The following is a 288,358-nucleotide window of genomic DNA, read 5'->3' as shown; positions in this document are numbered from 1 at the left end:
ACACTAATTTTGACTGCATATTTGTAAATTACTAGGCCTGTCGTTATAATTTCTATGGCATGTTATTTTACTTCTCTGTGAGGAGGAGGCAGGTTTATTTTATTTCATCCTTGCCCTGAGAGTATAGCTTTTTAGAGCTTCTGTTTCATAGATAAAGTGCTGCCTAATAGACTTTTTCTGGCCATAAGGTTTGATCCCTCTCATTTTTGTCCTGAAAGGCAAACAAATGCTAACCTCAGTTTCATCAGATTCACCAAATCTCCATTGGTCCACTTACCTATCTTAGTTATAGCTTTCTTTTAGATTATTGTCTTGTAATTTCTGACATTCTCTAAGTACCTCAATGCTTTCAAAAGTGTCTTAATTTTTTTTTACCTAACATTTTCACTTGTTTTGATAGGAGGGTTAGTCTAAATCACCTACCCTGTTAAGTACAGGTATGAGCCCTTCTTTTCTTTCTGTTCTACTGCTCTTTAGGGTCAAAATATTTCAATTAAGTAAGTTCCCCTTTGCAAATAAATTAAAATCACACTAAGTCAAGTTTCATGAAAGATTCAGAAGTAGAACAGTAAAGTAGAAGTAGAATAGTAAAAATTACAATGTAAGGAGTAGGGATAATTTTCATTGAGAAAGATGAGAAAAGAATATATACTTTTTTGTTTTAATTTTGACATATGAAGGATACTGACCTAAACTGTGTAGAAATAATTTATACTAGACAACACAAAGGATTTTAGCTTGAGGAAATAAAGAATGGTGTTAGGGAATCTATTTTACTAAGGCATTTACACAAGAGATGTTACCCCAACAAAAATATAGCCATTACTTACTGAATGGACTTTGGAAGCCAATTTAAATGGATTATTTTACATAATCTTCACAACTCCTCTACAAGATGGATCTAGAAACATTAAATAATCATTCAGGCCCCCAACTGAGTAACAGAACTGAGATTCAAATCTAGCATATTTCATTCTAGAGTCCACTGAACTCTTAACCAAGACACTGTGTGATAGGTTAGATGTGGTCATGTTCTCCACAACAATATATCAAATAACCTTTCCAAATCTTTCTGAGCCCTATGAAAACACATATAGATGCAGAAGTATACTTTGAAATGTTTTAATCAGTTGTGTTTGAAAAAACATAAACACATACACTCTACCTTGCCTTTTTTATCTTCACAATATCAGATTCACATATTCTTAATAATGAGATATCAATATAGAGGTTTCACTTATTGTAACTCATGTATTATAACTCATTATAACTCATCTCTTCTTAATTTAGTTGCCATTAGACCAGAGTCTTACTCATTTACTTGTTGGATATTAGTATGACCAAACAAAACAAAACAAAACAAAACAAAACAAAACAAAAAAAAAACAGAAAAAGAAAAAAGAATCAAAGTCGAGACCTATACATAAGATTATTTAATCTGTCTACACAAATACTAAATGAATTATCTCTGATTAATGTTATAACAAAGGAGATGAGATGAAGTATTAATCATTACCCTATTTTGTTAAAAGACTATTCCAGGGACACCTGGGTGGCTCAGCCAGTTAAGCATCCGCCTTTGGCTCAGGTCAGGGTCCTGGGATTGAGTCCCACATAGGGCTCCTTGCTCAGCTGGGAACCTGCTTCTCCCTCTCCCTGCCACTCCAAATATATTTGCCATTCCAAATATATCTATAATCTTCTTAGTAGAACAAAATTGCATCCACTTATTTTCTACTATAAGTTGTTTTTGTCTTTTTTTTTTTTTTTTTTGGAGCTCAACTCAATCCAATGAGATTATGGGCTAAGCAATATCTCAGCATTCCTGGTGACAGCAGTTAACCCAGAAACTAATAACAATCTCATGCAGCTAGACTTTTACCTCCAGCTTGAATTTAAAGACTGGCCTGAATATTTTCAAATAAAATTAGTTTGATTACTTGAATGTAAAATATAGTAATAATACTAATTATAGCCTATGAAATGATTGATGTATGACATTATTATTATTATTATTTCTTGATTGATATACTTAGGATTTCTCAGGCAGGTAACCTGTATCATGAATAAGATTATTTCAAAAATGTGTAAAGAAATATGAAGAAAATGAAAGTAGGCTGAAGTAGGGAGGGAGGACATAGCCTGTTTATTATGCAACAACCTAAAATCACTGAAAGATGGGTTAAGTAAATATAATTCTCAACTTCCAATCTGGGAGCAGTTAAGCAGAAATAACCCCTCAAAATAATCAAATATGAGAAACAAACAAAAACACCCCAAAAAGTTGAAAAGAAATTTCTAATGGACCACGGTTCATAGAGTGATAATTAAATCATACATTCTAAACACTAAGCTGTTCAACCATTTGTGACCCAAACAAAATTTGCCAGTCTTTGGCCTAGAGCTCAGTGGGGGTTATGATCCGTTTTATTTAGAAATGGCTTGTTTTGTCTATTGTAAACATGGAAAACATAAGCTTTTTTTTCCCCATAAAATTATATACTGGTTTGCTACATGCCATAGAAAAGAGAAAACAGTCGTGTATATTAATCTTCCATATCAACTATAAATGAAACAATACGCCTGAGAATTTTATCCCTATTGTACCCACAAGCTTAAATGAACCAAATAAGCAGCTTTAAGACACTGTGGCTGGCTGATTTAAGATTCAAATTACTGGAAGAGTTCACCAAACTTATATTCCTTGTTTTCAGACTACTTGACACATAGTTCTTCAAACCTATCCAAGCCATTATTAAATGACATAAAAGGTGTTTATTGCTTCAAAAGGCAGCCTACTGGAATATTGCTTTTTTTCCCCTCTGAGCTACAGTCCTTTAAATGGCACTTTCTATAAATGCTAGATCTTTTCTAATAAGAAGCAATACTGTGATCTCAGAGAAGCCTCGCATATTGTGACAAATCTTTGAGCCTCTGGGCTGTTTACCTAATGCTCAACTTAGACTATGCTTTGCTGTACCTGTATTTTCCTCTGTATAGCTCATCTTTGTTCACAAAGTAAGTGAAAAATATATATTTTCCTCATTTATATAAAAAAAGGCTAAATAAGAGATACAGTCAATCCTATCAACCCTAGTAGAAAGCTACAGTGAAGGTCACTTTGACTAAATTCAGCCCATGAGGTCTTACTGAACACACACAAATGGAGATAAATTTGTCCTGTGCCACCATATTCCATAGCTCTTCTTTTTTTATATATAATAATTTTTTATTGTTATGTTAGTCAGCATACAGTACATCCCTAGTTTTTGATGTAATATTCCATGATTCATTACTTGCGTATAACACCCAGTGCACCATGCAATACGTGCCCTCCTTAATACCCATCACCAGCCTATCCCATTCCCCCACCCCCTCCCCTCTGAAGCCCTCAGTTTGTTTCCCAGAGTCCATAGTCTCCCATGGTTCATTCCCCTTTCTGTTTACTCCCCCTTCATTCTTCCCTTTCTTCTCCTACCGATCTTCCTATTTCTTCTAGAGAAGAACTTCTTTCCTGTTTTTTTTTCCCCCAAAGAGCTCGCAAAGTTTAAATGAAAATATAAGAAAAACAAGATAATTTAGCATGAATGACAGTGTATTAATGCAATAAGCATTTATGACAACTCACTTAATAGAAAGCATTGCGTTATGTACTAAGAAGGAAAGCAAAGAAGTATAATAATCCTGCCACATCCGTTCCAAGGAAATTTCTTGTTTCTTCACCACTGCTTATTTCCTTGGTCCATTAGTCAGCTCCTGGTCTCCTTCCTAATCTAGGCATGAATACTTTGGCCTTTCACTTTAACTACATACTCACACTAGCCCCCTCCATCCCTCTTCGTTCCTTTTCTTCTCTTTCCAATTCTCCACAGTTGCTGTTCTAAATCTTTATCTTAATTTCCAAGTCCATAATCTTACAGCAACTTTCTCTTAGAAACTTAGTACATCTCCAGGCAGAGACTAGCCAAAGCAGTCTCTTCTTCCTTATGATTCATTCATAATCTTTTACAGTGACCCATTTTCAACTTTCTCAGTTCCATGTGCTGCCACTGTGGTTGATGTGTTAGATCCATGTCCTTCAGTCTGCCCATATCAATTACCTCCATTTAATCTATTTCTCATCTCTTATTCAGATAGTTCCTTTTTTATGGAAAAAAAACAACAAAAGTATATAAATGTTAAGCCTGTGTTCCTCTGCCCCACACTTATATTCATTTATAGTTCTTTTTTTTTTTTTCAAATGAAGAGCACCATTTATTTCTTCTAACACTCTTCATCACAAAATCAACACCTGTCTCCAGCTGGATGTCCAGATCTTTCTCCAAGATGCAGAGCTGTTTTTCACCTTTATCATACAGTTTCCTCTACATTGCCTCCTAAATAAATGCATATTAATCCTTTGAGGTCAACCCAAATGTCATCTTCTCAGAGAAATCATTTGGGACTTCCTTCCCGTTCCATCCTCAGAAGAATTAATCAATTTTTCACTTGGAATTCTACAATGTGTTTTTCATTATGTTCTGCTCATGTTTTAGTATTACTTGTAAAAATACCTTCCTTTCACTAAATTATGAAATCTTTGTGGGCAGAGACACAGTCTCAATCATCCTCTTACATCAATCATCTCTATCCTAATGCCTGACATGTAATAGGTGCTCCCTGTGTATTTGTTGCAATAAACTGATTCCATCCCTCAAGAAGCTTATGATCTAATACGTTTTTGGAAAATTCCATAGAATGATATTATAAGAATTTACAGAAAGATCACTCCTCTGTGATGTAAGAAGGCTGAAATGTGCTTGAGGAGAGAATTCCAAACAGACTAGGGAATAATTCGTATCATGCAGAAAGAGTAGATTGAACAAAAGGTCAAACTTGAAAAGGCATAATGCTTACTAAAGGAATGCTGACCATCTAATCTGGCTGGACTTTAGTAATAGAAAATAATATTTGAAAAATGGATGAAGGGTGAAAAACTGCATCAGGCAGAAATATAGGTTTGAATGCAATTGACAAAAAAAAAAAAAAACCTGGGGGAAAAAAGAGAGAGAGAGAGAGAAACTTATTTCTCTTACATATAAGTGAAATCCAAACATAAGCATTCAAGAGTTAACCAGTCATCCCCACTGTGTACTCCATGACCAGCAATACATCCCTTCTATCTCCTGGTCCAGGTGGCATTTTGGAATTCCAACCATTATGCATTTCAGTAAGCACAAGAAGCAAGGAATGAAGACATGTCCTGGAAATTTCAAATAACTGGTCAGTATTTACTACCAGGGATATATACCTAGCTGCAAATGAGACCAAAAAAAAATCTTACTTCTTATTGGTAAACATGCTTTTTCCCCCTCTTCCCAAATAGGACTTTTTCTCCTTGCCCGAGATTTTATTTTATATATAATTTTTAAAGATTCCATTTATTTATTAGAGAGAGAGAGAGAGCATGCGTGACTACAAGCAGGGGGAGAGGTAGAGGGAGACAGAAAGGGAGAAGCAGATCCTCCACTCAGCAGGGAGCAAGATGTGGGGTTCAATCCCAGGCTCCTGGGATCATGACCTGAATTGGAGGCAAATGCCCAACCGACTGAGCCACCCAGGTACCCCTATTATATATTTTTTAAAAGATTTATTTATGTATTTGAGAGAGAGAGACAAGAGAAAGAGAGAGCCCGGTGAGATAGGGGCAGAGGATAGAGAATCATAAGCAGACTGCACGCTCAGCACGGAGCCCAACACGGGGTTGATCTTACAACCCTGAGATCATAACCTGAGCTGAAACTGAGAGTTGGACACCCAATGGACTGTGCCATCCAAGTGCTCCTCCTTACTCAAGATTTGAAATGATAAGCTGAAGCATCTGCATTTTTAATGGTGAAAACAATACAGGTAAACTCAGAAAATCTAGATACCTTCATAAACTGACATTTTTAGGAACTGAATAAACCTGTTGGTTTTGTGTCCTTAAGTTTTCAGAGAGAACTTAAGCACAGTTTCTATTTGCTTAGCAACTGGTCATCACAGTTATTTTTCCCTTTAAATATAAAAGTGTTCATTATAATATTCAGCTAAAAGAAACAAAGGAAATTTGACAAATATAGTTCTTATTTCTGCGATTACATATTTTTTCCCCAGTTCCATGTGAATGGTCATTTCAGCAAATGACACTGGAATACAGACACTTAAACACAAAGAAAGGCTGACTCCCTAATTCTGTTTGCAGACTGATTTGGCTTTGTTGAATGTAAATAAGCAAAATCATTTCTTTCAAAATAGCTGCCAGGGATCATCCCTCATTAATCTCTGCAAGGCTTTTCTTGCCTACATCATAAACCCAGCAGCAGGGGGTACTAACACAAAGCTCACATACTTCCCAAGTTTGCCTGAGAGTAAGTACCATCCCCCCTCATGCATAGATCCTAAGTTAGGAAATATTCTAGTCATGATACTGTTTCTTTAATTTTTAAATGCAACCTTTCAATACTAAGTGTGAGAATAATAAATGGTGCTTTAAATATTATGCATTTATACATTTTATAAATAATTGAAGATAATCAAATAATTATAGAAAAATGATAATAGGAATTAATTACTACAGAACATAGAATTGTATTTTTGATAGGCATATTGTCTTTATATACAATTCTGATCAGGGGTAAATGCAGTTATATCATGACCAAAAATGAAATAAGAAACCATATTGACAACATAAAAACATTTTTTATTACAAAGGGGGGGGTTAATTAGTTTCAGACACATTTCTGTAAATATTGTGGATGTGGACACATTAATTCTCATATACATTATACATAGATGTGAAGTACTTTACAAGGAATAAGAAGATTCCTAGAAGTGCATTTTGGAGCTTATGCTTTTTCATGAACTCCACTCCAAAGCATTATTGAACAAATCAGTGTATGAGATTTCGCAGAATAGGAGAAAAGTTGTCAGCTAGAGCCTCCTGGGTACTTGAAACTGGGCAAGAAAGAGTGCCCATCACTATGCCCTACAACTCTAGAATAGAGGAGGGAATTCTAGAATCTCTCAAGTGTTAGTGAACAGAGCCAACGAAATGGCCACATACCCTGCCTGTGGACAGATACTGAATTAAAAACTCTCTTCTCATTCAAGGATGAGTAAGGAGAAAAAATAACAACTAGAAATGTACAGAAAAAAATACTACAGAACAGAAGAAAGAAAAGACTGGAAGAATCTGAGGAAGAACATAGTACACTACTTCTTCAACTTCAGGAAACAAAAGAAAAAGATGTGCTATATATATATATATATATATATATATATATATATATATACACACACACACACACACACACACACAATTCAGTAGCCTACACAAACAAAGCCAGTTATTTCAATATCTGCAGGGACCAATATAGTCTTGTCAAAAATTTCAAAGGGCAATAGAGAGTAGGAAGGACTAGGAACATGGCCAATATAGACTATAGCCAATACAGACTATGTCTAAAGAGACAAACACTAATCAGCACCATCTAAATGTCAATGGGCTTATTATTACTAATTTCTGATTCTGGAAATCTGGGGATTTTTAAAGATTTATTTATTTGAGAGAGAGGGAAAGATAGAGAATGCGAGTGGGAGAAGGGACAGAGGGAGAGAGAGAATCCTCAAGCAGACTCCCTGCCAAGCATAGAGGCTGACTGATGCAGGGCTCCATTCTAGGACCCTGAGATCACGTACTGGGCAGAAATCAAGAGTCGAACATTTAACCAACTGAGCCATCCAGGCACCCCTGGCAATCTGGGGATTTTTAAAAAATGTTTCTTTCTTTCTTCCCTTCCTCCCTCCCTTCATTCCTTCTTTTCTTCTCTACCATGTTGATTACCAACAAAACAAATGAATGACAACAACAACAACAACAACAACAACAACAAGTTATGTAGCCAAACAAAACACAACTATAGTAGGCATACAGAAGACAGACTGTCATTTTCTGAGCTCTTCTTAATGGAATATAATTAAAAAGTTGCAGAAACAAGACCAGACAGTCAAGAAGAGAACAAGAAATGAAAGAAACAGCACACTATGATAAGTGAGCTGAGGAAACAATTTTCAATAATAAAATTAGAATTTGCAATGGAAGCATTAAAAGCCATAACAACATTTTAGGAAGGTAAATCACAGATGTCAATGATGATTTGAGAAACTCTTAGATACCAAAAGAAAGAGTGGAAATAAACATAAATGGTAAGAGAGAAGAAAACGGAGGGGAAGAATCCAGGGAACAGCACAGACACAGCTGGCCCAAGAATACCAGTGTACTGTAACAGTGTACAACAAAATGGAGAAAAACAAAATTCCCTGATCTAAAAATACCCTGAGAGGGGCATCTGAGTGGTGCATCACAAAAGCATTAAAAACAGAAAATGTACATCGGAAATGAGAAAAATGATAGCAGAAATGAAAAACTTAGAAGGACTGGATTATGAGGTTGAAGGAATCTTGTAAAAAGGAGAGAAAAAAACCTGAAGATGAGAAATAGGAGAGAGAATACAGAAAAAAAAAATAGCAGATCAGTCCAGGAAGTCTAAGATAAAAAGCAATGAATTTCTAAGATAAAATAATTTAAAAAGAAGGAGAAAAAATAATCAAAGAAGTTATCTTTTAAATGTCTCAAAATAGAAGAACATAAATTTGTAGGCAGAAAAGATTCACTGAATGAAAACCTGAAATCATGGATGAAAATAGACTCATGATAAGGGTATTTCCATGATATTTCAGAACTTAAGAGCAAAGAACTAATCCAAAAAGCTTTAAAGAGAAACAGAAAATAAAAAAAAGGCTTCCTGAAAAAGATTAAGAGAATGATGCTATCAGACTTTCAACAGTAGCTCTGCCTTCTAGCTTTGTAGAGCAATTGGTTTCCAACCTAGAATTCTTGACCTCAACAAATTATTAGTGACTACTGAAATACAGTATGAGAAATGCAAGATCTTAAATATGTTACCTCCAAAGCCTGGTTACTTAGGAAACCACTGGAGAATGTTCTCCACAAAAATAAAGGAATAAATTTTAAAAAGAGAGAGAGAGAGAGAAACACAATGATGGAAATAGTGTTTATCAAAACAGACCTTCAGGATCACACCCGTGCAGTGCATCTTAAAGTAGATCAATCGGATTGGAGCACATCAAAATTTACAGGAACATTTCCATATAGCTAAAATTGATAGAATTCCTGATATTTTTTAATGCATTAAGCAAATATTTACACAACGTGAGGAGAGAATAGGGACAAATCCATGACAAATACATTGAAGAAACTAAACAATCAAGCGTATAAGCAAAAAAAAGACAATTTGTACCCAGGAAGACCAAAAAGTCCTGCAAGAAAAGAGAAAAAATTATAGTGCTTTACATATATCAGCCCTAAATGGAGTTTATAAAGTCATAATAAATAATAATTGAAATAACTAGAATTTAAATATTACAATATGGGGAAGGTAAGAAGATGGGAACTGTACGTGTTTTGGTTACAGTGAGGGATGCGAAAGAAGTACATCAACATCTTCCATAGTAAATAGATAATCTCTAAACCTAAAATATCCAGAATCAAATCTTTGGAGATGTAAGTGGTTTCTATCAAAGAAAGTGTTGAAAAAAAACAAAATTAAACTGGCCTACTGGGGCACCTGGCTGGCTTAGTCATGGAACACACAACTCTTGATCTTGGGGTTGTGAGTTTGAGCACCACGTGTGGCACAGAGTTTACTTAAAATAAAATAAAATTTAAAATTGGCCTATTAAAATGGGGCACATACAGGTAAAGTACGGTTTCACAATAAAAATACAGAGAATACATCTAAAAAATGAAGGAAATTAGGTGCAAGATTTTCTCTGAAACACTCTGACAGAGGGCAATATAATACTCCTCCAAGAAATGTTTAGTGCAAAAGGATAGGATCCAAGCAGTTTTACACCCAGTCAAGCAATTCTTTTTTTTTATGAGTTAAAAAACTTTGAGAGACATGTTCATGTAGGCAAGGATTTATAAAATAAATCACATATTTTTCCCTTGCAAAAACTAAGAGTATTCTTGTCAGCCAACTAAGAAATAAATCAAAAGAAAAAAACAATTCCTCTTCTGGCTAAGATGGACTAACGCAGACTAGATTTACCCTCTTGCATTAAAACCACCAAAGACCTGGACAAAATAGATGAAACAATTGTTTTCAAGACACTGTATATCAGGCAACAAAAGACAGTAATTGCTGAAAGACAGAAAACAAATGTAATGTGCCCTTTGACCAACAAAGTTTACTGCCTTGGAAGACTTTTCAGGGATTACTCAGGAAGGGGGAAACCAGGTACAGCCTAGCACACTTCCTGAGTCGAAGAAACATAAATAAAGAGTCCAGGGAGACTAAGACAGATATAATTCACAGGGAAGAATACTAGAGAGGATTCTACTGCATACAGAATGATGGAGATCTGCACTGTCTGGGTACCCTTCAAGTATTTAGCAGACCACTCACTGATCAGTGGATGCATGGGAGGAAACAATATGAGGCTAGATATTCATCTAAAAGAATTAGAAATAACAGTACCCAACATCCACTCAGGCACAGCAATGATGCCTGTTTCCACCACCCACTTTTAAAAACTTATAAATCAGGGGGCTCCTGGGTGGCACAACAGTTAAGCGTCTGCCTTCGGCTCAGGGCGTGATCCCGGCGTTATGGGATCGAGCCCCACATCAGGCTCCTCTGCTATGAGCCTGCTTCTTCCTCTCCCACTCCCCCTGCTTGTGTTCCCTCTCTCGCTGGCTGTCTCTATCTCTGTCGAATGAATAAATAAAATCTTAAAAAAAAAACTTATAAATCAAAGGTCATTGGATAGACTATCTTCTGGATAGTCTTGACACCATAGAGGGGAATAATTAGCCTTAGGCTAAACATTGGTCTGGTCTTGCCTAACAAATCTTAAAAGTAAAACTTAAAAGGATAAAATTATTTATAGGCACCTTAAGTGCACTCAAGAATATTAATTATAAACTCAAGAATATTAATTAAAATCAAGAATATTAATTATAAAACAAAAATATCCAGCATCCTAAACTTAAACATCAGAATATCTGGCAACCAGCCAAGAATAACCAGGCATGCTAAATGAAAGGAAACACATCACAAAAAAGATAGAACAACCAATAAAAACAGACCCAAAACTGATACAAAAGTTAGAACTAGCAGATGAGGACATTAAAATAGCCTATTACAACTTAACTAAAAGTTAAGTTGAAGTATGGGAGATAGAATAAAATATAAAAATAAAACATCTAGAGATGAACAATACAACATCTGCGATTAAAAATTAAGTGCAGTGGATATACATTACATAAAAAGAGATTGGTAAATTTGAAGACATAGTAATAGACATGATTATACATAATTACGTATGAAAATAAATATACTATCTATTATTTCAATTATTTATAAATGTATTATTTATTAAAATATATTTAACAAATATAACAATATATAGCAAACTTAATATATGTCATAAACATATATTTGAACAAAAAATAACCAAAATCTTTTCAAATTAAAATGAAACAAAAATGAAAACACAACATATCAAAACTGCTACTATTCAACCTTTAAGAGGAGGGAAATATTGACACGTGGATGAACCTTGAAAACATTATGCTAAATGAAATAAGCTAACCACTAAAAGACATAGTGTGTGAGGTTCCAAGGATAGCCAAGTACATAGAGACAAAAAATAGAATGGTGGTTACAGAATTTCAGTTGGGAAAGATGAACATATTCTAGAAATAAATTGTGATGACAGTTGCACAACATTATAAATGTACTTCATGTTAAAAAAAACTATACACTTAAAAATGGTTAAAAAGGTTAATTTTATATTATGTATATTTTACCACAATAAAAAAAAGGAAACCTTAAAACCAGCCAGAGGAACATACAGAAGAACAAAGATAAGGATGGCAATGGATTTCTTGCTAAAACAATGTAATCAAGAAGATAGAGTGACACCTCAAAATACTGAAACACAAAATACTCAACAACAAAAAATTCAAAAATTAAATTGAAAAAATACTTTTTTTCAGCCACATGAAAGGTGAAAGTATTTGCCTCAAACAGACCCACACTATTAAGGAAGACCTCCAAGTGAAGGAAAATAACAGCTTAAAAAAAAATGGATCTGCGCAAAGGAAAGAAGAGTGCTGAAAATGGCAACCATACAGGTAAATGTATAAGAATATTCTTATCACTTAAATATCTTTAAAACATCACTGTTCTTTTTTAATTGACATGTGGTGTAGATCTCCTAAAATATGTAAAGCAAAATGTATGACATTATCATAGCGACCAGAAGGGGGATGGAAGTTTATTCTTGTAGGATTCTTATACTATCTGAGTAGTGATAGCACTTGAAGCTAGACTGTGATAATAAGTTAAAGACACATTCTACAAACCCTAAAGCAATTGCTAAAATAACAAAAGCCAAATTTAATAAGCCAACAAAGAAGACAAAATAAAATCATAAAAAGTTCTCAATCCAAAAGAAGATAATCAGAGGAAAGAAGGAACAAAGTAAATAAGTGAGACAAGTATAAAATTAGCAAGATTATAGACTTAAGCCTAACTGTATGAATTATCAAACAAATATCAATGAGCTAAATACCCAATAGAAGGCAAAGAGCGTCAGATTGGCTAAAAAAGCATAAACCCAGCTCTATATTGTCTACCAAAAATAAACATAAACAGACAAATAAGTTAAAAAGTTAAAGGTTATAAAATGACATACCTTGTATATTAGCTTTCTAGGGCTGTCATAATAAAGTACCACAGACTGGCTTAAATGAGAGAAATATATTTTCTCACAGTTCTGTAGGCTAGCAGTCCAAGATTAAGGTGCTGGTAGAGCTGGTTTCTTTTGAGATTTCTCTACTTGGCTTGTAGATGGCCGTCTTCTCTCTTTTGTCTTCACATGGTCTTACTTCTGTACCCATCTGTGTCCAAATTTCCTCTTCTTATATTAACACCAGTCATATTGGATAAGAGTCCACCTTAATGAACTTATTTTATTTTTTCTGATTTTTCATTATTTCCTTTTTTAAATTTAAATTCAATTAGCCAACATATACTACATCATTAGTTTCAGATGCAGAGTTCCATAATTCATCAGCTGCATATAACATCCAGTGCTCATCACAACACACGCCTTCCTTAATGCCCATCACCCAGTTACCTCATCTCCCCACGCAACTACCCACAGCAACCCTCAGTTTGTTCCCTATAGTTAAGAGTCTCTCATGGTTCTTCTCCCTCTCTGATGACTACCCATTCAGTTTTCCCTCCCATCCCCTATGAACCTCTGTCCTGTTTCATATATTCTACATCTGAGTGAAACCATATGATAATTGTCTTTCTCTGATTGACTTATTTCACTCAGCATAATACCCTCCAGTTCCATCCACGTCAATGTAAATGGTAAATATTCATCCTTTCTGATGGCTGAGTAACATTCCACTGTATATATTATACCATACCTTTATCCATTCATCTGTTGATGGACATCTTGGCTCTTTCCATAGTTTGGCTATTGTAAACATTGCTGTTATAAACACTGGGGTGCATGTGCCCCTTCGGATCATTACATTTGTATCTCTGGGGTAAATACTAGTAGTGCAACTGCTGGGTCGTGGGGTAGCTCTATTTTTAACTTCTTGAGGAATCTCCATACTGTCTTCCAGAGTGGCTATACCAGCTTACATCCCCACCAAGAATGTAAGAAGGTTCCCCTTTCTCCACATCCTCGCCAACATCTGTTGTATCCTGACTTGTTAATTTTAGCCATTCTGACTGGTGTAAGGTGATAGCTCATTGTGGTTTTGATTTGTGTTTCCCTGATGCCAACTGATGTTGAGCATTTTTTCATGTGTCTGTTGACCATTTGTATGTCTTCTTTGGAGAAACGTCTGTTCGTGTCTTCTGACCATTTCTTGACTGGATTATTTGTTGTTTTGGATGTTGAGTCTGATAAGTTCTTTATAGATCTTGGGTACCAGCCCTTTATCTGATATGTCATTTGTAAATATCTTCTCCCGTTCCATAGGTTGCCTTCTAGTTTTGTTGACTGTTTCCTTTGCTGTGAAGAAGTTTTTTGTCTTGATGAAGTCCCAATAATTCATTTTTGCTTTTCTTTCCCTTGCCTTTAGAGACATATCTAGCAAGAAATTGCTGCAGGTGAGGTCAAAGAGGTTGCTGCCTGTGTTCTCTAGGATTTTGATGGGTTCCTACCTCACATTTAACTCTTTCATCTATTTTGAGTTTATCTTTGCATATAGTGTAAGAAAATGGTCTAGCGTCATTGTTCTATTTTCCCACCATTTGTTGAAGAGACTGTCTTTTTTCCATTGGATATTCTTTCTTGCTTTGTCGAAGATTAGTTGCCCAAAGAGTTGAGGGTCCATTTCTGGGTTCTCTATTCTGTTCCACTGATCTATGTGTCTGTTTTTGTGCCAGTACCATACTGTCTTGATGATTACAGCTTTGTAATATAGCTTGAAGTCCAGAATTGTGATGCCATCAGCTTTGGTTTTCTTTTTCAACACTCCTCTGGCTTTTTGGGGACTTTTCTGGTTCCATACAAATTTTAGGATTACTTTTTCCAGCTCTGTGAAAAATGTCTATGGTATGGGATTGCACTGAATGTGTAGACTGCTCTGGGTAGCACAGACATTTTAACAATAGTTATTCTTCCAACCCTTGAGCATGGAATGTTTTTCCACTTCTTTGTGTCTTCCTCAGTTTCTTTCAAAGTGTTCAGTAGTTTTTAGAGTACATATTCTTTACCTCTTTGGTTAGGTTTTTTCCAAGGTATCTTATGGTTTTTGGTGCAATTGTAAATGGATTGATTTCTTAATTTCTCTTTCTTCTGTCTCGTTGTTAGTGTACAGAAATGCAACTGATTTCTGTGCATTGATTTTAAATCCTGCCATGTTGCTGAATTCCTGTATGAGTCCTAGTAATTTCGGGGTGGAGTCTTTTGGGTTTTCCACATAAAGTATCACATCATCTGCAAAGAGTGAGAGTTTGACTTTCTCGTTGCCAGTCTGAATGCCTTTTATCTTTGTTGTCTGATTGCTGAGGGTAGGAGTTCTAGTACTATGTTGAACAACAGTGGTGAGAGTGGGCATCCCTGTCATGTTCCTGATTTTAAAGGAAAAGATTTCAGTTTTTCCCCACTGAGAGCAATATTAGCTGTGGGCTTTTTGTAGATGGCTTTTATGATATTGAGGTATGTTCCCTCTATCCCTACAGTGTGAAGAGTTTTAATCAAGAAAGAATGTTGCTTTGCCAAATGCTTTTTCTGCATCTGTTGAGAGGATCATATGGTTCTTGTCCTTTCCTTTTTTAATGTGATGTATCACATTGATTGATTTGCAAATGTTGAAACACCCTTGCAGCCCAGGAATAGATACCACTTGGACATGGGGAATAATCCTTTTAATGTACTGTTGGATCCTACTGGCTAGTATCTTGGTGAGAATTTTGTCATCCATGTTCATCAGGGATATGGGTCTGTAATTCTCCTTTTTGGAGGGGTTCCTTGGTTTTGGGATCAAGGTAATGCTGGCCTCATAGAACGAGACTGGAAGTTTTCCTTCCATTTCTATTTTTTGAAACAGCTTCAGAAGAATAGATATTAGTTCTTCCTTAAATGTTTGGTAGAATTCCCCTGGAAAGCCATCCAGCCCCAGACTCTTATTTGTTGGGAGACCTCATTTTAATATAATTGCTTCTTTTAAGACCCTATCTCCAAATTAAGTCATGTTCTGAGTTATTGGGATCTGGAATTTTAGCATATGAATTTGAGGGAAGGTGTTCAATGTAATATATTAATCTACAATTCAGCCCATAACACCTAGCTATCACTAATCAAAAAAAGCCAGGGTAGCTCTATTAATAGCAGACTAAGTAAATTTCAGAGCTAAGAATGTTATCAGATATAAAAAAAGAGCATTTCATAATGAAAAGGAGAAAATTGTTAAGATGACAAAAGAGTAATAAACCTTTATGCATCTAATAACTAAGTCTCAAAAGCAGGAAGCAAAAACTGAGAAGGAGGAACAGACACATCCACAATTATAACTGGACATTTCTATACCTCTCTCGTAAGAGTTGAGAGCACAGGGGCGCCTGGGTGGCTCAGTCATTAAGCGTCTGCCTTCGGCTCAGGGCGTGATCCCAGGGTCCTGGGATCGAGCCCCACATCAGGCTCCTCTGCTGGAGGAGGTATGGTATTCCAATTAATTGGAATTCCCACTCCCCCTGCTTGTGTTCCCTCTCTCGCTGGCTGTCCCTCTCTGTCAAATAAATAAATAAAATCTTAAAAAAAAAAGAGTTGAGAGCACAAGGAGACACAAAATCACTAAGAATACAGAAGACTTCAATAACACTATGAACCAAAGTGAACTAATTGACAATTATAAAACACAACCTAACAGAGCAATACACAGTATCTTTTCAAGTGCATACCAAATATAAAACTAGATCATATCTAGGGCAAAAATAAGTCGCAGCTTAAATGGATTCAAGTAACAAAAATCTCTGGCAAATCCATAGCTAAACAACCCACTTTTATATAACCTATGTGTCAAAGAGAAACTCTAAAGTCAATAAGTACTTTCAAATGAGTAAAAATAAAAACAGCATATAAAATCTGTGCAATGGCACTAAATCAGTACTTGGGGAGAAATTTATAGCATTAAATGCCTGTATTAAAAAAGAAGAAATATCTCAAATAAATGACCTCAACTAGAAAAATAAAGGAAAATAAAACAAAAGAATTTAAAAATATTTGGCACATTTTCAAATATGTGATTTATAACATACAAACTGAATCATTGTTAAAAACTAATGTACCACTCAGTATCAGAAATTATTTCTTCCTAGGATTTTTTTTTCCATCAGGACCTCAAGGTGTTGTGTTAATTATACTTTAAATTGTACAGACTATTATTTTCCAAGTAAAATATATAGAAAAATGACTAAAATATACCAACATATGCATGCTATCATTGTTAATTGGAATTCTACATGATCAGTGTTTTACTTTGCATCTTTATTTTACAAATATTCTCAAGTGAACATGCATTGCTTTATAATAGGAAATCTATTTTAATAGGGTCATATAATTTTCTAAATTCCATATAATCACCATTATGTAACATTTCTAGGAAAACTACCAAGCATTAACTAATACCAGCTATCTCCAGGAGTTGAAAAATATGGAAGATGATTTTCTTCTTTAAACTTTTCTATATTTTTCACACTTTTATAATATTATATAAATGTTTAAGCAGATAATTTTCTTTTGAAATCTTTAAAAAATATATATTAAAATCTAACAACAATAAAATTTTGCTACAGAAATTAATCTGTAGAATCAATTTTAGAATGATAATACATTTTAAGTTTTCTCTTATGAAGACTAAATATTCTTTAGCAAGAACTTATGCCTTAGTTTAAGCACCCAATTATTGATAATACCTAACTCCTTGATTCCAAAACCAAAAAAAATTAAAAATTAAAAAAATTAAAAATAAATAAAAATAAAAATTCTCTAATTGTATCGAATGGCTGAACGAAAATCCAAAAGCTTAGTTTAATCTTTTTTAAGGTTTTATTTATTTATTTTATTATTTTAGAGAGGGAGAGAGCAAGTGAGCTTGCATGCTCAAATGGGGGAGGGGCAGAGAGAAGGCAGAGAATCTCAAGCATAATCTGCCTTGAGTGAGGAGCTAGCTGCAGGACTCAATCTCAGGACCCCAAGACCATGACCTGAGCCGAAACCAAGAGTCAGAGGCTTAACCAACTGAGCCACAAAGGTGCCCCCAAAAAGCTTAGTTTAATCTAACACGTTATAGCTTCAGAATAAGAATGTAAATGCAGGGATTCTTTTCTATAAAAACAAAACCTCTTCTATCGCTATGCAGTTTGAATTTTAAAAAATAATTGCCTTTCTTTCCACTTTTAACTTTGACTTAAATATTCTGTTAATGTAAATACAGAACATTTTTGCAGTATCAATTTATAAATTAATATTATTAATAAAATCAATACTTTATACAGAAGATTAAAAAACCAAACTTAAAATTATTAAAGGTATAAAAAAACACATTTATTTGGAAAGATGTTAGAAGCCAATATTATTCAACATGGCAACAGATTTGGATAATATTGACTAAAAATTCCCAAAAACATATACATATTACTGTACATATGCATATACTACAACACACACACATATAAAATATGTAACTATAATGACTAGTTCTTTCTTACATCTATAGAAAATTAAACCATAAACATTTGGCATAAGCACAAGTGGTTTTAGTTCTTGACCCTGAAAAGTATTGTCAACACTGGCCTCATTTATCAGAAGTGTGTTCTAGTTGTCACTCTGTAACAAATCACTCTAGAACCCAGTAGCTTAAAACGATACAGCATTGTCTTCCAAGGCTCTGTTGTGGTTGACTGAGTTCATCCAGGCAGGTCTCACCAGAGTTTCTGATGCCTTCGTAATAAGATGATGGTTGAGACTAGAGTCATCTGAAGATTTCACTGGGTATTGCCAAGATGGCTTCTTCACTTAAATGTCTGCTGCGGGGACGGCAGGGATAGTTCCATATTGGTTGTCCATTTCTCTCTCACCACATAGCTTCTCAAATTGCTCAGCTTGCTACCTCACAAGTATCTATAGATAGAAACTTACTTGTTGGCTACCTTCCTCCAGAATGAGCATTTCAAGAAAGGGAAAAACAGAAAGCTAATGCCAATTAAGTGCTGGGTCCACAATAGCAAAAGGGTCACTTCGGGCATACTCTGTTGATAAAACCAGTCTCAGGAGTCAGAGGGCAGGAAAATTAGCCTCATCTCTTCACTGGGGGCATAGCATGTGCATGAAAGAGGGAAGAATTTGCAGGAAACACCTAAGAAAACTCAATACTGCAGATCTTCTTCTTGAATTGACTATAAAAATAAGGTAACTTGGAATCATAATATTAAAAATGACAAGAGAAGCATTCTGGCTTGATTTCCAAGTCTCCAATGTGAATTTCTAAAACAACCAAGAAGGACCCATATACAAAAATACATTTCCCCTGGTGTGGTCTTCCATAATGCTGAAAAATGCTCGATGTTTTCATTTATTTTTAATACAGACATTTCATACTCCTCTTCTTTGGATGATCACTTTTAATCATATCAACCTATCTTTGTCTTACAGTATTATTTCATAGTTTGTTATTTTGCCTATATACCTTTTTTTAAATTTAACTTTTATGTTGAAGTAATTGTAGATTCATGTGCAGTCATAAGAAATAATAAAGATTACTGTTGTATCATTTACCCAATTACCTCCAATAGTAACTGCTTATATAACTAGTACAATATCACAACCAGGATATTGACACTGATAATACAGTCAAAATACATAATATTTTCATCACCACAGGAATCCTTCATGTTGTTCTTTTATTGTCACATCCACTTCCTTCCTAACCCTACCTCCTCCTTAATCCCTCACCATTTTAAAAATTGTGTCAGTTCAAAATGTTATAGAAATTGAATCATAATTTTCAGGATCAGATTTTTTTCACTCAGCACAGTTCCCAGGACATTTAGTCAAGCTGTGTGTATCAATACTTCGTTTTTATTGCTGACTAGATCCCATTGGTAGATGGTGGTAGAGAGTTTCTTTAATTCTTATCTGATTTTGTCTAGTCCCATCAATGTTGAGACAGTAGTATTTAAGTCCCCAACTGTAACTGTGAATTTGTCTATTTCTCCTTTCAATTCCACCACTTCTGCTTCACATATTGTTTAGTTCTGTTACTTGGTGCATACACACTTAGGATTGCTATGCACTCTTAGTGGGCTGACTTTTATCATTATATAATATCTCTCTGCTAATTTTCTTTGCTCTTAAGTCTACTTTATCTGATATTAATAGTCATTGTTACTTTCCTCAATTAGTGTTTGGGTATATACCTTTCTCCATCCTTTTACTTTCAACTTCCCTGTATCCTCATATTTGAAGTGGGTTTCTTTCAGACAGCATAAAGTTATGTTATGTTTTGTTTTTTTTTTTAATCCACTCTCCCTCCTGATTTGTCTTTAAATCAATATATTTAAACACTTTACATTTAATGTAATTACCAATATGTTAGGGCTTAAATTAGCCATTTTATTCCTGTTCTATTTTACTGTTTGTTTCTCTGCTTTTTTTTCCCTGATTACTTCTGGATAATTTAAACATTTTTAAGGATTCCATTTTGTTTAGTAAATAGTGTTTTTGAGCGTGTCACCTTGTATAGCTTTCCTAATGGGTGCTCTAGGTATTACGTTATATACACACATGTATCACAGTTCGTAGGTGTCATTATCATTTCACCAGTTCATATGAACAATAGAAAACCTGCTTCCTTTACGTTCCCTTTACTTTCCTCTTCTGTCATTCTAACTGACCTTCACCTATAGGTAAGCCCCTGTTTTTCTCTTGCTGCTTTCAAGCTTTTTCTTTGTGTTAAGTTTTCAGAAATTTATGATGTGTCTTGGTATAGATTTATTTGAGTTATTGTTTGGGGTTTCCTTAGTTCTTTGAAACTGTAGGTTTATGTCTCTTGCCCAATTCAGAAACTTTTCAGCAATTATTTCTTCAAGTACTTTTTAAAGCTTGGTCTCTTCTCCTTTTCTGGGACTCCAAATTATGATTTTTTTTTCTTATGGTTGCTAATGTCCTCAAAGGTCTGTTCTATTGTTCAGTCTATTTTCCCTCTGTCTTTCAAGACTGGGTCACTTTTATTTTTCTGTCACTCAGTTAATTCATTCTTTCCTCTTCCCCTCCATTATTGCATTGAGCCCAACCACTGAGCTTTCCCTTTTCAAAAAATTTTATTGATTTTTTTATTTTAATTACAATATATTTAACACACAATGTGGTATTAGTTTTAGGTGTATGATATAGTGATTCAACAATTTGATACATTACTCAGTGCTCATCATGATGAGTGTACTCTAATCCCCATCACTTATTTCAATCATTCCCCTACCCATTCCCCATCTGGTGGTTTGTTCTCTATAGATAAAAGCTGTATCTTGGTTTGTCTCCCTCTCTTTTTATTTTTTCTTTTGTTCATTTGTTTTGTTTCATAAATTCCACATTTCCATGTTGTTACAAAGAGCAATATTTCATTATTTGATATGGCTGAATATTCTATCATATATATATAATGTATATATGTATAATGGATATAATATATATAATATATTCTATTATTAACGTATATATGTATAATGGAATATTTATATATATATATATATATTTGTGTATACACACACACACATACCACTTCTTTATACATTCATCTATTGATAGACACTTGGGCTGCTTCCATAGTTTGGCTACTATAAATAATATTGCAATAAACATAGGCGTGCATATATCCTTTTTAGTTACTATTTTTGCATTTTGGGGGTAAATACCCAGTAGTGCAATTCCTGGAAGGTAGGATACTTCTATTTTTAACTATTTAAGGAAACTCCATACTGTTTTCCATGATGGCCGTACCCATTTGCATTCCCACCAACAGTGCACAAGGGCTGCTTTTTCTCCACATCCTCACCAACACTCTTTTCTTGCGGTTTTGATTGTAGCCATTCTGACAGGTGTGAGGTGATGTTTCACTGCAGTTTTGATTCGCTTTCCCTGATGATGAGTGATGTGGAGCATCTTTTCATGTGTCTGTTGACCATCTATATGTCTTCCTTGGAGAAATGTCTGTTTATGCCTTCTGCCCATTTTTAAATTGGATTATTTATTTTTTGGGTTTGAGTTTTAGAAGTTCTTTTTTGGATACTAACCCTTCATTGGATATGTCAGATACAAGAAACTTCTCTCATTCTACAGGCTTTTAGTTTTGTTGATTTCCATCATTGTGCAGAAGCTTTCTGTTTTGAAGCAGTCCAATCATTTATTTCTGCTTTAGTTTCCCTTGCCTCAGGAGACATATCTAGAAAAATGCTGCTATGGCTAATGTCAGAGAAATTACTGTCTGTGCTCTCTTCCAGAATTTTTATGATTGAGGTTTCACATTTAGGTCTTTAATCCATTTTGATTTTATTTTTATGTCTGATGTAAGGAATTGTCCCGTTCCATTCTTTTCCATGTTGCTGTCTAGTTTTCCCAACATTTGTTGAAGAGACTGTCTTTTACCCATTATATACTCTCTCCTGCTTTGTCAAAAATTAATTGAGCATATAACTGATGGTTTATTTCTGGGCTTTCTATCCTATTCCATTCATCTATGTGCTAATTTTTGTACCAGTACCATACTGTTTTGACTACTACAGCTTTGAAGTATAACTTGAAATCGGGAAGTATAATTCCTGCAGGTTTGTTTTTCTTTTTCAAGATTGTTTTGGCTATTTAGGTCTTCTGTGGTTCCATACAAATTTTAGGAATATTTGTTCTAGTCCTGTGAAAAATGCTGTTGGCATTTTGATAAAGATCACATTACATCTGTAGATTAATTTGGTTACTATGGATATTTTAACAATATTTGTTCTTCCAATCAATGAGCATGGAGTATCTTTCTATGTGTTTGTGTCATCTTCAATTTCTTTCACCAATATTTTATAGTTTTCAGAGGACAGGTCCTACACCTCCTTGATAAAGTTCATTCCTATGTATTTTATTATTTTTGGTGCAGTTATAAATGAGGTTGCTTTCTTAATTTCTCTTTCTGCTTCTTCATTATCAGTATATAGAAACATAATGGATTTCTGTATATTGATTTTGTATCTTGGGACCTTACTGAATTCATTTTACATTCCTAGTAGTTTTTTGGTGGCATCATTAGGATTTTCTGTATATAGTATCATGTCATCTGCAAATAGGGGAAGTTTTACTTCTTCCTTACCAATTTGGATGTTTTTCATTTCTTTTTCTTGTCTGATTGCTGTAGCTAAGACTTCTGATATTATGCTGAATAAAAATGGTGAGAGTGGATACCCTTGTCTTGTTCCTAAACTTAGAGGGACAGCTCTGAGTTTTTCACCATTGAGAATGTTAGCTGTGGATTTTTCATATATGGTCTTCATTGTGTTGAGGTGTGTGCCCTCTAAACCTACTTTGTTGAAAGTTTTTATCATGAATGGATGTCGTACTTTGTTAAATGCTTTTCCTGCATCTATTGAAATGATGATATGGTTCTTAACCTTTCTCTTGTTGATATGATGTATCAAGTTGATTGATTTGTGAATTCTGAACCACCGTTGTATCCTGGGAATAAATCCCACTTGATCATGATGAATGACTTTTTCAAGTATTATTGGATTTGGTTTCCTAATATTTTCTTGAGGATGTTTACATCTATGTTCATCAGATATATTGGTCTGTAGTTCCTTTCTTTGTGGTATTTTTATTTGGTTTTGGTATTAGGGTCATGCTGGCTTAACAGAATGAATTTGGAAGATTTCCTTTTATTTTTTGGAATAGTTTGAGAAGAATAGGTATTAATTCTTTGAATGTTTGGTAGAATTCAACTGTGAAGCTCTCTGGTCCTGGACTTTTGTTTGTTGGCAGGTTTTTTTTTTTTTTAAGATTTTATTTATTTATTTGACAGAGAGAGGCAGCCAGCGAGACAGGGGAGTGGGAGAGGAAGAAGCAGGCTCCCAGCGGAGGAGCCTGATGCGGGGCTTGATCCCAGAATGCCGGGACCACGCCATGAGCCAAAGGCAGACGCTTAACGACTGAGCCACCCAGGCGCCCCTGTTGGCAGTTTTTTGATTACTGATTCAATTTCATTGGTGGTAATCAGTCTGTTCAAATTTTCTCTTTCTTCCTGATTCAATTTTGGGAGGTTATATGTCTGGGAATTTATCCATTTCTTCTAGGTTGTCCAATTTGTTGGCATATAATTCTTCATAAAATTCTCTTTTAATCCTCTGTAAGGTGTGTGGTCATGGTTGTTATTCCTCCTCTGCCATTTCTGATTTTATTTGAGTCTTCTCTCTCTCTCTCTTTTTTTTTTTTTTTTTTTTGATGAGTCTGGCTAGACATTTATCAATTTTGTTGATGTTTCAAAGAACCAGTTACTGGTTTCACAGATCTGATCTGTTTTATTGTTTTTTGTTTTGTTTTTTTAGTTTCTCTCTCATTTATTTCTTCTCTAGTCTTTATTATTTTCTTCCTACTACTGGTTTTAGGGTTTTGTTTGTTCTTCTTTTTCTAGCTCTTATAAGGTTAAGTTGTTTATTTGAGATTTTGCTTGCTTTTTTGAGGTAGGACCGTATTGCCATAAACTCCCCTCTCAGAACAGCTCCAAGCCATCTCCATTGACACCATGGTGGGGATGGCCCTGTTAGCGTTGGGTAATGGTATAAGTTTAACTCACTTTGAAACCTCTTCTGATGCCACCTGAGTGGGGTCACCTTTATATTGCTGGGTTTTGTGGATATCCAGTTTTACTATCTGAACTCTCCACTGATACTACTGGAGAGCCTCACTACTGGCCATCAGGAATGAATATTCCATATCCCTTCTTGGTGGGCTATTGGATGCTTCCTTAAAGGCTCATGAGACTACAGGTCTAGGCTCTCACCTGGCCTTTACTAGCATGGGGTTGAGGGGGATGAGGCTGAACTTTTTCTATGGCTTTCACTGGAGTAGAGCATATCTTATCTAAAACTTTGTCTTTCTAGGCTATCCTTTTCACGGGCCTTTGGCTAGAAGAACAGGCTTTTGTTGGATCACTTTTTAATTTTTTCATCTGCACCCACTGGCATTTTCAATTTGTCAACTCCTTCTGTTCCAGGTCTGGGAATATATGACGCAAAAGAAAACAGAGAACTCATCCTGGATCTCAAGTTCCCCAGCCAGTCTTCCTTCCTCTCACCTTTCAGTGTCTTACAGTTTTGTTTGTTTGTTTGTTTTTTAATATATGATGTTCAGAATTTTCAGTTGTACGTAGAGGGGTAACAGTAAGCACTATGTCTAGTCCATATTCCCAAAGCAGAATTTTTTAAAAAATATTTCTTTATTTACTTTTTCATCCTCTAATTTCTATTAAAAACTCTTCAGTTGCTGTGTCTTTTACTTATTCTCTTTTGGTGACTAATAAGGAGATGGCTAATGATAATACATTTTAACAATTAATAATAAATAGAAATTCCCAATACATTTCAGAACAACCTATGTCTTATGCCTTGAGAATATCCTACAACAAAAATATGTACTAAAACTTATATTAGTCTGGTGTCACTCATTGATTTTATTCAGGTAACCTGTAAAATCTGGATCCACATTGAGCTTCTGGAGTAAAGGGATAATATGATACTGAAATTCCTTAATGTTTTAACAAATCAATATTCGATTACATTGTATATATGAAGGTTCATTATACTATTCTCTCTGTATCTGTGTGATAGAAAATTTCCATAGTAAGAAAAAATTCTGTCAAAAGAAAATGAACAGAGATGTTCCTTTGACTAATACCTGTAAATCCAATACCAAAGAAGCTTATTGTCTACAGAAAATTTCAGTGAACTCTGTCACAACATCAGGCAACAATCCAACTTTTCGTTGTTATAATTTCTCTTCATTGCCTCTCAAATTTTTTGCATTTAAAATGTTTTCTACTCATGTTTTACTCAATGTGTTTGCTATTGGAGAATAGAATAAAAAACAGGAAATTTCCTACTTAAAATACATGATATAAAGCTCTCTACAACATAAAATTAACTGAGGGTGCATTAGATAGTTTTTCCTTCCTATTTTTCTATCAAATTCATTTCCATTCATTTCAATATAGTGTTAAAACTTTTTTCCGGAACAGAGAACACTGACTTAAAAGTATATAAAGCTGCCATTAACCCAAGGTTTTCTTCTATTTTACTTTTACTGATGATTTATTTATTTTTTCTGTAACATTGTTAGGTTTTAGGGTCTTTAGTTATGCAAGAGCTAGCAGTTCCAGCATTTGTTGAATGGTCACTATCTTCTAGGTTCAAAGCTTTATAAATATATCATCTAATTTAGTCTTCAGAATATTACCTTTATTTCAAAAATGTGGAAATAGAGTTAAAGAAGTTACATAACTTGTTTGACACAAGAAAGCTAATCAGTGAATAAGCTGGGAAATTGCTAGGCAGTTTCCACAAAGGCACTCAATAAAAATAATCTGCATAAACAAATAAATGAATCAAGCCTGCTAACCCAAAAGTTACATGCTGTCCTTCAATCCTTTTTGAGAGCTGAATTACAAGGTATTTTGATAGCATCAACAGAGCCATAACAAAATGAATAGAAATGGTAAATAGACAATGAAATACACAAAGTCCTGGACTGGATATTTTCCCTACTACTATCCATCCACTCCAATTCTATGCCGAGATACATCTGCACCAAGGTATAGCCCTTCCCCTTTTCCAACTTGTTCAAGGAAAATGAGATTTTTCTTAATGCATTGCCAGAAGTGAACAAAGGGCAGGAAGACATTTTAGAATCACATTTTCCATCTCCCACAGATCAGTTCAATGTCACTAAACATATGTTCTCCAACAGAATTTTTAAAGTGACCTTAAAAATTATCTTTAACACAAACTTTTTTTTTTCTTTTAAAGTTACAAAGATGCAGCCTAAAGAGAGTTGGTTACGAGCTTAAGGTTAGCATGTAGCCAAAGCCATACCAATAGACTTCTCAATCTCAAGGAGGTTATCTTTGCACAATACCGCATCACCTTCACAAATTAAAAAAATCTGGGAAAGTGAACTTTAGAGGTCAAAAATTCTATACATGCAAGGCTTCCTTGTCTTTGGTGTCTGAATAAGAAAAGCAAGTTTGCACTTACATAATCATCTTCTTTCTCTTTAATATAGGTACCACTCAGCTTAGAGCTAAATTTGAATAATTATAGCTAACAAACTGAGACCAGGGAGTGAGTTATGTGACAATTCAGAAAACAATTGTTTTAAAAATAAATTTAATATTCTTATTATTACTACTTAGAATCCAAAGGCTTAAGTAGTTGAAGAATTAAATGTGTACTACCTTTCATTTCGCACAAGCACACATATAAATACTACGTGACTGCAAGGAAATCGCTAATGTTAGAAGAAACTTTCAGAGTTTAAGTGAAATAAAGAAAGGCCCTAATTTAGGATCTTTCCAGTGATACTTAATATGGCAGAGATGACATTAAAACTTCCCAGAAACTATGTCACTGCTCCAACTGAATGTTTAAACTATGTGGTTTTGCATAAAGAGGGAACAGAAGAAATAACAATTTTATGTATTTTATCAATTATAATAGGATTTCAACATTCTCCATCAAACTCTTGAATCCAGGTCAAAAAGACGCTCAAGACTTATTATAATATCTACATACTTAACATACAGTTGATATATGATAAATTTTATTTATATGAAATGACTCATCAGGAAACAACTACTTCTTAAAATAACAAGTGATTCAGATATAGGAGTACTGAAATAAAATATAAAATTTCAATATATAATTTAACAGTAAGTAAATATGTATTTTAAATTATGACTATCCAAAAAAGTAAGAAATTTTAATAAATAATTTCCCTATGGCCCAATTATTCCTATCTTATAAACATGAAGGAATGATATTCCAAATAATCTTCATAACATAAATAACAAAAGCCTCTATATATTTGGAAATATGATGTACTCTTCTGAACTTTAAAAAGGAGTACACTCCAGGGTGCCTGGGTGGCTCAGTTGTTAACTGCCTTCGGCTCAGGTCATGATCCCAGGGTCCTGGGATAGAGCCCTGCATCGGGCTCCTTGCTTGGGGGGGAAGCCTGCTTCTCCCTCTCCCACTCCCTCTGCTTGTGTTCCCTCTCTCACTGTCTCTCTGTCAAATAAATAAATAAATAATCTTTAAGAAAAATAAAAAAATAAGAATTAAAAACTAGTACACTCCAATCAATATGTGTGTTTAAATTCCACTGCACTTGCTTCTCTGATCAAAGAAGCATAGTAAGAAATTCTGTCCTTCAGAGTCGTACTGTCTACTTGAAGAGTTACACTAACAATACAAAATAACTAAAATCTGTGCCTCAGAGTCCTAGTGAAAAAGGGATTCAAAGGAGGAGGAGACACTAAGAGAATCAGAATGGGAAGGGGTGCCTTCTCAGAGGAGGAAGCCTTGAAAAGTGCTTTTGGGGGATGAGATGACAGGGCCAGATGAGACAATGGGCTTCTTCCCTGGGTCTAGATACAGCTGCAGTTTTGAGAAGTACTGAGAAAGGCAACCTGACTACAGGACACTTACTCTCCTACAGTAGGCATATATGAACATAGATAGTTCTGGCTATTAGGGTATTTAGATTTAATTTTGTAAAAATAAAACAAAACCAAAAGCCATCTATTAAATGTGTAAAATAGTACATGAAAAAGCACAAATGCAGATAATACAAGAGGTGAAATAGAGAGAATGAAGCATAATCACATGAGTATGTTTGTGTTTGCTAACAGAAATAAAAGTGATAAATATTTATGGAGGCTGCCTCTTATTTTATAAAATCTGTCCATAAAAGAAGAAAACCATGAATTTAATTATGGAAAACAATTATTGAAAATAGTATGAGAAAACTGCTTTGTCTGGAGGGCTTGGAAAAAGTTATACCAAACTATTTCTACGCCAAAGAAAAATTAATACAGAATATCCCTTCATGAGAATTCAAATGTCTGTCCAGTGGCAAATTACCAGGAGAAAGCTTTTCATTTTACTCTCAGTTCCAGGAGAACAAGAAAAAAGAAGTCTAGTTAGACACCCTCCACATGAGTACCTTTGGGCAATGAATTAAACAGGTGAACTATATAAAATGAACATATTATTGTAAAAAAAAAAACTAACCTTTTAAAAATGGAATCTTTAAGTTTATATTAAATTCTCTGAAATATTAAAAACAGAGAGTGGACAAACTTAATTTTCAACTCCCCAGTTATTTTTAGACAAGGAAAATGAGAAGTATATATATTCTCAGAAAACAAAATTTAGAACCTCAGTTTCCACAGGTGTTTTGAGAACTTAAATGAAAATGGAGTAGTCTTGGGATGCCTGGGTGGTTCAGGCGGTTGAGTGTGACTTTGGCTCAGATCATGATCCCAGGGTCCTGGGACTGAGCCCCACATCAGGCTCCCTGCTCAGTTGGGAGCCTGCTTCTCCCTCTCCCTCTGCTCCTCCCCCTCTTGTGCTCTCTCTATCTCTCTCAAATAAATAAAATATTTTTTAAAAATGGAAAAGAAAATGGAGCAGTCTTGAACATGAAGTCAATTTTTTAAATTTAAATTTAATTTTTAAATTACAAATATGTGTTTATTTTTATTTAATTGGGGAGGGGTAGTTAATAAGTACAAAAATGTCCTTTTAATTATAATCTTGAGATCCTGATGCTTTAAAATTGAAGCAAATATTGACCTATAAAGTCTCCCTCAAAATAAAATAATTTTGTTAGTTAAGTATTTGACCTTACAAGGAACTCAAAATTAAGAGGTAGGGAAGGATGAATAGCTAACACAGAGAGTGAGAGAGGAGATAGGGGAGTGGGGGACGAGTGAGAGAAGAGGTGAGAAAAAGAGGGAAGGGAGGAGGGAGAGAGAGGGAAGGAGAAGGAAAAATCTCTTTTTATAAGTCAATATGCAGAAATCTTTCAGTTCTTACAGGATAAAATAAATGCTAGAGAACCACAATTTTATTTCTAAAGGCATGCCACATATACCACCCCTCAAACATGGATGACAGTAAATTAACAAGAACAAAATTGCTCAGTATTATACCTGGTATTCTACATCAGGAATGAGAACAGTTACATGAAGTATCAAACAGTCTTGTCATAGCCAGCCACACCTTAATAAGATACAGTAGCCAACTAATTAATAGTAAAAATGAATGTTTTCCAGGATAAGTGTCTTCCTGAGGATGTTGTGATGTTCTTGACTGGTTAAGAAGAAACATTTAACTATGCACAAAATGTTCCAATAAAATCTACCCAGACTGTGAGTTCCCTCAATCTTTGCAGAGCTGTGTTGCAAATTACAGTATGGGATGAGAACGTGTGTAGATAAATATAGAGAGAATGTGTGTATGTTGGTGTGTCTGTATTTGACCCTGAGAGAAAGTGGATAGTCATGTCATGTAAGTTTATTATCTCGATTTCCAGGCAGACCTCTATGTGTGATTGTCTGTTGAGCTTCAGGAATGGGTATCATACATAGATTCAACAGTACAATACCAGCGCTGGAAAAGATGTCAGAAAAACTTGTAATTTATCCTCCTATTTGCAGGCAGTTTTGCTCTTAATTTAACAACAACAAAAAAAAAGATAGCTCTGCTGCTCTTTTCTAAAAGTTCTCAGAAAAAAATATTATTTAGCTATTCTTTACCATTTTAAATTAAATTAAAACATATTTAAGTGAAAAGTTAACAAGGTAGTTGAAAAGAGGTCACAGATCTGAAGATGTGCATATTTTATCTATAAGTATCTGGAAGTCAAGTAAGTGCTAAACATTTCCAGTATAATTTGCTAGAAAGTATAGGAAGAGATAAGGAAAAGTAGTTTAGGATCACCTATTTCCTGTGAAAAGGTAATCTCTTAACCTACATGTATAATATTGCTTATCCTACATAGTAAAAACTTGAGAAATATTTTTATTTTATTTTTTATAATAATATTTTTTATTATGTTAGTCACCATACAGTACATCCCTGGTTTTTGATGTAAAGAAATATTTTTAAATAAAGAGAGAAATGAATGATAAAATAAATAGCATTAAATATGAGAAAAAAATGAATCCACCATCTTTGTATGACTTACCCTATTTCTCATAAAATCACTATTTCATTTGTTAGAGTAGGTATATACATGGCTGGATCCTAGGTTGTCTTCTTTCTTTCTTTTTTAAATAAAATGCAAAGACTTGTGAAAGTAATTCTAGGTATTAAAAAGCTGACAAGAATTCAAGGATTCTAAAAACAGATAGCTGTCAATATTGTTAGTCCTGTGACAAGATGATATATTATATCACTTTGGAATTCCTGAAACCTGGGTCCAAACTCCAGAGCCGCAATTATCAGCCATGAGTCAATAGACAATACTCGTTGATAATCAACGTGCTCAGCTATAATATGAGTCATAAGGCTAATTTATAAATTTATTGTGAGTATAAAATACAGTGTTCTTTATTATTATTATTACTTTTCTATTTCGTATTTGAGGTACTGTGATGCATACTGTACGTGCTGTATACTCATCAACTCCTCCACACATCAACAAGATGCCTAATTGAATACCTACCAGGTCATGGACATTACAGTAATGATCGCAGTTACTGTACAGTGTAAGAGAAGTGGGCATTGGCTTACAATAAGAGTTCAAGCACACAATGGACAGCTTAGACATACTGTGGGTAAAGATAACCATGATATATAAGTAAAAAGCAGATATGAAGTAATTGAGAGGAAGGTCTTTTTATTAAGACTGCTCTCATTGTTTAGTTGATCTCTAATATGCTTTAAAAACAGGATTAAATATATATATTGGACCTACTCTTAGGGCCATTGTAATCATCTCTAGCATACAGGGTGATCATGAAAAGAACCAGAAAGATGATAAAAAGGATTAGGAAACAGCTCTTCCAAAATATTCAAAAGAATTTTTGTTTTGTTTTTGGCAACAGAACAACTGAGATGTGTGGGACCTGACTGACATAAAAAATGTTATGTCTAATTGATAACTCTTGACACAGACTAAGGCAGTTCTACCCAGCAGGGCAGAGGGGAAACTATTCCTGAAGATGACAATGCACATGGTAAGAGAGACCACAATTTCTCTGAAGGCAGAATAAGGTCTTACTGGTCTTTATATAATGGTACCTGGTATACAGTAAGTGATTTAAAATATTTATGGATAAGAAAAGAGAAAGAAAGAGCAAGTGAGAGCTAGAGAGTGGAATGGTATTGTCCAGCCCCGACTAGACTAGTGGTTGAAAATGTGGCTACTCACAAAAATTGCCTGAAATGCAGAAATAAGAATCTGAGTAATTTTTTAAAAGAAAGATTCACAAGTGTTTCTGGTGATCAGTCAGGACTGGCAGCCATTACTGTGGGCAATGAAATCATGTATCAGAACTCCAAATTCCATTTAGAAGAGACTGGCCCTTGGCTTAGATCTTTGGTCATGGCTTAGAAGCATGCGGGTAGGGTTTTGACAGAGGCAGGAGCAAGAACCCTCCCACAAGACATTTCTGTTAAAGTAGAGTTCAAGCAACTTCAAAATGCTTATGAAGGAACCATGTTCAGTAAGATGTATAGGTTGACTGGCCTCATACTATTTTTATTAGTGAAAGAAGAAAATCATAAGCAGCAGCAATGAGGCTTCCCTTCTCTGTTTCCCAGAGACTCACCCCATTACAGTAATTAGACTGTGGTAGCTCTAAAGCCTTGGTAGCTTATGTAAGCAAACGGAAGGTTGACTCAGAGACAGTGCATTTGTATGTGAGAAAATAAAACTCAAAAACAGCCAATCACAAACAACCACCTAGATTATATAAATTATAGCCAATTATATAAAATAAAACTCAAGAACAACCAATCACAAACAGCCACCTAGGTTTCCCAAATAAAGCAATCACTTAAGCTATAGCCAATTATATAAATTCCTTGCTTTGCTTCCATCACCTCTATAAAAACTTCTTCCTAGCTCCTGTCCAGGAGTGATCCTAACCACTTCTGAGTTGGTACTACCTGATTTGAATCGTTGGTTGCTCAAACAAACCCTTAAAATTTTAATGTACCTTAGTTTATCTTTTAACAACACCGAGGCTTTTATTTTGGAACTTGACTAAAGTTACAATTTCAAATGCACCTTCACTTTGCAAGAACAACTAAACTCATTTAAAATTTTTCAGCATCGGGGCACCTGGGCGGCTCAGTCAATTAAGCATCCAACTCTTGATTTGGCTCAGGTCGTGATCTCAGTGTTTTGAGATCAAGCACCACCTCTGGCTCCGTGTTCAGTGCTTAAGATTCTCTCTCCCTCTCCCCTCTGTCCCCCCCCACCCAAATAAATAAAAAATAAATCTTTAAAAAAAATTTTTTCATCACCTTCCAGATCCAGATTCCAGAAAGCAACTTTTTGTTACTCTATAGCCACATGAGGTTATTCCTGTATCATCAAATGTAAATATGCATATGCATTAGGGTCATGCTAATTTCCGAAAGCAGGATATACATTAGCAATTTCAATGTGGTACCTGATGTCAGAAATCTGTCTGATACACACACACACACACACACACACACACACACACACACACACTGTAAGACCAGACAGTTGGATTATAACCCAAGATGCTCTTAGAAATAGAGAATGTTGCATCGCATACTGAGAAAAGGGGAAAAAAGCAGGGTTGCCAGCTTTACCCAACATGTGACTAGTAAGATTTCTGCAGAAACTTGTCAGGAGTATAAAGGACACTTGAACTAGCAGATAGCACAGTCTTTTAACATTTTTCCTTCTCCAATAAACAGAAAGCTTAGATTAGTGAAGGTGCAGTCTTCTTTGACAAAATCCCTTTGGTACTTAGTCCTACTGCATTCATAATCCTGATTTGACCTGTTCTCTAAAGTTTTTCAAAGAAGATGGACTTTAGGGTAAACTAATGTCCTTGACTTTATAAATCAGCACAACACTAACCAATCTTATTTTTTACCACGTTTAGTCTGGGTGGTTTCAATAAATTGAAAGTAAATTTAAACACTCTGGTACAGTTTGTTTTCTTCTAAAATATTTAACACCAGCACCACCACCATCACCACTATTTTAATTTCTCAAGCCAGTTTTATCTCAGAAAACCCAGGAAAAGAACCACTTTCCTAAACTGAAGGTATACATATGGGGTGTGTGTGTGTGTGTGTGTGTGTGTGTGTGTGTGTGTGTATTTTCAATATGCTTCTCCCTAGAGCATTTAATAAAAATGAAATTGAAATTGACTACAGATACTAATTTATGAAATATCAAATTTCCACATGTATGTAGTATTTGATTCATTTATAAGATGCATACACTTTTCTCAAGTCTATAAGCGCCAAATGAAATCTGTGAGTCCTTAGTTTAAATTTAGAGTCTGCTACCCACCTGCTCACACAAGTGTTTGGACAAATTCCTTTTATCTCTCTGAACTTCAGTTTGTTTCTGTATGAAAAGTCAGTAATGTCACTCTACATCATGAGGTTTTTGGGAAAAGCAAATAAAATAAGGTTTATGAAATGAGCTCAAATACTTGGCCTATAGTGCTCAATAAATTTTCCTTACTTTGTTTTATAATTCCAATAACTAATGAACATACTTCCCAGCATACTTCAATGTGTGTGTCCTTTTCCATTTCTGAACATTTATTTCACTGAATCACTCTCTGAATCTCAGGTTCTAAAGAGACACAAAGTCTAGGTCTTAAGATAAAATTGTTATAGCTGTCCTTTCATCATTTAACAATGCCAAGTTAGATGAACAACTCTCAACTATCAGAATCCTAAAACAACGTTCATGGAAGAGAAGCTTAAAGAATGCCTATCAGAGTTAAGGACAGCACTTACAAAATGATTATGGGCATGACAGGTGACCACAGAAGAATACTGAAGATTATACAAAAATGGATATGGATAATATAGTTATCATTTTAAGAAATGGAAAATAGGAAGAGTCTACTTGAAAAATTTCCTAGAAAATACTACAGGAAACTTAATAAGAGAAATACTTAGAGGAAAAAGAAAAAGAAAAGAAAAGAAAGAGAGAAGTGAGTCCTAATAATCTAGTTCCATGGAGAACAAATACTAACAGTCTACCTTTATTTGTAAGTCTTTATTGCACATTGAAAAACTCAAGATAACCATATGAGAAAGATGGATAAAAATTATCTGGATGCCTGTACAACTAGCTATGCTCTTAACTATTAAAAAAAATATGTCCGTATTATCTTACTAAATTGATCCACATCAATCTGAGAAATATCTAGACATAGATTAAAAGAGACTGGCCTTGCTTCACTCCTTATAAACGTTTTGGCCCTCAAGGCACCTGAGTGGCTCAATTGGTTGAGTCTGACTCTTGGTCTCTGCTCAGGTCTTGATCTCAAGGTTGTGATCTCAGGATCCTGAGATGGAGGGCCCTGTGAGGCTCACACTGATCACTGAGTCTGCTTGAGCTTCTCTCCCTTTCCCTCTCCCTCCCCCTCTGCCCCTCTCCCCTTCCTCTCGGTCCCTCACCCCTCTCCCTGCTCATGCATGTGCTGTCTCTCTCAAATAAATAAATAAAATCTTAAAACAAATAGTTTGGCCCTCAATATGAATATAGGATAGGAAGCAATAATAGCAATAACAATGGCTTTTATTAAGTCCCATGTATGTGCAAGACACTTTGCAAAGCATCCTTTCTGTATCATCCCCTGTACTCCTGAAAACCACTCTATGAAGTAGTACTAGCACCATCTCCCTTTCTTTTTTTTTTTAAAAGATTTTATTTATTTATTGAACAGAGATAGAGACAGCCAGCAAGAGAGGGAACACAAGCAGGGGGAGTGGGAGAGGAAGAAGCAGGCTCATCGCGGAGGAACCCAATGTGGGGCTCGATCCCATAACACCGGGATCACACCCTGAGCCGAAGGCAGACGCTTAACCGCTGTGCCACCCAGGCGCCCCCCCCTTTCTTATCTATAAAAAACTTAGGCTTTTAAAACAAAAACGAAAACAAAATCCCAGTAACAATAATAATAAAGGGAATGGTAGGAAACTTTGGAATGTGATGGATAGGTCTATGACCTTGAAATGACTACTTGATTCTGATGGTATAACAATTATGTTTGGAAAAGAATTCAAAACTTATCCTGTGTTTCTTTTTGTTAAACAATTTAAAGGTTATATTAAATTTGGAGGAAATAAGCAGAACCTTTACCATAAAAAAGGAAACTTAGACTCACAGAGGTCCAGTAACTAACAATAAGTCTGGACAATGGATTATGCAGTGGTGCCAGGCTTAGAACCCAGGCTCATCTCACCCACAGTGCCACTTAGGTACTAGTCTATACTGCTTCTCAGTAACACGTACCAATCACACTTGCAGATGTCAAATCAGGAGGAGAGAATAAATACCTTGCATATCAGATCAGGATCAGAAAATATCAATAGGCTCTTAAGGGAAGCTGGAGCTGGACTTTAGCAAAACCTAGTAACTGTTCCATCTGACACCTAGTAAGTGTTCCATCTGACACCTATCCTCTAAACTCCAACAATTCAAGGAAAGAAGTGATTTAGTGGCAAGCACTCAGAATGTTTTTCTGTGTGTGGGGGCGGGGGAGGAGGGCACCCTATTTAACAGAATTACCCATAGACAAAAGTGTCTGCTTTTGAAGAATAGGAGTCTCGTGGTTCTGAAAGCATTCAAACCTAGGCTAGATGACATTTATAAAGGTACTACGGCTAGGACTGGAGCACCAGATGGATGTATAGACTGAACATCTAACTATCTTTTCAACCCTGATATTCTGCTCTTATGGTATGCTCAGACGTTCAAATAAAAAGAATCTAATGTGATTAGGAGAGACAGAAAGGCATGTATATTTCTAGTCTCTTTAGCTTGCAGTAAATATTTGGAAAATCCATCAAAAGAGCAAAATTATATCTCGACTGACAAGCCTTACCCAGTTCACACCCCAGGCAATGCTCTTATGTCACTGAGAAACAAACTGGTCCACCCAGAAGAGAGCCTCACTAATCTTGATGCCTAAAAGCTGAAAGCCTCACTAGAGAAGTGAGCAGTCAAACGGGGCTTGTCACTGCTGATTAGCTGAATATTGAGAGACACTGCTCTTTATACAAAGAAAAAGAAAAAGAAAGAAAGAAAGAAAGAAAGAAAGAAAGAAAGAAAGAAAGAAAGAAAAGAAGAAAAGAAAAGAAAAGAAAAGAAAAGAAAAGAAAAGAAAAGAAAAAAGAGGAGGATATTTCTCTGCCAAGATGAATAAGATCCACAGCTGAGCTCTATAGGTGGAGGGTTAAGAGAAGGTGCCATCACTGGCCCTGGTCACTTTTAGCTGGAGTTTGAATATAGTCTATAGCATAAAAGCAGGCATAGGAAGCACCTTTCTTTTCCCTGAAGGGATTGCTGGCTAAAGGAATACTGTCAACTGCCTTCCGGGGTCCCTCCCCTCAACATATGTGGACTCTGATCACAAGCAGCCAACCTGGGCTTCTCTCCAGTCAGGGGCATATGGTGAGGTCACAGTGGCTGAAAGGGCTGAGACAGAAGATGTGATTTCAGAGCCAGGGAGAGAAAGCCCATCAAATGCAGGTGCACAGAAATTAGGAGATCAGAACACCTCCTGGCATTTATGCTGCTTTTACAGTGTTTTCCAACTCCCTTGCTCAGTGACTTGTCAGCACACCTAAAATTGGGGATTTGATAAGGGAAGAGCAGCAAAGACTGAAATATGTTCAAATCAGAACTATGAATTTTGCCGAATGTAAGAATCATTTTACACAGAATAGCTTATGATTAGTGAGACACCAAGGAAAAGCACTGCCAAGAACTGACCGTGCAGTAGGGCTTCTCCGTCAGTAACTGTGAGGCGGAGCTCTCTCTCCTGGCAGCCTGACGTCATTCTGCTTTGGTTAGGGTGGGCCTGGGTAGAGTGTGGCTGGGGCTGACAGGAATGACATGATGCTGGTAAGTGAAAGCAGGAGTACATAATTTACACACAGTTTCCCATCCAGTCAGGAATTATAGCTCAGATGAACGCTGTAGCTTTCTTGTGGTACAGAATTCAGGATATAAAATACATTTTATGCCAGAAAGTAATATGCTGCAACTTTGACCCAATTCATCACCCACAGAAGTCCATTAAGAAACAAATGAAATTGTCTAAATAAAGAGAATAGACTAATTGAGGTTAGGATTTCCAGAACAGACAGAGAGACGAGATTCCAATTAAAGGAGCCTCCCAACCTCACACATAGTGCAAAGGACCTGAAATAGAGAGGACATGAATCCCTTCTGCTTTGCACCACAGAAGCACCATCTGACAAGTCAAACAGCTGTCCAAATGAACAAACATATGCACAGCTCAAAACATAAACATTTAACTTAGAGGTATTTGAAATATTATGTAAGCTTAAGAGAGAGACCCAGAGAAATTGGGATAGAGGGAAACTGGGGTCCTGGCTTTGGGACTGACCTTAAATGCCAAACCAAAAAGCCCTGGCCTTTTGGATTCCTGAAATTAAATACATATATATTTAATATATTAATATATATATTAATTTTTAAAAACCTACAAACATGAAAAGGTTCTCTAAAACACTTAGCAGGAGACGTGGCCTCAATAATGTTGTTCCCCACAATCCAATGTTCAAAAAGCAGTACTGGTTGCTTTTTTATTTGTTTACTTTGCAACCCAATATATTCAATCAAACCCTAAGAGAATCCACCTTTTCCCTTTTCTTTCAGTGTTTAAATAGCTAAATAAAACAACTGTTCTCTGCTATTAAAAATTATAGTAAGGAACAAGAGCCAAGATAACACAGTTAACAAAAACAAAACAAAACAAAAAAAATCCACCAAGTCATTAGATGGCATAGAAGAACCTCTGGTTTATTAGGAAATGTCACCTGCCAGCAGCTAACATTTGGACCAAGTCTTATATCACTGTCCTGGCCAAACTATGACAAAGCGGAGAAATTGCTTAAGCAAAAACAAGGGCAATAAAAACAAAGGTTTTCTAAATTACTGTTGCCCGTGTCATTAAATTTCATATTGTGCATGGAATATAAATACATCACTTTGTTCTGCATGACAAGCAGAAGTGAGCATTCATACATTACTCAGCCACTTAATTAAGTGCCTGGGATATTTGCAGTTAGCAGAAACTAATAAGGGAATCACATTTAAATTCAAATCACTCCTCAGGGTAGCTGTCTGCAACATAAGCAAAGCTTACTGGGTAGATGTTCCACTAAATGCTCAGCTAAAAGCTTAGATTCACTGTATTTGTGAATAAAGAATAATTCTACTTGTGATTAAAGGTGAGAGTAAAATAAACAATTCTGTTAGGGAGATTCTGAGTGATGTTTTATTTCCCCTGTTTTAAATACCCATTTTGTCTATTACTTTGTCTACTAGAACAAGGGTATGATTTAGGGCTTTGCCAGTGTAGAGAGGAGGTTCCATAAAAAACAAATGACTACGCTGACCCTTTCCATGGCAGCCTTTCAACAGACCTGACAGTAACAGTCCCTGCACCACAGACAGTAAACAACAAAATTATAAAGTCCCCATTCAGAAAAAGCAAGCAGGAAACAAAGTGATGGAGGGTCACGGAAGGCCAAGAAAGGGGAGGAGAGAGGAGGAAAAAATTCACATTTTTATGTCAAGGAGCCAAGAACCCAGGATTCCAAACTCTGAGCGATTGCTCCTCCCCTAGCCGCTGCCCAAGAGTGGTTTTATTTTTAGTCATTCCTCTTTACAAATTTTAACTTTTCTAGACTAAAACAGTCCCATATGGTTTTAAATCTGCCCTTGATTCCAAACAGCCTCCACACCGAGCTTCTTCAAAATTTCAAAGCCATCTGGACGCCAGTGGTACAAATGACCTCTCACAATTCCTCCTCACACAAAGTGTGGTTTGCAGCTATGGAAACTGGACTTTGAGTCCCCTAACTAAGCACTTACTAAGGGCAGAGGTAAAGGTATACAGAAGACCCTGTCATTTGAAGAGAAATAATCTCTACCCTAAGGTACTTACGGAAAAGTGAGTGGAATAGCTTAGATGCAGATTGTACACCTTTGTTCTTCTACTCACAGAAATTACATAATTTCACCTGCAATCATGCATCATTTTGCTAGAGAAAACATACATTCCCTAAATTCCAGACTGCATTCCCAAGTAGAAATAAATCAAAGTAAATTTGAATATTTTAACATTGCATTGGGAATGAACATAATATTTTTGGTTAGATGGAAATTTGGCATCTTCTGCAAGTCATAAAATCTTTGAAGCATAAATTTTGATCATCACAATAGGTACTGTCACACAGCATCACCTCAGATGTTGTCAAAGTACCATCTGGCATTAGTTACACAGCACTGAATAAAAAAGGTATAGGTCTAACACTCAATTCTTAAAAGTAGAGAGATCAGTATTCATACCAGCATAAAGAATCACCATAAGACATATGTAGGGTATACATACGAAAAAAAAATTTTTTTGAGGATTTACATTGGAAGAAAATCTTTAACTTGGTTGTATCTGGGAAGAAGACATGGAGACTTAGCTTTTAATTGTGTATCCTTTTACACAATTTGAATTTTTTTGCCATATATATGTAATAATTTTGGTGGGGGGAGAGTAATTAAAGAACAAAATTTACGCCCACAGCTTTTCAACTTTTTCTCCAACCACACCTGTCAAATAACACAGTTTGAAAGCACCTATAAATACATATATGCATCTACTGAAATCCATCCTACCATTGTGAATAATAGCCTTCTAAGTCTATAACCACTCTCTCCCCTCAATCTGCCAAATGAAGTGCCTCTGGAGTCATGTCCTATTAGATCCCCCACATTTTTGATGGAATTTTAAGAATGATCTCTTATCTCTTATTTGAGTCATGAGTAAAATTACTTTAGACTCTTGAATATTTAGAATAGATTTTAAGAAGATGCAGAGTCAAATATGGTAGGCTGACTATTATCACAAATAATGCCAAAAATATGAAAAGATTCACACAATAAGTTTATTTATCCCTAATGTCATAGACCAATGTGAGGCTTATTTAGGGACTCCATTATATTTATAAATATGCCTGTTGAACTCAGGCATATTCTAGGGCCCTGGTATCTTCCACATTCAGCCAGCAGATAAGTAAAGAGAGAGCATGGAGAATAGCATGAGATATTTTATATGAGCCAAGCATGGAACTGGCATTCATCACTTCTAATCAACCACACTGCACTTGGAAGGGAAATATATCTGCAAGGGAAATATAATTTAAATGTTTACTTAGCAGAAAAAAATTGGTGAACACCGTAGTAGATTGGATCATTCTCACATTTTCACTCTTTCCATGTATCTAATGCTTTGTCATATGACTTTGCAGCACTTCTCAGGGGAGGTTGCACTATACATTTCCTCATCTCATCAATATTGGTCTTGGCTAGGGGCATCTGAGTGACTCAGTTGGTTAAGTACCTGCCTTAGGCTCAGGTCATACTTGGGGGGTACTGGGATCAAGCCCTGCATCTGGCTCCCTGCTCAGTGGGAAGTCTGCTTCTCCCTCTCCCTCTGCCGCACCACTCCCCTCCCCCATGCTCTCTATGTCACACACTCTCTCTCTCTCAAATAAGTAAAGTCTTTAAAAAAAATAAATTGGTTTTAGTCATATGAGTCACTTTGGTCAAAGGAAAAGTTGGCAGAAGTGATGAAAGCAAAAATTTTAGTATGGTTAGGGATTTTGGGCTTGCCCTTGTATTCCTTCCTTACCCTGGAGAAGAGCATGCCCTGAGGAGGATGAGAGACATGTGAAATAGACCAAAACCTGAGCAGATACGAGTCTGGAAGCAAGCCCAGCCAGCCAACCCACAGCCTGAACCAGAGCAATGCATTTTAGCCCAACCTAGATCAGCCCGCAAACCCGTGAGTATGAGAAAAAGTTTGTGTTATAAGCTACTGAGTTGGGGGAGGTGGGGCTGTAGAGCTGTTTGTTATATATCATTGTTATAGTAGGAGCTAACTGATACAGATACATAGCAGTCTCTGCATCAGTTGGTGTCTGTGAGTAACCATAATTTTAAAATACCTCACTGAAGATAATTCTCAGGAGTATTTGCCTGTATTGCTACGTAGACATTGCTTTGCTTTGATAAGTATTAAGAGTATTGTGAAATCTAGTACAATTGGGTACAAGAAAATGAGTTAACACTAAAAATGATAATCTGGATAACACATTATTATTTCATCATATTTTTTCAAGGAATCTCTTGAATATTTACTGGGTTTTTATTTTTTATTTTATTGAGGTATAATTTATACACAAAATCTGCACGTACTTAATGTACACAGTCTCATGAGTTTAGATACATACATAAATCCTAAATGCCACAAATGCTCATATGAAAACTGAATACATTTATAAGAGGTTAATAATTATCTCAAAGTCATTTACAAAAGAGTTAGAAAGACAGTATCTATCTCAACTGCTCTACCTGTAGATGCTCATCTAGAGACTGATTTTTTTCATTTGTGAATTATCTAGGTTTCTTCTCTTTGTGCCTGCTTTAGGACATTTATTTCACAGCTGGTTAGAACTTTCAACAAAAGATGATCAGGAGCAGAAAAGATTTCTTATACCAACCATGAACTAAATCATATCAAGCATTTAAACTATACTGCCTCATTAAACCCTCAAAATGCTCCTATGCAGTATATCTTTTTCCCCATTTATAGATGAAGCATATGAACCTTTTAGTTTTTTTTTTTTTTAATTTTTCCAATGTTATATCCTACTAATATATAAAAGAGGTGGAGGACCAGGCTTAAAACTAAGGGAGTCTTTCTCCAGTGTCCATGTTTCCTCTACTACACCAGGCTGTCTTCACAATTAATGTAAATTCAGTAACTTAAGTGAGCTCAAGTTAAGGTTAGGGATGTGTAGGAAAAATGAATTACCTACACATACAGATATTTGTGATTTAGCTTTATTTTCTTAATTATGCAATAGCATTTCATAACAAGGCTTAGCCTACATAAGAGAAAACCATTTGTTAGCAATGAGTCTAAATAAACAAAAAGGAGATTAATTTACAGAATAACATTCAATGGATTTCAAACCCCGAATTCACAACTTGTAATAAGGGAATATAGGAAGACATTGAAAGACTTTCCTCAATCCTTCTCCTAAAACTTTACATATGAGAAACTAACTTTATATGGTATAATTATGAAGAAAACGGCTTCAAGTTTTAGAAGCTTTTAAGCTTCCTAAGTGGAAGTGGTATGTTTAGTCCATGTAACAAAGAAGTAAATTTCAAGAGAGTTTCTGTACCTGAAATATTTGGTCAAAAAGTATCATCATTTCTCTTAACCTCTGATTCATTTACTTTAATAATCAGACCAGGAGACAAAACAAAACAACTCAAAATGCATGTTGTCTAAATTCTTGTACAAGTCAACTAAATTGTTAAGTCAACATAGAATGGTGAGTTCCCACAAGGACTGAAGAATAAGAGCACAGTAGTGACTGCAATGGGGACAACATTCAACACTTCATGAGCTCACTGGAATTCATGACACCTGCTCCACCTATTGAGTCAGCCTGTGGTGGGTGGGTATTGGAAAGGGAAAAGTGGGTGACAAATGCAATTTCCAAGGACCAAAATAGGTTCTAGCACATTTAGCTCATAAGATTTCTTCTATTTAACTCTTCTGAGGAAAATTTGGAATAAAAAATGTTTACCATACGAAGTTTTTATAAAAGAGTACTTCTATGATTTAGGATGTAATCCTTGTTTCTATTGCAACATAACTTCAAAATATAAAGATATTTTGATTTCTCATTCCAATTTCAATTATAAAGAGTACACAAGATTCACTTTTCTCCTAAAATGAGCCTCCAACTTTTTAGTAAAGAACCATCAACCAGGTGACAAATCAATCTTAAATATCCTTTAAATCAACCCATAATTGGAAGTAAGCTCTTTTTTGCCCAAAGTGCAGACATGTGTTATCTCTTACCTAATTTTCCTTGTTGAAATCTTAACAGTAGGGCACATTCTTAGCAACCTTTCTCATTCAATTATAAATCTGTGGATAAGTATTATTACAAACATAAAATCTTGCCATTTGTAGCAACACCGATGGACCTAGAGGGTATGATGCTAAGCGAAATAAGTTAGAGAAAGACAAATACCTTACAATTTCACTGATATGTGGAATTAAAGAGACAAAGCAGATACATAAAAAAGGAAAAGAAGAGACGGACAATAGGCCGGACTCTTAAATCTGGAGAACAAATTGGTGGTTGCCAGAGGGAAGGGGAGTTGGGTGAGGATCAAGAGTACACTTACCTAGATAAGCACTGAGAAATGTATAGAATTGTGGAATCATTATATTGTACACCTGAAACTAATATTATACCAAATGTTAATTACACTTGAGTTTTAAAAATTATTAAAATTAAATAATATCAGATATGCTCATTCTCAAAATGTTCATTCCTGTATTTGTGCACTTTTCTGAAGGAAGACTCAAAACAAAATGAAACCCGGTTTTGGCCTTGCTTTGAACATTTTTTTCAATATGACTTCAGATATTGAGGTCTTTGCCTCTTTAGGATAATGCTGAATGCATGCATTTACATTACAGTACAACTTTAAGGCTCACCTTGACTACTTCTCTCAATTCCTATGTTATCTGAACTACTTTCCATTTCTATTGTGTATTAAGTTGAATACATCATAAATACACAACTAAACCTCTCTTTCTTGAATAAATGTTACTCTCATTCTGTATTATAAAGGTAACTGACTTGGGGCATCTGGGTGGCCCAGTCGGTTAAGCATTTGCCTTCTGCTCAGGTCATGATCCCAGGGTCCAGGGATGGAGCCCCCACATCTGGTGCCCTGCTCAGGGGGGAGTCCGCTTCTCCTTCACTCTGCCTCTTCCCGGGCTTGTGTGCTCTCTCTCTCTCTCTTTCTCTCTCTCCCCCTCTGCACTCACTCTCTTGAATAAATAAAATCTTTAAAAAATATAAAAATAAAGGTAATTGACTTAAATTCAAAAAAATCAAGTTTAATTTATCTCATCTGTCACTGAAAATACTCCAGTATCTAAAATTCTCTAGAAGTATTAATTTGTATCATTGTATGTGTATAATTTGTATCATTGTATGTGTATAAAATTCATTTGATGACTAATTTTATGACTAATAAAAAATTATTATTGTTTTGTATGATGATATAATTGATAATTATTGTCAAAATGTGTAAAATAAAAGCAAATAAAAATCTATAATAATCTGCCAACCAACACCTAAAGATAATTATCTTTCAATGGAATAAGTTAATAAATGTGTATGAATAATTTATATTTACATATGTATAAAATTTTGTCTGTAATCCATTACATTCTATTTTATAAGCTTCTCAATGTGTGTTCTAATTACTTTTTTCATAGTGATTTGAAAGACATATTTTTATTTTAATCTATTATGCGTGTATTTAGTTCACATTATATTATTTTGTCTGGTTATCAGTGATAAAAAAAAATTATTAACCTGCCAAGCATAGCACCTAATATTTAGTAAGCCAATCCTCATAAACGTTTCCCATTGACTACCGTTCTTTTCCCATGTTTAAAAAAGAAAAGTGAAATGTCAGTATCTTGTAATTACTTTTATGGAATCGTCTTTTTTCAGGCTGGGAAATTTTCTTTGAAAACTGCATTAATTTATAAGACAGATCTTTATTTAATTGGCTTCAATCCCTCGGTAGGAGCAGCTTATTCCTTCATCAAGTCATGATTTTTATGCCTTTATGCGAATGCATTCCTTAGCAAGAAGATGTAAGAAATCTGAGAATACTCTTCTGTTGTCTTCAAACAGAGAGAATTCTTAGATTTGAGGAAAATCTCTGGATGCTAATCCAAATCTTTTATATGAGAAATACGAAATCAGTGTGATTATCTTTTTCCTTTTGCCTGAACCTATTTTATATTCCTCACTGGATGCCTGTAGTCTTTTAAATTTATTTTTAAACGTAAAACAAAGATCCAGCATATGTGTAAATATATTCTTAAGTGAATTTTGACTTACATATAGTAAGTCTTTTCAATTCAAAGATCCACGTCTTTCCAAGTTAGGAGAGTATACTGTAATTATTTATTTAATTTTGACATCTCCATCAGTTATTATTTTTCAATCTGGAACTTTAAAACCATATATAATTTTAAATATATACATATATATCATAACATTTATGTTTTGGGTCTATCCTCCATGTCACATCTTTTCTTTTTGGCTTAGGAGAATTTTTCTGCAGTTTTTCATCTTCTTCACTGGTTTAATTTTTCAGCATTATCATGACTATTGGTCATTGCTCTCATTGTTTTAATTAATAATTTTGTTTCAGTTTCATGCACTGTGCAGTTTTTCTTATCCCATACTCTCACCCACCCTTTTTTACTGAAGTATAATCAACATAGAATTTTCTGTTCCTTTCAGGTATACATCATGGTGATCCAATATTTTTATATATTACAAAATGATCCCTACCATAAGTCTAGTTACCATCTGTCACCATACAAAGTTATTACAATATTATTAACTATATATCCAATGTTGTATATTACGTTTCCATGACTTGTTTGGTAACTGGAAGTTTGTGCCTCTGAATTCCACTCACCTATTTGCCCACCCTCCAAACCACTACCCTCTCTGGTAACCAACAGTTTGTTTCCTGTATTTATGAGTCTGTTTCTGTTTTGTTTTGTTTATTCATTTGTTATGGTTTGTAGATTTCACATAGAAGCGAGATCATACAGTATTTCTCTTTCTCTGTATGACTAATTTCACTTAGCATAATTAAGAACATAAATTTTTAAAAAAATTTTCTAAATGCTTATTCTGTTTCTTGAGTAAGGCTATTTTGTAGGGAAAAAAATTGCTATGATTTTTCCGAAAGGTTCCCATTCTAGTGGGAAACTGAGAATGCAGAAAGATAAAATGGGTGTTCACACACTCACAGACCTCAAAGGCTCAGAGGGAAACTGTATTATTAAGGCTGACAATGGTCTCAATAAATGTGCTATTAACCAATCTTTCCTTGGGATGATATTTTCCATCACTTTTCTCTGTCATTTGATATTATACATCCTCTGGTTTCAGATAGATGTAGATATAGAGATAGAGATAGAAGACAGATAGATACATATAGACAATAGATGCACTTAATAAATATGAATGATTATAATGATGATGACGTACAGCAGAAATCATGATTTTAGAACACTATTAAATAACATTCAAAAAACTTACAAATAGTACATGATACTGACATTGCTATTGTTACATATGTTTACTTTACTTGAAGGGACAACAGGTTGTTTTTTTTTTTTCAAATATCCAGTAAAAGAAAATAATTGAGCTCATTTGATAGCTGCTATAAAACACAAAATAATGAAACAATACAATCTATAATAGTGAATCTGAACTTTCAGGAGATAGGAATTATTTGAGCCATTCACAATATAATATACAGTGTGCATTTATAAAATTAATTTATAAAAGTGATTTCAAAATGTGTTCCTAGATCATAAGTGTCCCTTCAATTAATCAGAATACTCATAATAAAAAGTCTTTGGCAGCCAAACTTGTACTAATTCTTTCTGAATGGAGATTTAATTGTTTGTAAAAGCAGCAGTTAGCTAACCATTGCCTAACTGAATAAATGCCATCAACACAAGCCTTCCATGTAATTTGCATTGCATTAACAGTCCTTATTTTTTTTTATCATAAACAACTCTTTACTAAAACTCATTGTGAACATAGCAATAGCATTAGTCTGGTTGTTACAGGTATAAACTATATTTTCTCAGGAGTAGGTGGAAGTTTGTAGGTGGACCAAGGGCAAGAGTGAACAAGAAGTGAGTCTTCCAGCATTTCTGGGTTTCATTTAAAGCAGCTGGTGATATTAGAATTCCATCTGCAATGTTATTTGTTTGATACTACTGGTTTGTCCAACCTTCTAGTTGGAGAAAATCACACACATTTTCCCAGAATTACGACGATCTACGAGAGTTCTAGTATAGAAACAGACATGTCCTTGTCAAGTTATGTCTTCTGTCTCTTATAAATACTGCCGAAATCTTAGTAAATAAAAGTCTAAATTTAGAAATCCTAACTTTATTTATGTATTTATTTTACTTACAGCGTTATGCTCTAAATCTATCTTAATGGCTTATGGCTCATGCTTTATAAGTATCCGACGTCACTTCATTTGTGAAACCTGGCATTGGGTTTAAAATGTAGAAATCTTGTGAAGCTCAAACAAGTGCCCCTATAATGAGACTACAATCACACTCTGGTCTGTTCCTGCTATTCACTTTATGATATATCTCACTATAGTGGTTAATTAATGTTTTCTTAACTTCAGTGCTATACTGTACAGTTGATGTTAATCCCCCTCAACTTACTTTTGGCCATCAAATAGCATATAGGTAAGTAGTTAAAAATATTTTTGAAATTGGGCTTAAATAAGATAGTTCAATATAAAAGCTGAGTAAGACACTATTACTGAAATTGAAATAGTTCTTAGCCCTAGTCTTAGTTGATTGGATGACAGCTTAAACTGAGAGACAAGAAATAACCACAGCATAATGTTTATGTGAGTAAAGGGGGAGAACCTTTAGAGCTACCGAAAACCTAGAAAATCTCTTAGAACTCTCCTGCTTCAGAGGGCAGCTCCAGCACTGAGTTATTTCTTTTAGGAGGTTCTTTTAGCAAGCATTAGTCTATCTGCAGATAAAGAGAGACAATCCTCCAGACTTCAAGATTTTCTTGCATTAGGTACGTTTGTGGAATGGTAAATAGCATTAGGTAAACCTAGAACTGTATTAGTAGCACTGATGAAATCTGTGTTGGTGAGGCGGTAAACTCATTAAAGCTGTAACTTACAGGTGTAAAGCCTCCTCTGAGGAACAACTGAGCATTTACATTGAGAAGAGACAACTCATACTGGAGGTTAACAGGAGAGGAAACTGGATCCCAAAACACTATTGTCCCATTTACACCTTTCTAGGGATGTCAGCAATATCCCAGTAATGAGAGCTTGGTAGTTAACTCTAGAATAACTGATACAGACTATTTCATATGAGGCGCTCGATATTTCCACCCCATTCTTTTTGTCTTATTTTCAAATTTCATGCTTAATGCAACCTTTTTTAAGTACTCTTAGTTTAAATTGGATTCTGCTACCTAGATGCTCAAACTCACCTCTTGGGGGGGAAATTCTTGTTCTAAATGAAATTAGTGATGACTAGAGATCCTGTCTCACCAATCCAACACAGATTTTGGCATAAACCTTTGTCTGGGGGCTTAGTGGCACAAAGGCTGTTCTTACTGAATGATGAAGAGTTTAAGAGTGTCTGTAGAATATCCGCTGGGAATTGTTCCAAGACCTAGATCCAGAATACTATATACCAAAATAAATTGAGTATTATTAGATTACTAAATGACCTCATTTTTTTCTATCTTCATTTCTCAATGGAATTTAATGAAATCATTGTAAGCAACCAAAACAAAGCAGGGAAGAGGCCAGGAACCACACGTATCTATCCATTTCTTAATCTTGTTTTCTTTTCTTTTTTTTTCTGAATCCCTTTGCTTTAATTATCCAAGTTCTATGATTCATCATTGCCAAATTTCTGTCAATATCAAATACAAAATTTACTTTCGCTTGCATACACTGACAACTCTGACAGTAAAATAGCGTCCTTTTGTCCCTTCTGCCACCACAAAATCATTACACAAATCGTTCTTGATTTTTTCCCTCCTCATCACTTTGACTTTTCAGACCCCCATTACTGAGTTTACTACTCTTACACATCTGAAAGCTATAGAGACCCTGAAGACATAGGGATGCAGTTTTGCCAAAATAATTCAGAATGGTCAATGATCTTCATTTTGCTCAATAGGTAAAAACTATAAATAATCTGAAAAGCATGAGGTAGAATAAATTAATACTCTCCTATAAAAGATATACTTGCATATTCTAGTACCTGTCTCTCAAAAATTTACTGTGCAACATTTAGCTAACCTAAAAGCCTCTGTATATTTTCTTTAAGATTTTATTTATTTGAGAGAGAGAGAGACAGAGCACGAGCAGGGTGAGGGGCAGGAGAGAAACCGGCTCTCCACTGAGCAGGAAGCCCAATGCAGGGTCTGATCCCGAGACTCTGGGATCATGACCTGAGCTGAAGGCAGATGCTTAACTGACTGAGCCACCCAGGTGCCCAAGCCTCTGTATATTTTTAATGCACCATTAACAAAACGGGAGCAGTAATAAGTAATAAGAGTTCCTAGAGAGCAACTAATGAAAATTTCTCCAAAGGAATACTTGCATTTTGTAAACAAAAAGACCAACCTAAAAAAACAGATGGGCTATTTAGATAATAGTGCAATTATCTGAGTTATCTTTGGTCAGAGTATAACTCTTTTAAAGTAAAAAGTATTTTGCTTGAAAATATACACCTGCTTTTATGTAAGACTTATATTTTTATGCCATATATTTTAATCATGTTAGTAAAAATAATTGCATTCAACCAAAATGGATGTTCTCAATTCATTTGTGAAAAATGTAAGGAACACATTCTTATACCCATTATCAATAATGGAATCTACATTACAGAATCTTTTAGAAATCGGTCATCAACAAATTAGTGGGTATATCATGGTTATATAACATTCTCCATAGTGACACAATTGCTATTTTCTATGCAAGTCTAGATAGAAAACATTAATTCTACAACAAAGTTCACTTAACAAGAAAACTTTTAATAAGAATCTAACGTTATGAGAAAAAAATAAAAGCAAATAAAACGAAAACACCTGAAACTACACAGAAGCCCTCCACTATGTTACCATGACACCAATTACAGAAATTCAGAATAGTTTAAATCCCGCCTCTGGCAATGTTATATATAACATGTGTAAAATGTATTCTCATGCCTTTAAGTGAAAATTTGCTTCTCTTCAGCTCTTCTCATGGACTGACAATACAAGAGCAAGAAAAAAAATACGATTCGGACAATAAACAATATAGATTCTTTGGTATTTCCATCCCTACATTTCACACTCCTAGGCTCCTTTCTAACCTTGGGTTTCCAAAGAGAACAGAATTTTCCCAAAGCAATACTGGTAGTTGAAGACAATATTAAACAAATAAAGAAGTTCATTTGAATTAGGAAGAAGCTATTTCCAGTTGGCAGGCAGTTCACTCGCTCTATAGCTGTATTTGCACCCAGTATAGCCATCAACTATCACACTTCTGTTCTCTAAAGATACAGCACAGAGAGCTCTCTGTTTCTGAGCAGAGACTTTCCAGAAAGCTGACAGAGGTGTCTCAGAGCTTTTTCAACAGGGGTTGAGTAAGAAAATACAGGTAACAGACCAGGGCAAGGAGCAGCAACAGAGACTATGTGCTCCTAGCACAGAGCTGGGCTTATAGTAGATATTCCGAAAAATGCCAAATTAGGTAATAAAAACCATTCCCGTATCTTAGATATTCTATAATCAGAGTCACTGGTTTAAGAGTTTTTCATCTCTCTTTGTCCTTAACAATCCTCAAGACTTTCAGAATGAATTGACAGAGACACACCTACATCTATATCATACAAATCTACACTCGAGTTCCTTAACGTTTGGGGAATGGTAATAATATTACTTATAACTACCAGTTTCAATTTATAGTGTAACTAATATTGCAAAGTGCTTTCATACCAGTAAGATGCACAATCATAAATACTCTTTTTTTGAATTTTGAACTTGTGTTTTGAAAATCATGTTGGCAGTTTCCTTTCCCGCATATTCCACAACCTACTCCAAATTTTTCAGGGAAGTCCCTGGAACACAACAAAGGCACAAAATATTACTCTCCTAGAACAGAGTCCCACTACAAGGGTTCAAACTTTTAGTGAAAGAAGTGAAAATGAAACTCCTTGCAATTTCTCTAATCTAACCTATCAGCTGTGGCAAACGAAGGGAAAAGAAAGTCTGCAAGTACATAACCCTCTGCTTGAAATCTGTCTTGGGTTTGAAGAGCCTAAAGAAATAAAAAGGATGTAACGTGTACTGAGTATCTGCTATGGACAGAGCGCACTTCATAGCTTATATATTATAAAGTTAGCCACTGCACTAATCCTGTCAGGTAGGTGGTATTAACCCCATTGTACCCGCGATGAGACTGTCGCTCAAATAGGTTAGATTAACCTGACCAGGATCACAGCATCAGTAAAAAGGAGGGCTGACTCAGTGGCAGCTCTTGCCAGTGAAGTACCCTGGCTCAGAAGCAAGCAGCAGCTGCTTGAGCTTATTCTGGCTTCTAGAAGTTATGGAAAGAGAAGCCTAGGTTCCTCTTCAGAACTCTAAGTAAAACTTTGACGATTTTTCTTTTCTTATCTAATGCAAGACTATCAACTAAGAAGAGAGAACAAAGTGAGAATTTTTCTTGAAAGAGAGAAGCCAGAGGGGTGCCTGGGTGGCTCAGTCAGTTGGGCAGCTTTTGATTTTGGCTCAAGTCATGATCTCGGGATTAGGGGATACAGCCCACATCTGGCTCTATGCTCAATGGGGAGTCTGCTTCTCTCCCTCTCCTTCTGCCCCTCCCCCTCACTCCTATAAATATGCTGTCTCTCCCTCTTAAATTAAGAAATCTTAAAAAAAAAAAAAAAGAAAGAGAAAGAGAGAGAGAGAGAGAGAGAAGTCAGAGAAAGAGGGAAAAAAGGGCATTCCTAATCCTCAGGACATCTGCCCTAGGAAATATTGAGGGGAAAAAAAAAAAAGGATAGCATTGATGTAGGAAAGACGCTGGGGTTTGGAGCTGATGGCCAAGAAAGAATTCTTGAGACGTCTGTGGGCAGGAAGAGCTGCACTGGGGTCAGGAGGAGTAGCCCATTATATACTTTCAGTTGGGAGGGGGTTAGGGATAGCTTGTCTCTAAGGAATTTTGGAAGCAAGATTTCCAGGACCTTGAGGGGGGCTAGCAATTCTTAGGAAAATGTCATTTATTACTGTCTAATAAAACCTTAGTCATGAGACCCTTCAGGTGTATATCAGTGGGTCATATGCCTGGGGGATGATTGCCAACATATACCTTGGGAGGTAGAGATAAAGCAAGGTTCCAAAGGAATTTTTATATGTTAAAGTAAACTTACAGGATCCTGGGGGTCAGGCTAAGATTGCCTTTTGCCCTTAGCAAAGTATTAACATCAAGGCAGCTGAGTTCCTGGAGGAATATCACTCTGCCTGTTTCAAGGACTTGTCAGAGAGCTGTACATAGTAAGCGAATTCAGATTTTCTTTTGCCTTTGTTTCCCACATCAGCATGAAGATTCCTTTCGTTTCTGAAGGACTATATCGATCAAAGCAAAAATGTTCCCCAAGGCTCTAAGGCCTCAAAAAGAGAATTTAAGATGAGCCAGTTTCCTCACTGTTCATATTTACCAACCGATTGATAATTTAGTGATTAAAATATCTGGAATACTAATATAGGAATTATTTAAGTGGCTTTAGAAATCAAATCTTTTAGGTTGAGCTATGCTGAAAATGCCATTTTTGTAGATCAAAAATGGTTGAATAATGTCAATTTAATATGGTTAAATTTAATATACTATTAAGTTGTTAATGCCAGTTCAAACATAGAAGACCCAAACAATGAGTATTCAAACTTACTAATAACCCTGGATCATTTTAAAATACAGTTTTGGACCTCCCAAATATCTCTGATAAGCCAATTTACAGGTGGATCACTCCGAAAGGGCAGTAGCCCAGAGCTCTAAAATATTATTCAGGAAACAGTCCTTTGCCATGAGAGCAATTTGACACACTGCAAAGCAAAACACATGTGACCAAAGTTCTACTTCACCCATGCCATGGGCAGTTTTTCAGGCTAAGCTAGCTGATTTGTGCTTAACTATCCTCACAGCTGTGGCAAAGATTTAGTTAGGACCTCAGTATAATTTATATTCAGCCAATAATTGTGTGAAAGAACAGATTTAATTTTTAAAGGGCAGGCCTTCGAGGTTTTAGCATAACTAAGCCTGAATTAACATGTGTGCAATAAGGGCTGAAGCAAGCTGCTCACTACACTGGCCAATTCCAGTATACAAGCAACCCCCTTAGGTTTTCTACCACATGCTTGATAGGCCTGTTCTCCATGGCAAAGACAGAATATATCCTGTAGGCTCCCTATGCAGCAAGAGGCTGAAAGAGCATTTAAACTTGATCCTTGCAGCCAAGGGGGAAATTCAAAGCTTTCCAATTTCAGGAGAAGAGTTGGGATGAAATTCAGCTGATATCGCTGTCATGCTTAGAAGAACGAAGAGGCAGACAAGCCCAAGAGGAGATAGTCATAACAAACAAGAACTCTGGATCTCTAAAGTGGAAATCTACTGCCAAGTCCTCATCGTCTAACAGTGTAGTGTTGTGTACTCCTGGGAAAACCCAGGTTCTCCACAGATGGGCACTTATAGAATGTTTTCCCTTCAGAATACACTGGCAATTTTTTTGCTTTCCTTCTTTCTCTAAAATTTAAAGAGCACACATAGTGTGCTAGACACTATCCTGGACATTATGTCCAAATTCCAGATATTAGAAAAGTAAACAGAGAAGAAACCTAAGAAAATTAAGAAGAACTATGTCAACATGGGAATGCAAGAAAGATGTTGGGTGAACAATATGCCCAATATAGAAAAATTCCAACAAGGGTAACAGACCTCAAGTGTACAGAGTCCAGGCAATTAAGACATCATCCAAGTAAATTTTAAAAGGGTGCTTTTAAGAGTTTCGTTTCTTCTTAAAGAGATAGGCACTTTGATGTTTTCCTACATCTTACTTCCTCTACCTAAACTTTTAAATTCTTCCCCTTGATCTTATTTAAGGACAGAACCCTTGAAAATACTTCTCTTAAGGGATAGATATTCATCTTTCCCCCTGTAATTTCTTTATAATGGCTCTATATCTTTTACATATACCATTATAAATTAGGAACCTAAGCATAAGGGAGAATTGGTGAATAAAGTTAGTATGAAGAGACTTTAGGATTGTACCTTAGAGCTCCCCAAAATACATAACATTTCTCTTCTCCATTATGATTGAAATCATGTATATATTAATCTGATTTCTTAGAGATAAATGTTTTCAAAGAAAGGGAGGGTATGTGGGTAAAACACAAGGGAAAGTATCCTGATGCCCTCTAGATTCAACCCTATCTATGACCTTTGAAAATTCTTTTACTAGATTTTCCACAAGAGACTAAACTGGAAACCAACTATGTTACAAAATTAAATTATGCATGATTTAAAAGAAATAAGCTTTTTCTTTTCTAAAATACAGTTAATAAAAATTGGTTTCCCTGTTTCCCTATATTCACTTCTTTATGCAGTGCACTTTTTGAGTGATATCTTAGACACTGTGGCGTACATATGAAATTTTTCCCAGTGTAGTTGCCAATCTTTTGCTAAAGCACCCAAATCATCCTTTAGGAAGCAGGAAGAGATTGTATTTTTTTATTCTCAATAACCCCTCCTACTTGTACTCTTAACCTTGGCAATTCTTCCAGTAGTGAGCAGAGTACACTTGCCCACCTCACTGATGCAGCGTTGGCTATGCTATCTGCTTTGGTCAGCAGAATGATAGTAGACATGACACAGAGACTTCAAAGACACTTGTATCAGTGTCCTCTGTGTCTTTCAGCCATTGGCACGAAAACAGATGTCCCTATGCCATGCTTTAAGTCCCAGACAAATAAGAAACAGGTGGAGCAGAGCTAAAACAACATCTGTCTTGGAGCCAAGTCCAGATAAGCCCAGCCAAGATCAGCCAAACCCCAGCCAACCCGCTGACACATGAACAGAAATAATTGTTTATCATTATATGACAAGGAGATTCTGTGGTTGTTTGTTATGTAGTATCACTGCTACCATATCTAACAGATACAAAATTCAAGCTTTCCCTTTGTGAATCCTGTAAAGATTCTCTACTAGGTAAGAGATGGACACATGACCAAAGCTAAGTCAATCTGATTTTCTCTCCAAAGAATTTCAATCAGCCTCAGTGATGGAGATTGAAAAGAGTTGGAGCTGTTTCATCCTGTGAGTTCTGAAGAAACTATACCATAATTCTTAAAACCTAAATGCCTAAAACTGCTGTGGTTCTTGATTTTTCAAAACCTACTTCTTCAGGTTTTTCCTTTACTCTAGTTGTTCGTACCCATTCATTAAATTCATACATTTATACTTAAGTTAGCAGTTAATTCTCTGTTGCTGATAACTGAAAAACCTTAACTCTTACAAAGACTCAGTTTTCTAATATTCAAATAAATTCATTAAATAGTAATAAATCTAGCACTGTTTGTATTTTCCAGGACTGACAGGAATTCATGAGGAGGGAGCTGCCTAGTACAATGGAAATGTTTCCAAAAGTGTTAAAAAGAAAAGAAATGCCTCCATATCAGATAACTTACATATATTCTTGATTTGACATAGAGAATGAATAAGTCCTGGCATTGACTTTTTTGTCCTAGAACATGAGCAAAATTGTTTCTATCCAAGAAACATTTCATAGATGTTCTTCTCTTTATTTCATTATTATAGCTTTACCCTATGAAATAAAGGAATTCTCTGGAAATGGCAAATGGCATGCCAAATATAAATTCAGTCAAAATTATGAGAAATTTATTTCAAATAACTTACAAAAATGCTATTTATTTTAAATAGTGGAACGACTTCTGTTTCCAGCAATATGACGATCTAAGTAATTTAAAAATCCACCTGATCCCAAATAGCTAGATGTGGGAAAGCAAGACCTCAGCAGGTACAAGAAACAGTAAGAACAGGAACACACAGATATGGCAAAAGCTGAATGCATGTGGCAAAAGCCAACCATTGCCTCATCATTCTGTACTGAAAACAGTACACGCTGAGAACAGCAATGATGGTGGATAAGATAGTCAGGCCTACTGAGGACAGCTCTCCCAACTCCCGCAGCCCCCTAGTTAATGCCACACTAGGACCCATACTGATAGTCACGTACGTAGTTCCTTGCTGCCCCTCAAGTGATTGCTTTCTTGAGTTGTTTTTTCCTTGTTTCACATACTTGACATTCTAGGATAATAAACCCGAGAGTTCACCTAGACTTGGGGCTTTAGCTCCACGCCTGCACTTCTTGGCAGTGCCTGGTGGTGCAGCCCCTTCGGGCCTCTTTGTTGCAACTCACTGGACTCAGAGTAATCATTTTGTCTCTCAACGAATGTTCTACGTGACAGCTAGAAATGTAGGATAGAATTTTAAAGCATTTTAAAACATACTTTTAAGTACGTGGCCAATATTCAAATTATATTTATGAGAAATTTAGAGGAATATAAGTTGGAAAAGGAACTAAAAGTAAAAAAGGAGATACATGAGCTGATACTTTGACTGGGGTGTGGTGGGGAACAGTTCATTCCTTTCCTTAACAAACAATGGATCTTGGATTTTAATGCTCAGGTGAGGATAACACAGTCTGTGTCTGAGAGGGATAAGGAATTATCACCAATACTCCCTCCTAAAGCTGAGTGGGCCCTCAATTAAAGACTGGAGATACACACACACACACACACACACACACACACACACACACACACACACATTTAGGTAATGAGAGACAACAAGTAAACTCTGGGTGGACTATCCAATCTATGGACTTTGGATGAATAAAGAACCCTCTCTAAGAATTCAAAACAGGCCTAAGCCTACCATGGATCTGAAGTTGTAAATCAAACTATCAAACTGTGTGGTCCCACAAATCTCAAGTTACAAAATTAATATAAAAGCACCAGTTTGAATAACATACCTTTGGCACAAGGTAAAATCTAATGCAAACCCCTGCAAACTGATAATATTAACAGTAAATAGCAGAGATTAAATTATAGAAGAGATTAAAAAAGTAAAGGAAACTAAGAACAGTTAGCCAATGCATATGCACATTTAATAAAAAGGGTGACACTTCTAGAAAAACACGTTTCTTACAGACATGGCTCAGTAGAAGATTTATAACCACTAAAATAATCCAGTTAGTCTACACCAGTGTTCCTAATTCCTAGTACTACTGATATAATTGTTACCAGAAGCTGCCCTGTACGTTGCAGGATATTTAGCAGCATAGCTGGTCTCTAAACACTAGATGCCTGTAGCACCCTCAGAGTTATGACAATTATGTCTCCAGACATCACCTTAATGTCCCCTTGGGGAAAAATGGCTCCCCAATTAAGAATCACTGAAACCCCAATTAAGAATTACTAGTCTACACTGATCTAAACACATACACACACACACACACACACACACACACACACACACTCTCTCTCAAAATGTTACTGCCTAAGACAATTTATACATGCTTTCTAAAACCACAAATTAACAATAATCTCTCTCTTAAAAAGTTTGTCCCTGAGACTCAATAAGAGAGAATTCACTTTATACAACGGGCATTACGTTAGTATGAAAATCACATAAGGGAAAGATGAGAAAGAATATAGATAGATATTATTTCTTAAGAAAAATGAAGTGATTCTAAGATTAGAAAACTTATTATTTCTTTTTCTTCCTGTGTGAAGAGTTTTACTTTATTACTGAAGTGTTTCTTTTTTTATTACGTTCAGTTAGCCACTGTATAGTACATCATTAGTTTTTGGTGTAGTGTTCAATGATTCATTAGTTACGTATAACACCCAGTGCACATCACAACACGTGCCCCCCTTAATACCCATCACTCTGTTACCCCCCCCACCCCTCCCCTCTGAAACCCTCACTTTGTCTTCTGGGGTCCATAGTCTCTCATGGTTCGTCTCCCTCTCTGATTTCTCCCCCTTCAGATTTCCCTCCCTTCCTCTGTGCTATTGCTTATGTTCCACATATGAGTGAAACCATATGATAATTGTCTTTCTTTGCTTGATTTACTTCACTTAGCATAATCCCCTCCAGTTCCATCCATGTCGATGCAATACCCACCATTTGTATCGACCTGGAAAACTTATTATTTCAATGTACAAAAAAGTACATCACAACTGAATTAAGAGTATCTAGGAATTCAAAGATATTATAAAAAGTATGATTTTAACTTACCATACAGATACAAATACTGATACAGAAAACAATAGAGATGCATCTCATACACATAATATTGAGTAAAAGAAGTCAGAAATCAATATATTTATGATTTATGGTATCATAAATTTATGATATGATATGGTTTCATATCATTTATATGCATTCCAAAAACAACCAAAACTACCATACAATGCTAGAAGTGAGAATATCAGTTATTCTAGGCAGATATGGATAGTGGGTAGTGAAAGAGAAAGGGTATGAGGGGAACTATTGGAGCCCAGATAGTGTTATGCTTCTTGATTTGGGGGCTGATTACATAGGTGTTTTAGCTCTGTGAAAGTTATAGGCTGTATACCTATGGTAAACATGCTTTTTTTGTATGTAACTTACAGTACAATAAAATTGATCAAAAAAATTAACATTTAACCCAAGTTTCTAAAATTGGGAATGAATTGGAATTACTCAATCTAATAAGAGGTACCTAATAACTAACCTGCAAGTCACATCAAAATTAATCTGAAACACTTTTAGGGTGACCAAATTGATCAAAATATTGCTGTTTATAGTTGTAGTCCTTTCGTTATCATTGTTATATAGTGTTCTATTGTGTAATTACAACACCACATACTTACCAGTTTTGTTAAATGAATACTTACATACTTTACAGATTTTTTATCATTATTAATGATGACACAAACACTACAGGGCATATTTTAAGGGAGTCATGTGTATGCATTTCTTCAGAGTGTATACATAGGAAGAATAGCTGAACCATAATGTGTGGAAACACTGAATTTTATTAGATACAGCCAGTTTTTTAAATTAATACACTAATTTACATTTTCACTAGCCCACTATGAGAGTTCTGGGTGCCCCAGTTCTTCTCCAGTACTTGATAGTTTTTTAACAATTTTCCCCATTGTGATAAGTGGGAGTTTTATTTTGCATTCCCTGGGTAAATACTGAAGTTGCAAATCTAATCTATATCTGGACATTCTCTTTTATATAATATCTCTTCAAGCTTTTCCCCCCATTTGTCAAGTGGGGCTTTTGTCTTTTTCCTATTGTAGTTTTAAAAAAATACATTCTGAACAGATATGTCAAATATCCTATTCCTAATAATTTCTCCCATTTTGTGGGTCTTTTTAAATCTCCTCATGAGTTTTTAGTCAATAGCAGTTCTTAATTGTAACATTTTACAATTTATCAATTTTTTAATAGTTAATGTTTTTGTATTTTTCTGAAGAAACTTTTGCTTACAGTAAGACCACAAAAGAGTTCTATATTTTTCTCCAAAAGCTTTATTGTTTTGCTGATTGCATATATATCAGCAGTATATCGGTAATTAATATTTATGTTGGTGTGAAGTAAAGATATACCGAGATGTATTTTTTCCTATATAGGTACCAATTGACACAGCATCACTTATTAAAAAGACTATCATATATAATCAATAAACCTGAAAATTAATTTTGTCACAAATCAGGTGATTGTACAAGTACAGGTCTGATTCTAGGCACTCTTATTTTTCCTATCATTTTGCCTACAATATACTTTTAAAATGAGAGCTTTAAAATGTCTTCATATAAAAAAAAATGTCTTTATACTTCCTTGCGTAAGTCCTATGGTTTTATTACTCCTTTTCAAGTCTCAATGGTTACTTTTTCTACTTGCATTTGTATGTAAATTTTAGTATCAGTTTATCAATTTCTTCAAATAAGGGATTGTATTAATATACATGAATTTATGGTGTAATTAAAAATCTTTAAAATAATGACTCTTCCAATTACATGACCATGGTATATCCTTTATTTACTTAGGTCTTAAATTTTTCTAAATTAATGCTTCATAGTTTTCAAAGTACAATTCTTGCATATTTTTGTTATATTAATTTTTAGGTATCTGATGTTTTTGTCACAGTAATTGCTACAATTTTGAATTTTTATTTCCTATTTGTTGCTGTAATAGAGAAATAAATACAGTTCATTTTTTTACATTGACTTGTATTGAGCAAACCTGATAAATTCACATATCATTTATAATAGTTTGATTATAGAATATTTAGGAATTTCTCTATACACAGTCATGTCATCTTCAAATTAGTCTACGTATCTATGAGAGGTGACTATCCTAAAAATTCCATCACATAATCTCTTTGTCACACTTTTGAATCAAGTTATTATGGTCTCAATTTTGTTCTAATTTCTGAGTTTGTACAGAATGGATGTTATATCTTTTCCTTAAATAAAAGTCATTTAGTACTAAAAAGTGAGATTTTTTTAATAACAGATACTATTCTTTTATAGACATCAGACTGTACAGATGTGTTTTTATTTCTTCTAGAAATTTATAAGTAATGGTCAAATTTACTAGTGTACAGTTATTCATAATATTTTCTTATTGTTTTTCTGAAGTTAGTAAGAATTGGGGTTATTCCCTCTTTAATTCTTGATATTGCTAATTTATGTTTTACTCTTTTTAATTAGTCTTTATAAGCTTAGATCAATTTTTTTAACCTTTTCAAAGACTAGCTTTCTTCTATGTTTCTTTATTGCATATTTGTTTTTTCTCTTATATTGTCCTCTGCTCTTATATTTATTTCCTTCCTTTTACTTTAATTTTGAAGTGCTAATGTTTTCCTAGCTGTTATGTAGTAAATTTACCCCGATCTCTGTTTTATCTACATTTCACAAGATTTAATATGCTGTATGATCATTCATATTCAGTTTAAAATAATTTATAATTTTGGCTTTGAGTACTTCTTTGACTCATGGATTACTTACAAATGTACTGTATTATTTCCAGAGAGTTTTTCTACGTATATTTTTGTTATTTGTTCTAGTTTAATAACATCATGGTCATAGAACACAATCTGTATTATCTCAATCTTTTCAGTTTTGTTGAAGTTTTGTTTGTGCTGGCAAATGGACAGTTTAGGTAAATGTATCATATAAGGTTGAAAAACTATTGTGAATTCTGCCATCATTAGTTGCAGTTACATATATAAATGTATACACACTCACACACACACACCAATTAGGACAAGTTGTTAACTATGTAGCTCAAATCTTGTATAAGCTTAAATTTTTTGGTCTGCATATCAGTCTTTGACAGAGGACTGTTAACATCTTCCACTACAATAGTGGATTTGTTTCTTATTCTTTTTAGTTTTGTCGATTTCTGCTTTGTATATTTCGAAGCTGTGGTTTGGGTTGTATACAGATTAAAAATTGTGATATCTTATGTTGGATTAGCCTCTTCATTATTATGAAGTGTCTCTTTTTTAGGATTGATTTCTTTATTTTAGAGAGAGAGAGAGGGAGAAAGTATGCTCTTGAGTGGGGGAGGGGCGGGGGAGAACAAGAGAGAGAGAGAGAGAATACCAAGCAGACTCCCTGCTGAGTACAGAGCCCTGATGTGGGGCTTGATCCCAAGATCATGAGATCACGACCTGAGCTGAAACCAGGAGTCTGATGCTCAACTGACAGAGCCACCCAGGAGTCCCATGAAGTGTCTCTTCTTATTTTGAATTCCTCCTGCTTTAAAGTTTACTCTAACATCAGTATAGCTAAATCGTCTAACTTTTGCTTAGGATTTCTATAATATATTTCTTTTCCACTAATTGATTTTTAACCTGTCTGTGTCCTTATATTTGAAATGTTTATCTTATAAGGAGAATATGTTTTTTGTAATCCAAACTGAAGAATCTTTAACTACAATATTCATTCATGTACATAAAATATAATTACAGTTTGGTTTAGCTCTACCCTATTACTGTTTTTTTTCTATTTAGTCCATCTGCTTTCTGTTCTTTTTCTTTCTAAGTCTCTGGATAACATTAAAAATTTTATTAGTTCCTTTTTTTTCAAATAACATGTAGACTACATATTCTTTTACTATTTTTATTGTGGTTACACTAGATATTACAATACATCACTGAGTTATTACAATCTAACAAACTCTTTATTCTTACTCCTTTCCTGATACCAACTGGAAGCACAGAAACTTCAAAATACAGTTCTCTCTCTTGCCTTTTATTTTATTTCAAATATTTATTTACTTACTTACCTGAGAGAGAGAGAGAGCATGAGCAGGGCGAGGGGCAGAAGAAGAGAGAGAAGCAGACTCCCCGCTGAACAGGGGGCCCCATGCATGGCTCCATCCCAGGACCCCAGGATCATGACCTGAGCCAAAGGCAGATGCTTAACTGACTGAAACACCCAGGCATCCCTCTCTTGCCATTTATATTACTATAGTCATACATTCTAGTTCTATGTATAATTTCACTCTGTAAGATGTTATAATTATTGTTTTAGGTAATCTATAGTATTCTACACATGCCTGTATATTTATCTTACTGGTATTCTTTATTACCTACAGCACTTCCACATTTCCACCTGGGATCATTTTCCCTTTCCTTTTAGTTTGTTTTTTAGTGGAAGTCCACTAGTGACAAATTGCTTCAGCTTTGTCTCAAAATTTATTTTTCCCTATTTTTTGAAGAACATATTTTGGATATAGAAAGCTTAGTTGACAGTTATTTTCTAGAAATATCATCAAATTTTTTTTGGTTGGTTTTGTTTTGTTTTGTTTTGGCTTTCATCTTTTCTTCTGAGAGATCAACTATCATTCTGGTATTCCTTTGAAAGCAATGCATCCTTTTTATTTTTGAATGCTTCTCTTTTTTACCTTTGATTCTTAACAGTTTCAATATGATGAGCTTTGGTGTAATTTTTCTGTACTTGTCCTACATGAGATTTGGTAAGTTTCTGAATGGCTAGATTTGTATTTTTGTTCAAATATTGAAAATTCTGATCTCTGAATTTTGCCTCTGACACATGTTCTCTCATCTCTGTTTCTGGGATTCCAATCATAATTATATTAAAGCTTTTTAGTATGCCCACGTGTCTCTTATGCTATTTTATTTTTTAATTTTACTTTTTTTCTCTCTGCATTTAGTATTTTCTATTCGCCTACTTTTGAATTAACTCATCCTGTATTCTGCTTTGTACAATCTGTTACTAACCTCATCTTTTGAGTTCTTTTGATTTCTGTGTAATAGTTTCCAGCTCTTGAATTTCCATTTGATTATTTTTAATAGATTTCTATTTTTGTTGAAATTATATCTTTTCATTGATTTTTCTTCATATATTTCTTAATTTTTGATATTTCAGTCACAATTAAAGTTCTTGTCCACCAACTCCAAAATCTAGATTATATACAGGTATGCTTCTAGTGTGTGTTCCCTTTTTATTATCAATATGTTTTCTTTCCTCTTTGAATGCCTAGTAAATATTTTATTATTTTCCAGAAATGATCCATAAAAGAACTGTAAGGGCAACAGATGTTATTATCTTCCATCAGAAAAAGTTCCTTCTGGGGCGCCTGGGTGGCTCAGTCTTTTAAGCATCTGCCTTTGGCTCAGTCATGATCCCAAGGTCCTGGGATCAAGCCCCATGTCGGGCTCCCTGCTCCACGGGGAACCTGCTTCTCCCTCTCCCTCTCTCTCTGCCTGCTGCTCCCCCTGCTTGTGTTCCCTCTCTCGCTGTGTCTCTCTCTGTCCAATAAATAAATAAAATCTTAAAAAAAAGAAAAGAAAAGAAAAAAGTTCCTTCTGTTTATGTAAGGTGGGGTCAAAAATGGATTATAGCAATATAATAAAAAAATTGAGCTGGCACAGGGCATGGTTGAAGATTTAATGATACTGAGTCTACCTCTGATTCACTTCATTCTTCTGGTGTTACCTTCCCATGTTTTGACCAAGAGATTGTTGGGCATTTGTTTCTTTCATCCTAGAAAAAAATGCAGATGCTTGAGTTCTGTCTCTCACAGTTTCCAAAATGCATGTTTCCCACAAAGTTTCAAAATCCAGAAGATGTTATGAGCACAAGCCCAGCAATGTACTCAAGGCCACCCACTTTCTTAGCAGGTCATGTTCTTCCATAGCTAATGCAAAAGATTTCACTCCACCTTTTGGCTTGATTCCTCTTCCCTGTGCATTCTCCAAATCCAGAAAACATACATTTGTTAAACTTTGTTGTGTATCTAAGGTCCCTTAAATTTCCCAATCGTTGTTTCAGCCCCATTTGAGGCCTAAAAGCTTTCCTGATTTTTCTTCCCTCCAGCAGAGGCTCTTTGACCAGTCTAAGTACAACCCTCATCATACTTCCAAAATTCCCAAATTAACCCAGAAAACAATGGCTAGTGATCATCATTTCATTCTGGAAAGGTGTTCCACTCTCTATAATTTCATTTTATCTTCATTGCTTTCAAAGCCCTGTAATGCCTTAAAAATAGGATTCTTTCAATTTCTCCAGGTTTTTTTCTAGTTGCACAGAAGAGATCACTGGCCTGCCATCATTATCTTCTACATTCTTGCCAGAAGTGGAAGTCCTGGGAGACTTCTCAAGTACTAAAAGAAGCATTACTAGTAAGTATGCTGTAATAATAACTACTCTTGAAAACAAAGATATATAATCATTCTAAATGTTATAAGCATTCCCTTTAAAATCAAAAATAAGAAGGAAAAGAAACCCATTATAGTATCATCTATTCAACATTAAAGAAGTCCTGGCAAACTTGTAAGAAAGAAAAATAAATTTCAAGTAAAAGGACTGTAAATGAACCAAAGCACTGCCATTATTTACAGAAAAGAAAGAAGAAAGAAAGGAAGAAAGAAAGAAAGAAAGAAAGAAAGAAAGAAAGACCTACATAAAAAAAAATGCAAGATGATATAAAGGTAAAATATTAGAACTAATGAGAAGGCTCTTCATTTTTCCTATAAATCATCAGCTCATAAAAATTTCGTATATTAAATTCTTATAAACTAGTAACAAGCAACAGGAAAATATAATTTTAAAAGAGATGCTATTTGACATTGAATTTTGGTCATTATAGACTAGATATTACTGGAATAGATCTCTTACCAAAATTATAAAAGCTATATAATATGTAAGATATAACTTTTCAAAAGCATTTAAGAGTCCCTATAAGCAGGAATCAGAGGATCTATAATCATTGACAGAAGATAGGCATGTCAGGAGGTCAACATTTATCCTGGATTTTTTCCTGAGGATATATTCCAATTCACTCCGATGGTAGAAAACATCACCTTAACAAAAAGCAGTGATCTCTCTGGGATAAGGAACATGGGTTGAAGTTTGAGACAACAAAACTGACTACAACTTGAGGAGCAAATTCCCAGAGAAGGAACCACAGAAAAGTGAGCTCTAAGATACGACATCAAATTCTTCCAGGTTCACTGGTTGCCTTTCAAACTATACACACATATGCTGAGGGACATCACAAGAAACCCAACAAAAAAAGAGCAGGTCATAAAAAGAAAAAAAATCTACTATCTCCACATTTAGCATTTATTTATTTTAAAAAAAAACTTATTTATTTCAGATGCCAGTCAATGAAAATGTTGTTAATGTTAAAATCTGACAAAGCTTCATGTTGAGTATACAGTATGTAATTACATTATTCTTTATACTTTTGTAATTGTTGGAAAATATTTATAACTTTTGGCTTCAGGAGTTCTGTTAAAGTTGTAAAGTCAACAATGCTCTTACCACCACAAGGACTCAAATGCCAAGCCTCCTGATGTTGGTCAATAGCATCTGTTCCTATATAAGTGAAAGGAAATTCCTGTCAATAAAGATTCTCAGTTTAAGTACTGTTAGGTCTTCCCGTGTATTGTAAAACCTACCCACAATTCATCATGTTGAAGGGTTTAACTTTCATGTAGTTCGAGGAAGGCACATCTGACGAAGATGAACAAAAACCCATTCAATAAAATCTGAAGACAATGACTGTGACTCAGAGAACTGCCAGTGCACAGATAGATTTTTTTTTTGCATTTTCATTAGTATTTCCTAAAGTATTCACTTGATTATTAAAAAAAAAAATGTAGTAAGCTCACATTTACCCAAAACAAGTGTATGGATTACAGGTTGACACCAATTAACTCTGAAGCAAGTCTGACATCTACATAATCTGTCCATGCAGAATAATGTCTAAACATCTGGTCCTAGGTAGAATGTAGCTAAAGATCATAAACTTTGTGTGAAAGACTATAAGAGGATCTTGGTGTATAGTAATTAAATATCACATGGTACTTTGAAATGGATGGAGAAATTAAAATATGTGGTCGTAAATGGCAACTGGAAAAGGAAGTAGTATCTGCACACTAATCAAATGCCTATGTGTATTCAAACTTGAATAAAGCAAATACTGATCACATTATTTTCAATAATATCTCTTAAAATTGAGGACTGATACATAACATGTGCCTATCTGTATGCACAGAAATAGAGTTGATGTTCAGTTCTGTACTAATGGAGCAATAATAAAGAAACACTTAAGCCATAGATAATTTAATTTCATTAATACACTAATGTATTTTGGATGTGCTTTTTTTTCAGTCAATACACATTTTAATGATATTTTAGCAATCATATTCCATGACAACAAACACATCAATTAATCATGTTATTTTCCTACTGAAAAGCCTTCAATAATTCCATTTCAGCTTCCTAGGAAATGAGTTTCAAAGTTTGTAGAACATCATTCAAGGCTGCTAGTGGTCCAGCCTTATCTAACCTTTAAATACAATCTCCCATTCTCCTCTGGATGTTGTTTTTGCTACAGCAATCAAACTGCTCAAATTGAAATTATCCCCAGGCTCCCTACACTCTCCTAACACTTCCCCTAACACCTGCCAATGCACTTAAAATGCTCTTTCCTCTCATCACTGCCTTTTAACTGTCTTCCGTGTCTCAGAATCTTCCATTCCACACTATTGTACGACACTACTGTCAGATTAGACTGACATTCAATCATGTGACTCTTAGTCAAAAATCTGAAAATGGGGGTGCCTCGGTGGTTCAGTCGTTAAGCATCTGCCTTCGGCCCAGGGTGTGATCCCGGGGTCCTGGGATCGAGCCCTGCATCGGGCTCCCACTCCCCCTGCTTGCGTTCCCTCTCTCTTTGGCTGTCTCTCTCTCTGTCAAATAAATAAATAAAATCTTAAAAAAAAAAAATCCAAAAATGGCCATCTCAAACTTAGAAAAAAAATTTTTTTTTTTTTAGATTCCACATAAAGTGAGATCATATGGTATTTATCTTCATCTTTTACGACAAATCCAATGATACCTGGTCCACAAAGTCTTTCTGTTCTGTAAATAGATTTGTTTTTCTACCTCAGGAATTCACACAATCCAAGTACAGTACCTAAAAAATGATAAATATTTAGTACATATTTATTAAATGGATTAATTTTAGGTAAAGCCCTACAGAAATGAATTTGTAGCCTTTTATCAGCTTTATCTTAAAATTAGAATTTATAATTTCATTGCTGTCTTTCCACTCAATGGATGACAGAAAAACAAAATTTCTATTTATATTTATGTTACCTTAAAAAATTAAAAGTTAATTTTAATCCAATTACTGATTTCCTAACTTCTTCCATCACTATGAAAATTAATTTTTAATACATCATTAATTAATAATATATTAGTAAAAGAGCATGTATATTGTAATCTTTGGGACATAATTATAGAATATTAATTTTGTCTCTTGGAGAAAATCTTGTTGAATTTTGGGAATGTCTTGTGTTTTTGGTTGACCTTGACTTTTTAAAAATGCTTTGAAAAAGCCTATCTATCTGAATTGTTCCTATGGAAAAAGACAGAAAGTAATAAACCAAAATATTTCAGTTTGATTTTAGAAAATCGATAAATCTTACAGGTCTCGTCATGTACATCTGGCAGCATTGTTGTTACATACACTGTACCCTTTTTGTTTAAATTTGCTTTTTGTTTAAGGAAAGGAAAAGAGAGAAACTCCATGCACCTTGTTGCTCTGTGAATTCTCCAGCTTACAAGTGTCTGAGAACCTGCCAGAACCTTTGATTTGTTTTATAATCTTTAAGCTCTTTAAAAGGACCTTGACATTCTGCTTACCTTCTTCATTTTAGTTACCTATTAAACATCAGACTTTAATGATTTTCTAACTATAACTGCAAAATTACTTTGCTCATTTTTCTGATGTCACAGCCTTTATCACACAATTCTTCCCTTTCCTTATTTGCTCTAGGGTGACACTGAGGGCACGGACATCAAAATGCTTTTTTGTTTTCTATCTGATTCCTTGGACACACAGGGCTCCTTTCAGCATCCTTATGTGCCCTCAAATTCACAAAGCTGCCCCCTGACTGTAAGTCAGCACCCCCCCCCAAAAAAAAAAGAAAAAAAAAAGGCATTTTGTGAGCTGATTTTCTCTCTTACACACAGTGCATACAAAGCACCTTATTATATCTTGCTGTGGCCTAGTAAACTGCAGAGACGTGTTGGCCACTGAGGAGCCTCTGCACTTTGCAGTCCTGAATTCTTCACCCTTTCACTTGCACTCCCTCTAAGGAAAATAATCTCTAGGATGAAGGAATCAGACAGGGCACCAGGCTGACTGTGGATCCCAGTGAGTATGACAGGTGAAGCCACGCGGGGCCCTCTCCTTTCCAGGCCAGGCCTGCGGGCGCTCCTGGCTGGCGGAGCTCACATCTACTCTCTTTGCCTCACGCATCGCGGGGAAGCAGGCCAGGCATGACCAGAAAACCCTCAGACTTCTTCTTTCGAACATGTCCCCATAAAAACTCCCTGACTCTCTTTCCCTTTTGCGATCAGTTTCTAGTAAACCAGAATCTAATGAGTTGATTTCAATAAACAGCAGAGAAACAGCCCCAAAGTGCAATAAAGTAGAAACTATGTGAGTGCCAGCCAGGGGGGAGGCCATGAAGGGAGAAGGAAAGGAAATGGATTACCCAAATTAAGGCAGCAGCCTCGCCAGAAAAAGAAAAGCAATAAAAAATTTAAAAATAAGCAATGCATATATTTATCAGGGCTCACTGCCCCGTGGAGGTCCAGCTCTGCCTGCAGAGCCCACTTCTGGGCTTATTGTCGAAGAACCTGTAGTTTTAGCACAGGGTCGAGGGATCAAGGCCATATTGAGCCCCAGGGCCCTTCTGCTAAGAGCTGCTCCTGTTCCTGTTTTTGTAAAGCCTTCCCTGACGGTGAGGAGGTAATGCCTACAAACTCGCTTTTGGAAAAGGAACTCTCTTAACTGTGACTCCAAGTAAGTTTGAAGGGACTGGTAGAGCGAGGGGCTGCGGTGGGGGGTTCAAAACTCTTCTTTCTTTGGATTTAAATTACCTGTCCACCCCCCCCCAAAAAAAAAAAACCATCCCAGAGTAGCTTCTGCATCTCATGTTGTGTTGGGAGGATATGGTTCCCATCAGAGAGAGGAGCGCTCCATTGTACAAAGACTAAATTACCTTCAGCCAAAAGCATTCCTATCATCCATCTTCAAGGAGATTATTGGTACAGGGAGAAAAATTGAATACAGGATCCTGAGGGATTCAGCTAAAGCCAGGAAATGTTTGCCGAAAAAAGAGAGAGGAAATTGGCATATTGAGACGATGCAAATTCAGTAGACCAAATATAAATCTTCCTGACGTAGATACTAAAACCCTTAAATTTATCTGCAGCAATAACAGGACCCAGGGATTTCATTAACAAATGCAGGAAATTCTGCAGACAGATTTCTTTTCTTCTTTTACCCCTACTTTACCTCCCTTACAGAAGCTGTTCTCAATCCCCAGTCCAGTCAGTGAGGTCTCAGTGGGTGGAACTGTCTGGTTACCTCAGGGCATTTAACCCCACTTTTCCCTCCATTACCAGACTGACTGATGGAGCTGCCACTGCAGGAGAGGGGGGCGCATTCATTTGTCCTCTGAGTCATGAGAATAGAGCAGTGCATTCTTTCCTTCAAATAGACGCCCACCCTCTTCCGTAATGGTAGTAACGTGTGTGTGAGTCGTCGGAAAAGTTCCAAATGCTATACATAAAAGGCACTGTGGTGGCTACTGGCCCTTCCTGCAAATCTGTGTTTCTGGTGGGCTGCCGACAGTGGTGCTGGGCACTAATGCTGGGAAGGCTGACTTGTAATAAAATCGGGGCAGGAGGGAAATGGGGAAAACCTGTAGAAGGGCCCCAGTCTGCTTTGGACATAAGCCGAATGTCCTGGTTGCTGAGTGTCATTTATTCGGACCTGCTTTCTGGGATCAGGAGAGGTGCAGCGCTGGCAAAGATGTGTTGCCAGACCCAGCCTGCTGAAAGCTCTCGAAAAGACTGGTCCAGGGAGGTGTAAGTAATTAAGTGATACAGGGCGCACAGCACTGAAGGAGTTAATGCAGCCCTAGTCGCAGACAGCATGGAATGTTCTGGGGCAGGCCCTGCCTAAAGAGCACGCAGTGTGGTTAGCCATGAAGTTGTCAGGCGCAGAAGTGCCTTGCTCAGCAGGGACAAAACCAGCACATGCCTGCAACAACAGAAACAATGAATAATACATGATATTGTTCAATCCCATGCCTTCAGGAGTCTCGGGGGGCCTATCTCATTACGGCTTCGAGGGGATTCGTATGAACATCCCGGGAGACTCAAGGATGTCCCTTTTCAGAGGGTGGGTAGTGGAGCCTGGAGACCAGACAGGAGGTCTTATCTTCTGTGTCTCGCTCTTTATATGTCGGGGCTACAGGGCAACAAAGCTGGAATCCAAAGACGCATGATTAAATTCTGTTTTCCTTCCATCAGCCGAGCAGAGATTACTGCCACAGCAACGCTTTGGCGCCGTCTGAGGACTCAGCTGAGGGCAGGCATCTGTGCTGCTTATGTCCTGCTGTTATGGCGGCTGGAGTAGGGCGTGGGGAGCTCTGTGAGGCTGTGAAGTGGGCGAGAGACAGGAAGGGTCATTGGAACTCCTGCCTGCTGTCCTTAAAGCAGATGGACCCTTCTTAGCTAAACAGTAGCTTTTTCTCTCCCCCTTCCATGTCGGTAAGCAAGCTAAAGCTTCGCTCCCTTGCTAATAAGTCGTTGCTCAAGAGATGACTAGACAGACACACAAATTCAGTCAAAATGGTCCAAGAGCTTAAAAGTCGAAAGCGGTTACAGAGCGAAAATACTTGTTTTCCGTCTTCTTTGGGGATAGGGTTTGGTCACCATCGTACCAAATAATGACTCTGCCCAACTTGGTTCCTTACATCTTTTGTGACATCCTCCAGACCCCACCACGGGGACCCCTGGTCTTCCTGTGCTTGTGACTTGTCAGCAGTGTGTTTGGTCAAAGGATGAAATTTATAGCAACCCCCAGTGAATACACAAGACCCTATCTCTGACGGAGGCCCCAGTGCAGCCACTGGGCTCTGTGTGAGGTCAGGACACCTCAGGTAAGGCAGGAGGGTGACCAGCTGTCCCAGTTTGACAGGGATGGAGGGTCTTCCAGGGACAAAGGTCTTCTTTGCTAACCCCAGAACAGCCCCCAGGAGAGTCAGTCACCATAACAAAGCTCAGTGTAAACTTTCTGTGAGATACCACTAACATCTCAGCCGATTCAAGACTGACAGAGAAGCCGCACACTTGAAGAAAGGCTCAGGTGTGCCGTCATTTTCATTTCTTATGCTGGGGCATGAAGGGGAGCTCGGGAGGTAGTGTTCCATGGAGCCGGAAGCCTGAATCTCATATAATTCTAGTCAGCCTCCGAAACGCTGAACACTCTCCTCCTGTCTCCTTATAATCAATTCATTGTCATCAGAAATGTGTGACACCTCGAAGGGTGGGGAGGACATGTCTTGAAAACTGATCAGAGAAATTGTCCCGAAAATGATGCTGTAAAATGGAAATGAGACCTTTAGAAAGAGAGATGCTGAACATGAGAAATCAGTAAGCCTCAGGATGGAAACCAGAGGAAATGGAGAGAGAGAGAGGGAGTCAGGCCCTCGGGGGATACCGCAGGTCAGTGTCCCAGGACCAGACATGGAAATGTTCCTCTGGGAAGGAACAGCCCCACCGACGCAGGCCCCTGTAGGCGAGTCTCTTCTCCCCAGAGTTAAAGGGGAAGACATCTGTGAGCCTCAGATCTCCCCCTGGGGTTTTTGTAAAGGCCTCCACTGCAGTGCTAATGTGGGTTCCGGTGGCTCCGGAAAGCTGACATTTGGGAAAGAGACCATCTTGACTGTCCATCCAAGTAAGTGTAACAGCACACAGCAGCATGCTGGACATTCTGGATTTTCACCCCTGGTATCAGGTTTGAGAGACCTGTATGTTGCCTGGTAACCAGATCTTGCTTGAGGTCAACTAGCGGCCTCCAAGGTCCTGTCCCTTCTTTAATCTCAGTATTAGCAAATTCCCTTTTGGACCCTGAGCTATCACGTCTGTCTGATCCCTGCTGTTGAGTGAAGTTGACCTTGACCCAGAAAAGGTAGAAAAGAATCTTCACTGCTTTCAGAGGCTTCTCTGGAGATGATGCCCAAATTTGGGGGCATGGGGGGTGGTCACGATTTCCAGTCAACTCCCCCAGGTAACCCAGTCTACCATTTAGTACCATTTCCTGTCAGGAAGTTCTTCCTTGTATCAATCTTAAATTCTTCTTAGTGCAGCTGAAGCCATTCCCACTGGCATCTTCCACAGTGGAGAGGGATAATTGAGAGCAGAGTTTGAATAGGTATGTGGCATTCTGTTTAGAATGGATTTTAAATGAAAGCAGAGAGAGAAAAAATGAAAACTGAATGGGAATCTGAGGTGTTATTTCAAATCCCTCTATGTTCTTGGAATGTCTCCCACTGCTTCTGCAGATGCAAAACTACAAAAAGAGAGAGGGGGGGAACCACAGAATGCAAAGAATTGCACAGCCACTGTGTCCATTCCTATCGCTGAAACCACCAGGCAAAGGATTACAATTAATCCCAAAGAGTTTCAGATACAAGGCTTAATACCTTTTTCCTTGTGGTGACTTGTATCCTTGCTGATAATTAGAGCAGATAGGAAGATTTGGCTTTGGTGTGTTGGCTGCCGCACCCCGCTGGGACGAGAGGAAAAACCCTGACTGGTTGGGGGGTTTTTTGTTGTTGGTGGTGGTGGTTTGTTTTGGGGGATTTTTTTGTTTGTTTGTTTGTTTAGATTCATAAAGTTCCTTCTGTCAGTTGTTGTGAAACTCCCTGCTGCAGGGAGAAGCATGACAGCTCTGAGAAGCCGGTACGTAGGAGGGAGATGAGACGAACCGTAAAGTCAAGCGAGCTGGAAAGACCCACACTCGGTGTTCCCCGTGCATTTTTGCACTTTAGGCCTTTTGGGTCTTTCTTGCAGGGATTCTAATGGAGTCAAATAGAAACGGAGCTAGCAGAGTCTGGAGCCCTGTGGGTGCTCAGAAATGAGAAATGAAAGGCATGAGAGACAGGAAGGGGGGAAGGTAACCAGGTAAGAATGTATCTTTCATGGTGGCCTGATAAGACCAGGGTGGGGAGGGGGGTCCAATGGCAGGATGTCAGCACTCTCATTGCTGTTTTGGGAGGCTCTGTTTTCTCAGGCTCTCCATCCAGGGCAGGGTCCCCCACGCCAAAGGGATGAGAGTGGAGGCCGAGTTTTTCTGTGCAGGCGTCGTCTATGGGGCAGAGAGACTCTGCTTTGTGTGTGCAGAGAAGGTCATCTGACATCCCCGAGGTTATCTGCTCCGCTGAATGGCAGCATCCGTTCGTGCCAGGTGGGTGTGGGGCTAGAACGTGCCGGTGCCGCTCTCAGGCAGACGGTCGGGCTGTTATGATCGTCTTCAGTGTGCAAGGTGCCTCCAAGAGAAGCCTGGCTCTAATGAGTAGGGAGTATGTTGGACCAGTTGCCCAGGGTTTGTTGAGTTTCTCCAAGTCCAAGCATATGCGAGCCAAAGCTGAGAGGTTGACATTTGAGTCTGGGATCCTTTTGGCTGAACTATGCCAACAGGGCCTGAAAAGCCCAAATTGCCTTCAGAGCTCTGCTTTGATTGTGAGCCTCCGGGCCCCTGTCATTTCAGCAAAACGCATGCACTTAGAAAGGTCAGCTCTTCATTAGCCAGACAAATGAGGACAACATATTGACCAGAGATAAGGAGCAAGGAGCCCACCTCTCAGCCTCTGAGAGCCTGGCATTTCCAGTCTTTTAATCACTGTGCACCGGGGAGCGTATGCCGTCTCCGAGAAGGCAGATCAATGGTGCCTGCGGACCTGATGTCCCCATGCTAGAGCTTGGAGATGGAAATGAGATGCAGATTGGGATGTTTTGTGGATGGGGGAATGACAGAGAAGTTAGGAGGAGAGCAGAGCTCACTGGTGCCTTTTCAGACCTGCAGCGTGTCAGAAATTGGAATCCGAGGTAGAGAAGCGCACATTTGTAGCAAGTTTCCTATCGTTCCCTACAGAATATGGCCTAACTGCCGCCCCACACTCACAGATCCCATAGGTACCTGAGAGGCCTTTTGAAGTGGCGTAGCGAGATTGGGGTCTGAGATCTGTGAGTCACCTGCCAGTTATTGCAAAGGGTTGGGTGACTGTGTGACAGGCTCTTCCAACAGGTTGACGTTTGGGCAGGGGACAAGCTTATCAGTCATTCCAAGTAAGTCTCCCCGCGACTTTGCCTGTGGAGTTTGGTAGGGCTAATCATCTCGTGCCTCAAAGGGCTGTGTGGGTGGCATGACGGTTGAGGACCATATGGGCAGAATCGAGGTATATTAACTCTAGTCAGACCAAAAAAGGTCAAAGAGTGGCAGATGTAGCTTTAGTCCTTAAAAGTTAGCATACAGGGCTCAGGACTTGCAAAAGGCAATTTGCGTGGGGAGGACACCAAGCCGTGCCCTCCCCACACAGCCTCAGTGCACGTGAGGGACAAGGTGGGGTGGAGGGATGGACAATGGACAGTGCATAACCGGGGAAACAAGCAGGGTTGGAAAGGAGCAAGGTGATCAGAGCCTCAGGCTGAGCTAATCTGGAGACAATGGATTGTTCCCGAAATCTCACAAAGAAATAAAATCCTTCCCAGACCCAAAAGATGTAATAAAGAGACCTAATTAAAATGCACTTCAAAATCATATGATCATCGGGGGAGAAATTAAATCTTAAAAGAAAAAGAATTTTTCAAATGCCCAGGCATAAAACAAAGGGGCCTACACCTTTAATTAGGCAGCCAGCAGCTCAAGATGCACATTAGCCCTTCCTCTAATCCCCTCTCCGGAGGGCTCAGTCCCTCCAGCGGTACGTGGTCACAGCTGCTCTAAGCCCTGAAGCTCCTTTTCCAGGAACGGTTTGCTCCAGCGCCTGCCCAGGGAGAGAGATGGTCTGCCCGCCACCCGCCCGCCTGCCGCCTGCCTGCCTGCCTGCTCGCGGGGCCGGCCAGCGGGGCGGGGGCCCAGGTGTGCGCCCTGGCTCTCTCATCTGCCTGGTTTTTGTTGAGCTTCCTATCCCAGTGGAACAGCGGTAACCAGAACTTCTATTTTGGGAGAGGGACAAGTTTGACTGTCATTCCAAGTAAGTCAAAGAAAATTTTCCATCACCATTGTGTTGAGCAAGGCCTTGAAACTCCAGCAAGGATCGTCAAAAGTCTGCTCCTCTCTTTCTCTGCTTCTGGGGATAACTTTCTCTGGAACATGGCAAAGAGCCCCTCCCCGCCACCCCAAGAATGATTTATGGCTTGACAGGTCTTTATTTCCCCAGCCCGAAATCGCTGGGGGGCAGGGAACAGGCTGCCCCCTTGCTCACGCCTCACTTCTGCACTGACCAGAGGCATTTGGCCCTTTGTGGCACAGGCCACAGGAGCCGCAAATGGGGGGACAGCTGTCAACTGAGAGGAAATGGGTCAGAAGGCTAGAGAAGGAAAATGAGACAGTTTGGGAGAAAACTGAAATATGGGGTGTTGTAAAAGGATGAGCAAAACGGCAGGGGTGTCCAGACTCGTCGCTGGGTCTGGACCCAAGGGATCATTGACAGTACCCAGAGAGAGACAGAGGATTTCTGTTCTCTCCAAAGGAAAATTTGGCAGAAAAATCAAGCCAGACCTCACATGTCAGGCCTCTCCTAATTACAGCCTTTTATGTCAGTTTCTCTCAGTTGCTCCAGCAGGAAATGGTACGAAAGAGTCCCTGGTGGCTTTGAGCTATAGAAGCATTGCAAGAAGGGGGTGCACAAGAAATGGGTGGGGGGGTTACAGCACAGTACAAAGAGTTTGGAGCAATGGTTTTTGCAATGACTTAGAACACTGTGTGTCTAACTATGGAAGCAACAACTTAATCTTCGGGACAGGAACTAGAGTCACTATTACACCCAGTAAGTACATCGTCCTTGGTCAAGAAATCAGTTATTCTTTAATTTCCAGATCGCCTGTGTAAAATGGGGGGGGGGGGGCGGGTCATACTAGGCCATGCAGGCTGAGGCACAAGAATTTCTATCTGTTCTTTCTCATAACTTGTAGAGATAGGTGCCAACCAAATATCTGAGCTTTCTGGGGGAACCTCAGTCTTGAATCTTTAATTCAAAACTAGAAAATATGATTCACAATTCTGTTTTTGCTACTGCCATCATGTGCTAATGTGACATGTGAAGGGAATTCAGACAGAATGACTTTATCTTCACTTTTATCCTGCGTGATAATTTTCACTTTGAGTACTGCATTACGTTCGGAAGAAATGGTAGAAACATAGGCTGTCAAAGAGACAAGCAACCAGGAGACCCAGAGAGGCAGGCAGACAGAATGCCAAGTGGTGTAAGTTTACAAAATTAGTCCAGCGTGTGGCTCGCTTCACAGATGGCAAAGGTGTTTGGAAAGGTGCTAAGAGCTGATGTTCGGCGGGGGCGGGGGGGGGGGGGGAGGCAGGCTTACTCAATGGCAAGACTAAGCACTGATTCCAAGGGGAAAGTTTAAACTTGGAAAACTCAAGGGTTTGGGTTTTTTGTTTTGTTTTGTTTTCCCAGCAGTTTATCAATATGGCAGCACATTTGCATTTAGTAAATTATAGTTTGGGCAAGGCACAGAATTAACTGTTAAAAACACCCATGTCTAGATAGATGGGGGGGGGATACTGGATATACACACACAGAGTAATGGGAAAAACACAGGACGCATACATTCCTTGCACCTGAAATTAAAAGCTGTGGAAAATTCGAATATGTTCACTTTGTAACCAAAGACAACTTCACAAAATGGAAAGAAAAGCATATTGCAGAAAGCAAAAACTGAAGGTATAGAACCTTTCCAAGTCTGCGTTTTCCAACTGTCTTAACTACTCAGTTACCTAGAGGAATTTTTTTTTTTCTTTTTTGCTTTTTGCTGCATCAGATCTTATGGGCACGAGTATTGAGGATTTGGCTATTTCAGACCCTTCCAGTGCAAGTGATGTGATAAAGCGCCCCCAGCTAGGTCAGATAGACCACCTTTAGACATCCAAGGTTTTTCTTCTCCCTTGTCCAGATAAGATAGGAAAGTGGTGCTCTCCTTTTTCTGTATCCAGGGACGGGGAGCTCAGAGAGTGTCCCAGAGTTACAAAGCGAGACCTGAGCAGTGGGATCTGGAGACCCAGTGATGGTCAGTCAACGCCCAGCCACAGACACCATACTAGCCAGAGGCGTTCAGGGAATCGTCCAGGGTCAAAACATAACACACCGGGGGAAATGTTACCCTCCCCTGCACCATTGAGAGCAACACAGTGTAACAATGCTTTACCCAGCAGGGGACAGTCAGAGTGGCTCTAAACCAACTCAGAGCCCCAGATAGTTGAAAACTGGGTGTGGAAGCCAGCTCTAATGAGTTTGCTTCCAAGCGGTGCTTCCAGAAATTGTTAGCGGTTGGTAGTTGCTATGGGTTTTGAAATTAGAGGACATCACAGCAGAGTAGAATGATTTGTAACAGGGGAGTATGATTAGGATTAATGAGATGAAAGAAAATTCTGGCTAGAGGGCGAGAAAGGCCCTGGAAGAAAAGATACACTAACTCTTTGGAGTGTTCCTTCAAGCGAAAAGTTGCAACATTTATCTAGGCCAAGAAGCAGAGAGCAAACACAAACCAAATTCCATACACAATCGACCTTTCCACATTTAAAAGTTTCTGCAATTATTCCAACGTCCTTGGCTTCTTGGCCAGATTCCAGCCGTTCCTAAAAGCAAAGTGGAACAGTCCTCTGTTTCCAGGGCCAAGCCCCAGGCCCCCACCCCACCCCACGTGCACCCACGCCCACGTGGTTTTTGTAGGGGAGCCTCAGGCTGTGGAAAACAGGCTCATCTTTGGCTCGGGAACCATTTTGAGAGTCCAGCCCTGTGAGTATAAAACGCATTCTGGCCCACCCTAATCCCAACCCGAGTTTCATCCCGCATTGAGTCAACTTTCTGGTTTAGAAATATTCAATTTTAAAGAAAGACAAAGTGAGATTTCAGGTGCACTGTAAGCACCTCCCGAGTGTGATTCGTTTAAGAATTGCTGAGCCTTGTCTCTGACAGAGTCAATCACACCAGTTAGCTGGTGTGACCCCCAACTTTAAAATAGAATCTTTTTAAAAAGTTTTTTTTTTTTTTTTTTAATGTCAGCATCTCTATGGACCACACTGTCGGCTGTTGTGTGTCTAGACTCCAAAATGGAAACCTTAGTGTGTAGTCTCTAGCTTAGTGACTTCTCCCAAGCCTGTGACTGAGGGTGGTGTGAGAGCTCGGAGGGCATTTCTGGGTCATGTCGGGGGAAGGCCGGGCAGATGGGCTGGCGAGGCGACACTCCTGACAGGTGTCTGCCCTGTTTCTGTAAAGCTGCTGACAACAGTGACAAGACTGGCAGCAGGGACAAGCTAACTTTTGGGACCGGGACTCAATTAACAGTCAGGCCCAGTAAGTCTGAGGGGATGTGAGGTATTTATGTCTTTTCCTATTATGTGTTCTAGCCTGATCTTTGAGTTGTCCTGTTTTTGATTCCAGATAGACAAACCATGTCGTCTTTTCAGGCCCCTTTAAATATCTGTGAGGAAGGCTCTCCATCGCGGCCATCCTCTCCTACGTGACAGGGGAGAGTTTTGTGGCCACGACCATTCCCATGATACGGTTGGTAGCTGCGTGATGGCTCTCCCGGTCCTCCTGCCCGGGCCCCTTCCCTTGGTCATGTGTCTTTTGAGCTTCTATGACAGCAGCGAGGGAGGGGAAGTAATGACCAACAGCACCAGCCGGGCCTCCAAGCTCTCCGCGGTGTCCGTGGGCTTCAGAGCAGCTGTGGAGGTTCTGAGGGCATCAGGGCATGGTCTCCGGCAGAGAGATTTATGTAAAGGGTTGACTCGGTGCTAACGCAGGAGGAGGTCTTAACAGACTCACCTTTGGGAAAGGGACCCAACTCATCCTCCAGCCCTGTAAGTGCCTCTGCCCGGGACATGGAGATCTAAATAGAGTCCCCATGGGGACATTTCCAAAGCCTGCTGATGAGCCTCTGGTATCACTGCCGTCAGGGCCACCATCCAGCATGCACGGGGAGGGGGTTGAGCCGTGTAGATGAGGAGGGTGATACAGTCTGTGCTTTGGAGGACCCCTGGGTGCTTTTGTGACCGTATTTGATGACGAGGCCATTGGAAATTCTGGGCTCCAGCAGACAGAGGGTAGCACTCAGGACTGGGGCAGAACATCTGGGGGCCGCTTTCTTAGTGGCACCTTTGCAATGAGAATGACCTTCACAGGAATTGTGGAAACGGTGTGCATGTCGAGGTTCGATTGTTTCTCTTTTTCTGCCTTCGTGCCCTCTTCTCTGCCTGACTCCGCAACCTCATATTAGAACAGTGATTCATTATTCATCTTTCTGAGCCCCATCACTCCTCAAGTCTGACAAGAGGGATCCATTAACATAAAACCCAGAGAGGAAAAGGACAGAGTTTAATTCCCAGGGTTTGCAGAGTTTAACTTGACAACTCTTTGGCCTTCATCAACCAGCCAGCACCCCATGATCAGTTGAGGCAGATAGGGGTAGCCAAGCAGGTGTCTGACCAGAGCCCTGTGGCCCTCATAGAGGCTACAACCGCAGTGTCTGGAAAATGGGAACGGGTCCCTGAGGGCCCACCCGGCTTCGCATCTGGGAGGAGGTCATGGAGAGCGCTCTGACTAAGCCAGTGGAGGGCGGAGACCAGATGGAAACTCTAGCAGCAGGTCTTTGCTATAGAGCATCTCGCAGTGTGACCACCGGCAGTGCCAGGAAATTCATCTTTGGAACTGGAACGCGGCTTTGGGTCACCCTGGGTAGGTGATGGGAGCCATGAGGTAACCTAACTGGGTGTTGCTTTAAACCAAGGGGGGCTACAGAGGGGCTGTCCTGGCTGGACGTAGTCCTTCCTCCCTTCCACTGGAACTGATCTCTCTGCGGATACCTGTATTCAACCAGAATGTGTGTTCGTTTTATTTCCATTACTGAATCTTTCCTTGCACCTGTGAAAACAGACTTCTCCCTGCTCCAAGCTTCGTCAGTCTCACACTCTGTGTGTTTCCTTTGAAACAGTGGGCTTGGGAATTAATTCATCATCAGGACTTTAGGCAGCAGAATGAGAAGGGCTGTCACACGGAGAATAGAGAGTCCTGCTTGCTCTGATGATGTCTCAGGGGTGATATGTTGTAAATGAGAGGAAGTGGGTTAGATAACCTTCTAATGACTGTTTTCGAGAGACTCGAAGGAAACTTGCTGAACGTCCTGCACACTCCACTTTTGAGAGGAGTCATTTGGGCGGGCCCTCAGTGCAGTAAAAGAAAAACCTTGACCCTCCGAACACGTAGTCAAATGCCAACCCTCTCCCCCCAAGCTCTGCTATGTTTCATTATTTGCCAATTACGAGATGACTACATGATAATTAACATGAAATTACATAGATGACTAGTTTGAGTATTTTGAACCCATAATTAAGATGCAAATTATAGACGTTCTGGAGCGTGCCACCAGGTAGAGCCTCGTACATAGCGGTCCCTGAAGACAAACAGTGTGTTTGGGCATGATTTGTTTGTGGCATGGGTTTATACACAGCTCAGGAACTTGTTTGAAAGCTGATTAGATGTCTCGGAGTGCCAATTTGGGGTCGAGATTAGCTGTCCTCAGTGAGCTGAGACGTGCCCACTTTTACAGCCTAGAAGCATGACGAAGTGGCCAGGGTCCCCTCAGAAAAGAAAAATGGGACTGTCGTGTTGTATGGTGTTGGTCAGTGCCTCTCCCCATTGACACTGGGAGCCTGGCTGCAAGGCTGCCCCAGGAGGTTTTTGTTAAAGGGTGTATCGCTGTGGCAATAATAACAATGACCTTCGCTTTGGAGCGGGGACCAGGCTGACAGTAAAGCCAAGTGAGTGAGGGGAGCGGGTCAATCTCAAAAGCTAGGATGAGGGGTGGTGTTCTTCCGTGCAGTTTTAGTGGGATTAAGACACGGCCACCCCCCACCCCCCAGATCGAGGCACCTTGTTTCTTTGGGCCTGAGCTGATGGGAAGTCTGCCAGTTAATGAATTCAGGCAATCCTAAGGACAGGTCATGAAGAAATAGATGTTTTCATGGGTTTGTTCATTGGCTCTGGATATAAAGAAATGCTAAGGATAATAGGCAACACCCATATTCTGTGATAAGACAAAGAAAAAGAACTAACAACTCAGCGGGTTTTCCTTGTTAAGAACCCCTTCAATCCAAAAGGAGTGCAAGCAGCTCTCTTAATGTATCTTTTGGGTTTTGTTGGTTTCGTTGTTGTTTTCATTAATATTCTTTATAAGAACTGTGGCTCTGAGAGTGGCATGGTGCTCCTGGTCTCTAAAATAATCACTCTCTGCCCCCAGTGTTGGCCACCTATGCTAGGTGGCATGTCTCTGCCTGACCTTGCAATTGTCCCATGTGTCTCATGCATGAGCAGGATACCAAAACCCAGTGTTCTAAGATCCAGCTCAGATCTCTCTGCACAGGCCAGCTATTACTTTTAGAGAACTGTCCTAACCCTGCCAAGGAGCTGGGAGCTGAGGCTGCGGGGTGGTGAGGCTCCCACAAGAGGGAAAGTGGCCCCCCTTACCCAGAGTCCCCTCAGTCCTTCCCTCCCACTGGTTATTGTAAGGCCCCGTATGACTGTGAATTATGGAGGCAGCCAAGAAAGGCTCATCTTTGGAAAAGGCACTCAACTCTCTGTTAAACCAAGTAAGTGTTGGGGGATCTCAGAAACGAAATCAGTGAGTGCAACTCGAGAACAACCCAGAGTGAAGGAGGCAAAATTCACCAACCCCTTTCTCTGTGGTGTCTTTCCACCCTTCACCCATGAGCCCTCAGAGCAGCTGCTGGTCCATGCCCCCCACTCTCCTCAGTCGAGATGGGCACTTCCCTCTGCTGGAAAACTCTGGGCTTCGTGATATGAAACAAGGTTGTTGGCCCCAGGAAGGCAGTTCTCAGGAGTGATTGCCCTCCTCACTGTGTTCAGTGGGTGACCTTCTCATGGACGAGCCACGGTCTGTGTGACTGCTGTGTGTTGGTTTTCAGACGTTAGAGTCAATGGAGAGCCACGTGAGGGGGACATCAGAGTGGTTACTACAAGGGTCTTTTTGTTTAGGGAAAACGCACTGTGGATCTCGGCAGTGGGTATAACCTCTACTTTGGCAAAGGCACCTCACTGCTGGTCACACCCGGTGAGTTCTTGTGGTTAACTAATTATCCTTTCTGGAAAGAAATCCAGTGGGACCTGTTGAAACACAGCTGAATTTAATTGCTTTGTTTAGCGTGCAGTTGTTAACTATGTCGGATGTGTGAGCCAGATATGAAGACACGTTTCCCCAGAGGCTGGATTTGGTTATCAGGTCTATGGGCAGTTTGATAAATTGTATTAATACCGCAGGCGGTGTTTCTCGAAGGTCCACATAGCACGTTGAGGCTTTGGGAAAGAGGCAGAGATAAGAGGAAGAAAAGCTTTACGATAGAGGCAGAAACAAACCAATGGAAAGGGAGGCGACCCAAGCGGGAGTGTGGAGCCAAGGAAGCGTGTCCTTAACAGATAAGTGCTGGGGACCCAGTTGAGCTGAAGCCCGTGTCCCCCGGTAGAACTGAAAAATCCGGCAAGTGGACTGAGGACTCGGGTGAGGGCTGGGCAGCAGGATTACAAGCTTCTCGTGGCTTTCCTCTTCTGGGAGAATAGCAGAAGAAAACCTTCTCTGGAGACAGGACGGCCCCTGTTTGCCCCGAGGACAAACCTCACCCTTTACCAAGGCTGGCTGAGTTGACCGCGTAGGAGGAGCAGAGAATCTGGGGATCTTAGAGAGCTCCCCACCTCCGAGGGGTTCTCTGTGATAAAGCAAGTCGTGAAGCTGTCAGGGAGGGCATAATAAAGATGGATTCCAGAAAGCAGTATCGAAGAGGTACGGGCTGTCCCCACACGGGCTGAGCTCAGGGTTGCGTGGTTTTTGTTGTTATTTTTCTCTTTCCTGTGAGAATTATTTGCAGCAGCGCCTGCCACTTTACATTTCATAGTATTTCTCGTCAACAGCCCTCTGTGCCTGAACCAGGGCTGACACTGAGGCGAGGGGGCTGACTCGTTGACAAAGGCAGGGGATACAATTAAAAGAGTGGCCCAGGCAAGGCCCTCAGCTGAAGGAGGCTCCCTTCCGTTGTTTGAATCTGCCCTTAAAGGTCAAGGCACATCCTTTTTCCTTTTTTTTTTTGAGGCACATTCTTTTTGTAGCATCCATGATGGCTTTATCTTTTGAAGGTGGGTTTCATTTCTGTGAATAATCAAAAGCCTCTCAGAGCTATGATTTATACAGAAAGGAGGGACTCAAACTCATTACTGGTACTATTTTGGTTCGAAAATGAGGTAAGAATATAAAATCATGCCATTGCTGGCTATTTGTGGCTCTTAAACTGATTCTTTTTTTTTTTTTTTTAAGATTTTATTTATTTATTCGACAGAGATAGAGACAGCCAGCGAGAGAGGGAACACAAGCAGGGGGAGTGGGAGAGGAAGAAGCAGGCTCATAGTGGAAGAGCCTGATGTGGGGCTCGATCCCCGATCGCCAGGATCACGCCCTGAGCCGAAGGCAGACGCTTAACCGCTGTGCCACCCAGGCGCCCCTGATTCTTTTTTTTTAATCATTTTTTATTATATTATGTTAATCACCATATAGTGCATCCCTGGTTTCCGATGTAAAGTTCGATGACTCATTAGTTGCGTACAACACCCAGTGCGCCATGCAATACGTGCCCTCCTTCCTACCCATCACTGGTCCATCATGATTCTTATTGAGAGGCCTAAAGGGACTACTTCAAAAGGGTCAACAATCATGTAGATGTTTAAACCCTGACATGTTTATTAAAACAGCCTCTTAATAAATACACTTAAGATAAACATAACGTGAAATTGAAGACGTTTCACCAACTCAGACCTCATCAAAGCAGTGAAGATTTTCTGTATAAACGGAGATATTGCCCCACGTAAATCCTTTTAGACAAACATGAGAACAGTACCTTCCAACGGAGAAGTGCATACGATGTCCTACTAATTGACAGCAAAGCTGGTCCAAGAAATGGTAACCTTCTGTTGGTTTGCGTAGAGCCACATAACACTGTGACTACCTTAGGAGGCTACCAATACATCTTTGGAGAAGGCACGAGGTGAAGGTTTTACCAAGTGAGTATTACAGACAAGACTTTATTTTTAAAGGTGTTTGTGTTAAAGGGTCCAGAAAAGGTAAAATAAGGGAAATAGTCATTTTAAACTATAGAAGCAAGCATTACTGCGACCCGAAGTGGAAATTCTGGGTCTCTCTACCCCGGACAGGAGAGGTAAAGGAGAGTTCTGAGACTCGCCATGATGGACTTACCACCATTTTCATTAGAATTGTATTAATCATTAGAAAAATATTTATTAACTAAAGAGCCTGAGAGACTCCTCTAAACATAGTAGGACTTCTTTGTTCCTTTATTCTCTTCTTTTAAAACTATATTCTCATTCCCCCCTTTCAACTTACTTTTCCTACCCTTCTTTTGGCCTTTCCCCTTGTAAGCATTCATATTTTGAGAAACCATTATATCCACTTCTTAGCCTGTCACTTAAGACTCTAAAACCTGGGCCATTTCCATTCTCTAAATTTATTCCTAGCCTTTCCCTTCCACAAATGCCCTGCTCTTGGTAAATGGGACACCTACTTCCTCTGAATGTTTACAGAAGCCCACACCTATACTTCGTGTCCATAAATCAGTCATCATGGACCCACCACTATAAACAGACTTGCACACATGAAACAAATTGAGTTTCACAATGTCTTAGCCGGGACACCACATAGGTGACACCACACTTAATTTCATAGGGAGAGTTTGATAAATTATATCCCTTTTTAAAAATGAAAGAGGCTTGGGAAAGTGATCCAGCAGGCAAATAGCAAAGTAGGAGGAAAAGAGATCCTTTTGTAATGGACGTGGGAGGGACGGATCGGTCCACGGGAAGATACTCTCTGGAGGAGGAACAAGACTGACTAAATCCAAGTAGGAAATTTATGGACTGCCATATGACCTGCGTGTTTCTTGCTTTCCCTTTGGAATGGCCCATTCCTGATCGTTGCTTGTTAAGCCCCTGGTCCTCCCAGCAGCCCGAGGGCAGCAAAGGGAAGGACACCGTGCTATACCCTCAGCTGTGGTGCGCATGAAGCTTCCTTCTCAGATTTTCCTTCAAGTTACCCTCAAAATTAAGAGAGATACCAAAGGATCATCTAGACAGATTAGGAGAAGCTGCCGGTAAGAGAAAGATTTCCTGTTAACCCTTGAGATGTGTTACCTGGGGAAAGGGACAGAAAGAATAGAAAAATCTACCCCAAGACAAAGAGGGAAAATGTCCTTTTGCTCATGACCATCTAAGCAGGGAGTGAAAAGGTCTGGAGTTGGAGTCAGTGAATTCAGGGCTGGCCAGTGCCTGCGAATGTCTCTGGTTCTTTGGAACGAGAAGAGGTGGGGATCTCCTTTGACGTTCCACAAGCTGGACCTCGGTCAGAGGTGTCAGGCTCCAACACCCTGAGGGGTGGACCAATATGCTGACCCCTCATGCCAGGTGGGCTCTGGCAGCTGCCCTCAGTCTCTCCCCCCAGTGATGACAATATCTCTGACTGCTTGGGCTTGGAGACACAGGCATGAACCGTTCCTACTTTGTCCAAATAAGGAATATGATCTTCAGAACCCCTGGAGAATTATTATCTAAAACACCAGAGGATCGGCTAGTTTTCTGGCAGTCAGCATTCTGGGCTTGGGCAGGAAAACTCCCTCTTCAGACTATTTAGAAAGAATATCCTTCATTTATCCAATGTGGAAACAGTCCTGAAATCCAAGCTGGTGCTAGGATTCTGTGCCAGGTTATTACTGTGACAATTACTTAATATTCTCAGTGCTCACAGTATCGTTCCTTCCAGAAGATCTTTAGGGAAAACTTAGTACAGTTTCTAGGAGGTTTGTGATGAGCTGAAGATCATTGTGTGAAAAATAATGCAGGCAACAAGCTCACATTTGGAGGGGGAACAAGGTTAATGGTCAACCCCTGTGAGTATCTCTGCTGAATCCATAATGAACGCTCTAATTTCTAAAGGAAGCTGTGGCACTGAGCTTCATGTGGGGGGCTGTTCTCTCCACCCAATTTTATTTTTTAGGTTAATTCCGAGTACGAATCCTGCTGATGATCCAGTGTGTACACACGCTGTATGCACGTGTGAACGCGGCCACGTGTGTGGTCGCCTGGCAGAGGGACAAATAGGCTGGAGAAGAGCAGATTCCTTGCCTTTCTGTCTTAAGCGTTGGGTCAGAAAGTTCTGACTGTGTTGAATGCAGGGTGAGCAGGATGGGGAGTGGGAGAATCCTTCTCCAGCGGCCTTGCCAGGATTGCACCAGTCCTTGCTGGTCAGGGGGCAGCTCGGTCTGAAGGTGGAGGGATGAACTATTTAATCTGAGAAGAGCCTTTCCATGCCGACCATGCTGTGAATTGACCACAATAATAAACAGTCTCCACGGCCGCCTCTTTGGCCAGGGTCCCAGCTGGAGGAGCACGCTGGCTGGATTTGGGGATTGAAAGGGATTTCCTGATACGCATTGGCCTGGTCGGTTTCTGTAAAGCCGACTGTGTAATATTGGCAACAACCATAAACTGATTTGGGATTGGGAACAAGTCTGGCAGTAAATCCAAGTGAGTCTTCAAATTAACTCTCTCAAACCTGTCTATGCAGTTTGAAATATCTCAGACACCGTCTCCCTGTTTAGCCCTAATGTTTAAAATGTGCACTCGTGGGTAGTGTTTTTCTCCTGTCCACCCAAGCCGAGCCCTTGCTTACCCTTCAATCAAAATAACTAGATAGAGGGATCCAGAAATGCATGGTAGGAAGGCAGTTGGAGTATTTGATTGTTTTCTTATAGAGCAAACAGGAGGGCCCATTCCAAAAAAAGGCCATTAGGGAGCATTGGAAGTTGAAGAAGATGGGACTACGCATTGTATGTTCCAGCCTCCTCTGTCCACACGGTGCCAACCTCACATGCGCCATTGTAAATACTGTTTCTCCCCAGCCAAAGAATAAGTCAAGCGCTGCTGGGAACTCCCAGGACTCAGGGCCATCCTTGTGGCCACCCTGGAAAGTGCTTCCCCACCATGGGCAATCCAGAATGACTCAGACTTGCCATAGAATTACTGCATCTCTCAGTCCTCTTTGGCTTATAGGCTTATAGTGGATTTGCTCGAAGTAACAGAAGAGTTGGTTTCATCCTCATTCTGGCCTCCCCCGAGAAGTTCTTCTCTCCGAGAATCTTCAGGAGGATCTTAAAGACCACCTAACCTGGTTGGAATTGTGCTTCACGCCACTAGGCTATGTTCCCAGCAGTGTTTGCTGTGGCTTTGGCTGGGGCCAGCTCCCAGGGCGGTTCTAGGCTTGGCAAAGCTCAGGCAGAAGAAGAGGAGTTCACAGTGGAGCCTTCGGGGAAAGGCATCTTGGACATAGGTGTTAATGAACTTCTAAATGAGCTTCTGTGTGTTAACCTGATAAGACTCTCCAGGGAGAAGGTCACCTTACCTTTGCAGCTCTAAATGTAAGACCTGCGTTGCAAGAAAAAAAATGGGAAATGTCAATTGCGGTGCCAAAATGAAGAGACCGGGTGTAAATACTGAGTCAGTTTTAATGTTCAGTTTATGAAATGTAAGCCTTTCAGGGGGACCGGCTGGGGGTACATCTATTAGGGTCAGTGAGCCAACTGTTTCGTCAATGTTACTGGCATACACGCTTCAAAGGAGAACCCCAAATAGAAAAAATGGCTAACAGCATAGAGCTTAAGAACATGAATTTTAGGGGCGCCTGGGTGGCACAGCGGTTAAGCGTCTGCCTTCGGCTCAGGGCATGATCCCAGCGTTATGGGATTGAGCCCCATATCGGGCTCCTCCACTATGAGCCTGCTTCTTCCTCTCCCACTCCCCCTGCTTGTGTTCCCTCTCTAGCTGGCTGTCTCTATCTCTGTCGAATAAATAAATTCTTAAAAAAAAAAAAAAAAAAAGAACATGAATTTTAGAATCGAACTGCCCGGGCAAACTGAACTCTGCCGTTTACTGGATGTGTGACCTGGGGCAGGTTACCTAATCTCTTTATGCCTTGTTTTTCTCATCTGTAAAATGGGGATAATGATACTACTTAACTCTGAATTGTTATGAGATTAAAAGAGTTAACACTTATAAAGGGCTTTGCCTAGTGGCTGGCACAGCGTAAATCTTCAACAAACATCAGTTATCATTACTAGATCAGGTTGCTGGGGAGAAGGAAGAGGGAAAAATCACATCCTTTGAAAGTTGGCCACTGCATTCATGTTTTGGCAAATCTTCTCCGCCTTCTCAGCTTCTAACCGAGGGCTTTAACTGTTTGGTTCTATTTTCCCTTTGTACTACTTAGTAGGACGTGTGTAAAACCTGGCCAATAGGGTCTTCCCTAACCCATTCGGTTTCAGCTAGAGGCAGAAAGGGGGGCAAGACTGGAGGTGAGCTGGGTCTGGAAATTCTAGGCTAAGACTGAGAGAATAGAAGTCTGGCTGACCTTGAAGAAATAAAAACTTTCAATGTGAGAGGTTCACAAAAACTAAAAGTGATTTTCCTAATATTTTACTCGGGAAGAAACTACCCCTGTGGCCACTAGAATTCTCTAAGAACTGTCGTTCAGGGAGAAAACTGTCTTTCAAGCATGGAAACAGCAAGCTCTTATTTAGAAAAAGAAAAAAGAAAAGAAAAAAATGGGGGAGGACAGAAGAGAAACTGTTGGTGACTTGGATTTTTTTCTTTCTTTTTCTTTTTGTTTTTTGGTCAAGAAACACGGAAGACTGCATCTTCCATTAGGATGGATTATTGAGTTACCTGTTGACAGATATTTAGGCTGTTTCCGTATCTTGGTGATTGTGAACAATGCTGCATTGAACCCATTGGGAGTGCAGGTATCTCTGACATCTTTCTTTTCTTTCTTTCTTTCTTTCTTTCTTTCTTTCTTTCTTTCTTTCTTTCTTTCTTCTTTTTATATATACGAAGAAGTGGGATTGCTTGATCCTATGGTAGTTCCATTTTTAATTTTTTTTTGTAGTCTTTTCCTTAGTGGCTGCACCAGTTCGTATTCCCATCAACTGCGCGCAAGGACTCAAGGATTCCCTTTTCTCCACGTCCTCATCAATACTTACCTCTTGTCTCTTTGATGACCTTCATCATTCTAACCTGTGTGAGGCGATAGCTCATTGTGATTTTAATTTACACTTCCCTGATGATTAGTGATGTGAGGTACCGTTTCATGTACCTGCTGGCCAGTTGAATGTCGTCTCTGGAAAAATTCTATTCAGTTTCTCTGCCTATTTCTAAGTTAGATTGTTTATTGATTGATTGATTGCTATTGAGTTGTATGAGTTCCGTATATGGTTTGGATATTAACTTTTTTTTAAAGACTTTATTTGAGAGGCAGAGAGAGAGAGTGAGCGAGCTTGCACATGAGCAGGGGGAAGGGCAGAGGGAGAGGGAGAAGCAAACTCCCCACTGCGCAGGGAGCCCGATGTAGGGCTCCAACCCAGGACCCAGAGATCATGACCTGAGCACATGGCAGATGCTTAACCAACCGAGCCACCCAGGTGCCCCTTGGATATTAACTTCTTAACAGATATATGATTTGCACATATTTTGTCCTATCCTATCGGTTGCCTTTTCATTTTGTTGTTTCTTTTGTTGTGTAGAAGCTGTTTGACGATGTCCCACATTTTGATTTTTACTGTTGTAGCTTATGCTTTCGGTATCATATCCAAAACTTGTTGCTAAGATCACTGTCAAGGGATTTTTCCCTGTGCTTTCTTCTAGGAATTTTATGAATTCAGGTATTACGTTTGAGTCTTTAGCCCATTTCAAGTTAATTTTTTGTGAGTGTTATAAAACAGGCGTCTAATTTCATTCTTCTGTGTGTGGTTATCCAGTTTTCCACCACCATTTATTGAAGGGACTGTTCTCTCCCCATTGAGTATTGTGTTCACTCTCTTGTCAAATACTAGTTACCTGTATATGTGAGGGTTTATTTCTTAGCTTTCTTTTTTTTTAATAAAAAATTTTTATTAGGTTGTGTTAGTCACCATACAGTACATCCCTAGTTTTTGATGTAAAGTTCCATGATTCATTACTTGCATATAACACCCAGTGCATCATGCAATACGTGCCCTCCTTAATACCTATCACCAGCCTATCCCGATCCCTCACCCCCTCCCCTCTAAAGCCCTCAGTTTGTTTCCCAGAACCATGAGAGACTATTTCTTAGCTTTCAGTTCTATCCCATTGGTCTATATATCTGTTTTTATGACAATAACCATCCCATTTTGATTACTATAGCTTTGAGTCAGAAAGTACAATTCCTCCAGTGTTGTTTTTCTTTTTCAGAATTTCTTCGGGTATTCAGTTTTCTGTGGTTTCATACAAATTTTGTGATTGTTTTTTCAATTCCTTGAAAAATTACTCTTGTGATATTGATAGGAATTACATCAAGTATGTAGAAGTCTGTGGATAGTATGGGCATTTTAATAATATTAATTCTTCCATTCTGTGAACACAAGATGTCATCCCATTTGTGTCTTTTTCAGTTTCCGTCATCAGAGTCTCGTGGCTTTCAGTGAACAGGTCTTTTACCTCCTTTGATCAAATTTATTCTTAAGTGATCTGTTGGTTTTTACGCTATTGTGAATGGGGTTGTTTCCTTTATTTCTTTTTTAGATGTTTGGCTGTAGTGTATAGAAATGCCACTGATTTAGGTGTGTTGATTTTGTATCCTGTAATATTTCTGAATTTGTTGATTTTTTTCCTAGCACTTTTTTGGTTGAGTCTTTTGGATTTTCTTTGTATAAGATGATACCATTTGCAAACAAAGACAGTTTTACTTTCTCTTTTCTGTTTTGGATGCCTTTGTTTTCTTTTTCTTGCCTGATTGCTCCGGCTTGGTGTTCCAGTTCTATGTTGAATATAGAACATAGAACATATGTTGATGTTGTTCCTTATCTGAGATGGTAAGCTTTCAACCTTTTACTTTGATTGTGATGTTAACAGTGGGACTGTCCTAGGTAGTCTTAATTATGTTGAGATTGGTTTCTTCTATACTAATTTGTTGTTTTTGTTGTTTTAGTCATGAAAAGGTATTTTATTTTTTCAAATGCTTTTCTGCATCTATGGAGATGTTATATGATTTTTATCTATCATTTTGTATAGAAGGTGTATCATATTTGTTGATTTGCATATTTTGAAACATTCCATCCCAGGGAAAATTCCTGTTTGCTCACGGTATATGATCCTTTTAATGTGGAGTTGAGTTGGGTTTGCTTATACTTTGTTCATAATTTTTACATATCCTAGGGACGTTGGCCTGTACTCTATTTTTCTTACAGTGTACTTATTTAGCTGTGGTACCAAAATAATTCTGGCCTGGTAAAATAGGGTGGAAGTGTTCCCTCCTGTTGATTTTTCCCCCCTTTGGAACATGTTAAGAAGAATTGGTATCACTTATCTTTCAGTGTTTAGTAGAATATGCCAGTGACAGCAGTTGGTGCTGGATAGTATTTAGGTTTTTTTCCCCCCTTCCAATTCTTACTCCATTTTATTAATTTTTCTTGCCTCATTACACCATCTGATCCTCGAAAACAGTGTTGCATTAAAGTGGTAATACCCGGCATTCTTCTGCATTTCCCTTTGTCAAGGTGACTATAATATTTATTATTTATTTTATATATTTTAAGTATTTGTGTAAATACTCTTTATCAGATCATTTCCTAGTACAAGATTCTATGTTGTTGGTAGTTTACAAGTTTTTTAATGAATTGGTGTTGAATTCTGTCAGATGTTTTCCTACATCTATCAGTATATAAACATGGTTAATTATATAAATTAATTTTTGAGTATCAAACCAGCCTTTCATACCTGGAATAATACAAGTTAGATTCATTCTGCTAACATTTTACTAAGGATTATTACTTTCATGTTCATAGGTGAAATTAATTTTATTATAATCTCATTGTCATGTTTTGGAATTAAAGATAAGCTGGTGGCATAAAAAGACAACATTCGTTTTCCATTTTTCACAGAGTTTCCTCCTTATGCATTTGCAGAATTCACTATGTGAATTTTTTTGCAGGAATGATTTTAAGAATAGATTCAACAGTTTTAATAGATCTCACCTTACCACCTTGAATAGTTGTGGTGTTCAGGAAATTTTATTCAAATAATTGTACTTATTGGTATAATTGAATTGGCCAATGCAGTAAGTGGAGATTCAAGAGGTAGTGTGAGATTCAGCACCTGTCTTTTCCCTACCCTAGAGATAATAGAATCCCGAGTAGAGGTGGGGCAGAGACCGACTGCTGATCTGCACCCATATCTGTAGTTTGGTGTGAATGAAGAATAAATACTTGTTGGGTTAAGAGAATGAAATTTTAGGGATCATTTGTGATTTCATTATGAACTGAAGAATACTGTCAACATGGGTTAGAATTATTTTTATGATGGAAGTATACTTAACATACAGTGTTGTGTTGGTTTTAGGTTTACAATAGAATAATTCTATAATTGTATGCATTACTCAGTGCTCATCAGGATAAATGTACTCTTAATCCCCTTTATCTATTTCACCATTCCCCACCCACCTTCCCTCCGGTAACCACCTATTTTCTGTATTTAAGAGCCTGGTTTTTTGTCTGTGTTTATTTTCTTGGTTTTGTTTTTTAAATTCCACATATGAGTGAAATGTGGTATTGGTCTTTGTCTGACTCACTTCACATAGCATTATACCCTCTAGATCCATTCATGTTGTTGCAAATGACAAGATCTCATTCTCTTTTATGGTTGAGTAATATGTACATGCAGACACACACACAAACACATCTTCATTATCCATTCATCTATGGATGGACATGCTTAGGTTGCTTCTGTATCTTGGCTATTGTAAATAATGCTACAGTAGGTATATGGGTGCATATATATTTTCAAATTTGTGTTTTTGTTTTCTTTGCATAACCTGAAAAGGCCCTCAATCACCAAAGCAATTTTGAGAGAGAAGAGTGAAGCTGGACATATCACAATCCCAGATTTCAGGATATACCACAAAGGTGTAGTAATCAAAACAGTAGGCCTTGCACAAAAAGAGATATATAAATCAATGGAATAGGACAAAGAATCCAGAAATAAACCCACACATTTATGGTCAATTAATCTAGGAAAAGGGCAAGACTATACAATGGGGAAAAGACCATCTTTTCAACAAATGGTACTGGGAAAACTAAACAGCTCCATAATAGCTCCATGCAAAAACATGAAATTGGACTGCTTTCTCACACCATACACAAAAATAAACTCGGAGTGGATTAAAGTCCTAAATGTGAGACCTGAAACCATAAAAATCCCAGAAGAGAACATAGGCAGTAATTTCTTTGACACTGGCTATAGCAACATTTTTCTAGATATGTCTCCAAAGGCAAGGGAAACAAAAGCAAAATTAAACTATTAGGACTACATCAGAACAAAAAGTTTTTTGTACAGTGAAGGAAACCACGAACAAAACAAAAGGCCAGCTATTCAGTGGGAGAAAACATTTCTGAATGATGTATCTGATAAGGAGTTAATATCCAAAATATGTAAAGAACTTACACAATTCAACACCAGAAAACAAACAAACAAATTCTCCCATTAAAAATGGGGAGAGGACCATTTTTGGGGAAATGCAGGTCAAAACCAGGATGAGATACCACCTCATACCTTCAGAATGGTTAAAATCAAAAGACAAGAAATAACAGGTGTTGATGAAGGTGTGGACAAAAAGGAGCCCTCAGGCACTGTTGGTGGGAATGCAGATTGTGCAGTGACTGGAGAGAACAGTGTGGAGGTTCCTCAAAAAATTAAAAATAGAATTACCATGTTATCCACTACTGGGTAAGAATTTTTGTTTCAAATCTGGGCTGTCATATTTTATTTGAATAAGAGCGTTAGATACCAGATTTTAGATTGAAATTATCAGTCATTGGTAGGTTTCTCATAGAATTTAATGTTATGTTGAAATGAAAGCAGCCTTTGAAAAGGATAAGAAATGAAGCAATTTAAAATTGCTAGTATTGTGAACAATTTGAGTATTTGTTTAAATACACAGAAGCAATCCTTTTTTTGTTTAATATGCCTGTTTTCTTGAATTTCTAGAAAGTTTTATATTTATACTTAGATGCATATTTTCATTTATCCTATAGAATTTAGTTTGTCTGTTTCTTTATATTTTCTCAGAACACTGATTTTATCTTAATTTTTATCTTCTCCCTCTACTACAAAATATTGAATAGTTTAAATTCCCAAGCATCACTTTTTCCATGCATCATTGATTTGTAGGAAATTTCTAGCAGCACCTGAGAGCCTCTCTATATTAATCTCTAGTGGAAACTAAACTGGGTCATGTCATTAATACTGCCTTAATTTTGCTGAATTTTGACCCTCAAATACCCCCTCTCTTCGTAATGCTGTTATTAAAGTACTAAGAATTCAAATATAGACTTTTCTGATTCTATAGTATCAACAGAAGAAATCACGTGCTTTATAGTTGTTTGTGTTGTGAATTTGATTACTCAATTAACTGCTTAATTTTGACATTTCTGACTTCTCTGACAATAACAGTGGTATAGGCATAGGTGTTGTGATGTGTCTATTTTTTTTCTTTTTGTTAAACATTGCCTTTGTGACACGTCTCAAAGTATTTCCTAGTTCTCAATGAAAAATTTACAAGTTATCTTTCCAAGTAAGGGAAAAGAAAACAGCTCTGAAATATCGCTTCCTTAATCCTTACCACATTGATGAAAGAACATATAAAAACCTCCTTCATTTATCAAACATGTTTCTACTGAGTCTCTGTTTTATTTTAGGCATTTGAAAAAGCTTTGGGAATGTAAGAATAATAAAGACAAAACTTCAGTGTTCAATGAATTTACCTAACATTTTTGGCTTTTGTGTCTGTCACACAATTAGTTGCTGAAATTGCTTCTGTAATTCACTTACTTGAAAAATCAGTAAAAATAGGGGAACCTGGGTGGTGCCGTCGGTTAAACCTCTGACTGTTGGTTTCTGCTCAGACGATGATCTCAGCGTCCTGAGATGGAGCCCCGCCGTGGGTTCCGTGCCCAGTGTGGAGTCCTCTTGAGATTATCTATCCTACTCCCTCTGCCCCCCCACTTGTGCTCACTCCTGTACTCTCTCTCTCTCTCTCAAAATAAATAAATGTTTTAAAAACTTAAAAATTAAAGGCTGTAAAAATAAAAATGCTTTTTTTCCCCATTTATATTTTGTGTCTAGTTAGTTCTTAACTTAAATGTCAATTCAATTTTCCTATCTTCGATTATAAAATTTTAATAAGGAGGACATAAGCCTATGAATTAGTCTTAATATAATTCTGAGGATAACAAATGCCAAAGAGGGTTTTTTTTTATGATAATGGTGATAGTAGTATAAAGTGTGCCCCAGATGGATAAAGATGAAAATATGGCTCATTTCTTTACATTTTCTAGCATCTTCCCTAAACTTTTTATGGTAGATCATACTGTTGTCATTAAGGGAAATCAATGAGCTTAAATTTTCACAATATGTATCTTTCTGTCATTAAAAAATCTAATGAATAAATAATAGTGAAGTCCTGTTATTAGTCAAGTACCAAACTAAACATATTCCCATCTCTTGCCATTTTTAGCCATCACCAGGGCACTGAGAGGTAGGCATCATTCTATGCATACTACAGCTAAGGAAACTAGGGCTGCAATAATTTAAATGACTTGTAGAAGATTCGCTTGATTTGTAATTCAAAAAAAGTTAGTTGAACCCACATTATTAGGTAATTGCTCTCTGAATTGCACCACTATATGGTAGTGGTATGATAATGTGATGAAGCAAACTGATATATCCCATTAGTTGTTGTTAGGCAGTTACATAAATTGGATTCACTCTAATTCATCTAACTGATAACCCTCTAAATAGTTTTTGAGAGTAAGAAACATACACATTCCTTTTTAAAAATTTTTTTACTATTTTTTTTCTAACACTTTAGATTATATGTTCAACATTATGGAGTTGAGTTAGGAAGTTTTGTTATCTTCCCCTAATAGGGTATTGAGTTTTGTTCTGGGATATGGTTTATTTTTTTTGTGGATCAGCTTAATCTTTTAAGGCTTCTTTTTAACTCTTAGACGATATGGTTTAGAATAGCTTTTACTTTGGGGTTAGATTAGTCCTACTTTAAGATAGGGTCTTTCTGGGATCTCGTATGAGAGCTCCGAGTGCTCATTGACTTCTCTCCACTCCGATGGGGTAGAATTCTAACATTCCAAACCCTCTCCAAGCTCAGGCAGTTTTCCCCAATAGTCTTCCTGTTCTCGGCCCTGCAGAATACCTGCACACGTGCGTGCGTGCGTGCATGTGGGGGGGTGCTGAAGACCCCGGGTTCACCTCTGCAGATTTTTATAGCTCCTTCTCTGCTGCAGTTCCCTCTGGAATGCTGCCTTACAGATTGGATTCAGTGTGGTAGCTCCAAACTCCATTCTTTATCTGCTGTGCTCACTGAGACTCGCAAGTGCTGTTGGAGGCTCCTTTTCATGCTCCATGGTCTGGAAGGTGCTACTGGCTGAATTAGCTTCTCCCAGTGATCACAGTCTTGCACTGCCTGTAGTATAATGTCTGAAAATAGTTATTTTGGCCTATTTTTCTTTTTTCTTTTTTTTTAATTTTTATTTATTTTTTTGATGTAAAGTTCGATGATTCATTAGTTGCGTATAATACCCAGTGCACCATGCGATACGTGCCCTCCTTTTTTTTTTATTTTTGTTCCAAATTTTATTACAAATATTTTCACACATACAATAAAGTAGAAATACTTTAAAGTGAATACCCATATACTGCCGCCTAGATTCTACCATTAGCATTTGCTAGATTTGCTTACCACATACCTATCAATCCACCCCTATTTATCCTTCTTTCAATCCATTTTATTTTTTTATTTTTATTTTTTTAATGATTTTTTATTATATTATGTTAGTCACCATACAGTACATCCCTGGTTTCTGATGTAAAGTTCGATGATTCATTAGTTGTATATAACACCCAGTACACCATGCAATACGTGCCCTCCTTACTACTCATCACCAGTCTATCCATTCCCCCACCCCCCTCCCCTCTGAAGCCCTCAGTTTGTTTCTCAGAGTCCACAGTCTCTCATGCTTCATTCCCCCTTCTGATTACCCCCCCCTTTCTTTATCCCTTTCTTCCCCTACCGATCTTCCTAGTTCTTATGTTCCATAGATGAGAGAAATCATGATAATTATCTTTCTCTGCTTGACTTATTTCACTTAGCATTATCTCCTCCAGTGCCGTCCATGTTGCAGCAAATGTTGAGAAATCGTTCTTTCCGATAGCTGAGTAATATTCCGTTGTATATATGGACCACAGCTTCTTAATCCAGTCATCTGTTGAAGGGCATCTCAGTTCCTTCCGTGATTTAGCTATTGTGGACAATGCCGCTATGAACATTGGGGTGCATATGGCCCTTCTCTTCACTGCCTCTGTATCTTTGGGGTAAATATCCAGTAGTGCAATGGCTGGGTCATAGGGTAGCTCCATTTTTAACTTTTTAAGGGACCTCCACACTGTTTTCCAGAGTGGCTGCACCAACCTGCATTCCCACCAACAATGTAGGAGGGATCCCCTTTCTCCACATCCTCTCCAGCAATTGCTGTTTCCTGCCTTGTTGATTTTTGCCATTCTAACTGGCGTAAGGTGGTATCTTAGTGTGGTTTCTATTTGAATTTCCCTGATGGCTAAGGATTTTGAACATTTTTTCATGTGTCTGTTAGCCATTTGTATGTCATCATTGGAAAACTGTTCATATCTTCTGCCCATTTTATGATTTGTTTGTTTCTCTTGTATTGAGTTTGAGAAGTTCTTTGTAGCGCGCTGCTGGAGCGGGGCTGGAGGGGGCAGCGTGGGCACCTGCGGCCTGCCAGGCCTGCACCCGAGGAGCCCCGCGCGCTGGACCAGAGCGGAGGCGGCGGCGGGCGAGCGGGCCGGGCGGGGTGGAGGGTAGCTGGGGCCGGGCCCCCGCAGGCCTGCGCGGAGGAGGCTGCGGGTCGGGCAGCACGGGGACGCAAGCGGCGACCGCGGTTGATGGCAGCCGGGACGGTGAGCGCGGGGTGCGGGGAGGCCAGGGCCTGGCGGGCGTGAGGCGGCGGGCGCCGCGCTCCTGCTGGGTGCCTTCGGCTCCTTGAAGGGTTTCCAGACCTTTCACGTAAAAGCCGTTTTTGTTGCTGTGTTTTAAGGAGCTCCATAACCGTGGTCGCAGGGCCGCCCCGACTTGAAGGGCTGCGGCGGTGCACGTCCTGTTGTATGCTTTCATTTATTTCCCCACCTAGCGCGCCGGCCTGGGGCCTCCCCCGGTGCCGGTTCGGACAGGCCCTTCGCCGCCCCTGCCCTGGCGTTGGCGTCGCCGTCGTGCTGAGCGCGGGGGGACCCGGCACAGCCCTGCCGGCCACCAGGCGCCCGCCTGCGGGAGGACAGCTGCGGGAACGGCGTCTGGAGCATGGGCTTCATCTGTATCTTGCAGTGAAGACTGATATTTTGAAGGCACATTCTTTCTGTGATTCATGTCTTAGCCCATAGCGCTAACCTTGAAGAGATTTGTGGTTGGGTTTTTGGTTTCTAAGAAGGTCATAGTTTTTCCTCTTTTTCTTTCGTTTTTTTTCTCCGACGGGGGAGGGGCCAGGGGCTGAGAATGGACACCATGCTCGCTGGTACAAGTAGAGCGGAGCCTCAGTTCCCAGGGTCCTGAGAGCCAGCAGAGAGCATTTGAGCATCGGAGCATCCGACCTTGAGGTTGGGAGCCCCTCCTCCCACCTTTCTTAAAAATTGCAGCTGACTCAGCCCTGATCAAGACATCAAAACTGCAGGATCCTTGTTCTGCGGAGACACTGAGAAACCATGACTGTGAGGTTACCCCAGAGCATAGACAGGTTAAGTGGCCTGTCTTTGGGAGTTCCGGCGCCTGAACACAGGTCCCCTTCCCACCTCCGCCAGCCCTCCGACACCTCCGAGACAGCAGGTTCTTGTTCAGCGCTGTGTCATCATCCAGAAGGACCAGCATGGCTTCGGCTTCACGGTCAGCGGGGACCGTATTGTTCTCGTGCAGTCTGTGTGGCCCGGAGGGGCAGCCATGAGAGCTGGTGTCAAAGAGGGCGACCGGATCATCAAAGTCAACGGCACCATGGTGACCAACAGCTGGAGGTGGTAAACCTTATCAGATCTGGCGCCTATGTCGCACTGACCCTCCTGGGCTCTTCCCCCTCATCCATCAGTGTCTCTGGGCTGCAGCAGGACCCTGCCCCCGCCGGAGCCCCCCCAGTCGCCCCTGTGGTCCCACCGCTGCCTCGGCCCCCACCTCTGCCCCCACCCCCGCAGCGCCTGGGGGGGGGGCAAACCACTGCAGGATCCTGAATTCCAAAAACATGCCACCCAGATCCTTTGCAATATGCTGAGGCAGGAGGAAAAGGAGTTACAGTGTATTTGTGAGGTATACAGCCGGAATCCTGCCAGCCTGCTGGAGGAGCAGATCGAAGGTGCCCAGAGGTGTGTCACTCAGCTCCAGCTGAAGATCCAGCAGGAGACGGGTGGCTTCGTGGACATACCCCCCCTATATGGTGACAACAGCCAGAGAGCATCAGAAGGCCAGCTCTCTCTGGACTGCCAGGAGGGAGACAGCGGCTTGGATGCTGGAACGGAGCACTTCCCCTCCCTCAGTGAGGCGCTGATGAATTGGAACTTGGCACTGTCAGACCCTGGGCTGGGCAGTCCCCGAACCTCACCTGTGATCATGGCCAGGCTGGCCCAGCACCACCGGCAGCAGGGCTCGGACGCACCAGGGCCTGGCACCAGCGAGCAGGGCGCAGACCAGAGCCCGAAGCCTTTAATTATTGGCCCAGAGGAAGATTATGACCCGGGTTATTTCAACAACGTGGGCGACATCATCTTCCAGGACCTTGAGAAGCTGAAGGCACGGCCCGCTCACCTGGGCGTTTTCCTGCAGTACATCTTCTCTCAGGCTGACCCCAGTCCGCTGCTTTTTTACCTGTGTGCAGAAGTTTACCAGCAGACAAACCCCAAGGACTCCTGAAGCTTAGGAAAAGACATCTGGAATATTTTCTTAGAGAAAAATGCGCCGCTGAGAGTGAAAGTCCTGGAGGTGTTACAGGCTGAAATTGACTTGCGTCTGCGCGGCAGTGAGGACGTCCGCACCACGCTCTGGGAAGTGCAGGAGGCAGCCATGCCCGAGATCCAGGGGCAGGTCCAGGACTACAGAACAAAGCACACCCTGGGGCTGGGTAGTCTGTACAGTGAGAATGACCTGCTGGACCTGGATGGGGACCCTGTCCAAGAACGCCAAGTGGCCGAGAAGCAGCCAGCCGCCCTGGCAGGCATTCTGTCCAAGTACGAGGAGGACAGGAGTGCCCCCATGGATTTCGCTCTCAATACCTATATGGGCTACGCTGGACTCCATCTCCGAGAGGCATGGCCTTCCGGCATAGCTGAAAAGGCCCAGGCAGCTCCTGACAAGGACAAGTGGCTGCCCTTCTTCCCAAAGACCAAGAAGAGCAGCAATTCCAAAAAAGACAAGGATGCCTTGGAGGACAAGAGGCGAAACCCTATCCTCAAGTACATCGGGAAGCCCAAAAGCTCTTCGCAGAGCACATTTCATATTCCCTTGTCCCCTGCGGAGGTCAAACCAGGCAATGTGAGGGACATCATTCAGCACTTTGAGAACAACCAGCCGTATGACGCCCCGGAGCCTGGGACGCAGCGGCTCTCCACAGGAAGCTTCCCCAAGGACCTGCTGGAGAGCGACAGCTCACACTCAGAGATCCGCCTGGGCCGCTCTGAGAGCCTGAAGGGCTGGGAGGAGCTGAAGTGGTCCCGGAAGGTGGAGAACGTGCCCCGCTCTCGCAGTGATGTGGACATGGATGCGGCCGTGGAGGCTGCCCGCCTCCACCAGTCAGCCTTGTCCTCTGCCTCCAGCCTCTCCACAAGGTCTCTGGAGAACCCAACCCCTCCCTTTACCCCCAAAATGGGCTGCAGGAGCATCGAGTCTCCCAGCCTGGGGTTCTGCACAGACGCCTTCCTCCCCCACCTCCTAGAGGACGATTTGGGCCAGCTCTTGGACTTGGAGCCAGAGCCGGGCGCCCAGAACTGGCAGCACACGGTGGGCAAGGATGTGGTGGCGGGTCTAAGCCAGAGGGAGATTGACCGGCAGGAGGTCATCAATGAGCTGTTTGTGATGGAAGCCTCCCATCTGCGCACGCTCCGGGTCCTGGACCTGATCTTCTACCAGCGGATGAAGAAGGAGAACCTGATGCCCCGGGAGGAGCTGGCCCGGCTCTTCCCCAACCTGCCTGAGCTCATCGAGATCCGTAATTCCTGGTGCAAGGCCATGAGGAAGCTCCGAGAGGAGGGCCCCATTATCAGAGACATCGGTGACCTCATGCTGGCTCGGTTTGACGGCCCTAGCCGGGAGGAGCTCCAGCAGGTGGCTGCCCAGTTCTGCTCCTATCAGTCCATCGCCCTGAGGCTTATCAAGACCAAGCAGCGCAAGGAGAGCTGCTTCCAGCTCTTCATGCAGGAGGCTGAGAGTCACCCCCGGTGCCGGCGGCTGCAGTTCAGGGATCTCATCGTGTCAGATGCAACGGCTCACCAAGTACCCGCTGCTGCTGGAGAGCGTCCTCAAGCACACGGAGGGTGGCACCGCCAAGCACTAGAAGCTCTGCCGGGCATGGGACCAGTGCCGGGAAATCCTTAAGTATACGAACGAGGCGGTGAAGCAGACGGAGAACCGGCACCAACTGGAGGGCTGCCAGAAACGCCTGGACACCACGTCCCTGGAGAGGGCCAGCAACCCCCTGGCAGCAGAGTTCAAGAGCCTGGATCTCACAGCCAGAAGGATGGTCCACGAGGGGCCCCTGACCTGGAGGATCAGCAAGGATAAGAGCTTGGACCAGCACGTGCTGCTGCTGGAGGATCTCCTGGTGCTGCTGCAGAAGCAGGACGAGAAGCTGCTGCTCAAGTGTCACAGCAAGACCGCCGCAGGCTCCGCGGACAGCAAGCAGACCTTCAGCCCTGTCCTCAAGCTCAATGCCGTGCTCATCCGCTCCGTGGCCACAGACAAACGAGCCTTCTTCATCATCTGCACCTCGGAGCTGGGCCCCCCCCAGATCTACGAGCTGGTGACACTGACGTCGTCAGACAAGAACACGTGGATGGAGCTCTTGGACGAGGCCATTTGGAACGCCACCCGGCGCCCGGGAGCTGCCCCAGTGCTCGCCCATCCCCCACCCCTGGGTGCCCGGGAGCCAGCACAGCAGAGCCCCACCCCCAGCAGGGTCCGGCTGGATGGCTCAGAAGTGTTCCACAGTGAACCAGAGCCCGGGGAGCTGCCTGGAGCAGGCACTGGGCCCCAGCAGAGGGTTGAGGGGAAGCACGCGGGCCTCCTAGATGATCCCGAGCAGGAAGACAGCATCGAAGGGGAGCTGGGTGCCCTGCCTCACCCCTCCACATCCCTGGATGGAGAGAACAGGAGAGGCCGGATGAGAGACGCTATCCTCCTGCCCATCCCCTGTCCTCTGTTCATGGAAGGGCTCGCCGACTCAGCCCAGGAAGATGTGGAGAGCCTGCGGCACCTGATTCTGTGTGGCCTGCTGCCCGGTCGCCACCCCGAAGCGCAGCCCGCCAGGGAGCCCGACGACGGCCTGACGCCTGCGCCTTCTCTCAGGAGCAGCAGCTGGTGCCCCAGGGCACGGCCCCCCGGGGGTGAAGGGCCAGAGCAGGAGGACATGGCTCTCTGTTCTCTGGAACAGCTGCCCCCACAGGTCAGGAATTCCGGGATCTGGGAGTCTCCCGAGCTGGACAGGAACCCAGAAGAAGAGGCTTTAAGCACCGAGGCGGCAGGAAGTTACAAAGTCGTGAGAAAAGGGAACTGCTTCTATGTCAGCATGCCGGCCGGACCCCGGACTCCAGCACCGAGCCCTCCCAGCCCGAGAGCATCCCTGCCTGGCGGCTTCGGGGACCCAGTGGAGGTCACAGGCGCCCTCGCCACTCCCCGCCCAGCCTGGCCCTCAGGGACGTGGGCAGCATCTTCCGCACCATCGAGCAGCTCACGGTCAAGCTCAACAGGCTCAGGGACATGGAGCTGGCCCACAGAGAGCTGCTCAGGTCCCTTGCGGGAGAGGTGTCGGGCGGCACCACACCCGTGGGCAGTTTCCACACGGAGGTGGCTAGATGGACAGACGGCTCCCTGTCACCTCCGGCCAGGGAAGCCCTGGCCTGCGACTCCAGGGATGGCCACCAGCCACGGCCGTGCTCGGAGGACGGCTCCGATGCCCCCCCCGGAAGACAGCGTGGCGCCTGCGGCCTCTTCCCCAGGACTGTAACTGCCCACTCGTGCTCTGGGGACCGGCCCGAGGCAGGGGCACAGGGCAGTGGGAGCCCAGACCTCCTTCCCGCGGTGGAGGCCATGGAGAACGGGTCTAGCTGAGACCCCCGGGGGCGCCCCACATGTCGCTTGGTCTGCTCAGGTCCCGGTCAAGTGTCAGTAGTCTCCCCTTCCCTCCAGCCGCCCCCCAAGGCCTCTCCTGAGCTTGCTGACTGCATCTGAAAGGCCCCCCCAGACATGCAGGTGAAAGGAGGAGTGTCTGTGTAAATGCACTTTCTTCCTCCCTCCCCTCTTCGCAGGACCCCGGGGCTGAGGTGGGCACCCTGCTTCTCCCCTCATAGTCACTTCGGTTTCCTATAAATACATACGTGCTGTATGTGCGTCTTGCTTTGTAAATAACTTTGACCTGTTTTGTTTCTGTTCCTCGGGGGCGGAGGCAGGCCCAGAGGGACAGCTCGCATCTCCTAGTTAACAGGCCAGCTCCGGGGTCAGGGCTGAGGGGGGAGCCAGACCTGAGCACCCGGGTCCCCGTGAGTGGGAGGGTGTCCCAGCCCATGTGGCTTGAGAGCCCAGTCTCTGTGGCCCGAGCAGAGAGCTTCTCCCTGCTCCTAGGACTTGTCCTCTTCCAGGAGTTCCTGACCCCACCTCTGTCCACCCTTCCCCACCCTCTCCCTAGAGAAAAACCAGTGTATCCGGTAGGGCCCTAAAAACCAGGCCCAGGAGGTGGGGCAGGGGGTGTGAATGCTGGAGTTCCCGCATTAACCTAGGACCATCGCCAGGGGCCACGGCAGCATCGGTTGCTCACCCCATGCCAGCCCCCTCCCTGCGGACGGATAGAATAGACACACTGTGCTAGGTGTATATATACATATATATATATAAATATATATATAATATATAAAATATAGAGATGGAAATGACTGTTTTCCTGTTAAAATAATGTATACTCTTATTTTCTTTCTCTCATGGTTAAGATTTTTTTTTTAAAGAAAAGTTAAATATTCTTCCAAAAAAAAAAAAAAGTTCTTTGTAGATCTTGGATACCAGTCTTTTATCTGTAGTATCATTTGCAAATATATTCTCCCATTCCGTGGGCTGCCTCTTAGTTCTTTTGACTGTTTCCTTGACTGTGCAGAAGCTTTTTATCTTGATGAAGTCCCACAAGTTCATTTTATCTTTTGTTTCTCTTGCCTTTGGAGATGTGTCATGAAAAAGGTTGCTTTGGCCGATGTCGTAGAGGTTGCTGCCTATGTTTTCCTCCAGGATTTTGATGGATTCCTGTCTCACATCGAGGTCTTTCATCCATTTGGAGTTTATCTTTGTGTATGGTGTGAGAGAGTGGTCAAGTTTCATTCTTTTGCATATAGCTGTCCAATTTTCCCAGCACCATTTATTGACATTTATTGAATATGTCATCTGCAAAAGCAATTTATCTTTTTTTTTTTCTGATTTGATCCCTTTTATTTATTGTTTTGACTGATTGCTCTGGCTAGGACTTCCAGTACTATGTTGAATAGAAATGGTAAGCATGGACACCCTGACCTTGCTTCTGACTTTAGCAGAAAAGCTTTTGACCTTTTACCATTGAGTATGATGATTGCTGTGGGCTTGTCATATATGGCTTTTATTATGTTGAGGTATGTTTCTTCTCCACTCACATTTTATGAGTTTTTTTTTTAAATCATGAAAGGGTGTTGTATTTTGCCAAATGCTGTTTCTACATCTATTGAGATTATCATATGGTTTTTATCCCTCATTTTTTAAATATAGTGTCTCACATATATTGATTTACATATGTTGAACTTTTCTTGTATTCTAGGGGTGATTCCCACTTGATCATGACATATGATCCTTTTAATTTGTTGTTGAATTTGGTTCCTAATATTTTGTTGAAAATGTTTGCATGTATATTCATCAGGGATATTGGCAGTAGTTTTCTTTTCATGTAGTGTCTTTTTTTTTTTTTTAAGATTTTACTTATTTTAGAGGGTGAGGAAGAGAGGAGAGGGAGGGACACAGGGGAAAGGAGAAGGACAAACAGACTCCACACTGAACGCAGAGCTCAACACATAGCTCTATCCCAAGACCCTGAGATCATGCCTGAGCCAAAACCAAGAGTTGGACACTCATCAGACTGAGCCACCCAGGTGCTTCTTGTGGTGTGTTTTTTGGCTTTGGTAATGCTGGCCTCATATCCCCCCTCAGTAACAATAATTTGGCAGCCAACCATGGACTAAAGTGCCTTTGTGGGAGCTTTGGGATCTAGTTAAGAGATTGTGAAAATCCCAGTGTAACCCATGATCCATGAGGGCCATTTTGAGTAGGCAGACCCATGCCCAGGTGGCAGACTCACTGATCTAGTGTCTGGGTACAGATTCAGAAACAGCTGCAGTCTCCCTGTGGACTTGGCTAAACCATATTTGGTCTTGGTCTCCCCACCAACACCATCTATCCACCAGGACCACTAAGAGTCACACTCGCCTGTGCCACAGGTAGCAGTCCTGCGAACCTCAGACCTTGAAGTGGCCTGTGACCCAATTCTGGTCCCTTTTAGCCACTAGTTGTGTATGCCAAGGGACCGGGTGGTAGACACATCTGTCCGTGTCCCTGAGGCAGGCCCTCTGAGCTTGGTCCAACTGTAGATCCTGATATGGCCCTTTAATTCAGTCACAGGCTGGGAACACTCCTGCTGCCAAGCATCAAAAAGTAAAAGTACTTAGGAATAAATTGAATCAAGGAGGTGAAAGATGTGTACACTGAAAACTGTAGGACATTGATGAAAGAACTTGAAGACACAAACAAATGGAAAGATACCTTGTTCCTGGATTAGGAGAATTAATATTATTACAATGTCCATACTACCAAAAGTCATCTATAGATCTAATGCAATCCCTGTCAAAATTCCAATGGCATTTTTCACAGAAGTAGATAAAACAACCTTGAACTTTGTATGAAACCACAAAAGACCCAAATAGCCAAAACTATGGAATACCGTTCAGCCATAAGAAAGAAGGAAATTCTATTTGTGACAACATGAATGAAACTGGAGGACATTATGCTAAGTGAAATAAGCCAAACACAGAAAGAGAAATATTGTGTGATTTCACTTACATGTGGAATCTAAAAAAGTTGAATTCATCAAACCAGACAGTAACATGGTAACTGCCAGGGGCTGGTGGCCAAGGATGGGGGTGGTGGTGGAATGGGGAGATGTTGGTAAGATGATAAGTTCTGGGGCTTTAATATGTAGCATGGTGACTATAATTAATAGTATTGTATTGCATACTTAAAATATGCCAAGAGAATAGATCCTAAGTGTTCTCACCACACAAAAAGTGTAATTGTGAAAGGTGATAAATGTGTTAATCAACTTGAGGTGGTACTCATTTCCTCACAATGTATACATATATTAAGGCATCGTTAACTTGTATAACTTCAAAAAACTCACTGTACAACTTAAATACATATAATTATTGTCGATCATACCTCAATAAAGCAGGAAGAAGAATGAAGGAGAAATCTATACTTTCTCATAAAAACAAAACCGAGGGAATTCACTGCCAAGTAGACTTGCACTATGAATAACGTTTAATGTTTTCAGGCAGAAGTAGTGTGATACCAGACCAACACATGGATCCACCAAAGAAATGAAAAGCAGTGGGAGTGGAATAAAAGAAATATGCATGGTAGCAATATGTTTTGTTGATGGCATAAGTAAAAGTAGAATTTATGACAAAAAAAAAATCACCCAAAGGATGAGAGTGAGGAATTGGGGATATACTGGTGTAAATCTCTTTTACGACACATCAGGTAGTGATATTATTTGAAGTTAGACTTCGATTAAATGTTTTTAATCCTAGAACAACAATTTAAAATATTTTAAAAAGATATAAATAATAGGGAAATGATGAAGTTAAAATGGATTCATAAAAACTAACACAAAAGGGGGCAGAAAAAGAACTGATTAGATAGAATAAATAGAATGCAATTAGCAAAATGGTAATTTTAATCTAACCATATCAGAAATTGGATTCAATATAAATGATCTAAAGAAACCAAGAGACTGGGATTATAAATTAGAAATAAAAGGAAGACCCAACAATATGCTGTCTGCTTAAAAAAAAAAAAGACTAAAAGTAAAATAAAATCTAAAAAATAATTAAAAAAGTAAAATACATACTATTCAAACATTAAACAAAAGAAAGTTGGAGTAGCTACATTATATTAGACAAAATAGACTTCAGAATGAGGAACATTACCAGAGAGAAGGACATCTCATGATTCAAAAGGGGTCGTTTCTTTTCTTTCTTTCTTTTTTTTTTTTCCAAAAGGGGTCATTTCTTGCGGAAGATATAACAGTTCCAAAGGTGGGAGGTACCCAACAACAGAGCTTCAAAATAGATAAGCAAAATCTGATCAAGGTGAAATTAATTCAAAGAGTGAATTTTACTGTATATAAAGTAAAAAGAAATACATTTAAAATAGAATATATTAAAGATGATTCCACTTACATAAGTTTTAAAACAGGTAAATCTGTTTTTTAGTGGATGAATAAAAAGTATAAAGCAAAGAAGTTTACACGAGAAGTTAGGGGGAGAATTAGGGGTGATGAAAACAAAGGGACTTCCAGAGTTCTTGCGATGCCCTACTTGTCTTTGGTAGTGGCTATTGGATGTTTGCTGTATATTTATTATACTTTACATATATGTTTTGTGCATTTTATGCTGCATCTTGTATTTTATAGGAAAGTTGTAAAATAATTTTTAAAATAAAACCATGGGGAACCCAATTGAATCAATTCTTTTCCAAGTATCATGCTATGTAAAATTTTGCTTCTCTGATTTATATTGTCTCATTATACAATTAGAACACTATAATTTATTTAGCTTCCTTTCTTGCTTTCGATTCTGGGATGCTCAAAGATGTTTATTCTGAAATTGAAGTTTTATTTACTGATCTGTTGTTTCTCACAATATTATGTTTCTTATGTATGATGAGTGTGCTGGTGTGTCATATATTTTATTAAGCTTTTTTGTACTTTATTTGGGTGTGTATTTATACCTACTATATCTTCTGACAGACATCTGACAGCATTCTTTTTTTAAGACATCCATTTTTTTAGAGCAGTTTCAGGTTTACAACAAAATTGAGAGGAAGGCACAGAGATTTTTCCCATATATCCCCTGTGTGAGTGCACACACACACACACACACACACACACACTCCTCCATTGCCTCCCCCATTACTGACCACTCACCAGAATGGTACATTGTTACCAAGGATGAGTGGACATTGACATCATCATAAGCACCCAAAGTCCACAGTTTACCTTAAAGTTCACTCTTGGAGTACATTCCATGGTTTTGGACAAATATATAATGATCCAGCCATCCTTATAATACCATACAGGGTATTCTCACTGCCCTAAAAATCCTGTGTCCTCTGTTAATCTTTCCTCCACCTCCACCCCTGGCAAGCGTTATTTTTTTTTCCCTGGGTCTCCTTAATACAGTTGGAAAAAGTAGACTCTCCAGGGCTGCCAATCACAGTGCCTTAGTAACAAACAAGGAAGCAGCACAGCGCCTGCAGGCCTCCCTAGCACCAAGAGCACATGCACAACGGTTGCAAGCTAACTGGCTGCAGGTGCACTCTCCCCAACGGCTTCCGGGCAGGAGCCAATAAGGCGCATGCTCAGGCACAGACTTCCCCGCCCCCCGCCTGGCGCCTGGCTCTGGAGTCCACTTTGGCGTGGGGAATGGCCTCCGGTCCTGCAGCGCCGAGCGGGGCTCCTGAGCCCCAAGTAAATCTCCAGGGAGAGACTCGGTCAGCCCAAGGTAGGGAGGCATGGCCAGCCACATCAACTCACTGTTTGAATTTTTAATCTTGCTGTTTGAACACTTTTAAGGTTTCCTTCTTGTCCCTGATATTCTCCTGCCGAATGTATCAAACCTAAGCGGTAAAGTTTGAATCTTGGGAAACATGGTGGAAATGCTTCTATGTGGGTCGTTTTTTACCTCTTACCCTGTATCAATCTTTTTATTGTCTCCATAGTTTTGCTCTTTCCAGAATGTCATAGTTGGAATCATACGGTTTGTAGCCTTTCCAGACTGGTTTATTCCACTTAGTAATAGCATTTAAGGTTCCTCCATGTTTTTTCATTGTTTGATAGCTCATTTCTTTCTCTTTTTTAAAGTTTTTATTTAAATTTCAGTTAACGTATAGTGTAATATTAGCTTCAGGTGTAGAATTTAGTGATTCAACACTTATTCAACACCTGGTGCTCATCACATGTCCTCCTTAATCCCCATCACCTATTTTATTTTTAAGGGAAATTCAATTCTTTGTTAGAACTCTTTAGATCAGTGTTTGCAAACATTTACCTGGGGACAGGGACTGAGAACTACCCACACCATTCTTTCCCCAGCTTCTGCCTGAAGAAGCGGGACTTAGATGAATAGAGTAGCAGCAAGGTCTTCCACTTTATCATTGCCTGGCTCCTGCTCCCGGGCCTGAAGTGCTTTTATGACCTGGTAACCGGGTCCTGGGTAGCATTGGTGGACCTCTGGGTCGCTGCCTCCAGGGCTGCTGCAGGGTAGCTCCAGGTGGCCGCCTCGCAGGCTGTGCCGCGGGGGAGCTCTGGGTAGCCTCCTGGAGGGCTGCACAGGGGGGAGTTCCGGGTAGCCGCCTCCCGGGCAGCGCTGAAGGGAGCCTCGCAGGCAGCACTGGGGGGAACTCCCGGTCGCCGCCTTGCGGGCTTCGCTGGGGGGAGCTTAGGGTTGCCGACTTGCGGCAGCGCCGGGGCAGGGGGAGCTCCGGGTAGCCTCCTGGCAGGCAGCTGGGTGGGGGGTAGCTCCGGGTGGCCGCCTCTTGGGCTGCGCTGGGGGTAGCTCCGGGTAGCCTCCTGGCGGGCTGCGAGGGGGGGAGGGGGGAGGGGTGAGAGCTCCGGGTGGCCGCCTTGTGGGCTGCCCTGGGGAGGAGCTCCGGGTTGCCGCCTTGTGGGCTGCGCCAGCGGTAAGCTCGGGGTAGCCTGCAGCACGGGGTGGGAGGGGGTAGCTCCGGGAGGCCGCCTCGCGGGCAGCGTGGGTGGGGGGGGGGTAGCTCCGGGTTGCCGCCTCCCGGGCAGCGCTGAAGGGAGCCTCGCAGGCAGCACCGGGGGGAACTCCGGGTCGCCGCCTTGCGGGCTTCGCTGGGGGGAGCTTAGGGTTGGCGACTTGCGGGCAGCGCCGGGGCAGGGGGAGCTCCTGGTAGCCTCCTGGCGGGTTGCGCCTGGGGAAGCTCCCGGTAGCCTCCTGGCAGGCTGTGGGGGGGGGGGGGTAGCTCCGGGTGGCCGCCTCTTGGGCTGCGCTGGGGATAGCTCCGGGTAGCCTCCTGGCGGGCTGCGCGGGGGGGGGGGGGGGGGGGGGGCGGGGCAGGGGGGAAGGGGTAGAGCCCCGGGTGGCCGCCTCGTGGGCTGCCCCGGGGAGGAGCTCCGGGTCGCCGCCTTGCGGGCTTCGCTGGGGGGAGCTTAGGGTTGCCGACTTGCGGGCAGCGCCGGGGCAGGGGGAGCTCCGGGTAGCCTCCTGGCGGGTTGCGCCTGGGGGAGCTCCCAGTAGCCTCCTGGCAGGCAGCTGGGGGGGGGGGTAGCTCCAGGAGGCCGCCTCGCGGGCAGCGCGGGTGGGGGGGGTAGCTCCGGGTTGCCGCCTCCCGGGCAGCGCTGAAGGGAGCCTCGCAGGCAGCACCGGGGGGAACTCCGGGTCGCCGCCTTGCGGGCTTCGCTGGGGGGAGCTTAAGGTTGGCGACTTGCGGGCAGCGCCGGGGCAGGGGGAGCTCCTGGTAGCCTCCTGGCGGGTTGCGCCTGGAGGAGCTCCCGGTAGCCTCCTGGCAGGCTGCGGGGGGGGGGGGGGTAGCTCCGGGTGGCCGCCTCTTGGGCTGCGCTGGGGGTAGCTCCGGGTAGCCTCCTGGCGGGCTGCGCGGGGGGGGGGGGGGGGGGCGGGGGGGGATGGGGGGAGAGCCCCGGGTGGCCGCCTCGTGGGCTGCCACGGGGAGGAGCTCCGGGTTGCCGCCTTGTGGGCTGCGCCAGCGGTAAGCTCGGGGTAGCCTGCAGCACGGGGTGGGAGGGGGTAGCTCCGGGAGGCCGCCTCGCGGGCAGCGCGGGTGGGGGGGGGTAGCTCCGGGTTGCCGCCTCCCTGGCAGCGCTGAAGGGAGCCTCGCAGGCAGCACCGGGGGAACTCCGGGTCGCCGCCTTGCGCTTCGCTGGGGGGAGCTTAGGGTTGCCGACTTGCGGGCAGCGCCGGGGCAGGGGGAGCTCCTGGTAGCCTCCTGGTGGGTTGCGCCTGGAGGAGCTCCCGGTAGCCTCCTGGCAGGCTGCGGGGGGGGGGGGGGGGGGAGGGGAGGGTAGCTCCGGGTGGCCGCCTCTTGGGCTGCGCTGGGGGTAGCTCCGGGTAGCCTCCTGGCGGGCTGCGCGGGGGGGCGGGGCAGGGGGGAAGGGGTAGAGCCCCGGGTGGCCGCCTCGTGGGCTGCCCCGGGGAGGAGCTCCGGGTTGACGCCTTGTGGGCTGCGCCAGCGGTAAGCTTGGGGTAGCCTGCAGCACGGGGTGGGAGGGGGTAGCTCCGGGAGGCCGCCTCGCGGGCAGCGCGGGTGGGGGGGGGTAGCTCCGGGTTGCCGCCTCCCTGGCAGCGCTGAAGGGAGCCTCGCAGGCAGCACCGGGGGAACTCCGGGTCGCCGCCTTGCGCTTCGCTGGGGGGAGCTTAGGGTTGGCGACTTGCGGGCAGCGCCGGGGCAGGGGGAGCTCCTGGTAGCCTCCTGGTGGGTTGCGCCTGGAGGAGCTCCCGGTAGCCTCCTGGCAGGCTGCGGGGGGGGGGGGGGGGTAGCTCCGGGTGGCCGCCTCTTGGGCTGCGCTGGGGATAGCTCCGGGTAGCCTCCTGGCGGGCTGCGGGGGGGGGGGGTAGCTCCGGGTGGCCGCCTCTTGGGCTGCGCTGGGGGTAGCTCCGGGTAGCCTCCTGGCGGGCTGCGAGGGGGGGAGGGGGGAGGGGTGAGAGCTCCGGGTGGCCGCCTCGTGGGCTGCGCCAGCGGTAAGCTCCGGGTAGCCTCCTGGCGGGCAGCACGGGGTCGGAGGGGGTAGCTCTGGGTAGCCTCCTGGCGGGCAGCACGGGGTGGGAGGGGGTAGCTCCGCGTAGCCTCCTGGCGGGCAGCACGGGGTGGGAGGGGGTAGCTCCGGGTAGCCTCCTGGTGGGCAGCGCGGGTGGGTGGGGGGTAGCCCTGGGTGGCCGCCTCTCGGGCAGTGCTGGGGGGAGCTCCAGGTAGCCTCCTGGCGGGTTGCGCGGGGGGGAGGGGGGAGAGCTCCGGGTGGCCGCCTCGTGGGCTGCGACAGCGGTAAGCTTCGGGTAGCCTCCTGGCGGGCAGCACGGGGTGGGAGGGGGGAGCTCCGGGTAGCCTCCTGGCGGGCAGCGCGGGTGGGGGGGGTAGCCCCGGGTCGCCGCCTCCCGGGCAGCGCTGAGGGGAGCCTCGCAGGCAGCACCGGGGGGAACTCCGGGTCGCCTCTTTGCGGGCTTCGCTGGGGTGGAGCTTCGGGTCGCCGCCTGGCGGGCTTCGCTGGGGGGAGCTTCGGGTCTCCGCCTCGCGGGAAGCGCCGGGGGCGAGCTCTGGGTCGCAGCCTCGCTGGCGGGGGGGGGGGGGGGGTTGGGGAGCCTCGAGGGCAGCGCCAGGGGAGCTCTGGGTCGCAGGCTCGGGGGCAGCGCTGGGGCGGGGGAGCTCCAGGTAGCCTCCTGGCGGGCAGTGCAGGGTGGGAGGGTGTAGCTCCCGGTAGCTTCCTGGCAGGCAGGGGGTGGGGGGTAGCTCCCAGTGGCCGCCTTGCTGGCAGTGAGGGGGGGGGGCTTACAGGTGGCTGCCTCACAGGCAGCCTTCAGGGGACCGCGGGGTCGCAGCCTCACGGGCAGCCTCAGGGGACCGCTGGGTGGATGCGTCCTGGGCAGGGACCTCCTCTGAGCTTTGTGCCCGGAGTTGGTGGTGATAGTCAGCTAAATTCATGATCATCTTGGCTACATCTTTCTGGTAATAAGGCCGACCAAATTCAAGATATCAGCTTCGCCCTCAGGGTCCCACTGGTTAACATGAAGTAGGGTCTGTGATACACACTCCACATGCCGGATGTGCTCTCTTCCAGCATAAGATCGCTTCCACCAGCCAGCCTCGAGGTGAACTGCCTTCGGACTCTTCAGCTACTCCGAGTGGAACCAGTAGGGCCGCTTGCTGAGGTTACCGAGCACGTGAATAGCGTCCCTTCTCGCTGCTCCAGCTGCACAAGCATCGGAAACCGCCTTTAAGAGAAGCAAACTGGTATGTGCGGAGACACACGTGCTTTCCCGTGGTTTTAATGGGACCAGTGTTCCTGAGGGGTTGGAATGACTTTTTCATGGAAAGCCTATATATATAGGACCTGGGAGCCTCCCAGTTCAGTAATATGATTTTGTTAGATCCGTGTTCACATTTATATTATTATGACCTTGTAAATAGTATCTGTAGCTGCAGAGTTTGCTACAATTTCTTGCATAAAGTTTTGTTTTTCTTGATGTCATTAATTGCTCTTTTGCTCAAATGCTTCTTTTTCTTTTAAAATGCTAATTTTTCTACCTCCTCCTTTATCACCATACTCCCCAGCTGTGTAAATTTCTTCTCTGGACCTTCACGCACAGCAGGAACTTTATCATTTCATCTTGAGAGTACTGCTCCTTCAGTCTTGACTGCTCCAGTCTGGGTTAGCTGCTTTCAGGCCCACAGTCCTGTGGGTTACTATAGCCTTTCCTGGTCTTAGATCCTGGGCTCTCTGGATCCCGTGACTTCCTTTCTTTTGTGTGCGTGCACATTTGGTATTGTTGTTGTTGTTTGTGAAGTAGATTTTACAGTAGTAGCAAGAGCACCCAGGCAACGATTCCTGAGTTGCTCTGTGATCCTCTCCAAGAGGACCCTCGTTTTTTATAATTCTCTTTCCCACTTTATTTCTGATTAGCTTCCAGGAAGCTGAGGATGAGGTAGCTGAATTCCAGGAGGGAAGCAGAAAATGAGAGACAGAGTTGTGGGCACAATTAGTTTAGGCTGAATGAAGAAATAGAGACTTGCAGGCTGGTAAGGAGACTGCAGCTTGAAGTGGAAGCTTTGAAGGCAGTGGTGGCAGTGGGTGCCGATGCCTAATGTGCTAGGTTTATCAAAATGAGAAATATACTTTTTCAGGTGGAACTGAAGAGCGGTCATCAACAGCAACAACAACAACAGAATAAGCGTCAAGTAAATTTTTGAAATAAAATGTTTTCTTTCACGGAACCAAGGGAAAGTGGTTTAGAGTTTAGAAGTTCACTTAGAAACTTCATAGCTGTCAGTTTTCTAGCTATAATGTTCTATAATTTTCAAAGGCTGATTGTTTTGACAGAGTGCTTCCTTCTACAGGACTTTATTTTTTTATTTTTATTTTTTTTAATGTTTTTTATGACATTATGTTAGTCACCATACAGTACATCCCTGGTTTCTGATGCGAGGTTCGATGATTCATTAGTTGAGTATAACACCCAGTACACCATGCAATATGTGCCCTCCTTACTACCCATCACCAGTCTATCCCATTCCCCCACCCCCCTCCCCTCTGAAGCCCTCAGTTTGTTTCTCTGAGTCCATAGTCTCCCATGCTTCACTCCCCCTTCTGATTACCCCCCTTTCTTTATCCCTTTCTTCCCCTACCCATCTTCCTAGTTCTTAATGTTCCATAGATAAGAGAAATCATATGATAATTGTCTTTCTCTGCTTGACTTATTTCACTTAGCATTATCTCCTCCAGTGCCGTCCATGTTGCAGCAAATGTTGAGAACTCGTTCTTTCTGATAGCTGAGTAATATTCCATTGTATATATGGACCACAGCTTCTTAATCAAGTCATCTGTTGAAGGGCATCTTTGTTCCTTCCACGATTTAGCTATTGTGGATAATGCTGCTATGAACATTGGGGTGCATATGGCCCTTCTCTTCACTACGTCTGTATCTTTGGGGTAAATATCCAGTAGTGCAATGGCTGGGTCATAGGGTAGCTCCATTTTTAATTTTTTAAGGGACCCCACACTGTTTTCCAGAGTGGCTGTACCAACTTGCATTCCCACCAACAATGTAGGAGGGATCCCCTTTCTCCACATCTTCTCCAGCAATTGCTGTTTCCTGCCTTGTTGATTTTTGCCATTCTAACTGGTGTAAGGTGGTATCTTAGTGTGGTTTCTATTTGAATTTCCCTGATGGCTAAGGATTTTGAACATTTTTTCATGTGTCTGTTAGCCATTTGTATGTCCTCATTAGAAAAGTGTCTGTTCATATCTTGTGCCCATTTTATGATTTGTTTATTTGTTTCTCTTGTATTGAGTTTGAGAAGTTCTTTGTAGATCTTGGATACCAGTCTTTTTTTTTTTTTTTAATGATTTTTTATTATATTATGTTAGTCACCATACAGTACATCCCCGGTTTCCGATATAAAGTTCGATGATTCATTAGTTGTGTATAACACCCACTGCACCATGCAATACGTGCCCTCCTTACTACCCATCACCGGTCTATCCCATTCCCCCACCCCCCTCCCCTCTGAGGTCCTCAAGTTTGTTTTTATAGTCCATAGTCTCTCATGTTTCATTCCCCCTTCTGCTTACACCCCCTTTCTTTATCCCTTTCTTCCCTTACCGATCATCCTATTTCTTATGTTCCATAGATGAGAGAAATCATATGATAATTGTCTTTCTCTGCTTGACTTATTTCATTTAGCATTATCCTCCAGTGCCGTCCATGTTGCAGCAAATGTTGAGAACTCGTTCTTTCTGATAGCTGAGTAATATTCTATTGTATATATGGACCACAGCTTCTTAATCCAGTCATCTGTTGAAGGGCATCTCGGCTCCTTCCACGATTTAGCTATTGTGGACAATGCTGCTATGAACATTAGGGTGCATATGGCCCTTCTCTTCACTATGTCTGTATCTTTGGGGTAAAGACCCGGTAGTGCAATGGCTGGGTCATAGGGTAGCTCAATTTTTTAATCATGACATTTGCTTACCATCATATTGTTTCACTCATTACTTAGTAACACTAAATATAATTTTAAATTTAATGTGTTACAGGTTGAATTGTGTCCTCTCCAAAAGATATGTTCTCGTCCTAACCCCTGATGTCTCAGAATATAGCCTTATTTGCAGATGGGGTCTTTACAGAGGCAATCAAGTTAAAATGAGATCGTTAGGGCTGTCCCTAATCCAGTACGATGATGTCCTTTTAAAAAGGGAAAATTCAGACCTAGAGACAAACATGCGTAGGAAAAAGAAAAAATTAAGACCTAGGGAGAAAACAACTGTCTATAAGCCAAAAAGAAAGGCCTGGATCAATTCTTTCCCTCATGACATTCAGAAGGAACCAAACTTGCCAACATCTTTATCTTGTCTTCTAGCCTCCAGAAATATGAGACAATTTCTGTTGGCTAACCCACTCAGTTTGCAGTAATCTGTTACAACAGCCTTAGGAAAGTAATACAAGTATATTCGTTCCAATTTTATATGAAAACTTTTCATTCTAAAATCCAATATTTTATATTATCTTAATTTTTAATTCTTTAAAATATCAGTTCATAATGATTAGTGGTTTAGTACTGTATAAACATTGTTTAAACATATTTATAGACATGAAATTTTTCCTTGCCTTTCTTCCATGATATTTGCCTTTACCTGTTATAATTCTTCCTCTCTGCCCATTTATTTCCTAAATCTTTTACTGACTTCTTTACTAAACAATTCATGTGAGAATTCCTGTCTTGTCCATCTCCTCTTTCCCTTAGGCCATCTTGTATATATATCAACTACGTCCGTATAGCTGTGTAGGTATATAGTCAAGTTATTAGTAGGTCACCTAGGCAACCCCAAATACTGACTCATCTAATGGCGTGACAGAGCAGCAGGGCCAAAGATTTCATCGAAATGTGAATGTACCCCGAGTGACTCAGTACCAGAAGCATATGAAGAATGGAGGAGAAATAAATTTTGAAATGTACATAACTGAAAATTCTTCTAATGTTCAATGACTAACATGCAATTAGAGAATTTGGTTCTCAAGTAATAGAAGTTCTTTCTTTTTGGGTATATGCACAGATAAGCACACTATTTTTTAGTGGCAATTACACAAAATAGAATTTATCAGAATTCCTGTGTTTGTAGGGTACAAACCTGTGAAGTCAGTGAGTATGAAAGTAACAACTTGTGTGAAGGAAACTTGAGATTTTTCCCAAATTTGAAAACAATCCTTAAAGTTATATGATATTGCATTAACAAGTTATAATGCTAAAAATATTTTTTTAAACAACCAATGTTTTAAAAAATCAACCATGCTAGTGGAAAAGTAGAATTTTCTTTTTATTATGTGTATAGAAAATTATACTGAGGCACCAAGGTGGCTTAGTTGGTTAAGTGTCTGATTTTTGATCTCAGCTCAGATCTTGATCTCAGGGTCATGAGTTCAAGGCTCGTGTTGTGCTCTAGCTGGGCTGGAGTCTAGAAGGAAGGGAGGGAGGGAGGGAAGGAGGAAGGAAAGAAGGAAGGAAAGGGAAGGGGAAGGGGCAAGGGAAAGGGAAAGGAAGGAAAAAGGGAAGGGAAGGAGGGAGGGAGGAGGGAAGGAAGGAAGGAAGAAGAAAGAAAGAAGAAAGAGAAAGAAAGAAAGAAAGAAAGAAAGAAAGAAAGAAAGAAAGAAAGAAAGAAAGAAAGAAAATTATATCACCAAAGCACTGGAATTTGAAGAGGAGGTCAAAGAGTACCCAGCCAAAAATATCAGAAAAGAAGTGTTACAGAAGTACGTCAGAAATAAATAGCATAAAAATACGTTATTTCTCTGGACTTTGTGATGTTTAAGGTATTAGTTTTTTAAAATTTGTAATTTATTATTTCTTTTCTCATTCTAAGTAAATATCCCTGTCTGTATGTAATTCTGCATTTGTTTTTTTATTTTGCGAACTATATAATATCATCCTTTAAAAACCAAACTAAATGTATCCCAACTTAACTTTTCAAGCCAGATTTCAAATATGCCTTTTTCAACATCACCTGACATGAGGAGGGTAGTGTAGAAAAGGTCAGAGTTAAAAAAAGATAGTAGTTTTACCATGGTTAAAATATCTTATTTTGTGAATTTCACACACACACAAAATCTGATTGTGTGAACCCATTGCTAGCAGCTCTCCCAGAGCTGTAGAAGGGGCTTGGACAATTGAAACTCCCCAGTAAATCTTCTTGTGCCCCCCACTGAGTATCAGCCCATCCTTTCTCCATAATTCCATGGCCATAGGTTCAGTCATTCATTGAATAAATTTCGGCAGTGCATTTAGTACATATGAGGCTCTGTTCTAGATGTGGGTGTAGAAACAGCGAATAACAATCCATGTTCCCACAGAGCTTTTTTTGTCAGGGGGGGAGAGGGGAACAACCAATTAGCAAGTAAATACATAAATAACCAAGACTATTTTAGATAGTCATATAAGCAATGCAGGAAATAAAATAGGAATTGATAAAGATGACTGGGGTAATGAGCAGCCTGAGATAGAACTAGAAGGTGATTCTAAGAAGAAAATATTCTGAGACATAATAATAAACATAAACCATTTCTATAAATATTTTAGGAGAAATAATTTTAGAGAGAGAGGGTGAGCACACATGTGAGTGGGGAGGAGGGGCCGAGGCAGAGGGCGAGAAAGAATCTCATGCTGACTCTCTGCTCAGCTGGGAGCCCTATGTGGGACTGGATCCCAGGATCCTGAGATCATGACCGGAGCTGAAATCTAGAGTCAGACACTCAACAGACTGAGCCACCCAGGCACCTTAGAAATTATTATTTTTTTAATAATTTGTTATTTATTTGAGAGAGAGAGAGCAAGCACCAGCAGCAGGGTGGAGAAACAGAGGGAAAAGAAGAAGCATGCTCCCCGCTGAGCAGGAAGCCTGACATGGGGCTTGATCCCAGGACCTCAAATTCATGACCTGAGCTGAAGGCAGATACTTAACCGACTGAGCCACCCAGGTGCCCCTCAGAAATTATTTTAAGTAGAGTAAATAATAAATGCAAAAGCTCTGGGCAGAAAACTGTTGCATGTTCAAGGAATCTAAAGATGGTAGTGTTGGCTAGAGCAGGAAAGCAGAGAAAGGTAGGAAATGAGGAAGGGGTGAGAGCATGATGTTAGACTTTCAAGGCAGGACTGTTGGACTAATTGCAAAAGGCTATTCCTTCCTGAATGTTCCAAAGGCACTTCAGATTTAACATATTTAAAACCAAATTCGCCATCTTTCTTCCACCAGCATGTTCCTGCTTCTACGTTGCCCATCTCATTTAATGACATCAACTCCCCTCAGTTGCCCGACCTAAAAGAATCTCCTACTCTGCCCTGTAATTCTTCCCTGATTCCAAATCTAGTTTATTAACAAATCTTATTTGCTGATTCTTCCTCACAAATCTCTCTCGTCCTGCGCCCCTTTCCAGGTCACTGCTCCTGTTCCAGTTTACCCCTTCACCATCTCCCCTGCAGTTTCACCTCACTTCCCTCTTAGAGACCCACTGCTTTTCCTTTTATTTCCTTGAGTTAGTCTTTACACAGCAGCCCTCATGAGCTTTGCAAACAATGATCGGTCATGTCGCTCTGTTGTTAAAACGCCTCCAAATGGTCCATCACCGCACAAATAAGAATGTCTACACCATTAGACATGGAATCCAAGATCCTTTAGGTCTGACTATTGCCTATGACTCCAGTCTCCATCACACAGATTAATTCTCCAACAAAACCAAACTACTTTCAATTTCCTTTATGTTCCCACCACTTCAAACCTTTATTCTTTGCACATGTTGTTTTTGACATTTGGAACGACTATTCCCATTATGTCCCCTGCTGTGTCCCTGCAAAATTCACCCTGAAAAGCCTAGGTTTAGTGTCCATATTTTTTGGTAACACTTCTCTTGAAGCTTTCTCTCCCCACCACACACCACCACCAGGACTTGACCTCTCATTGCCTCTGTTTGTGCTGCTTTTTGCACATAGAATCATTTTAGAAGTCTGGTTTCCCCCTGTTGATACCCATTAGAATGATTTGATGCCTGTACTTCAAGCAATGTGATGAGGAGCCTACAGAGCTTGTCCCTGAACAGTACAGCTATTGATCACAAAAATAAAACGTTAGACCTATAGGGAATTTTTATCATTAAGGTGATCCCTTCATCTTACAAATGAAGGAACCAATAACCAGAAAGGTTAAGCAGCCAACAGCACCCTAACTAGTTTTTTATGGAGCCCATAGTAACTTCGTATCTCCTGCCCCCAGAGCTTTAGCCTCGGGCTTTGTGTGCCATTGGGGATTTCTCCCCTCCTCTCCCTTATTTACGTTCACGGATGTTATCTTCAATGGAAAGCTGATCGGTAGCTATGGATGCATTTACTTTATATTAAGCACTCTACCAACATTCCTGAAGGGATGAAATAAAAGGCTTGAGTTTGTAATGATCTAATTGATACTGTCAATGGAGTGAGACTATGCTTAGGAAGCCTATTGCTTCATTCCTTAATTCTTCTGTCAAACATTCCCTAATCACCTTTAATATGCAAAATGCCACACTTTGTGTTGAGAATGAAAAGGCAAACAGAAAATGTGCTCTTTGCACACCAGAAAGTCACAGAGAAATAAAACACATGATCATAATACTAAAGCAAAGTTAGAAAAGCCATACTGAAAGTGTGACTAAATCAAGAAGTGCATGATTCTGGAAATCTCTTAGGAAAGAGTCACCAAGTTTTTTAGAGAAGATTATATTTGAGCTATACATTCCTTCATTTATTCATTCATTATTATTCATTTATTTATTATTAACGAGCACTTAGCTTGTTAATAACTAATTTTTTTAGAAGACAAAACTAAAGGATGAATCATGAAATAACTGCTCAATCAGTGTTATTTTTAGGGGCAGCTTGACTTAATCTCATTGACAGTGCTGCTTTATTCATCACACCATGAAACTAGATTCAAGGAATCTTCAAGGAAAGCATCTGAATGCAGGCCCTGGCACTTCTGCAGAGCAAGTTTCTTCATTCCGAATCTGTGGAATAGACCAAAAACCCGAAGCATCTGGCAGGATATGTGGCAGCTGGAAAATCCCCTAACCACATATTTTAAAGCCCATAAGATGCTTGTGGTTTAACACGTATATGTCGTTATTCTAACATTCACTAAAATAAAATGCAATTACACATTAGTGAATACTATTGATTTTCTCTTAGGATAATTTCAGCTGTTAATTCCCTCAAATAATATCTTAGAACTCACTTGTGTGCTAAATGGAAACCCAGAGAATAATTTACATTTTTCTTTTTAGTGAAGATATAAATGAATTAAAACTTTAGAAAAAATAACCCAAGGCCCTCAAGAACTGATTATCCCCCTTTCTTTAACCTGAATTCTCCTTTTATTAAGAAAGATTCACTATTCAGGGAACATTTTACCTTCATTCATAAAATGGAGTCTTTCATTTCTGGGGACTCATGACAAATGAAGGGACAGATGAAGACTCATTAAGGGACTTGTTTGAATTTAAATGGGGGAAAAGATTTCAAATAGGTAAATTAAATATGCAGATATATGTGCATATATGTATCTGCATATACATATACTTGCCTGTGGTTTTCTTCAGTAAGTTAATTTATAGCTTTTTTTTTTTTTTTTTTACTTTAAGGAATAGGAAATGGGTGTGTATATGAATGGGTTTTAATCTTTGCAGCGTTCCACGATGTCTCCATTGCTTTTCACTTAAGAAAACATATCCAGCCTTTGCCCACCTAAATCAGGATATTTCCATTAGAAGAAGAAGGAGGAGGGGAAGAAGGAGGAGGAAGAGGGGGAGGAGAACCACCTCACCAGGTCCAGTGTGATGCCTTGTTTTACATTAGGTGTTAAAGAAATCTGTACAAATGTGTGCAGCTGTTTCCCTTCAGTCAGTGATAGTATTTATTCGGAGACCTCCTGCAATTTCATGGCCGATGACTCCTGTTGCCATAAACCATTCAGAGGGAAAGGAAAACCCAATGAGTAATCACTGTGCACTGAAAATGTCATTGTAAAAGTAAGGTGGCAGAGACAAGGCCTCTAGAGTTGAACTCTGAAGACCCAAACCAACTCTAATCAATCTGTTAGGTTTTGTTACTCAAACTTGGTAGCATTTTTATGCTGCTTGAGCCATTTAATATTATTTTAAACAATGCCTTTACTTTAACATGAAATACTAATTAACCATTGTTAAGTCCATATTTTTTTTATCCCCTTTCCCTTCCATTGGCTATATAACAGTGATTATAGTTCTGTAAAATGCCTTGTTTTCTTCATTTTTATTAGAAAAACTAAATTAATAAATGTGAAACCTTTCATTAAAAGAAGTTCTTCAAAATTTAGTATCTTAATGTTCAAAATAAGTAACTAAAGGGTAGCATAAGAAAATTTTTAAAAAAGGGATAATCCTTGATATATAATGTGTGTGCATATATACACAAAAATGATAGATAGATAGATGATAGATAGTCATAACATTATTAAAGCAACATTTTCTAGCCTGGGATATATTTTCAAAAGAAAATAGAAGCATACGCACCTAATTTTATTTACATGGTAATTTTTCACTTTTTTATATTAGGCGAAAAGGTAATAGGTTTTTTTGTAGAGTTTTTTCAAAAGAAATAGTTAAGGGGCACCTGGGTGGCTCAGTTGGTTAAGCATCTGCTTTAAGCTCAGGTCATGATCCTGGAGTCCCAGGATCGAGCCCTGCATCAGTCTCTCTGCTCATCAGGGAGTCTGCTTCACCCTCTCCCACTCCCGCTGCTCATATTCTCTCTTTCTCTCTCTCTCACTCTCTCTCAAATAAATAAAATCTTTTAAAAAAATAAAAATAAAGTAAAAAAAAAGTTAAAACCCATGTTAAGAAATCCCCTTTCTTTTACTATGAAAGTGACTTTTTATTTTATTCTATTTTAATTCAATATAGTTAACATACAGTGTTATATTAGTTTCAGGTGTACAATATAGTGATTCAGCAATTCCATACATAGTGCTCATTGTGATAAATGTACTCTTAATCCTTGTCACCTCTTTCACCCATCCCCCCACCCAACTCCCTTCTGATAACCATCAGTTTGTTCCCTGTAGTTAAGAGTCTGTTTTTGGTTAGTTACTTTTTTCCTTTGTTTTGTTTCTTAAATTCCACATATGAGTGAAATCATATGGTATTTGTCTTTCTCTGACTTATTGCACTGATCATTATACTCTCTAGATCCATTCATGTTGCAAATGGTAAGATTTCATTCTTTTCTATGGCTGAGTAATATTCCATTGTATATATATATCCCACTTCTTTATCTATTCATCTAGTGTTGGACACTTGACGATATTTGGCTATTGTAAATAATGCTGCAATAAACATAGGGGTACATATATCTAGCCGAATTGGTGTTTTTGTATTACTACATCATATGGTAGTTCTATTTTTAATTTTTTGAGTAACCTCCCATGTCTTCTGCCCATTTTTAATTGGATTATTTGTTTTTTTGGTGTTGAGTTGTATCAGTTCTTTATATATCTTGGATACTAGCCCTTTGTTGATTATGTCATTTGTAAATATCTTCTCCCAGTCATTAGGTTGTCTTTTAGTTTTGTTGGTCATTTCCTTTTCATTTTGATGTAGTTCCAATAGTTTATTTTTGCTTTTATTTCCCTTGCGTTAGGAGAAATATCTAGAAAATGTTTGTATGGCCAGTGTTAGAGAAATCACTGCTTGTGCTTTCTTCTAGAATTTTTATGTTTCAGGTTTCACATTTAGGTCTTTAACCCATTTTGAGTTTATTTTTGTGTACCAAGTAAAAAAGTGGTCCAGTTTCATTCTTTTGCATAGAGATTTCCCAACATCATTTGTTGAAGAGACTCTCTTTTACCCTTTGCTTATTCTTGCCTCCTTTGTCAAAGATTAATTGACCATATAATTACAGGTTTATTTCTGGGCTCTCTATTCTGTTCCATTGATCTATGTGTTTATTTTTATGCTGATACCATACTGTTTTGACTACTACAATTTTGTAGTATAACTTGAAATCTGGGATTGTGATACTTCCTCTTTGTTTTTCTTTTTCATGATTGCTTTGGCTATTCAGGGTCTTTTGTGGTTCCATACAAATTTTAGGTTGGTTTGTTCTACTTCTGTAAAAAATGCTGTTGGTATTTTGATAGGGTTTGCACTTAATGTGTAGATTTCTTTGGGTAGTATGGACATTTAAACAATATTTGTCCTTCCAATTCATGAGCATGGAATATCTTTCCGTTTGTGTTGTCTTTGATATCTTTTATCAATGTTTTCTAGTTTTCAGAGTATAGACTTTCATCACTTTGGTTAAGTTTATTCCTAGATATATTTTTTAAAGATTTACTTATTTATTTGCCAGAGAGAGCGCACAAACAAGGGGGAGGAGCAGAGGTAGAGGGAGAAGCAGGCTCCTCACTGAGCAAGAAGCCCGATATGGGCCTCCATCTCAGGACCCTGGGATCATGACCTGAGCCAAAGACAGACGCTTAACTGACTGAGTCACCCAGGGGTCCCTAGTCCTAGATATTTTATTATTTTTGGTGCAGTTGTAAATGGGATTATTTTCTCAATCTCTCTTTCTGCTGCTTTATTGTGTATAGAAATGTAATGGATTTTTGTATATTGATTTTTATATCCTGTGATCTTACTGAATTCCTTTATTAGTCCAATAGATTTTTGGTAGTCTTTTGGGTTTTCTGTATGTGGTATCATAAGACATTCCTTTCTTCTGAGAGGAACTGAATTAATCATCATACTTGCATTTTCTATAGCTAAATCATTCCTTAGTTCTATATTCTCTCACACAAAGCATTGGGTTATTTTCCTTAGAGAAGATAGGTTTTTTGTTTTGTCTTAGTTTCATTATTAAGCAATTGAGAGAATCACTTGTATTCTCTGTATCTCAGTCATCAGATGGATCTTCTCAGAAGAGGATTATTCCCCAAAGGTGGTGCATGGTTACAGAGATGTTAAGGAGTGAAGGGACCATACCTTCTATTTTTTGTAACTCCCAGACTTTCCAGTTCAGATTCCTGTATCTAAAGAGAGTGCAATTTCAAAGCACCCCAATGATATTGTGCTAACTAACTTTTTGTGCTGTTTTAACTTCAACTAGTGCTTATTAGGTCTGTAGGAAGCTCTATTTTTAAAAACGATCTTTTGCCATTCCAGTATGAACTTCCCCAGATGGAGTTCTTCATCCCCTCTGAAAAATAATCATACCTACTTCTCTATTGTTGTTGATAGTTCCGTTTGTCTCTCCTTCTCTGCAACATCGTTTCGTTTATTTATCGATAACCTAATATTTCAGGTCCAGTTTGCAGTTTTGAAAACACAAAGATGAATGGGCCATATTCTCTGACTTTAAAGAATTCATGGAATAGTCAGAACCAAAACACATGGTCAAAATCCAATACTGTAAGGATGATGGCATGTGTAGATCAAGGGGTATGACGGGAACAAGGATGCAGAATACAAACTAAGATTTGAATAATCAGGAATTGCTAAGTAAAATCACCACTTGTGTTTTAAAGAATGAAGAGTAATTATTCAAGTAAGGCAGAAGGAGGAGATAGGGCATTCTAAACTGAGGATAAAGCTTTTCTTTCTCTTTTTTTTAATGAACATGAAGTACAGAGCTTGTATCGAGTATAAAAAATTGCACATATAACTAGTGTATCAAATCCATCCTCCTTGGAATGAAAGTGTACATGACCCTGATCCTCCTCTTATTATTCTTTATATTCATTTGATGAGGCTAATCATTTCTCTTTTCTCCAGCTGAAACTCAGATGGAATTTCCCTCATGATTTTTCCAGTCAGTTCCTTCAGTCAATTATTAAAATGCCCAGTCCCATAAAATAGTCAAGATTCCTAGTTGATTTAAAGTTAAAATTTCCCTTTCCCATCTTTTTCTTCCAGTTGAAGAAGGGGATGTGGAAGTATCTTCTCTTTTGCACATAATATAGGAAGATTGGAGTTAATTCAAAGGATATGTAGAGTCATTGAAAATACCTGATCATAACCGTAGTATAGTTATATTTCAGTTTGTAACTATGCTTTGTTTAGAGAATGGATTTAAAGAAATAAGACCAGAGGCAGAAGAGAACAAAGGAGATTTCCCCCCAATTACCCATGATAGATCTAGTAGTGATGCAGAAGAAAGAAAAGGGAAACTAAGAAAGTAAAATCTGTGTGCACTGGGTGATTGTTTAGATGTGAGTGGAGAAGAAAAATGTGAGATCAAAGGTAAATCTCCGTTTCCATATTGGATGGGATGGGTGGAATCTGCTGTTTCTGTGGACGTATACAGAAGGTGGAGTTTTAGACAAGATGTTAAGCTCAGTTTTAAATGTGTTGATTTCAAGGTGCATATGAGACAAAGTGAAGATGGCCATTGGACCCTTGTGTCTATTACGGAAGTCTCAAGTAGAGAATGATTATGGTTGAAAACTTTACTAGAGATAGTTATAAATGTAGATATAAGTACATGGAGTATACATATACATAAGATCTATGTATCTATACTTTTTTCTAGAATTTCCATTTGGTTCTTCAATGAACATTTCAGTTTATCTGCTAAGATTTATGTGTTTAATCATTATGTGTGTATTTTAATTTACATACTGAGCCTAGTTATTATAAATGCTTTTAAAATCTTGTCTGCTAATTACATATGCATCATCTCAGAAACCCCAGTGATTGCTTGTTATTGCTGAAATAGTTTGAGAAATTACTCATATGATAGAATTTATCATTTAAAGTCTATAGTGGTTTTTAGTATATTTATAGAGTTGTTCATTGATTGCCTTTTATTCTGAGTATTAGTTACATTTTAAGGTTTCTTTGTATAGCTAATAATATGGGATTATATCCAACATTGTGAATGATACCTTACAGAGACACTGGATTCTGATATATTCTATATCTGTAAGTATAGACATACACACACACACACACACACACACACACACACACACACACACACACACATATGGCTAAAGTGTTAAATCCACAGAATGGGAAAAACAAGTAGTCAAGGGAAGAAGACACACCTGGCTAATGCCAATGTGTATAATGAGTGGTCTACACAAAGAAGACAGAAAAGAAAATGAGAATAAGTAGAGGTTATGTTATCACAGAAACAAGACGTATTATTTCTAACTTAGAAGTTTTGATTAAAAATCTTAACTTCTCAATTCTGTCAAGATTACTTATTTCCATTTCATTACAAATATCATATACGTTTGCTAAAACTTATTGTAAGTGCATTCATCCTTCCAGAAATTAAAAGAAAATGCAATATAAATAAATTAAAAACAAAAAACAAAAAACTTCCTTTAAAAAAAATGTCCATGACTGCCTGATAAATCTGGATTACTCCTTTTTTTTGTTGGGGGGGGGGCAGTGAAGGGAGTGTTGGTAACTATGTTGTGATCAACATCTTTTCATTCTCTGCTCCCTGCTTAGCCATTTGGGATGCAGGGTTTCTGCCAGAGTTATAATGCAGGTGTTCTCTAGCACATTATCATTCCATGATTATGTATACAGACCTTGGATTTACCTCTGTTTCTGGAACTCTCTGTCATTAGGAACATAAGTTTATCACTTTGACCTTTATCTGTGATGGAGTTTTGTTGAAATCCCCACCATAAATCATACTGGTGTTAACTATTTGTTTTAAAGTCTTTAGGGCCATTATTTTATAAACGGAAATTGAAAGCATCTTTATCTCAGTTAAATGAGGTACACATTTTTGTATATGAGAAGAGATATTTAAAGTCACCTAACAGAAATCTTTGAGTAAGATTGGGATAAGTCAACTACTTTTCTGGTTGAGTAAGTATTGTCAGCTTTATTGTTACTACTAAGAATTTTATCAGCTTAGAACTTGAGTTTTGATTTTAACCATGTTTTCAGAAGAAATTTATATCTTTTCTCCTATAATTTTTTGAATGAATTATTGTAAAATGAAGTATTTACTGAGTGAGCTATAATAATGGCATCTACTATTTATATAGCACTTACTATAATTTTGTTCAAGTATGTAAGGAATAAAATACCAAATTTAACAATAAATACAGAAATATTGAAGTCACTTGTATCCATATCAGGTATAGAAGATCTGGGATGGATGGATGGATAGATAGATGATAGATAGGCAGATAGGCATAAATGAAACAATGAGAGAACCAGTCTATTTCTCAAACTGGTAAGTAGTATTTCCAGACCACAGTGTTATAACTGACTGAAAACTGGTACTAAGGAGAAGACTAAGACCTTATTATTGTCCTCAAGGATATTTTTTCCAACTGTATTGAGATATAATTGACATATAACATTGTATAATGTTAAGATGTACAAGGTGATTGTTTGAACACATATTTTGTGAAATGACTACTATACTAAAGTTAGTTAACACCTCCATTATCTCACATAATTACCATTTTGTTTTTTTGGTGAGAACACTTAAGATCTACTCTCTTAGCAACTTTGAAGTGTATAACACAGTGTTGCTAACTGTAATCATCATTAGATGCCCAGAATTTATTAATCTTATAACTAGAAGTCTGTACTCCTTGACCAACTCTTCCCATTTCCCATCCTGTGGCAACCACCATTCTATTCTCTGATTCTGAATTTGGCTTTTTCAGATTACACATGTGAGTATTTGTTTTTCCCTGTCTGATTTATTTTACTTAGCATAATGTCCTCAAAGTCCATATAGGTTGTCATACATGGCAAGATTTCTTTCCTTTTTATGTTTGCATAATATTCCACATTGGTCAATTTATATGGAATATATATATATTCCATATATATGTATATATATATTCCATATATATGGAATATTTGCTATTTTTCTATCCATTCATCTATTTATATGGAATATATGTATGGAATCTATAAATATATATATGTATATTTGCTATTTTTCTATCCATTCATCTCTCATTGCTTAGGCTGTTTCTATATCTTGGTTATTGTAAATAAGGATGCTATGAACACAGGGTGCAAATATCTCTTTAAGATAGAGATTTCATTTCCTTTGGCTGCATGCCAGAAGTGGAATTGCTGGATCATATGGTAGTTCTATTTCTAGTTTTTTGAGGAAACTCTAAACTGTTTCCCATAGTGTTTGAACCAATTTACATTCCTGCCAACAGTGTATGGGGGGCTTCCCTTTCCTCCACATCCTCACCAACACTTGTTACCTCTTTTCTTTTTGATGACAGCCATTCTAACAGATGTGAAGTAGTATCTCATTGTGGTTTTGATTTGCATTTCCCTGATGGTTAGTGATTTTTTCCACGTAACTCTTGGCCATTTCCTCAATTATATGTTAACCCAATAGAAAGACAAAGCTAATGTATGAAACGAAAGACAATTTCTGTTAAACTCTGTGGAAACAACTATAAGAACAACAGAAGACTAGACTTCATTTTTACTGAAAATCTAATTGCTGAGAGCTTTCACATGCATTCTCTTATTTAATCTTCACAAGAATGCTCTGTGGCGACATTATTAAGGCCATTTTGTAGGTGAGAAACTAAGAAACCTGTGCTAATTCACAAACATGACTCAAATGCAGATTTATCTCATTCAAAATCCTGTGATCTTTCCATTATTCCACGGAAGTAGTGGTGAAGGACTCAGACTATAGTTTCTTTGCTCTGTTTTTCACATGAAAGTAGATTCTGCATGCTAAACTCTGTTTTGTATCAGTGAAGCTCCTTTAGGTGGCATTATTTTACATTTGTAAAGGTTAAAGTAATCCGGTTTTTCTGGGGGGGGGGGAGGAAACTTTTCTCTTTCCAAGGATGGGTGATAACACTCTCAATTTAACCCAAAAGTAGTAGACCAGGAAGGTTTTACATAACACAACTTCCCAGCTTTGCCAACCATGGATATCTTTAGGAAAGTTAAGTCAAGATTTAGATCTCAAATATATAATCCCACTATGAAGTTTCAGACTTCTAATATGAGGTTTCAGAATTTCTAATACATGTTCAAGCAAATGCAGATATCTCTATTTTTTCCTTGCAGAAAACAAAATTGTGATCGTCATAAAAACAGACTGCATTATGCACTTTTTATACCACTCATAGAATCTAATATGATGCTAAGAGAGTAAAAGTTATGGTAGTTGCTAAATAAGTCTGGAGGCAAGAGCCTCACTACTGTCTAACCAAATAAGTATTTTACATTAAGGAACTTCAAGCCAGGCAGGAACTGTAGACAATCATGAAATGCTATTGGTGAGAAATGTAGGCCTGTCTCATATGTCTAAACTTGGAGTTATCTTTCTCACCCAAATACATGTAGTTATTTTCCATATTTTTCTTTTCAAACTGTTGTTACCATCAAAATATACTGAATATATACAGAGCTTGGTAGCCTCACCAGAAGTGCTGCAAACGATGAAGAGTTCAAAGTTTCAAGAGGTGGTTTATACCATTGAAAGGTGTTAATAATTTTTAGAGCAAACTAGGCCTGAAGACATCTCAGATCACACTACGTGGTAACTTCAGTATCCCCTAAAAATAGTGACAGAGCCAATCTCAGTGGACATTCAAGATTTGCCTCATTTGTAAATACTATCTGGACTATGTGTTTAGAGTGAATAAGAGATTGATGTTTACAGACTTCTGTTAGATGCCTCTCCAACTAGATTATACTGCTTATCATCACCCTTAAGATGTTTTTAAGTCAACTTTTAGAGAAAAACTGATCCATTTGTTCAACACATATATATTTTTTAAATTTTTATTGAAATTCCAGTTAACATACGGTGTAATATTAGTTTCAGGTGTACAATTTAGTGAGACAACACTTACATACAACACCTGGTGCTTATCCCCAGTGCATGTCTTAATCCCCATCACCTGGGTAACCCATTCCTGCACCCTCAACACATACTTTTGAGCACTATGAAATAAACCTTAATCTCAGTGCAAGAGATACCACAGAGAACAAGATACACAAAGTTCACACTCTCATAGGGTTTATGTTCTCATGTAATACCCACGTCTGCATCGTGTCTTCCCTGAAAGTTGGTATTTATTTTTATTGACTGATATTATAAATATCTTTAACAAAATATATCAAGTGAATTATAATGAAAGAAAATTAACTTTTGTCACCTCATTGGTATATGATATTGATCAATGAATAAGTGAATTAATTATTTTCATCAAATATGACTGTTACTAACATAGTTCTGCTTTCATTTTAGGTTTGGAGTACGAGTCAAAATTTACATCCATGCTGGATTTTACTAAAACTATAACCTCATTTGTGGCAATTAGTTTCATGTAACATCCAGTTTCTACTAAAGGACATTCTGGAAGGTATTCTGACAAGGAGTGGAGCATTACTTGTTTTCATCTGACCGCTAATAATCAAATTCCAGCCAGTCTGCAAACTTTGGTCAAAAGTAAGTGTCACTTAATTGTCTAATAAATTATTTTCTGTGGTGTTTCTTCCCCTCATAGTTGTTTTTTTTTTCCCCCACTATGAACTTTTCCCGCTTTTCAGTTTTTCCTTATCTTAGTAGTCAAGTTAGTGTTATAGGAAGGGTGTATTTCTTAACTGCAACCCAAAAGACTAAAAATAAGACTGACAGTGGAATTCTTAATAGAAATTTTTTTAAAAAATGGCAATTATCATTTTAAACAAAATAATTTAAAATATATAATTCTATGCCCACTGAAAATATCCTTCAAAGTAAAGGTGAAATAAAGACATGTCCACAAAATTATAGTGAAGAGAATTCACTAGTAGTAGATAGATACTAAAAGGAAGTCTTCAAGAAGAAGGAAAATACTCCTAGAAATAAATACAGAAAAGAGTAAAAGTGCTAAAAAAACTAAAGAATGGAAAAACATGTTATTTCAGCAGTATCCAAAAGAAGTCTTATGTAGTTATGCCAATGTCAAATAGGGAATATTTTAAGGCAAGAAGTATCACTAGAAATAAAGAAAGAGCAAAAAAATAAATAAATAGAAGAAAAACATTTCATAATGAAAAAGGTCAATCTACCAAGAAGATTTAATAATTCTAAAATTGTGTGCATCCAACAATATAAGTTCCAAATATATACAGAACAAAGTGGCAAAAGTAAAAGGTGGAGTGCAAAAATCCACAATGAAGAAGATTTTAACACACATTTCTCATAACTAAGTCCAAGCAGGAAAAAAATTCAATAAGCACATAGAAGATCTGTAGAAGTTATTAAGATATTTACCTAATTGATATATATGAAGTGCTGCAGAACAAAATAGATGAATGCAGATTCTCTTGACATTCACATGAACATTTATCAAAGTGTATTGTAAAAAATTTTATATAGGCTAGAGTAAAAAGAAAATCTCAACAAATGTTAAAGTACTAGATAATTCAGAAAGTCCTTTGACCCCAATGTAGTGAAACTGGAATTCAGTCATAAAAGATGACTAGAATATGTCCTTATATTTGAAAATAAAGCTATATATTACTAAATAATCCACAGATCAAGTGTTATACAGTAAAGCTATATATTACTAAATAATCCACAGACAATATTTTGAACTGAATTACAATTTTTTAAAAATCTAGTATTGCCTGCAGAGGCAGGCAAAATTGTTTAGACAGAAGGTATTACATTAAATGTATATATACAAAAAAAGAAAGGCTAAAAATGATTATTCTAAAGGAGTTAAATAATATCAAATTAATTCTAAGAAAATGGAAGAAAAACATAAAGAGCAGAAATAAAAATTTAAAAATCTATGGAACACTAAATAGTCAATAAAAGTATTAAACAGCCAAAAGTTGATTTCTCTATAAATTATAGACTAATAGATTTGATACACTCCTAATAAGATCTACTAAGAGGGGCATCTGTGTGGCTCGGTCAGTTAAGCGTCCTACTCTTAATCTGGGCTCAGGTCATGACTTGAAGCTTGTGAGATCAAGCTCCGTGACAGGTCTGTGCTCAGCGTGGAGTCCCCTTGAGATTCTCTGTCTCCCTCTTCCTATGCCCCTCCCCCACCCTTACAGCTATAATCTGTGTGACTATATAGATAAAGGAAGAAATGTTTTCTCTAAACAAAACTTCGTTCAAGCTAAAAGACATCACAGACCAGCTACAAAAAAAAACAAAAAACAAAACAAAAAAAACCCAAAAACCAAAAAAACCGAAAATAGTTTAAATTATGTTCTGTTTCAAGAAAACAAAGTAAGAGATTCATCTAGGATTCAGCAGTTAGAGATTAGGAATATAATAATAAAACTATTTATGGAAATCTGTATCAAAAACTGATTTTCAACCTTTCCAGTTTCATGGCGGTCTCATAAATAGCTACCGTATTTTCATCCTTGCAGATGCGAGAATGCTCAATGCCTATCAAAAAGGAATGATGAGGCAGAACAGATGAATGAAGTAGGGAAGTCTTTTGAAAAAACAAATCAATACGAAAGACTTTCTTTAATAATAGAGTGTAAATCCAACCAGGAAGGCAGTTGTGCCAGAGCCGCCTTGGAATTCCCCCAGGAAAGACAAGGCAAGAAGGAGTCAACACTTTAGGCTCAGCCGGTTCGAATTACTCTGGTGCGTCTGGGGCCTCAGAGGTTGTCTCTAGTTGCCTGAAACCCATTCAGGGCAGAGAAAGCACCGGGCTCCGCATCTTCAGCTCCGCACTCGCACCTGCATCGGGGAGCAGCTGTGGCTCCGCCTCCTTCCCCGTCGGAGCGTGAATAGTCGGTTGCCCACCCTGCATCACATGGTGCGCCCTCCTCGTTCGTCCCACTTCCTGTCCTGCTGTGGATGTTTCGTAGCACGTCACAGAGACAAGGGTGAGTGCAGTGTAATAAGGGATTTGGGGAGAGGGGGACCACGTTCGTGTGCTTTTGTGAGCGTATATTGCTATAATGACGCTATTTTATTACTGGGTACTGCTGTGTCTCTTCCGGTGCCTCCTGTAGGCATTAAGCTTTGTCAGAGGGGCTTAGGTATAGGAAAGGGCGTCGTGTCCACGGGGTTCGGTACTCTCCACGGTTTCCGGCACCGCTGCGGTCCTGGCACGTGTGCTCCCCAGGAAGGGGACACGTGTCGACCGTACGGACGTGGGAGGGAGAGCTGGGTAAGACGTAGTTGGGGCACGGACAGTGCGCTGCTTGGTGTGTACGTGAAAACGTGCTTGTGGGAAGGTTGTCGTTATCTTCAGGAATCCTCTAGCTCCGAGAAGGGCAGTCTCTTCCCGGGTCTGAAGGCTCCCAAGAGAGGTCAGAACGTCATAATATACAGAAAATAACCAAGCACAATTAATACACATACCGACTGTTGACAAGGGTGTGGAGGAACTGGAATTCTCATACACTTGGGAAGACAGTTTGGTAGTTCCTTTACAGTGTAAACATTTACCTGCTTTGTGACCCAGTGATTCCACAGTTAGGGGTCTCTCTGCCCAAGGGAAGTGAAAGTGTAACTCCATACAGATATTTGTACACTCGTATGAGGTATATAGCTGGTGTATTTCGGATAGCCAGGATTTTGTAAACCATCTAAATGTATGTCAGCAGGTGAGTGAATGAACTGATGGTGGTAAAGTCATGTAATGGAATACTGTTTAACACAAAGGAGCAACAAGTGAATGTGCACGTGAATGAACAACACCATGAATGAGTCTCAGAATAATTACACTGAAAGAATCCAGTGCATGCCAAATGTCTATAATATATTTCATATCATTCTAGAATTCTTATAAATTTATGTAAAATATATGTAAAATTGTAGAAAATGCAATCTAGGATGACAGAAAAATGTTCAGTGGTTTCACGGGGATGGGGTGAGTGTTAGGGAGATGTCAATGGCAAGGGGATCATGTAACTGTTTGAGGTGATGCATTTGTTTGCTATTTTTGGTGTCAGTTTCCTGACTGCAAATTTTATTAGTTTCCTAGGGCTACTATAATAAATTACCACAAGCTGGTTGGCTTAAAGTAACAGAATTTTATGACGTCAGTTCTGGAGACTAGGAGTCCAAACTCAATGTGTTCCAGGGTCATGCTTCCTCTGAGGTGTCTACGGGAGGATCCTTCCTTGCTTCTTCCAGTCTGTAATAGTCCTGGGTGTTTCTGGCTTTGGAGCAACATCCCTGCAGTCTCTGCCTCCATCTTCATATGGCCATCTTCCCTGCATCTGTGTCTTTTTCCGAAGTTCCCACTTCTTAAAGGAAGGGAAAAATGAAGGGGGGGGGACATCAGAGGGGAGACGAGCCATGAGAGACTATGAATTCCGGGAAACAATCTGAGGTTTTCAGAGGGGAGGGGGGTGGGGGGATAGGTTAGCCCGGTGATGGGTATTAAGGAGGGCAGGTATTGCATGGAGCACCGGGCGTGATACACAATGAATCATGGAATAGTACATCAAAAACTAATGGTGTACTGTATGGTGACTAACATAAAAAGAAAACCAAAAAACACTAGTCATATTGGAATTCCAATACGACCTCATATTAACTAATTACATCTGCAGTTACCCTATTTCCAAATAAGGTCACATCCTGAAGAAACAAATATTTCAACGTATCTTTTTAGAATTTGACCAATATATGTTTATTTACATACTCAGAACTTAGCAAATTGTATTCTTCAACATGTGTGGTTAATTGTATGTCAGTTAAACCTCAATAATCTGTTCAAAGTTGCTGAAAAGAGAGTCCTATAAGCAATACACTACAGTAGGCCAAATTCTAGATCTGAATTTTTACAAAAGAAAAAAAAAACAGCATAATAAGAATAGGCTGTGTATCATATGAAGGAAATTGAAAAAAACATTCAAGACACCAGAGTCATCCCATTAGAAGTTCCCTCAGGAGAGAAGAGAATGCAGTCAGAAAGATGAAGCATCATGATTTTATCCACAGGGTGTCCATTACATGGGTGAAGTGTGGCAGGCTTACTGCTTAGAAGACATTCAGTTGAAAAGGGTCATAGGCAACACCAAGTTTTGAAAGTACAAAATAATAGCTATGTTTTCAAAGTTTAAAGGGTCCTTTAAATTTACAGAAATGTGTTTCAAATACCCACCCACAGGAAGGAAATAGGACCATTGGCATATTTAAGTATCTTTACAAATTAACATATTTGAATGTTAATTAAAATTCAAATAAATAGATTTAATAAGAAAATGTATATTTTATTTTTTTTAATTTTTTAATTTTTTTTTGTCTCTGTATTCTTTTTTTTTTTTTTTAATGATTTTTTATTATATTATGTTAGTCACCATACAGTACATCCCCGGTTTTCGATGCAAGGCTCGATGATTCATTAGTTGTGTATAACACCCAGTGCACCATGCAATATGTGCCCTCCTTACTACCCATCACCGACCTATCCCATAGAAAATGTATATTTTAAAATAAAAGAGATTTAAGCACGGTGGCCATTGAAATAATTTTCATATAAATTTCTGAATACATTTTAGAAATTGGCAGAGTGAAATTTAAAATAGCTTTTATTTGATTCAAAAATTGTATTTTAACTTTTAGTAGGGTACATTCGAAGACTAAAATGTATTATTGAATATGACTTAATTAGACAGTACCTGCAGTGATTTAGTACAATTTTTTTCTTATACTGGACATAGAAAAATAAGAGAAATCAAATATAACTTTTCTGGTATACAAACCTATTCAAAACTGCATCTAGATTCATTTTCTAGAAATACTTGAAATAGGGGAAAAATTTCTTCTGAAAATTGCTGAATTTTTTAAATCATTATTAGCATTTCTGCCCATTAATAATTACCAAACCCTTTTTTCTCCCTTCAAGACCTCCTCTGTTCTAATTTTATGATGTTACTCCTAAAATCTTTGTGTATCTACTAACCTAGTTCTTGGGCTGGTAGTGAATTTATTTTCTAATTACAGGTGGCCTGGTTTAGGTCAGACAGTGATGGGTCTCCACCTGTATGTTGAGTCAGGAATGAAGTCTTATCATCCTGGTGTGCTAGCATGGAGTCCAGTGAGCTATCCAAAGATATGCTTTTTTTCCTAAATGAATTGAAGCCAAGGGGATGAGTGTCTAGCTCTCATTTGGTTGGAGGTCTAGTGTGGAACCATGCTGAGCTGATCACTGAATGAGTCTTTGTGGAACATCCTTCCATGTGCCACTTTCACTGGACAAAAATCCCCTGGGGGTTACATGAGAATAAAGTATTTTACCTTTATTAGTTTTATGAGACTAAATTTTAGATTCAGCATTATTTTCTTTTCCTAGTTCTTCTAAACTTTAGTGATCATGAAAGTCAATTTGTTCCACTTCTCATTCATTTACCAATGGAAAACAATCCTTGGGGGCCCTTTTAAGATTACATTAAATGTAATTATCTGGTTTCAAGTGAGTAAGACCCTAATTACTTTTGAAAGAAGGTGCCTGAATGATATACCTTCAACCTACATCCAATTTGTTCTACTCAGACAACCATCAAGGAAAACATTCAGTGACAGAAATACAATGTGTAGTCTAATTTGGTATGGAATGAATATTTTCTGCAAGGCTAATTACAACCTCCTGGAAAAAAAGACTAATCTCTTGTCACTGACACAGTAGGTCAATAACTATATTTACATTCCCCATTGGCACCTGCTATGTTCTCCGGTAATCAACTCACCAGTAGATAGGACACACTTACCATGCATAATGTGGTTTTAAATGTACTATTACATTTTATTTTTTTATTAAAACATTTTTAATTTAAATTCAATTAATTAACATGTAATGTATTATTTGTTTCAGGGATACAGTCTGTGATTCATCAGTCTTACATAATACCCAGTGCTCATTACAACACATACCCTCCCCAGTGTCCATCACCCATGTACTATTACCTTTTATTTATATCTATTTTTCAAAGCAAGCACATAAGTTAAACTATTTATTTTCATTCATTAATTAAATTTAGGTACAGAGAACTCATGAATTCATCTAAACAAAATATAAATTACAACTAGCGCTAAGACTAAGCAAATTTTATTGCAGCAAATACTGCTATAAAATCTGCAGTTTAGTGTGAAGCTGTGATTAATGCCCATGTTTGCCAGGTGATACCTAGGGAAGTTGTTTGGTGGGGTTGTTTGTTTTTATTGACATTGGATTTCTAGTCCTTGTCTATAAGAAATTGAAAGATTTTTATATTTCTTTTATTTTTGCTTGTTTATATTCTTTTTACTTTTTCTGGTTTAGTCTCACAGACTGATTTGGTCTTACAGCCAGCAATCATGTGTGAGTGTACGTCTGCATGATAGCAAAGGAGTGACTTTTCCTTCCTTTGAGTATTAACCTTAATGTGTCTTATTTTAGTTTTCGTTTTCCCTTGGGCAATGTTCTGAGTGCATACTTTGACGTCAACAAATTCTCTTGCAAAACTACATGTGGCTCCTTTCAACTTGAGTCTTCCCCTCCCCAGCCTCCCAAAGATAATTTCAAAAATTTGATCAGAAGTCATAACCTGGCAGCCTGTAAGCCAAATTCATTCAGTAGATGTGTTTCTATTGCAATGACTGTTGTGAGTTATATTGTTTTGTTTTTACCTCTGTAGTATTTTTTAATTGAATAACTTTTAAAAATCGGGAAATTTCATGTAACCTGGCTTTTGAAAATTGTGGGATTTGCCAACATGGAGTTCACTTTCTACAGGGAAGAAATCTTCTGGAGTCGAGTCCTTTTAGCCTTGGCAAGTACACATCAGTTTACCATAGATTTCAACAATCATGATTTTTCTTATCTTGGCTCATTTCATTCATGTATTACTTGCTTGGTCCAAGTAGCCATTTAAGAGTGTAATATGTGATTAATATGCATTCAAAGAGCATATATATTGGAGGACCATGCTTGTGCTTATGGCTACAGTTTGGCTTAGTTTCCACTAAATGACGTAGCTGCTTGAAGGACAAAAGCAGTGCTCTGAGAAAGCGTCCTTTATATGGTCATAGTTTACTAAAATTCAAAGTGTTTTACCTATATAAAAATAGCTGTTTATTAAATATAAAGGCAGATATGGATAAAACATATATACATTTCCATTACAAGACAAAATGACGTTAAAGCAAGATGTGAGGGGCGCCTCACCCCGTAGTTGGTTAAGCATCTGGCTCCGGGCACATTCTCTGAGTCCTGGGATCGAGCCCCCACATCAGGCTGCATGCTCGGTGGGGAGTCTGCTTCTCCCCCTCTCCCATTGCCCCTCCTGCTCGCTCGCTCTCTGTCTCAAATAGTCTTTTAAAAAATAAAAGAAAGCAAGATTTGAAAATAAAAAGATATAAGTCTAGTTTTAACTTGCCCACTATGAGTGAAGTTTGTTTTTTCTTACTGGTTTATGAAGACAGATTTACTTTCAAGTACACCTTGGCTATATACAGCCCCGGGGCAAGTCTTGTCTCTCTCCCCTATGCAGTAGTTCTTCTGCTGTTAGCCAAGTGCCAGAACCCACCCACGGAGAGCACAGCAGTACTGGTTTTACCTCTGAATCTCAGAACTGAGACCAAGTCCTCACTGAATCTGTAGGGACTGAGCTGTGTCTCATTCTTCTCCTGTCGTCTGACTCAGAAGCTGCCCTTCAGGGTGGTAGCTGAGCCCACTAAGGTTGGCATGGCATACCAAGTCCGCCATCTTCTTCTTGTCTCTCTCTCCAGCTTCTCTTTGTGCCTTATCCCAGTGCTCCGCTCTCTTTACCCTGAATGCTCACATGAAATCTAAACCCTTCGAACCCTACATCTTCCATTGTTACTTTTCTAAGTAGCAAAGCATCAAAACACAGCTGTTTCTGGAGAAGTTTTTAATGATACTCTCTTGTATGCTTTAAACAGGATTAAACAGTGTTAAACAATTTTTTAAAATTCGGTATAATTTTTTTTTAAAGCATTTCCTACTTCATCTTTCCCATAGCGCTAAGGGATGTAGGGACACAGCTGCAATCTTCACTTGCTCCAGCTCTACCTTTGTTGTTACTGTTGGGTTTCCCCAGATGCCGCCTCCTGTCTACAGTGGCTCTCCCTACTACTTTTCATAATGAGTTGGGTTTTAGTATTCTCTGTAGGTGTCACCGATGGCCTAAGTGGCCTTGAGAAGAACTCCATGAAAGGAGAGGATGTCTGAAGTGGAGGAGAAAGGGACGCCATTGAAGTTAATCACACGTGATGGCGATTCAACCTTCCTGTAATTAGTATTAGTTGCTAGAATGAAGCTGAGAGTAGAGAGGAAGACAAATAGTGATCCTTTCGTAAAATCACAATATAGGTAAAAATACAACTTTATTACTATCAGTACAAGGTGTATGTAGAAACATCACATAATCCCTGATACTTCGTGTAGCTGATGAAGTGAAATATGCCTGATTTCAAATCACCACTTCAGCACATGTTTTCAATATGTGTTTTCATCTAGAACTTTTATTTCTTGAAATGAGATGTAAGGGAGTGGCCAAGCAGGATGATTAGCTCAGATCATTTAAGGAGTAGACCTTGGGCAACCTTGTTAACATTTTGAAGATAATTTTTTAAAAATATAGCTTTATAATAATGTGGATTGAAATAATAGAAACACTTCATTTTAAAAATCGAACATATCTGTACTTTAATGATTTTTCTTCAGTATTGCAAATTAAATTTTTATTTGTAGAATTTAGTAAAAGCAGAGTGGGGCATAGTACTTAAGCCTACAGTCTTATTCAAATTAAAATACCCGGATCTTTTAATTGATAATATCACTTAGAAAGGGTGTGATCTAATTAGTAACGTTGCTGTGCCTGGTTTTCTGATTTGAGAGATGGAAATGATAATAGTCATATATTAATACTAACTTAATGGAAAAAGAGGCTTTGCAGAGGGGAAATACTCCTATCCATTTGACTGATGCCCTGATTTAGTTAATTCTAGGTCCTTCTTGCAATTAACAAATATTTACCAGCACGTAGGTGTTCTGGTGCTTGCTGTGGAACGTGTACTGGGTAGACCTCCCATCTCTCCTCATGTGACTGCCTGGTAGGTGGCAGGGTAGAGGAGCCCCTTATGACTGGGCTGCAAAGAGGAGTTCGTGGGGAATTTGGCGTTGACAAAGCAGTTACTAAGAATTTCTTATCTTCCAATCCCACGTCAGTTCCCACAGTTTATTGTCTCCGGTCAATATTATTTGCTGTGGATTAGTTACACGTGGCTTTTATTATTTTGCTAGTAATGTGGACATTTTCCTTCTTTACACATTGGCAAATGTACATCATGTTCTGTTTCCTGATGGCCTCAAATGTCTCCACTAATTCCTTAATGTAAAAGTCAGCAGTGGGAACAAGGCTGACCACACTACTATGTCAGGAGGAATCCTAAAATTCCTAAGAAAGAAGACATAAAGGCATTGTAGCTTATTCAAGAAGAGCGTGGGGATTGGAATTGTATTCCAGTTTGAACACAGAAGCTTCCATTGGGTGACTAGCTGGGCTTCTTTAAACAAATCAGTCAAACTTATCTATGACTGATTTTTCTTGTTCTTAGAATAAAGCAAATCTGGACAGATTGAGAGTGATGTTGGATAGGCGAGGAAAGTTAATATATGAAAAGCACCTAGCAAAACACCTGGCATACAGCACTCATCCAAGGAATGATAACAAACTTTATCATCATCAAAATCATCTTGGGGATAAAGATCAACATTACAATGACTTGCAATTTTATGCCTTTTAAGGCCTGGCTTTTCAGAGATCCTGTTACCCTGTTTCAGGTCTTTTATTTACAATATTAAAACAAGCGGTGTTTTGGGTTTTCTCTGTACGAACCAGCTTTAAAAAGTGGTAAAGAGATTGGTAGATCATAGGATGTGAAAGGGTGAGCCATCATTCTAAATGGTGTATCCACATTTCATCAAAAGAAATTGAGATGTAATGTTTTTCCTGCTTTAATCAATATAAATACCAAAGTCAATATTTGCATTCTTGAAATAGAAGCAGACAAAGGACCCTAACACTTCCCTGGTAAGGTGGCCATTAAGTTCCAGTTAGCCTGAAATAGGCCCAGATTATGTTTGTTTTCCCGGTATCCTTATTATTGGTGTCCCTTTTACTCTTAAAAGTTCAGTTTGGAAAATAGTATATAACTTACATGGTTGCAACATAAAATGGTAGACTTGTTAGGCTGTGGCAAATTTACGTAGCAAACTGAGAAAAGCACCTGACTGTCCAAATGTGATTTTTGAAATTCTGCTACCTACCTGTCTGACATGAGGACCTCCATAGTTCTCCTGGATCTAGTTGAAAACCTTTGTTATTCTGAGAACCTCCAACATAGGAAGAACTGTAAACCTAAAAGGTGATGTTGTGATTGAGATCTAGTGGTTTTAGTGATTGACTAGGATTTAATGCTTTGATGGCGATCAGATTCCCATATGAAATAGTTTTTTTGTAAACCACAGTAAAGTGCTCCATGGATATCCCACTTAAAGAAAACATATGAACTTGACTCAAAAAGAAATCGAGGTTATTTTATGAACTAATAATTGCTAAAATACTTCCCATTCTGATAGCCCTACTGCTGCATTTAATTGCCAAAGTACATGTTCTTGGGAATGCATGGACAGATTTTGATTTTTTTTAATAAAAGATAATTATCCCAAAGTTACACAGAAAAGCATCTCTTTTATTTTAGACAGAGTCACAGTTTAAAAAAAAATGAGTAGTTACATTCACATTCAATGTGTATTAACTTTTTAGAGACTCTTAATATGTTTGTATTTTCTTTCTATTCCTTCTAGGCAAACTCTTACCTTCACTACCTATCCACCTGTTTTCTAGCTAGTATTTTTATTTACTACTTACAGCTCACTTACTTGATCCCAAAGAAAGATCAGATTTAATTGGGAAATTGAGCAGAAGAAATGCACTGGCTTAGAAGCAAGCAGTGGATACTAGCCAACTTTAGGGAGTTAGGTGGCCTTTCGCTTACAAAAGTTGTGGCCAAGAGGCAGGTAAACTACTCCGTAGTCATCGTCTAAGGAAGTGCTGCCTAATAGGGTTCTTCTGTACTTGCAATTAACCATCTTGCTGTGGATCGAAAGTAGAGTCCCTTTATGTCAAAGCTACACTCTGCTATGGAATGTTAAAGTGAAGTTCCATCACACTTACAGTATTAAATCCTGCACAGGATATGTCTGGGAGTGGTAGGTGCCAATCACCCACCCAGTCTACCCCACACTCCCACCCACAGGGCTGCTCTCCTGCTTTTCCCACCTGGGTTGAAAGACCTACCAGATCATACTCATGGATAAACAATGCCATATACAATTAGTCCTCAAAACTTCCTATTTTTCTGAAATTTTTGATTTTATTCTTTCTGTTGTTTAAAATCTTATCTCTGTATGTAATAATAAAAATAGAAGTAAAGGACAAGATTTTCCTGCATCTCCATTTATATGTCACTAACACTGGAAATTTGTTTCATTCAAAGCAATTCATTGTATAAAAAGGTATTTATTTGAAGTCTCTTATTTAGGGTCTTCCATATTGCTCCATGTGGGATAAATGTTCGAATTTTCCATTTTACTTTCCACATTATTATAGGGACATCAATGAAATTGAAATCTTGGTTAAAAGTACATCATTTAAGTAAATTATAGGGACAAATGAACTTTTGGGTAGAATTACACATTTTAAGTAAGTAAATACAATTTACAATTGGTACGGGCGGACTGTTTAGATAACTATATTGGAATTTTAAAATCTGATTATCTTGTTCGTGTATAAACCCAACTCCTCTCTTTTATGTTGAGAATTTTTGGTATGCTTTGACTTGCTGTGGAGATTCACATGAAGTCCTTGGACTTGAAATAATTACTTCACTTACACTAACTCACGTATACTAACTGCAAGACTACGTTGTAGTCTCTCCTGAAAGAGTTCTCTAAACCTGACAAAATGTTATTTCTCTGATTTAACTACACAGAGTTGCCTTACCAAGAAATGTGAGTATAGTTTTCTTTTTTAAAAAGGGAAAATCTTTTCTCACAAAACAGCAAAGCCATGAATCTATAGAATATCCCTTCAAAATATTACTGTTGGATATTTCTTGTATACTTTTTGGACTAAATGTATATATCAATATAAAAAGAGCATATAGGTTTAGTGTAGATACTCCCCATTTAAGTCACTCAAAAAAATAGTTTCATGTCATGAAGAACATACGTAAGGTGTTTTCAACATACATGATTAATTACGAGGCCCTGAGTCCACAGATAGTATTATCACCAGAAAACTGTAAAATCTCAGTAAAGATACAAAACCACAAATGCTTTTACGCCATCTACTTCATGAGAAGTAGCTTCTAGTTTCAGCTAGAATAAACATAGGAAAAATATTTTGACAAATACAATTCTAATTCTGGTCAAAGGGATGTAAACTACATCTCCTACATCTTAATTATAGTTGGATCCTTTAGGGTAACTACTAGATGACTTGGAGGCTGTCAGTTTCTACTGGAAATGAGAACAAAGTATCCTTGTTTGTGTCAAAGATGTGGTTTATCATTTAGAACCAGAACTAGCTTTAGAAGCAATTAGGCCTGTTCTCCAATGCCTGTGCATTTGAATATTAACCATGCAAAAAGCAAAATGTTGACTATCTCAAACTCCAAAATTTAAATAGGAGATATTTTTTTCCAATAGGATAATTCATTCATCTGCATGATACATTTTATATAAAACATACCACTAGTTAACTTATCAAGGCAAAGCTCAACTCAAATGCTATGGTGTTGGATTGGAGAAAGCTTTTTGAAAATGACAAAAAGCTCACAAATATATAAATAGCTGTGTTTAATTACATTAAGGTAAAACTGCATATAAAATTCTACAAACAAAAGATAAAACTGGAAAAAATTATAATTCCTTTAACAGTTAAGGAATTCATATTCCTAACATGTCCAGCATCCATGTGAATCAGTTGGGAAAAGACCAATGTCCAATGAAGGATTGGGAAGATGACATGCATGTGGGGAAAAATCTCATCCTCACTTATACAAATTGAAACTCAGCTATGTAACATACCTATCCTATTCCTATAGTTAAAAAAAAAAATTACTGACACAATGTGTCAATGGGGTGTCAGGAAAGAATGCATTCTCATGTGTTGCTGGTGGAAATATACACAATACAATACAACAGGCAGTTTGGCAATATTTCTCAAAATTGAAATGTATAATTCATTTTGCTTAATAATTCCCCTTCTAGGAATTTATCCAGTGACATACATGCTATGTAAATGACGTCTGTGCAAGATTTATTTGGAAATAAATGTCCCTGTAATAACTCTGCCCCAGTCCGAGGAGCCCACTGAGGCTCCGCGAAGTTGGGTGGCATTCCCCAGACTCCCAGGCAGGAGGTGGGCAAATCCCACTGGGCTGTGGAGGGGCAGGGTGCTCACCTTGTCACCAGCTGGTCCAGCACCTCCTGGGTGGTAGCATAAGCTCTGTATGTGGCCAGGAACATGGAGACGTAGCTGAGGTCTCCGTCTAGGAAGGCGGGCAGCAGGTGTTCTACTCGCTTCTTCAGCAGCTCTGCCCGTTGGGGCCGCACCACGCAGGTCCCATTGCTCTTCACGGTTGAGGCCTTTCTAGCCTGAGGTGGGACAGGGGAGACATGCGGTCTTCACTGCGGTCACCAGGAGGGTTGGGGGTTGGAGCCCAGAGCAAACCCCCAGGCTCTCGGTGACGTAGGCAAAGAGGTGGGACAGGAGGGCCCACAGTAGACAAAAGGAGCAAGGTGCCTGGCTGGTTCCGTGGGTTCAGGGTCCGCCTCTTGGTTTCGGCTGAGCTCCTGATGCGCGCGTCCTGAGATCGAGTCCGTCGTCAGGCTTCGCACTTAAGGCAGGGTCTGCTTGAGGATCCTGTCTCTCCCTCTGTGTCTCCAACCCCCGTCTCTGTCTCTGTCTCTGTCTCTGTCTCTATCTCTGTCTGTCTCTCAAAAACATAACTCGTGCAATCTCTAGGGAAAAAGGAGAATGGCAACAATACGGGGATGTGAGGTGGGGGGTGTGTGAATGGACGTCGGTATCTCAGGTCAGATCGTTAGCGGAGTATTGACAGCCGCTCCCTGCACTAACGGCATCGTCCCTGTGATTTCTGACGATGTATGTCAGGCTTGAGAACACAGAGACTGTTTCATGGGTGGGGGTGCTCGGGATTTTAGGGCACGTGGGATGTTCCGTGCAGCGCTGTGAGTTGGCAACAGAAGGGAATCACATGAACGTCCTGCCTCTGTGAAGGGCTCAATGGCTGCAGTAATGGATGGGCCTTCTGGAATGTTGTGCAGCACAAGGAGGCGCCTGCTCCGGACCCTGGAGGGGCCCCAGGGATGGGTTCCTTCACAACCAAAGGGCAGAGCAATAGGCATAGTACCATGAGCCCCAGGCCCCTTTGGGGAAAAGTCTCCCAGCTCAGCAGGATCTCGAGCAAGGGATGAGAGGTGGTTTAAGGTGGCTTTTCTGATATTCGTACAGATATGTGGATAGGGACTGTGCATGGGGTCAAGGCCGTTGGCAGGGCCCTGAGGGCAGGTTTGGGGAGGAGATGGGGATCCAGGTTCACATGGGAGCAGGAGTCCAGGAGGGAGCCCCGAGGAGCCCAGAGGCTGGTTTCTGGGATCTGGGTCCCTTTGTGCCGCATCGGTGCCCTGGGTGCTGGGTCCCTCCGGCACATCCACTCACCCTGAGCCAGCGCTGGACTTTGTTGGCAGTAGGGGACTCCTTCCTGTCCTTCAAGGAGGTGGGGCAGGGGATCCCATCGTTCAGCTCCTGCCCTGTCTCCTGTGTGGAGCTCTGTAAAGACAGTGCCCGGCAGCCAGACGGGAGGCCTCAGAGGTCTGTCTGGCTGCCTTTGCTGGTCCTCAGACCCAGGGGACTCCCTTGCAGACCCACCACACCCCAGGATGCACGCAGCTCCACCATGGAGAGAAAAGTGACACAGCTCGAGGGCCTTGGATTCACTCTGGCCCTGGTGAGAGGCACCTCAGGAATCCTCTTTCCACCCTGCCCACCGTGGCATCGGTGTGACCATGAAGGCATCCCCAGGGTATCCACTGCCCTGCAACCTCCTCCAGCCCAGGGCGGGACCTCCCCCACATACCCCTCTTTCCCTGAAACTGGGGGTATGGGGCTGCCCGGGGGTGGCTCGGAGAGGTGGCCTGGCCTGGCCTAGGCCGCTCAGTATTACCTTCCGGCACCTCCTGGCAAAGGCCCTGCGGCGTCGGGGCGCGGGTTGAGCCAGTGTCTGCAGCAGGTGAAAAGTCCCTCAGCCTGGGGTTTCTGGAAGCCAGAGCCCCGGAAAATGGGCACGCAGCAAGAGAACATCTTTCACTATCGAATGTCTCCGGCCAAGTGAGCCTGATATGGGACCGCACTAGAATGTGGGTGCCTGGTGACCGGGGTTCCAAGTTCTGTGGGGGTCGGTTATCAGGGAAGTGACTTCACTTCCTGGGATCCCCTCCCCGAGTGCACACCTGGACTAGCACCTACACAAACAGTGCTCTGGGCTGCCGACTGCTCATCCCCTTTCTGCGTGCCATGCCACATGCGTACCCGGTGACACCAACACAACCCTCTCCACAGGCCCTAGGGAAGGTCTGGGTGCAGCCAGGGCCCCAGCTTAGAAACACCCCGGGCTCTGACGCAAGTCTCCATCTTCCCTGTTGGGGACCCCGGAGAAGCCGTTGTGCCCGCCAGGGATGGTCTGTGTCTTGCTTGTGCGATAGGGATTTTTCCAGCGGACTTCTTGCGGAAGTCCACAGGCATAGGTGGGATACCATCTAAGAAACTGGGGGAGTGGTGTCCCACGTAGGGAATACCTGCCACCACATTTTCTTCCTTTCTCACCTTCTCTGAGTCTGTAGCTCCTCCGATGCCACCCACAGTCCCTATTGTGTTGTGTGTGTATCTGTGCACATGTGTGGACCCCAATACTCCTATTGTGCAGGCCCAGAAGATGAGAGTCCCACCTAGGGGTGGATGGGAAATAGCTTTCCCAGGTCTTAGGCTTTCTAATTTCCAAGGCAAACCCTGCAGAAGGCATTGGAGCCTTGGCTTAGAGGGGCTGAGCCCACCCTTACCCCTAGACGCTGCCAGTCGTGTGTCACGAGCCATCCCTCCTTTCCTCTGGGTGTCCTGCGGGCAGGGGTGCCGTCAGTGGGTTGCCCTGGCCTGGGCTCCTCCTCAGACGGGTACGTGCTGGGATGCCTCCTACCTGGGATGTCGATGCTTCTTCTCACCCCCATACCATCTCCAGGTCTACAGCCAGTTCCAAAACACAGCCTCCTCCCGAGCTCCCAGTGAGTAGCTAGGTTCAGCCACGGCCCCACCGTTGAAGACACTCGGAGAGCTGGGTTCAGGCCTGGTTCTGCCTTCTTACCAGTCTGTGATTCTGGGCAAGGCACGGACCCTGCTGGGGTCTTCCCCTTGTTGCAGAGGCTGTCTCTTACGTAACTGATTTTCTTTTATTTGAAAGATTTTCTGTGTTGGTTTGAGAGACAGAGTGGGGGGGGGTGGGGAGGAGAGAGGGAGAGGGGAGACAGAATCTCAAGCCGACTCTGTGCTGAGTGTGATGCGCAATGCTGGTCTTGATCCCAAGACCCTGAGTTCGTGACCTGAGTCCAGATCACGAGTCGGAGGCGTAAGCAACTGAGCCACCCAGGCGCCCTGGCAAAAGAACACTTTCGATATATTTCCAGGCAATGCAGGGAAGTGACTAGTGCAAGGGGGAAGACAAACATGAGGGACTCTGCATTTCCCTAACTTACTGCCTAAAGAGATTTCATTTCTAGTCTACGGGTCAGGAATGTAGAACACAGGCGAAGCTCAGCCATTTCCATGAGTTGGAGAGAGCAAGGTGGAAGTTTGGAGAAGTCAATGTGGCTGTGGTTTACAGTACAGAATACTGAGGAGAGCTGCACAGAGAAAGAGGACCTCAGAAAGCCATCTAGGACCACTTTTGAGTTGTCATAGAATTCCACAGTAGGGCACATGTGTGAGGAACGTAGGTGGTGTGGGGAAAATAATAGCCCAGGGGAAGCAGAGAGGAAAATGTCACTAGCCTTCACACACAATCAGGAAAAGTCTGTGCTACCGGCAGCAGGCAGAGTGGAAAACCTCGTAATTCGTGGGACATTGCAAAGAGAGCTCAGAATACCAACAGAACAGTAGCAAAATACATTGAAGACCACTGTGATACCACCTAACAAACCTTTGGAAAGCTAGTCTGGAAGGATAAAATAGTTTTCCAGGAACCTCCCAATCAGAACAATCCTCAAGAGTATGTGTAGAAATATAAGCCATAGTTAATATCTAACAATTAAAATTCACGATACCTGCCTTCCAACAAAGGATTACCAGGATGCAAAGAGGGAGAAAAGTTCACCTCGTACTGAGGAGAAAGATTAAACAATAGAAACCTACCCAGAAATGAAAAAGACGATGGAAGTATTGCCCATGGACATTCCAACCACCGTTAGAAAGAGGTTTTATATACGTAAGAATGTACACAAAGGATGAAGTGAAACAGAGATATAGAAAATATGAAAACAAGGAAAACCCAACTTCTGGAGCTGAACAGTAGCACGTCTAAGATGAAAAATGTAGTAGATGGCCTTTCTTTCACGTTAGACACTAAATAGCAGAGAGAGAGAGAGAGAGAGAACGTGAATGTATGATCACTGCATTTGTCCAGAATAAAGCAGAGAAAAGGAAGGGTGCAAACCACGCCCTGCACACAAACACTAGAGTATGTGTGAGCTTTGTAGCAATTTCACGTGGCCTGGTAGATAAGAAATTGGCTGAGGTACAGAAAAAAAACTGTTTGAAGAAGTAATGTCTGATTATTATCTGAATTGTATGAACCCTCTACACCCAGAGATTCAAGAATTCAGGAATCCAGCCAACAAAACCCCCAAACATAAAGATCATGAAAAAAACCCTCCTTATCAACCTACATCCCAATAAAATTGCTTCAGACCAATGATAAAGAAAAAATCTAAAAAGCAGATGGAGATGAGTCCATTGCGTTACCTGTCACGTCCCTAATTCTGTAGATGGTCTCTGTTTCTTTCTGGTCTGTGGTACTCTTGGAGTGTCTCTTCACTTACAGGATCCCCCTTCCTATTTCTTGCAGGGTGGTTTCGCGGCCAAATCCTTTGAGTTCCTTTCTGTCCTGGAAGCTCTTTATCTCTGCTCCTATTCGGAATGCCTCCTTGCTGGGTAAAGTATTCTTGGCTGCGTGTTTTTCTCATTTAGTACCCTGACTCGATCACGCCAGCCCTTTCTGGTGTGCCAGGTCTCTGTGGATAGGTATGTGGCTAGAAGACCCTCTTGTCTCAAGCTGCTTTCAGGATTTTCTCTTTGTGTCTGAAATTGCAAACGTCACTGTATATGTTAGGGTGTTCCTCTATTCCTGTGGATTTGGGGAAGAGTCCTCTCTACCTCTTGGACTTGAATGCCCGTTTCCCTCCCAGATTGGGGAAGTTCTCAGCTACGATCTACACGGATAGATCTTCTGTCCCTCTGTGTCTTCTCCCTCGGGGCCAGAAGTAATTCCAATATTGTTTCCTTTTGTGGCATCACTGATTTTTCGATTCCTCCACCCATGGTCCATTCGTTGGCTTTCTCTCTTTTCCTCGGCTTCCTTCCTTTCCGTCAGCTTGTCTTTGGTGTCACTGACTCTGCTTTCTGCCTCATTGACCCTGGCCGTTAGAGCATCCACATCCAATGTAGACTGCATCTCAGTTAGAGCCTTTGGAATTTGGGCCTGATTCGATTTCATTTCTGCACTCTGAGAGTCTCTCGTGTCATTTAGACTTTTTTCAAGCCCAGCTAGCAACTCTGTAATTGTCATCCTGAGTTCCAGCTCTGACATCTTACTTAAAACCGTATGCATTAGATCAGTGGCAGAGAGGGTTACCTCTGGCTCTTTCTTTTGCCGTGAATCCCTCCCTCTAGTCACTTTCCCCGGAGAAGAATGGATGGGGGAGAGAGAGATTAGGATCTCACAGGGTGGACAAAACAGGGTGAGCCACTTGGTCCCGAGTGTCTGTTGGTCGGTGTGTTGGAAGTCACTAAATCCCAAAATGGTAAAGAAAGCCAAACTCATATATACACAGAAATCAAATTGAATATAGCGACAGAAATCCAAAAATGAAGAATATGTGTATAAAATGTCAATGTAAAAAATGAAAGTTAAGAAAAGATTGAAAAATGAAGAGTTGCTAAGAGAAAAAGAAAAAGTAGTTGGAAAGGGACAAAAGACAAGACAAAAAAAAAAACGAAATGGAAAATTTTGAATGGAGAGAGAAATGAATGATGAGAAAAAGCCTCGAGCTCTAGGTGCTGTTTTCCCCTAGCGCTGGAGTTTGGCCGTCCTCTTTGGTCTGTAAACTTGCTGTTCACTTGTTGTTTCACCTCGTTTTCGGGGGGCAGGGGCCTAGTGCCCTGTTTCGCAGGTGTTTTTGCCTGGACGGGGATGCACTGCCCCTTGCCAGGGGGCCCGGTGGGGCTCAGGGTCAGCGGGTTGCTCTGTGTGCCTTGCGTTCCCAGAGGGCTTTCCCCGCCTCTTGAGAGGGTGAGAATAAAAACGGCCGCCCGCATCTGTAGGCGCGGAGGTGTGATGCTGTTGTGCGCCAAGTTGTGTAGACGTCTGCGGTGCTCCCCACACCAAAGGTCCTGAGGGAAGGCGGAGGGTCACAGCATTCCTGTCCTTTGCAGGGCTCCCAGACGGAGAGCTTCTGATCAAGTGGACTCCCCGTCAAGTGACTTGGTGCGAGGAGAGGGATCTCTCCCTTCTCCTCACTTGGGTCTCGAGCAGGAAGCGTAGGCACTGCTCTCACAACAACTGAACCGGAGGGTTATCGGGAATCGGGGCTGGCAGGGGCAGGGGGTCGCTGCTGGAGGAGCCTGAGGGGTGTGGAGGGGCTATGCCCAGTGCCAAAGCCGCCGGTTGAGGCTCTGTCCATCCTGCAGCTTCCATGAGCACCCAGTGTGCTTTGGAAATGAGGAGGTCGTGGAATATAGGTGAGGTTCAGTGGGGTGGAACCCGGAGCCGACGACCAGGAGAGAATTCTTGAGACGTCTTTGGTGCAAAACTGGTGGTTTATGACAGGACCCGTGGCAGAAAGAGCTGCTGCCCCGGCTTGTGAGGGGTGGCTGATGATAAGACTATGGGGTTGGGGGAAGGGAAGGAAAAAGGGAGGTTGAGATAATACTTGCATACGTTAAAGAAGACTCCCAAGGTACGGAGGCCTTGCCATTGTCTAGGGAAGGTGGTTTTGCCCTCTAGCAAGGCATGAACATTAAGACGGTTGGGAACTTCCTGGAGGCTGCAGATTAGAAGGACATTTCATTGTATCTACTTTCCCTTCAGGAAGCTAAGTAACTGATAGAAAGGCTTGGTTCTTGGAAAGTGCTAAGACATTGGGAAACTGAGGGAGACTTAAGTCTTGCAGGATTATGGTGTCTATAGGTGAACTATTTCTTTGCCCCTTAGGGCAGCCGGGAGTGCCTGAGGAATGTCACGTCCACCCCATGGTGGGGGGTGGGTGTGGGGTGTCAGTTCCGGCTTTGTCCTCCTCAGCTAGCCTTCTCTTGCCTCCTCAGTAAAGGTCCCTCCTGTTCACAGAGGTTCAAGCAGTTCTCGCTGTTGCCACCTAGTGGACATATGGATGAACACATTCAGGTCATGTCCGTGACTCCCTGAGCTGAGCGGCCCTGAGAGGTTGGTTCCTTCCTGCGAGGAGAGGGCCCAAAAGGATGGACCCGGAGCAAGCAGACAAGTGTGGCCCGGCCGACGCCCCTCTGCTGGCCTGGAAGCAGGACCCGGTTGCTCTACTTAGAAGCTGAGTTCTAGAGCAAGAGGGGCTGGAGTGGCTGGGGTGTGTCCCGGGACAGGGTCTGGATGAGGGGTGTTCCAGGACGGGGGTGGGGGGGTGGGGGGGCAGGGCTGCTTGTGGAGGGAGGATCCATGAGGGCGGTATGGACAGGCTCTTCCCTGCTCCACGGGTCCCGCCCAGGTAGCCTGGTGGCCTCAGTGCTGGCTTGTCTTCCTCGTGATTTCAGGGTTCATCTCTAGTCTCCGGGGACCCTCCTTTCCCGAGCAAGGCTCCACGGAAAGAAAGAGAGTATAGCTAGAGGACCCTGCAGCCAATACTCCAACAATGGGACTAGCGTGTGTTCCAGAAATTGTGCTTTTAGGAAACAGCCCTAAAGCAGAAGAGATTTACGGCACATTGTACTCTTCACTTTAAGGAGGAGACTCAAAGAATTGGAGAGGTCTCAGTTGTTGGGCAGGTGGTGCTGCTGAGTAAATGATGTGTAGCCCCTGAAAATGCAGAAGGGGACAGGAGAGGTGTAGCAGTGCCTGTCCACTGTGGGGACCTCCGGCCGCACAAGAGCCCAGCTGTGGAACCCTCCCTGCCCCACCCTGTCCCCCACACAGGCAAACCCCCTCCCCCGCTCTCACTCACCCATACACTCCGAGGGAAAGGACTGGAAGAGGGACGCCATGTGTTATGGGCTCTCGTGGTAGAAGGTAGAAGGAATGTGTCTTCCTTTCTTCATATTTACATCACTCTTTTGCTACCGAAACGTAATCTGGCTGAAACCTTAGAGAACTTTTAAATTACCTGATACGTTTGTAATAAAGAGGAAGATTTAATATGCAGTCTTAATATTTTTATAACATGCACATTAGAATCATTGAAACCTGGCCTATCCAGGAAAATGAAAGATTTTGAAGGTGTCTCCTGGACCCAGATATTTCTGGCTCCTGGGTCACACTTACAAAAGGGAAGCCTATCCCAGATCGTGAAAACATTTCATTTTGGGGCTTCACATGCGCGGTATTGTATCAGCAATATTCCTTTGTAGTAAAATGGGGTTTTTTTTTGTTTCTGTTTTTGTTTTTCTGCGTTTGTTTGTTTTTTAAGAGAAAAAAAGCTGAAAAAAAATGAATCACTCATAGGTTACGTAGCTAGATACAAAAAGGCCACACTGCCTGATCCCACACACATGAAAACCCAGAAGAAGTAACTCACAGAGGCGGAGACGAGAGGGGAGCCGTGGCTGCAGGGACTGGGCTGAGGGAATGAGCAGTATCTGACGAGTGGCACGGGAGTGTCTGGGAGGGAAATATTGTAGAAGGACAGGTTGTGAAACACTGTGTACCTAATGACACCTGGAGGTACAATTTAAAAGGATCAGAGTAAAATTCCATGAAAACTCAATTTATCCTTTATTTATAGACCAGAATGTATTAAGCTATGAAATAGGTGCATGAACAACGCAAAAATTAGAAACACTGGAATGACAGGGGAGGGGAAGCCATCCTTTGGGGATTCAGCGAGCAGGAACTGCTGCTCCGGGGCCGAGGCCGGATGCTCCACTGAGAGAGGTGGTAGGCGGCGCCCTTCGGCAAGCCCGATAACTGGTGCTGTAGCCTGCTTGGACTCCGGGGCTGCCAAAAGTGCAGGTGGCTCTTGGAGCTGCTGAGAGGGAGTCAGAGCTCTGCGTATATCCTCCGCTGGCTCTGACAAGGCAAGTGACATCAGGGGCCCTTCAGGGACCTCCATAGTTAGTGCCGCAGCGTGCGCGGGCGCCGGGGCTGCCAAAGGTGCAGGTGGGTCTTCAAGCTCCTGACAGGGAGTCAGAGCGCTGAGTATATCCTGCAGTGGCTCTGAAATGGGAGGTGTCATCACGGGCTCTTCAGGGACCTCCATGGCTGGTGCCGGAGCCTGCTCAGGCTCCCGCGCTGTCAAAGGTGCAGGTGACTCTTCTTGCACCTGAGAGAGGGTCAGCACCCTGAGTATATCCTCTGTTGGCTCTGATATGGGACGTGGCCTAAGGGGCTCCTCAGGGACCTCCGTAGCTGGTGCTGCAGGCTGCTCGGGTTCCGGTGCTGCCAAGGGCGGAGGTGGCTCTTGGAGCTCCTGACAGGGAGTCAGAGCTGTGAGTGTGTCCTGCGCCGTCTCCGACAGGGCAGGTGGCATCAGGGTCCCCTCAGGGACCTCCATAGGTAGTGCTGGAGCCTGCGCGGGCTCCAGGCTTTCCAAAGGTGAAGGTGACTCTTCTAGCTCCCGACAGAGAGTCAGAGCTGTGAGTATATCCTGCCGTGGCTCTGAAATGGCAGGTGTCATCACGGGCTCTTCAGGGACCTCCGTGGCTGGTGCCGGAGCCTGCTCAGGCTCCTGCACTGTCAAAGGTGCAGGTGACCTTTCTAGACCCTGACAGAGAGTCAGAGCTGTGAGTATATCCTCCGCTGGCTCTGACATGTCACGTGGCCTAAGGGGCTCTTGAGGGACCTCCATAGCTAGGACTGCAGCCTGCTCGGGCTCCGGGGCTGCCAAGGGCGCAGGTGGCTCTTGGAGCTTCTGACAGGGAGTCAGAGCTGTGAGTATGTCCTGTGCCGGCTCCGACAGGGCAGGTGGCATCAGGGGCCCTTCAGGGACCTCCATAGCTGGAGCTGGAGCCTGCTCGGGCTCTGGGGCTGCCATAGACGCCAGTGGCTCTTGCAGCTCATGACCGTTCGTCAGAGCTGTGAGTGTATCCTCCGCTTCCTCTGACATGGCAAGTGGCATCAGGGGCCCTTCAGGGACCTCCAGAGCTAGTGCTGCAACGTGCACGGGCGCTGCGGCTGCGAAAGGTACAGGTGGGTCTTCAAGCTCCTGACAGAGACTCAGAGCTGTGAGTATATCCTGCCGTGGCTCTGAAATGGCAGGTGTCATCACGGGCTCTTCAGGGACCTCCATGGCTGGTGCCGGAGCATGCTCAGGCTCCCGCGCTGTCAAAGGTGCAGGTGAACGTTCTAGCACCTGACAGAGAGTCAGAGCTGTGAGTGTATACTCCGGTTGCTCTGACATGTCACGTGGCCTAAGGGGCTCTTGAGGGACCTCCGTAGCTAGGACTGCAGCCTGCTCGGGCTCTGGGGCTGCCAAGGGCGCAGGTGGCTCTTGGAGCTTCTGACAAGGAGTCAGAGCTGTGAGTATGTCCTGCGCCGGCTCCGACAGGGCAGGTGGCATCAGGGGCCCTTCAGGGACCTCCATAGCTGGAGCTGGAGCCTGCTCGGGCTCTGGGGCTGCCATAGATGCCGGTGGCTCTTGCAGCTCATGACCGTTCGTCAGAGCTATGAGTGTATCCTCTGCTTCCTCTGACATGGCAAGTGGCATCAGGGGCCCTTCAGGGACCTCCATAGTTGGTGCTGCAGCGTGCGCGGGCGCTGCGGCTGCGAAAAGTGCCGGACGGTCTTCAAGCTCCTGACAGGGAGTCAGAGCTGGGAGTATATCATCTGTTGGCTGTGACATGAGACGTGGCCCAAGGGGCTCTTCAGGGACCTCCGAAGCTGGAGCTGCAGGCTGCTCGGGCTCCGGCGCTGCCAAGGGCGGAGGTGGCTCTTGGATCTCCTGACAGGGAGTCAGAGCAGTGAGCATGTCCTGCGCCGGCTCCGACAGGGCAGGTGGCATCAGGGGCCCTTCAGGGACCTCCATAGTTAGTGTTGCAGCATGCGCGGGCACTCGGGCTGCGAAAGGTGCAGGTGGGTCTTCAAGATCCTGACATGGTGTCAGAGCTTTGAGTATATCCTGCCGTGGCTCTGAAATGGGAGGTGTCATCACGCGCTCTTCAGCGACCTCCATGGCTGGTGCCGGAGCCTGCTCAGGCTCCCGCGCTGTCAAAGGTGCAGGTGACTCTTCTTGCACCTGAGAGAGGGTCAGAGCCCTGAGTATATCCTCTGTTGGCTCTGATATGGGACGTGGCCTAAGGGGCTCTTCAGGGACTTCCATAGCTGGTGCTGCAGGCTGCTCGGGTTCCGGTGCTGCCAAGGGCGGAGGTGGCCCTTGGAGCTCCTGACAGGGAGTCAGAGCAGTGAGTATGTCCTGCGCCGGCTCCGACAGGGCAGGTGGCATCAGGGGCCCTTCAGGGGCCTCCATTCCTAGTGCTGCAGCGTGCGCGGGCCCTGGGGCTGCAAAAGGTGCAGGTTTCTCTTGTAGCTCCCGACAGAGAGTCCGAGTTGTGAGTATAGCCTCCGCTGGCTCCGACATGTCACGTGGCCTAAGGGGCTCTTCAGTGACCTCCATAGCTAGGACTGGAGCCTGCTCCGGCTCCGGGGCTGCCAAGGGCGCAGGTGGGTCTTCAGGCTTCTGACAGGGAGTCAGAGCTCTGAGTATGTCCTGCGCCATTCCGACAGGGCAGGTGGCATCAGGGGCCCTTCAGGGACCTCCATAGTTGGTGCTGCAGCATGTGTGGGCGCCGGGGCTGCAAAAAGTGCAGGTCGGTCTTCAAGCTCTTCACAGGGAGTCAGAGCTGGGAGTATATCATCTGTTGGCTGTGACATGAGACGTGGCCCAAGGGGCTCTTCAGGGACCTCCGAAGCTGGAGCTGCAGGCTGCTCGGGCTCTGGCGCTGCCAAGGGCGGAGGTGGCTCTTGGAGCTCCTGACAGGGAGTCAGAGCAGTGAGCATGTCCTGCGCCGGCTCCGACAGGGCAGGTGGCATCAGGGACCCTTCAGGGACCTCCATAGTTAGTGTTGCAGCATGCGCGGGCGCTCGGGCTGCGAAAGGTGCAGGTGGGTCTTCAAGATCCTGACATGGTGTCAGAGCTTTGAGTATATCCTGCCGTGGCTCTGAAATGGGAGGTGTCATCACGCGCTCTTCAGCGACCTCCATGGCTGGTGCTGGAGCCTGCTCAGGCTCCCGCGCTGTCAAAGGTGCAGGTGACTCTTCTTGCACCTGAGAGAGGGTCAGAGCCCTGAGTATATCCTCTGTTGGCTCTGATATGGGACGTGGCCTAAGGGGCTCTTCAGGGACTTCCATAGCTGGTGCTGCAGGCTGCTCGGGTTCCGGTGCTGCCAAGAGCGGTGGTGGCTCTTGGAGCTGCTGACAGGGGGTCAGAGCTCTGTGTACATCCTCCGGTGGCTTAGACATGGCAAGTGGCATCAGGGGCCCTTCAGGGACCTCCGTAGCTAGTGCTGCAGCGTGCGCGGACGCTGGGGCTGCGAAAAGTGCAGGGCGGTCCTCAAGCTCCTGACAGGGAGTCAGAGCTGGGAGTATATCCTCTGTTGGCTGTGACATGGGACACGGCCTAAGGGGCTCTTCAGGGACCTCCGAAGCTGGTGCTGCAGACTGCTCGGGCTCCGGCGCTGCCAAGGCCGGGCGTGGCTCCTGGAGCTCCTGAGAGGGAGTCAGGGCAGTGAGTGTGTCCTGCGCCGGCTCTGACAGGGCAGGTGGCATCAGGGTCCCCTCAGGGACCTCCATAGGTAGTGCTGGAACCTGCTGGGGCTCCAGGTTTTTCGAAGGTGCAGGTGACTGTTCTAGGTCCCGACAGAGAGTCAGAGCTGTGAGTATATCCTGCCGTGGTTCTGAAATGGCAGGTATCATCACGGGCTCTTCAGGGACCTCCATGGCTGGTGGCAGAGCCTGCTCAGGCTCCAGTGCTGTCAAAGGTGCAAGTGACTTGTCTAGCACCTGGCAGAGAGTCAGAGCTGTGAGTATATCCTCCGCTTGCTGTGACATGTCACGTGGCCTAAGGGGCTCTTCAGGGACCTCCGTAGCTAGGACTGTAGCCTGCTCGTGCTCCGGGGCTGCCAAGGGCGCAGGTGGCTCTTGGAGCTTCTGAGATGGAGTCAGAGCTGTGAGTATGTCCTGCGCCAGCTCCGACAGAGCAGGTAGCATCAGGGACCCTTCAGGCACCTCCAAGGCTGGAGCTGGAGCCTTCTCGGGCTCTGGGGCTGCCATAGATGCCGGTGACTCTTACAGCTCATGACTGTTCATCAGAGCTGTGAGTGTATCCTCCGATGCCTGTGACATGGCAAGTGGCATCAGGGGGCCTTCAGGGACCTCCATAGCTAGTGCTGGAGCCTGCGCGGACGCTGGCGCTCCGAAAAGTGCAGGGCGGTCTTCAAGCTCCTGACAGGGAGTCAGAGCTGTGAGTATGTCCTCTGTTGGCTGTGAAATGGGTGGTGGCCAAAGGGGCTCTTCAGGGCCCTCCGAAGCTGGTGCTGTAGCCTGCTTGGGCTCCTGCGCTGACTAGGCCGGACTTGGCTCTTGGAGCTCCTGAGAGGTAGTCAGAGCAGTGATTATGTCCTGCGCTGGCTCCGACAGGACAGGTGGCATCAGGGTCCCCTCAGGGACCTCCATAGCTATTGCTGGAGCCTCTTCGGGCTACAGGGTTTCCAAAGGTGCAGGTGACTCTTCTAGATCCTGAGTGAGTGTCAGAGCTGTGAGTATATCCTGCCATGGCTCTGAAATGGCATGTGTCATCACGGGCTCTTCAGGGACCTCCATGGCTGGTGGCAGAGCCTGTTCAGGCTCCAGTGCTGTCAAAGGTGCAAGTGACTTGTCTAGCACCTGGCAGAGAGTCAGAGCTGTGAGTATATCCTCCGCTGGCTCTGACGTGTTAGGTGGCCTAAGGGGCTCTTCAGGGACTTCCATAGCTACGACTCGAGCCTGCTCATGCTCCGGGGATGCCAAGGGCGCAGGTGGCTCTTGGAGCTTCTGACAGGGAGTCAGAGCTGTGAGTATGTCCTGCGCCGGCTCCGACAGGGCAGGTGGCATCAGGGGCCCTTCAGGGACCTCCATAGCTGGAGCTGGTGCCTGCTCAGGCTCTGGGACTGCCTTGGATGCCAGTGGCTCTTGCAGCTCATGACCGTTCGTCAGAGCTGTGAGTGTATCCTCCGCTTCCTCTGACATGGCAAGTGGCATCGGGGGCCCTTCAGGGACCTCCAGACCTAGTGTTGCAGCGTGCGCGGGCGCTGCAGCTGCGAAAGGTGCAGGTGGTTGTTCAAGTTCCTGACAGAGAGTCAGTGCTGTGAGTATATCCTATGTTGGTTGTGACATGGAACGCCACCTAAGGGTCTCTTCAGGGACCTCCATAGCTGGTACTGCAGGCTGCTCGGGCTCCGGCGCTGCCAAGGGCGGAGGTGATTCTTGGTGTTCCTCACAAGGAGTCAGATCTCTATGTATATCCTCCGCTGGCTCAGACATGGCAAGTGGCATCAAGGGTCCTTCAGGGACCGCCATTGCTAGTGCTGCAGCGTGTACGGGCGCTGGGGCTGCAAAAGGTGCAGGTTTCTCTTGTAGCTCCCGAGAGAGAGTCAGAGTTGTGAGTATATCCTCCCCTGGCTCTGACATGTCACGTGGCCTAAGGGGCTCTTCAGGGACCTCCATAGCTAGGACTGGACTCTTCTCGGGCTCCGGGGCTGCCAAGGGTGCCGGTGGCTCTTCGAACTTCTGACAGGAAGTCAGAGCTCTAAGTATGTCCTCCGCCATCTCCGACAGGGCTGGTGGCATCAGGGGCCCTTCAGGGACCTCCATAGTTGGTGCTGCAGCGTGCGTGGGTGCGGGGGCTTCGAAAAGTCCAGGTCGGTCTTCAAGCTCCTGACAGGGAGTCAGAGCTGTGAGTATATCCTCTGTTGGCTGTGACATGGGACGCGGCCTAAGGGCCTCTTCAGGGACCTCCGAAGCTGGTGCTGCAGCCTGCTCGGGCTCCTGCGCTGACAATGCGAGACGTGGCACTTTGAGCTCCTGAGAGTGAGTCAGAGCAGTGAGTATGTCCTGTGCAGGCTCCGACAGAACAGGTAGCATCAGGGGCCCTTCAGGGACCTCCATAGCTGGAGCGGGAGCCTACTCGGGCTCTGGGGCTACCATAGATGCTGGTGGCTCTTGCAGCTCATGACCGTTCATCAGAGTTGTGAGTGTATCCTCTGCTGCCTGTGACATGGCAAGTGGCATCAGGGGCCCTTCAGGGACTTCCATTGCTAGTACTGCAGCGTGAACGGGCGCCGGGGCTGCGAAAGGTGCAGGTGGGTCTTCAAGCTCCTGACAGGGACTCAGAGCTTTGAGTATATCCTGCTGTGGCTCTGAAATGGCAGGTGTCATCACAGTCCTTTCAGGGACCTCCACGGCTGGTGCCGGAGCCTGCTCGGGCTCCCGCACTGTCAAAGGTGTAGGTGAGCTTTCTAGCACCTGACAGAGAGTCAGAGCTGTGAGTGTATACTCCGGTTGCTCTGACATGTCACGTGGCCTAAGGGGCTCTTCAGGGACCTCTATAGATAGGACTGGAGCCTGCTTGGGCTCCGGGGGTGCCAAAGGCGAAAAAGGCTCTTGGAGCTTCTGACATGGAGTCAGAGCTGTGAGTATATCCTCTGTTGGCTGTGACATGGGACGCGGCCTAAGGGGCTCTTCAGGGACCTCCGTAGCTGTTGCTGCAGGCTGCTCGGGCTCCGGCGCTGCCAAGGGCGGAGGTGGCTCTTGGAGCTCCTGACAGGGAGTCAGAGCAATGAGTATGTCCTGCGCCGGCTCCGACAGAGCAGGTGGCATCAGGGGCCCTTCAGGGACCTCCATAGCTAGTGCTGGAGCCTGCTCGGGCTCCAGGCTTTCCAAAGGTGCAGGTGACTCTTCTAGCTCCCGACAGAGAGTCAGAGTTGGGAGTATATCCTGCCGTGGCTCTGACGTGGGAGGTGTCATCTCGGGCTCTTCAGGGACCTCCGTGGCTGGTGCTGGGGCCTGCTGAGGCTCCTGGCTTTCCAAGGGCGCAGGTGACTCTTGCACGTCCTCACGGTGGATCAGAGCTCTGACCACCAGCTGTGTTGGGCCCGATATGGCTGGTGATGTCCCTGACTTTTGAGTTGTTGAGCTCCAGCAGCAGTGATGGGTATTTCCAGCTCAGGCTCTGAAGCTGCAGCAGGCACCCAGTGGGAGCTGGGACTAGCTTTCGGGGCGCTTTCAGATCTCGTCCTGGGGCATGCTGCTGTTCCAAGAAGAGAAAGTATGGTCATCATGATTGTCTTTCCATGTCCCTTCCAAATGAAGACAAGTTTTCCCACCAGTCAATATTATCTGAGACTTAGATCCCGTCCCTGGGTGGTCTCCCCAACTGTAGCCCATGGCGACAGTGATGTGAGACCACTCCTTGCTCCCAGCCAAACTGTAGTCTGTGGAGGCTTGGTCTGTGTGGCCCACTCTCTTCCCTCCACAGGCCTCCATCAGTCACCCCCAGTCCTCCTCACCCCCAGCCTCCGGCTCAGCGGGCTCGAGGTGTCGCAGCCGAGAGAGGAGGAGCCAGGCACGTTCTCCAGGTCTGAGCCTGGCACGTGGAGCCCTGCGTATGCCAGTAGTGTCTTTAGGCAGGGAAATTCTGGGGCCTGGAAGAAATCTTCAGGGTAGTGGCCCAGCCAGGTGCCCAGGATGGAGGAGATGGCCCTGGGGACAGACAGGTGGGCAGAGGAGTCAGAGGACAGGGCACCTCCCACACGGATGCCCCAGGGAACCCCTGTGGGAACCTGGGCCCCTTGGTCCCCGGCTCCTGGCTGTCAGAGCCCATTCCTACTCCATGTCCACCTTTGGGCTGGCCCAAAGCCTCTGTGAGTGGGAGTCCTTGACCCCTGGTGTGACCATTTCTGTCCTCCAAGTGGAAGCTGGACGCCCTGCTCAGTCTCCCTGCCCACTTGCTGCGTGACTTCCACTGCATGTGGGCAGTGAGGGGTGGCGTGTCTGGCGTGGTCATTGCCCTCAGTGCACACTAGTGCTCTGTGACTATCCAACCAAGGAGGGAACAAAGGGACTCTGTCCCATCCCTGGCCTTCCCAGGACCCTCCTGATACCGCCCACTTCCCCTCCCGTGCCTACGTGCTGCCTCGTTCAGTAGGTGCCAGGAGAGGGTGTCCTTCTGTGGACACTAATCTCCCACTGGGTGGGGGACGTCCAGTCCCCGAGCCCTCCCTGGATCTCCTGAGTACCTGCTGAGCACCCATTTTCGACGTTCCACCAGATGTGTGGAAGCCATGCCCTTTTTTCTGGGTCCCAGGATTGGGGTAGAGACAGGGCTGGGAGGCAGCGGGGATGGGGAATGACTCTGTTAGGGGCTGAGGCTGCCCTCCAGCCCGCTCTGCTCTCCCACAGTGCCCACACCCCACCCAGGGCTCTCCAGGACCCCTTTCCTCTTCTGCAGATGAAGGCCTCAGACCTGGGCCCTCTCACAGGAATGGCAGATGTGTGGGATGAGGGTCCAGCAGCCCCCAGATCACAGTCCCCTCACTGTCCTTTCGAAGAAGGAAGGGCCCTCTGCATTAGCCAAAGCTCACTCACGTGCCCCACTGCAGAGCCCAACGATTGTGCCTGCCAGGTTACTGTGGCCTAACCCGAAGAAAACCTAGTTCCCCTGTGGAGGGGCTACTCCCCAGGGGTCTGGCACCGCAGCACCGGGGATTGGGGTCCCCCGAGCCCAGCGCCAGTCTCAGCCTACAGCCACGCATCCACACTGGCCCATCGGGGTGCTGCTGAGCATTCAGGGCGTGAGAATGGGCAGGGCCCCCGAGCCCCCAGCGACTTTCGATGGCACCCCGCGTCATTGACCATTGGGCCCATGCTCCCCCTCCCCCGCACCCTCACCTCATCCTGCCTCTCTGCTCTCTGCACAGTGGGCGGATCCTGCATGCCGGGCTGCTGGGGCCTATCCCTAACCCTAGTTTGGCCACTGAGGGGCCCCTTCCTAGGCACCTGGCAACTCAGCACCACGATTTGGGGACACGTGAGCACCAGCGCAGGACTCAGCCTGATGCCACACACCCACCCGGGCCCCTGGGGGCGCCGCCGAGCATTCAGGGCAGGAGAACGGGCAGGGCCCCAGAGCCTCCGGCAACCTTCGACGGCCCCCCCGCCTCAACCATTTGGCCCATGCTCCCCCTCCCCTGCTTCCTCACCTCGCCCCACGGCTCTGCTGCCTGCACAGCCAGCGGATTGGGCCTGCCGGGCTCCTATAGCTTTACCCTAACCCTAGGTCGGGGGCCAAGGGGCTCCTCTTCTGGGGCCTGGCCTCCCAGTGCAGGGGATTGGGGCCCCCAAGCCCCAGCGCTGGACTCAGCCTGCCGCCACGCAGCCACCAGGGCCCGTCAGGGCGCCCACGAGCATTCAGGATGGGAGAACCGGCAGGTCCCCCCAAGCCCCTGGCGACCTTTGATGGCCCCCCGTGCCACTACGCTTGGTCCCCCGCTCGCCCTCCCCCACGGGCTCACCTCGGCCCACCGCTCTGCTGGCCGCACAGTCGAAGGACAGGGCCCGCCGGGCTCCTGGGGCCAACGCTAACTCTACGTCAGCTGCCAAGGGGTCCCTCCCCAGGGGCCTGGCACCATAGTGCTGGGAATTGGGGACACCCGAGCCCCAGCGCCGGACTCAGTCTACTGCCGCGCAGCCACCCGTGCCCCTTGGGGCACCACTGAGCATTGAGGGCGGGAGAACTAGCATGGCCCTTTGAGCCCCCTGTGACTTTTGTTTTCTTTGTCATTTTTTTATTTTAATGTTTTTTATTATATTATGTTAGTCACCATACAGTACATCCCTGATTTCTGATGTAAAGTTCAATGATTCATTACTTGCATATAACACCCAGTGCACCATGCAATACATGTCCTCGTTACTACCCATGACCATTCTATCGCATTCCCCCAACCCCTCCCCTCTGAAGCCCTCAGTTTGTTTCCCAGAGTCCATAGTCTCTCATGCTTCATTCCCCCTTCTGATTACCTCCCGTTTCTTTATCCCTTTCTTCCCCTACCAATCTTCCTAGTTCTTATCTTCCATAGATGAGAGAAATCATATGATAATTGTCTTTCTCTGCTTGACTTTTTTCACTTAGCATTATCTCCTCCAGTGCCGTCCATGTTGCAGCAAATGTTGAGAACTCGTTCTTTCTGATAGCTGAGTAATATTCCATTGTATATATGGACCACAACTTCTTAATCCAGTCATCTGTTGAAGGGCATCTCGGTTCCTTCCATGATTTAGGTACTGTGGACAATGCTGCTATGAACATTGGGGTGCATATGGCCCTTCTCTTCGCTACGTCTGTATCATTGGGTAAATACCCAGTAGTGCAATGGCTGGGTCATAGGGTAGCTCAATTTTTAACTTTTTAAGGGACCTCCACACTGTTTTCCAGAGTGGCTGTACCAACTTGCATTCCCACCAACAATGTAGGAGAGATCCCCTTTCTCCACGTCCTCTCCAGCAATTGTTATTTCTTGCCTTGTCCATTTTTGCCATTCTAACTGGCATAAGGTGGTATCTTAGTGTGGTTTTGATTTGAATTTCCCTGAAGGCTAATGATTTTGAACATTTTTTCATGTGTCTGTTAGCCATTTGTATGTCATCATTGGAAAAGTGTCTGTTCATATCTTCTGCCCATTTTATGATTTGTTTATTTGTTTCTCACGTATTGAGTTTGAGAAGTTCTTTGTAGATCTTGGATACCAGTGTTTTATCTGTAGCATCATTTGCAAATATATTCTCCCATTCCGTGGGCTGCTTCTTAGTTTTTTTGACTGTTTCCTTGGCTGTGCAGAAGCTTTTTATCTTGATGAAGTCCCACAAGTTCATTTTATCTTTTGTTTCTCTTGCCTTTGGAGATGTGTCATGAAAAAGGTTGCTTTGGCCTATGTCGTAGGGGTTTCTGCCTATGTTCTCCTCTAGGATTTTGATGGATTCCTGTCTCACATCGAGGTCTTTCATCTATTTGGAGTTTATCTTTGTGCATGGTGTGAGAGAGTGGTCAAGTTTCATTCTTTTGCATGTAGCTGTCCAATTTTCCCAGCACCATTTATTGAAGAGACTGTTTTTTCTCCACCGGATGTTTTTTTCCTGCTTTATCAAAGATTAGTTGCCCAAAGAGCCGAGGGTCCATTTCTGGGTTCTCTCTTCTATTCCATTGGTCTTTGTCTGATTTTGTGCCAGTACCATGCTGTCTTTGTGATCACAACTTTGTAGTAGAGCTTGAAATCTGGCATTGTGATGCCCCCAGCTTTGTTATTCCTTTTCAACAGTTCCTTGGCGATTCGGGGCCTTTTCTGCTTCCATACAAATTTAAGGACTATTTGTTCCAGTTCTTCAAAAAATGTCATTGGTATTTTGATCGGGATAACATTGAAATTGTAGATTGCTCTGGGTAGCATGGACATTTTAACTATGTTAATTCTTCCGATCCATGAGCATGGAATACTTTTCCATCTTTTTGTGTCTTCTTCAATGTCTTTCAAGAGTGATTTATAGATTCTAGAATATAGATCCTTTACGTCTCTGGTTAAGTAAATTCCAAGTTAACGTATGGTTTTTGGTGCTGTTGTAAATGGGATGGATCCCCTAATTTCTCTTTCTCCGGTCTCATTATTTGTGTATAGAAACGAAACTGATTTCTGAGCATTGATTTTGTATCCCGCCACGTTACTGAATTGCTCTATAACTTCTAATAGTTTGGGAGTGGATTCTTTTGGGTTTTCCATATAGAGTATCATGTCATCTGCGAAGAGAGACATTTTGACTTCTTCTTTGCCGATTTGAATACCTTTGATCCCTTTTTGTGGTCTGATTGCTGTTGCAAGGACTTCTAGTACTATGTTGAATAATAGTGGCGAGAGTGGGCATCCTTGTCGTGTTCCTGATCTTAAGGGAAAGGCTTCCAGCTCTTCCCCATTGAGAATGATATTTGCTGTAGGCTTTTCATAGATGGTTTTTATGAGATTGAGGAATGTACCCTCTTTCCCTGCACTCTGAAGGGTTTTAATCAGGAAAGGATGCTGTGTTTTGTCAAATGCTTTTTCTGCATCTATTGAGAGAATCATATGATTTTTGAATTTTTCCTTCTGGATAAAATCTATGACACTGATTGATTTGTGAATGTTGGACCACCCTTTCGTCCTAGGGATGAATCCCACTTGGTCATGATGGATAATCCTTTTAATGTACTGTTGGATTCTATTAGCCAGGATCTTGTTGAGGATTTTGGCGTCCATATTCATTAGGGAAATCGGTCTGTAATTCTCCTTTTTGATGGGGTTTTTGCCTGGTTTGGGGATCAAGGTAATATTGGCCTCATAGAATGAGTTTGGTAGCTTTCCTTCTGTTTCTATTTTTTGAAATAGCTTTAGGAGAATAGGTATTATTTCTTCTTTGAATGTTTGGTAGAATTCCCCAGGAAAACTATCTGGGCCTGGAGTTTTGTTTTTTGGAAGGTTGTTTATCACTGACTCAATCTCTTCATAATTAATTGGCCTGTTTAAAAAATCAATTTCTTCCTGTTTCAGTCTTGGTAGTTTATAGGTTTCCAGAAAAGCCTCCATCTCATCCAGATTGCTTAATTTATTGGCATAAAGCTGTTGATAAAAGTTTCTAATAATCCTTCAATTTCATTGGTGTTGGTTGTGACCTCTCCTTTTTCATTCATAATTTTATGAATTTGGGTCCTTTATTCATTTGGATAAGTCTTACCAGTGGTATGTCAATTTTATTAATTCTCTCAAAGAACCAGCTTCTAGTTCTGTTGATCTGCTCTACTGTACTCCTGGTTTCTAATTCATTGATTTCTGCTCTAATCTTGGTCAACTGCTTCCTCAGGCGTGGATTAAGCCTGTCCCTCTGTTGCTCTTCCAGCTTCTTGAGGTGAGAATATAAAAACTACATTTTACATTTTTCTATTCTTTTGAGTGAGGCTTGGATGGCTATGTATTCCCCCCCTTAGGACTGCCTTTGCAGTATCCCATAGGTTTTGGACCATTGTGTTTTCATTCTCATTGGTCTTCATAAATTGTTTAAATTGATTTTTGATTTCCTGGTTTATCAAATCATTCCTGAGCAGGATGGTTCTTAGTCTCCAAGTGTTTGAGTTTCTTCCAAATTTTTCCTTGTGGTTGAGTTCCAATTTCAGAGCGTTGTGGTCTGAGAATATGCAGGGAATAATTTCAGTCTTTTGGTATCAGTTGAGACCTGTTTTGTGACCAAGAACATGGTCTATTCTTGAGAATGTTCCATGGGCATTAGAATAGAATGAGTATTCTTTGGTTCTGGGGTGTAGTGTTCTATATATATCTATGAGGTCCAACTCATCGGGTATGGCATTCAAAACTCTTGTTTCTTTGCTGATTTCTTGCTTAGGTGATCTATCTATTGCTGATAATGGAGTGTTGAGTCCCCTACTATTAGCATATTTTTATCTCTATGCCTCTTTATTGTGGTTAAGAGTTGGCTTGTGTATCTTGCTGCCCCCCTATTGGGGGCATATATATTTATAATTGTCATATCCACTTGTTGGATACATCCTTTAAGAATAATATAGTGCCCTTCTGTGTCTCTAACTGTAGTCTTTAGTTTAAAATCCATTCTGTCTGATATGAGAATTGCTACCCCAGCTTTCTTTTGAGGTCCATTGGTGTGAAAGATGGTATTCCATCCCTTTACTTTCAGTCTGAATTTTTCTTTAGGTTCAAAATGAGCCTCTTGTAGACAGCAAATGGATGGTTCATGTCTTTTTATCCAATCTGCAACCCTGTGGTGTTTTATGGGAGCATTTAGGCCATTTACATTGAGACTGATTATTGAGAGATAATGATTTTAATGATGCCATGTTGCCAGTAAAGTCTTTGTTTCTATAGATTGTGACTTTCTGTTCTGTATCACTCTTGGGGCCTTTTTACTTTTATAGAATCCCCCTTAATATCTCCTGTAGGGCTGGTTTTGTGGTTATGAAATTAGTCAATGACTGGCAATTCTGGAAGGTCTTTATCTCTCCATCAATTCTGAATGACAGCCTTGCTGGATAAAGGATCCTTCGATGCATGTTTTTCTCTGAAAGAGCTTTAAAAATGCCCCCCCCCCCCCGCAACCCTTTCTCTCATTCCAGGTCTGTGTAGACAGGTCTGACATAATTCTGATACCTTTGCCTTGGTACGTGAGAAATTTCTTTGCCCTGGCCACTTTCAATACTGTATCCTTGGATCTAAGATTTGCAAAATGCACTATGATGTGACGTGGTGTAGATTTTTCATGGTTGAGCTTGGGAGGGGTCCTCTCTGCCTCTTGGAAATGAATGTTTGTTTCCCTTGCTATATTAGGGAAGTTTTCAGCTACAATTTGTTCAAATATCTCTTCTAAACCTCTGTTTTTCTCCACCCCTTTGGGCATGCCAATGATTCTGACATTGGAACATTTCATTGAGTCAGTAATCTCCCGTAACCTACATTCCCTGAGCGTGGACATTTTGAGTCCAGATTCTATTCTAGCTTTCTCTTCTACTAACCCATCCTCCAATTCGCTGATACGTTCTTCTGCCTCATTCACTCTGGCTTTCAGAGCCTCTAGTTTTGACTGCATTTGACTCATAGAATTTTTAATTTCTGCCAGATTCGCTCTCATTTCCGCCCTTAGAGATTCTATATTCTCATTAACATTTTCGTTAATACTTTTTTCAAGTCTACACATCACCTTGACCACTGTTACTCTGAACTCCATTTCTGATAATTTGGTTATATCCATATCCATTAGTTCTGCGGCAGAGGCCACAGACTCATTGTCCTTTTTTTGCTGGGGGGGATTTCTCTTTCTTGTCATTCTTATAAGGAGAGGTTGCGGGGTTGTCCAGAGCCCAAATTATTGACCGGGACCCAGGCCGTGCGTCCTTGTTTTATAGGGATCTTAGGGATGTGGACTTCTTGATTTTTCAGCCTGCCTTCTGGGAGAGGGGCCTGCCACACCGATACTCAGACAACCCTGTTTGGGTAGCGTCTCCCTGTCGCCTGTGAGGGGGGAGGGGGATGGGCACACTGTGAGCCGGTATTTCCAGGCTTTTGTTCTCTGGCGGCTTTCTCTGACGGTTTGCTGTGTATTTTCTGAGAGTCAGAGCAGCAGTGGCGGAGTCTCAGCCTCTGTCTCAGAACAGAGGGGATCACGGGCCGTTCTCCACTGATGTTCTGGCCACTTTAACTCTGATTTTGTTGGTGCTGCTCAACCCTGCAGCGTCCTGGGATGTGTACCCCACACCCGGTGTCCCAGCCCTCACTTCCAGGGCCCGCACGTCCCTGTCCTTTGTGTTTCTAACATCGCCAGCCGCCCCTGCGCTCTTCCGGAGCTCCCGGCCTCAGTCTGGTTCCAGTGAGCGCACCAGAGCTCTGGTTTTTAGTCTGGTCGTGCCATTTTGCTGGCTTTAAAATGGGCAGCAGTCATGAGACTCCATCAGTGAAAGCAACCAAGGGCACATGTGGGTGCATTTCTTCAGCCAAGATCAACTGAGACCCCGCTGTGGGCCACGCTCCATATTAGATGCTGGGAACAAGTTGGCTGTATCCTCGAGGTTCCCAGTGCATACGACACATGACAAGCTGCCCATAGAATGGCTCTGTCTTATTCATCCCTGTATCCCTCATGCCTCACACAGTGCCCAGCATATAGTAGGAGCTCAATAAATAGCAATTTCCTTGGAGAGTGGGACAGTGTGGCAGTCAAGTCTCTGGCATTTGGAATCTGGGAACTTGGGTTTGAATTACAGCCTGTCCAGTTATGTGCTGTGCAGCTCTGGGCAGGTCACTTCATCTCTCTGAGACCCAGTTTCCTTGTGGGTAGGATGGGAGCTTAGATCACAGGGCCTGTGGGGGGTTAAGGAGCTTATTTGTGAAAAGAGCCTGGCCCGTGCTCAGCGCTCAGATTACACCTACCTGGAGTTAATGTGGTCACCATAATGTCAGCGAGCTCTGGCAAACAATCCAGTCTCCATTCACTTTCTGGAAAGTGAGAAGGCCTGACAGACCGCCTCTGTGTCATCCACACTAGGAACCACAAAATCAAAACTGGTGGTTGACCTTCCTTCCCTTCATCTCTCCTTCTTCCCTCCCTCTCCCCTGCCGTGCTCTCCCATTTCAACTCTTCTCTCTGCTTGCTGCCCCCTCCTCCCTAAGGGAGCTACATTCAGGTAGGAATCTAGGGAGGAGGTTTCCAGGAGCAGTCTGGCTTACCGGCTACTTTGCAGACTGAGGTGGGAGACTAGGGTTGTGAAATCAGAGAGAAGTAAATATGTGTGATGTTTGTCTTGTTTTCTTCATATATCGATGACAAAAGAGTAGGAGATATTATGTGGATGGGTTTCAGGTGTGCTCTGCTATTTAAGATGATCTTTCCCTGAGACCTGCTCTTTCCTGCTCTGAGTCTGCCAAGCAGCAAACCTGGTTCATGTTTGAATCTCGTGTGTTGGGAACTGAGCAGGGGAGTTACCGGGTTGGGTGTGGTATGACCCCTGCCAGAGGCGGTCTGGTGGGATACAGTCTGTCCTGCACACTTGAGCTGGAGACAGAGTGCTTCCCTGTGAGCCAGGTGCGGGAGGCCCCGGGGACCATCTCCCTCTGCACCTTTCGGTCTTGGACCAGCCCCTGCAGGGGCCACCCTCAGGTCTGCCCTGGGGGAAAGGGTGCTGCCAGGGAGGGCAGCACAGAGAATGTTCCCTGTGGAGCTCCCACACTGCTCCCAGGTCCTGCTGCAGAAGTGAGGTGGGTGGCAAGCCCTGGAGCACATCTCTCTCCTCCTCTCCTCACCCACATCCCCGGTCCTGGGATTAGAATAAAACCTGCACTTGGCTCCATGGGAGAGAGGCCCGGATGCAGTGGCCCGGAGACCCTCCCTGGCTGGCAGGAATTCTAGAGGTCTGTGTGAAGGCTGCTGGGTAGGCTGCACACAATGGCTCTCACGGTCCCACTGCGCTCCTGGGACTGGCCAGGCCCAGGACAGAGGCTCTGAGCACCAGAGCCAGAGTCCCTGCTCCTGTCAAACCTGCTGCTCCAGCTACACAGCGATGGGCCTGCTTCCCACCTTGTGGTCATGGCCCACCCTGGGTCCTCCCCTCAGGCCTGCACGGGGCCTCCCCAGTCCTTCCAGGGCTTGGCTCTGGGGGCAAACGCTGGCAGGCACGAGTGTTGGTGGGGCCGCACCTGCTGTAGAGCCCCTGTCACTCCCCTGACAGAGGAGAGGAATTTGAACAAGTTAGTTTCCTTTCTTGCCTCTGTGGAGATGTGTGGAGGGCCTGGGTCACCTCGCGGCAGTGTTTCTCAGGCTCTGGAGATGACTCGTGTACATGAGAACCAAACGAAGCACTCAGATGGGAAGGAAATTCCATGCAGTGCGAATTCAGAATATGTTAAGCAGTTAGGATTAAAATTGCATACATTTCACTTTCCACTTTTGTAAAAAATAAAACAAATACAACTTGTATTATAGTTGAAAAAGCAGTGTCTTCTGTCCCTCTTCTTGCGGGAATATATAAAGGCATAAGAGTAATGATGCTAACATGAGGTGTACTGATTGGCTTTTACCTGAAAGTCACAGGCAGGGTTTGATGATGAGTGAGGAAGAAGAAGGAATGTGAGCAAGGAAAAGAGGGCAGTTTCAGGTCTCTGTCCATTGTGCAGGTGCCGGTGTCAGGATGGGTCGTACTGCAGGTGGGGTGGGGGCAGGGTCCCCACTCTCAGCCTCTGTCATCAGACTCCCTCTCCTCACAGACCCAGAGGGCGGGACTTGGCCTTTCTCACCTGGAGTTAAGTACGTTAACTTCCCCAGTGGGAGCTTTGTATAGAGAGGAGCTTCCCTGCCTTCCCCTGGGACCGTGGTGAAGCTTCCTTGCCCACAGGATAGTTTCTGGACTGGAAAGTTGGGTTGGACTCTGTGTTTCAGCAGCTCACTTAGCAGGGCCCAATTCCTTCTTCTTGTCCCTAGATGTGCGTCCCAGAACCCAGGACTCCAGATCCCTGATCTTGGACACCAGCTCCCCCAACTGACCCTGTGTCTTGATCTCATTCTTCTGAGTGACCACAGAGCAGAAGGGACACGACAAACCTTTCCCATGGTGCTCCTTCGGCCATGAATTGATGCACTAGCGACCGCGGATATAAGCACAGTTTAGGTACATAGCTTTTTCTGGATAACCTAGGCAGATGAGACATTTGCTTCATTCTTTAAAATGTTTGGCCAGACCCACTCTCGGGAATAATAAGTATACTGGAGTTTCTTAATGACCCAAATGACCGTGAGGGCTTGAGGTTTTATCCTCTTTGCTTGCATAAACCTGTCATGTACCTAGTATTTCTCATCCCTCTACAAGAATATGGCCTATAGCATAATACAAATATGAATATGAATATAAATATAAATAAATGACTCTTGGCCCGGAACTTCTGATATCTGAGATGCTATTTAGGGTAAATGGTGCAATTGGTCATTCAGCTTTGACCTGAGCTGGTGAAATGAACCAGATCTGGGGTGTCCGATATCGTAGCCACCAACTACCCGTGGCCTTCAAGCACCTGGAATTCAGCTCACCTGAATTGAGATGTGCTCTGAGTGTAAAATGCACACTGGATGCCGAAACCAGAATAAGAAAGAGAACTTAAATTATTTTATTGAGATTTTTAAACACTGTCTCATTGACGTAAATGCATGTTGGTGTGATACCATTTTTCCAATTACAATTCTTTTGACTTTTCTCCTTTTACTGTGTGTAATGTGGCTACTAGAAAAGTTATGATTGATGCAGGTGGGTCACATTAGACGTCTGCCAGACGCTGCCAGGCTCGGCTGAGAGAGCCTCCAGCTCGGGGAGCTGGTCCCACCTGGCCGCCACTCAGACCCGGAGCAGCAGCTGAGGGGTGGAAACAGTCAATGGGGAGCTCAGTTCAGCATCTTGTGGGACAGTCCAAGCTATGATCTGGTTAAGGAAAAGGAAGACTTGGTCATCTCTCCAGCGTGGGTATTGAAAATCTAGTCCTGCCCACAGCTCCGGGAGCAGAGAGCCCAAGTGCCCCCAGTGTCTCTAGGTGCACATGCTGTGTTGGGATTGAGTTGGGCTCAGAAACACTTGCTGTATTAGTAAAATACTTCATTCCCCAGACTTTGCTCTCTCATATTTGCCTTTTGTGGAACCCTGAGAAGTTAGAAACAAAATTGCACAAGATTGGGTGTGTCCTCTGTGAGATTCTTCTCGGGTTTCCCACTCCCTCAAAAGGTGACTTGGTTCTGGAACAAGAATGATCCACAAGGGGCACTTTCTGTGAAAGTGTTCTCTTCCCACCTACCATACCAGCATTCACCTCTTGAATCTGATTCATTTTAATTTAATTCTAGGAGCAAAACGATTTGCTGATGACAGAAAGCTTGTGCCACAAATGATTTTATTCAGCATTGACCAAAATTTCAAAGGGAGCTACACGTTCAGAAAATTTGAATTTGAGTATTTACAAATCTCAAGAATTGCCTGTGACCAATAAGTATAATTTTTTTCTTGTCTTCGGGACAAAATCAGTCATGTATTTAACTTCATCAACATTACTCCATATATATTACTCCATATATATACTTGTAAAAATTCATGCTTCATCATTAATCCACACCATGGAAGGTAAAATTCCAATTTCAACTCGACTCATATTTTCTTAAGATTAAAGCCTTCAGCTTTACTAATTAATAGTCACCCGTCACTAATATCGGTACAAATTCTCTTTCACTTTAGCTCAGCTATTTAGAACATGCAGGTCCAGACTGATGGATACACAACCTATTTGCTAAGGAATCATGGAGAACCAAGCAAGGGGGATGGCATTTGGCTCTGCTTCATTCCCATCCTCTGAGATGGATTCTTCACGTTGATTTTATTGCCACACAGTGACTAAAAAAAGAAATCTCTTATTGCTACCATGTTTTATTGCACAGTGAAATATAAAAATACAGGTGTATCAAAACCATGAAGCCAAATCTATGTGAGATTCATAATATGGGAAGGTCATAACAACATTTCATAAATTATACATATTTTAAATATCCTTTTTGGCGAACCCTCAGAGAAATTTGAGGGGTTTTTGTTGTTGTGCCTCACTTATTTTGTGTTTTTCTCTTCAAATAGAGAAAGCCCTGGTGGATTTTCGGGCTTGAGTGACACCTGAAATTTTGGTGAGTCCAGTGGTCACAAACACAGCTGGCCGCTACGTGGTGCTGCGTCTGAAACTATGCCAGCTCTTCCCTCTTCCCTGTCCCCACCCAGGCTTACCCCCTCCTCCATTCTACTATCTGAAATGCCCAGCAGAGGGCAAGGACCCATCTGATTCCACAACTGCTCAGTTTAGTAAACATTTCTGTCTCTTGATAATGAGGGGTATCTTCACCACCTGCTTCTCACAAGACTACTAAAAATTAGAGCAGTTTAAACTCATAGGTAAATGTTCAGCCTGCCTTCTTTCTGGAAACCATTATCCTTTTTATAGGGAGGAGAGCGGCAGAGGAAGAGGGAGAGAGAGAATCTTTTTTTATTTTGTTTTATTTTAAAGATTTTATTTATTTATTTGACAGAGAAAGAGACAGCCAGAGAGAGAGGGAACACAAGCAGGGGGAGTGGGAGAGGAAGAAGCAGGCTCCCAGGGGAGGATCCTGATAGGGGGCTCGATCCCAGACCTCTGGGATCACACCCTGAGCCGAAGGCAGACACTTAATGACTGCACCACCCTGAGATCATGACCCGAGTCAAAATCGAGAGTCAGACATTGAAGTGACTAAGCTATCCAGGCACCGCATTAAACCTTAATGACATGGCAAAACTCGGCTAAATCCAGTCTCCCCTCAATTATTTCTACCTGTAGGAACCTTTCCTTTTGTCCCAAAACAAGTCATTTCTTTATGTTGGTCTCCCAGAACAACTTATAAATGCTGCTGCTTCTTCTTTCTCCCTTCTCTCTTTTTAAAAAGATTTTATTTATTTATTTTAGAGTGAGAGCACTCACAAACAGGGAGAGGAGCAGAGAGAGAGAGGAACATACTCCTTCCTGAGTGTGGAACTGACACAGGGCTGGAATCCAGGACCCTGAGATCATGACCTGAGCTGAAACCAAGAATCCAATGCCCATCTGACTGAAGCACCCAGGTACCCAACTTATAAACATTTCTAATAGAATTGGTTACTATTCTTTTCTTTTTGGATGGGTGTGGTCTTAATTCTTTTTGAATGAGACAAATTTAATAGCTGGGTCTGTGGTCTTGATTTTGGATATCAACTACAAGGAATATCCAGCAAAAAGTAGACAACAAATAGTTATTACTGGATTGATGTAGAATTTAATTTTATAACTTGAAATCAATCTGATTTCCCTTATATTATCTCTTGATTTTCATGCTCCCTACACTTTCCTGCTTATCTAGGAGTACTGTAAAACAATATAACATAATTGAAGGGAGAAAACTTAATTGGACATTATGCAAAGAATAAACCAAAGGCCATTTACCTAAGTTGTGGTACGATGTCAAGAAGGGAAATATGGGGGTCCCTGGGTGACACAGCGGTTAAGCGTCTGCCTTCGGCTCAGGGTGTTTTGGGATCGAGCCCCACATCAGGCTCCTGCGCTATGAGCGTGCTTTCTCCTCTCCCACTCCCCCTGCTTGTGTTCCCTCTCTCCCTGGCTGTCTTTATCTCTGTCAAATAAATAAATAAAATCTTTAAAAAAAAGGGAAATATGAAGATGTTATGAAAATTATTTGTAATTTCCCATCTCAGAAGTAAAGTCTACAATTCTCATTATTCTTGGACATTTTCAAATGTATCTAAATTTGTGGTGAACAAAAGAAAGCAAATATGAAACTTATGAGTTGCAATATTTAGAAATGGTGGTTGGATTTGACTGTGAGGCACACAGCCTTCTAACAGGCTATACATGCTGTGGGGTCACACTTTGGTCAGCCACCCGCAGATTCAAAACTCATACACTTTATTAGCATTAACAAGGGGTGAAAAATGGTGTGAAATGGCTGATCAGTAATAATTGTTCTGTGAATATGAATTTTAGTTTGGATAAAAGACACGATATGATTTACTGCAACTTTAGATGTCTCGTTTCTATTATGCTCTCTTGCAAAATTTTCAAAAAGGAAAGGCTGTTGTCCAATTTCAGGTGGTCTGGGGCCCGTTCCAGTTTGTCTAACAATGTTTGAAAATACATATTTGCAATCATGGAGAAAAACAGTTGGGGAGAAATGACTGGGTCCAGAGAGTGAGCTTTGAGAGAACACTTCCCAAAACACTTTTGCTACTTTGAAAAAATTGAAATATAAGAATAGGTGTATTCCTTTTTACATCAGTGGGGTCTGTGACTAATTCCATAGAGATAGATATAGACCATTTAATATTGGGTTAAAAGAGATCAGGAGGAATCCCCATTTTTCATTATTTTTTTTAAATGATTTATTTGTATATTTTAGAGAGAGAGAGACAGCGTGAGTTGGAGGAGCAGAGGGAGAGGGAGAATCTCAAGCAGATTCCATGTTGAATGCAGAGCCCAATGCGGGGCTCCCTTAGGAACCCCCATTTTTCTTAAAGAGGGTTAGCAGACATGGCTTAAGACAGGGCTTCTCAACCTTGGCTCTGTTGACATTTGGGGCAAGGGAACTCTTGTGGGAGCTGCAGGGAGCCTGGTAGCGTGTGGAGCAGCATCCCTGGCCTCTACCCACCAAATGCCAGTAGCACCCGCCCCACAGTTGGGAAACTTCAATGTACCCAGACATTGCCGAGTGTTCCCTGGGGGCCAAAGCACTCCCTGCTTGGGGACCACTGGAAGCCAATAGAATGTGTCCAGAGAACTGGGAAGATACACCCTCTGGGTATAATATTCTATTATGTACCCCTTAATGGAGTAAAAATAATCTCAGACCGAAGAGACATTGACGGAATGTGAATACAGGGAGAGCGAGAACGCCAATGGAAGCCTCATCACCGTGTAAATGCCTGGAGAACAGGAGTCAAGGCGAGTAGAGAGGAGCCCTACATTAATTTATTTTCATTCATTAAAATGATTGATAATCATTCATTCCATTCATGAGTTTCTCACATTCTCCAGAGGGTGGCTGAGGAGAGAGCAAGATGGAGAGTTTAGACGAGGTTGATTAAACCGTTACTGAGCCACTACCACCCATGCCTGGCAACATGTAGGTAATTTTGTCCCACATTGACTCTGGGTTTGAGAATCCCTGGCACAGATGTGAGTCTCAGTACTCAGTCTGAAGAAGTGGATTATTTCAGGATGTTCATAAATCAAAGTGCAGTATAGCCTGAGGGAGCCTGAACAGCACTGGCCGATAGGATTCCATGATGTAAACGATCTCTGTCTGCCCTGTCCAATATGGTAGCACCAGCTCGGAGTGGCTCTTGAGCCCTTGAAATGTGGCCACCTTTCTTGTGTCACATGTGGAAATGTGAACATTTGGGGGATAGTGAATTAAAAATACATTGTTTAGTGTGCCTGGGTGGCTCAGTTGGTTAAAATGCCATCTCTTGATCTCAGCTCAGGTCTTGATGGTTGTGTGTTCAATCTCTGCCTTGGGCTCCACACTGGGCAGGAGCCTCCTTAAAAAACAAAACCAAACCCAAAACATCATTTACATTTACTTCACCATTTTCATTTCTCTTGTTTCCAGTGTGCTTATTAGAAAACATGAAACCATGTCTGTGTCTTGCATTAGGTTTTTATCAGAGAGCCCTGATCTAGAAGGTGGAGAATTCTGCCCTGTCAGGACACCTTGAACTCAACCCTGCTCTGGGTTAGTGTCTGGGCCAGGCAGGACCTGCAGGCAGAGCTGGGGATCCGCCTAAGTTCAGATCCTTCTCCCATCTCAGCTCAAAGCCCAGTGAGGATTCTAGACTTGGTTTCCAATCGGCATTTCAGATCTCTCTCGGTTTGGACCATGTGCCCTTGATTTTGTGTGTTCATTCGTTAGCACTAGAAAGGACATTTACTTAGGACCCATTAGGTATTTCCACTTTAAGGATGAAAGGATTTCAGGAAACAATAGCATTTAAATCACAGATGATCCTGCCATTCAACTGTCCAGGTGATCTCCCTCTGGGAAGCCACCATGAAGTAGTTTGAAGAGGCAAGCCAATGTCCTGTCTGCCTAGCCTTTCTGGAGAAGTGCTTTGTGGAAAATTTATAAATTAATTAATTAATTAATTAATTAATTAATTAATTAATTTCTGGTTCCTGGCACAGGACTCCTAAAATCCTTGCAGTTTCCTGAGGGATAGGAGAGACTTTTGTTAGTCATAAAATCTCCAACAGACCTCTCCAGAGTTTAGGCTAAATAGCTGACATAGGGTGGGGCCCAGAAATGGCATCACAGTGGGGCTGGTCACCAGAAGGACCAAACTGGGAGTCAAGGATTGGAAATTTCAGCCCCAGCCACTGGCCATCTGTGAGGGGAGGGGGCTGAAGATTGGGTTATAAAAAGTCTTGAACAAGACGTTGGTGAACACATTAATATTCTGGAAAAGTGACTTTCCCCCAGAGAAGGCGTGGAAGCTCTCCGCCACTCCCCACCCCCTTTAGGCCTTCCTTGCTCCACGCATCTCTTCCATTGGGCATTTCCTGAGTTGTATTCTTTATAATAAACTGGTCGATGTAAGTAAAGTGCTTTCCTGACTTCTGAGTCGATCTTTTTTTCCCCTTCATTCATATAACTTTTATTACACTGTATTTATAATTGTTTTTTCCTTTTTTAAAATTTAAATTCAATTAGACAGCATATAGTACATTGTTAGTTTCAGATCTAGTGTTCAATAATATATCATTTGCGTATACCCCCAGTGCTCATCGCATCACGCGCCCCCCTTAATGCCCATCACCCAATACCTCATCCCCCCCCACCTCACCTCCAGAAACCCTCAGTTTGTTTCATATACTTAAATGTCTCTCATGGTTTTTCTCCCTCTCCGATGACCTCCAGTTCAGTTTTCCCTCCATTCCCCTATGATCCTCTGCACTGTTTCTTAGAGTCTACCTATGAGTGAAACCATATACTTGTCTTTCTCTGACTGCTGTGTTTCACTCAGTATAATACACTCCAGTTCTGTCCAGGTCGATGTAAGTGGTAAGAATTCATCCTTTCGAATGGCTGAGTCATATTCCTTTTTATACATGGAGCCCATCTTCTTTATCCATCCACTTGTGGATGGATGTAAGTCATTCTAGTGAAATTATCAAACCTAAGGAGGGGGTCTGAGGGAGTACCTGACCTTGTGGTTGGGCAGAAGTGTGGGTAGCTTGAACACCCCATTTGTGACTGGCCTCTGCAGTGGGGACAGACTTGTGGGACTGAGCCCTGAAATCTGTGGAGTATGAATTGAATTGTTGGAGAACGTGGTGAGTTGGTTGTGGTTGGTGTCAGGAAATAGAGCACACAGGTGTACTTGAAACGTGAACACATCTCCTCCCTCCACTGCACCAATTGACAGCATAAAGCCCCCCCATGGGGGTCCTCTGTGCTCTGTGGTCTCTTGGAAGAATGGAGTCAGGTTCGACTGGCAGTAGGGGAAGTTGGTTTCCAAGATCAAAGATGTGGAGTCTAGCTGAGAGCTATTCCCTAGGTGAAGCCGTGGATGCCGAAATGACCCCACTGCCCCCTTCCTCACTAACGACTCAGAGATTGTGATATCACAGTTGGTTCCCCACAAAAGGTGGGAATTATCTGACTTTGGGCATTTTATGGGCCTGTGCCCCTCAGTCCCAAGTGCAGAGTAGAGTGACCTGGTAGGTCTCTGATAAAGACTGACGGTTGAGTCCTGCTTTGGACACAAGTGAGCCACCCGACAGAGTCCATTATCAGGACAGCTCGGTTTCTTGTGAGACATCTATTCTTTGGAGGAGCGATCGCCTCATACACTCTTCCTTTCCCGTTGCTTCCCCACCTCCTTTGGGCTCTTGACTGGTGCCCTTGTGGAAGGTCTCCCTGCCATGCCAGACCTCAGGTGGAATCTATTTCCTATGGAAAGCACCTGCCTCGACTCTTGATTTCCCTCACAAGACATGTAGCACAGTCTCGTCCTTTTTCCTGGCTTTGTGGGGGAAAAATGATACTACTAATGTGTGTCTTAACCTTTTGATATGGAAAAGGATGTGGCTACCCCAGAGTCCAAAAAAAAAAAGCAAAGGCTTCAAAAATCATACTGCCCCCTATGTCTGGTCTTGCTTATTTCCCTCCTTACAACATTTTTACTGATTCACTGCTTAATGATTGTGAGACAAGGTCTCTCTTATAGGCATCATTAATTGAGTCCTGAGTTCGATGTTCAGGACAGATTTCTGTGGGAAGGTTTATTGACTGTGGAAAGAGCAGAGAGAAGCCACTGAAATGCAAAAGGAATATGTGGGCCTCTTCTATGTCCAGGCTCTGCATTCTGACCAGTGGCTGAATTTGTTTTTTCTCTCCAATGGGTATGACCTCAGATGTAGATACACCCAATGACAACCTCATGATTTCTGCTACCCTGAGGAGTATCCAAAGTGGGCATTTGGTTCAGATAGAATCCGAAAGAGGTTCTGAGAGGTTCAGCTACACAACTGGCATCATGGACTCCCCTTGGTTGCCCTCTGGCCACCCTACTGGGAAGTAGATCTGGGGAACATGCAAAGAATAGATGTGGGCGTTTGCAAAGAATCTGTTCACTAACTCAGGAAGTTCCAACTGCCTGCAAAACTTGGATTCTGGATTGTGGATTTGAGAAATAGAAAGCCCTCGTTTATTTATTGGCACTGGGCCTAGGGCTGCTCTTTTCATGGACCCCAAGTTCTACCTAGTGGGGATCATCCTGGGTGTGGATATGTGAAACCTTTCATTTTCTAATGTCAGCATTGTGTCCTGGATGAATTCCTAACCTTGTGACCAGGTTTACCAAAATAGTACTTTACCAAAGTAAAGGGGTTGTTTTATGCCATTATTTTCTGGGGCTTGATCTCACGAATCTGAGATCATGACCCGAGCCAAAATTCAGAGTCCAAGGATTCACCAGGTTCCCCGACTACATACAGTTTTTTTTGTTGTTTGTTTGTTTGTTTGTTTGTTTAGCATGTATTGTAGTTCCTTGGTTAAGTCCATGGCACTTGGCTTTGTTCTAAAAGGTTTCCTTCTTTATGTATATTTAGAACTGGTTCCTTCCGTTTCCATTGCTACTTTTCATGAACAGATCAAAATCCTGTGTCTATTGAGTGCCCATCCATGAGCCAGAACACACACTGAACCCTGCATTTTGGGGAGTATTTAAAGTACTTCATTTAGAAAAGTACTAGTTGTATGTATTGCCCTCAACCCGTTCACTATTACAGAAATGCAGTGGTGAAAATACAGTGATATTTCCCCCCTCATTATTCAGGAAAGAGTCTGCTTTACATACACATACTGACCAAGAAATTCACAAAGGTTGATAGGTAACTAAGTACGTCGTCTCAGCTATACACAGAGAAAAATCAGGTAGTATGCATAGACGGTGAGAGAATGACATAATTTCATTAGTATATGCTTAGAGAAATATGATTTGAAGAATGGAATTTCTGTGAACACGGCTCTTCATTTCACCTGGGACCCATTTTAAACTATATTCTAGACATGTCTGGTGACTGGAGGATAGAATGGGTGGGGATGGTGTTTTAAATCAAGAGTGGGACCTCTATTTATTCTCAATCTGTTTTTCTTTAACCTCTTCACCCTGAAGTTTGGCTAGTGACTCTTTTGGGGGGGTGGCAGGTCATCCCCCCTCATGTCTTTTATTTTCAAAAAAAAAAAAAGTGAGAAAGTGTGAGACTGGGGTTCAACTTTTGAAACAAAGCGTTTACTCTCCCATGCCCCCCTTGTCTGTGAAGGCAGGCCCCTGTTGACACCAGAAGTTGGCCGCTGTGCAGCTGCATTGACTCTGAAAGGTCTATGATGACACTGTCGCCATGGTGACTTGAGCCACACCTCTGCTGTCCTTTCCAGCTGGGACTCTTTGAGCTGACCCATTCCTAGGGATTGGTGTTTGCTCTGCTGCTCCAACTCAGAATGGGAAATTGCTGTGGTTCCTGCTGTGGTTTCTGCTGTGGTTCCTGCTGTGATGGTATGTTCCTAATGATCTTCTGAATGCTGTTTGCTAGGACTCAGTTCACTCTTTCTCAAACTATTTTTCTCATCATTGAAAATTTCCTCTCTCCCAATTTCATCTACACATGTTTTATAGTTTTGTTTTATCCCTTGATTTCTACTGTTGGTGGTTCTACTGAGCTAGCAGCCTTGGTTTTTGTCCTCCATGGAGAACAATGGACTACTTCCATGATATCCTGCACCCCTCACTTGTCACCCCTAGGTTCTCAAGGGGGGGAAATACGGCAGTGTCTATGTTCATTTAAGTTTTTTTAAGCATCCTAAATTCTATATTCACATTATGCATTTCTGAAATTTAGAGTGAACCCAGAAAGGTTGATATGGAGGACATTTATCATTGTTTTATCAGTGTCTTACAATGTCTGTTCTGTACCGTTCATCCCCAAAGGGATATGGATTTCAGGATTTTGGGGACATGTGGGTTCGTTCCTATCAATAGTTGCCCCAAAGAGATCCTCAGAATATGAGAGTCTATGTTTCAATTTATGACCCCCAAACACACCTTTCCATTTCTAAGAACTTTGGGTGTTATCAAAAATGACATTTTCTAGAGATTTCAATGGTATGCTACCACCCGTCCCATTCAGCGCCCCAGACGTAAGTATGGTGACAATAGCATGACCTTTTTTTCTTGGTGCTGCAATGAATAGCCGGCCTTTAATGTATGGTGAAAGATGGGTAACTGGTTAATGGATCGAGTTAATGAGTGATCGATAAGCAAGTACACAGATTATTAGTGATGCACAAAGAAAAATAGGTGATGTAGACACAAGAGCAGAGACACACGCATTATATATATAAGTATATATGTATATATAGATGATTGCATACGTTTGCACATAGGATTGTAGCTTGAAAACAGAACGTGTCTACATTAAAGTGGTTTTGATGTAATGTGTTTCTTAGTTCTCCTGAACTTTCATCCAGATCTCTTCCCAAAAGCTAAGCTACGTTTTTTTTTTTTCTTCTATGAGTTGACAAGGGTCTCGGGAACTCCTAGTTTGTTTGGAGGCACTTGTATTTGTGTGAGGAATAAATAATGCAAGATGACATTGTTTCACATGTTTGAAAACACAAGACTTTGTAACAGTGACCCTCCCTTTCTTTACACTGGGATTCATCTCATTTGATCTGCTGACCTTAAGACAGGCTACTGGAACATTCTAGAGAACAGTCATGGATATTTGTGGACAAGGGCCCCAGAGAGTGGATTCAGGGAGACAGCAATAGATTTGCTCGTTTGCTTTTTGTTGTTGTTGTTGTTTGCCTCTGATTCTGTCCAGAGGAAATCATGTTGGGGTAAAATGCTTGTATTTAGGCAAAGCAGCTGTGTGTCACAGAGCAATGGTCTGGGAACTCAGACTCCCAGATTTGAATCCAGCTCTGGAACTTGTGAAATTGTGAGATATCAGACAAGATCTAGACCCTCTAATTCACCTTTCTGACCACGTGACAGGTGTTCATTCATTCAATGCTCATCACACACTTATGCGATGATTTGTTTCCTCTCCCTGTTCCTCAGGTGGAGGAACGGAGGCACAGAGATGAATGTGACCAGGTTCGTGACCTCCTCTAAGTAAAGGAGCCAGGAGGTGAACCCAGGCCTGCAGTCCAGTGCTCGTGCTCTAACTACTGAACCGAACTGCACTTATGACTCAGTCATGGGATCAGTAGTTACTGTGCAAAGAAGCTTTAGCATCTGCATGGATGTCAGGAATTCCCTGAGCCAAGGGGAATCCCAAACACTGTTTGTCATTATGAGGTCACCTCGGTGGTCACATAGCCCAGGGAAGCTCTTGAGCCATAGATGTCCAGATCTTGCCATAGTCATTCATCTGAAAAGGATGTAGAAAGCCTGGTCCGTTTGAAGCCATGATTGTGTTCAGTTCAAAGATTCTGAGGGTTTGGAGGCACCATTTAGGACAAGCCAGTCAAACTCTGTTTGAACACTGGGCTACTCCTCAGCACCTGACCTCAATCTGGTCAGAATGGAGGAGACCCTTTCATGGTGTTTGATGGCATTGTCAGTATGAGTAAGCCCTAGTCATGCCGACATCCTGTGACCTTAGGGACACTGCTGGGACAAGGAAAAATAAGACTCAAAGAACCAGTTCATGATTAACCTTCTGTCCAGAGCTGGTCAGTGCCTGGCCAATCAGTGTCATGGCATGGTCACTCTTCAGGGCATGGCACAAATAGAATAAGAATAGGGAGCATGCTGAGCGGTGCCTGGCTGGCTCCGCCAGTGGAGCATTTGACTCTTGATCTCAGGGTCGTGAGTTCAGTCCCCATGTTGGGCATGGAGCCTATTTTAAAAACAGAGAGAAAGGAGTCAGGGACATAGTGTTGTAGATTTGATAACATTCTCCCCATAGCCCTAAAAAAATGCTTGAATGCCATGAACTACACACTTTAGGGACAGTGACCAACAAGAACTCAAACACTCGTAATAGCCTGCTGTCCATCATCCTTGTTTGGACGCGCTTGTCCAGCTAGGCCAGGGAGTGTCCATGCTCCAGTGGGGGCCTTTGCTCCTTCCGGAGCTCTCCCATTGTTGGCTAGTAAGTGCAAGCATGGAGAGAGGCCATGCTTCATGACTATATACACATAGCCTTGCAAAGCAAGACTAGAAGTCAAACAGCATCAAACGAATAATGGTGCTTGGTTTTCAATGATAGAACTTCATTATTGACAAATCGTCAACAATTGATGAGCTTCCTCACAAAGGATGTGAGATGAAATGCAACAGAAAGTCGTGCTTAGATCTGAATCTAAGTCTCTCAATAAAAGGTTGCTTATTATCACGTGCAAAATAGTATACAGCAGATGATAGATTCAAATGCAAAAGCAGGTCTGGGTGATCCTTACGGAGAGTCGTGATGGGGGAGCTTCTCCAGGGTGTGGGTATGGAAGGGTCCCTCTCTATGTGTCCTTTGCATATTCCCTGATTTTTTAAAAAAGATTTTATTTGAGAGAGAATGAGAGAGCAGAAGCGGTGAGTAAGGGGGATGTGGGGTGGGGGAGGAGAAGAGGGACAAGCAGGCACCAAGCTGAGTGCAGAAACAGAGGCCCGGCTCGATCCCAGGACCCTGAGATCATGACCTGAGCCAGGTCAGACGCGTGACCCACTGAGCCACACAGGCGTCCCTGAGGGGTCCCTCTCAAAGGAGGTGGGGCTTGGTCCCCTGCCACTGCAGGGTTTAGAGAAGGATGAGGAGTCTATAAAGACTGGATCTGGGGGAGGAAGGAAGGAACAGGGAAGGTGCCCATTCAGAGACAGTGCAGTCCCGGTTCACTCTTAGCCAGGCCTTAGCCCAGGCAGTTTGGAGACTTACTTAGATCAATACCAGTGAGATACTAGAGGTCATAGGCTTAATTTATTAAACCAGCAAAGCACTAGCCCAGATGGCCATTTTTCCAGTTAATTCACAGGAACTGCTCAGCCAGGGTTGGTCAGTTGAAGGGAAGCTAATTCTTGGTAGAGCTGTCATGTGACAATTAGTTTGGAAAGTCCTGGGTTCTGAATCAGCTTGGGAGCCCCGCAGCCCACTGGTCCCTGAGGGTGCTCAACTGGTCCCGGGGAAGGCTCCACGTCAGACAGCTAGTAGGGTGAATGCTGTGGGAGGATGGCCACAGTTGGGCTTCCCCTGGCCCTTCAGAGGGGCTTGTCAAGGGGCATCTGCACTGTGTTCTGGGTCAGGGGTTGAAACCTAGATGTGCGAAGGTGAGCTAGGATTTGGACTTTGCTGTTGGCTCAGGCACCTCCCCCAGGGCATCCACTGTCTCCCACAGACAACTCGGGGCTGGAGGATATGAGAAAGAGATGAGGGAGCCCTGGTTCAGGGCTGCAGGGCTTGATCTCAGGTGTCTGGGCAGGTGTCAGGTGTTCTGGGACCTCTCTCCCCAAGGAACCAACTCCATTCCTGTCCCGGCTCCCCCACTCGACATTAAGTTGTCTCTATAGCTTGGCTTTGGTAAATAGTGCTGCCAAACATGGGCAGATATTTCTCTGAAATCTAGACTTGAATTCAAATGGATTTCTTATCCAAGAGTGGGATTGCTGGGTGTAATGGTAGTTCTTTTGTGAATTTTTTTGATGAAGTCCCATATTGTGTTTTCATAGTGACTGCATCAGTTTACATTCTCTGTGGGGTATTTGAAGGCTATATGAACCCTAATACCTTCCTAAAGCCCTCTCTGACTCAGGTGGCTTTGCTAGGCAAATGATGAACCATGGGATCAAAAGTTTGTACTCTGATGAACTTATCACTCCTTTTCCTATGGTCTTCTGATAGCAAGATGTCAACAGCTCTTTCTGTTGTCATGCATTTCCCATGGTCTCTGAGAAAACAAAAAACAAAAGTGAAGAAAACATCCATATTTTCTCTAGGTCTCCGGAAGCTGGCCAGGAGAATAAAGCCGAAGGTTCACCCCACTTCTGACTCTGCCGAAGGTACCGTGGAAATTCATTCATTAAGTTGATTCAAGAATAATTATTCTAGGGGCACCTGGGTGGTGTCCAACTCTTGATTTGGGCCCAGGTCATGATGTCAGGGTCATGAGATTGAGCCCCGTGTTGGGCTCCATGCTGGGTATGGAGCCTGCTTCAGATTCTCTCTCCCTTTCCCCATGCCCCTCCTCTGCTCACACTCTCTCTTTGTCTCTAAAAGAAAAAAGAAGAAGAATCATTACACTAGTTTTCAGTGTCCCATACTTAAGACAAAAATGCCAAGCCATATTATTTTTGTTTCACGTGTGACAATTTTAATTTAGCTGGTCACTCATCAGTTTATAACCCCAGTAGTCAAATGGCATTTGCAACTCAAGTCTGTTCACATTTCATGGTAGGTATAGTGAAGCTAAGGAATGGACATTAGTCTGTTATTAAATATTAGGAAAAATAGATCGTTTATTATTTTTAATGAATAGACGTTATTACTTCAAATAGGTTTAGATTAAGATAATAATTGAGCAGATAATATAAAAAGTTTCCCTATCATCCTTATCCCTTGGCGCACAATTTCCACAATCCTTAAAAGCTTCATCAGTGTGGAACACATGTCACGAATCACAAACCAGCGTAGCGATATTAATACTCATTGAAGGCCAGCATCGCTAGGAAGGTCTGCTCTGTGTTGTGCAGGAGTATGGGTTTTGACAAATGTGTAAAGTCGTGTATCCACCATGTACAGAGTAACTTCACTGCCTTGAAAATCCTGTGTTTAACCTATTCATGCCTTTGCCCTTTCTCTAGAAATCTTAACAACCGTTGACCTTTTGTCATCTCTATAGCTTTCTTTTCTCCAGAATGTCATCTAGTTGGAACCGTAAAGCATGTTGCTTTTCCAGACTGACTTCTTTCACTTTTATCTATACAGTTCACATTCGTCGATGTCTTTTTGTGACTTGATTGCTCAATTATTTTTTTTTAATCTTTTTATTATTGTTTGAGAGAGAGAGTGAAAGTGTGTGGGGAGGGGCGGAGGAAGAGGGAGAGAGAATCTTCAGCAGCCTCCATGCTCAGCAGGGAACCCGTCTGACGTGGGGCTGGATATCATGTCCCTGAGATCATGACCTGAGCCCAAATCAAGAGTTGGATGCTTAACTGAGTGAGCCAGCTATGTGCTCCAGTAGCTCAGCTCTGTTTATTACCAAATCGTATTGCATCGTAAGGGTGTATTGCTGGTTGTTTCTCCGTTCACCTAGTGTAGGACAGCTTAGTCGCCTCTAGATTTGGTGTTCATAAATCAAGCCGATAGAAGCACTCCCGGGCCAGTTTTCATGCGGACACATTTTTCAACTCAACCGGGTAAATACCTAGGAGTGAGATGGCTAGATGACACAGCAAGACTGTGTTTTGCTTTGTAAGATTTGATAGGATTCACCAGTCAAACCATCTGGGGCCGGCTCTTCCTTTCTGGGAAATGTATTAACTATCGGTTAAATGTTTTTGATACCTGCCTGTTCAGATCATCTATTTCCTTTCAGTGGGTTTTGGTAGTTTTGTGACTTTGAAGGAATTGGCCTCTTTCCTTTCAGGAATCCTAGAATTTTTCCATGTATTCCTTTAGAATCCTTTCAACGTGACGTCTCCTCTTTCATCTGTTGTTAATGTGTGTCTTCCCTCTTTCTTCATGGTTAGTCAGGCTAGAGCTTTATCCATTTTACTGATATTTACAAAGAACCAGCTTTTGTCTTGGTTTGGTTGATTTTGTCTGAGAGTTTTTTGTGTTCCATTTCATTGGTATCTGCAATTATAGGATTTTTTTTCTCTTACTTGCTTTATATGACATGACTCTTTTTTGCCTTGTTTTCTAAGGAGGAAGCCTATTCACTTTGAATCTTTCTTACTTTCCAACACGATGACATTCAGTAGTATAAATTCTCCCAAGCACTGCCTTTGCATACATTTTTGTCAACGTATATTTTCATTTCGTTTAGTTCAAAATCTTTTCAAGCTTCTCGTGAAACTTCCTCTTTGACCATTTTTTAAAAATTTCCAGCTATTTGGGGATTTCCCAAGATTTCTTGCTGTGGTTGAGCTCTAGTTTAATTTCATAGAGGTCTGAGAGCAGCTGTTGTATTGCTTCTACTCTTTGAGATGTGTTGGGGTGTGTTTTATGGCCCAGCATGTGGTCTCTTGCTGAATGTTCCAGGTGAGCTGGAGAAACAGTATATTCTGCTAGAGAGTCTGTGCTCCAGGAAACCTGGATTCCCTGTGTTCCCTTTCCTGTCTCCTCAGGGCCATGGTTTGTCCTGTGTCCTTCCCTCTCCATGGATCCGAGAGTGGTTGATTTTTCAGTGTCTTCAGGCTTTTTCTTGTTCATAGGGTGGACAGTGATTGCCATGATCCTTGCATGTGGAGCCCTCTACTTTTGTCTTCATGTGCCTTCAACTCCCTTCTCCTGAAATGTGTCTTGACTTCAAGATATTTGGGCACACGCTGCTTCCATTCATATAACCAGGTCTCCAAAAACAGCCGAGAAGCCTGTGTCTAGATGTCAGCTTACGTAGCAAAACACACGTTTTCTTTGATGTTCCACCTTTTACATTGGCTGTTATCCTAAGTTAGAGGTTTACAGAAATATCAGCCATATGCTTTCACTCAACGTGTTACCCTCCCAGAGGTATGGACTAGTGAAAATAGAGAATATATGTGTTTTTACATATATCCATTGAGTATCCAGCCTTTCACACACAATGACAGACCAAGAAACCCATTGACAGAGATGGATAGATACGCATGTACATAGGGAGTCAGTAACATAGAAAAAAGAAAAGGTAACGTTTTGAGATGAAGAGACATATGAATTTCTGTACGTAGACAATTGCATCCTTGTGCACATAGAGCTCCAGCTTTAGAAAAGCACGAGCCTCTATTCATGTGGTTGTGAGGTAATGCACAGGTCAGGTCCCCTGAGTCTGCATCCAGCGTGCTGTGCAAAGGCGAAGCTCTGGTCTCTCACATGGCTGGGCAACAGGTCTTAGCTTGAGGTGCTCACATGTAGGAGGAGGAAATCTCACAAGATGATAGAGTTTCACACGTTGTAGAACACGAGTATGTTAGGTACATAAGCTCTCTCCCACCCGTCAACTGGTGTTCGTCGTGTTGGACCAGATAGCTGTCAGGTCAGGCAACTAATTCATTCTGGAAGCATCATGCACATTATTTTGGGAAATGGCCACTTAGTGTGTCCTCAGGCAGTCAGAAAAAGCATTTCCGAGACCTTTATGTGACTCCTTAAACACCGGGTCTGGCTTAACATAAAGGAGTCCTTTTTAGACAAAGCAGGTGTGCGTCATGGGGAAAGCACTGGCCTGGGAGCTTGGACAGCAGAGTTTGACTGCAGCTCTGAGTTCTGTGGAGTTATGGCATCTCAGATGAGACATTTCACCTCCAAGGAACCTTCCTGAGCATTTCCATGGCATGCTTTACTTACACTAACCATTCAACCCTCACCACCAATGCAGTACTTTGCTTGCTAAGGGCAGTCTTCAGATGGAGAAACTGAGGCACAGAGCTGAATGCGCCCAAGCACACAAGCTCTTAAGTGGAAATGCCAAAATGTGCACCCAGATGGCTGGGCCCATGCTGCTACTCTGAGATACTGAACTGCACTTCCCACACTGACAAGCATAGCTCTGAGCCATGGGTTCAACAGAAACCACGCAGGATCTTTCCAAGGCCTGTGTATATAATTGAGCTGCATGAGTCTACAGAGATCCCAAGTACTGTCTACCATTATGAGGTGGCCTCAGTGGTCACATGGAGGGCAGACCTGGGCATAGCCCTTAGTGTGAAAAGCACACAGAAGGTCCAAACTGTCTGTCCAGCTCACAGATTTTGAGACTGGGAGGCACAACATTGAAAAACGTGGTAAATCTCTCTCAGTGTTGGGTCACTTCTCAGCGGCTGGCCCCAAACGGGAATCAAGAGATAGTTTAGTGCTCTTTGATTGCATGATCCCCCTGAGCCCCAGAAAGCCTCCAGTGCTGGCAATGACACACCCAAGCAACAAGGACAAATAAGAACTCCAAGTAACATATGGTTACTAACCCAGGGTCCGCTCTTTTTCCTGCACCTCTCTTACAGAGCTGAGGTAGAGGACGTCGGGAGGAACCCAGGCCTCCCACTGTAAAGGACCATCCCATTAGTGGATGACTACTGCTAGCACGGAGAGCCACCCGACTCAGTGAACACATACATGAGACACACACTGGATGGGGAAATACCATAAGATTAATGATGTTATTTTTATTTATTTCATATTTTTAAATTTTTGGACTATCTTCTGTCTTTAGGGTGTCTTTATTTTTCATCATTATTATTTTTTAATGGAAGTAGTTGAGCTGACACACCATATTCCGTTCGTTTCAGGTGTACCTTTGCCTTCAATGGCAAAGCCAGGACTCTGTTTCTCCCTTCTTTGCTGCTTCTCTTCTCTGCATCTCCTTCCATGAAGAAGGGGGCTCACCAATAGCCAACTGCAGGCTTTTCTTTTTTAATGTAAATTCAAATTAGGTAACATATACTGTATTAGTAGTTTCAGGGGTAGAACTTAGTGGTTCATCTGTTGCGGTAACAGCCAGTTGTCATTCCATCAAGTGCCCTCCTTAAGGCCCATCACCCAATTACCCCATCCCCCCACTTCAGCAGCCTCAGTGTGTTCTCTAGATACATGGGAATATTACTCAACTGTTGAAGGACTCAAATCTTGTCATTGGCAAGTGCATGCTGTTAAACCAACCACATCCCTCACCAACCCCCCCTTCAGCAGCCCTCAGTTTGTAATATAGATACACTGTAAATTACTCAACCACCAGAAGGAATCAAATCTTGCCATTGGCAACTGCATGCTGTTTAACCAACCACATCCATCTCCACTGTTCTGTCGTTCAAGTCAAGCAGAGCTCTCTGAGTCATTCATGAGATAGAGCACCGTGGCGGGAAGGTACTCTGTGTCCTGTAGTCTGTCTCCTGTTCAGATGGCCAGTTGGAGGAGCTTCGTCCTGGCAGAACAATTAGAGAGACTTTGCTACGGGCAGAGGGAGGGGTGGGGCTCCCTCACGACACCACAGTGTGCAACCAGGCGACCTCTTTGTAGACTAACTGACTCACATCGACCAGGTTGCCTTAAGCTAGAAAGTCAAAGGTCTGTTTCTCCTTCGTTTTCTCATCCTCTTGTTTGCTTTTCCTCACCCACCAAGGAGAATGGCCCAGCAGCAGCTCAGCCCATGCTTCTTAGCCAGTCACTCCCATACAGTCTTGTCCCGTGTCCATATCAACAGTGATCATAGAGTAATTCCCGAGTAGGACCAACAATGGACTGACACTTACTCTGTGTCCTTTCAGAGTCAAACAAGGAGGACCTTGGCAAGAAACCACCATGGCCCAACACATCGAGGGTAAGCTTGGCTGTCTTTGCCTGAGAAAGAAATGTTTCTTACTTGAGTTTCGTCTTTTTGAAGTGAGTTCAGCTATGACAACATGACAGTGTAGTTTTTAGACGTGAGGTACCATTTTCTTGGGGTGTTGGGAGGGGAGGTTGTAAACTGTGGTAGGAGACCTTTTACTCAGAAGCGGTTTTTCCTCCCTGAATTAAGAGTTTTGTAATTGTGCTTCAGGGAATTTGAAAGATCCATCCCCCAGGAAAAGCTCATGCCTTTTCCACGGGTGCACACTGTGCTTCCTTTCCGGGCCTTTGTCTTTATGCTGTTTCTCATTTGGTTTTCAATAGTCACCAAGAGAACCGTTGATGACACAGTATGCATATGACCTGACTCTCAGGGTGTGTTCTTTTCTGTAAATTCAGGTGGCCCCAGAACCATGTGGAGGTGGTACGTATTCTGGAATCAGTCCCTTGCTGAGGAAAAACTCTAGATGGTAAGGCAGGTTGGGGGGATGTCCTCACTGTCCTCAGTCTGGAGAGCCATCTGATTCCAGGTTCCTGGTAGGACTGAGGCTTGGGAGTGTGGGGAAAAGCAGACTCCAGGTGAGAAACTATGTGCATGTGTCTCCAGTCCTAGGAAACCAAGGCATTCTCCCTGGGTGGTGTGGGTGTGTGTGCATGAGGCTTGGAGCTTAGGTGTCTTGTGTAGTGTGATTGTGAGTGTGTGTGTGTGTGAGAGAGCAAGAGAAAGAGAGACAAAGACAGAGACAGAGAGAGAGAAGACAGAAACAGAGAGAGAGAAAGGTGTTTCTCCAGGAGATATGTCAGACAGATACTGCATGATGTCACCCTTCTCCAAAGCCATGTCATCACACTGCGCACTTTAGAGCCTTACTGCAGTGGGTGACCCAGCAGGGGCACTTCAGTCCATGCTTGGAAACCAGCTGGCTCCATACACCCCAGCCTCGTGTCCATATCAAGGAACATTCCATGAATATTCTTGGGCAACAAGAGGAATGTGCTGACGGGTACTCTGTGTCCTAGATGCCTTGGAGGAAGACATCGATCACATCAAAGGAGACAGCGCCGGAGGCACACCTCTCGCCTTGGTGAGCTAGAAGTTCTTTGTCCGAGGAACAGATGTTGCTTTCTTGGTTTCTTTCCAATCAAATTCAGATGAAATTCAGACAATGTATATTTGAGATTATACATATAGATCTCATACAATTTTCCTTTTTGGGAGAGCATTGAGTGGTTGTCTCTGCCAACCGTTAGCTGATTTGAGAGGACATTTACCATTGGCGACACCAAACATGGTTCTAAACACTGTGGTAGGATCCTGTCCCTCAGTAACACTTTCTCCTGCTTGGATGAAGCATTTTGTAGTCACCATCCTGAATGGACTGGACAGACATGTCCCCCAGGAAAAACAACTTCCTAAGGCATCCAGTTCACTTACTTTGGGGTCGTTGGACTCAACCACTGTGTTCCATCTGGGTTCCTAAAGTCATTGAGGGAAATAAAGCTCATGCAGACAGACAGTGTGTAGCATGACCTGAGCCTCACGGTGTCCTCTTTTCTGTACCTGCAGGTGACACCTTCAACCATCACCAGCGAGAGCGGTACGTATTCTGGAATCAGCCTCTTCCTGAGATAAAACTGTAGATGTTAATGCAGGTGGGGCATCTTTGCAATCCTCAGTCTGGCGAGCCGCCCTGATTGGGTTGTGGGGGTGTGGGGCACCAGAGATTTCCCAGGTGAAAAAATGTGTCCATGTGTCTACAGTCCTAGGAAGGCATTGTATTCCCTGTGTGTGGTGTGGGTGTGTGTTCATGAGGCTTGGGGTTGGGGTTTCTTTTGTGGCTCTATGTGGTGTGATTGTGACTGTGTGATTTTGTGTGGGAGACAGGGAGAGACAGACACAGACAGAGAGATGCAGAGAGGGAGAGGGAGAGATGGAAAGAGTGAGAGAGAGATTGCATATGTCTCCAGGAGGTGTATCCCACTGCCACTGCACAATTACCATTGTCCACATTCTCAAAAAAAAAAAAAAAAAGAAAGAAAAGAAAAGAAAGAAAGAAAAGAAAAGAGAATAAAAGACAAGATGAGATAAAGAAATCTCATCACAGGGCACATATTTTATCCCTATTAGCGCAGGAGGCCCAGTGGTGGCGTTCAGCCCATGCCTGGGAACCAAATGCCTCCATATGCTCTAACCCCATTCATAGTGAGCAATACTCTTCGAGGCATTCTTTTTTTTTTTAAGATTTTATTTATTTGAGAGAGAGTGAGTGAGTGAGAGCACAAACAGGTGAGAGGGGCAGAGGGAGAGAGAAAAGCAGACCCTTGCTGAGCAGAAGCCCCATCCGGGACTCGATCCCAGGACCCTGCGGTCCTGACTTGAGCTGAAGGCAGATGGTTCACCGACTGAGCCACCCAGGCTCCCCTCCCCGCATCATTCTTGAGCAGCACCACCAATATGCTGACAGGTACTCTGTGTCCTTCTAGATGTGACTGATGATGGCGCTGTCTGGTCCTGGTTGTATCAGAGGATCCCAGAGGAGGAGGGCCTGCCTCCTGAAAAGGTGAGCTCGCCTGTCTATCCCCGAGGAACAAATGTTGCTTTCTGGGTTTCTTTCCAATCAAATTCAGAGGAAATTCAGACAGTATACACTGTGTTTGCGAATTGAACATAATACTAAAACAAAAATCATTTTCCTAATGTCAACTGCTTGTATATGGAAATGAAATTATTTTTATATACAGATTTTATGTAAAAAGCTATATATACTTTTGAGATTCTACATATGGAATTTCCCTGGTGGGGAGAGCGTTGAGTGGTTGTCTCTGCCAACCGTTAGCTGATTCGCGAGGACATTTAGCATTGGCGACACCAAACGTGGTTCTAAACGCTGTGGTAGGATCCTGTCCCTCAGCAACACTTTCTCCTGCTTGGATGAAGCATTTTGTAGTCACCGTCCTGAATGGACTGGACAGACATGTCCCCCAGGAAAAACAACTTCCTAAGGCATCCCCAGTTCACTTCTTTGGGGTCGTTGGACTCAACCACTGTGTTCCATCTGGGTTCCTAAAGTCATTGAGGGAAATAAAGCTCACACAGACAGTGTGTAGCATGACCTGAGCCTCACAGTGTCCTCTTTTCTGTACCTGCAGGGGACAGGAGCATCTGGTGAATGCGGTACGTATTTTGGAATCAGCCTCTTCCTGAAACAAAACTCTAGATGTTAATGCAGGTGGGGCATCCTTGCAATCCTCAGTCTGGCGAGCCGCCCTGATTGGGTTGTGGGGGTGTGGTGGACAGGAGATTTCCCAGGTGAAAAAGTGTGTCCATGTGTCTACAGTCCTAGGAAGGCATTGTATTCCCTGCGTGTGGTGTGGGTGTGTGTGCGTGAGGCATGGTGTTGGGGTGTCTTTTGTGGCTCTATGTGGTGTGATTGTGAGTGTGTGAGTGTGTGTGTGAGAGAGAGAGAGGGACAAAGACAGATAGAAAGACAGAGAGACATAGACAGAGAGACAAAGACAACGAGAGAGATGACCGAGAAAGAGAGACAGAGAGGGGGAGAAAGAGAGAGAAAGGTGTTTCTCCAGGAGATATGTCAGAGAGATACTGCATGATGTCACCCTTCTCCAAAGCCATGTCATCACACTGCGCACTTTAGAGCCTTACTGCAGTGGGTGGCCCAGCAGGGGCACTTCAGTCCATGCTTGGAAACCAGCTGGCTCCATACACCCCAGCCTCGTGTCCATATCAAGCAACATTCCATGAATATTCTTGGGCAACAAGAGGAATGTGCTGACGGGTACTCTGTGTCCTAGATGACTTGGAGGAAGCCCTGGATCCCATCAAAGGAGACAGCGCCGGAGGCACACCTCTCGCCTTGGTGAGCTATAAGTTCTTTGTCCGAGGAACAGATGTTGCTTTCTGGGTTTCTTTCCAATCAAATTCAGATGAAATTCAGACAGTATATTCTGTGTTGCGAATTGAACATAATACTAAAACAAAAATAATTTTCCTAATGTCAACTGCTTGTATATGGAAATGAAATTATTTTTATATACAGATTTTATGTAAAAAGCTATATATACTTTTGAGATTCTACATATGGAACTTCCCTGGTGGGGAGAGCGTTGAGTGGTTGTCTCTGCCAACCGTAGGCTGATTCGAGAGGACATTTAGCATTGGCGACACCAAACGTGGTTCTAAACGCTGTGGTAGGATCCTGTCCCTCAGTAACACTTTCTCCTGCTTGGATGAAGCATTTTGTAGTCACCGTCCTGAATGGACTGGACAGACATGTCCCCCAGGAAAAACAACTTCCTAAGGCATCCCCAGTTCACTTCTTTGGGGTCGTTGGACTCAACCACTGTGTTCCATCTGGGTTCCTAAAGTCATTGAGGGAAATAAAGCTCACACAGACAGTGTGTAGCATGACCTGAGCCTCACAGTGTCCTCTTTTCTGTACCTGCAGGGGACAGGAGCATCTGGTGAATGCGGTACGTATTTTGGAATCAGCCTCTTCCTGAAACAAAACTCTAGATGTTAATGCAGGTGGGGCATCCTTGCAATCCTCAGTCTGGCGAGCCGCCCTGATTGGGTTGTGGGGGTGTGGTGGACAGGAGATTTCCCAGGTGAAAAAGTGTGTCCATGTGTCTACAGTCCTAGGAAGGCATTGTATTCCCTGCGTGTGGTGTGGGTGTGTGTGCGTGAGGCATGGTGTTGGGGTGTCTTTTGTGGCTCTATGTGGTGTGATTGTGAGTGTGTGAGTGTGTGTGTGAGAGAGAGAGAGGGACAAAGACAGATAGAAAGACAGAGAGACATAGACAGAGAGACAAAGACAACGAGAGAGATGACCGAGAAAGAGAGACAGAGAGGGGGAGAAAGAGAGAGAAAGGTGTTTCTCCAGGAGATATGTCAGAGAGATACTGCATGATGTCACCCTTCTCCAAAGCCATGTCATCACACTGCGCACTTTTAGAGCCTTACTGCAGTGGGTGGCCCAGCAGGGGCACTTCAGTCCATGCTTGGAAACCAGCTGGCTCCATACACCCCAGCCTCGTGTCCATATCAAGCAACATTCCATGAATATTCTGGGCAACAAGAGGAATGTGCTGACGGGTACTCTGTGTCCTAGATGACTTGGAGGAAGCCCTGGATCCCATCAAAGGAGACAGCGCCGGAGGCACACCTCTCGCCTTGGTGAGCTATAAGTTCTTTGTCCGAGGAACAGATGTTGCTTTCTTGGTTTCTTTCCAATCAAATTCAGATGAAATTCAGACAGTATATTCTGTGTTGCGAATTGAACATAATACTAAAACAAAAATAATTTTCCTAATGTCAACTGCTTGTATATGGAAATGAAATTATTTTTATATACAGATTTTATGTAAAAAGCTATATATACTTTTGAGATTCTACATATGGAACTTCCCTGGTGGGGAGAGCGTTGAGTGGTTGTCTCTGCCAACCGTAGGCTGATTCGAGAGGACATTTACCATTGGCGACACCAAACGTGGTTCTAAACGCTGTGGTAGGATCCTGTCCCTCAGTAACACTTTCTCCTGCTTGGATGAAGCATTTTGTAGTCACCGTCCTGAATGGACTGGACAGACATGTCCCCCAGGAAAAACAACTTCCTAAGGCATCCGCAGTTCACTTCTTTGGGGTCGTTGGACTCAACCATTGTGTTCTATCTGGGTTCCTAAAGTCATTGAGGGAAATAAAGCTAACGCAGACAGACAGTGTGTAGCATGACCTGAGCCTCACGGTGTCCTCTTTTCTGTACCTGCAGGGGACAGGAGCATCTGGTGAATGCGGTACGTATTCTGGAATCAGCCTCTTCCTGAGACAAAACACTAGATGTTAATGCAGGTGGGGCATCCTTGCAATCCTCAGTCTGGCGAGCCGCCCTGATTGGGTTGTGGGGGTGTGCTGGACAGAGATTTCCCAGGTGAAAAAGTATGTCCATATGTCTACAGTCCTAGGAAGGCATTGTATTCCCTGTGTGTGGTGTGGGTGTGTGTGCGTGAGGCTTGGGCTTGGGGTGTCTTTTGTGGCTCTATGTGGTGTGATTGTGAGTGTGTGTGTGTGTGTGTGAGAGAGAGAGGAACAATGACAGAAAGACAGAGAGACATAGACAGAGAGACAAAGACAAAGAGAGAGATGAGCGAGAAAGAGAGACAGAGACGGGGAGAAAGAGAGAGAATGGTGTTTCTCCAGGAGATATGTCAGACAGATACTGCATGATGTCACCCTTCTCCAAAGCCATGTCATCACACTGCGCACTTTAGAGCCTTACTGCAGTGGGTGGCCCAGCAGGGGCACTTCAGTCCATGCTTGGAAACCAGCTGGCTCCATACACCCCAGCCTCGTGTCCATATCAAGCAACATTCCATGAATATTCTTGGGCAACAAGAGGAATGTGCTGATGGGTACTCTGTGTCCTAGATGCCTTGGAGGAAGCCCTGGATCCCATCAAAGGAGACAGCGCCGGAGGCACACCTCTCGCCTTGGTGAGCTATAAGTTCTTTGTCCGAGGAACAGATGTTGCTTTCTTGGTTTCTTTCCAATCAAATTCAGATGAAATTCAGACAGTATATTCTGTGTTGGCGAATTGAACATAATACTAAAACAAAAATCATTTTCCTAATGTCAACTGCTTGTATATGGAAATGAAATTATTTTTATATACAGATTTTATGTAAAAAGCTATATATACTTTTGAGATTCTACATATGGAACTTCCCTGGTGGGGAGAGCGTTGAGTGGTTGTCTCTGCCAACCGTTAGCTAATTCGCGAGGACATTTAGCATTGGCGACACCAAACGTGGTTCTAAACGCTGTGGTAGGATCCTGTCCCTCAGCAACACTTTCTCCTGCTTGGATGAAGCATTTTGTAGTCACCGTCCTGATTGGACTGGACAGACATGTCCCCCAGGAAAAACAACTTCCTAAGGCATCCAGTTCACTTACTTTGGGGTCGTTGGACTCAACCACTGTGTTCCATCTGGGTTCCTAAAGTCATTGAGGGAAATAAAGCTCATGCAGACAGACAGTGTGTAGCATGACCTGAGCCTCACGGTGTCCTCTTTTCTGTACCTGCAGGTGACACCTTCAACCATCACCAGCGAGAGCGGTACGTATTCTGGAATCAGCCTCTTCCTGAGATAAAACTCTAGATGTTAATGCAGGTGGGGCATCCTTGCAGTCCTCAGTCTGGCGAGCCGCCCTGATTGGGTTGTGGGGGTGTGGGGCACCAGAGATTTCCCAGGTGAAAAAATGTGTCCATGTGTCTACAGTCCTAGGAAGGCATTGTATTCCCTGTGTGTGGTGTGGGTGTGTGTTCATGAGGCTTGGGGTTGGGGTTTCTTTTGTGGCTCTATGTGGTGTGATTGTGAGTGTGTGATTTTGTGTGGGAGACAGGGAGAGACAGACACAGACAGAGAGATGCAGAGAGGGAGAGGGAGAGATGGAAAGAGTGAGAGAGAGATTGCATATGTCTCCAGGGGGTGTATCCCACTGCCACTGCACAATTCCCATTGTCCACATTCTCAAAAAAAAAAAAAAAAGAAGAAGAAGAAAGAAAGAAAGAAAAGAAAAGAGAATAAAAGACAAGATGAGATAAAGAAATCTCATCACCGCGCACACATTATAGCCCTATTACTGCGGGAGGTCCAGCGGGGCATACAGCCCATGCCTGGCAACCAAATGCCTCCATATGCTCTAATCCTATTCATAGTGAGCAATACACCTCGAGGCATTCTTTTTTTTTTTTTTTAAGATTTTATTTATTTGAGAGAGAGTGAGTGAGAACACAAACAGGTGAGAGGGGCAGAGGGAGAGAGAAAAGCAGACCCTTGCTGAGCAGAAGCCTCATCCGGGACTCGACCCCAGGACCCTGCGGTCCTGACTTGAGCTGAAGGCAGATGGTTCACCGACTGAGCCACCCAGGCCCCCCTCCCCGCATCATTCTTGAGCAGCACCACCAATACGCTGACAGTTACTCTGTGTCCTTCTAGATGTGACTGATGATGGCGCTGTCTGGTCCTGGCTGTATCAGAGGATCCCAGAGGAGGAGGGCCTGCCTCCTGACAAGGTGAGCTCGCCTGTCTATCCCCGAGGAACAAATGTTGCTTTCTGGCTTTCTTTCCAATCAAATTCAGAGGAAATTCAGACAGAATACACTGTGTTGGCGAATTGAACATAATACTAAAACAAAAATCATTTTCCTAATGTCAACTGCTTGTATATGGAAATGAAATTATTTTCATATACAGATTTTATGTAAAAAGCTATATATACTTTTGAGATTCTACATATGGAATTTCCCTGGTGGGGAGAGCGTTGAGTGGTTGTCTCTGCCAACCGTTAGCTGATTTGAGAGGACATTTACCATTGGCGACACCAAACGTGGTTCTAAACGCTGTGGTAGGATCCTGTCCCTCAGTAACACTTTCTCCTGCTTGGATGAAGCATTTTGTAGTCACCATCCTGAATGGACTGGACAGACATGTCCCCCAGGAAAAACAACTTCCTAAGGCATCCCCAGTTCACTTACTTTGGGGTCGTTGGACTCAACCACTGTGTTCCATCTGGGTTCCTAAAGTCATTGAGGGAAATAAAGCTCATGCAGACAGACAGTGTGTAGCATGACCTGAGCCTCACGGTGTCCTCTTTTCTGTACCTGCAGGGGACAGGAGCATCTGGTGAATGTGGTACGTATTCTGGAATCAGCCTCTTCCTGAGACAAAACACTAGATGTTAATGCAGGTGGGGCATCCTTGCAATCCTCAGTCTGGCGAGCCGCCCTGATTGGGTTGTGGGGGTGTGGTGGACAGGAGATTTCCCAGGTGAAAAAGTGTGTCCATGTGTCTACAGTCCTAGGAAGGCATTGTATTCCCTGTGTGTGGTGTGGGTGTGTGTGCGTGAGGCTTGGGTTTGGGGTGTCTTTTGTGGCTCTATGTGATAAGATTGTATTTTTGTGTGGGAGACAGGGAGAGTCAGACACAGAAAGAGAGATGCAGAGATGCAGAGAGGGAGAGATGGAAAGAGCGAGAGAGAGATTGCATATTGCTCCAGGAGGTGTATCCCACTGCCACTGCACAATGTCCATTGTCCACATTCTCAAAAAAAAAAAAAAAGAAAGAAAGAAAGAAAGAAACGAAATTAAAAGAAAAGAAACGAAATGAAAAGACGAGATAAAGAGATCTCGTCACAGCGCACACATTATCGCCCTATGACCGCGGGAGGCCAAGCGGTGGCCCTCAGCTCATGCCTGGGAACGAAATGCCTCCATATGCTCTAACCCCATTCATAGCGAGCAATACTCCCCGAGGCATTCTGCTGCAGAGGTGAGGTGAGAGGCACATCCTGGAGCACATTTCTCTCTTCTCCTCACCACATCCCTTATACTGGGAGCAGAGCAAGACCTTCACTTGGCTCCATGAGAGAGAGGCTCATATGCAGCTGCCCGGAGACCCTCCCTGGCTGACGGGAATTCTGGAGGCCTGTGTGAAGGCTGCTGGGCTGGCAGCACACACTGGCTCTCACGGTCCCTCTGAGCTGGTCTCCTGGGACTGACTGGGCCCAGGACAGAGGCTCTGGGAAGCGGGGCCAGGGTCTTTGCTCCTGTCAGAATCCACTGACAGCGACGGGCCTGCTCCCCACATCGTGGTCACGGCCCACCGTCGGACCTTCCATCCATCTGCTCGGGGCCTCCCCTAGTCCTTCCAGGTCTCAGGGTCTTTGGTGAACACTGCAGGTACTGGTGTTTATGTGGCCACACCAGCTGGAGAATGCCCGTCCCCCCACTGACAGACTAGGGGAATTCGGACAAGTACCATTACCTCTACTGCCACATTCATCTCCTCTCTGGGCTAGGACGCTTACGGGCTGTCATCAATAGGAAGTGTGTGTCAAGTGCCCAAGATGAGCCCAGGCACGGGGCAGTCTACTTGATTGCCCAGCTGATGGTCACTCTCATGGCCCAGCATCACCCCAGGCCCGTGGCAGCCGCCTCCATGTTAGCTGCATTGGCTCATTGATCAACTGATTGACTAGGGAGCGTGTCAGTAAACCCATGATCGTTCCTCCACTGTTCCCATTGCAGAGAACAGTCTGGTTGTTGGAGGTGACAGGAGAAGGGAAATAAGGAATTAATGATTCAGGGAGAGAGGAGGGAGGGTAGCAGGAGGGAGCAGAGGAAGGTAGGAAATCATGGGGACAAAAAGTCATGGGCACCACCGTGGCTGCCTCTTGAAAGAATGGGCTGACAGGCACTGCTTCCTGGTCCCAGTTATGAAATCTGAGGGCTGGGAAGGGCCCAGAGACCCTGGACGCCTTTCTCATCAGTGAGGTAAAGGGATCACGGCCCCATGGGTGGTGAGGTGGGGGGACTGCGGAGCTGAGGGCAGCATTGAGTTTTGGGGTCGGGGACATAATCCCGGGGGCAGTGGCCTGAGTCCTCACTTCACCCTGATTGTCCCCTTTCCTTTCCCAAGACCAGGCCATGACGATGGCCACTGTCGTCCGTAAGGAAGACGACTTCGCAGGATGCGAAGCCTCGGACCCATAGATCCACCATCCGCATGTAATTTATTTCCTCTTTCATTTTTATACTCTTTTTTTTTTTTGGTAAAGATTTATTTATTTTATTTTGGGAGAGACTGAGATGGCACGAGTGGGGGAGGGACAGAGGAAGAGAGAGGGAGACCCCAAAGCAGAATCCCCACTGAGGGCAGAGCCTGACATGGGACTTGACCCCAGGACCCAGAGATCATGACCTGAGCCGAAATCAGGAGTCACATGCTTACCCGCCTTTGCCACCCAGGCACCCGTCTCCTCTCTCTTACTGAGAAGGTCCTTTTTGTAGCTTTGGCCAAGTTCCTCTTTCCTGTTTTTTATGATCCTCCTCCTGCAGGACCTGGGCTCCTCCCGGCACTTGATGTTCTTGGATCTTCAAATCTATCATCTCTCTCTTCAGCCCTGTCATTTTTGGGGCCCAAGGCATGAGATGCACAAATGTTCTATTTCTACCAACTGTCATCAGCTCTCTTGGGAATCCTCTAAACCTAACCCCTCTCCTCTTCCAGAAAAAAATGTCTGATGCTCATGTGTACATTCATCACAATCCGAATTCTTGTTCCCCACGACTTCACCAACGATGACGTGGCTTTTCAGGGCCAACTCTAGACAACCTGATTGGAGCAAAATCGTTCATTTGAGAAGCATCATCGGAAAGGAGGAAGCCCAATGGGCAGCACATTTTGGATGCTATGTTGAGGCCTCCAAAAGAAATTCTGAATCCAAAGTTGTTTCACTAAGAGACCAGAAGGGTATATCCTTTTTGTTCTCTCCTGGACAGAACAGTGGCATACCTGGACAGTCATGGCCCAGGAGTTCACTGAAGGCCCCTCTCCTTTTCCCATGTGCTCGATCAAGACTGAAAAAGGAAATCTAAGTTTCCCTTGTAATTCAGTTCTTATACAACGTGTGAATGATCTCCGACTTTGTCCAGAGAACAAAAAAGCCTCTAAAAAGGGTTCTCTTTACTTGGCCAAAAAGAAATATAGAGTTTCACAAGAAATTACAATTTTGCTGGAACACAGTTCATTATTTAAGACATAAACTGTTTCAAGTGGGCAAAACATTTTCATCCTTCCATTAAAAGTAGCAAAACTTTCAGAAACCTGTGAGCTCCCTGGGTGCAAATACACACTAGCGATGATGGCTCTCCAGTCTATTCCCTTGGGAACACACGGGCTCTCCCACTAAATGAGTAGCTGGAAGTTCCTTATCTCTAGGAATTTCACTACCCAGACTAGATTGCACTACCCTACTACGTGCAGACATGGCAGCATATTGCAAAGAGCTCTTGTAATAGTGCCCAAGGTTTTCACCAACAGCTTCAGGCCTCCATTCCTGAAATCTTCCTGGAAGCCTCTTCATGATCTTCAACCTCAGGCAGAGACATCAGAGAAAAACTGCCCTTACACATCCCCTGAAGGGACCCCTTCAGGTACTGTTTAAAAACAAAGCAGTATAACTCCTGGGAGTTCACCCTTGGCTTCACATGTCTCCACTAAAATAAGTAAAATAATTTAAAAAATCAGAATTTCACACAATTAGAGGGCTACTCAAACTGAGGCTTCTCAGAGATCCTCTGGAAATAGCCAGTCTTCAGAAGCAGGCAGCTGCCCCAAGATTTTCAGAACAGGCAAATTGTGATGGCTAGTGGGCAGTTTCCACACAAGATATTGGGTCAAGACTCCCATTTGATTCTTTTTCTGTTTTGTATCTGCTCAGTTAAAATAATTCTTCTCATTTTCCATAAACCCTTGTTGCCATTCACCCAGAATGACCCCTTTACTCCCGTTTTCTTATTCTAATCATTCTACTAATTATTACCCTTGATAGGTCAGAACATCCCTGACGTCACTCCTGGGTTTCTGACTGCTGGATGTGCCGTCTGTCCGCGGACCCCCCATGGTACGTCCCTCTGGGAACTTCCGATTTCATCAAATGAAATGAATCACCAAGGTTGGACATTCCAACTCCTGTGTCAGCTCCAAACCGAGGCCACTTGTGATGATTCAGGCACATGACTTGGAGGAATTGCTACGTCTGCCCCAAATGAGAACAGTGTTCCCTTTGGTGGGAAGTGCATAAATAGAAAAAGCCTGTAAGAAATCTATCTCTAATGTTGGCAAAAGCGACTGGTAATTCTTGGCATGTCACTTAATCTCTCTACGTTTCAGTGCCTCCCACTAGAATATGGCTTACAGCCCCTGCTCTGCCCCCACCCACCTCAATAGGGCTGACCTGAGGATTACAGGAGATGGTAACAGGTATTGTCCACGAGCAGTAAAGCATCCTCCCCATGTAAAGCTAAGAGTGAGCGTCCATCCTCTCTTACTGTGGAGCCATCCACGTCCCCTCTCTGGATTCCACCACCACCAAGTGTCTACCTTATTCTTGCAGTCGCTCAGTGATTGAACACTTAGGGTGATTATGAAACACCAGTCATTTATTTTATTTTTCTTAAGTCTTTCCTTGTGTTTATTTACTTTTAGCCTCATAACATAATTCTAATAAGTAGGCCACAGTCACATTTCAACATCTCAGAACAGGCAAATGAGACACAGAGGGGTGTCCGTAACTTTCTCAGGTGCTCGCGGCTCCTGCCTGAAGTCAAGAGTATCACCTGACCCCAAGCAGTGATTCTGAAAACTCCGCCTCTGGCCAAACAACAGGGGGCACCCTACCAATGACCCAGTTGAAGGTACTGTGGGAATGGACTCATTAGGTTCATTCAAGAAGAATGATGCTACTTTATTCAGTGACCCGTATGTAAGAGATAACCATCAAAATGTGAAGCCACCTTCTTCTCTTCTGTATGCAAAGGCAAATGATCAAGTCAGTCAGTATCGCTGTAACTCCAGCAGTCAATGTGCATTTCTAACTCAAGAATGGGCTCACCTTTACCAGTAAACAACATCTTTAGCTAACGTACAGACCTTTAGCTGATGTTCGAACCAATATTGGCTGACACAGATCGCTCCCTGAAAGAGTGTTCTCAGATTTTAAAAAGTTAATAGGCATTATTGACAACAGGAGGTTTAGACAAATCTAAGAGTTGAACAGATAACATAGAAAGTTCCCATAACCCACGCCCCCTGACCCCAATTCCTCCACTAATAACATCTTATATGGATGTGGTGCATTTGTTATAATTAGCAAAACAATATTGATACACTTTTATTAACTGGAGGTCTAGAAAGGAATTCAGTTTTGAAATATGCCCCAACATGGACGGACCTTGAAAACATATTATGCTCTGTGCGATAAAGCACGGAGAGAAAGACCAATATTGCATGATTCCACTTCAGGGCCCTGAAACCCTGCCACTCCAAGGACTTTGCGGGGAGGCCAAGACAGATGCCTTCCAGGTCTCCAGGGAGTCCAGGGTCTCATCAAGGCATGTGGCCTGTGAACAAGCAGGTGGTGAGCAGAACAGAGAGTGGAGGGCACTCCTCACAGTTTGAGGGGCTGAGGAATTTTTCCTAGGTCGGCTCTGGGATGGCAGGTCCACCAGGAGTTGGCTGGATGGACCCAAACAGGCTCCTGCCTGTTGCTGATGAACAGAAGGGAGGAGAGTGCAGAGCAGAGAGGCCCAGGGGAGGCAAGCTGCTGCGGGTCCGACTGTGGAGCCATGGTCCTCAGGAGGGGCAGTGTGTCCCCCAGGGGACATTTGGGAGGGACTGACTGTGATAGGTGGCTGCAGAAAGGGAACCGGGAGGCCTGGAGGCTGACTGAGCACAGTCCATGGGGACAGTAACCGTTGTCACCACTCTGCCCTTGCTGTCACAGACCCAAGAAGCCCCTCTGCTGATCCAGAACTTTCTGGGTTCGTGGGGCACACATCTATTGAGTAAACACAAGTTCTTTCTGGACCCCATGATTTCCTGACTTTGAGGCCCACGTCATCTGTCAATGAGCAGGTAGGCTGTCTTCTGTGTTTGTGGATGCCACCGCACCCCACCAGCTCTGGTTTTAATCAGGGCAGGAGCACAGCTGGGTCCCGGGCTGGGTCTGACAGTTGGCATTGCCTCTTCAGACATGCGTGGAGGCGGTCTGGCACAGCCTGGTTGGGAGGCTTGGTCATTCATAACATCTCATCAACTGCAATCCCTTGAAAACCAAGGAACTTCAGGAGCCATTCAGAGCCGCGGAAGCCCCCCAGAACTGAGAACATGCACCCCACTGCTTCCTTGGCAGGGGGTTATTATTTGCAGGGGAACCCCCAGGATGGGGGCCACGCTGGGGTTTCCTGGGGGTGGGCGCAGAGGAGGGGCCGACAGCAGGAGTCAATGCTGGTCTGGCACCAGCTCCCATTCCCAAAGCTGGGATCTGTGGACAGACAGGGAGGATGACTGAGAGGAAAGACATGTAACCGTGGGAGAAGGGCACACTTGAAGGAACATTCTAGGAGGAGGCACTGCCCTGGGCCCTGGGAGGATAAGGGGGGGTGGCAGGAGGGGTGAGGAGGAAGAGAAAAAGCAGGGAGCACTGGGCCTGCCCCTCAGGAGCACTGGTTGGTTCCTGCCATGTTCTCTCAGCTCCAACAGCCCTGGGGAAGATGAAACTGTCCACATCTTGGTGGCAGGAAGGATGAAGGGGAACGAGGGTCATGGGGTCCCAGCACTCAGAGTCTCCATCCATCAACATGGCTGTGCCCTCCCTCTCAGATGCTGGCAGAGGAGGAAGAATGTCGGGGAAAGAAAGCAGAGCGGTGGTGGCTGGGTGGCGGGAATGCGGGTGTCCGAGGGGGTTGATGTGACCAAAGGGTGGTCCTCCTGCCCTGTCCACAGGGTACCAGATCCCCTACCGCCTGGCCAGCAAAAGCCCCAGCACGTTCGCGTCGGTGGAAGTGGGGACCACAGTGAGGCAGTTCACAGCAGCCAAGCTGGCCCTGGAGTTGGCATACATCTTCAGGCTTTTGGCCAAGATGAAACACCACTATGGGCTGCTGCTGGTGGCCACTGTCATCACCACTGAGAAGAGACGTACGACCCCGGGGCCCAAGTCCACTGTTGTGGTGCTGTGGGGAGGAGAGCTGGGCCTAAATGAGAGCCATGAACTTGCTGGGTCCATGGCTTCCTGGGTCAGGCCCTGCACTGTCGCATGTCTGCACAGCCCATTTACCAGAAAGACAGGAATGTCCAAGGTTTAAAGCTGGAGACGCGGCTCAGCGAGGTTGTGTAACTGGCCCAGGGTGGCTCTGAGTCATCCTGTTGGAGTGCAGCTCCCTGAAGCCAGGCACTTGATGGCTGATGTTCAAAACCAGGTGCCCAGCTCAGCAGGGGCTCAATAAACAAGTTTTCTACCCAGCAGTCATAGGGAGATCTGTCTCCACGGACACTGCTTCCGTTCCAAGCACTGGTGAGATGTTTATTGTACATTGTCTTGGTTTATCCTCACAAAGGCCTGGGGAACAAAGTGCTGTGAGCCCCAGTTCTACAGAAGTGGGGCCCAGATGGATTCAGTCATTTGCCGGGGACACAGCTGTGAAGTCGTGACGTGGACACCCTCCACAGACACTCAGTCTCCTCCGCCTACAGAAATCTGCTGTGGGTTCCCATCTCAGCGAGCGCCTGACATGCCCTCCAGCCTCACTCTGGAATCTGCCTCAGTAGACTCCCTCCCCAGGGCCGCCCCAACTCCAGGTTGGGATATCAGGGCCAGACCCTGAGGTCTCAGGGAAGAGGATGACAGGAAGGTGCTTGCGCACAGAGTAAATGGGTGGGCTCTGGGAGTCCCCAAGCATCAGGCTCTGGAGCTGTGTGACCTTAGGCAAGGCCCTTCCCCTCTCTGTTCCCTGCACTCACCTGGTGGCCTCTTGGGAAGCCCGAGGGCCAGAATGGCCCGCAGAACTCCGGGGACAGAGCTGGTGCCATGGCTGCACTCAGAATGTGAGCCAGTGTCCCCGTGGCCTGCGGGATCACTCTAGGAGAAGATCTAGACCGTCTTAGGGAGGCATGAATTGAGCCCAGAGTGCTTGGAAAACCATCCCAAGGGCCGATCCGAAACCTACAAAAGGTAGAAGGCAAAGGAGCCTAGCGTACACTGAGCCCGTGCCACGCTCTGGCCACCTTCCAGGCACTGCGGCTCACTGCTCTCTCAAATTCCCTCACAAGCAGGCTGAGCAGCTGGGGAAGCTGATGCCCCACAAGGTGGAAGGGCCCACTGAGCTCTGGCACCTGCTTGGAGGCTGCCCTGGCTGGAACACCCAGCTGCTCAGGACAGGGCTGCTCAGCCCAGGCACATGGCTGACCCTTGCGATGGCCAACGGGGGGACGCTGGTGTCCCCCATCTGTGGCTTCAGAGCTTCCAGGGCTCCACACCTTCCAGGGGAAGGCCGTAGGCTGCTGTGAGTCCCCCGACCTCAACCGCCGAGCCTCAGTCCCCCAAGGATGAAGACAAATGCACAGCCCCTCCTCTGACAAGGTTACCTCTACTGCTAACTGGAGGAAGGAAGCCTTGAAGTCACTGGAGACGCCAAAGCTTGAGGTGGGTGGAGAGACAGCCATGCATAGTTGGCCCCTGGCTTTTGGCACATAGCGCTGTCTGACCTGCAGCTGCCAGCACAGGGGTGGGGTTGGCGAGACCGGGGACAGGCACCAGGAGAACCCCTCCTGCAGCTTTGGCCCAGGTCCTCAGGCTCCCCCTTGTCTGGGGCATGCTCAGGGCCCTGAGTGCCTCTCCCAAAGGCTCTTGCCATCTTCCTCAGAGTTGATGCAACCCCCTAGGGAAATTCAGCACTTTCTTCATGATAAACAATTAATCAATTATTCCTTCCTCTGTGGGGTTTCTCTGCTGCAATTGATGGGACAGGGAGATGCATGCTGGGAACGATCCACGCTCGGGAGCCAGGTCCCCGCTCCTTGCGCTCTGCACTCCCAGTCGCCAGCACTGTGGGGACAGAGCGGCAGTGACACGTCCCGGAGAAGCCGAGTGGGACACCGTCTGTGTTTCAGGCTCGGGTTGGCTTCCAGGAAGAAGGAGTCAGTATGACAGATGCACTGAGCCTGAGATCACAGGAAGAGTCCACAGGGGCCTGGATGTGCTCAGCAGAGCCCAGGTGTCAACTTCGAGATGTTGTAGGGATGTGTGTTTGCCACAGAGCACATGTGGGCTCATCCTCCTGTCTGTCCGACTGTCTCCGACAGGAGAGAGCAGCGCTTTGGGAGCAAGCCAGGGTCTCCCATGAGGTCCAGGCTGGGGCAGGTCCAGAATTGGCCGTGAGGGAGCCGCAGGTGCCTGAGGAACTGGGAATGACCTCCCTGTTCTCTGCCCTCATGGGCAGCCCGCGTCCTTATGCTTGAGCTGACATGGTGCCTTCCTGGAGAAGCAGCCGGTCACGTGTCCCTGGTCTGTTCTTTTTTGGTTGCAGAGCGTCCAGTGCCCCCCCCCCCCCGCCGTCCGAGAACTCCTGGTGTCACAGTCAGAAGTGACTGCACACAGCCTCCAGCTCCAGTGGGTCCCGGGCAGCGATGGCGCCCCCCCCCCCATCCACTACTTCACTGTGCAGGTGTGACAGCTGCCCCCGGGGAGAGCAGCAGACCTACTCCTCATCCATCCGCCACAAGGCCAAAGCCTGTGCTGTTGAAAGGTATCCAGAGCCAGGCACGCCCTCCCCAGGGAACAGAGCAGGGAATATGTGTGGGCCAGAGACGCACCCGGACAGCTGAGCTCTCTTCTCCTAGTGCACACTCCCTGTACCAGGGACCAGGACTCCCACCTCCTGGAGCTGCTCTGGCCTCTGCCCTGGGTCTGTCCTCTGGGCATGCCCTGTGCATGTCATGTGCATACCCCAGGTCCCAGAGATTGATGAGGCACAGATGATGGGGCCAGGGAGCCTGGAAGTATGGGCTCTAGTGCCCTATCCCCTGAGAGGCAGATGTGGAGGAGGGGGAGGTGGGGGGAAGGGGTGTCACAGGCTGAGAGAGTTGCACCTTCTCTTTGTGCTCTCTGTCCTAGTCAGCAAGGCAGACTTGTTCTGTCGTCCATTAGTGATGGCTGAGAAGGGAAATGGCAGAGGCATCCCCACTGCACCTTGAGAACCCAGCATTTATCCAGCTGCTGAGGGAACCACCAAGCAAAGGTGGAGGGGAGTGGTGCCAACCACCACAGCTAAGTTCTTGGCACCTACAGCCTCATTGGGGCCCCTCCTCATGTTCCCACCCCCTTCTACAGTGAGGGACCAGAGCACCCCTTCTGCAGTGAGGGACCAGGACACCCTCCCCTCTGCAGTAAAGGACCAGGGCACCCCCCTCTCTATGGTGGGAGAGCAGGGCACCCCCTCTACAGTGGGAGACCAAGGTAGCCCCCTCTGCAGTGGGGGATGAGGGCACCCCCCCCCCCCCCCCGCGCTATGGTTGGAGACCAGGGCATTCTCCTTTATGATGGCTCATAGGGGACCAGGGCTATCGAACCATCTAGGTGAGGATTCTCAGAAGTGACCTCAGGCTTTGTGTCTCCACAAGCAGGCCTGGGCTGTGCAGGCTCACGCCACCCTGCAGAAGCCCCCTGGGTCTTTCTGGTGGGCAGGCCTGTCTGGGGAGCTGGCCTCGCATCTTTCCTGTCCTCCTCCTCTGGCCCTGACTGTGGTCACATTCCCTGAAGGTCACGTCAAGCTGTGAGGGGGCCACGAAGGAGCGTGTCCCACCTGCTGAGGGTTCCAGGACCCTGGCCAGCACCTCTCATTGGGATGATGGAGGAGGTCTATACCCCATTCCCAGGCTGGCCAATGTTCCTCTCACCTTTCAGATAGAACACCATGTACTGATCCCCCCCCTATTCTGAGCACTGTGCTGTAAAATCTCACATTTCTCATCGAGCCCACATGTTAGCCCAGCGGGGGAGAATCATCGTCCCCATTCTACAGAGGAGAGCTGAGGATCGCAAAGGTCATATTCGCCTGAAGCGCCAGCACCTCCCACGGGTGCACCTCCTTTGCAAGGCTCCCCAGCTCAGCTTCTGCATGCTGCTGAACCTCAGCCAAGGGAAAGGAGCAGCCGGGGTGGGGGAGCTCCTGCACCGGCCTTGATCCTCAGGCACCCTCTCCCCCAGCGCAGTTCAAGCTGTGGGGGAGGAGTGGGGGCTGGCATGTGGCTCTGTCTCTGCCTCTGACATGGGGCAACAGCAAAGTTTAGAGAGAAAAGGAGCTCCCTCTCCTGGGTTCAAGGTGTAAGCATGTGACTGGGGTGCCACGTGATGCCCACGTGGGTGTGGTCAGCACTGGGCATCACAGGGAGTCACCCCTTTGGGTAGCCACGTGAAAGACAGGAGAAAAAGGAACTCCAATGGCCTTTCTGTCCCGGAGCTTCCTGAGATCAAACAGACAATGGTGAGCAGGGGACGTCACGTTGGAAAGGAGGGGCCATGTTTCCCGGCAGACAGTTTGATTTGGTGTGGGAGACGCTGTGGTCCATCCCCTCCAGGGTCTCTTCCACTCGTCAGCAGACACACGCCGTGGGCCGAGTTTCTAGGAAAGCAGCACTTTGCACGTGGCCGTGGTGTGGCCTCCCTCCTGTTCAACAGCCTCAGAGCAACTTTAACCTCCTCTTTCTCGACGTTCTTGTTACATTTGACGTTTGCTGATTGCTTGAAATCTGCCAATGACCAGGAAACATAAAAGTTTAAATCAAAGTTCAAAGCAAAAAGTTTCGCCATCTACATCAAGTGGCCGTCCCCACATTTAGAGGGTGTGGGTCTGGAGCAGGAGGGAGGTTCTGGGTTGAGGGACATATCGGGGCTGCATCCCGCAGACATGCAGTACCATAGAGGAGGAGAAGGCCCGTGGGCCCAGAGCCACACAGGCATTCTGGGTGTTACTAGGATGAGACAGCAGCAGTGTGAGCTCAGCTGACAGCTGTGTATCCACCGATAACAGGTCCTGCTGTTCCTCTGCGTGTCCCCAGGGCGATGCGATGGACCCAACCAGGAGGGCCGGAAGGGGATTACTGTGTGAAACTAGAGGGATTCAGTTCAAGTCAGGATGCTGGCCCCATCTCCACGGGGTTCTTTCTTTTCTTCTTCCATGCCATTTTAAAAAATAAAGCCACGTGAAAGGTCAGGTTAATTTAAATGGCCTGGGATATTCTGTATGGGATCAATATTCTTTGATCTTTGTGGTGCTAATCACGAGTTCTGAATAGATGAGGCATAAAGGCAGCGGTAGGTAGCCTCTAAAATGATCAGGACTCAGGCTTTATTTTCATAACCAAACCGGGCAAATGAATGTAGGGAGCTCCTTCTGTGTATGAGACTCTGCCTCCAGCTCCGTGGCAGGGACAGGGACAGGAAGCCGCCTCCGTGCCACCCCCACCCGAGTACTTTGGCTGTGGAGCTGAACAGGCAGGTCAAGCACAAGCTTGGTTTCTAACTGTGCTTGCTTCCTGCGAGCTTGGACAGTGAGCATCCTGAGCCACTGACCTGTTCCCTCCCCAGACAGCTGGAGTTTAGGAAAAGGTGTTACCTCAAACATTTACCTAAATCCAGCCAGTTTCGAGGGTGGATGGCAGAAAGCTGGTGGGTAGAGGGTGCTGAGTGGGAGAGGCCAAGGGAGTCTGTGTGTGGCGGATGCATCTGGGGACAACGAGGTCACTGTGGGCAGGGGTAGAGGAGGACTTTGGGAAGACAAGAAAGAGGAGGTCACATGTAGGATACGCCTATTCCATGAGGGGGTCATGTCCTGTGACTGTCATGGCAGCCCTGGGAGGGCCGGGTACCGGTACCGCCATTCTCACAGATGAATAAAGGGAGGCTCAGAGAAGTTTGAGGACTTCCCCAGGCTTAGATGCCAGGACCAGACTCTGGATTCTGGTTGGGCCCACCCTGATGTGGGCGTGGTGTGTGAACAGGGAACAGAACTGGGGGAAATGAGAGGGGTTGAGGAAGAGGGTCCAGGATGGTTTGTGCCTTTCTTCACAGGTCACCAGCCCTGAAGTCCTGCTCTGCCTCAGGGGGGAGCATGGCAAGAGCCCGGGGGCGGGTGGAGGCCAGTTCAGGACTGGGAGGTAGACCAGGGGTCTCAAGGACTGGCTATGCAGGAATGAGGAGGAAGGGCTGGGTGAACTTGCAGGAGTCGGGGACCAGGAGAGGGGACACTGGGACTGTGGTCACCTCCCATGGAGCTCCCTTCACTGCTGCTGGGTCCCTCTTGGTCTGTTTTTAGGGCACCTAGTGGGCTTCCTACCCCGAGGAGAGGGTGCTCCTGCAGCTCAGCCCCTGGGTGTGCCCTGTGGCCCCCGAGACAGCTAACAGTCCTGTAAATGACACGAGCCCGGGAAACAGGCCTAAAGCTGGGAACTCTGCTTCCTGCTCTCCGTGAACCCTCCGCTTGACCTCAGACCCTGGTGGAAGCTTCCAGCTGTCTGAAGTGTGTGAACTGCACCCCTGCTGTGTGTGCTGGGGTGGGAATGGAGGAGGCGGCCCTGCCTCAGGTTCCAAAACAAAGCGTTAGAGAACAGTAGGTGCTAAACATGGAGGGATCAATGACACGTCTGACACATGTCCTCAAGGTAACATGCTAGGTGAACACGAGCACTAAATACAAGGACGAGGGTCGTTTCTGGCATGCTGACATGTGCCAGACACCATGTTGATGGTGACGAGCGTCCTCTCATTCACCCCTCCCAAGTCCTACCCCATTCCTTCCTTCCTCCCTCCCTCCCCTTCCTTCCTCTCCTCCTCCCTTCCTCACCAAGCACCTCCTAGGTGCGGGGCCTTGTTCTTGGTGCTCAGGGCACAGCAGTAAAGGAGACCACCTTGGTCCCTGTCCCTGTGGGGGAAGGCAGACAGTCGTCCAGGAGGGGAACGGTTACTTACAAATCATGGTGGGGTTGCTGAGGGGATGGATGGGCCTAGAGGACAGTGTGCAGGGCACGGGCTCTTCCTGGAGCCACTTGAGCTGCTGCCAGAGGGTCCTGATGATAAGGAGAGCAGCCAGGATGCAGTGAGCCCTGGGTACTAGAGTCTCTTTCCTGTGCTGCTTCTGAACGGAAGCTGCATGACCGCCTCATGATCTCAGTGCTTCTGTCAGCCCAGGTGAGATGCTTCTGGCTCACTGACCTGCCCAAGGCTATGTGGGGGTTAGCATGTAGGCTGTTGGGCTTCAGAGTGCACGTTCCTGACAACCACCCTGGGCCACTGTCTAATCTAAGAAAGAGAAGCTAATGCAAATATGGGGCCTCAGGTGGTTGAGGCAGGAACCCAAGGAGAAAACCATATAGTTGTCACCAGAATTAGATAAAATAGTTCCTAGGAAGCCAGAAACAGATAGGAAACAATTTGTTTTAACTTTATAAAGGATAGCTCTCCCAGAAACCAGGAACAAAGAGCATTCTTAAGGATGGAACTTTGGAAGCACCCCCAGGACAGCCAGGGCCAAAGCAAGGTCGCCTGGCATGCCTTCTCCAGCTATGGAATGGGGGCACAGAGAGGTCAGGAGACAGACCTGCGGTCGCGGACCAGCCGTAGTAGGGCAAGCTGGCACGAGAGCATCCTTTGAGGTGCCGGCCGACAGAGAACCACTGTACTCCCATCTTAGGCAGGAGGGCATATGAAACAGTTAGAGGACGATTCTTCTTTTTTTTTTTTTTAAAGATTTTATTTATTTATGTGACAGAGAGACAGCCAGCGTTAGAGGGAAGACAGCAGGGAGAGTGGGAGGGAAGAAGCAGGCTCACAGCGGAGGAGCCCGATGTGGGACTCGATCCCGGTACGCCGGGATCACGCCCTGAGCCGAAGGCAGACGCTTTAACGACTGCGCTACCCAGGCGCCCCAAAGAGGACGATTCTTCTGATCCAGTGTCCAAAGATAGTTATCAGTCTTTGAAAACACAGGAACCTTCCTGTAGGCAAAGGATTACCCAGACCCCATTTGCAAATCAGATGGAAATGGGGCTGCTGTTGTCTGACTCGGGAGGCATGGGAACCCTCTGGTCTCCTAGAGGATCCCTCAGAGCCTCCGGGGGTTCCACGGTGCTCGGTTTGAAACCCACGAGTTTACAGGTTGGCCTGGGAGGGAGGACAGAGGCCCAGCATAGAGGCGGTGAGGGTTTGCCCACTGGTAGCTGAGGAAGCAGGCAGAGTCCAGAGCCACTCCTGCTCTCCTGGTCTGGGAGATGGACACAGGGGCAGAGCCTTGCCTGAAACAGAGCTGTTGCCAGCGGGGCGGGGGGGGGGGGTCTCCTCATCTGATCCTTCAGAAGTAATGGCAAGGAAAGCCACAGGAGCAGGCCAGCCAGTGACCCAAGGAAGACTGGAACGTCCTCTGCTTAGAAGTCTGTCTGGAGTATGTGTGGTACAGAGCTCAGCACAGGAGACCATCAACACGGACCTGCTTAACGGAGGGAAGGAGGGAGGCCTGAGCGGTGGCAACGAGCCACACACCCAGAGTATTCGTGCCCCTTAAATCCCCATCAGCAGGCAGGCGGGGACATTTTCCCCCATGGACAACTGGCTTTACCTGTGTCTCAGGTATGGCGGAGAGGTTGCCCCAACACAAGATCCTCTTCCAGCCCCGGCCAAGCCTCTGGCCAGTCCTCTGGTAGGGGGCAAGGGCCTTAATGGCACTGGGCCTCGATTTTCTCGTCCTTGCAATGGGAATCACAGCACGTCCAGCAGACAGAACTGCTGTGCAGTGAACCCGGGCACTGCCTGTCCGGGGCGTGGCGCTCTTGCCGGCCAAACAAGTGTAGAAACGAGGGGCAGGCGGAGATGGTCTTTGGAGCCAGGTGGGCCTGGCCAGGGGAGACCCCCACGAAGGGGCACTTCTGGGCGAGCAAGGAAGTGGTTAGGCGGGCCCTCTTTTCTGGCTCTGAATCCTGGGAGGGCTGCAGTAATCAGCTCCTCTTGAGAAATTCTCGCATCCCTCAGAGAGCGGTGATTTGCTTTGCAGGAGAAGCTCTAATGACAGGAGGGGCCCCGAGTAGAACCGCCAGCCTGGGCCCGCCTGGACGTTCCCCACTCCCCTCCACCCAGAAAGCCCTCTGTTCCTGGGGGCAGGCTGTGAGGACAGCGCCGGCTGCCTGAGGGCCCCTCCCTGGGCAGGACAGATTCCGTGGTCACTGAGTGCCTCTTCCTCCTGGCTGCCCGCCCCCTGTGGCCAGAGCTGCGAGCAGGACAAAGGCGAGGGGTTCAGGCCCTCGTGGCTCTTCTGTGTTTCAGGCTGAGGCACTTTACTTCCTACACCTGAGCCTGAAAGCCACCAATGACATCGAGGACAGTGACTTCAGTGCGGAGATGGACGAGGTGACCATGCTGCAGGACGGTGAGCCAGCTGGGACCCAGGCAGGTGTGCAGACACGGGCATCTTCATAGCTGCCGCCTTTGGACCTGCAGACATGGGCCCCCACAGAGAGGCCCCTCTTCATCCCGAGCCAGGAAGGGGTCACCCCGGGGAGAGAGGGCAGTGGCTGTTGAGCAGTGGGGTTCCGTGAGCAGCAGACAGCTCGGAGCACTCCGAAGCCTCTCGCTGTGAATCTACTTCAAGGGCTCACAAGTGGAACAGAGGTTCCTTTGATTCGCTTCCAAACCCCTACGATTCATTAGCATCCTAGGACTTGAATAATTTATAAGGTCAAAGGGTAACCGGGTGTTTTTTTTTTATAAGAATAGTTTTTTATTATATTACGTTAGTCACCATACAGTACATCCCTAGTTTTCGATGTAAAGTTCCATGATTCATTAGTTGCGTATAACACCCAGTGCACCATGCAATACGTGCCCTCCTTACTACCCATGACCAGCCTACCCCATTCCCCCACCCCCCTCCCCTCTGAAGCCCTCAGTTTGTACTGGGTTTTGAGAGGTTTCCCCGTTTTTCTCATTCACGAACCACTCCTCAGTTTTGCCGTTTGACAGAAGCACAGGGAAGTGATTGAGTTGAAATCCCCTGAAAGCTCCAGGTGGTTCTTACCCTTTGTCTCCCACCTCAGGAGCAGACCCCAAGATCCCTTGTGCTTTTGGGTGCCGATCCTGCCAGGCCCGGTGGCAGGCCAACTTTTAGGAGAGGAGGGTCGCTCTTGCTTCAAGATGCTGGGGCTCAGATCCCGGGCTGCAAACCTGAGCCTTCAGCTCACCCAGCAGCGCTGGGTACTCATTCCACACGTTTCCGTCTTCCTCTTTTATAACCTGGGAGCATGGGTCCTAACGTGAGTCCTTGGGTGCGCTGGGGACCAGCAGAGAGGTTCGGGGGACCCTTCCAGCTTCTCCGCCTCACGCGGAGATTCCCCTTCTGCACTCGCAAGGTGCCTGTTGCCAGGACAGGCCCCTAGAGAAACTGTGGTTGTCTCTGTGGCTCATACTTTAATCTTACATTTAACACAACTGGGGTTCTGTTTGGGAGTAGCACTGATTTTTAGCACATGGAAGCAAACACAGCAAGCTGATTTTGTTGGCAAGTCTGAGGAAATTGCAAGCCAGTGAGCAGGACACTGCAGACTCCCTTTGCCCTTACAAGGCTCAGGCTCCAGCAGACCTGGCTTGTTTTGGAAAAAACAAAAACAAAAACATTCAAGGGCCTCTGCAGCTTCCTAAAGGCCTGTCCTAATCCTTTGATATTTAATCCTTTCTTTTGATGCACCTATCCTGTTACCTTCCTCCTTTGAGATTTGCAGTTTCTCTTCACAGTTGACTGCCTTGTGTTTGCATGGTACCGCCCCCAGAACCACAGAGCCACTGAGCTGCACAGACTCCGGGGCTTGGGGGGCCCTGGGCTGGGGTGGGGCGGCGGGGGGGCTTTCCATGTGTGGGTGGTTTGCTGATAAACATTTTCTTGTTATGGTGGTTGGGATACTGAGAGGCCATCAATCCAGTGTGATCTGGAAAGCTGGGTAAGGGTCTACCATGGACTTCAGACAGACCAACAGGAGGCCAGAGAACATGCAGTAGAGGGCTCCCCAGAAGGCAGGATGGGGGGCTGCAGGTGTGCTGATACCGCCATGTCCCCGGTGCTGGGTGCCCTGGCAGGTGCAGAGGAGACTCACAGAGCAGGTGACCAAGAGGCCAAGTCTCAGACAGTCAAGTGGGTATGGGGTGGGGAGAACAGCCTCAGTCATTCTACTCAGTGACTCTTGCCAAACATTGGATATACCGTCTCAGGATCTTACAGTGGGCAGCCATGCAAGGGCCAACTCAGTATGCCTTTTGGGTTCAGTGGGAGCAGGGGTAGGGAAGGGGTGTCTGAGGAGGCCCGCGGGACAAGACGGATGGTGCAGGACTGAGTTTCCAGCGTGTAGGGCATGGCCACGGCAGAGCCAAACTGACCTTGGCCCTCCAGAGAGCAGAGCTGAGCCCCACCATTGCCCAGAACATGCAGCTGTCCCTGCACCCCCAGAAGTCAGCCTCCCTCCCTCAGAGTCTGAAACCAAGACCACTCTGGCCTGGGTTGACCCTCTATCCTGTTCAGAGCCTCTTTGAATTAAGTCCCTCCAGTAAATGATGCCTCTCCTCCAGGGATGGGTGCGTGCCCCTGAGAAGATGTGGGAGAGCAGGAAGGCTCCCCAGGCAGGGTTCCCAGGGAAGACAGCCAAGCGCCTTTGTGTGTGTCCATGTGGGTCTGCTGGGGGGTGGGGGCGATAAAGGCGTGATGTTATCTTGTCATCTGCATCAGAATCTGGTCCCTTCTATCCTGGCAGAAACAGGCTCCACAGGCAGAGAAGGGCATCCACAGGGAAGGGAGGCCAAGGCCAGAATGTTGGTTTGCCGGCTTGCTTCCCCAGCAACCCCCCGAGCCAGTCTCTGGTCCTGTGTCTTCACCAGATCCAGGAGGGAACTGGCATTCCTGAGGAGTGGTAATGCATCCTCCCGCGTAAAGGATGAGAAGTACACCTCTACCCTCCCTGCTCTGTGGCCGTCGAAGCCCCCTCTCTAGAGGCAGCAGCTGCTTGAACACTTACAGAACACTTATTTTTTTATAATATTTTTTTATTATGTTGGATGGATAATCCTTTTAATGTACTTTTGGATCCTATTAGCCAGGATCTTGTTGAGGATTTTGGTATCCATATTCATTAGGGAAATCGGTCTGTAATTCTCCTTTTTGATGGGGTCTTTGCCTGGTTTGGGGATCAAGGTAATATTGGCCTCATAGAATGAGTTTGGTAGCTTACCTTCTGTTTCTATTTTTTGTAATAGCTTTAGGAGAATAGGTATTATTTCTTCTTTGAATGTTTGGTAGAATTCCCCAGGAAAACCATCCGGGCCTGGAGTTTTGTTATTTGGAAGGTTGTTTATCACTGACTCAATCTCTTCATAATTAATTGGCCTGTTTAAGAAATCAATTTTTTCCTGTTTCAGTCTTGGTAGTTTATAGGTTTCCAGGAAGGCCTCCATCTCTTCCAGATTGCTTAATTTATTGGCATATAGCTGTTGGTAAAAGTTTCTAATAATCCTTCCAATTTCCTTGGTGTTGGTTGTGACCTCTCCTTTTTCATTGATAATTTTATTAATTTGGGTCCTTTCTCTATTCTTCTGGAGAAGTTTGCCAGTGGTTTGTCAGTTTTATTGATTCTTTCAAAGAACCAGCTTCTAGTTCTGGTGATCTGCTCTACTGTACTCCTGGTTTCCTGCCTCTCATGGGGCCCAGCACTATTTGAAATCTAAGGATTGGAGTGTGTTTTCTAGACAGTGGCGGTATTGTGGTCATACTGAGTACAACTCATAACAGACACCAGTGTTTCTCAATTGGTCACAACATTTAATCTGGCTGTTCTGAAACTTGCAGTGGCTCATACAGTCTGTCACTCAAGTGCAGTTCCCTTTGTGTGGCTGTAGACTCTCCTAAGTGGATTTTGAGGCCATTTTTAAGCAGCAGCAGCAACAACAATAACAACAACAACAAAACCCCAAAAAACAAAACAAAACCACACAAAATCTTAGCAATAGATCACATCACGCACATTGGCCTCAGGAGAGGGTGGACCCAGTGTTGTAAGAGGCACCTTCCTAAGAGGAGCGCGACTGCCACCTGGATGGGGGGAGCAGCAGCGGGGCCTCTCAGGACGTATTTGGGGTTTGTTTCTTCTCTCACGCGGGCTCCATCACGTGCAGAAGACCAGGCCCTGTGTAGGGTGCCGATCACCCAGAGGTGGACAAGACAGACGCCAGGCCTTAAAGAGCTCCTGTGTCCTGGGCTGAGCCCTAGGACACATCAATGGGAAGACAGTGGAGGAGGAGCTGGGAGGAGACCCTGAGCAGGTTTGTTCACCTCCCTGAGCCTCGGATTTCTCACCTATACACGGCACTCACACCTCCAGAGCCACAGGGGACTGAATGGCAACGTGGCCGTGAGGCGCATATAAAGTGCCCTGCATGGTGTGCTCTCAGGGGACAGGTAAATGCAGGTGCTGCTGTGGCCCTGATGCTGCTGGTAATGGGCTGCTTTTCTCCACCTCTTTTTCCCCACAGGGCCATCCAGGAGATCCTGCTCACCAGCTCAGAAGGCCTGTGCCCTGGAGCCTCAAGTGAGAGGAGCCATTTTGATAGTGACTCGCAGCTGGCCATGGAGCTGTCTGCCAAAGAGCTGGAGGAGTGGGAGCTCCGGCTCCAGGGGAGGAGGAGGAGCTCCAGTAAGTCTTACGGCTGTCTCTCACGGAGAAATAGACCTTTCTGCTCACGGGCTGCACAAAGCAGGGCTTCTGGGCTGCACGCAGGTGCTGCATCACTCGTGCCCTGGGGCTGAAACAAATCAACAAATCATAAAATGGGAAGAAAATATGAACAGACACTTTTCCAACGATGACATACAAATGGCTAACAGACACATGAAAAAATGTTCAAAATCATTAGCCATCAGGGAAATTCAAATCAAGACCACACTAAGATACCACCTTATTCCAGTTAGAATGGCAAAAACTGACAAGGCAAGAAACAACAATTGCTGGAGAGGATGTGGAGAAAGGGGATCCCCCTACATTGTTGGTGGGAATGCAAGTTGGTACAGCCACTCTGGAAAACTGTGGAGGTCCCTTAAAAAGTGAAAAAGTGAGCTACCCTATGACCCAGCCATTGCACTACTGGGTATTTACCCCAAAGATACAGACGTAGTAAAGAGAAGGGCCATATGCACCCCAATGTTCATAGCAGCATTGTCCACAATAGCTAAATCGTGGAAGGAACCGAGATGCCCTTCAACAGATGACTGGATTCAGAAGTTGTGGTCCATATATACAATGGAATATTACTCAGCTATCAGAAGGAACGAGTTCTCAACATTTGCTGCAACATAGACGGCACTGGAGGAGATAATGCTAAGTGAAATAAGTCAAGCAGAGAAAGACAATTATCGTACGATTTCTCTCATCTATAGAACATAAGAACTAGGAAGATCAGTAGGGTAGAAAGGGATAAAAAAGGGGGGGTAATCAGAAGGGGGAATGAAGCATGAGAGACTATGGACTCTGAGAAACAAACTGAGGGCTTCAGAGGGCTTCAGAGGGGGTGGGGGAATGGGACAGGCTGGTGATGGGTAGTAAGGAGGGCACGTATTGCATGGTGCACTGGGTGTTATACGCAACTAATGAATCATCGAACTTTACATCGGAAACCGGGAATGTACTGTATGGTGACTAACATAATAAAAAACCATTAAAAAATAGAATGACAATAAATAGAGGTCCATAAAACTATAAAACTCAGCCCTGGGGGTGCCTGGGTGGTTCATCGGCTAAGCGACTGCCTTCAGCTCAGGTCATGATCCTAGGGTCCTAGGATGGAACGCCACATGGGGCTCCTTCCTCAGCGGGGAATCTACTTCTCCCTCTCCGTCTCTTCTCCCACTTGTGCTCTCTCTCTCAAATAAATAAATAAAGTCTTCAAAAAATTTTAAAAAAACCACTTAGCCCTGGCCTTTACTGTTTGGGGGGAGCATCAGAATGACTCAATATGGGATGTGAACAATCTCAAAAGCAGACCAGAATTCCCCTTCCCTATAAGGGCTCACAATAGGAAAGGGAAAGCGATGGATGTGACCATGCCTTTGAGGAAGAATCCAATGAAGTTAGTTCTTGGCACTGTGCTAGGCACTTTGGAGGAACAGGAAGGTCAGAGGGGCTGCCCAGAGGGACCCTCAGCTCCGTCAGAGGGAAAGAAGATGACACAAAGGGAACAACTAAGTGCTAACCTGACTAGCACAATCTCGAGAAATGTTAGTAAAGCACAGGATGAGCTGGGCCCTGAAGGATGTGCCATATTAAAACATCAAGCACACAGGAAGGAAACTTGTGGCATCAGGGCAGAGAGGGACACACCTCTTGAGGGATGGGAGAAAGCAATCCTGACACCATCCGAGGATACTGGAGACCAATGACGATTCATGGTTACTGGGAAAAGGTGGAGCTGAGCGTGGAAGGCTCTGGAAACTACCCATGAGGCATGAAAAGGTTTGGGGTCAACCCACATGTGCTGATGTAGAACAATCTTCAAGAGGTAGGAGTGAATGAGGAGCACAAAATACAAAACGTTGACTGGACACCACATACCACTTCTTTAACAAGGAAAGGGGCCTGTATGTTTGCACGTACAGAGGAATTTCTGAAAAACCCCAAGCAAACTATTAATCATGGCTGCTTCAGAGGAGCAGTGCCAGGAGTATGGGGTGGGAGCAGGAGACTTATTTTTTTTACCTATTTGAAGGCAAGGGGTGGAGGCAGAGAATGGGAAGGAAGAGGTTGGGGGCGAGACGCCAGCAAAGGAGTTTGGGCTTGAAGCAGTAGGCTGGTAACCTTCCCTCTCCACTTCATCACAAATGTTGAAGATCGGTAAGTCGAGTAGCAGGTTAGATCAGAAAGCTCTAGAAATGGATGAAAGAAATGTGATGAGAGAGGCATGAAAGAGCAAATTTGGGTTAAGTGAGTAGAAGGATTGAAAAGAAACAAGTTCTCTTATTTTAATATAGAAGAAAAGACCACTGTTTTACATTAGTGGTCACGCACAGAAACTGCAATTTATCAAAAACAACAAAAAAAGGGGGAAACAGTAATATTGAAATCATTACCAAAAGAAATTTTATTTTTGCTGCTTTTTCAGTTTTGTAGGCCACATTATTTAGAGTTTGACAGAAGGAAAATGAAGAGTATAGAAGTAACGTCTACAGGGCAGATCTTCCCTCTTAGAAGGAAATGTATACACATACGAGTTATCATTCAGGATTTGAAGCAGGAATTACCATTCTCAAACACAACCCTCCAACCACCTGGACAATCCTGGAAGGATCCATTTGATGACAACACGTAGAATGATTCAGCAGACCACCAAGTGCAGCTCTGTCTTGTCAATCCCACGGCAAATGCTAACATGCTCTCGGGTTTCGGTCAAGCTGAACTTCGCTGGGGCATGCTGGTCTCAGCAAAGGCATCGCAACAAGGATCTTATCGTGTACCCACACATGAGCATTCAAGAAGGCAAACCCTCAATGGTTTACAGTATTTGGCCCAGTGTTCTAAAGACCGCCACATCCAAGGCAAATCAGGAGGTATAGAATAGGGTGACGGGGCTGTTGCTGTGGCTTTACAGGAGATCCCCCAACCCATGGCTGAGCCCTGGGACTTCCTGTCTGGGTGCCAGTGATTATCTTCAAAGCTGGAGGCCAGCTGGGAGGAAAAGTGGTCTGTTGGGCCACTTGATTAAGTGTTAGTTGGAGAATTTTCCACTGAGCATCCATTTTGCAGTGCAGCTAAGGAAGGAGGGAAAAAAACAATGTCACTCTTGCAAATAGTCTATGGGGAAACGCCTGTTCTATGAAGAAGCCCACTGCCCACAGGCCCACCAAAATGGACAAAGCGTTAGTCTACAAATGTGCAAGGAGTGGGCTCCTAATCCATCCCGGATGGTGGCGTTCTTCCCCTGCCGCTGTGAGAGAGCTGCCTGCATATGACAGTCCTGCCCTCTATTAAGACTTCAGAAGCTTCCAGGGGCAACAGTTGGCCCTAATGAGGATTTGAGCAAGGTAAGCAGATATCTGTTCTCTTTTATTCCCGGATCTTGGTCCGTATAGTCAGAAGGGTGCTTCATTGGCCATGTTTCTGTGGAGCCAGCGGGGGTGGGATGGTCTAGAGCAGGGGCAGCCAATGGTAGCCCACAGCGCCCACCACCTATCTGCATAAATACACTTTCACTGGGAACACAGACACTGCCGTTCGTTTACATGTTGTCCGTGGCTGCTTTCACAATACAATGACCAAGCTGAACTGTGACAGGACCATATGGCCTGCCAAGATTAAGATCGTTTTTATTAGTCCCTTTCCAGAAAAATCTGCCGACCTCTGGCTTAGAGGCTGGTAGCAGGACTGGTAAGTTCCTACTTCATCAAATCCCACCCTACCCGTCACAACTTCTACCTCCACTTTCATAGAATGGAGGTGGCCCTCCATCTGGGGAACAAAAGAGTCCAGGAACAGCATATTGGGAAAAAGTCTAAACTGTGCTGCCGTCACTTAGAAGAAGTTGGCTGGTTCCCTCTGACCCGTCCACCACATGGTCAGGACTGTACTTGGCTGTTGGAGACCAGCTCAAACCCCGTGGTTTGATGTAAAATGAGAATACAGCACAGGTGCTCTAGGCTTTTGGTGCTATAAATGTGGGGGTCCCTAGGGGGACTGACTCACATGGCCAGGTTTACACGAACAGATACTGTAGAGTTATGGGGTGCCCTCACTGCAATGAGAAAGACGAAGAAATGAGCTCTTATTTTATTTTAGTCATGCAGGATTGGGGGGGGGGGTCAGATTCACCAGTGGACAAGGATGGTTGTACCTGGCTGGGAGGCTGGAGAGAGTCAGTCATTTGAAATGAGAAGTTTGGAGGAGAACAAGCCACTGTTCTGGCCAGCACCAAAGAACTTTCACGGGCCATGAGCTGACTTGGTCTTGGCTTGGGCTCAGCCTGGAACACTGGGTTTGTCTGGCCCAGCAAGGAATTTTTCCCAGAACTAAAGAGTGTAACCACCTCACGGGAAGGGACACAGAAACCAGGAAGAGGTTCCACTGGGCCCTGTTCCATTCTGCCGGCCACTGACATGACTTCTCCCGATCTTTGAGTATGAAAAGGAGCGCCTGCATTACTGTGACTTCACAAGGTGAGCACACTGAGATCTGGCAACTTTAGGTTTTATTCCCTCAGCAAGATATAAATCTCCTAATTAATCATCAATCAAATCATCAAAGCCTAACAGAGAGGTGGGTTTAGTTTACACTCTCATAAAAGGAGCTCAACTTTTCCAGAGTCAATTTTGAGATCAGTCCTAGGTGTCTGACAGCATCTTTCTCCTGCACATAATAGCTACAGATGAGGGGCGCCTGGGTGGCTCAGGTGGCTAAGCAACCGTCTTTGGCTTGGGTCATGATCCCAGGACCCTTGGATCGAGCCCCACATCTGCCCGGCTCAGCGGAGAGTCTGCTTCTCTCCCTGCCTCTGCCCCTTCCCCCGTTGTGCTTTCTCTCTCACTTGCTCTCTCTCAAATAAATTAATTAAACTCTTTAAAATAAAATAAAAAAAAAGCTACGGATGAACACTTGATTTCCTACCAAAATCAAAATAGGAGCAAAGAGTAACATAAAATTTACAAAGCTTTTATTTATTTATTTATTTATTTATTTATTTATTTATTTATTTTAAGATTTTTATTTATTTATTTGGCGGTGAGAGAGGAAACACAAGCAGGGGGAGTGGGAGAGGGAGAAGCAGGCTTCCCGCTGAGCAGGGAGCCCGACCTGGGGCTTGATCCCAGAACTCTGGGATCATGACCTGAGCCGAAGGCAGACACTTAATGACTGAGCCACCCAGGTGCCCCCAAAGCTTTTACTTTCTTGTTAATAAAAGAGTGTGCTTAATATTTAAAATGATCACAATTAATACAGTAGAGTTTTTTCCTTGAACTGGTGAAGCTGATCCACTGGACAGGTATGTATATAGTGGTGCATGTTAAAAGCCTTCAATAAATTACTGACCTTAGAACCGAAGCTACAAACACCCTATGTCAGAAAATACCTTCTGCTTTCTGTCTTACATTTAATCTCATTGGACACAGAAGATTCAAAAAGAATGTCTTTCTTCTTAATGAGCAGAAAACTGTAAAACTTTTCAGAGAGAGAAATTTTTTCTGCTTAGAAGTTTTTTTTACATAAATGATTAAACAAGACATACATAATATAAAATACCTAAAGAGAAGAAAAAGTATTAAAATATTAAAGTGTTTAATTCTGACTTAATATATTCTTTAGCAATTCTTATCAGCCAGATTCCTTCACAAACACCCTCACTTAAGTATCACAGAACCCTTGTGAAATGGGCTCCAGGCGCCCGTTTTACAGATGAGAAAACAAAATCTTATTAAATTTGCCCAGGGTCATCTACGTATTAAGTAGACTTCCCATTAAATCACACTGATTCAAAAACGATTCTGTAAAACCCAAACATGAAGAAAATCCAGAAACGTAATGTCTAAAAACCAACAGAATATTTAGATGTAATTTGCCTTCATTTTCCCAATTAATACTTCCCAATTCATAATTGTAAAGATTGCAAGCGCCAATACAAAGGATCAAATAACTGAACTCTGCCACTGTTAAAAACTATTATTGTTAATACCTGAGAGACCACTAGGTGAGAGAATGCAGAAAAACTGTAAAGGGCGTCTATTTCAACCATTTCATGGGCCTGTTGTGCTCTGCCCCTGGAGACCACTAGTCTTGTCCTGTTGCAAGAGACTGGGGGCTTCTTGCTCCCGCTGCTGGCCGATGAGCGCCCTCTAGGGGTAGTTTATGAAAGCTTGTCAGTCCTTAACATGGGGAGGAAATTCTATACCCCATTAATATGAAAGCCTCAAATCACTCTCCTCCAAAACCGTGCTACTGAAAACGGTGCAGACACTTATTACTGAAAATTTGTAAATAAGGAGCTCAATGAAAGTACAAATCCGCAGGCAAGATGTGAAAAAAAACAAAAACAAAAAACCATAGACTGTTCCCCACTCCTTGTGGAAGCTGGACTGGGCAAGTAATCTGGTCATTGGCCAACTGAATAGCTTAAATAACACTTAATTTGAAGATTAGAAAGGGGTCACTGGTTATGGAAATGATAAAACCAGTTTTCAAGGGGTCCAAAATCACATCAAATCTCAGTAGCTACAGAGCATGCTTTCAGAAATAAAAAATGCCTTTCATTTTAGCAAATACCTTATTTCCTTCCTACCAGTTCTGAAACTACTTTACCATGAAACAGCCCTACAAGTGTTTTCTTTTTATTTCATAAAAGTAAATTCAATTTCTAAACATAAAAATAACTTTAGATCTCCCTTTCAGACTCCTGTACTCAGTTCGTCATTAAAGTTATGTATTTAAAGTTTAAACCTGTGTTTAAATACTCACGTAGTTTTTATTAAACAGAGCTTTAAAAAACACCTGGCAGCAATGCATTTTTTTCCTGAAAAAAAAAAAAGATTATTTTCAAACCATTCAAAAATTCTAAAACCCCTATTTATTTAAAACTGTTGGCAATTTGCGTCCTCAAATTCCACAGGATAAGAGAGAAAAGAGAAAAAGAATAGGAGAAAACATTTTAAACTGTACAAATCCAGGAAATAAAAACACATATTAGACGAGAAGCTGTCTTTATCTTCCTGTTTATCTACATACCTTTCCCTTCAGAACTTGAGGTCAAAAATCATGTCTTCCTTATCTGTTGTTTCTGGAGTGTTCACTGGTGACAGAGTAACTCTAAGATGCCATTGGAAGTCTTCAGCAGAAAGCTAATGTTATTGGGAAAATCCTAATTTCAGTAGTTCCCCATGGCTCTATAGCTGCTCTGAGCAACCCTCTCTTCTTCCTGTTGTCTATATGCTAAACATGAGGTTTCCCACATTTTCACACCATTTAACGCTGCCTCTCGTGTAATTTTTCAGTCACAAATACTGCAGTGTGGTACTTTTATATATGTATATATGCCAATTAGTATTCCTCTAATACTTATTATTATCATAAATTATTTTCTTCCTGTTATTATTGTTATTTTTTTCTCTTTAAGCGATTTCCTTTAAAAACAAAAAATCAAAAGACATCCCTTGAGGTAAGTTCAGGATGAGCCCACATGACTGCCTACTGCTCTACTCCCAGTCACCACACTGGACCTCCACCTCTTTTCCAACAGACATTTTGAGGTTCCTGGCTTTTCTAGCAATCACTATACGCAGGAAGCAACACGTCCTGAGTGAGAACGTTTGCTCTGTTTTCCTTAAGTAAATGAGGAGACTCCTAAGCAAGAGGGTGGCATTCTCATATTTTTGTCCCCTAACAGGAAAATAATTAGAGCCATTTTCCTTCATTTCCCTGAACTACCTTTCCAAATAGATACACTAAAGTGGGTGCCTTCGAGTTGCATGCCTGTGTCTGTAACCGTGCACCTGTACTGGCAATTTAATCAAGAGGGCTTCTGGAAAAGAAACCGATGATAGGTTGAAATCAGTGCCCTTCCCTTCCTTCAATTCTACAGGCAGCAGAAAGTTGCACAGAAATGGGGTCCTTATGCCCTGCACTTCAGTACCAGCAACCAAGACAAAGACACCAGACACACATTTATATGTGTATTTTATTCTAATTCTGGCTTTCCATTCCAAGAAGCAGGGATCATGCCCACTGCCTGCCCCCCATACATACCCCACCCCCACCCCTGAGGACTGCGAGGGGGAGAATGCCCACCTCTGGGTCCAGTCACTTAGGAATTTCTTATCCTAAGAAACTCAATAGATCAGTTGTCCATGATATCCCTGACCAGGTTCCTCTTCCTTCCTCACTTCTCAGCCATACCCCACGAGGGGCCATCACTCCCAAATTCCCATCTCTAGGTCAGACATTCACGCAGAGTTCCAATCCCGATGTCTGTCATTCAGGTGTCTCAAAAGCACCTCCAACTCCATGCGTCTCCACAGGCTCACTTGTGTCTCTGAGCCAGGGAGTGGCATCAACCTTCCAGAAAGTATCTTTCCACTAGAAACCTCCTTTCCCCACCTGACATTGTCAGCTCATCACCACATCTTGTGAATTTAAAATCCTAAGCATACTAGGAATCCCTCATTCTCTACCTCTCTATAGCCACCTCCCTAGGCCAAGCTTCAATTATGAGACAATTGGCCAACTGAAACACCCCCTAAGTCTGCCCAAAACCTGCCTCCCAAAACCTGTTGATGCTAAACCAGCATGTTCTCCTGCTGCCTTCACCTGCAGCCCTTTGCTTTTAAGGTGAAATCCTCAAGTGACCCGGATGCCTTGCATGGCTTCATGTGATTCATTCTCTTCTTGCTTCCAACCCACACACCCTGTCAATGCCTCATGCCCTCTTTCCCTTCCTCTCTAAGTCCTTCCTCTTACCACTCCATTTCTCTTGTCAGCTGCTACTCATCCATCAGACCCCAGCGTGAGAATTATTCCCGAAAATTCCCTTCCCTTGAGACCCTCAGACGCTTACAGCCCCGGCTACTTCTCCTCCATGGGATTGTCACAGCTGGTAAATGCAAACCAAAAAACTGATCCGGCTGACTGTTCAGCTGATGTGTTTCTCCTCCATTCGACTGGAGGTCCTGTGAGGAGCGACCACGTCCGTCTTACTCACCGTTGTAGACTATCTAGCCCAAAGTCTATACATAACTGCTGTGTGATGAATATTTGTTCAAAAAAATGTTTTTGTATGAGCAAAGTGTAGAGCTCATGAAACAAAATTGCTAATACGTGAAAAATAAGGAGATGGTGTTCTTGACCTCTATTATAACTGCACCGTACACCCAACACACAGACCAAAGAGAAAAATGTGCTTAATTGTCAGAAGAAAATATTGATTCCTCACTAAATTCCAAGCATTATGTGTATCCTGCTATATGCTAAGCAGGCACTATCTTATTGAATCAGTTCAGGGTAGACTAACATTTGGGGGCACCAATCAGTATGCCCGGCAGGGACACTGTACAAGTTTCCCTGTGTCATCACAGATGGACACAGCAGCTCTTTGGGACAGGAACCCTCTCCGTTCACCAAGTGATTAAAATGAAGCTCAGAAAGTTCATGAGCTGCTGAAGTGCGTGCGGGCAGTGAAGTGGCAAAGCCCACGTGTCATCTTTGATCAGATCATTTGACAACTTCCAGCACTCGTTCCAATGCAACCGTTGGCCGAAACTGCGACAAATCATAGAAATGCGCGTCTTGGACTGCTAGCTAGACTCCCTAGAAGACTGATTTGGATGATCCAAAATACTTTATGTCCTAATTTGTGTTATCTACTATGGGAAGAGGACAGAGTCCTTTATAAACCCCAGCAAAACAATTAAACAGACCCATCGCCTCCCCCCAGAAGCCTTGATAGTCTCCCCAGGGCTGGGTGGGGTGCCCACCACAGCCTTGTGTGGTGCTCTATGCTCTGCCATGCCCTGGGAGTTATAACAACGCTGGGTTATAAATGTTTCTAGGAAATTTGCTTCCTGGGCTCAATCACTATATTTTTATGACTCTTTTCAACTTACCCAAAAATCTTACAGAAAAGTTACTATTTTTTCTGCTTTCTAGACTTGGCAATTTATTCTCAGTCTGAGACCAGGTACAAAGAGACCAATTCAAAAAATATATGTATTCTTCTGAAGCCGAAACACCTTTGGAATGTTTGGGTTTTGGCATTCCGAACAGGGCTGAACATTTCTTCATATTTAAATGCTCTTATAAAAAACAATCTGGTGCTTTAAAATCCAGGATGATTTTTAAAATGCCCTGTGAACTTTGGTGATATTTTTTAACCAATTTTTTAAACAAATCAAATGAAATAAATGACAGGATTCAGGAGAAAATAGCATTTTCAAGAGATTTCTTTTACACATTAAGATTGTCTTACCGAAAACGATAGGAAGAAACAGCCACAGCTGTCTATGAAAGATGTGGGGCTGGTCAAGGAGGCATCCCTCATGTGCCTCTGCAACCCGAGTGAAGAAATGTCAACTCACTCTGCACCCAAGTTCAGAGCCCCATCATTAAATTGTGTTTGTCATTGTATCAATATCCCTCAATTGACAACCTTCCTATCTCGCCTGCCGTGGGGCTTTTGCCCAAATCTCTGTCACTGTTTTTAGTACTTGATCTACTGGGACTTTCTCCAAATATCAATTCTGACAAGGGAGCAAATAAACATGTTTTCCAACATATGACCTTTATTTTTCTGTCCTAGTTGTATTTGCTGTGGATATTTGGCTGAGCCACTTACTACTCCAGTCCTTGCTGATGGAGATCTTTCTGGAATTACTCTACTTCCCTACCTCAACTAGAGCACAAGCAGTTTCCAACTTAATACAAACAAGCTTATTCCAAAAATTCTATTTTAATGGATTATTTAGAACTTTAACCATATTATCCCATAGAAACATAAATAGAAAGTGTTGCTTTTTCAAGTTAGCCACCAAGTGATCATTTTTTCATCACATACCTGAGGTGACGTACTGTAACACAGAAGATGTCCACCCCAGGTCCTCCTCTCAGGAAGGACTTGTTATAACTCCTGACCTTCACTTAAATGAGAGGCTCCAAAAGGAGTGAGCCCAGCTTAGACTTGAGAGAAGAATTTGACCAAGCCAATCAAGCCAGACTGCTCCTTGAGTCCTGATTACCTATTATTCCAACCTTGCAGTCATTCAAAAATTCCCGTTCAATAAATCCTTAGCACTGACTATGTGGTCATGTTGCCATTGCCTGTCCCGTGGTCACTGTCAGAAATAAGTCTGCTTTAGAGCTGCGATCTCAGACTTCCCAGATCGTGGTCTGTGCATTGTCCCAGTTGACTGCTTATTCTTGTCACGAGTATGTATACCACTAACCCAACTGAAGGATGGGCAGTAAATCCTGTTGGACACCAACCAGCTTTCTCTTCAGGGCTGAGACAATCTTTCTCCTGCTGCCAGGATGTTGTTGGTTTCTTGCTGGACCATAGCCAAGTCCTCCCCAGCAATTGCCTTTGGCTAAAGGGAGCTGCCTTGCCCAAGGTCATGACTCCTTGCCGGGGACAGCCTGCTTACAGGGGCACAAAGGCCCAGGGCTCATCATTACTCAATCTGGAACATGGCCATTCCAGAGCTCCCTGAAGGGTTGGCTGAGGACAGTTCAACTTCTCCTTTTGCCTAAACCTGCTTCCCTCACCCCTAACAGGTATTGTTCCAGAGAGAACTGCCCATCCTCTAAAAAAATAAGACAAAATCCTGCATATGAATATGTGCCTCAGAGTCCTTTCCCAGGAGAGCTCAAACTAAGGCAACTGGAGATCTGGAGCCAGGAATAATCCTGGCAGGTCACTGGCACTCACTCATCTGCTGTCTGGTTGGCACTGAGGCCCCAGTGGAACCCTGCTGACCCCATCCAGTTGTAGCTGGGCACCTGCCAGAGGTTCCACTGGAGGTGATGTAGGCTGGCACCCCTGTGAAGGGGAGGCCGATGGAGGTGCTAATTCACATGAATTCCAGAGGTTCCAATGAAATCAGTTCTGATGCTCTATGGAATGAGGGAGCCACCAATGCACTGCAGAAAGACAATAAAGCTTGCTTTAAATTGACCTTCTATCTAAAGTAAAATCTGAAAGATCCTGGGCCACTATAGCAACACAGAAAGACTTCCATGTCCTCCAGACAGAGGGCAGGACAGGCGAAAGATCAGGTGCAGGACTTCATTTAAAATAAGCAAAGACTGAATGCTCAGCCCTGGCTCTGAAATATCAAAGTCAAGGCCCTGAATGGAAAGGGGGATCCTGAGATTGAGATGGAATCATCTTGGAGAACTTTGAATCCTCATGTTTCCCTGAGCCCCTGGGGCATGCAGAACTGATCGCTTCTCCCTATTGATGACTATGCTCCCAATTGCTTAAAATTGATGCTGGGGCCTCTGGCTTATGAGACAATATGTACCACCCACAAAATTTATCCCCAGATGTCACCCAACCAACAGGTCAGCAATAAAGTATCAAGTCACAACATAACAAGTGCTCTGCTGCTCTGCTGATGAAGTATGGTAGCTTAACGATGGCAGCAAACGCTTTGCTATTCTTCCCATTACAAAATGATGCCTTATCTCTTCTCCTTGAATCTGAGCTGGCCTCAGTGACTCACTTGATCAATAGGCTGTAGAAAAAGAGACACAATCATAGACTTCTGAGGCTAAGCCAGAAGAAGCCTTGTAGCTTCTGCTCTCTTGTAACACGCTGCCTGAGATACACGTAAGAAGTCTGCTACCCAGTGACACCATGCTGGGGAGGCCACTGTAGGCCCGCAGCCATCACTGTTAAGACATCAGGCACATGAGTGAAGCTGTCTCAGATCCTCAAGACCAACCCATTATCTAGCTACATACCTCTGGAACCTATAGAATTAATGAGCCACCTGGCTGAGCCCTATCTGTATTCCTAACCCAGAAAATGTGAGATATAATAAAAGAGTTGTTGTCTGAAACCACTAAGTTCAAGGACCATGAGCTGAGGTTGCCGGAGGACATGGACAACTTGTACAAGCAAGAGCCAGGAGAGCATATATGGGACTGGATACTGAGGGTGCTGGATCAAGAATGGTAGAGCATGAAGCTGGCAGTGAGAGAGTTCAGTACGATGAGAAAACTTTCCTGTTACACAGAATTAAACATCGAGCAAGGAACTTTGTAGGATAGTTCTTAGAAGCTTGGGTAGCAATGTCCCCACTAAACGAAGTAAAAATGTCAGATCTGCTGCAGCAGAGAATAAAGAACCCATTAGAAGTCTTGTGGAGGTCATCTCCAAAGGCAAGAGAAACAAAAGAAAAAATGAACTTGTGGGACTTCATCAAGATAAAAAGCTTCTGCACAGCCAAGGAAACAGTCCCAAAAACTAAGAGGCAGCCCACGGAATGGGAGAAGATATTTGCAAATGACACTACAGATAAAAGACTGGTATCCAAGATCTACAAAGAACTTCTCAAACTCAATACACAAGAAACAAATAAATTGAAAAATGGGCAGAAGATATGAACAGACACTTTTCCAATGAAGACATACAAATGGCTAACAGACACATGAAAACATGTTCAAAATCATTAGCCATCAGGGAAATACATGGAGATACCACCTTATGTCAGTTAGAACGGCAAAAATGGACAAGGCTGGAAACAACAAATGTTGGAGAGGATGTGGAGAAAGGGGATCACTCCTACATTGTTGGTGGGAATGCAAGTTGGTACAGCCACTCTGGAAAACAGGGTGGCGGTCCCTTAAAAAGTTAAAAATAGAGCTACCCTATGATCCAGCAATTACACTACTGGGTATTTACCCCAAAGATACAGACGTAGTGAAGAGAAGGGCCTTACACACCCCAGTGTTCATAGCAGCATTGTCCACGATAGCTAAATTGTGAAAAGAACCGAGATGCCCTTCAACAGATGACTGGATTAAGAAGATGTGGTTCATAGATACAATGGAATATTTCTCAGCCATCAGAAAGAACAATTACACCACATTTGCAGCAACATGGACGGGACTGAAGGAGATTATGCTAAGTGAAATAAGTCAAGCAGAGAAAGACAATTATCATATGGTTTCACTCACTTATGGAACCTAAGAAATAGCAGGGAGATCGGTAGGAGAAGGGAGGGGAGAATGAAGGGGGGGGTAAACAGAAGGGGGAATGAACCACGAAAGACTATGGACTCTGGGAAAGAAACTGAGGGCTTCAGAGGGGAGCAGCGTGGGGGATTGGGATAGGCCAGTGATGGGTATTAAGAAGGGCACATATTGCATGGAGCACTGGGTGTTATACACAATCAATGAATCATGGAACACTATATCAAAAACTAAGGATGTACGGTATGGTGACTAACATAACATAATAAAAAATTTTAAAAAATAAATAAAACTGTCTGTTGGGGCGCCTGGGTGGCTCAATCGGTTAAGCATCTGAGTCTTGATTTCGCCTCAGGTCATGATCTCAGAGTCGTGAGATGAGCCCTGAGTCGGGCTTGTGCTGGGCATGGAACTGCTTAAGATTCACTCTTTTCCTCTCCCTCTGTTTCTCCGCCACACCCCTCCCCACAATAAATAAGTAAAAGAAAAAATAAATAAAACTGTCTGTCTTATTAATGGGACCATGTACCTGCTTCTCCGCACTAGAATGTCTGGCCCATAAAGGCACTGAATCCTGTTGTATCCTTAATACAGGGTTGCCTGGAAGACAGCGGTGCTCAGTAAATAGCTGCATGGGATGGATGGATGGAGGGTTGGATGGGTGAGGAGTAAATAAGTGGGTGAATGGATGGATGCATACACGGGTATGTGGATGGATGGGTGAATGGGCAGAGGATAAAAGAGTAGATGTTTGGATATATGGATGCATGATGTATACACTGATGGACAGACAGGTGGGTAAATTAACGGGTGGGTGCATGGATGGATGGAAGGATGTATGGGAGGATGGCTGGATGGCTGGATGGCTGGATCGGTGGACAGAAAAGAATAGATGGGTAGATATAAGGATGGAGAGGAGAAGGAATGGAAAAGTAGACGGAGGGCAGATGGAAGAATCAATGGGGGACCACATCCTTTGGGCGCTTCTGACCATGTGTTCGTGAGTTCAAGGTCCTGAATTCAAATCTCTCATGAATACGGTTTTCTGAATGAGTGAAATGAAATAAAACATGTAAAGCATCTAGCAAGGGCTCAATAAACATTAATCCTATTATTTTAGTTATTGTTAAGCACTGTAATATATGTCTTGGTTCACATTTTGGTTGATTTCTGTGGGGTGTTTTGTTGTGTGTGTTGCTTGTGTTCCACGATGAATCTGGATTGTTTTTGCAATAAGAACCACCCTCTACAATAATTCTATATTGGTTTTGTAAGAAGAACCACCCACACAGTTACACTTAGAGCTTAGCATCTCTCTCCAGTATCATCTCGGGTTTCAGGCCTGGTCCAGCCACGTACCCTTCACTCTACACACACGTTGGAAGCTGAAATCCCCCAGGATCGTGTTCCCCGTGGAAACACTGTCGAAGAATCCTGTCTGGAGACAGTGGCATGTAAAGGCACAGCCGGGTCAAGGAGATGCCCAGGGCACAGCCCAAGCCAGCAGCACATAAGGCCAGGTGTCCTCCAAACACTGCCTACAAGCCAGACTCCCCTCTGTGGTCCACCCTCCAAAAAATACAGTTTCTGGCTGCGAATTCAGTACCACATCCCACAAGAAGAGCCAGATTACTCATTCCCAAGTTTGGGAGACATTTGGGATGTGCCAAGCTGTGGGTACAATATCTGATCTGGAGAACCCCAGGGGTACCCCCAGGATTCAGCAGCCATCCTCCAGAGCAGCTGAGGTGGGTGAACGGGGCCTGGGGGACCACTAAAGGGGGGCAAGGGATGATGCAAACTAGTAGTGGTTTTCAGGATCAGCCCCAGAAGAAACCCTCCCAGGGGCAGGTGCTCTCAATCACAGATGTTGGGTTGGGTTGTCTGCCTCGCATACAAACAGCCCCGCGTGGCACCAGGAAAATAAAAATCGTGAACCATTACGGCTGCCTGTCATCGACCACTTCCTATGCACGGGATGTTCCATCACACAGTCAAAGGCGTGGAGCTCTGGTTAAACGTATTCTCAACCAGGGGCCCCCGGGTGGCTCAGTCGGTCGAGCTTCCGACTCTTGATTTTGGCCCAGGTCACAATCTCAGGGTCGTGGGGTGAAGCCCTGCATCAGGCTCCCTGCGTGGACTCTGCATGAGATTCTCTCTCTCCCTTCTCCCTCTGTCCCTCCCCCTGCTCACGCTCTTTCTCTATCTCAAATAAATAAATAAAATTGTAAAACAAAAACAAAAACAAAAAACTCCCAAGCAATGCGGAATCAGACAGCAATACAGTAGCGTTATCAGGAATTTCAACTACCGTTTATTACAAGGATTCAGGGTGACAATCACAGTAAGTACCCAGCACTTCTTGTTACAAACGTCCTAAATGACAATCATCGGAAGGAGGCCCTGACTGTGTGCCTGGCTCTGCCAGCAGCCTTCACAGACCGTGCCACAACTGTCTTATAAGAGGGGGGGAACCTCCTACTAGCCCCATTTTACAGACAAGGAAACTGAGGGTCGAACAAGTTGCCTAAATTACCCACGGTCCCAGAGCAAGTCAGGGATGACATCACCTCCGTCCATGGCTATCTCCAACCGGAAACTCACCTCTGAAAACCCTCCGAAAACCAGGCCCCATTAACCCCTTCCTCTCTCCAGCCCTCCGGGTCCCGCTGGCATCCAGGTGACTTCCTAGTTTTCAGACCTTCTTAGAGGCAGCCAGCTGACACTGCCTCTTGTTCCAGGGGTGGGGGGTGGAGGGGTGCTGAGCCCATCCCAAAGCCACAGCTGCAGCCAGGGGAGAAGGTGGAAGGGTTCCTGGTGAGCTCATCTTCCAGGGGCCACTTCCAGGCCCAGGGACCATCCAGCTGCTTTAACTTGGACAACACCCAGGCCTCCGTGGGGACAGGAAACATCCCTGAGTGATAAGGATCAGGATTGGCTTGTAAGAACATCCAGAATGCTTTGTGTGGGCCAACACACCTGGCCCAAGCCCCATCCTGAGTAGTCCCCATCTCCAACATGAATTGGAGCAGCACGGGGCACTCCCTGGAGGAGATGGTCTGGGGGACCCCCAGCTTAATGTCCAAATCCACCAGCTGCACACTGCAACCTTCCTAGAAAGGGGCTCACCGCTCAACCCCAGAAAAAAACACACATACATATAAAATGATTGCTAGGAGAAATTACACGCTTGCTATGTGCCAGGCACCTCTAATCCCTTCACATACATTAACTCACCGAATCCTCATGCAGCCTCCCTTTACAGAGGAGAAAGGGAGGCTCAGAGAGGGGATGTGACCTGCCTAAGGTCACACAGCCAGGAGGTCCCAGAGCCAGGATTTGAACCAAGCCAGCTGAAAATAAAGCCAACATTCTGAAACCCAAGACATGGTGCTGACGGCTTTCAATCATCGGTTCGTACACACGGTGTGACTGCCAAGCCTAGAAATCATACTTCAGAATATTACCACTGGTTATCTTTAATCGGTTTATGATTTTCATTGAGTTTTTCTCTTTCCTTTTTTTTTTTTTTTGGTTCCCAAAATACCTCAATTTACAAAAAGCACACATTGGGCTTCAATCCATAGCTGACAGCAAATAAGGCCCTGCCTTGGTTGGAGAATCTTTTCTGGAACGACCCACCGTTTGTCTTATCCATAAGCCCTGTGCCGCCATCTTTCTGCTGAGCCCAGGCAGCAGTGTGGGTGCTACTCCCCGGCCTGAGGGCTCTACCCCGGGCTGGGCTCCTGAAGCCTCTGCAGCCCCACAAGCTGGACCCTTTTGGGATGCCACACTGCCATCCCTCAGAGCTCAGTCCCTAGAGCGAGGAGGGTCACCCCCCTGCCCCCAGGTGCAAGAAGCAGGGTTCTCCGCCGCATGGAGGTTTAGGGTCTCAGGCTAACCTATGCCAATGGAACTCATGCACAGAACCACCGGAGCTTGCCCCGTTCGCAGGAACAGTTTGGGAAACTGACAAAAAAACAGGCGATCTCTCAGAAGGCAAACAGAGATGCTTCCAGCTTGCCCGTCTGCAGCTGGAGACTCACGCTGCCAGGAGGCAGCAGCCACACCACCCCCGGGGCCTAGGCTGGGCAGTTGCGGCCTGGCAAGCTGCCATGTAGAGTGTGGCCTTGAGGAGAGATGATGCCGCAGAGGCGGTGAGGGCGCAGGTGTGCAGGGAAAGGCAGCCAATGCGTGAACGACCCCTCTGCATAATCTTGGCCAGGGGACCCAGCTCTGCTAAGAGGCGCTTTTGCAAGGGTCGCACCAGAGGCTCAAGCCCCCAAGAGGGGCTCAGGTCCCCATTATCCTGTGGATGGGGTACCAGTGAAGGAGAAGAGGACCCAGAGCCCCAGGTTCCTTCAGTGGAATCCTAACTGGTAGAGACGTAGGGCCCCACCGTTTCTGTGCCCACTGATGTTCACTCTGGGCCTTCTGAGGCTGGGCGCTGTAGGACTCAGGGTGCAGGAATCCCCCAGTGTGTTGTGTTCCTCTCCTGCCCCTTCCCTGACCCCAGTGCTATCCTCAAGGAGTAAGGAACTGCATTCAGGACTCTGAGGCTGGGACTCTCACCCATGCTGCTTTTCCAGCCTGGGGCAGTTCACCTGGCTGGTGAGCCGAGTCTCATTGCCAGGCAGCGGGCATGAACATGGCGCTCTGCGCGGTGACCACATTGTGCAGGTGTGGCCCTGCCTCCCTATGTGCCACTGCCTTGTACCTGTACTGGGCTTGCCCGCCCAGGGCCTGCTGCTTCCACAAGTTGTAGTAGATAGGGTGAGGAGTAGTGGCGCCTGGAGCTTAGCAGCCTCGACGACAAGCACCACCACGGGCACGCTAGCCGGGCTCTCACCAGTGATGTCGTACGCCATCCGGATGAGCTCACAGTGCCGCTATTTCTTCACACCTACAGGTGGAAGGAAACAGGGGTCAGCTGGCCCAGGACCACCTCCCTCTCTTGGAACCACACCGAGGGACTGCGGGGCAGGCCGTGGGTGTCACCAGAGGGTCGCTGGAACGTTCTCCTCCTCCTTCCCTGACCCCAGCGTAACAGCCACCCTGCACTGCAGTGCACCCCTCCCACTCTCCGCTCACGGGAAAGGTGGCAGCAGGCCACCTATAAGGCCACCTTAACTAACACTTAAATAAAAATCTGAAAAGAAATAACAAAGAAAAACCTTACGGACAATACATTTAGAGCAACGTCTCTTTACTGAAAAAACCCACGTAATAAGCAGACTGCCCAGTTCAGACCCACGTTGGCCAAGCGTCAACTGCAATACTGGAAATCCTAGCCAGAGCAATTACACAAGAAAACTAAATCAATAAAAGGCATCCAAACTGGAAACCAAGAAGTGAAGGTCACTCTTTTCAGATGACATGATATTATATGTAGAAAACCCTAAACCCAACCACAAAAAAAAACTATTGAACAAATTCAGTAAAGTGGCAGGGTACAAAATGCATAAAAATCTGTGCTCCCTCGTTTCAAACTCTATTACAAAGCTCTACTGATTGCTGGCATATTGGCATCAAAGCAGACACACAGATCAACAGAACAGAAGACAGAGCCCAGAAGTAAACCCACACTTCTACGGTCCAGTACTTTATGACCAAGGAGCCAAGAATATGCAAGGGGGAAAGGACAGTCCCTTTACTAAGCGGTGCTGGAAAAACCGAACAGACCCATGCAAAAGAATGAATCCGTACCACTATCTTACACTCGACACAAACATTAACTCAAAATGAATTCAAGACCTGAAACCTTACAACTCTTAGCAGGAAACATAGGGACAAAGCTGCCCTACGTACTACTCAGGTGTGATTTTTTTTTTTTTGGGGGGGATCATCTTCCAAAAGCCGAGGCAATAAAAGCAAAAGTAAATAAGCGAAGCTACAAGAAACTAAAAAGCTCCTGCCCAACCATGAAAATCACCAACTAAATAAAGAGGCAACCTACCGCCTGGGAGAAAAGACTTGCTACTCATAAATCTCATAAAAGGTGACTTTCCAATATATAGAATGAATTCCTACAACTCAATCACAACAACAACAAAAAACAAAGTGGAAGGATTTTCCAAACGGACATTATGCAGAGAAGACACAGAGACGTCAACAGTTCCGTGAAAAGATGCTCCACATCAATAATCATCAGGGAAATGCAAATCGAAACAACACTGAGGTATCGCCTCACACTGCTTAGAAGGTTCAGTATCAGAAAGACAGAAATAACAAACGTTAGCTAAGATGTGAAGGAAAGGGATCCCTGGTGCACTGTTGGTGGGTACAGAAGTAGGTGCACACGCTGTGGAAAACAGTATGCAGCCTCCGCAAACAAAAGAAAAATTAAAAAGAGAACTATCCTACAATCCAGTAACTTCTCTTCTTAGCTTTTAACGGAACAAAATGAAAATACCTATTTGAAAACATATTTATACCTGCATCTTCACTGCAACATTAATCATATGTAATTAATTTAACATATAAAGCATCATATTGAAGTAAACAACATATAAAACATCTATAAAACAAATTATAATACAAGACTGTATGTACATAACATAGAGGAGCCAAGAGAGAAGAAAAACCTACAAGACTATGTCCATGGAGAAATAGATCCATAAAGAGCCCCTTCCAACCCAACCCATCTCCCCACCACCCAAGCAACAGCCCTTGCTGCTGTGGCCACCGCTGAACATACCGCCCATGCCCTCTCCCATCTCTGCCTCGGACCAGACTGCTGCTGCCCTCGCCACACGGTGACAACTCACAATCCTTGCCCTCACCGCCGCCTGGGACTCAGAGCCCTAACCAACCATGCCATCCTCTTCCCCACCAGGGAACCCACGACTCCTCGGCCCTTGACGTCACTGCTCACCTACAATGCACGTGCCACTGCCACCAGGGCCCCTGACCTCACTGATGCGCCACCATCATCAACACCACGGAAATCAACACCAGCGCCACAGCAGAACCATGGAACTCCCCTCCGCTGCCGTCACCACGCTCACCGCCCCTGCATCTCAGCCCATGCCACTAGGGAACTCACCGTCGCCCTCGTTGCCGCTGCCTCCACAGCCACCACAGCCACCTCCAGCGCCGAGGCCGAATCTGTTGATGCCGCCTCCAGCGATGCCACCTTCAATGCCAGAGGCGGCGCACCACTGACGTCAGTGGGAGGCACCGCCTCCAACACCGCTGAAACTGGGGCTGCCTCCAACACTGAGACCTCTTCAGTCGATGCCCCTCCAGTAACGCCGCCTGTGCTGCCTCCAGGGACACCGCTGCTCCCGCTGACTCCATCAAATCCGAGGACTCCTCCAGCGCCGCTGCCGATGACACGATCAACGCTGCCGAAGACTCCAGTGCTGCCAACACGTCCAACCCGGAGTCCGCGCAGCACCGAAGTGAGGAGAAGCTTCCAGCGTGCGGGGCTCCGCCCCCAGCGTGCGGGGCTCCGCCCCCAGCAAATGGGCTCCGCCCCCAGCAAATGGGCTCCGCCCCCAGCGTGCTGGGCACCGCCCCCAGCAAATGGGCACCACCCCTAGCAAGTGGGCACCGCCTCCAGGAAGGGCACCGCCCCCTTCGCCTCTAGCAGGGGCCCTGCTACCTTGGACTGCACTGCTTCCTCCAGTGCCGCCTTCAGGAAGGGCGCCACCTTCAGGAAGGGCGCTGCCACAGGCACCTCCGGGAGGGGTGCCACTTCATTGGACACCCCGGCCGTCTCCACCGTGTCTGGCGTTGCCTGCAGCAACGCCATCAACACCGCCACCATCAGTTGCAGCTTAGGCATCCAGGACGGCAGCGGATTTGATGGCTGTGTCCACGAGGTGATGGTGATGGCAATGGCAGCGGGAGCCGTTATTTCTTCAGTGGCGAGTGCAAACGGTGAGTTCTGAGGTGGCAAGAGTGGCCGCGGCAACAGTGGTGAGGTCCATGGCGTTGCTGGCAGTGGCACGTCACTAACATCAGGGGCAGCCATTTGTGGGCGGTGTAGGCAGCGTGGATGACATCAGAGGCTAGAGGCTAGAGCTGTTAGTTCTGTTAGGGCAGTGCCATGGATGGATGTGGGGGCCATGCGGCGGTGTCCTGGATGAGAATGGTGATTTCGGCAGTGGGGACAGTGGAGGTGAGGGCGGCGAGCAGCAGTGGGAAGGGTGGTGAGGTCCGCGGCATTTCTGGCGGTTGCCGCATCAATTACCTCAAGGGCTGTGTCAGTGCAGCGTGATCCCCCTCCATTCGCCAGGACATCAGGTGCATCAGCGACGATGGGGTTTTGGGTCGGTGAGTTCTGGGGTGTCAACACCAGCAAGGTGACGGCGGTGGCAGGAAGGGTGCCCGCGTGGCAAGGGCACACCAAATCTTCTTTATGGATACATTTCTCCACGGACGTGTAATTGTAGGTTATTGTTCTCTCTTGGCTCCTCTAAGTTATGTTATGTATATATAGTTTTGTATTATAATTTGTATTATAGATGATGTACATATCATATATTTAAATATTATGTTTCATATGTTATATTAATTACTGAATATACTGCTGCAATGAAAATGAAGGTCTAAATATGTTTTCAAATAGGTATTTTCGTTTTCTATGGTTAAAAGTTAAGAAGAGAAGTTACTGGATTGTAGGATAGTTCTCTTTTTAATTTTTCTTTTGTTTGCGGAGGCTGCATACTGTTTTCCACAGCGTGTGCACCTACTTCTGTACCCACCAACAGTGCACCAGGGATCCCTTTCCTTCACATCTTAGCTAACGTTTGTTATTTCTGTCTTTTTGATACTGAACCTTCTAAGCAGTGTGAGGCGATACCTCAGTGTTGTTTCGATTTGCATTTCCCTGATGATTATTGATGTGGAGGATCTTTTCACGGAACTGTTGACGTCTCTGTGTCTTGTCTGCATAATGTCCATTTGGAAAATCCTTCCACTTTGTTTGTTTTTTGTCGTTGTGATTGAGTTGTAGGAATTCATTCTATATATTGGAAAGTCACCTTGTATCAGATTTATGAGTAGCAAATCTTTTCTCCCAGGTGGTAGGTTGCCTCTTTATTTAGTTGGTGATTTTCTTGGTTGGGCAGGAGCTTTTTAGTTTCTTGTAGCTTCGCTTACTTACTTTTGCTTTTATTGCCTTGGCTTTTGGAACATGATCCAAAAAAAAAAAAAAAAAATCACTCCTGGGAGCTATGTTGGGCAGCTTTGACCCTTTGTTTCCTGCGAAGAGTTGTAAGGTTTCAGGTCTTATATTCAAATCTTGAATTCATTTTGAGTTAATGTTTGTGTCAAGTCTAAGATAGTGGTACGGATTCATTCTTTTGCATGGGTCTGTTCAGTTTTCCCAGCACCATTTAGTAAAGGGACTTTCCTTTCCCCCTTGTATATTCTTGGCTCCTTGGTCATAAGGTACTGGACCGTAGATGTGTGGGTTTACTTCTGGGCTCTGTCTTCTGTTCTGGTGATCTGTGTGTCTGCTTTGATGCCAGTATGCCAGCAATCAGTAGAGCTTTGTAATAGAATCTGAAAGCAAGGAGCCTGATGCCTCCAGCTTTGTTCTTTCTTAAGATGGCTTTGACTCTTCAGAGTCTTTTGTGGTTCCATACACATTTTAAAGATTCTGTGCTATAATTATGTCTGTGAAAAATATGATTGGAATTTTGATGGGAATTGCATTGACTCTGTAAATGGCTTTGGGTGGTATAGACATTTTAACACTATTAATTCTTCTAATCCATGGCCGTGGAGTGTCCATTAACTTCTGTTGTCTTTGGTGTCTCTCCTTAATGTCTTATAGTTGTCAGTAGAGAGGCTTTCATCTCCTCAGTTAAATTTGTCCCTAAGTCTTTCGGGTTTTTGAGGCAGTAGTAAATATGATTGTTTTTTATGTTTATGTCTCTGATACGTCATTGTTAGTGTATAAAAATGCAACACATTTTTATGCATTTTGTACCCTGCCACTTTACTGAATTTGTTCAGTAGTTTTTTTTGTGGTTGTGTTTGGGGTTTTCTACATATAATATCATGTCATCTGAAAAGAGTGACCTTCACTTCTTGTTTTCCAGTTTGGATGCCTTTTATTGATTTAGTTTTCTTGTGTAATTGCTCTGGCTAGGATTTCCAGTATTGCTGTTGACACTTGGCCAACGTGGGTCTGAACTGGGCAGTTTGCTTATTACATGGGTTTTTTCAGTAAATACAGCCGTTGCTCTAAATGTATTGTCCGTAAGGTTTTTTTCTGTTATTTCTTTTCAGATTTTTATTTAAGTTTTAGTTAGTTAAGGTGGTCTTATAAGTGACCTGTTGCCACCTTTACCGTGAGCTCAGAGTGGGACGGGTCTGCTGTGGCGCACGGTGGCTGTTACCCTGGGGCCAGGGAAGGAGGAGGAGAATGTTGCAGCGACCCTCTGGTGACACCCACGGCCTGCCCCGCAGCCCCTCAGTGTGGTTCCAAGGGAGGGAGGTGGTCCTGGGCTAGCTGACTCCTGTTTCCTTCCACCTGTAGGTGTGAAGAAATGGCGGCACTATGAGCTCATCTGGATGGCGTACGACATCACTGGTGAGAGCCCGGCTAGTGTGCCCGTGGTGGTGCTTGTCGTCATGGCCGTTAAGCCCCAGGAACCACTACTCTGGACCCCACCTACTACAAGTTGTGGAAGCACCAGGCCCTGGGCAGGCAAGCCTGATAGAGGTACAAGGCGGTGGCAGATAGGGAGGCAGGGCTGCACCTGCACAATGTGGTCACCGTGCAGAGCGCCATGTTCATGCCTGCTGCCCGGCAATGAGACTCGGCTCACCAGCCAGGTCGACTGCCCCAGGCCAGAAAAGCAGCATGGGTGAGAGTCCCAGCCTCGGAGCCCTGAATGCATTTCCTTACTCATTGAGGACAGCACTGGGCTCAGGGAAGGGGCAGGAGAGGAGCACAACACACTGGGGGATTCCTGCACCCTGAGTCCTACAGAGTCTAGCCCCAGAAGGCCCAGAGTGAACATCAGTGGGCACATGAGTGGCAGGGGTCACAAGGGCAGCGGGGACCTGCATCTCTACCAGTTAGGATTCCACTGAAGGAACCTGGGGCTCTGGGTCCTGTTCTCCTTCACTGATACCCCATCCACAGGATAATGGGGACCTGAGCCTCTCTTGGGGGCTTGAGCATCTGGCACGGCCCTTGCAAAAGTGCCTTTGAGCATACGGGGTCCCCTATGCAAGATAATGAAGAGGGGTCATTCACGCATTGGCTGCCTTTCCCTGCATACCTGTGCCCCCACCACCTCCGGGGCATCATCTCTTCTCCAGGCCACACTCTACAGGGCAGCCTCCCAGTCCACAAGTGCCCAGCCTAGGCTGGAGTTGGTGTGGCTGCCTCCCCTCCCCCACAGCTTGAGTCTCCAGCTGCAGACGGGCAAGCTGGAAGCATCTCTGCTTGCCTTCTGAGAGATCGCCTTGTTTTGTGCCAGTTTCCAAACTGTTCCTGCGAACGGGGCAAGCTCCGGTGGTTCCGTGCATAAGTTCCATTTGTGTTGGTTAGCCTGAGACTGTTTATCTCCATGTGGTGGGAGAACCCTGATTCTTGCACCTGGGGGGAAGGGGGATGACCCTCCTCGCCTTAGAGACTGAGCTCTGAGTGACGGCAATGTTCCATCCCAAAAGGGTTCAGCTTGTGGGGCTGCAGAGGCTTCAGGAGCCCAGCCCGGGTTAGAGCCCTCAGGCCGGGGAGTAGCACCCACACTGCTGCCTGGGCTCAGGAGAAAGATGGTGGCACAGGGCTTATGGATAAGACAAACGGTGGGTCGTTCCAGAAAAGATTCTCCAACCAAGGCAGTCGCTTATTTGCTGTCAGCTATGGATGGAAGCCCAATGTGTGCTTTTTGTAAATTGAGGTATTTTGGTGAAAAAAAAAGAAAAAACTCATTGAAAATCATAAACTGATTCTAAATGGCCACAGCCTGTTGGGGGCCCAGCTCTGGAGGTCAGCATTGCTACGTGCACCCTGCCAGAGTATTTGGTGTTGACTCATGCCCATGAGCACTCAGAGCCAGAGCCTTCCTGCCCACTCACCTTCCAGCTTGTTGGCCCTCCTGCTCACAGCCGCAGCTCTGACCCCGACCAGCAGGCCGGGGCGTCCCCTGTCAGCCCCGCCAGTGCACCTTACGGGACGTCTGCCTGTAGGAGAGAGAAGCCAGAGGGCCTGAGCTGACCCTTGACCCCTTGGCCTCCACCTCCTGAGCATCTGAGGTGATTCTGCCCAGGCTCTGTTCACCCTGGTTCTTACCTCAGGCACCAAGCCCCACAGCACCATGAAAAGGCAAAGCGAGAAGAGGTTTGGAGGTTGGTGACAAGGCCTCAGCGTGTTAACCCCGAAAACCGTAATTTGATGCAGTGGTTGCCAGCTTCTGTGATGTTCGTAGTGGGTTTTAAGGGTTTGGTTTTGTGTCGAGGTGGAACTGTTCTCAGTCACTGTGTTTGGGTTGTGTGGAAGGGTTTGCAATCCTACTAATGGTAGAGACCATTTCCTAAAATGTTCGGTTGACCAGATGCCTCTTGTTAAATGGTCTGATCGTGTCTGTGGCTTCTCTTGTACAAGTAGTTCAGGATTTGCCAAAGTGTCTTTCCGTGTAATGGCTTAAGTCAGTCAACAGAGAGCATGGGCAAATTCCAAGCTGTTAATTTTGGGCTCTGCGGTCTTAAAATGTCCTGCTTCTCCTCAGATGAGACCATACTCTACAGTCATTGAGCAAACCACTACGTTATGGAGTTGAATGGGAGCCAGGTAAAAAATGCATATTTTTGAGACATCCAGCGGACGTCATAATCACCCTGATGAGTTGGGGGGCCCATTGGGGTCCCTAAGGAGAGCCCAAGAACAAAATCACATTCCGCTGGGCGAAGCCCAGAGCCTACAGCTGGGAGTCCTGTGCTCCCTCTGTCTTAGGGAACATTTTTTCCAAGAACGTTCAGGGCCAAAAGATTGGGGAGTGGCTGCTCCAGAGATGAGGTGTGACAGAAGCCAGACAGAGACCCAAACGAGCCCCTCAGAAGGCCTCCATGGACATGTCTGCTAGAGAGGTTCATCATCCACCTCAGTAGGGCCATGCGGCTCCCGCGTGGGCCTGGCCACAAGGCCCTTCTGGTCCAGTGCCACCTGTAGCACGGATGTCCCCAGTCCCCCCGAGACAGGAAATGAAATCTGCCGTGTCCACACGCTGGAACCTACACAGCTGTTTGAACGTGTGAGCTGAAGTAACATCAGTAGGCACAGAGCAAGCCTCAAGTTATGCCCTTAGGAGGAAAAAGAAGGGTGCTCTGTCCAGTGAGTGCACACATGTGTGTAAATGCACACATACACACACTCAGGATGTGTAAAGACCACCTCTGGAACGATGGACAAGAACTCGGTAACATTGGTTACCTCCAGCCTTGGCACGGTCTGAATTTGTCACCACGCACACAGTATATCTTCTCAAACAGAAGAGGAAAATGATGCCAGGGCATCAAGGCTGACTGCCCCCCTCCCCAGTGCCTATCCTCTCCGGGCATCCTGGGCGCTGGTCACAGACGTGAATTGAAGCGGGTGGGCTGTGACCTAGCCGTGTCGTCTTGGGAGGATTGCTGCTGCTCTCCAATTTGTTAATTTTTTTATAATACCACACTAAGCTGTTTTGAGGTGTAAGTGAGAAGTGGGTGGGGAAGCCGTCTGCAGACTCCTGTTGTCCCCAGCACGATCAGCTCAGGGCACCTCGAGCCAGAATTGGTCCCTCCAGTGGGGGCCTGTCCACCCAGACGTCCACAGAAAAACCAGAGGTGGAGGGCCCCGGCACCTGCTTAGACAAAGAAGTCCAGACTGCCGCACACCAACCACGCCAAGACTTCACTGCCAACCTCTTCCTGCTCGTAGGCTTTTAGGTAAATGTACCACCGTCCAAATCAAAATCCACTACGCTGGTTCATCTGTTTAGAGTTCCGTAGTACTGGAAAGCGTCCTACATTTGTTGTCTTTGTTTTTGTTTTAAATTAGTAATGAGGTTTTGGAAATATTTGCGTATCTAACCTGTGACATGAAAACACAGGGACCGAAGCCCGTTCTCCCCCTGCCCTGTTCGTCTTCTCCCTCCCAACACCCCATCATGTGTACTTGTCCTGGCCTCCTGAGTAGTCTCTGCTGATGACTGTCTCTCATGATGCCAAGAACAAGCACCACTAAATGTGGTTTCTGAATTTGCTGTTGCCTTTGAGTGACTCTGAATCTGAGTGGATAAGATCTTACAATATATGGGTTTGATGGGGACAGAGAATGATAAAAATGGCTCTTCTGAGAAAACATTTTGAAATCCGGAGCACAGCACATTGTCCGATTTGGTTTATGCTACGATCACAATCTGAGAATTTAAGGGGCAGAGGTTTCCAGGAACATCCCAGGCAGGTCACTGGGTCTTGCAGTGAGCGAGCAGGCCTGGGAACACCTGCAAGGTGGGGCCGGTGAGGTCTCTGATGGAGATCAGGGCTTGGCAAACCACAGCCCAGTCCACAGGAGGAGCCTGTATTGCATGGTGCACTGGGTGTTATAGGCAAGTAATGAATCCTGGAACATTACATCAAAAACTAGGGGTGTACTGTATGGTGACTAACATAATATAATAAAAAATATCATTATTTAAAAAAAAAAAAAGAAAGCATGTTGATGGGTCTTGCCTTTCATCTAATCTGATAGGCTCCTGTCTTTGGATTGGGCCATTGAGCCTATTTACATTCAGAGTAACTACTGAGAGCTGTGAATTTACTGCCATTGTATTGCTTGTAAAGTCCCTGTTTCTGTATATTGGCTCTGTTCCTTTCTGATCTTTGTCCTTCTGGACTCTCTCTTTGCTTCATTGTTCCCCTTTAATATGTTATTTTAATAATACAATGCCAATCTAAAGAATTCTGGTATAACAGTTCGGGATTGGTTACTGCTTAGTTTTCAGTGGAGGCAAAGGTTTGTAAAAGTTAAAATTCTGCTAAGTGTACATTGAGATTGCTGGAAACGATAGGGGAAGCAACTGTGTATGCAAGAAAGGTTAAGTTGTATTTTTATAAGGGCACTATAAGGAATGAGAATACATTTTTGTTAAGGAAAGAAAAAAAGCAATTTTGTTATTTTGTACTAAATAAAGACTGTTTATTCAGAGAGAAACGTCTCAGGACAAAATCTGAATGAAAAAGAAAGGTGTAGGAAGTTTGTGAAGCGCAACTTCGGAAAAAACTTTTATTTATGGTCAGGACTAAGATTGAAATGAATGGATTTTATAGGAACGATGGTATAAGTCTGAAATTCTGCTTTTTTTCTCTCTGTTAAAAGGACAAAGTTTTCCTGGATTGTTGGTCTGCTCTTGATGTGAAAGAGTTGTATCCCGGAGTCCATAGTCTCTCATGGTTCATCTCCCCCTCTGGTGCTCCCCCCCTTCATTTTTCCCTTCCTTCTCCTAAGGATCTCCCTGCTATTCCTTATGTTCCACAAATAAGTGAAAGACCATGGACCCAGGGAAGCAAAGGAGGGTTGTAGAGGGGAGGGCGGTGGGGAAATGGGTTAGACCGGTGAAGGGTGTTAAGAAGGGCAGGTATTGCATGGAGCACTGGTTGTTATATGCAAACAATGAATCATGGGACACTACATCAAAAGTGAATGATGTACGGTATGGTGACTAACATATCGTAAAAAAAAAGATGAAAGATAAAAAAGAGGGAGTTGTAAACAAAGATGTTATTACTATTATTATTATGTGTTTTCTTTACCTTTGCAGAAAAGCAAAGTTTCTATGTTTTGTCTTTATCAGGTTTTTGATGACTTAAGAGGACTGAAATGTCTCAGTTTGAAAGAAGCTAAGTTTTGCTAAAGATTGCACAATCTTCCCTAAAATGTCTTTTGGCCTCCTTGGTTCAGTTTAAGTAGTGAGTTTTGTCATGATCCTTATATCTATTTAGGCCTATGCTTTAAACCATTCTGAATTTTTAAACAAATTGCCTGGGATTTAAATTGTAAGTGGAGACTTTGCTTTTCTGTTCTTTTCATTTTACTACTTAGGCTTCTTTGGTATGTTAAGTCATTTGGGAAGCATTGTCAAATAAATGATGGGAAACCACGGGTTCTGTTGTATGGGTAAATGTTATAATTGTTGTAGGAATTATGTGAATTCCTCAAGCTTTAATATGTCTCAGTAGAAGGTCCTCACTCGATATGCTAATTATGGAAATGTTCTGTGTCACAGAAGTAACGGGATATCCTTGTCAAGTGCGTTGTAATGAGCTCTCATCAGATCTTGAACCATGTACATTTGTGATTCTTGTGTCATTTATGCCATTGTCGAATGTGTTTCATCCTCAAGGAGATTCATGAAAGGAATTTTTGACAAATATAAGTTCTGCTCTTTAAAATCCTAAAACTCAACTGGGTAAGAATTTCCAGAACTAATGGAGCCGGTTTTGTTGCATTCAAACAGAACAAGAATTAATACTATGGGGCAGAAAGAATTGAGGACGATGATGATAGTTTTGTGACTCTTGTTTGAAACATTGCTGGTTCTTTAATATGTGTTCTTCCAGATTTAAGGAAACTTTATGTTAAAATATCCATGATATAGGGAGATAGGATAAAATATGTTTTTGTGAACAAGTGGAAACATTTCACTTTTCTCCCTACCTGACTCCTCCAGAATTCAGCAGCTCTCAGTGAGTATTCTTTCTTTCAAGGTAAGTTTGATTATTTGCCAAAGTTCAGCACAAGTCTGTTTTCCTTGCAACAGGTCACTCCTGGAAACTTTAGTTATTTTACCAAGGCGTTGAATGAAGTGTCCTGTTGGAGAGAGAGAGACATGCATATAGACCCTGATATGACCAGACAAGTTGAAGGATATCAGGTTGACTTGATGGAGCCCCTTGGAAATATTGGCCTGATAGCCTTGCTTACAGAGTTCTCAGGAGCCTTGCCAGATGAGTAAAGAGGGTTACTTCCCGGCAGGTATCAGGACCTCAGGATAGTTTGGGGATCTCAAAAAGAGGAATTGACCCGAATCTACAGGTACTGCAGGCAAGTCTGTGGTGAGTATTTGGCTTGGCCTCTGGCCTCAAGACACGATTGCAGGTTCAGTCTAGAAGATTCCTTACGAAAAGTTCTGGCAAAGCAAGGTTTACAAATGTATACGGTCCATTATTGTTCTTGCTGAGCTTAGTTAGAATAGATGCTATGTGAAGTCAGTCAAGCAGAGAAAGACAATTACATGGTTTCCCTTATTTGTGGAACATAAGGAGTAGCAGGGAGATTATTAGGAGAAGGAAGGGAAAGAGGAAGGGGGACGGATAACAGAGGGAGAGAGGAACCATGAGAGACTCTGGACCCAGGGAAACAAACTGAGGGTTTTAGAGAGGAAGGGGGTGGGGGGATGGGCTAGCCGGGTGAAGGGTATTAAGGAGGGCACGTGTTGTGTGGAGCACTGGGTGTTATACACAATCAGTGAATCATGGGACACTACATCAGAAGCTAATGATGTACTGTATGGTGACTCATATACCATCGTAATAAAAATACATGAAAAAAAAAAAAGAGTAGATGCTAAGCCAGCAAGTGTGCGATGATCGCTGCGGCCTTCTTTCATCTAAGAAACAATCACAGATCCGTGTAACTGAAAGGCATCACCCATCTGGATTAGCACACACTGCAAACACGCCTGCTATTTCTGTGCCTCAAAATGGGTCCCCTTAAGCTATGAAACCATTTATCTTGCAAATTAGGTTGGAGACATCACTTTTGACACTGACAGTGTTTTCTGATTGGGCAAATCCTATCGGAATGCCACCCAAAGTAATCTTGGAATCCCCTAGAAGCTGGTGGTTCGAGTGCTTGCACCTTGGGTCAGTATCATAAATGCTGGTTAGGATTTAAACCCCTTTAAATCTCCTCCGAAATTTAAATTTGCATTTTGTGGTGATGAGTGTTTTGACTTCAGGTGTCTGTGAGAGGCAAATCTTAACAAGAAAAGACCACAGGCCGATTTCAGCCAAATAGAGACTTTAGAGATGGCAAAGATCAGGGCTTACTTTCAACAAGTGGTAATGCAATTTGCCGGTTGAACCTCACCGATTTCTCTTTAAGAATGAAATACTGCTAAGATGCTATTAAAAATAGAGTTGTGAAAGAAGGAAGAAAGACTGAGAGAGTCACTCACATAGAGTTGAAAAGACATGGAGGAGGTAGGGTTTATGCACATCTCCTGTTTCAGTTCCATATAATGGAAGATCCAGGGGTTGATGAATGAGAACACATTTCCAATGTGAAAGAAGATTCCAGGAGGAGTAAGCATTGCTAAGATAGTCCTGCAAAATGTAGGTGAAATAGGGTTGATGCACATCTTCTGTTTAGGTTCTGGGAGCAGCATGAACTTTGGACTTTTGTCAGTAGTTGCAAATGATCACTGACCTCTGGGCCACCTCCAGGAGCACATCCTCCTGCTTTGGTCTGAAATAGACATCATGGAACACCTGGTAGCCAAACCGCCAACCATGCATTAGTTTAAGGTCTGCTCGCAGCAATCCTGATTCTTTCCCAGCTTGTGCGACCCTGTGATTTTGACCTCTTTGAGCCTGCACTCCCTGCTGGCAGTGTGGAGCACACTTTCCGTTTGGGGGTGACTCTGTGTCTCCCAGAGTGCAATCCCTAAGACCTGAACTCAAAGCTGTACTTGTTTTACAGACGGTTCTTCTTGGCTCACATTCCTTGGCCTGGCGGGTAGGATGCAACGCGTCTGACCTCTGCGTCTTCGCCGCAGGTTCCAGTGAGATAGGCACAAGAATGGTCCACCCTGTCATCTCCCCGGTGGTTTTGCATCACAGTGGTAAGTTGTCTTGGTTCTGAACCTCCCGCCAGGGTTGAGGTTCAGGCCTTTATTTGGATGTCCTGTTTTGGGGGTTTCTGTCTTTACATCTGAGGGGAAAAGATACCTTCTTCTTGGCTGTGACATTGGAGACAGGTCCTTAAAAAGAAAATACACAGTTGGTTCTTTGGGGAAAAGACCTTAGTAGGACAGATGTAGAAAGTTCTGCAAGTCCTCGCCCCACGCAAAAACTCTGAATCAGAGGTTGCTTCTGTTGGCAGAATCGTGCGTTAGTGCAGGTTTACCGCATAAATCGAGGTACCCCCCATTTAGTGAGCATGTAGCAGCTGTCAGCACGGTGCTGGGTGTTCTATAGCCAAGGCCCTGGTCCTAGCACAGACAGATCCGGTCTTGCTGATGAAGAAAGTTTCCATACAAGTTGCAGTCTCACCTCCCTAAGTGCTTTCCTTGGGAGCCCTGGAGACACTCCCAATCCTCCCCTTCTTTTGTGAGATCACCACTTACCTACCATCTGGGGAAGGATCTTGATCTGCTTGTTTTCTGTCTCTGTGATAAGAAGAAAAGCCATCTTCTCGAAAACGTGTCCAAAAGGTTAATGAGGTAATCATCTCAAACCTTGGAACGTCATCATGAATTCAGTGCCGTTCAATCTTATTGAGGTCCCTGAGGTCATGCGTAAGTGGAAGAGGGGATTTGAGAACTTCGTTTAATCAACAGTTATAGAGGTGCTGAGATCTGTAAAGAAATCACACAGTTGGAAGAGAATATGGTGCTCCTTTATTCTGGTTCTGGCTTAACATCTTTTGCTCCTGGTTTGTCCGTGGTCTTTTAAATCTGAGCTTCTCGGCGATTCCATTTCAGCCACCTCAGGTCTCTGTGTTGAGTACTTTCAGGACCAAGTTCAAACTATGTAACAGGGCATACGAGGCCCTTTACCATCACTATATGAATTTGGTGTCCTCTCTCCAACCCCCTTATGGTCCAGTCACACTAAGTGTTGCTGTGTCTGTTGTTTGCATTCACACCCTCCCTGTATTCCCACCCTTTGCACTCCAGGCCTTCAAGAATCGGCCATGTCCCTTTCTCTATGAAGCTCCTTAACCTCCCCCTCAGCCCACATCATCTACCCTGTACCTCCATAATGAAGTCCTTGTCTTCCTTTGGTTCTCCGTAGGCTTCCAGCCATTTTCCAACAATACTTATTGCACACATACTGTGGGTATGTAAGCAAGAGGCGTTCTAGCAGATTAGTAAGACACTGCGCTCTGGGGCCAGACTCCCTGGGTGTGCATCTTAACCCTGCCCCTTCTCCTTAGGCAAGTCACTTGACCTCTTGGGTCCAGGTTTCCTTGCCTGTAATGCAAGGATTATAATCCTACCTGTCTCAGAGTTGCTGTTAGGATTCAGTGTTGTGGAGTTTCTCCAAAGAAAGCGCTCCATCATAGTCATTGTCTTTATGGTACTTGAATGGAAGCTCCACGAGGAGAGGGAATTTCCGCTTCCCGATCTCTGCCCGGGTCAGTGCCTGGCACTAGTAGATGCTTTAAACATACGGTGAATGAATATATGAATTTGCCAGGCGTTCTTCTAGTCTCAGGGCAAGCGGCCTTGAACAAAATAAACAAGATCCCTTTCTCATGGCTTCTACTGTAAGCTTTAGACAGAAGCACACACTTTCATGTAATAGCAGGTGCTGCGAGGAATGTACAACAGGGAAGTGGGATTGAGGCTAGGGATGGAGGAGCAGTATTAAGTGAGGATGGGCCAACCACACAGAGGATCCATGAGGATTTCAGCCAAGGGCCCAGAATTCCCGAGGGAAAAAGAAGCTCTGCTGGTTAATAGAGCCTCCCCATTTTCTCCAAAGGGCTCTTGGAATGTCTGTCCTCCCCACTAGACTAGGAACGTCCGAAAAGAGGGACTCCATCGTGTAATTGTTTATAAATATCCTCGCTGGTGATTAGTTGGACACTTGATAAATACTTGTTGATGAAACCAAGGAATCCATGTAGGAAAGGGCCTTCCCGTTTGGAAATGCAGGCTCTGAGAGACTCTTCTACCTGTCTGTTTTCTTTTCTCCTTGTATATTCTGCCTTCCTGAAGTCTAGGCCAAGGAATACATCTGAGCATTGACTCATCTTCCTTCCAGTGCTATCCCTGAGCTCTAACATTAGGAGGTCACTTTTCCCCCCAGATCCCAACATTTATTAATCCCCTTTTTGGTAAGAATTAGGTTCAGAGCTGCAGAAACTGTTCTGTAAATGGAAAAAACTTTAGTAAAAGATTTTGGTTTTCAGAAAGTCATTTCATTTGATGAATTTTAAACATTTGCTCTTTGAGAAGCTCCTTTTCGGTTATCAACATAAAAATGAACCTATCATTTAAATATCCATGCTGTATTACTGTCCAGCACTGAGTTATGAACTTGCGATGTTGTGATTTATAATATATATGTGATCTTACCCCGTTTCTGCAGCAAAGCTCCTTAAAGCCCTTGGAATTCCTAAGTGTGGAGGGTGATGGGGTATCTTTTGTTTGCTGTGTTAATGAGAGACTTTGGGACTGAGGAGGGGGCTGGTTGCCTGCCAGTGGAACCAACCACTTGATTATTGGGTGGGAACTTTCAGGCCCGCCCTCCACCTCCTGGGAGGGGAGAGGGGCTGGAGAACAATGATTGTCATGAAATCATAAAATCATGCCCATGTGATGAAGCCTCCACAAATACCCTGAAGGACGGGTTCTGAGAGCTTCTGGGTTGGTGAACATTGGAGGTGCTGGGAGAGTGGCGCTCTGGAACGGGGCATGGAAACTCGATCCATACCCCTTTCCCCGTACTTGGCCCTACGCAGATCTTCTCTCTTACTCTTCCTGAGTTGTATCCTTTTATAATAAACCGGTAGGTTTGTAAGTGAAATGTTTCTCTGAATTTTGTGAGCCACTGTAACAAATTAATTGAGCCTAAGGAGGCAGTGGTTGGAACCTCCCATCTGTGGCCAGTCAAGCACAGGTGGCAAACTGGACTTGTGATGGGCATCTGAGGGTGCTGGGGGTCCAGTGTGGTGGGACTGAGCTGTGCAAGCTGACACTATCTCCAGATAGGTCGTGTCAGAAAAGGACATGGGGGTGGTGTCAAAGACTTGCTTGTCACGTGGAAAAAACACATTGCAACTGGTGTCAGAATTGTAGAACTTTATTGAAAGTCGATATGGGGATTTGAAAATTAAATGAAATCATTTATGGTCTGGTTTATCTCCAGGGATGGGGGGAATGAAAGTCCATGCAATACTTGTTAAACTAACACACTTAGGTTGTAAGATCATCAGAGAGCCCAGAGGAGGAGGATCCTTCCCCCAGATCTGTAGAAAAAGAGCCAGAATGGCTTCCTGATAGAATAAGGTCCTGAGCAGATATGTGAAGGAATTGGCTGGAGCAGAGCTAGTGTGGGAGTTGGAATGGACTTAGAAGAGAGATGAGAACAAGAAGCTGCCCTATAAGACTCTCTTTGGGTAGTTTGGTGACAACACTCTTTGGATGGAGCCCAAGGACAGCTAGCCTTCCTTCATTCTAAATTCCTCCCCACAGAGGATAAGATTATGGTGCTTCCTATACCTTAAGCTAGCCCACAAATGATCTCAACTTGTTTTGTGTTTTTAATTGTAAGACGGCCTCTAGTTTTTAGCAGCTAATTAAGAAGGAACCCTGCATTGTCATGAGAAGAACTTTTAAGCCAGGGAGCACATGAATGTAAACGTTTTTTGTTATTTAGATCCGGGAGTGGCACTGTTAGAAAGATTGGAGGCTGGAGAAGACTTGTGAGTGTATAAATGAATGTCAGCTTATTTTAGGCAGTTGTAAAGATTTCCCCATGAGACCTTTACTCTTCCCGGAAGGTGGGTGGGAGGGACTAGAAATGTCTAAGGAAAACTGTCTCGAGGCTGTTCAGGATGGGGTTTTCAGGTGGATAAGTCCCACCACTCCACTGCCCCACAAAGCCTACAAAGGAAAGTGAAGAGGTCAGGAGAGGAAAGCCAGGGATGTTCATGGGGAGCGATGGTGTGTGTTTTGTGTTTTGTTTTTCTTTTTGTTTTTACTTCAAATGGATGCCTTAAATAGTTGAACTCCTTTGATGAAAAAGCTAATGTGTTGAATTGACTTTACCATTCTACATGGAGGGCAGGGTGCCCTGGGTGCGGAACAGCTGGAGGGAGCCCGAGCCCCACCTCCCTTAGTGCCTCCTTGGGTTCCCCAGGAGAGGAGCCGGGGTGGAATGGGCTGGGCCCCAAAGCAGGCTGAGGTTGCAGAGAAGCTCTGTCTGAAAAGTAGGAGTGGTTCGGGCCTGGCGACACAGACCTAGGAAACCCGTGCTGACCGAGCCGCCACATTCATAAGGCGTCTTCAGTCACTCCTGACAGCGAGAGCGCCAAGGAGCAGCCCGCATATTCTAGGGAGTGTTTATATGGAAAAGCAACACCCTCAGACCCGCAGGGTGAGCCATTTAGTAAGTGAAGGACAGTGTCGTGTACCTGCTTCCCAGGATTATGTGGAGCTCAAACTGTGGAATGGACATGAAGTCACCGTACAGTGTGCGACACCAAGTTAATGCCGTCATTCTTGACTGTAACTGGGCGAGCCTCTACACGGTAGCTTGTAGGTAGTGAGAATAATGGATGCTTGTGGGTAACTCATGGCTAACAGAGGGCTTCGGTGGATGTTTGCTCCTTTGCTCTTCCCAGCAACCTTGGAAGGTAAGGGGAGTTTCCCGTTTCCAAATAAGGGAACTGCAGGTCAGCCATCCACACAGCCAGTGAATGGCATTTCTGGTGTGTCAATCTAGGTATTGTCCAGGTTGCTGTTCAAAGTGTGGCACCCAGACCCACAGCCTCAGCTCTCTGCACTCTCTTCCTCTTCTGTAAGCCTAAAGTTATTTCACAATAATCAGTTTAAAACAAGAGTCAAGGCGCACCTGACTGCTCTGTCGTAGAGCACGTGCCTCTTGGTCTCTGGTTTGTCAGTCTGAGGCCACACCTCCCAGCCCAGGGTGGAGAGCAGAAGAAAGGAGGGAATGGAGAGGAAATTTAAGAAGCTAGGTAACTTTTCAGATCCACCGGCTTCTGCAGTTTTTAGTGAAATTGACAGAACACTGGAATCACCAACTCTCCCTGCACACCGTGTGCTCTGTCACATTCTGAAGCAGTGGTTCTTGACCTTGGCTGGACATCAGAATCCCCTGGGGAGTCTTATAAAATCCTGATGGCCGAGTTCTCCTGCAAGATTCTGATTTAATTGGTTTGCTCGTGACCTGGGCAACAGGACTTTTACAAGCCCCGAGATTCTGTGTGCAGGCCAGGGTCAGAACCATTGTTCTAAAAAGACTTCAAGTGACTTTGGAGGTGCATCATTTCCTTAGGCTAACTCTGATAATGATGGGCCAGTTTTTGCTCCATTTATCCAGCAGGTGATGTCTTGCAGCAGGGCAGCTTTTCAGAATATCTAGTTCACCGTGGGAAGGGGGGCCTAGAAAACTGAGCGCTCCGTTGCGTGCGAGCAGCAGGCTGGTGTGGCTGCTGCTCATCTCCTTGGCGGTTTCGGTGCTGTTATCAGAGTCAGACAGTATGGACATATTTCTGCATCAGTATTTGTTGGTGTTCGTGAAAGTTGGAATACCACAATACTTTAGGAAAAGTACTAACCTGAGGCCGCACAACTGAGTCTTTCAATCCTGTCACTAGCGCAGAAGTTCCTTGAGCCTAGTGCTTTGTATTTGTTTTGTTCACTGTTGAATCCCCAGTGTCTAAACTTGGGGTAAGATAGTAGGTATTCAGTACATGTTGAGTAAACGAATGAATAATTAAGAGTGGATTATAATGTGCCCTGTGGGAAAGGGGAGCCTTCACACTGGTGGAAGCTCAGCCTCTCCCTGTCATCCTCCCCCTCGGGATCTCCAACAGGGAGAGGTGACGGTCCAGCTTACAGGTCCCCCAGCCTCGAGGAGAATCTTTTGTCCCTTGGCTGAGATCGTCCTAATTGTCGTCTTCTCAAATTGTCCCTTATACTCACATCCTGCCATCACAACAACTGAGACTGAGAATAAATGTTCCGTTTAATTGTATCCTCTCCCCCGGTCATCTCCCAGGCAGTGGTAGGGATAGTATTCTATCACCGGCTGTGTGACCTTGGAAAATTCACTTAACCTCTCTGAGCATCAGTTTTCTCATCTGTCAAGTGAAGCTGCTATCTACCTCACAAGTTGGTTGTGAGAGATACGCTGAGTGAATGTATTTTAAATGTTTAGCACCACGTTTGGCCCACAATTGGCCCTTCCTAAAGATTACTTCTGTTCTGCGTTTCCCTTCACTTGAACAGCAATAGAGGAAGGCACAGATTCACTTCATTCTCATTATTCGTGGTCCTGCAAACCCTGAGTTAGTGAGCACTGAATCAGTGCTCCGAGGGGCAGCACAGTTAGGTCCCTCCTCACCTATCTGTCAACCAGTCAGTACATCACTTTACTTTATGAGTGTTTCCTTAAAGACAACTTATTTAACATATGCATCGCTGATCTGTTCACATTGAGCTCATGGCCAACAACCCGTAACTGCTGCCTGGATGAAGCTTATCTAACACATTTCCCCCATGAGACACACAGTCTTTTCTTGCTTGGAAGACTAGAGAGCACTTCAGCACTACACCTGAGGACCATTTTAAATGGAAATCACCGGCAGGGATGAAAAAAAAAAAGCCAAACAATGCAGCAATAATCGACTGTGAAGGGGATTCTTGTTTACAGTAGGAGAGCTGAAACAAGGCAGTTTGGCCTTCTTTGACCTCAGCTGGGACCCCCCCTTTTTTTGCCACTCTGCATGTACAAGAACATTGGATTTGGGGGTTACAAATTTTAGTGAGCGGGTAGCTCCACAGGTACGGAATCCATGGGGAATAAGGATCCACTGTTGGAAGTAGATCCGGGACAAGCGTTAGGGAACCACGGGGTTCCGGAGGGCAGAGCACATGTTGGGTTGTGCTTCCTAGGTAGGCCCCGAAGCTATAACAGTTAAGGGCACAGAGCAGGTTCTTAGTAGATAACTGTTGGGCTCTTGATCCAATTGAACAAACACGTGTCCTATCCCTATGTTGGCCGTCCCTGGGACAAGCATCTGGTTTTACCCTGCACTCATCTGCTAGCAGGGTTCCCATTCCACAGCTGTTAGGAGGACAGATTTTACTGACTTTTTATAGGGACAGCAGGAGGGTCCCTCCCGTTTCTCTCTCCAGCCTTCCCACCACCTAGAGTCTGCTGTGTGACTTTTCCCTCACACCAGCCAGGCTGGCAGGCACCATTCTTCACCTTCTCAGAAACCAGCCCTCCCTCTCTGTCTAGATTTACACTCAGCAATTAGGCTCTGTCCTGGCTTCTCCGGGTTAACCCGTCACTTCGCTCAGGAAACGAAGTGTCATTAGAAGTAGAAAATTCTGATTCCCTATGAATCATGTCAAGTATCTTTTCATAAATTTCTGTGCTAGGTGCCATAATAAGGAAATTTGCAGTGATGAGAAAGATCGTGCCCCTTCTCTAAGGAGCCTGCAGACCTGTGGTGTGACGGTCTGTGAAGTACAGGAAGGCAGAAGAGGCAGTGAGACCCCTGTGAACAAGCCCTTAGGAGTCCAGTCAACAAAAACGTGTAGCAACAAAGAAGATACACGCAATCTCCCCGTCAATTATTTTTAATCATTAGAAGCCTACACTTCTAATGCAATTTCTACTAAAAGGGGAAAAAATGAACAAAGGTACATTCACATTTGTAGTGCATGGATACATTATAATTACAGACTTCATGAGCTTATAAATAATGTAAATATGGCTAGACGCGTAGTATACAAATGACTTAGTTATTACCTTGCCCAAAGTGACATCCTGGAGTGGAGACAAATGAATTTTATTTTTGTTGGCTCAGAAGTGAGCTAAGGTTTCTTTGGTAAACACTAAGAAAAAAGTAGTAAGTTCATTTTGTTCTCCCTAGTTCCCTGACGAATGTTATAAAAGCAAAAATTTTAAGTAGCCACAAATAACTTCCTGAGGTCATGAGGATAGTGTTTTGCCCTTAGTGACCCATTGTCAGGCATTTAGCTTTTTGGACAAACTACAGTGGGTTTTACATTCTAGACTTACTTATCCTTGTTAATTCATTTCAGCTTGTGTGCAGTTCATGGGAATGTGGGCTCATTTAATTTTGTTTTCAATTAAGATCTTTTTTGTTACTGGAGAAATGCATAAACATCGTGGAAAGTTGTAGAATTCACTGACATGAAAGACCATCATTGTTAATTTTTTAATAGTGCCCATTCCATATTTTATTGTATTTCATTCTAGTGTTTTTCTAGGCATTTATTATATAATTATTTAAATGGTGTCATTGATGTTTTTTGAGCGTTCTTCCAGAGAGGGATTATTTAGAATTATTTTTTTAGTAATTAATGCATCATGATTATTGGTAAAGGAATTTGCAACTTGGTGCTCCTTCTTGGGGGGGGAAGACTTTCAGTTACACGAGCCAGACAACTTACTAAATCGGTAAAATCCCCTCCCTGAGCCCACCCTCCCCTATATGGCCAGGCAGAATGACCTAAAGCCAGTGGGCCCTGCCTTTGTAGGCTACGCCTCAGCCACAGGAAGAGCTGGCATTCAGAACGTATTTCACTGCTGGTGCGCTTGGCAAGAATCAATGGGCCGTGTCTTGGAGTGGCTGCGTGTGCCCACAGCACCCCGATCCTGGTCCAGGGAAGCAATCTCCCCACTCAGTCGACAGCTCCTTTCATCCAGCGCTTTTATCCTCTGCCGACTCACAGGTGTGAGTTTCTTTGCTTACGCATTTTCACTGCCACCAGGCCTTGACCTGTTTCAAATGATAAGGTTTCTAACTGGCCACTTCTCTCCCCAATTCATGCCAGAGACCTAACGTGCCCTGATATTACATACTGTTATCATCACCCCTTATCGACTGACTGACTGTCATCATCCATGAGTCCAGAAAGCCTCCTTTATAAATGAAGCACCGTCAGTTCTGCTTCCACAGGGAAATATTTCACTGGCAGAAATATATGAGTCAGCCAGGAAGGACCCGCTCAGCCGCATGTGACTCATGGGAAAACGGAGACAGCTGAGCCCCTGGACAATTCATGTTTGCTTTAATTCATCTACTTAATAAAATAACAAATTTGGAAATACTTAAAATAATGAACGTTACAGCGGACCGGCACCCCTGAAAGAGCAGCCTGAGATCATGAGCCAGGGAACGCGCACGACCGGACTGAAACGGAGCTCCGGTGCGCTCACTGGAACCTGACTGAGACCGGGAGCTCCGGGAGCGCGCGGGGGAGGCTGATGGCTGGTGGTGTTAGAAACACAAAGGACAGAGATGCACCGGCCCTGGAAGTGAGGGCTGCGATGCCAGGTGGGGGGCGCACATCCCAGGACACTGCAGGGTTAAGCAGCACCAACAGTAACAGAGTTAAAGTGGCCAGAACATCAGTGGAGAACGGTCTGTGATCCCTCTGTTCTGAGACAGAGGCTGAGATGCGGCTGCTGCTGCTCTGACTCTCAGAGATAGAAGGAGTTAGCTAAATTTTGAAAGAAATAGTAGTAAAATTATTAAATTATCTCAGTACTGTCCTTTACTATTTGTTTTTCCTTTCATTATTTTTTACAGATTTAGCATGTTTCTCTCCATATCGCTTTGCTCTTACCACATCAGTGCACACCCCTCTGACTCACAAATGCCAACACATGGGTTTGTTTTGCTTGAAGGCTCTCTATAACCCTGAAGCCATCTTAGCCAGCCTCACTCTAGACATAAAATACCTAAGAGTGAACACCCACAGGTGCGGGCTCAACCAGGGCTGATGGAAATTGGGATGTAAATATTATAATTTCCTTGACTCTTTGGTATGATTACTCAGGTGCGTGTTTTCCCTTGCTCCTACGGTTCCACAGGTTAAACCCCAGTTGTCCATGGTGGTCACCTCCTTCAAAATGGTTTCAAAAGCTTTTATTTTCTTCACTGTCTAACCTCCTTATTTTGTTGGAATCTCCCGTAAAATAAACCACTGTCACTTGAATGGCTGTTTTGGTCTGGGTCCCAAATTAAAGTGTACATTGGGGGCGCCTGGGTGACTCAGTCGTTAAGCGTCTGCCTTTGGCTCAGGGCGTGATCCTGGCATTCTGAGATCGAGCCCCACATCGGGCTCCCTTTCTGCTGGGAGCCTGCTTCTTCCTCTCCCACTCCCCGTGCTTGTGTTTCCTCTCTCGCTGGCTGTCTCTATCTCTGTCAAATAGATAAATAAATAAATAAAATATTTTTTTTTTAAATTCTAGCTGGTTAACATAGAGTGTAATATTAGTTTCAAGAGTAGAATTCAGTGATTCATCACTTACATATAACACTCAGTGCTCATCACGATAAATGCTCTCCCTAATGCCCATCACCCATCTAGCTCATCCCGAGCCCACCTCCCTCCATCAACCCTCAGTTTGTTCTCCATCTTTAAGAGTATCTTATGGTTTGCCTCCCTCTTTTCTTTTTCCCTTCCCCTATGTTCATCCGTTTTGTTTCTTAAATTCCACATATGAATGAAATCATATGGTGTTTGTCTTTCTCTGACTGACTTATTTAGGAGTCTGGCATTATTCTTATACCTGAAGCACGTGTAGACATTACAAGAAAGAAAAACTACAGACCAGTATCTTTCATGAACATACATGCAAAATCCCTAACAAAATATTAGCAAATCAAAATCAACAATATTTAAAAAGATTATACCCAAGGCCAAGGGGGAGTTATTTTTATATTCTAGCAATCATATTAAAAGGAGGCACTATAGGGATTAAATTCATGTACAATGAAATCGTAAATTAATTGTGTTTGAATGTTAGATCTGATTCTAGCATAGTGACCTTGGCCAACATATTTCATCTCCATGGTATATAATTTAGTATCTCTAAAATGGGAATGGTAATTGCATAAATGAGGTAAAAAACAGGTACAGTGTTTCCACGGATAGTCCATGAATATGCTTCCAAAAGAATTCTAAATATTTCTTAATGAGTTTGTTAATAACTATTCCTTTTTCACTGGTATTGATCTAAATGATAATTTATAAATAGACCTTAAAATATTAGAAGATACTGCTTTTCCTTGAAGATACTTTTCTGTCATATTTTACTATACATTGCTTTATTATACATTGCTTTCCATTTACTTATTTAACCAAAATTCTGATACTTTTTCCTTCTCTTAATGCCATGCCATGATTATTAAAAGTAAAACTCCCATGATGAATGGCTTGGGGACTCAGGTCATGGAATCATCAAATGGTCACCAAAAGCTGTAATTGTTTGAGCTGGAGCAGTTGTGAGTAGCACCACCCATAGAGCATCAAAGAGGGAAACATTTTTTTAAAGATCCATTTTAAAATGAAAATACTGCTTTCTGGGTTTGTTTTTGTGTGTGTGTGTTTTGTTTGTTTTAATTTCGTGGCCAGGTAAGTGGCGGTGATATATGTAAATAGCCGCTAAAAGTATTGGCTGTTTTTGTTATACTGGTAATGCATACATTTATGGCACAACAGTATGAAGTTTCTCTCTCTCTCCTTCCTTTTTTTTAAAATCTGCATTTCTGTTTTTGAATTCAACAAGCACTTTTTAAACACCGTGTAGTGTCAGTCTCTCCAACGAAAGTGAGAATTTTCATTTCAGGTTTTATGCATTGCTCCATATACCTAGATTAAGTCTTAATTTACAGGGAAATTTCTGACTCTTGATTATTTTACATTTGGATAGGGACTAGAAAGGACCATGGAAATTGGTTTTAATGTGAATAGCCTTACACCTGCCATATGTTCACAGCAATTTCTAGAGTAGCGATTGTTTTTTATTCTCTTGGCATTAGTTTTAAATAGGAATAAGATGTAAAATAAAAGTCTTTCCCACAAACCATTATCATCAGTTACCCACACATTTTTGTACATATGCATGCCCACGTCCATCCAACCACTCATCATCTTTCCCAAGCTCACAACACTTATGTGGGCCAGGATTTAGGACTAGGACAGTCCCTTCTGTCGAGAAGCTCATAGATCTAGCAGAGGAGATGGAGAGACTATTTAATTGTAAATTATACTATTATGAAAAGTTTATTTTGAGAAGTTTGCAAGTATGATGTGAAAGCATGGAGAAGGAGTCTATAATCCAGACTGGAGGAGAGGGAGAAATCCTTGAGTAATTGTTGCATAGGTGGAATGAATTTTTAGAATGAGAAGTAGTCAGCCAAATGAAAACAGGATACATTTAGTGCAGAGCAAAAGGATGGGTAAATCTGAGCGTTCATGAAAGTGCAAAAGGTGTCCTTGTAGTTTGTGGCATGATGTTTGTGAGGTGAGGGGGAGATGGGCTGTGGACTGATCCCAAGAGTTTTATATGCCAATCCTGTGACATTGAGAGAGCAGGAAAAATTACTGAGGAATTTTAAGCAGTGAATAGGCAACAGAAGAACCAAGAAATATTCTGTTGGTATGTATGTTAACTGCCTCTCTTAAAACCTTTATGGTATTCCTTGCTTGCTTCTATTCCTCTCTCCTCTTTCTTTTCTTCTTTGTCCCTGTCCCTTCTCTTTCCTCCCTTTTCCTGCCTCTTCCTACCATCTCCTTCCTTACTAGTATCCATTAACTAAACGATAGATACATTTTTAGCAATAGACTGCTCACATGAGATTTTATCATGGTGATGAATCTCCAAAAACATTTTTTAAGTGACTGTTGTGATACTTCTTGACTATACAGTTGTTCACATATTTGTCAGACTTTATTTCAATTTTTAAATGCTTATTTGAATGATACTGACATCACTACAATCTGAATTTGAAAGACTGCACATCTTGAACCCCTTATCTTGTATTTAAAAATCATACTTTTTTAAAGAAATTATCTATTTATCTTTTTAAAAACATAACATTTAAATTTCATTACAGAGAAATAATGGATCTTACAAAATGGAAGTGGGGCTTCCAAGTTGAAAGATCCTAAGAGAGAGGGAAGAAATGCCTTTTGGGTGCCTTCCAACTCGGAGATTCTCCGAGGTGCTGGATTCCAGAACTTTGTACTTGTACTTGCATTCTGAGGTTGGACATGACAGTGACAGATTAAATTTAACCCTCTTAATTTATTACCCTATTCCAGGCTTCTCCTAGGACTGATTACAGTTATCAATTTGAAGTATACCCTTCCAGAACCATTTTATAGGCATGTACATACAACTATTTGTTTGAATGGGAAAATTATGGTTTTATTTTGTGAGTCCCATGCCTTTTTCTTGGGAAAAAAAAAAGTCATGAGTGTTTTTTTCTGCATATAAAAACACATTTTTAATACTTGAGCCAGGCCCCAAGACAATAGAGGTTATTTCCATAGTGTATACATCTGTAGTGCTGCCTCATCTAAAACGTTTCCACTTTAACCTTGGCAGTCTTTCTTAGTCCCAGGCAAAAATAATTGCAAGGAAGGGATTTGGCAGAAGCCTCTTACACGTAGCCTCCTTCAATGAGGCTTAGGGAATTGTGACCCCTGGTGGCCAGGGAGGGACTTTAAAGAAAGAGACCGGCCAGCATTCCGTCAGATCGGAACGGGTCGAGCGGTTGGCTGGGGATGAGCTCCTGCCTCTTTAAAGAGGTCCCACTACCGGGACCCCAAAACCATGACCGACCCCGGGCCCTCCTACGTCGCCTCTTCTTGGAGCCCTCTGCTGAGTGGCGCCCCGGGACCAGCTGGGGCCCTGCTGCCCTCCCGACTGGTGGAGGCCCCACTGGGCCTCGCCTCTCCCAGCGCGGCGGCTTGCCCCGCACGGCCGCCCCGCCCCACCCCGCCCGGCTGGGCCCCAGCCTGTCCTGCGGAGTCGCGCCAGGAGCTCTGACTCTCGCTCCGGCCTCGTCTCTTTGGCGGAATCAAAGACGCGAAGATCCCGGGGCATGTGGAGGGCTGCCCAGGCTGTGCTCGGAACCCCCGGAATCCCCCTCCTGCTCTGGAGGTCGATGTCCACATCGGCCCCTCTCTCCCAGAAGGCTGTGACCCTGACCGTCACGCCTAAGACTGGGCTGGCCGATGAGCTCCTGGACGTTCAAGTGGAGGCTTAGGCCCGAGGGAGCGGGTGACCCTGTGTGGGCATCGCCGTCAGCTACCGAGGCCACCTCTCCCACTCACTGGCCCCCTATGAGGCGGACGGCCGCGGGGGCTTGGACCTGCAGGGACCGGGCTCTGGGCGGTGACTTCACGGGTGTGGAGCCCATGGGGCTCTTTGGTGCCTCACGCCGGTGGCTCGGAGGATCCCTGCTTCAACCAGATGCCGAGGGGCATGATGAAAAGCCCCCTCGAAGTGGAGGTGACCCTCCACCACACGCCGGGGCAGCCGGCGCTGCCGCTGGGCCTGGCGCGGGCCTCCGCCCAGGTGCAGCGCTGGTTCTCCAGCCTGGAGCTGCGCGGTGCTCGCTGCGGGCGGCCGCAGGGCGTCTTCTTGCTGCCCCAGGTGCGGGAGGTCTTTTCAGTAGAGGGCTTTGCATGGATTTAGGGGATCGATTTAGGAAAGCTGGCCTGCTTTGCTGGCTGATTTATCTGCTGAAAACAAAACGGGTGCCTTAATTGCTTTATTTTGTCGCCCTAGATGCCAGGTGGGACACTCTCCTCAATGGTGACTGGGATTTAAATTTAACCTGCTCGGGGACCTCTTTTCTGCCAGCTGCCAACCCCCCCCCCTCAACTCCTAGTGCGGCAGACGCTAGTCCTTGCGAGCATCTTGCTATGCAAGCATAACATAGCTGTACAGTTGCTAGCGTTAAGTACTTTTTAAAAAGATTTATTTATTTGAGAGACAGCGTGTGTGCACCAGCTTGCATGGCAGAGGAGGGCCGCAGGAAGAGAGACTCTCTCAAGCAGTCTGTCTGCTGAGCGCAGAGCCCTACTCAACATGTGGGGCTTGATCTCAGGACCCCGAGATCATGACCTGAGCTGAAACTGAGAGTCGGAAACTGAACCGACTGAGCCAACCTGGTGCCCCTTAAAAATCATACTTTTTTTTAAAAATAATAACTTTGTATTATGTTAGTCACCATACAGTACATCCCAAGTTTTTGATGTAAAGTTCCATGATTCATACTTTTTAAGTCAAAAGCAGTGTAAATTGTTTTAGACCATTTAAACAGTCCAGAAATACAGACTTCAGGAAGTGAAAGCCACATGTTACCTTACTTTTCAGGACTTACGATTTATAATATGTTGTATTCATTCTTGGATAATTCTTTTATTCAAACACAAAATTTCTCCTTAATTTTATGCACTTTCTTGTGTTTCGCTTAAAATTTAAATCTTTCCAAGATCTGTATGCATAGAATCATTTAGTTGATTTTAAGAGCGTCATAGTATTCCATTGTATATATGTACTAAAATGTGATTAATACCTTCTCTATTGATTGACATGGGTCAACAGTATTCTATATGTATACATGTCTGTGTCTGTTTGTAAATACATATATATTATATGAACATATATGCTGCATACTAGGAATAGATTTGTACATTTTAAATTCTAACAAATATTATCAATTTATAGTCCCTTCATGAATGTATAAGAGTAACTTTTATATTGAAACCTTGATAATACTGAGAATTCTCTTTCTCTTTCTCTGTTGATCAGTAAAACAAAAAACAATGAAGGTTGATGGTGATCACTGATGATCACTCAAAATCTTCAGATGGAGTTGATTATAGGTCTTTTGAGATGTCATGTCCACTGCTATTCACCTCTGTGATTATCCCATTATCCTTTGCTTAATTTTGCTGTATTTTATCTTAGTTGTTGGCTGTAAAATTCTCCATCCATTGCTCTTGTGGAGGCTCCTCCTAGCACCACCCTTGTAGTGTTTCCTTTTGGCTACAATACTGTATTCATGTCCATAACCCTCGGGATTCCCATTACGCCTGGCCTGATCCCTCAAGTCCATTCTTGGCTGTAGAAGGATCCTGATGCTTCCACCTCTGCTGCTTTCCTGCTGAGGAAGCGCAGACTTGTGACATGCAGAAGCCTGGGTATAATGCAGGGTGGCAAAGGGAGGAATGATGATATAAGAAAGATGGTTGTTAGTAGTGTGGGGTCTGGACAAAAGCTTGGTGTTGGGGGCGCCTAGGTGGCTCAGTTGTTAAGCGTCTGCCTTTGGCTCAGGTCATGATCCCAGGGTCCTGGGATCAAGTCCCGCATGGGCCTCCCTGCTTAGCAGGGAGCCTGCTTCTCCCTCTCCCACTCCCCCTACTTGTATTCCCTCTCTCACTGTCTCTCTCTGTCAGAAAAAAAAAAAGGCTTGGTATTGGCAGTGCAGGTGGAGAAACAAATAAGTTACTGTAAGAAACAAATAAGTTACTGTATTAGATTGAAATCTGTAACATTAAAATTTATCTTTGGAGCTTCACAAAGAACAATACCATATGGTTCAAACTAATAAATACGTAGAAGCTCAGAGAGTAACAATTTACTGATAAGCATTAAAGATAAGCATATTTCTATTTTTTCCATAGATATATAAGTTTTTAAAATGGGTTTCCTATTAATTTTTTTTTTCTCAGATCTAGGGTTAGGGTTAGGATAGGTGCCTGGTATCCTGCTGTTCAGAGAACTCGCCAAAGGATTAGGGTTAGGGATCAGGGTTTCCTATTTATTTTATTTTATAACCATTTCTTTTTATTTAATGAAAATTATTCATATCTTTCATGGTATGGACTTTGATTTCAATATACAAAATTGAATGCCTCCTCAGGTGGAATTACTATTAAAAAATTAATTCTCTATTGTGGACATTTAGGTTATTTCTTTTCTTTTTTTTTTTTTTTTTTAATGATCAAGTAGATTTATTGCCAGGATGCAAGGGTGGTTCAATAGTCACAAGTCAAACATGACGCATCACATCAAAAACAGAAAAGATAAAAACCATATGATCATTTCAATAGACACAGAAAAAAACATTTGACAAATACAAAACCAATTCATGATAAAAACGCCTTCAACAAAGTAGGGTTAGAGGGAACATATCTCAGCATAATAAAAGTCATCTATGAAAAGCCCACAGTTAACATCATCCTTAGTGGGGAAAAACAGAGCCTTTCCTGTAAGGTCAGGAACAAGACAAGGATGTCCACTCTCACCACTTTTTTTTTTTTTTTGAGCAAGTATGTGGCTTTCATGACTTAATTACAGAACATTTACAGGAAGTGATCCCACATAGATTAAGTCACGTGCCTTCTGAGAGAAGTCAAGGATCACTTACACACTCAGTTCAGCACTGATAAATAGAGCATAATCCATTTCTTCCTATATTGTTTTTTTAAAAAAATCGGTCTACAGTTGTGCACCCATACTCCTGCCAATGGTGTATTTATATTTGATTTTTAATCTCAATGTGGACAAATAGATTTTATTCTTATTCAGTTTTTCAAAATAAAATGTCATTAACCATTTGATGTTCAAATTGTCCCCACTTTGGCAGGTGGAAGCCTCTTCAAGCTGTTTTATGTATTGTTTTGACGTGGCATTATCTATGTATATGAATAAATGTATATATGTGTATATCTTCATGTAATCATATATGTATGTATATATCTATATGCTTGCATGCATAACCACATACATATGCATATGTATATTTGCATATATATTTTTTGTTTTTATTAATTGTAAATTTATTCTGATGTTTTTAATTTTTTTGAAGTTTTTTATAAATAATATTTTTTATTATATTATGTTAGTCACCATACAGTACATCCCTAGTTTTTGATGTAAAGTTCCATGATTCATTACTTGCGTATATTTTTTAAATGACTATGGTGCTAATAGGTAGCCCTATAGCTTCTTTTTTAATTCTTCTATTATAACAGTAAGCAAATTTTCTTGAAGTGAGATTCTTGGTCATAAATTAAGGAAAACTAATACCCATCACCAGCCTATGGTGCACTGGGTGTTGTACGCCAAGTAATGAATTGTGGAACTTTACATCAAAAACTAGGGATGTACTGTATGGTGACCAACATAATATAATAAAAAATATTATAAAAAATAAATTAAGGAAAATTAACCTTTTTTGGTACGTATTATTGTTATTTTAAAGAATTCTGCAGCTTGTTTTATTGAAGTATTGTTGACATACAATACTATACTAGTTTTGGGTGTACAGTATAATGATTCACCAATTCTATACATTACACAGTGCTCCCCATGATAAATGCAGTTACATCTGTCACCAGATGTTATTATACTATTATTGACTATGTTCCCTATGCTGTATTTTCATTCTAATGAGTTACGTATTTTAGAACAGGAAGATTGTACCTCTTAATCCCCTTCGCGTACTTTGCCCATCCTACCACCCTCTTCCCTCTGGTAACCATTAGTTTCTTCTCTGTGTTTATGAGTCTGTTTCTGTTTTTTTAATTGTTGTTTGTCTTGCTTTTTGGATTTCCCATGTAAGTGAGACCACTTGGTGTTTGGCTTTCTCTGTCTTGACTCATTTCACTTAGCACAACATCAAAGTTGTCACAAAAGGCAAGATCTTATTCTTTATTATGGTTGAGTAGTATTCCATATTCCAGTAATAGTCCATATATTCTAATAAATATATAACCCATATAATCTAATACACACACACAATGTATCTGCATCCATTCATCTATCAGTGGACACTTAGGTTGCTTCCATAGCTTGTAAATAATGCTGCAGTAAACATAGGAGTGCAGATAGCTTTTCAAATAGATGTTTTTGTTTTCTTTGGGTAAATACCCAGTACTGGAATTGTTGGATCATATGGTATTTCTATTTTTAATCTTTTTTTTACATTTTAAAATCACTTTTATTGCTGTATAATTTACACAGAATAAAAGTCACTAATTTTTAGATACACAGTTCAATGACTTGCCAAATATATGCAGTTATGTAACCACAAATGCAAGAAATGCATTTAAAATGTACTTGGTGGCTAATCGTTATTTGGAGAAAGTTTAAAGAATAACACAAAATCCATAATTTATAAAGGGAAATGTGGATATATTAAATCTAGGTGGTTAAATGTGGAAAAATTAAATTCTAAATAATAGAAAGCACTATTAATGACTGTATCTGATTCCTCACAGCCTCATCCATGATAAATCATCAATATTTTAGAAACTTAGACAATTCATTAGAACAAAATGGCACTCTGGCATAATCTTATTTATATTTAATTGATTACTGAGTGTTTTACTTTTCGTATGATTATGATTAATAGGCATTTTGTTTTGGTTAATAGTTTTCATGTTTTATTCATTTTAAAATTGGTATATTACATTTTTGAAATGTATTTAGAGCAATTAATTTCATATTAAAAATGCTGATCATCTGATATTTTCCACAGTGTTTTTACTTTTATTTTTATAGTGTTTCCATCTTCATATAAAAATATCAATATGCATATCTATATACACTATCTTTATCTATGTATAGCTACATATGATATGATTTTGATTTTAATGTCTTGGTTACTGTCAGCTATTTCCTCTTTGTTTTGTTAATGAAGGATGTTAAGAAAGAATTTTCCAGGGGCACCTGGGTGGCACAGCGGTTAAGCGTCTGCCTTTGGCTCAGGGCGTGATCCCGGCATTATGGGATCGAGCCCCACATAAGGCTCCTCCGCTATGAGCCTGCTTCTTCCTCTCCCACTCCCCCTGCTTGTGTTCCCTCTCTCGCTTTAAAGAAAACACCTTATGGCTGTTACTGAAGATTTCTTCTTAAAATCAGACTTAATGAAAGCTCAAATCTGTGTTTTTAAATAATAATTTTTGATAAATTCTTTCTTCATTATTTTGATTTGGTCTTTTAGGTGCACCAGGCAAAGCCAATGTATGAAGCAAATTACCCTGAAGTGTCTCAGTGTGTATTCTTGGGACTTTCTACCTATAGACCAGTGCAGCACTTTCTCCTTGTTTTCTCTACAGTGTTTTACGTAACAATTGTTTGGGGAAACCTCCTTGTGGTGTTCATAGTGACCTTTGACCCTTACTTACATTCCCCCATGTACTTCTTTTTAGCCAATCTCTCATTTATTGATTTGTGTCTTTCTACCTAAATGGTTCCCAAGATGATATCTGATCTGCACTCAGGGCACAAAACCATATCCTTTCAGGGATGTGTCATCCAGATATTTGCCCTTCATGTCCTGGGTGGATCAGAGATGGTGCTGCTCGTTGCCATGGCCTGTAAGCCCCTCCACTACCTGACCATCATGAGCCCGCAGATGTGCATTTTACTTCTGTCTGGTGCTTGGGCTATTGGCTTTATTCATTCAGTGGCCCAGTTAGCTTTTGTTGGCCACTTGCCTTTTTGTGGTCCTAATGAGATAGATAGCTTTTACTGTGACCTTCCTTGGTTTATCAGACTTGCCTGCGCAGACACCTACAGAATGGAATTCGTGGTTATTGCCATCAGTGGGTTCATTTCCATGGGCACCTTCTTCTTATTGCTTATGTCCTATATCTTCATCCTGGTCACTGTGTGGAAACATTCCATACATGGTGGTTTGTCTAAGGCCTTTTCTACTCTGTCAGCTCACATCGCTGTGGTGATTTTGTTCTTTGGACCATGCATCTTTGTTTATGTGTGGCCATTTCCCACCATGTCAGTGGATAAATTTCTTACCATTTTGGACTTTATGATTACACCCATTCTGAATCCTGTTATCTACACATTGAGGAACAAGGACATGAAGATGGAAATGAAGAGGCTGCGTAGTCAACTCCCGAGTTTGAGAATGATCTAAATAACTCATGAGAAAACAAGCGGTGCCTTCTGAAAGTAATACTGTGTGCCTAAATTTTAAAGGGTTATATACTATCTTAAAACAATTAATTTTCTTTCTTCATTTCAGCAATTCAAAAATCTTAGATAGTTTATTCCATGTTAATGGCCAATAGTGTGATATTATATATATACACACATATGTATGTCTAAGACTATTTTGCATATTTTAAAATTTTACAATACTGAAAATACACATTTTGTGTGGCTTACATTTTGCATAGTCCGTAGAATCTCGGAAAGTTTTATGAATTTGAAGTCACAGTGCTGTGTTTGCAGAGCAATGACGTAAAATTTTTTTCTGTGTTACTGGGTTGGAACACATTCTCATGTAAAGAGAATGATCGGTTCTTACAACTTATTTTTGGCAAGCAAAGCAGGCTTGTTTTTAAGTTGATTCAGGTGTGCTGTTGCTTTTTTCTTTCCTTTATTACTTATGTTAACAGATACACTCTGTTGCATGAACATAATTTCTTCATAGATTAAATATTATCTGATATTCACCTATGCAGAAAACAATAAAGTGAACGAAAATAGTTAAACAGTTTTTCGTATTTGAGATCATATTAGGATCTGGTTTCTAAGAGGGAAAAGTTATATCTTCTTCCTCTCAACTTTGCTTTTAACTATACCCTTTAAATGTGTGCTGACATTAGAAGGACATGAATTAAGAAGTAGCATTCATTAAAGAGAGTAGAACTAGGATAGGATTTTGGAAATGTTAAAGAGAAGGGATTCAAATGTAGTATTACTCAACCATGGATACATGCAGTACTGAACACCACTCCATGCTCAAGCATTAAGGCTGTGCTTTTAGGCTTGCAGGCCTGACAGTTCACCAACACATAGAGTAAATCAATGCCTTTTGAAGCTTTGGTTTTTGAAATTTTATTCTTATATTGAAATGTAATTTCCTTCCTTATGTATTTCATATTGTATTTCTCATGTACAGTCTAGAAGTAGATTGAAATAGCTTCCATAATGTCTCCTCCTTTCACGTTTGAAAATAAAAATGAGCTTTGCGCAGTGGCAGTATCGTAGCCAATGAGGTTTATCCGAGGCGCGATTATTGCTAATTGAAAACTTTTCCCGAAATTAAAAATGATGATACTATTTCTTGTACCTTTAAGATAAACATTCTTTCTGAAGCTAAACATCTAAAGTCTTTCTAAGAAAAATCCCCCATTTAGAAACTTTCTTGAGGATTATACATGTATCTAAGTATGTAGGTACCTTTTTATGAGGTAACCTGAAGTGTCAGTTTAATTTCCAGTTAAAATCTGTTTCTGTTACAACCTGGGCATATGCCGATAATGATTCCAGCCATGAAGCAGAGAAAAATATATGATAGTATTCCGTCATACATGAAATGTCATTAAATCTGCAACACAAGATGTAGAAGAATATGAGAATCAGAAGTTCAAAATATCTGATTGGAAATTTCTTTGTCCCACTTCTGGATCTTGGAGAGACAGAGGGAGCTGCCTCTTTATGGGATGCAGCACCTGTGTAGCAGAGAACTGTCACAGCATAGAACTGGGAGAAATAGGAGCAGACTCTGGCTTAAATGTCAGACTCCCCCTGCTCTTATCAAGATTCTTGAATAAATATTTCTGAACCTGTTGTATGCCCTCTGGTTATTTTTTTCCAGAGACTTCAAAAAGTTTAAGGATTTTATTTTGTTTTGGGTATTTTTGTCTGAAAACTTTTTCCAGTGTTATTGCTGTTTTTCTGGTGAGATCATTTTCCAAACTTCTCATACAGCCCATCCTAGTTTATTCCTCTTTATTGATCAATACACAAATAATGAATGGGTCAATTGCAGCTTCCTTATCCATTTAGGTTGTTGCAAGTGTTGGTGATCATGAATTGAGTGTCTGTGAACATTCACAAAGTGTTTGTACGGAATAGAGACAATACAGTTGACCTTTGAACAAAGCAGGAATTCAGGGTCCTAACCCCCTACATAGCTGAAAATCCATGTGTGACTTTTGACTCTCCCAAAACTTAACAACTAATAGCCTAGTGTTGACTGGAAGCCTTACCAACAATACCATAAAATATTGATTGACATATATCTTATATATTTTGTGCATTACATACTGTATTCTTTAATAAAGTAAGCAGAACACAAGAAAATGCTATTAAGAAAATCATAAGGAAGAGAAAATACATTTACAGTAGTGTACTGTATTTTTCAAAAGAACTTGGCCTATAGGTGAGCCTGGGCAGTTCAAATCCATGTTGTTCAAGGGTCAACTGTACTCAGTTCCTTTCAGAATGTGAATGTGCTGGATAGCAGTGCCTGCAGAGTCTGGGATTCCAGCTAGGACCCCAGATCTCAGGTGCAGTTTCTTGGAGTTAGACCCATTTTCCTGTTATACAAATAGAACTTCCAAGTTGTTCTCTCCTCTTGGCCAGTGCTCTTCATTATAGAATGATCAAAGCTTGTCTAAGAAGTTAAAAAAAATGTGTAAAATCTTTGTACTTCCTAGGCTGTTGTCCCATCTTTCTCTATCTTCTCCCTGTCTATTCCTAGTCTCTGCACCCATCAGGCCACCGTTTCTGCAATGGTCTGACCTCAGCTGGTTGTCGTAGAAGAGCAGTGTTAATAAACTCAGTCATGATATGATATGCATGACTGAAAACAAGAAGATGTGCTACCGTTTGTATTTTTGTGTATTTAAGTAATGAATGTATTTTTTATAATAATTTTTTATTATGTTATGTTAGTCACCATACAGTACATCCTTAGTTTTTGATGTTGTGTTCCATGATTCATTGTTTGTGTATAACACCCAGTGCTCCATGCAGTATGTGCCCTCCTTAGTACCCATCACTGGGCTATCCCATTCCCCCACCCACCTCCCCTCTGAAGCCCTCAGTTTGTTTCCCCGAGTCCATAGCCTCTTGTGGATCATTCCCCCTTCTGTTTACCCCCCACCCCCTTCATTCTTCCCTTCCTTCTCCTACCAATCTCCCTGCTATTTCTTATGTTCCATAGATGAGAGAAACCATATGATAATTGTCTTTCTCTGCTTGACTTATTTCACTTAGCGTAATCTCCTCCAGTCCCGTCCATGTTGCTGCAAATGTTGGGTAATCGTTCTTTCTGGTGGTTGAGTAATATTCCATTGTATATATGGACCACATCTTCTTAATCCAGTCACCTGTTGAAGGGCATCTCGGCTCCTTCCGCGATTTAGCTATTGTGGACAAAGGTGCTATGAACATTGGGGTTCATATGGCCCTTCTCTTCACTACGTCTGTATCTTTGGGGTAAATACCCAGTAGTGCAATTGCTGGGTCATAGGGTAGCTCTATTTTTAACTTTTTAAAGGACCTCCACACTCTTTTCCAAAGTGGCTGTACCAACTTACATTCCCACCAACAGTGTAAGAGGGATCCCTTTTCTCCACATCCTCTCCAACATTTATTGTTTCCTGCCTTGTCAATTTTTGCCATTCTAACTGGCATAAGGTGGTATCTCAATGAATGTGTTAAAAGCAAAGTTATTACTAAAAGATTGAAAAAATGCAGTGAAATTTCAGGTCATGTGGTACACTATACTGAATGAGCTTTTGGGCGAGGGACTCTTTCAGGCCCCATCGAACACATCAGCAAATATGTCTACATTGTGTGTGATCTATGTGTGAAGCTGTCCCATGTTTCCTACTCTGCCAGTGGTAAGAGTACTTGGCATGGATGTGTCAAATAGAAATTTGACTTGTGGGACATGAGGGAGTTCTCTAAATGCCTTGGATTCTTTCATATTCTCTAATAGTTATTGTGGCTGACCCAAAAATTCTCCTCTCATAGTTCCCTAGATATTGTTAAAATATCTTTATCTTCTGACTGGGAGGTAGTAGTGTAGGCATTTAGCATGTGCCTCTGTAGTAGAATCAATGTGTGTGTGTGCTTCTTTCGCACTGCTTCTGTTTTGTTTATGGTTTGTGTTCACAAACAATTTGTATTTGTCTGTAGAATGGGAATATTTCTTTGTTTTATTTTTAATGGAACATAAGGAAATAATCTATAGTGAATTTTGAATTTATCAGAATGCTTTTGGAGACAGTTTGACCATAGTAGAATAGACTTATCCATTTTAAAATTTCTCCTGTAGGGGTTTATATCGCCGTTTGTTAAAGTTAAAGAAAACCTTTGCTTATGTTTGGTATTATTCAGATTATTTATTTTCATTGAGTGAATACACAGGATTATTTTCCTATGCTTTTTGTCTCTGTAACCACATTTGCTGCCACTACTTCAAATTTCTTCCCTAATTTCAACGTTTTCCATAATCATTCAATTCTAGTTTTGTGATTATGTCATATGATACATAAAAGAAGAAAAAAACCTACTAAAAATACACATTGATCCTCTTTTGTTGTTAGGACTCCACTTTTGCCCACAATTAGATTCCTTAAAAGGATAAAATACAACTTTCTGTTGCTACTGTTTTTAACTCGTATATCAATGTCATATAATACAGAGAGGACTAAAGAGAAGCTGTGAATAAATCTGTTCAAGTTCACAACTAGAGAAACTCCATGGAATTTTACTTTATCAGTGGGAATTACTAGTGATGTGACAATATCCAGAGTATAAAATAATAACATGCATGATGTGATTTATTATTAAACATATTTCAAATTCAAATTATCCTTAAGGAAAAATCAGTGTATTTCTGAATTTTGTACCCCTTTCTTTCTTTCTTTCTTTCTTTCTTTTTTTTTTTTGTAGTCAGGTACATAGTTTCTGAGATAGAAATAATATTGGACGATATTAGCAGCCTTAAAAGCATCTACAACATCTCATTTTGGAGACAACAAGAAAAAGGAGTGTGCTTTGGCAGTATATACGTAGATACTGAAACTCAGAATCACTGTTTTCTTAGGAGGCACCACGTGTGAAAGCTGACTGAAACATTAATATTATTGAGAAAGCAGAGAACCAACTTCGGTCCCACGGTAAGTGCCAAATCAATCTGACCATACAGAAAAATTTGATGGAATTTCTGGGGCTTCACTTTATTTTCCCTTTCAACCAATACCATTTTAATACATTGATAAAGCACATGTTTACTCACTTCTCTTAAATACAAATGACTTTTTTAAAGTTTTTTTTTTATTTTTAAGTAATCCCTATGTCCCATGTGGGGCTTGAACCTGTAACCCTGAGATCAAGAGTTGCATGCTTCATTGACTGAGCCAGCCAGGTGCCCCAAATACAGATGGGTTTTTAATGGACAATTTTTATAATCAATCAGCATCATTTAAAATATATAAAGGCATTGGTTTCTTTTTTGTTGGTACTGCATTCAAAATATCTTTGAAGGTCTGACTTTTATACGCCTTATACTTGACATACTCTCTATAAGTCAATGAAAGTTTTTAAAAGATGTAAAGTTTTCTTTAAAAATTTTTAAAAACTTGTTTCTCTCTAAATTATAATTTTAATCTAAATATCCTCGCTAGAACTCACATAATCATGCCAGAATTTCTTCATGGCTGTCTTCATTTCTTTGTTTCGCAGAGTGTAGATAATTAGGTTCAAGATGGGGTGACAACGGTGTAAAATACAGCAAGGAACTTATCCACAGAGTGGTTGCTGAAGGGCCAGATACAGGTGAAGATGCATGGGCCAAGAAAGAGAATCACCACTGTGATGTGATCAAAGTGGAATGAGCTTTGGACAGCCCAGTAGAAGAGTGACTCTTAATGGTTTTGAGGATCGGACTGTAGGAGATAAGCAAAGTCATGAACCAGCTCAGGGAGATCATCCCACACTGGCAGCAGTGACAATCTGTACGATATAGGTATCTATGCAGGCAAGCTTAGTGACCAGAGGGAGATCACAGGAAGTGCTGACCACCACGTTGGGACCACAGAAAGGCAAATTCACAACAGAGTATCTGAAGCCCTGAATGAAGACCTAAGAATCATGAGGTCACTACCAGCAAAAACACACCTTCCTGTTCATGATGGTTATGCAGTGTAGGGGCTTATAAATAGCCGCAAATCTGTCATATGCCATGGAGACCAAAAGTTCCATTTCAGCTCCACCCAGTAGGTGAAGGAGAAAGATCCAGCAAAGGAAATGGTCTTATGCTTTTTTTTTTTTTTTTAACCAACTTCACAATCATCTTCACAGTGGAAATGGAAGCAAAGGTCATTCATAAAGGAGAGAGTTCCAGGAAGAACGTACATGGGGGTGTTCAGGTTTGGGATGTAAAGCACTGTGACCACAATGAGAAAGTTACCTGAAACTATGGCCACATAGACAATTAGGAAAAGTGCAGAGAGAAAAAACTATATATCCTGCTGGTGGTCAAAATGAATTCTGACACTTCAGATAGATTTACTTATTCCATGGACTCCATTGTGTGGCTTGTTCTGGGTTGACCTGTAAGGAGAAAGTAGAGGGCACTAATGCCATGGAGGTTGCCGCATTTTCATTCATTTGGGTCCTTTAATAATCTCATTTGACTTTGAAATTTAGTGTTATTGTCTGTTACTCTAAGAAGAAGATACATGTCTAAACTGTCCATCTCTAAGCCTAGTTTATAAGCAACAACCTAGAGCAACATTACTGTTTTGTGTAAAAAGTTGAGCAATCTAGAATTCTTACAGTTGGGGCTTACTTTCTTCAATGAGTTACAGGAATCTTAGGATATAATATTCTGCTAACAATTAAATGGTGTTTAAGAAAACTAAGAATATGGAAAATATTCACATTATTTAAGTGAAAAAAGGTAGGTTATAATGAACTTTATACAGTATGATCTCATTTTGTAGACATCAAATGTATTAAAATATATACATATAAAATTTATATATTTTTTAAATTATTGGTCAATGTAACAACTATTAACAAAGACATATTTTGGTTGTTGTAATGTGAACTGCAACTAAATAACTTCAAGACCCAAATACTCCTTTGTGGGATTCCTATGACCTGAAAATCTTTGTGCTCAGATTGATATGTCTGTTTTCCGTGTGACTCATTCTCATTGTGTGCTTTAGCAGTAGTAAACGCGAATTAAAATATTTTATGGTTTTCTGCACAATGGTTCTGCCCTGGTCACTCTAACATAAGAGTGAAAGCGTATATTATGTATAATCTATTTAACTTCTGTTATCACAGTATTTGAAAGTTATGTTAATTATATAATGCTCAGATCTAGAAGTTCTGTGTAGAGATAACATGTTGGAACCATAATTTACTCATGGCCCCTTGCATTTTCTGATTTCTCAGGGTGTAGATAATAGGATTCAGTAAGGGTGTGATAACAGTGTAAAACACAGCAAGGACTTTATTGCCTGTGAAACTATTGAATGGCCAGACATAGATAAAGATACAAGGTCCAAAGAACAGAGTGACCACAATGATGTGTGCAGACAGTGTGGACAGAGCCTTGGAGAGCCCTCCGGATGGTCTTTGTTGTACAGTGATCAGGACGACAGTGTAGGAGACAAGCAGGAGGATGAAACAGGTGAATGAGAGCAGCCCACTGTCAGCAATGACGAAGAATTCCAGGGTGTATGTGTCCATACAAGGAAGCTTAATCACAAGGGGAAGGTCACAAAATATATTGTCTATGACATTGGGGCCACAGAAAGGCAAGTTTACTGTCAATACCATCTGGCTCATGGTGTGTACAAACCCAATTGTCCATGAAAGTATCACAAACCCACTCAGCAGCCTGTGGCTCATGATTGTCCTGTAGTGCAGGGGTTTGCATATGGCTACATACCTGTCAAAGGCCATGGCTATCAAAAGAGTCATCTCAGCACCCCCAAAGAAGTGCATAAAGAACATCTGGGTCATGCAGCCCCAAATGGAGATGGTCTTGTGTTTGTTGAGTAAGTCTGTGATCATTTTGGATATGGTGACAGTGGAGAGACACATATCCAGAAAGGAGAGGTTTCCCAGGAGGAAGTACATGGGAGAATGAAGAGTGGAACTAAATGGCACTGTGACCATAATGAGAGTATTTCCCAACACAGTAGCACTGTAGATTAAGGAGAATGTTACAAAGAAGAAAATCTGAAGTTCCCATTGTCCAGAAAATCCTAGTAAAATAAACTCAGTCACTACAGATCCATTTTTAAGATCCATTTACTTGATTCAGAAAGGCTCCAGAAGTTCTTTTATACCAAGAGAAAACAAAAGTAAACCCATAATTAGCACTGACGTTTTCCTATTTCTATTTGATGAATAATAGTTGAACTTATGAAAATATATACTATTAAACATATCAGCATCACTGTCTATAATTTGAAATTATTTTGTAGGTCACATCACTTTGAAACAATATTATAGTTATGCAGCAATTAAAAAGCATTTGAAGGAGTGGAAATTTTATTTTCTATTGTTTTATTCTTTTAAATGACCCTCTTTTATCAATTGATCTTGATTGTTACTAATTTGCTCACTTGGAAAAATTAGATAAGTTGTTACATTAGTATTTATTTTGCCATTTATTATCACTATTTTCTGTCACCTCTTGAGATTATCTTACAACAATATAAAAGGAATAGAGAATTTGAAAAACGAGGAAATTGTATTGTCCTGTATCAGTGAAGTAACTTGTTAAGACCATTCCATATTTCTACAATAAATAAAGAAAAATGTACACACACACACACACACACACACACACACACACCCTAGGGCTAATTTGTACATGAAAGAAATTTCTTTAAGTCATTAAAAATAATTTTGCTTTTTTGGGTGCCTGGCTGGCTCAGTTGGTTAAGTGTCCAACTCTTGATTTTGCTGAGGTCATGTCTCAGGTTGTGAGATCAAGCCCTGCACAGAGCTCCGAACTCATCTGCTTAAGATTCTCTCCCTCCTCCTCCCTCTGCCCTTCCCTACATTCACTCATGCACTCTCATATATATATATATGAATATATAAATATATAATATATTTATATAAACATATAAATATATATTTATATATATGTATTTATAATCTTTCAAAAATAATGTTGCTTTTTTGTTTCTGTTGTGTAGTATACTGAGAATTTCTGGAAGCATGGACTCATCCTTAGATCCTTATGAGCTTGTTTTCTCCATTTCTTGTATTACTATTCACAGTGAGAAGTGGGTGTGTTTTGTGTAAATGTACATATGTGGTGGTTAAGAAGTAAGTAGTGAAAGGATTCAACCCTACCATGTAGATTTTGCTTCGGTTGTAACATGTCATACCAAATTGTCTTCACTTGGTGTTTTTATTGTTCATAGGATCTAGAGTGATCTAAAATGATCAGTAACAATTAAGTGATCTCTATGTGCTATACTCTGTTCTAAGTGTTTCAATTTATTAGTGCATTCAATGTTCATAACAGTCCCAGGAGGGCAGCATTATTATTATTCTCATTTTGCGTATAAGGAAACTATGGTATAGAAGTATTTAATGACTTACGGTTACACAGCTAACAAGGGTCAAAGCTGGTATTCAAGCCCAGTTGGTCTGATCCTGAATCTGGTCCCATACCAATGTACACATTGCTTCCCGAATTAAAGGAACATATTTTTATGGTCAATTTAACAAGTATTGATTGAATTCATATGTTCCATGTGAATTCCTTAGGAGATATGTTTCAACAAGTATGTTGGACTTTTTCTGTGTTACAGTTAATTACACTGTATTTTCTTATGCAGAATGAATCCCTGCCCCACTTCTAGGGACAATCTAGAGATACATAGTTATCACACACAAAAATAGCAATAAACCAAATAAAAATATTTAAGTTAGTACATGGTGTATGTGGCATATTGTAAGAATTTTAAAAGAATGGAGACCAATTCTAAGTGACATTTTCAGATATGGCTTTAGGATTGCTTTCCGTTTTCTTCAAAACACTTAAAAAATAAACAAAATCCTCATGGTAGACCAAAAGGACAAACCTAGAGCACATGTGAAGATTTATGAGAAGAGAATTCAGAGTAGTAAGTAAGAGGAGTGGTACATTTAGAAAAGGGACTGAATGCAGATAGGAAGGTGCATATGAAGTGTCTGTTCTCTTTTCTCCAATGACCTGTAACTTTCTCCTTGTTTTTATTTCTACTCAGGCCCTTGTCAAAATATCCTACCACCATTATCCAGCCTTAATTCCCTTGATTGCTTTCCTATCTTAGATATTTTTAAGAACTGGATAATGTGTACAAATTAGGGAAAATAAAGATGAAAGTGATATTCTTGTCAGTCAACCTCCAGGAGTAGACATAGTGAATGTTGAATGATAACTGTGGGTCAGGAAGAGCAGAGAGGACAGCCACCCACCACATCCTCTTCAAAGGGCTGTGTTTCATCATTATTGGGTGAGCGAGCAGGAATTTTGCATTGGAGACCTTTGTGAAAGTAAATATTTTAAAAGATTTTATTTATTTGTTTGTTTATTTAGAGAGAGCCATTGGGGGAGGCAAGGGAGAGGGAGAGAGAGAATCTCAAGCAGACTCCATGCTGAGTATGGAGCCTGATGCGGGGTCCATCCCATGACCCTGAGATCATGACCTAAGCTGAAATCAAGGGCCAGATGCTCACCGACCCACTATTCAGGCAACCCAAAAGTAATTTTAGTAATTACATCTTTTTGAGAAGGCTTGATGATTGAATGATTATGAAGTGAATATGCCACCTACAATTTGGGAATACCTTTGCTACATGGAATTTCATGCCCTGTGATACACCGACAACAGAAAAACTTGAATATGGAATGAATACAGTGAAATGGAATGGAGTTAATACAAATAAAGCCTACTTTATAGCTTTATTTTGCCTTCAATTTTTACTTTA

General features: G+C 43.1%; 2 protein-coding genes, 2 long non-coding RNA genes and 2 pseudogenes across 7 annotated transcripts; 5 read left to right on the top strand and 1 right to left on the bottom strand.

Moving 5' to 3' along the window:
- Window positions 1-99,980: 99,980 nt before the first annotated feature.
- Window positions 99,981-104,835, top strand: LOC148107073 (rho guanine nucleotide exchange factor 11 pseudogene; annotated as a pseudogene).
- Window positions 104,836-110,535: 5,700 nt separating this feature from the next.
- LOC123780127 (uncharacterized) lies at window positions 110,536-195,741 on the top strand. Its single transcript, XR_015723000.1, has 8 exons — window positions 110,536-110,671; window positions 114,979-115,151; window positions 133,200-133,400; window positions 135,329-135,799; window positions 189,124-189,186; window positions 194,587-194,639; window positions 195,047-195,071; window positions 195,668-195,741. It is a non-coding gene; the product is annotated as an uncharacterized LOC123780127 (long non-coding RNA).
- Window positions 195,742-200,431: 4,690 nt separating this feature from the next.
- Window positions 200,432-207,329, top strand: LOC148107072 (uncharacterized). 4 transcript variants are annotated; one of them, XR_015723006.1, is made up of 5 exons: window positions 201,746-201,777; window positions 202,661-202,737; window positions 203,332-203,356; window positions 205,142-205,230; window positions 207,057-207,329. It is a non-coding gene; the product is annotated as an uncharacterized LOC148107072 (long non-coding RNA). The 4 variants fall into 4 exon arrangements; XR_015723007.1 differs by lacking the exons at window positions 201,746-201,777; window positions 202,661-202,737; window positions 203,332-203,356 and adding an exon at window positions 200,432-200,458; XR_015723008.1 differs by lacking the exons at window positions 202,661-202,737; window positions 203,332-203,356.
- Window positions 207,330-276,374: 69,045 nt separating this feature from the next.
- Window positions 276,375-277,616, top strand: LOC123777812 (olfactory receptor 4F6). The gene is given in 1 exon segment (XM_045774728.2): window positions 276,375-277,616. A coding segment is annotated over 1 exon segment (918 nt). The 5' UTR covers window positions 276,375-276,596; the 3' UTR covers window positions 277,515-277,616.
- Window positions 277,617-278,567: 951 nt separating this feature from the next.
- On the top strand, window positions 278,568-278,687 carry LOC123777815 (U4 spliceosomal RNA; annotated as a pseudogene).
- A 6,047-nt stretch (window positions 278,688-284,734) lies between these two features.
- On the bottom strand, window positions 284,735-285,673 carry LOC123777811 (olfactory receptor 4L1-like). The gene has a single exon (XM_045774727.2). The coding sequence runs from the start codon at window positions 285,671-285,673 to the stop codon at window positions 284,735-284,737; it is 939 nt and encodes a 312-aa protein (XP_045630683.2).
- Between the last annotated feature and the right edge of the window lie 2,685 nt (window positions 285,674-288,358).

This window comes from Ursus americanus, chromosome 35 (assembly GCF_024610735.1).
Source record: "Ursus americanus isolate L20-20 chromosome 35, mUrsAme1.1.p, whole genome shotgun sequence".
In the NCBI taxonomy this organism is placed as follows: Eukaryota; Metazoa; Chordata; class Mammalia; order Carnivora; family Ursidae; genus Ursus; species Ursus americanus.
The sequence above is the reverse complement of the archived record's forward strand: the minus strand, read 5'-3'. Positions and strand labels throughout refer to the sequence as shown.

Excerpts from the sequence above, each read along its gene's own strand:
- LOC123777811 (XM_045774727.2), bottom strand. The coding sequence starts at position 285,673 with ATGGATCTTAAAAATGGATCTGTAGTGACTGAGTTTATTTTACTAGGA.